Below are 288,358 nucleotides of genomic sequence, written 5' to 3'. Positions count from 1 at the left end.
AGAGTTGAATAGGACAGAACAGAATAGAACAAAGAAAAGAGAGTTGGACATGACAGGACAGAATATAACAGAATAGGAAAGGGAGAATAGAATAGAATAGAATAGAATAGACATGTTTTAGAGGTGATATGTTCAGGCATCTTTTACAGTCACAATCAGACAGTTTAAAACTGGTTTATAAACTCATTTATGATGATAAATACATGCATATTTTCAACTACAACCCTCCCAGATGTTCCCTCCCTCTGTTCATCAGTCTATCCACCATCCCTCTCTCGCAATTTATGTCTTACCGTTTCTGCCACGCCCAACGTCTGATCTAATCCAAGTATGTTCAGTACACACTTCAGAATACACATTCACTTCACATCTCCAAGACAAACTCAAACCCCTCCTGAATAGACTAATCTTTGACTAATCTAGATTTTGTTTCTATATTCACTGCAATATATCCTGGATAAACTATCCAGACACACTCTTTGATACACTCCACACATGATTGACATAGACATGCATGATATAATAGCAACCACAGAAGTTCTCATAGATACATAAGTATTTGTTTTGGACTGTGAAGGTAATTCCCCACATAATGTGCTGAGCTCCATGTGACACTGCCCCTCAGCACAACTACAGAGCAGTTATGTGTCTCTCCCTTTACAATACTAAAAAAAGCTATGAAAAACACAACTTAAAAAAGATTTGGGCACAGAGCATTCATAATCTGCACTATCCACAACTGCTAGTCAAGACACACTAATATGCCTAGTTAACTGACCTGATTGAGTGAGTTTGAGTTAGAGAAGGTTCCTGGAGCTGCTGTGTCCTGTGGAAACTCTGCAGTGTGAATGTTTGGTCTGAATCGTGCTCACAGCGTCTGGCACAAACTCCTGCTGACGTTCAACCCTCCTTTCACAGGATGAGGGAGAGAGAGGAGGAGAAGTGCAAGGAAGGGTGGAGCTAGTCAGGTCTGACTCAGTAAGACCACACAAGGGAATAGACTACTTACTGCAGCTCCATTGACTCCTGACTCTTCTCTCCTTACTGTTTCTGTTTTTATTATATAATCTCCACCAAACATATTTCCCTCATATATATCTATCTATCCATCTATCCATCCATCTATCTATCTATCATGGGGGAAAAAATCAATACATAAAAAATAAAATCAATATTTCCACATAATCCAAGCTAGATCAAATAGTTCTCTGAAGTTCCAAATGCCTCAGCCAGACAAAAAACTTCCATCATCCTTCTTTCACAGAAATTCAGGATACATCCATCCATCCCCGTTGCATGAGCAAGGCAACCTCTTTAGAGGACACACAGCACGTCTTGTATTAAAACCCAGTCTGGTATATTTATATTATATTCGAAGGGGTGGCATACTAAAAATGAATTGTCCAATCAGGTGTCTTAAAAAAAAAAAAAAAAAAAACAGAGTAGCTGAGAAAAATCCTTTTTGGGAAGGAAGGTTACCCTCCAATTCATTTAAATAGTACTAACTAGTCATCTCCACTCCCTAGTGTATACTAGCTTTAGTCCTTGCTTTTGCAGAGGGCATGATAGCAGAGATTGACCCTTCACAGTTCTCACCTTAATGCAGAGTCCTCACATTTTTACCAATGAATTTCCATGACATCTCCCTGGCTTTTTCTGTCATTCAAGATAACTTTTATTATTTAAACAATCATTTTATTGAGACATTTCTGGGTAAGTTTTAATTTTGTACTGTGTGTCAGGTACCAATCCTTAAAATGTATAGATTTAAACGTTTAGCCTATAATTATTAGTGTCCAAATTTCCCCAATAAGAAAAAAAATAAAATAAATAAATAATAATAATAATAATAATAAATATATATATATAAATATATATATATATATATATATATATATATAGCCAATTAAATATTTCAATGCAGAACATAACCAGTAAAAAAGAAATTCACTATTGTCATTTATATTCACTATACGTTTTCTATGACTTCTTCATAACTATTTAAGGGATAGGTTACCCAAAAATTTAAATTCTGTAATCATTTACTCACCCTAATGTGTTCCAAACCTGTAGGATTTTCTTTCTTCTGTGGAACACAAAAGGCGTTAAAGGATTTTAAGCAGAATTTTAATTTTGGGGTGAACTAACCATATATATTTTTATTTATTTATTTGTTTGTTTAATTACCTTGTCTTTTCCAGGCCTGGAAATCACAATTTTTAAATTCCCTGATATTTCCAGGTTTCCAATGACCGTGGGAAACCTATATCAATATACAGTCAGGTACTGCATATCCATAGTACAAAATGCACAAGGGCGTGGCACCAGTGGGCATTGGACTACGGTTTTAAAAGATTAGGCATGGCATTCACATCAACTATATAGTGAAGTTAATAATTTAGTTATTAAGTAATATTAATCTTATTTTAATCACTATGTTCAAAAGTGTTCTGGAAAAAGCAACGTGAGGCAGGCTGGCATGAGAGACAGCTAGAAGGAAAAGCACAGAGCAGCCAGCCACAGTGGCGAATCAAAGGAAAAGCCCCATTAGATGCCAGTAACTACACAGTCTGGCAGGCCTGACAGCCAGAACACTGACAGCTGTGTACTACTGCAGGATGAGTCCCTCTCTTCTGCCTGCTCTTTCTTTCTTCACCAGTTTCTCCTAAATGTCTCTATTCTTCTCTTTCGTTCTACTTCTTTGTCTCTGTAAACTCCTGTTCTAGTCCCCTTTTCTCTGCCATCCCTCTGCCTTTGATTATCACACACAAACAATCTGCATTCCAACACAACAATGAAATTCCCCAGTGTAAATGTCTCTCCACCCTAAGTACTCTCAAAAATATGGGGCAACGGTTGAAAGATAAAGTCAGGAGCCACACTGACACACTGCAGCCTGCTCTTTTGTAAGAACATGCATACTCAGAGCTCAAAGTGTAGAGAGAAATTGGGACAGATGCAGCAAATTACAAGACATGGCAAGTTCTAAGGAGCCAACCTGCATGTTTCACAGCATGGATTTCAGACACACTCACTCGGGTCATGTTACACTGCCAAAAATTAAAATATGTTGTATTTATATAATTTTCATTTGATATAAAATGTAATCAAGAACACTATGATTAATACATGTAACCTTTATTTCAAAATACACCACACAAAACATATTCTACTGCCTAACAAATTACTAATTCAGTTTTAAAGAAGATAATGCCCTTGACTCAGACAGCATATATGAGTAAGATTACAGGTTGTTAAAACTGTTGAGTCATGCATAAAGAATTAAGATGCAAATCTCTCTCTCTCTTCATAAACACCCCACAAAATACCGTTGCTATGGACCAGAGTAACCACGGCAGCAGATGAAATGTTAGAGCACAGGGAAATAGTGACTCACAGTTTTCGTTTCCCCAGATCGGGAAATGTTTGCAGGCGTCCACCATTCTCTCCTGACTCACTCGCCAGGCAATGCGCAGATGGACTGTGAAACGCCCTCTAGTGGCCATTTCCTAAGCATGCAATGAGTTCATATTATTCTTACAAAGCCATCCACAGTTTTACCAAAATACAGTTGCTAGCTAAGCAATACCAGTATTCACATTAGCACCAGTTTTTGACGTGAATGAAAACGAGGCTGTGAGGGAAAGCTTTACAGACTCTTCAATCGCTTTCACTGTGAAGCTGAATAAAACTCCTAGATCACATCAAATTTTCCTCAAGTATATTTATATAGTGGTGGCCAAAAATATTGGCACCCTTGGTAAATATGAGCAAAAAATATGTCTTTATTGTTTATACTTTTGATCTTTCATTCTAAATATTCGCAAAAAATATATCCTCTAATGGATATCAAATAATTGCAAACACAACTCAAGTTTTATAATATATATATATATATATATATATATATATATATATATATATATATATATATATATTTGTCAAAAATAATTGTGTGGCACAATTATTGGCACCCTTTTATTCAATACTTTGAGCAACCTCCCATTGGCAAGATAACAGCTCTGAGTCTTCTCCTATAATGCATAATGAGGTTGGAGAACAAATGGCAAGGGATCTGATACCATTCCCCCATACAGAATCTCTCCAGATCCTTCAAATTCCAAGGTCCACATGCTTGACTCCTCTTCTATGGGATTCAGGTCAGGAGACTGGGATGGCCATGGCAGAACCTTGATTTTGTGGGCAGTGAACCATTTTTGTGTTGATTTTTATATGTGTTTTGGATCATTGTCTTGCTGGAAGATCCAACCAGGGCCCATTTTAAGCTTTCTGGTTGAGGCAGTCAGGTTTTGATTTTTTAATCTTTTGGTATTTGATAGAGTCCATGATGCCATGTATCCGAACAAGATGCCCAGGACCTTTGGCATAAAAACAGCCCCACAACGTAAAAGATCCACCACAATATTTAACCGTGGCCACGAGGTACTTTTCCATATGGCTACCTCTCTGTTTGCGCCAAACCCATCTCTGGTGTTTGCTGCTAAAAAGCTACATTTTTGTTTTATCTGACCATAGAACCCGATACCATTTGAAGTTCCAGTATTGTCTGGCAAACTGAAGACGACTGAATTTGTTGTTGGATGAGAACCGAGGCTTTTTTCTTTAAACTCTCCCAAACAACTTGTTTTGATGTAGGTGACGTCTGATTATAATTTTGGAGATTTTCTGACCCCTTTCTGAGAATTTTTGGCCACTCGAACCATCCTCCTCACCGTGTTTGGAGACAGTATAGACATGTGTTCTCTTCCAGGTCGATTCTTAACATCTCCAGTTGATTGGAACTTCTTAATTATTGCCCTGATCGTGGAAATGGATCTTTTCAATGCTTTAGTTATTTTCTTATAGCCATTTTCCATTTTGTGAAGCTCAACAACCCTTTGCCGGTCATCATAACTTTATTCTTTGGTCTTACCCACTGTGATAGATGACTAAGGGAATTTGTCTTGTGTGTTACTTCATATTTATACCCGTCATGGCTGAACAATTTCATGTTCTTAGTCACCCAGGTGTACTAAAAAATGTAAAATATGAATGGGAATATACTTCAGATATATTTTACTCATTAGAATTTCTATGGGTGGCAATAATTGTGCCACACATATATTTGACACACACACAAAAAAAAAAAAAACAAAAAAAAAAAGAATAATTATATACACTATATTGCCAAAAGTATTCGCTCACCCATCCAAATAATTAAATTCAGGTGTTCCAATCACTTCCATGGCCACAGGTGTATAAAATGAAGCACCTAGGCATGCAGACTGCTTCTACAAACATTTGTGAAAGAATGGGCCGCTCTCAGGAGCTCAGTGAATTCCAGCGTGGTACTGTGATAGGATGCCACCTGTGCAACAAGTCCAGTCGTGAAATTTCCTCGCTACTAAATATTCCACAGTCAACTGTCAGTGGTATTATAACAAAGTGGAAGCAATTGGGAATGACAGCAACTCAGCCACGAAGTGGTAGGCCACGTAAAATGACAGAGCGGGGTCAGCGGATGCTGTGGCGCATAGTTCGCAGAGGTCACCAACTTTCTGCAGAGTCAATCGCTACAGACCTCCAAAGTTCATGTGGCCTTCAGATTAGCTCAAGAACAGTGCGTAGAGAGCTTCATGGAATGGGTTTCCATGGCCGAGCAGCTGCATCCAAGCCATACATCACCAAGTGCAATGCAAAGCGTCGGATGCAGTGGTGTAAAGCACGCCGCCACTGGACTCTAGAGCAGTGGAGACGCGTTCTCTGGAGTGACGAATCACGCTTCTCCATCTGGCAATCTGATGGACGAGTCTGGGTTTGGCGGTTGCCAGGAGAACGGTACTTGTCTGACTGCATTGTGCCAACTGTGAAGTTTGGTGGAGGGGGGATTATGGTGTGGGGTTGTTTTTCAGGAGCTGGGCTTGGCCCCTTAGTTCCAGTGAAAGGAACTCTGAATGCTTCAGCATACCAAGAGATTTTGGACAATTCCATGCTCCCAACTTTGTGGGAACAGTTTGGGGATGGCCCCTTCCTGTTCCAACATGACTGTGCACCAGTGCACAAAGCAAGGTCCATAAAGACATGGATGAGCGAGTTTGGTGTGGAAGAACTTGACCCTCCTGCACAGAGTCCTGACCTCAACCCGATAGAGCACCTTTGGGATGAATTAGAGTGAAGACTGCGAGCCAGGCCTTCTCGTCCAACATCAGTGTCTGACCTCACAAATGTGCTTCTGGAAGAATGGTCAAAAATTCCAATAAACACACTCCTAAACCTTGTGGAAAGCCTTCCCAGAAGAGTTGAAGCTGTTATAGCTGCAAAGGGTGGGTCAACGTCATATTAAACCCTATGGATTAAGAATGGGATGTCACTTAAGTTCATATGCGTCTAAAGGCAGATGAGCGAATACTTTTGGCAATATAGTGTGTATATATATATATATATATATATATATATATATATATATATATATATATATATATATATATATATATACATCTTTTTTTATTTTATAAAACTTGTGTTGTGTTTGCAATTGTTTGATATCCCTTAGAGGATATATTTTTGTGAATATTTTGAATGAAAGATCAAAAGGATAAACAATAAAGACATATTTTTCACAGCCTTCTTTGCTCATATTTACCAAGGGTCCCAATATTTTTGGCCACCACTGTATATATATATATAATGTTTCGTAAGCGGAACTACTCAAAACAACAGTACGACCCCCATGTCTATCCTAACAGCCTCGTTGTTATTCCAGTAAAAAAATAAAAATGGCGCTACTGTGAAGATCCATTACCGTGATTTTCCCTTAAAGGGATAGTTCACCCAAAACTTTTAATTCTCTCATTATTTACTCACCCTCATGCCATCTAGGATGTGTGTGACTTTATTTATTCTGCTGAACACAAACGAAGATTTTTAGATGAATATCTCAGCTCTGTAGATCCATGCAATGCAAGTGAATGGTGATCAGGATTATAAACCATTGGAGTGATGGATTATGTTTATGGTGACTTTATCTGCTTTTTGGAACTTCAAACATCTTATATAATTGATCATACTGTAATAATTTCACCTGTAGTAAGTCCATCTATCCTCTAGGAAGTTACTACAGCCTTTAGAATGTTAAAATATCATTCTGGTGAATTTTAGTGATTTATTTTCTAAAATAATTGATTACTGTAGTACTTATATAATTGATGATACTGTAATAATCTCACCTGTAGTAAGTTCATGTATCCTCTAGGAAGTTACTACAACTTTTAGAATGTTAAAATATCATTCTGGTGAATTTGAGTGATTTTCTTTCTAAAATAATTGAATACTGTACTTATATAATTGATCATACTGTAATAATGTCACCTATAGTAAGTCCATATATCCTCTAGGAAGTTACTACAGCCTTTAGAATGAGAAAATATCATTTTGGTGAATTTTGGTTAATTTATTTCTAAAATAATTGATTACTGTACTTATATAATTGATGATACTGTAATAATCTCACATGTAGTAAGTTCATCTATCCTCTAGGAAGTTACTACAGCCTTTAGAACGTTAAAATATAATTTTGGTGAATTTTAGTGATTTTTATTCTAAAATAATTGATTACTGTACTCACGTAATTGATCATACTGTAATAATCTCACCTGTAGTAAATCCATATATCCTCTGGGAACTTATTAGAACAATCTGAATGTGAAAATGTATTTTACTGGTTTTTTTTTTTTTTTTTTTGCATGTATAACTTGATTGTTGTAATTGAATGAATGAGTGTACATCTCCTATGTTTTAGCGTAGTGGGTGGAGTTTTCAGACGGTCCCTTACATTTGCTAGGCAGTCAAAGCGAATCGGAGTATTTAAGGCATAATTTTGCAGCCACACCAAACGTTGACTGTTCTGAATCCAGTTTGTATGCCCATATAGTATAGTTGTACTCCCTTTAAACCAAGTGTGCCAATGACATCTTTGTAAGATTGTCGACTGAAGAGAGCGCGGGTAAGAGAAACCGAATATCTAACGAATATCGAACGTCAAACTAACTTTACCGCAGTAAACCACCGAGATAAAATGGCTGCTCATTTGATTGCACCAGGGCAGGGTTGCACCAGCTGTGCGTAAGGTCTCATGTAAGTTGGGACGTAAAGTTCACACTAAGGGCATAGTAACTACTAGTTAGTTTGTAACTAAGTCAGTGCTTAATTTGGTTGCACCACCTGTTCTTAAGGTAAGACTTAACTAGTAGGTCATAAACTCAACGTAAAGTAATGCGTAGTTGCATAATATGATGTTTATATGTATTGATCCAATAAACAGCATTCAGATTTGTACACAGAAGTGTTAGAAAGCCGTGAACTTCAATTTGATATTGTTATGGTTTATGTTCAAACCTTGTTTGCTCACGTAACTGTCAGCTGTAATAAATTATATCCCTATTAAAATACGATACGTAATAAAAGTAGATTTGATAAATAGTATATTTTCCCTGTGTAAATAACAATAAATAGGAACAGTATCTAAAATATATAAGGGGTGATAAATAAATACTAAAACAACAGGCTGGAAAATAGACATTTATTCATATTAATATCCTATATATAATGTGCTGAAACTGAAAACTGCACCGTTAGAACGGTTTCATGCCGAAGAGCCGCTTGAAAGTAATTGTTTCCCCTCTGTAAATGTAAAGGAGTGTAAATGTCAACATCATACTGAATGTCGAAAGGACTGAAGCCTGTCATGCAAAACATGAGCTCATTGATGTCATTACATGAATCTGCTTTTTTATTCCATCAGTTACTCCTGGTCGGAGACTTAGTTAAATATTTAGTTTATATGTGGGGTTACGGTCTACCTAAGTTTAATGGTGCAACGCTCAAATGTTTAGTAGTGCCTAAATAGTGACTTGTGCCCATTTACGCCACAACTAGGCTAAGTTGTAACTTACATATAGCAGGTGCAACCAGCCCCAGGTGTGTGAGACAAGTGTGTCGTCTCCAGGTAGCTACTTCAGTGTGTTTTGAGTGTGTAAAGTTTGCATTAGTAGATGTATTTGTTATAGGCTATTGCTTTTATTTAGTTATTGCCCAACAAGTGGCAATAGTGCATAATGGCGTTGAGCATTTTTATTTAATATCAAATGTTAACTCTCCAACTTTGGCATCTCTAACTACACATATCGTAATAATTACATTGGACTCTTGAATAAGATGTTATCTTGCTTTCTAAACTTGTTGGTTAGATCATTCATAATTTTACTAGTCTGCATTTGCACACAGGAGGCATGAGGTCTGTCTTTCCTCGTAGAATTTAAGAACAGATGGCCAGCACTCTTTACTGAGCAAGAGGGAAGTCTTTGTAAAGTAATGTCAGCTGTGATGGTTGTTGTATGTAAATCCAAATTCTGAATTGAAGTCCTTTGGATGTAATTCAGGTTTGTTCATCTGTTAACAATTTTATATTTCATCTGTGTGTAAGTGCTGGTAAAGAAATACTGTGGTATATGATAATATTGTAAAGACTGTAACAAATTTATCAGCAACCAATCTGATTTGTCATTTTAAAATTGTATTAGGTATCTGTGAAATTCAGTACAATTACAACAATCCATTTGGTGTATAAATGTATGGGTCGGCATTTCTCAACCCAGTTCCTCAGAATTTCCAAAAACAAAGGAGGAACAGGGGCACAGAAGAGTGTTCTGTTTGTTTCTCACCAAACCCAATCATATGTCTTCATAACACTCAGATTATGCAGGAGTCACATGAAATTATTTGATGACGCTTTTGAAGCTTCAGAAGAGATGGGCACCACTGACTGTCATTGTATGGACAGAAACCAGCAGGACAAACTGGCCAAAATTAACCTTTTGAGTTCAGAAATAAAATAAACATAAGGGGTTTGAACAACATGAGGTTGAGTAAATAATGACTGAACTTTTCATTTTTGGGTGAACTATCTCTTTAAAGCTTGGTTTATATGCTCTGGAATGTTATTATGCACATGATTCATACTGTTTTCATTTCAGGGCTTGTTTGTAACTTTACCAAATTTCTTAGAAGCATCAGAGTTGTCATTTATGCAGTAGGCACAACTGTGACATCCAGAATTATTTTGTAACTTTCCTATAACAAAGCTTCTGGTTTAGAACCATTTGTTTGTTTTCTTATACTGGTTCTTGGTATTTTGGGGCCCTCACAGATGCTGTTGTAGAATTAATTTCAGCCAATGAATAGATTGACAAACTTGACTCTTGTAGAAATAACACAGTGGGATATTCTGTAAATGCTATTTAAAGAAAGTGTTAGAGGTACAGGAATAAGTCTGAAAATCAAATGCTAACTTGTGTCAGTTCTGCTGAACACTGCTCATCTGTCACATTTCCAGAATGCCACCATCGAAAAGAAAATGTGAATACGTCTAGAGAGCACTTGCTGCTTACCTGAATGAAGACCCCTCAAAACTCGTGAAGGAGTACATGGTAAGTTATTTAAATTAAAATTGTATGTTTCTCTAAAACAAACCCCCCTTTCACCCCTGTTGGTCTGTTGTTAATTTTCTTTTTGTATTTGACCTTTTTTTGGGTGTTTCCCATGATGAAGCCCTAACCTCTATGCGCAAGCCCACCCTTGGAATCTATGTGGTCTCAATCTTATTTTTTTTAAATTTTTTTTCATTAATCTAGTATACTGACAACCCAAAAATTCTAATGATTCAGTGAGTTATGATGGCTTTAAGAGCTGATATACACTTATACAAACTTCCCACAATATACAATAAAGCAGTGTCAATTTTTCATTCTTTATTCCTGAAATTGAGCAAGCAGAGTACAAACAGTGCCTTCAAGTGAGGACATTTGAAAACAGCAAAATACTGAGTCAACAAGAATAAATTAGAATTGGGGGGAAAAAAAGACACTATAACAAAAGATAAACTAATCAATTTGACATGGTAGAGGTTACAAATGGATAAATATGTGATATGTATTATAAATATTACTGGTTTTGATAGTTTTCTAAATATCAATTAAATTAGCCATTGTGTTTATTATAAGGAAGCAAAAAATGATATCTTTGAGAGAGATGGAAAAGTCTTGCATAATAAGTCTCAAAATATATGTTCCACAGAAGAAAGTCATACAGGTTTGGAATGACATGAAGATGAGTAAATGATGACAGAATTTTCTTGTTTGGATGAACTATCCCTTTAAGTAAAAGTACAAAAGTATTAGCATCAAAATATACTTAAAACATCAAGAGTAGAAGTTCATAATGGCACATTTCAGAATATTATATATTACTGGATTATAATTATTGAATTTATGTGTTCATCTTTAAAGTTGTTGCTAGTAATGGTGGGCTCATTTTAATTACTGTATATTACTTCGTAAAATTACAACTCTGCTGAAGATGTATAATTCGCAATGTCACCTGTGTATATACCAGATGTGTCAATAGCCACACATTTAAGTGGGCACATCAGTTTGCCTTCAGGACTTTCTAGCAGAAAGGCTTTCTATCACATGGTTGAAATTGTGAAAGGGTCTATTATCTAAACCTAACCAAACTGTGACTGAAAACTGAAAATAATAATAAAAAATGTAAAACCGAAAATAATAATTCAATGCTAACTTACAGCTACAAATAAGACAGGAGCTCCAGCCTCCTGAATGAAATAAAAGTCTATGACCCATTCAGCTGTCAAGAAATTTACACACTGAGTGTTGTTGCTTTTTTTACAACCTCACCTAAACCCTTTGCTGGAAAGCTCTGACACTAGCTTTGCATTAGGTTGACGTACCTATCAATGACATTGGAGTCACACGTCTATGGCGGCAATGTACCCTCCTCTCACGTAAAAGTACACGACTGACTCCTTCGGTAGGTAATCGTGGCACAAAACAGTCGTCATATTCTTCTTCGAGAATGACTGTTCTGCAGTCATGACAAACGCGCGCATCGCTGGGGGCGTGGTTTAGCGTATTTGACAGCAAATGCCCATTCATTAAAACGAAGGGATATATCCAGTAGATTTGGCTATTCTTTTTTATTATTATTTATTTATTTTTTAAGAAAAAAAAATGTGTTCAGAAAGTTGTTTCGACCAGATTACAGAGGTATAATCTATATTATACCTCTATTTTACACACCACCATACAAAGGTTTTAGAACACTAAGACATTTTTGTTTAAAAAAAAAAAAAATGATGCTTTTCACCACGGATGCATTAAATTGATCAAAAATACTAGCAAAAACATTAGACGTTGCAATTTATTGTTATTGTTTGAAATTTTATTTATAATATCATTCAATGATATTATATTTGAATATTAATTGAATGATATTCTAATTGAATATCATTTAATTAATATCATTCAATGGGGCTTTGATGGCAAAGCCCCATTTTCAGCTCTCATTACTCCGGTCAACTAAGAAAATAATGTGTCACATAATCATTAAGAAATAATTGAATGTGTTAACTTGGTAATAAAGAAACATTTCTTTTTGTTAGAAAGGTTCAAATGGTTGTGCTACACTTGCGAGTCAAATTTCGGTTTTAAAAACAACCAAAAAGAAACATATTTCTCCTCAAATTCATCAATCTATTGTTCTTTTTAGAGATATTCTATGCACTTCTGTTCTAAAAGAATAAAACAAACTTGATCTAACCATGACAGAGAGAAAAGTGGATGACCCAGATGCACAACAACAAGAAGAGAAATACATCAGTCTCTAATTTGAGAAACGGACTTCTCACAGGTCCTTAACTAACAGCTATTAACTGTATAAGCCGAACACTTGCATTGCTGCAAGTAGAGGATCCTTAGATTAACAGAAAGTTTGAAGAATACATAATTTATTTGAAAAGAAATAGACAAATGTGACCTTCACATTTGAAAACACTCTGACCTTCACTTCACACAAACACCAACACCTCTTGCAACCCCCCTCCTGCTACTCAACCTGCACTTAAGATCTGTGAAGATGATGTGAGCCACACCTTTCAAAAACAAAGGATAAGGAAAGCACAGGGCCAATAGATCACTGGAGCAGTGTGAAGTCCCATGCTGCTTCAAACGTTCCACTATCATCCCCATCCCAAAGAAACTAAAAATTACAGGACTTAATGACTACAGACCTGTCACCCTGACATCTGTGGTCATGAAGTCATTTGAGAGACTGGTGTTGGCCCACCTGAAGGACATCACTGGACCCTTTCTAGATCCCCTTCAATTTGCTTATCGAGCAAACAGGTCTGTGGATGATGCAGTCAACATGGGATTGCATCATATCCTGCAACATCTGGACAGACCAGGGACATATGCAAGGATCCTTTTTGTGGACTTCAGTTCGGCTTTCAACACCATCATCCTAGCTATTCTCCGGACTAAATTACACCAACTCTCTGTTCCCACGTCTATCTGTCAGTGGATTACCAGCTTTCTGACAGACAGGCAGAAGCTTGTGAGACAGGGGAAATTCACTTCCAGCACCTGTACAATCAGCACTGGTGCCCCCCAGGGATGTGTGCTCTCCCCACTACTCTTCTCCCTCTACACCAAGCTCCTGAAGTTTGCAGATGACACCACTGTCATCGGCCTCATCCGAGATGACGATGAGTCTGCATTACAGAAGGGAGGTTAAACAGCTGGCTGTCTGGTGCAGTCAAAACAACCTTGAGCTGAACATCCTCAAAATGGTGGAAATGATTGTGGACTTTAGGAGGAACCCCCCAACACTGTCCCCCCTCACCATTCTAAACAGCACTGTGGCAGCAGTGGAGTCATTCAGGTTCCTGGGCACTACCATCTCACAGGACCTGAAGTGGGAGAGCCACATTGACTCCACTGCGAAAAAGGCCAAGCAGAGGTTGTACTTCCTTCGCCAGTTGAGGAAGTTCAACCTGCCACAGGCGCTGCTGATAGTTCTACTCAGCGGTCATTGAGTCTGTCCTCTGCACTTCAATAACTGTGTGGTTTGGTTCAGCTACGAAATCAGACATCAGAAGACTACAAAGGACAGTTTGACTGCTGAGAACTATACACTTCCAGAGTGAGGAAAAAGGCTGGAAAAATCACTCTGGACCCCACTCACCCTGCCCAAGTTTTTGAACTGTTGCCTTCTGGCCGACGCTTCAGAGCTCTGAGCACCAGAACCGTCAGGCACAGGAACAGATTTTTCCCCCTGGCTATCCATCTCATGAACAGTTAAAACTGCCCCTTTGAGCAATAATTAATGTGCAATACACAGCTTAGTCTTTTTATATAATCCAACACATCCTACCTCTTCTGCCATTACATTCCCTTGCACTGTACATAACCGATTTGTATTTAGATTTGCACTACGTATGTGTGTTTATGTATGTATGTATGTATATATATTCATATACACTATATTGCCAAAAGTATTCGCTCACCTGCCTTTAGACGCATATGAACTTAAGTGACATCCCATTCTTAATCCATAGGGTTTAATATGACGTCGGCCCACCCTTTGCAGCTATAACAGCTTCAACTCTTCTGGGAAGGCTTTCCACAAGGTTTATGAGTGTGTTTATGGGAATTTTTGACCATTCTTCCAGAAGCGCATTTGTGAGGTCAGACACTGATGTTGGACGAGAAGGCCTGGCTCGCAGTCTTCGCTCTAATTCATCCCAAAGGTGCTCTATCGGGTTGAGGTCAGGACTCTGTGCAGGCCAGTCGAGTTTTCCACACCAAACTCACTCACCCATGTCTTTATGGACCTTGCTTTGTGCACTGGTGCGCAGTCATGTTGGAACAGGAAGGGGCCATCCCCAAACTGTTCCCACAAAGTTGGGAGCATGGAATTGTCCAAAATCTCTTGGTATGCTGAAGCATTCAGAGTTCCTTTCACTGGAACTAAGGGGCCAAGCCCAGCTCCTGAAAAACAACCCCACACCATAATCCCCCCTCCACCAAACTTCACAGCTGGCACAATGCAGTCAGACAAGTACCGTTCTCCTGGCAACCGTCAAACCCAGACTCGTCCATCAGATTGCCAGATGGAGAAGCGTGATTCGTCACTCCAGAGAACACGTCTCCACTGCTTTAGAGTCCAGTGGCGGTGTGCTTTACACCACTGCATCCGACGCTTTGCATTGCACTTGGTGATGTATGGCTTGGATGCAGCTGCTCGGCCATGAAAACCCATTCCATGAAGCTCTCTACGCACTGTTCTTGAGCTAATCTGAAGGCCACATGAACTTTGGAGGTCTGTAGCGATTGACTCTGCGACCTGTGCGCACTATGCGCCTCAGCATCCGCTGACCCCGCTCTGTCATTTTACGTGGCCTACCACTTCGTGGCTGAGTTGCTGTCATTCCCAGTCGCTTCCACTTTGTTATAATACCACTGACAGTTGACTGTGGAATATTTAGTAGCGAGGAAATTTCACGACTGGACTTGTTGCACAGGTGGCATCCTATCACAGTACCATGCTGGAATTCACTGAGCTCCTGAGAGCGGCCCATTCTTTCACAAATGTTTGTAGAAGCAGTCTGCATGCCTAGGTGCTTCATTTTATACACCTGTGGCCATGGAAGTGATTGGAACACCTGAATTCAATTCTTTGGATGGGTGAGCGAATACTTTTGGCAATATAGTGTATGTGTATGTGTGTGTGTGTATATATATATATATATACACACACACAATTGTGCTCAAAAGTTTGCACCTTGGAGAATTGGTAATATATGTACCATTTTTAAAGAAAACATGAGTGAGCAGGCAAAACCCATTTCTTTTATTTCTTATGGGATTCATATTCAACTGTAGGTTATAACAGAATGGCACAATCATAAACAAAACATGGCAACAAAGAAAAAAATGAAATGACCCCTGTTCAAAAGTCTGCATACACTTAGTTCTTAATACCGTGTATTGCCCCCTTTAGCATCAATGACAGCATGCAGTCTTTTGTAATAGTTGTCTATGAGGCCCCAAATTCTTGCAGGTGGTATAGCTGCCCATTCGACTTGGCAAAATCCCTCCAGGTCATGGAAAGTCTTTGGTCGTCTTGCATGAACCACACGTTTGAGATCTCCCCAGAGTGGCTCGATGATATTAAGGTCAGGAGACTGTGATGGCCACTCCAGAACCTTCACCTTTTTCTGCTGTAACCACTGGAGGGTCAACTTGGCCTTGTGCTTAGGGTCATTGTCGTGCTGGAAAGTCCAAGAGTGTCCCATACGCAGCTTTCGTGCAGAAGAATGCAAATTGTCTGCCAGTATTTTCTGATAACATGCTGCATTCTTCTTGCCATCAATTTTCATAAGATTCCCCGTGCCTTTAGAGCTCACACACCCCCAAAACATCAGTGAGACACCACCATGCTTCACAGTGGGGATGGTATTCTCTTCACCTTGTTGATGCCTCTCCAAACACAGAGCTTATGGTTGTGACCATAAAGCTCTATTTTGGTCTCGTCACTCCAAATTACAGTGTGCCAGAAGCTGTGAGGCGTGTCAAGGTGTTGTCGGGCATATTGTAACCAGCTTTTTTGTGGCATTGGCGCAGTAAAGGCTTCTTTCTGGCAATTCGACCATGCAGCTAATTTTTGTTCAAATATCGTCGTATTGTGCTCCTTGAAAAAAACCACACCATATTTTTCCAGAGCGGCCTGTATTTCTCCTGAGGTTACCTGTGGGTTTTCTTTGTATCCCGAACAATTCATCTGGCAGTTGTGGCTGAAATCTTTCATGGTCTACCTGACCTTGGCTTGGTATCAAGAGATCCCCGAATTTTCCACTTCTTAATAAGTGATTGAACAGTACTGACTGGCATTTTCAAGGCTTTGGATATCTTTTTATATCCTTTTCTATCTTTATAGTTCCATTACCTTGTTACACAGGTCTTTTGACAGTTATTTTCTGCTTCCCATGGCTCAGTATCTAGCCTGCTCAGTGCATCCATGTGAGAGCTAACAAACTCATTGACTATTTATACACAGACACTAATTGCAATTTAAAAAGCCACAGGTGTGGGAAATTAACTTTTAATTGTCATTTAAACCTGTGTGTGTCACCTTGTGTCTGTAACCAGGCCAAACATTCAAGGGTATGTAAACTTTTAATCAGGGCCATTTGGGTGATTTCTGTTATCATTATGATTTAAAAAGGAGCCAAACAACTATGTGATAATAAATGGCTTCATATGATCACTATCCTTAAATAAAAGAAAGGTTTTTTGCATGATCAGTCATATTTTCAAAATCAATGCCAAAATTTCACAATTTCTGCCAATGCAAACTTTTGAGCACAACTGTATGTGTACATGTATGTGTATGTATGTGTATATATATACAGGTGCATCTCAATAAATTAGAATGTCGTGGAAAAGTTCATTTATTTCAGTAATTCAACTCAAATTGTGAAACTCGTGTATTAAATAAATTCAATGCACACAGACTGAAGTAGTTTAAGTCTTTGGTTCTTTTAATTGTGATGATTTTGGCTCACATTTAACAAAAACCCACCAATTCACTATCTCAAAAAATTAGAATATGGTGACATGCCAATCAGCAAATCAACTCAAAACACCTGCAAAGGTTTCCTGAGCCTTCAAAATGGTCTCTCAGTTTGGTTCACTAGGCTACACAATCATGGGGAAGACTGCTGATCTGACAGTTGTCCAGAAGACAATCATTGACACCCTTCACAAGGAGGGTAAGGCACAAACATTCATTGCCAAAGAAGCTGGCTGTTCACAGAGTGCTGTATCCAAGCATATTAACAGAAAGTTTAGTGGAAGGAAAAAGTGTGGAAGAAAAAGATGCACAACCAACCGAGAGAACCGCAGCCTTATGATTGTCAAGCAAAATCGATTCAAGAATTTGGATGAACTTCACAAGGAATGGACTGAGGCTGGGGTCAAGGCATCAAGAGCCACCACACACAGACATGTCAAGAAATTTGGCTACAGTTGTCGTATTCCTCTTGTTAAGCCACTCCTGAACCACAGACAACGTCAGAGGCGTCTTACCTGGGCTAAGGAGAAGAAGAACTGGACTGTTGCTCAGTGTTCCAAAGTCCTCTTTTCAGATGAGAGCAAGTTTTGTATTTCATTTGGAAACCAAGGTCCTAGAGTCTGGAGGAAGGGTGGAGAAGCTCATAGCCCAAGTTGCTTGAAGTCCAGTGTTAAGTTTCCACAGTCTGTGATGATTTGGGGTGCAATGTCATCTGCTGGTGTTGGTCCATTGTGTTTTTTGAAAACCAAAGTCACTGCACCCGTTTACCAAGAAATTTTGGAGCACTTCATGCTTCCTTCTGCTGACCAGCTTTTTAAAGATGCTGATTTCATTTTCCAGCAGGATTTGGCACCTGCCCACACTGCCAAAAGCACCAAAAGTTGGTTAAATGACCATGGTGTTGGTGTGCTTGACTGGCCAGCAAATTCACCAGACCTGAACCCCATAGAGAATCTATGGGGTATTGTCAAGAGGAAAATGAGAAACAAGAGACCAAAAAATGCAGATGAGCTGAAGGCCACTGTCAAAGAAACCTGGGCTTCCATACCACTTCAGCAGTGCCACAAACTGATCACCTCCATGCCACGCCGAATTGAGGCAGTAATTAAAGCAAAAGGAGCCCCTACCAAGTATTGAGTACATATACAGTAAATGAACATACTTTCCAGAAGGCCAACAATTCACTAAAAATGTTTTTTTTTTATTGGTCTTATGATGTATTCTAATTTTTTGAGATAGTGAATTGGTGGGTTTTTGTTAAATGTGAGCCAAAATCATCACAATTAAAAGAACCAAAGACTTAAACTACTTCAGTCTGTGTGCACTGAATTTATTTAATACATGAGTTTCACAATTTGAGTTGAATTACTGAAATAAATGAACTTTTCCACGACATTCTAATTTATTGAGATGCACCTGTATGTCTATTGTGTATTCTATATATACTTTTTTCTTTTCAATATTTATCTATTTTGTATTCAATTTTAATTATTTTTTTAAAAGTCTTGTTGCTGTTTTTGTATTGTTGTGTACTGGAAGTTCCTGTCACCAAGACAAATTCCTTGTATGTGTAAGCATACTTGGCAATAAAGCTCATTCTGATTCTATACGTACGTTACCACTTAGCCTAGTTGTGGCGTAAATGGGCATAAGTCACAATTAACGCTCTATTAAATATTTGAGTGTTGCACCATTACATGTATGTAGGACGTAACTCTACGTATAAACTAAATATTTAAGGCAGCCTCCGACCAGTATTAACTGATGGAATGAAAAAGCAGACTCATTTAATGACATCAATGAGCTCATGTTTTGGTTGACAGGCATCAGTCATTTCGACATATATGATGGTGTTGGCATTTACACTCGTTTACATTTACGAGAGAGAAAAAAAACTTACTTTTAAGCGGCTCTTCAGTATGAAACCGATCTAACGGTGCCGTTTTTAGGGTGCGTTGCCCGGTGTCAAGTTTCAACACATTCAATATGTGTGTATATATATTTTATATATATATATATATATATATAGGATATTAAAATTAATAAATGTCTATTTTCCCAGCCTGTTGTATTAGTATGTATCACCCTTCATTTATTTTAGATATAGTTCCTATATATTATTATTTACACAGGGCAAATATACTATTAAATCTACTTTTATTACATATCCTATTTTAATGTCTGGAAAACCAGACTTTTAAATATTACATTTTATAAATGCAACGACTGGAATTCGGTTGAAAGGAGTACCAAACTGTGAATCCTGAACAAAACAGTTTGGTGAATACATGTTTACACATTAGCTTCCACATAGCAGACAAACAATGAAAGTAGCTACGTGATTAGCTAGTTAGCTATAAGCTCGTCACGGAGAGTAAAAGATGGACTTTATTTACTGTCCAGCACTGTGTCTCACCAACTAGGTAACAGCGAAGCGTGAAATCAACACTCACCACACAATCCACCACCGCACCGTTGTCTGCTGAGCTGCAAAAAGATGCTCTGATGTTTACCTTTCAATCTGCTATATTACTGACTGCACTGACAAACTATAGCTGGCTAACATAACAAACAGATGTGATAAACATGAGGGACATGGTTGTCAGGGACAGGGTTAACGTTATATTAGTTATATAAAATGATGGGGTCATTTTTTATTATCTTTCCAGTATGTATTTCACAAAATAGTTCGCAATTTAAGGAGAAGAGATCGCTGAAATCCACACCATTTAACTCCGCCCTGTCTGCAGAACCACCATCAGCTCAGAGTCAGCTCTGTAAACAATGGAGTCGGAGCGCGCTCTGCTGGACAAACTACGCACTATAAACTCACTGATACCATTTCAGTCTAGCATTTGATAGATCAACGATATAAGAAATTGTTGGGCAAAACTTAGGCAAATACTTTTGAGACCGCAAGATGCTTTTTAAAAAGCAAATTAAGATAATACTTCAAAAGAACCACTCAAATAAGGTTTAAACATTTTCTGCTCATTTCAATCACATTTGCCATTTCAAAACATCTATAAACAAATTAATCTCCATTGTGATTGGATCAGTCAATGTGAGCCCACTTTTAAAAATTTTCATAACAAATTTATTTCCATCACTTAAGAAAAACACTGTTTTGTGGGGGTCTATTTTACCCCAAATACTATCCTTCCACTTACTGGACAGTTATTAAAAAACTTTTGATTTAATCACTTAAACAGTATTGAAAATGATAAGTAAGTATTTTGTTTTAAAATAAATGTAATTAAATTCAGGGATTCTCATTAGCTACATACATTTGCTACATTTATTAAATATGAGATCAAATTACCTCAAAATTAAACTTTAGACATTGCACGCAATTATCTCATGGGTTAGGAATATTTAGTAGTGTGCTAAGTAAAGGACTGTGGTAGTTTTTATTGCTGTTTTGTATTTTGGTAGAAAATCAAATCAAATGTGCCTTTTACCCCAAGGGGCCATGTTGTAAAAAAAAAAAAAAAAAAAAAAGGTTGGAGGTTGTTCAGTTTATTTCATTAAAATGAATTTAATTGTTTAATTTAATTAAAATGAACTAAAGCAACACAATTCTAGAACATTTAGTCAGAATTTGATTTAATTGTGTTCTATCCAATTACATTTGTACAAATTTAAGTTTACTTATAGTAATCCATTTGAGTTGGGACTATATAAATGCTTTGTTTGAGACTGGATGGGGTGAACAAATGTTGAAATTAAGTGTTATTTTATGCATTTTTGAGCAAAATAAGAATAGGAGATTTGTTAATGTTTAATGTTCTGTTATTTTGGTATTTAAAAAGAGTGTCTGTTAGGCTGGAGTTTTGTGGTAAAGATTAGCACTTGTGCTTAGGTTAAGGATTGACTTTCACATTCAAGTGATGTGTAATTTGAGTGCTGCTTAGCTCCATAAGCAGTTGCTATCAAATTGACTGCAACAGTTTCACTGTCATTACGCCTGACATATCCTAATGATTAATAAAATAAATTAAGTTGGACCAACATAAGAAAATTAATTAAATTAAACATCATTAAAATGAGTTTGACAAATAAAGTTAAAACTACTCTAGTATATTGATTTGACCTAGTTTAACTAAATTATGTTGGCTCAATTAAAATGACTTAATCTGAATGAGCGAAATTAAACTGCTTGTAAAAACCTTCTCAAATTCAATTAAGGGTTTTTTGAGTGTACCTTAATATAAGCGAATACACAGCAGATGCTCTGAATCATCATAGTTATTTATTTACTGATTTAGATGTGAAATATGATGTTAATCACCACACACATGTAAGTATAGTTTGTCCTGATATTATTAAACAAGTAGACAAACTTTCATCCCATTGATGTTATTATCAAATCTTTAGAAATATTTGTCCAATTGCATGCAAATTAGTACCTACAAACTTTCTCAGTGTCTTTTTAATTGTGCATAAAGTGTTTTAAGTTGTCTGTGATGTTTGAAAAATAAAATAAAATATTGTTTTTCTTATTGTACAGTTATTCATATTGTTATAGAGGTGGTACAACCCATGTATCCTGTACTCTCAGTAACTCAGTACTCTACTGACATCTGCTGATATACAGCCTCATTCATTAGCAAGGATTGTCTCCTCACTCAACTACCAAGTTTCCCCAGCTGGTGGCAACCTTAACACAGATGCTAATGTTTGGAATAGCATACTACCATACCACTCTTTCTGATGTATCACAATAACTAGCCACCCAATGAATTTATAGATAAGATATGGCAGACTTAGGACAATGACATATTTGAATGACATGTTGAAACTCTTCTTACCCTCAAACATCATTTTAATCACAGGAGACTTGCATTAGCTTCTCAGTCATTAGAGATGTCATTCGTAGGTGTCGCGCAACGCATCATCTCACCTGCTCATTTCTTTGTCATTGCTCTTCAAATAATAACTCTTGCTCAATACATCCCCCCTCTACATTTCAGGGGTTTCATCATGTTTTACAATGGCTCCAATTGTGATTATGTGGTAGGATAAAGTTAGCAAAGTTCACTTAAAAAGTGGTGTGTGTGTGTGTGGGCAGGTTTGGGTGGTTTATGAGGAAAGTTACAAACTGGTATTTACAAGCGTGTTATGCTATAAATGTAATTCAAATCACTTTAAAAAATACTAAACAATGTGCAGAAAGTTTTTGTAAGGGTTAGGTTTAGGGGTAGGATTAGGGGACAGATTCTATAGTTCGTACAGTATAAAAATCATTGTCTATGGAGAGTCCTCATAAGTATAGCCGCACCAACATGTGTGTGTGTGTGTGTGCGTGTGTGTGCGTGTGCTTGTGTATGTGTGTGTCATTATACAAATGGACATATACTGGATATAAAGAACAGGAGCACAAAACACTAAACTTTCCACAAACTACATAAAAAAACTGTATAAAAAAAGCTTTTCTCTGACATTTTAATGAGTGTTCAAAATGAAAAGTTTAATACATACCCGGGGAACCACAACTATGTGTTTAACCTCAAATATTTTACACTTTACAAAGATTTTAGGTCGAATATTATCCTCAGTCGCCATTCACTTGATGGTGACTGAGATATTCTGAAACATTCTCCTTTTGTGTTCCACGGAAGAAAGTCATCCAGGTTTGGAACATCTTGAGGGTGAGTAAATGTTGACAGAATTTTCACTTTTGGATGAACTAACCCTTTAAGGAATTCGATTTTATAATAGTTTGAAAATACAGGTGCATCTCAATAAATTAGAATGTCGTGGAAAAGTTAATTTATTTCAGTAATTCAACTCAAATTGTGAAACTTGTGTATTAAATAAATTCAATGCACACAGACTGAAGTAGTTTAAGTCTTTGGTTCTTTTAATTGTGATGATTTTGGCTCACATTTAACAAAAACCCACCAATTCACTATCTCAGAAAATTAGAATACATCATAAGACCAATAAAAAAAATTTTTTTAGTGAATTGTTGGCCTTCTGGAAAGTATGTTCATTTACTGTATATGTACTCAATACTTGGTAGGGGCTCCTTTTGTCTTGGTAAACGGGTGCAGTGACTTTAGTTTTCAAAAAACACAATGGACCAACACCAGCAGATGACATTGCACCCCAAATCATCACAGACTGTGGAAACTTAACACTGGACTTCAAGCAACTTGGGCTATGAGCTTCTCCACCCTTCCTCCAGACTCTAGGACCTTGGTTTCCAAATGAAATACAAAACTTGCTCTCATCTGAAAAGAGGACTTTGGACCACTGGGCAACAGTCCAGTTCTTCTTCTCCTTAGCCCAGGTAAGATGCCTCTGACGTTGTCTGTGGTTCAGGAGTGGCTTAACAAGAGGAATACGACAACTGTAGCCAAATTCCTTGACATGTCTGTGTGTGGTGGCTCTTGATGCCTTGACCCCAGCCTCAGTCCATTCCTTGTGAAGTTCACCCAAATTCTTGAATCGATTTAGCTTGACAATCCTCATAAGGCTGCGGTTCTCTCGGTTGGTTGTGCATCTTTTTCTTCCACACTTTTTCCTTCCACTCAACTTTCTGTTAACATGCTTGGATACAGCACTCTGTGAACAGCCAGCTTCTTTGGCAATGAATGTTTGTGGCTTACCCTCCTTGTGAAGGGTGTCAATGATTGTCTTCTGGACAACTGTCAGATCAGCAGTCTTCCCCATGATTGTGTAGCCTAGTGAACCAAACTGAGAGACCATTTTGAAGGCTCAGGAAACCTTTGCAGGTGTTTTGAGTTGATTAGCCGATTGGCATGTCACCATATTCTAATTTTTTGAGATAGTGAATTGGTGGGTTTTTGTTAAATGTGGGCCAAAATCATCACAATTAAAAGAACCAAAGACTTAAACTACTTCAGTCTGTGTGCATTGAATTTATTTAATACACGAGTTTCACAATTTGAGTTGAATTACTGAAATAAATGAACTTTTCCATGACATTCTAATTTATTGAGATGCACCTGTAATACCAGAAATGCGGAATAATTACTGTTGTTTTATTCAACTAAGAGTGAGCACTGAGGGACACTACTTTGAACATCAACCACATCTGGGCTCATTTACATATACAGTAAATGGCGTAGTGGTGGTGGCGTAGTGGGCTAAAGCACATAACTGGTAATCAGATTAATTACAAATTAGTTACTGTAATCAAATTACTTTAAGTAAAAATGTAGTGTAACGAATTATTTTTAAGTGCATTACTTGCGCTATAAAGTAATATGTATAACCTCGTGCGACCCCAGACCTATGTCTCCGCAGTAATGCGCTCAACAAGCCACGTGATAAGATGCGCGGATTGACGGTCTCAGATGCTGAAGCACAACAATAAAAAAAAAAAAAAAAAAAACTACAACAACAATGGTATTTGTAACAAGACCATAGTAAGCAAGCACATGGAAGCATGCATCTTCTTCACTACCATGGTTAGATGTAACATGATTTCTATAAAACAAACTATGGCATTTTTTAAATTATAAACAGTAGACCTACTTTAAACACATGTAAAAACAATAAATACAAAATATAAATATTTATTAGTTGCAACAAAAATTTATTATATTCCCTCACTCCCCTAATGTAGCCTCTGACAAATTTAATAAAACTGAAGTAATGATATGATGATATGTATTATGAATCTGTTTCTGCCTAAAGTACAGTTAGTGTTATTATAGCAAATTCAAGGGTGGTCATGTAGAATTCTGTGCCGAATTCAAATGGTTTCCACTTCTCGCGCCTTGCTTTATGATTCTCATAAAGCTGCGCGTTTAAGAGCTTGAGACTGGTCTGCGAGTAAAAACTCACCTTCTTTGCGCTCGTGCTGCTCTGTCCGTAGAGCCGTATCCATCTACAGGGCCACACAGGTGCATTAGCCGAGGTTGTGCCTCTGCCTGTGTATTTGACGCTGCTAAACCAGATACTTCAGATGCGTCGCTGAACTTCAAAATCAGATGAACCACGGCACAAATGCATATCAATCCGTGTAATTCAGAACCAACTGATATACTCCAAGTCTAGATAAACGTTTTAATGCAAAGAGGAACTTGACAATAGATTTGATTATTATGAGTGATAAATGCCCCCCATTTGTAATCTAACCCCCCCCCCCCCACCACTAATTTACTTTTAGCGCCCCCTAGCATCCTTTTAACGCCCCTGTTGAGAACCCCTGCTCTAGACTGTCATTTAAAGGATTAACTTCTACTGTAAGTCACGTGACACAACAGCATGCCGTAGATTTCCTTGAAGCACTGCTATGGAGGCAGTGCCAACAAAAATGCCTTTAAGATATCTCTTTTTTCATTGAAACCTATTTGGTTGTAAAGAGTACAGTCTCTTGATTCGTTTGGTATGCCGCTTTAAAAATCTGTTCATTTTTCACGCATCAGCACTCTGATAAACATGATGTCCACATACAAGGATTTTGGGATATTATTCCCTCAAAAGTAGAAAAAACATGTTAGTTATTTTGAATAACTTTCAACATTAACAAAACTGTGGGTCATTTCACTTCATTTTAATATACATTTTGTTATATTTTATTATCACTGTTCAATACAATTCTATTCATTAACATTAGTTAATGCATTCCTATACATTTAGAATGCATTTTCACATTGAGAATAAATGGGTTCATCCAAAAGCTGAAAAATGTTGCTTTACATCAGAGGCTTTATATGGAGTCGGGATGAAAATAAGGTGCATTTCAAACTGTTCTGAGACCAGTGAAGACAGACAGCACACTGGAGGTTAAGTCATTCATTAAATAGGGAGCAAGGGAGCATCCATATGCAGCTAAGTGCATTCACTCCTAAAATCTGACCAAAAGTTCAGTTTCAGGCTGCAGATGATGTTTGGACCACTCAACATATTTGGCAGACATTGGACAATGGTAATCAGTACATAGATTCAGAATTTTTAAATGCAACATTTTATTTTAACATGGTTGGCAGTGATTGGATGAAGCTAGACATTACTTTGAATAAGAATTATTTATTCAGCTTTACAGAAATTATCACATATGTGGACATTCATTTTTAGGAAAACTGTTTATAATTTGTTTTGCTTGTTTATTAGGTGCTACTAGTTAAAAAACAAAACAGGAAATGGAAAATGCACACAGCAGTCACGTAGGGGTCTCAGGAGGATAATACATTTAAAATATGAATTAAGATGTACCTCTGTTAGTGTTTCTGTGACAGCTGAAAGGTGTGCAGCAATAAATGAGGAAATATACACCTTTTGAATGAGCAGAAAACCAAAAACTTTTCTAGGAAAAGAATTTAGAATGAAACTTAAAAGTAACTTAATTAGTAATGTGATTACTTTTTAGATGAAGTAATCAGTAAAGTAATCTGATTACATTTTTTAGAGAATTCATTTGTAGTGGATTACTAATTTTAAGTAACTTACCCAACACTGCTTCTCTCTTAAAACTATAGTGTTTTAACACTGTGCCAACCAACCCCACAACAAACGCACAACATAACTTTAAACATTAATTAACAAAAGTCAGTAACCATTTGGTGACATTGAATGTGTTTGTTTTTTCACCTAAGAACTTAAGCTTTCATTTTAATGTTTGAGATATTCAACAAAGTATAAAAAGTATGCCAACTATATGTATTAAAAGTACACCCTACACTGCTGTACGTACTACAATATATCTGAAAAAGTGAAATATTTACTCTTTAAGTTCATTAAAAATTAAGAAAACATCAATTTTATCTCCATTAAGAGAATATTAAACCCAAATATTAAAAATTATGTTATCCTCATGCTTTTCTAAGCCTATAGATTTTTATTTCTTTTGTGGAACACAAAAGGAGAATGTTTGGCAGAATGTTAGCCTCAGTCACCATTGACTTTCATTGAATCTATTTCAGATATTCTATAAAATCTTTATTTTCTCCAGGCCATTCCTTAGCAAATCTTCAGTTGATTAATTACCATCCAACGACCAAGTGTGATTTCCAACCATATGGTTTCCAACAACTGCTCCATCCACCATGAACTTTGTTACTGATGCTCCATCCACAAACCACACAGACTGTCCTGAGATTCAGGTCCCCAAGGAGGTTTTTCTGGCCATTGCCGTCACCAGTCTGAGCGAGAACCTCTTGGTGGTAGTGGCTGTCATCAAAAACAAAAACCTTCACTCTCCCATGTACTGCTTCATCTGCAACTTGGCAGTGTTCAACACCATCTGCGGCCTCTCCAAAGGCTGGGGGAACATCATGCTGTTGTTTACAGATGCCGGACACCTGGACTCCCATGGCATTTCTGTGCGGAAAATAGATGACATCATGGACTCTCTACTCTGCATGTGCTTCCTGGGCTCCATTTTCAGTATCGTTGCCATAGCCGTGGATCGATACATTACCATATTCCATGATTTACGGTACCAAACACTCATGACCATGCGTCGTGTGGTGGTTATTTTGCTCAGCATCTGGTTGTTGTGTGGTACCACTGGAGCGCTCATTATTGGGTTCTTCCAAGCATCCACTGTAATGATCTTCTTCATTGTCCTCCTCTTCACAGCTCTAATTTTCATCCTCTTGCTCTATGTGCATACATTCCTGTTAGCATGCCACCATGCCAACAGGATTGCATCTATGCCAGGTGCCACAATGCAGAATAGGACAAGTGGCCTGAGAGGGGTGCTGACACTCACCATGTTAATCGGGGTGTTTATGGCCTGCTGGGCTCCTTTCTGCCTTCACCTACTGATTATTATGATTTGTCCACAGAACCCTTACTGTGAGTGCTATCGCTCCCTCTTTCATCTGCATTTAGTGCTACTGGTGAGTCATGCAGTTATTGATCCAGCCATCTATGCCTTCTGTAGTGCAGAGCTGCGAAACACTTTCAAAAAAATTTTTTGTGTTCGGGTTCAAGGATCTGTAAAGTGTGTGTCTGAGTGAGAAGTGTGGTATCTAAACCGTTAGTCCTTCAGATTACTAAGGAATAAAGTACTAGAAATTTTTTTTATGTGTAGGTTTAAATTTCCCATGAACTGGCTTGACCAGAGCAATTTCCTTACTTGCAATGCTCCATGTATGAGAGAGGAGAGAGAGACCTGTCAAACGCATGCATCACCCCCTTTTTTTTTTAATTAAATGTACACTAGTGGCCAAAAGTTTGGAATAATGTACAGATTTTGCTCTTATGGAAAGAAATTGGTAGTTTTATTCACCAAAGTGGCATTCAGCTGATTACAATATGTATAGTCAGGACATTAATAATGTGAAAAATTACTATTAGAATTTTCTTTTTTTTTTTTTTTTCCCCAGAACTTCTTAAACTACTTCAAAGTGTTCTCATCAACAAATCCTCCATGTGCAGCAATGACAGCTTTACAGATCCTTGGCATTCTAGCTGTCAGTTGGTCCAGATACTCAGGTGACATTTCACCCCACGCTTCCTGTAGCACTTGCCATAGATGTGGCTGTCTTGTCGGGCACTTCTCACTCACCTTACAGTCTAGCTGATCCCACAAAAGCTCAATGGGGTTAAGATCCATAACACTCTTTTCCAATTATCTGATGTCCAATGTCTGTGTTTCTTTGCCCACTCTAACCTTTTCTTTTGGATTTTCTGTTTCAAAAGTGGCTTTTTCTTTGCAATTCTTCCCATAAGGCCTGCACCCCTGAGTCTTCTCTTTACTGTTGTACATGAAACTGGTGTTGAGCGGGTAGAATTCAATGACGCTGTCAGCTGAGGACATGTGAGGTGTCTGTTTCTCAAACTAGAGGCTCTGATGTACTTATCCTCTTGTTTAGTTGTACGTCTGGCCTTCCACATCTCTTTCTGTCCTTGTTAGAGCCAGTTGTCCTTTGTCTTTGAAGACTGTAGTGTACACCTTTGTATGAAATCTTCAGTTTTTTGGCAATGTCAAACATTGTATAGCCTTCATTCCTCAAAACAATGATTGACTGACGAGTTTCTAGAGAAAACTATTTCTTTTTTGCCACTTTTGACCTAATATTGACCTTAAGACATGCCAGTCTATTGCATACTGTGGCAACTCAAAAACAAACACAAAGACAATGTTAAGCTTCATTTAACGAACCAAATAGCTTTCAGCTGTGTTTGATATAATGGCAAGTGATTTTCTAGTACCAAATTAGCAATTTAGCATGATTACTCAAGGATAAGATGTTGGACTGATGGCTGCTGGAAATGGGGCCTGTCTTGATTTGATCAAAAATGACGCAGATGGTGCTGTTTTTTTACATCAGTAATGTCCTAACAATACGTTGAGCCCATATCTCAATCTTGGAACATCCTATTTGCCAACATGCTTGAAAAACGGTGCGCCAGTGTACTTAGGAGAATTGGTGCTGTTTTAAAGGCATAGGGTGGTCACACCAAATATTTGATTTTGTTTTTTTTTAAACTGCTTCATTCTGTTCTAAAGACTAGTCAGAGTAACAGAAAGAATAATTTATTTTATAAATCAAATCCATATAGGACATTTAATAAATGTTAAGTAATTTACAATTGTTGTTTGGAATTTAATTATCATTGAAGCTCAGCAGGTATGAAATATCACCATTGAAATAAAATACGCCATAAATGAGAATGCTAGCAGTGGACTGCTGCAGGTTAAATATAGTTTATTATTCAGGAAATGATATTCTCATTATAAAGAGCATTTGATTGGACAAAATGAGTGAGTCATCTATATTTTTAGTCTGTATTTCCGAAAGAGTGAGACTGTAAATTTAAATGTGTATATTTGCCATATATTTGGTCGATACAGGTATGCCCGCTCCAAAATCACATCATTAGTTGAACAATAAACATTGGCTGAGTTCAGAATGGCATTCAACCCATAATACTTACTACTTATGCCTTAAGGCAGAAATAAAGTAGTATGGTACTATGCAATACAAACTCTGCCACTGCAATATTTGGAATTACCTGGTCGGGATAGAGCAATGTTTTAAGTAGAACTAAAGATGAAGATTGAGAAATCAACAGCAATTTTTATATCTACAATGAAATTACAAAATCAGAAGATTAGACAAAATATGTCAACCACCTTCATGCATATTCAGTATTTTCATACACCTGAAATTAACATAATACACACTTTTAAATGGACCTTTTGACAAAAAAGACAAAATGTTTTTAAATTCTAAAATACACACACAAATGTGATAAAATCAGCTTCCACTGTATTTTTATGCATCATTTCTAACCTACAATGACACATTTATTCTCTGCCTACTGTACATGCCAAAGAGGAAAAAACAACAACAAAAAATACACTTTTTAATTACCCTTATAAACACTTTCTCTTTGATTTTACTAATAAAAAGAAGTGTAGCACAAATTATTCGTTGATGTACTGTACACAAGATGTTTTTAATTCCTTAGTAGTATTAAACAAATTATACAATACATAGTGTTTACGCTATTATGTATACATACATTGTGTGTGTGTATATATATATATATATATTATTGTATATTATTATAATTATTATTATTATTATTATTACACATTATGTATTTGATGAACGACTACATGTGGTTACATTATGTGTTTCTGTTCTTTGTCCACAGGTTTTATGTTAATACAATATAATTAATTATCTGCGATCATATTTCTACTTTACATATTTTTACCTGTTTTGTCCACAAAATATCACAGTTGCACTGAACTGACAACAGCCTCCTGGCGCTAGAAATTATATTAATACCCATAATTATCCCATGTAATATCACAAAATGACAAAACAGATATTTCAATTTAGTGACATCACAACATTGGTGTGGTCACATTTACCTTTGCACGGTGAAATTCTGCAGGCGAAATACAGACAACTACGTGTCCACTGACGCGTGGTGAGCGAAGCAGGCTTTCCCTTACAAGTCCGTAATTTCAATGCTGCATCATTGCTGACGCTAGGGGTTATCTCCACAGGTGTAACCAATCTTGTTACACTTGCAGAGATAACCCAAAGTGTCAGCATTTTATTCTATTTTTTGCTGGTTTCACATGCGCTCAACCTCTTCCCACACCTTCTTCGGCCACGGAATTTTGCCATGCAAAGGTAAATGTGACTGCCTTTACACAGAAAATACAACAAAATACATTTCACATGGTTGTATAAGTTAAGAGGTACATTTGCAAAGTGTGTACATGATTGGATTGCTTTCCCTACACTGCAAACGACGGCCCCCTTCATGCTTGCTCTCTGCCTGGTGTTGCCGTTGTAGCCCGGCAACATCACCATGCATTTGACATGTGAGCGCGCCAGCAGAAACATGTGGCTGTACAGTGATGCCATCATGAGAAGCATAGCAAAGAACATGGCCACCAGACACACCACCACAGGCTTGGTGTCGGAGTAGATGATGAAGATAATCCCACAACCTGTAGAAAAGGACCAGATGCTGCCGATTATAATTCCTGCTTGCCATACGGTCATTATTTTATGGTAGCGCAGAACATAGAAGATAGTCACATAACGATTCACCGCAATCGCTAACAAAATGCACATAGATGCCACCACTGAGATACTGATAAGAGAGTAAAAGACATTATCCATCTGATGGATAAAGTGATCCTCAATCACCAAACTCCTATTGGCCAGCAGATGAATCACTATTGTCTCCTATGCATTGGATACACTCACCAACATATCAGCCACTGCGAGGCTGCAGACGGAAAAGTACATGGGTGAGTGGAGGTTCTTGTTCCTCATGACAGTTCTCAAGCAGGCTGATTAGGCCCAGTGTGAGGAAAACCTCAGGTTCGATGTGCACCCGCTCACAGGCCAATGACACACTCGACTTGTGCTTTGCAGGGCACCTGTATTGACAGCATTGAATGCAGTAAACACATAGGGAACAGGAAACAGGACCTTCCAAGGAAACCTAGGAAATCCTTCAGATATGCTGGGGATTAGGCCAATTACTGATCTGATCTGTTTACACTTACATCACAACAAATCGCACAGTCTTAACAATGGAGGTCAGCATGGAGTCAAGAACACAGACCCAGTGAGTGTGTCTGCTCTTGAACTCCTGCTATGTTGAGGTGGACAAACCAAATGCAGACATCCTTCCAACCATTCATGCCTTTACTGCCATAACTATTAGGGGTGATGGCAGCCTAATTTACTGCTGAGGGATCCTCATAAATTCTTTGCAGATTTTATCCTGGTAGGAGCCTCATTGTCACTGAGCAAGGCACTGAACTCGCAAGACTGGCCCTATAATTACTGTACTGGAAGCCACTCAACATGGTAGCCAACTACTCTTAAGATTTCCTCTAGGAACAGGTATGCAGATCATTACCACAAGTAAACTCAAGTCACCTATTGAGTAAGGCAGATCATTATGACAAGTGAACTCAAGTCACCTATTGAGTAAAGAAACATACTTTTTATAAACTGACACTAGAAAAACAGTCAATAAAATGGAGTTGTCTTGGAGTTGCTATTTTTTGTTGCAATTAAAAAAAATGATATACACAATAAAGAAAAACCCAACACACATACAACAAATCGACATTTAACATTCAACCCCCACTAATATCCCTCCCCATTCACCAATCCCACCCTGACACCCAACTATCACCCCTGTGGTCACACATAACAACACACACACACACAAAAAAGAAAATATAATAAGCATACATAATTAAACTAAACTTCAGTCTCCACATCCCCTCCCCAAGAGTCTCCCAAATATGCTAAATAATTGCCACATTTCTTAACAAACAAGTCCCAAAACCCCAGCCTTCTACTTGCCACCTCCTTGAAAGCTGCCACCCTCCCCATCTCCACACATCACTCCAAAAATTAGGGTGCTCCATCCGACTTCCATCCCCTTAAAATAATTTGCCTGCCAATCATGAGACTGGTCAGAACCCAATTTTTTATGTGATTATCCCCCAAATTTATGACTGCCCCATCACCCAAAATACAGAGTCTGGGACAAAGTAAAATTTGAGTGCCCAAAACGACACACATACCACTCTGAACCTTCAACCAAAATTCTTGGATCTTAACACACCCCCAAAAAGCATGGGTTGTGTCTCCATCTTCTGATTGGCATCGCCAGCAGGTGGGTGTGTTGTTAAGACCAAGCCTATACAATCTAGAGGGGGTCCAATAGAATCTATGTAAAATCTTGAATTGCATAAGGTGCACCCTTGCATCTCTAGATGCAGACTTGACATTTTTTAGAATCCTAGCCCACACTTTCTCCTCCAATCCCAAGTTTAAATCTTTCTCCCATAATCTCTGGATAGAAGTTAAAGCTCAGTCCTCCAGACTCTGAATTAACAGGGAGTAATACACTGATGCCTCATGACCTTTTCCAAAAGCAGTTATCACCTCTCCCAGAGTATCTGCTGCTTTTGAGCTACTCCCAAAATAACAGCAGGTGATGCAGCTGTAAATACCTATAGAACTGAGATCTGGGAATCCCAAAATGTTCAACCAAATTTTCAAAAGATCTCAACACTCCACTCTCATATAGGTCACCGAGTGTAGTAACCCCCCTCACAATCCGCTCTGACAGGCAGAAAGGGGACCTATCAATACATAATTTAGGGTTCAGCCATATGCTCGAGGCAGCATTTAAATAAATGTCCGAATTACACACTCTGGACACTTTTGTCCATACCGAGTCCGAATGCGAGATAACGGGGTGTAACTTAACTTCTCCAATTAGTTTGATAGAAAGGCTTTGCGATGGCAAAATAGGGGCAAGAACTTCCTGTTCAATACAAAACCAGGGAGGGGCTCTCTCAGGTGGAAGCGACCAATGAGCCCAATGTCTGAGACCGAATAAATAATAAGAAAACAAAATCTTGTGTATGCCTAGCCCACCTTTAACAATCGGCTTATGTAATTTATTAAAATGTAATCTGGGACATTTACCATTCCAAATGAAGGACTTCGATATGCTATCAAATTATTTGAAATAAGAGAGGGGAACATCTACAGGGAGAGACAGTAACAAGTAGTTAAATTTTGGAACACAGTTCATTTTAATAACATTAACCTTCCCAATCATAGATAAATGTAATGAAGCCCACCTGCCCACATCGCTCGAAAAACTTTTTATTAAGGGGTCAAAATTAACTGTAACTAAATCAGACAAATTTGCTGGGAACAAAATGCCCAAATACTTAATGCCCTGTTTGGGCCACTGGAAGGTGCCTGGCTGGAAAGCCATTACTGGGCAGTACGTTGTCAAAGCCAAAGCTTTGGATTTAGACCAATTGTATCCTGAGAACTTAGAAAAGGAATTAATAATTCTATGGAAGCAAGGCATAGATCTAATGGGGTCGGAGACGAATAATAATATATCATCTGCGTAAAGCAAAAGCTTATGCGCCACACCTCCCGCCACCACCCCTGGAAAATCCTCTTCCCTTCTTATCGTGGCTGCTAATGGATCCAGGGCAAGACAGAACAATAATGGGGAAAGAGGGCAACCCTGCCGGGTGCCCCTATCCAGAGAAAAATAATCTGAAATTAATCCATTTGTTTGTACCGCCGCTACCGGGTGTCTATAAAGTAACTTAATCCATCCAATAAAAGTATTCCATACTGTATATTTTGAAAATCTTAAAAAAATATCCCATTCTACCATACCAAACACCTTTTTCGGCGTCAAGTGAGATAGCCGCGACCGGAGTCTGATCATTCGCCACTGACCACATAATATTGATGAAATGCCTAGTGTTATCAGAAGAGCTGTGGCCCCGAATAAACCCCACCTGATCTATTTGTATAAGAGATGTCATAACTTAATCGGTTAGCCAAAATTTTTGACAATATTTTTATGTCTAGCTGGATCAGGGAAATTGGATGGTAACTCTTACACTCGCTTGGATCTTTGTCCTTTTTAAGAATCAGACTGATCCGGGCAGTGTTGGGAGGGTTACTTTTGAAATGTATTCCACTACAGTTTACAGAATACATGCTGTAAAATGTCATTTGTATCATATTCCGTTAGATAACTCAAGGTCAGTAACATATTCTAAATACTTTGGATACTTATTCAGCACTGTTAGATTTTTTCACTTGTTTTGTACAGTAAAACAAAATACACATGCTAAAAATACATTCTCTGAAAAACCTAAATATCTTATGTAGTGTTGTTTCTAAAACAAGATCAATCAAATTGATCTTGTTTTAAGGATTTTTAGATATTTTTACAGGAAAACAATAAAAGATTATTATCAAGAATATGATTTTTGCCCTAATATCAAAGGTCTTACTAGAAAAGACGAAATTATGTGAATTTTCTTAATATGATCGTGCCTGGTAACGTGCATATAAAATGGCTAGAAATAGCATTTTAGCTTAGCGTGAAGCTGACACTTTACACAGGTTTATTTCTATTTCTTCTGCTCCAAATTTACTTCAAACTTACTTCTCTGTCTTCTCGTATGAATGTAACACATCATAAGAAAGTGTTTCACCGCTGTTCAAATTCACTTTGGATCACATCATTTATATGTATGAATGTTTTCCATCTGAAAGGACTAAATATAAAAATGAAACAAATGACAATAAAATGCAAAGTAATCTCTTCAGTAATCAAAATACTTTTTGAATGTAACTGTATTCTAATTACCAATGATTAAAACTGTAACTGTACTGGAATACAGTTACTTATATTTTGTATTTTAAATACGTAATCCCATTACATGTATTCCGTTACTCCCCAACCCTGGATCCGGGCTTGTGCCGTGGTTGGCAGAAGCTTTCCATTCTTTAATGATTCTGTATAAACTTCTAACAAAAGTGGAGCCTGTTCTGTAGCATAAGATCTAAAAAATTAAGCTGCAAAACCATCTGGCCCCGGAGCCTTGCCTGTAGGCAAGGCCTTAATTACCTTGCCAAGCTCCTCCAAGGTTATCTCAGAATCAAGAGAATTTTTTTGCTCATTCTTCAATTTAGGGAGTTCTAATGGTTCCACAAAGTTTCTAATGTCTTCATCAGTAGACAAAGTTGTGGGACTATAGAGATCAAGATAGAATTCTTTAAAAGCATTATTAATATCAATGGCTGAGGTAAAAATTTCACCACCAGTAGATTTCACTGAGGGAATGGTAGAAAAAGACTCTCTCTGCTTTATATATCTAGCCAAATGCTTCCCAGCATTGTCCCCCAACTCAAAATATGACTGTCTTGCCCTGAATAGCCAAAACTCCACCTTGCACGACAAAATAGTATTATATCTGTATTTCAATTGGGTCAATTCTCTGAGGCCATCAGACGACATTCAGCACTTCAGCTCTGCCTCGGCACTTTTAATATTCCCTTCCAACTCCACGAGTTCCTGTGCTTTGTATTTTTTGATGAATGAGGCATACTGTATGATCTGACCCCTAAGAACCACCTTAAGTGCTTCCCAAGCCATGCCCACAGAGGATACTGAGGTCCAGTTGGTCTTCAGATAGACACTGATTTCAGCCTTTAGCATTTGTTGGAATTCAGGATTTTGCAAAAGGGATACATTTAAGCGGCAACTATATTAATTTATTTTTCACCGTATGTGGCAACACCTCTAAACTCACTGGGGCGTGATCTTAGACTAAAATGTTTCCAATTGAACAATCAACAACAGATGAAATGAGGGATTAGATATAAAAAAATTATTCTAGAATAAATCTTATGGACTGATGAAAAAAATGTATAGTCCCTACCAGTTCAAAAGTCTCAAAATAGCCGAAAGACCAAGATATTTACACATCCTGTGAAGCGTCACTGATAATCTAGGGGGCTTACACACTTTTGCTTCACTATGATCAAGGACTGAGCCATCAATAGATTAAAGTCTCCTCCCAATATTATATCATGAGGGGTGCCAGCGGCTTGCAACATCCCTTCAAGATCTATAAAAAAGCCCTGATCATCAGCGTTGTGTGTAAATATTAGCCAAAATCAACCTTTGCCCCTGATTTTCTGCTAAAACAATAATGACTCTTCCTAATTTATCTTTAATCTGTTTGAGACATTTGAATTGTAGATGCTTACTTATCAATGTAATGACTCCCAGCACTTAAGAAAACATGTCCACCCCATATCTTCCCAAATTTTTCAGCTTCCTGCAGGGAAATATGCGTTTCTTGAAGAAACACTATATCTTATTTTTTACATTTAAGAAAAGAAATAACTTTCCTTCTTTTTATGGGGTGCCCCACCCCATTCACATTCCACGTGGTGAGAGACAATCTGCTCATAGTAACATTTGACATTTTGACATATTAGAAAAAATAGATTGTGTCAAAAACAAAATTATAAAGAGCACATTCCAACATTAGAGCAACAAACAAACCCCGAACTTCCCCAGAACAAAAAACAAAAAAACAAAAACAAAAACAGAAAAAAGAAAAGCCCCAATTGGCATCCATCCCTCTAAACTCAAACAGTCCGTGTACGCCTACGAGAGCCCCCGCGACACTTTTGCCATCGGATTGCTCGAGTCTGGTGTTTCTATAAAAATTTTGTGAGACTGAATTACACAACAGAAAATAATCTATAAAACAAACTCCAGCCAATGAGGCATAAGCACAAAGAACATGTAGATTCATCAACATCCTCCACAAAACAAGCTCCAGTCACTAGCAGAACCAGCACAAAAAAACAACAACAACAAAAAAATGCCCATTTGGCTGTTACATGAGTGTAACACATGCCCTAATCACTCTAATGATTTGCAAGAAATATTCCACAAAACAAACTCCCTCCAATAGGAGGCATAAGCACAAAGAATGTGCAGATTCATCCACATACTGTCCCGAAGGAGTATTATTCCAGAAAACAAACTCCAGCCACTGGGCGGAACCAGCACAAAAAAGAAACAAAAAAGGCGTTCAGTTTCCTCGGACAGTCAAGTGAATGTTCAGTGAGTCTGGCCCACTCGGCTGTTACATGAGAGCAACAAATGCCCTAATCACTCCAATGTTTGCAGGAAATATTCCACAAAACAACCTCCATCCAATAGGAGGCATAAGCACAAAGAACGTGCAGATACATCCACAAACTGTCCTTAAGGAGTGTTATTCCATAAAACAAACTCCAGCTGCAAGGCGGAACCAGCACTAAAAGAAACAAAGAAGGTGCCCAGTTTCCTCGGACGGTCAAGTGAATGTTTAGTGAGTCAGGTCCACTCAGCTGCATCGAGAGCATCACACAATGACTTACTCATTCCGTTGACTTTATGAACGACATCACTTTCTGTGGGCATGTAAATATTTTGCGGCCATCCTTAGTATCTATTCTCAATTTGGCCGGGAACATCAATGTAAAAGTAACCTTCTGTTGATGTAAGAGTTTCTCTCTTGTCGAATTCGCAAAGTTTGGGAACAAGAAAATGCTGTGGTTCTTCCAAGAAAGACTTCCTTTACTCCTCGCGCAACACAATATCTTTATCGGATGATCCCAGAAATTTGGCCAGAATTGATCTGGGCCTGTTTCCTTCAGCGGATCTCCGAGCCAGAACTCTGTGAGCTCGCTCGATTTCCAGCTTATGGCCTGTTATGTCGAGCAGACTCGGGAAGATCTCGTCTAGGAATTTCACCATATCTCAGCCTTCTTCGTTCTCAGGAATTCCAACAATTCGGACATTGTTTTGCCAGTTACAATCCTCAAGGTCTTCCAAATTTTCCCAAATGCGCTCCAAGTCCGTCTTGGTCGATCCGTTTCTCGACATCCCCCATTCTTGTAACCAACTCAGAGAATTTTTTCTCCATGGCAGTGATCGATTGACGTATTACAGCAAGATCTTCCGAGTCAGCAACGACCTTCACCAGCATTGCCGACATGCTTGACAGTTGACGCTGAATCTCTCCCACCACACCGTCTAAACTGAGTCCCCAGTCTGAGGCCCTGTCAGGGGTATCAGCTTGAGCATGTACAGTGCATCCGGAAAGTATTCACAGCGCTTCACTTTTTACACATTTTGTTATGTTACAACCTTATTCCAAAATGGATTAAATTCATTATTTTCCTCAAAATTCTACAAACAATACCCCATAATGTCAACGTGAAAGAGGTTTGTTTGAAATCTTTGCAAATGTATTAAAAAAAACAAAATGAAAAAAAAAAAACACATGTACATAAGTATTCACAGCCTTTGCCATGACACTCAAAATTGAGCTCAGGTGCATCCTGTTTCCACTGATCATCCTTGAGATGTTTCTACAACTTGATTGGAGTCCACCTGTGGTAAATTCAGTTGATTGGACATGATTTGGAAAGACACACACCTGTCTATATAAGGTCCCACAGTTAACAGTGTTACCAACAGTGCAAGGGTACAAAAAAATGTCTGCAGCATTGAAGGTCCCAATGAGCACAGTAGCCTCCATCATCCGTAAATGGAAGAAGTTTGGAAACACCAGGACTCTTCCTAGAGCTGGCCGCCCGGCCAAACTGAGCGATCAGGGGAGAAGGGCCTTAGTCAGGAAGGTAACCAAGAACCCGATGGTCACTCTGACAGAGCTCAAGCGTTTCTCTGTGGAGAGAGGAGAACCTTCCAGAAGAACAACCATCTCTGCAGCACTCCACCAATCAGGCCTGTATGGTAGAGTGGCCAGACGGAAGCCACTCCTCAGTATAAGGCACATGACAGCCCGCCTGGAGGACTCTCAGACCATGAGAAACAAAATTCTCTGGTCTGACGAAACAAAGATTGAACTCTTTGGCCTGAATGGGAAGCATCATGTCTGGAGGAAACCAGGCACCGCTCATCACCTGGCCAATACCATCCCTACAGCACGGTGGAGGCAGCATCATGCTGTGGGGCTGTTTTTCAGCGGTAGGAAATGGGAGAATAGTCAGGATTGAGGGAAATATGAATGCAGCAATGTACAGAGACATCCTTGATGAAAACCTGCTCCAGAGCCCTCTGGACCTCAGACTGGGGCGATGGTTCATCTTCCAACAACACAATGACCCAAAGCACACAGCCAAGATAACAAAGGAGTGGCTATGGGAAAACTCTGTGAATGTCCTTGAGTGGTCCAGCCAGAGCCCAGATTTGAACCCGATTGAAGATCTCTGGAGAGATCTGAAAATGGCTGTGCACCGACGCTCCCCATCCAACCTGATGGAGCTTGAGAAGAATGGGAGAAACTGCCCAAAAATAGGTGTGCCAAGCTTATAGCATCATACTCAAAAAGACTTGAGGCTGTAATTGGTGCCAAAGGTGCTTCAACAAAGTATTGAGCAAAGGCTGTGAATACTTATGTGCATGTGTGGTGGGTTTTTTAATTTTTCTTAATTTTTTATTTTTTTATAAATTTGCAAAGATTTCAAACTTCTTTCACGTTGTCATTATGGGGTATTGTTTGTAGAATTTTGAGGAAAATAATTAATTTAATCCATTTTGGAATAAGGCTGTAACATAACAAAATGTGTAAAAAGTGAAGCGCTGTGAATACTTTCCGGATGCACTGTATGAAGTTTCCGATGCCTTATAGTTGCCATCAGTTCATCCTCTGAAGTAAAAAAAACTGAAGTGATGTCTGGCTAGCACCGGCTGAAGTTTGTCGTCATCTCTCAGCGACACGTAGCAGTGGAGTCCGACACCAAGCAGGAACGGAACTGGATCCGGCAGGCTCTGGTAACCTTGGGATATGAATCCTGAGGTTGAGACATGGAAACATATAGAATAATATTAGCGTAAATGCCATTACATTTTATGCAGAACTATAGATCATGATGGGTGTTTCTGTTTCCAGCAGACCTAACTAAAGCATCCTAATTGTGAGTTAATGGATAAATTAGGTGTATGCCTGGCTAAATAGATGAGTCTTTAGTCTAGACTTAAACTGAGTGAGTAAGTCTGCATCCAGAACAGTGTTAGGGAGACTATTCGATAGTTTAGGAGCCAAATATGAAAAGGATCTACCTCCTTTTGTGGATTTTGATATTCTTGGAATTATTAACAAGCCAGAATTTTGTGATCTTATTGAATGTTATGGAATATAGCATGTCAGAAGGTCACTAAAGTTCTGTGGAGCTAGACCATTTAAAGCTTTGTATGTAGTTAACAGAATTTTAAAATTAATATGAAATTTAACAGGTAGCCAATGTAACGATGATAAAATGGGGCTAATATGATCATATATCTTGGTTCTAGTCAGCACTCTGGCAGCTGCATTTTGAACCAATTGAAGTTTATTTATTGAACTTGCTGTACATCCTCCCAGTAATGCATTACAATAATCTAGTCTTGAGGTCATGAACGCAAGAATAAATTTTTCGGCATCAGCAACAGAGAGCATGTGTCGTAATTTAGCTATATTTCTCAGGTGGAAGAATGCTGTTCAACAAACATTGGAAATCTGATTTTAAAAGGACAGATTGGTATCAAATATAACACCTAAGTTCTTTGCAGAAGACGATGACGTAACAGTACATCCATCGAGAGTCAAATTATATTTTAGTGGCTTATTTTTAGAGGTTTTTGGTCCAATCGTTTGTACGTCTGTTTTGTCAGAATTGAGTAGAAGGACATTTCTGGCCATCCAATCTTTGATTTCATTGATACAATCTGCTAATTTGGAGAATTGTGAATTTTTGTTGGGTTTAGAAGAAATATAAAGTTGGGTATCGTCGGCATAACAGTGGAAACTTCTTCCATGATTCCTGATAATATCTCCCAGGGGAAGCATATACAAGGAGAAAAGCAGAGGTCCTAAAACTGATCCCTGTGACACTCCATACTTTTGTTTGATTTGACAATTCCTCGTTCACACAAACAAAGTGGTAGCAGTCTGATAAATAGGACCTAAACCATACTAATGCAAGTCTACTAATGCCAACATAATTCTCCAGCCTATTCAAGAGAATGCCGTGATCTATCGTGTCGAAGGCAGCACTAAGATCTAAAAGCACTAGAAGAGAAATCCAGCCGCGATCAGATGATAAGAGCAAGTCATTTGTAACTCTGATAAGTGCAGTCTCTGTACTGTGATGGGGCCTAAATCCTGACTGAAATTGTTCCATTTCTCTGTAGAAATGAACATTGGGAGGACACGACATTTTCTAGTATTTTCGAAATAAATGGTAGATTTGAAATTGGTCTATAATTAGCCAATTCTCTAGGATCAAGCTGTGGCTTCTTAATAAGCGGTTTGATAACTGCCTTTTTAAAGTTTCTCGGGACATGTCCTAAGGATAGCGAGGAGTTAATAATATTAAGAAGAGGTTCTGAGATTGCTGGGAATACCTCTTTTAAGAACTTAGTTGGTATTGGATCTAATATACATGTTGTGGCTTTTGATTTTTTTTTATAAGTTCTGTTAGCTCTTCATGACCTATGACAGCGAAGGATTGAAGTTGCTCGTGAGCAAAATTATGAGACACTGTTTTCTGAGGTACTGTGACAGTTGATTGCATAGTTACAATTTTATTTCTGATTATTTCAATTTTATCAGTAAAGAAATTCATGAAGTCATTACTATTGTGCTGCAATGGAATATCTAGTTCAGTCAATGTTTTATTCCTAACCAATTTAGCCACAGTGCTGAATAAACACCTAGGATTGTTGTGGTTATTTTCTATGAGTTTGCTAAAATATGCTGACCTGGCAGCTTTCAGTGCCTGTCTGTAGCTACAGACACTATCCTTCCATGCATCGCGAAATACCTTTAATTTTGTATTCTTCCACTTGTGCTCCATTTTCCATTATCATTATTATGTCAATTAGTGTTTGCGCATTCCTTATTGAGCACACTTGGTGTGTGCCTCTTATAAGAGAATGCGGTTGCTAATATTAAGCTCAATTCTCTGTTATTGGGCACATGTGTGCCTCTCCCTTGTGATTTGTGTGCCACACGTTAAGTATTTGATTGATAAATGGTGTTCATAAAGAGGACGTTGTGTTTGTTATCTGCCCTGTAAACTATTTAGTGCTTCTCTTGGATTTCATTTGCAAGAGAAGCAGGATCAACTCTGCAGCTTTGTTCCCTCTCTCCTGGTTAGTTGCGCATTTGCTTTTTATTCTTGCACCTGTACCCAACAGTACCAATATTAATCTGTATATATTATTAGGTTGAAGTACATTGATGTGGTGAGCTTAGTGTATAAGAGCCTTTCTCAGTGAAGGTAAGTCATTTATTTGGGCTTTAGTGGGGTGGTTTATAGGGCTTCCAATTTTAGGTTTTTAAGTGTATTGATAATAAATTTGCCATTGCAGGTGCGGTGTGGCCCTGTATAACACTAGCTGCTGTTTCTTCATACCTGTTTCTTCACATCTGTTCCTGTATGCTGTTTCATCAGAGTCACTTCATTGTTTGTTTTGCCAAACTTGTAGTACAGTTGTCTTTTTTCTGCATTATATAGTGTAAAACATTAAAGATATTGGAAAGAAATACCTCATTATAAATAACATAAGTGTGTACTGTATGTTGTTCCAGAAATGAAAACCTGACGGATACATAAAAAAAAAATAATAATAATAATAATGAATGCTTGCCAAATAAGAGCGATCCCCAATGAGTTGGGCTCAGGTGCATTGAATAAGGCTGAAAATTAGATCCAAATCAGGTTTCGAGATAATAATGTGGGGAATTGCACTATAAAAGTAACTTAACTGACACTTTCATTTACACCAGCACGTATAATTCACATTAAGTAGAACAGAAACTGGTCCAAAGATGCGAAACTAACCCTGAATTTCTACATTATTTCCAGATGTTGTTAGCTCGTTATTTGTTTGACATTTGGTTTCTTCCAACCGCACTCTCTGGAGCCAGGCGCAGACTGGCCATTCGGAGAACCAGACTTTTCCCGGGCCCCCGGGCCCCCCCCCACTCAACGACTTTTGGGCAAGTTTTTATGTAAAATCCAGGGCCGAATTTTCTTCCCAGTCCGCCCCTGTCTGAAGCTGACAATTTTACAATGATATCATTAGCACAATTAGGTTAAAGAATAAATGACTATATCATACAGTAATAAAACACTGAACTCAAACGGTCAACGCTTGTTGTAGCAGGAGAATTATGCCTAAAAATGCTCCGATGGGCTTTCATTAAGGGACCGTCTGAAAATTCCACCCCCAGCACTAAAACGTCAAGGATGTCCAAGTATTAATTAATTAATTAATTAATCAAATTAAAGTGTAAGTTATGCATACAATTTACAATATTCAAAATGTGTAATTTTTTTAAATAAGTGTTTAAGACCGAACGTGCAAGGCAGTTGCATTGAACACCAGTGACATTTTAGCACAGTGTGTGGACTTTTTAGACAATCTCTTATAAACAATAAGTAAATATTTAACTTAAATTAAACTTTACCCCACTAAATATTATTATGCAGTCACTCATAATGCATTGATGTATTGTTTAAAAATAATTCGTTTGGTCTATTTATAATGATGTGGGGTTACTGAGCTCTCAGTAGGATGGAAAATGAGAATACCACTCCAAATTAGGAGGCCAGGCCTCTTTACATGGGGGCACTGGCCATTATTTTTTTCAGTGTATTAAAATTAATCATACACAAACAGTGGGGCCAAGACCCTCTTGACCTTTACCATATCCAAAGACATTAGTCAACAGCTGTAATGCCTAACATATCCTTTTGTGTTTAACGGAAGAAAGTCATACCTGGTTGGAACAACATGAGGGTGAGTAAATGATGACAGAATTTTCATTTTTGGGTAAACTATCCCTTTCAGTACTTCTCTCCATAATCATTTAAAATAGAACAAGCAAGAACATACATACATATAACAACCACAACAGCAAAAGTATGACAAAATAATGAAGGATGTTGTAAAAAATAAAATATGACAATAAAATAATAACTATAATATCCTAATAAATTTTGTGGAACTATTATAGCCTAATCATACCTGCCACGGTCCTGGTGAATTCGCCGGTTTGTTTTGTTTTTCTCTCTCTCATGTGTCTCAGCTGCTGCCGGCATGCATGATCTGCGGTTCCATAGGAACACTGATTGATTCCATGGCATGGGAACGCTGATCATGCCACTAATTAGCGTGCTGACAGCACCTGCTCTCCGTTGATTCTCTGCCTACTTAAACCCTTCGTTGTGTCATGATATTTGCTAGATTGTTGTTGTGTGTTCAAGTAACTCACCTCACTCTCTCTGCTTCAGTTGGTCCTGTTATGTGTATTGGTTGCTTGAGATGACTCCATATGTTGGCGGTATTTTTACCTGCAGATGTTGATGCCCCCATGCTGATTAATTTGTCACAGATATTACACTGTGCTTTTCCCATCTGAAAATAATTAAAATATTAATAAAATATTACAGGTCAAATGTGTGAAAATTTCATTGGTAAGCAACACTTTACAATAAGGTAAATGCATTAAATAATGTTGAGATATAACTTAACATTTTTAAAAATGTATTAAGTAAATGTTGAAATTAACATCAACTAACAATGAACAATGAAATACCATCATTTTACATGCTGTATTTTATATATATATATATATATATATATATATATATATATTTTTTTTTTTTTTTTTTTTTTTTTTGTTGTCATTAACAATTTTTATTGATTCCACACTCAAATCAACACAAACAGCACATGAAAACACGGAATCAACTTTTTAACAAAATATACCCCCCTCCCTCCTCCCCAACCCAACACACATCCCAGTGGTCAGACACGAATAATAACAGACACACATACAAGCAGACAGTCCAAAGAAAATACTCAGACATTAAAAAAAAACACAAAAAATTGTCCAAATAAAAAAGAAAAAGAAAAAGCGTTCCACACATCAATTAATTACATACACACCTTTTAAACTGTGCCTCTCCATTGTTCCTCCCTGGCAACCCTCCAAGAACGCCAAATAAGTGCCCCACTTCTTCTCAAAGGCACCCAAGCTGCCCAGCCGTATATGCGGCATCTTTTCAAAGGCCGCCACTGTGCCCAATTCGGTGCACCACTTATGAAATGAGGGTGCACCAGCCGACTTCCATTCCCCAAGGATCACTTTCCTGCTGATCATCACACTGGTAAGCACCCAGTTTTTAATATGTGTATTCCCTAAGTTAACCCCTGCCCCATCACCCAAAATACAAAGTCTGGGGCAGAACTAAATCTGAGTGCCCAAGATCTCACAGATATAACTCTGAACCCTCGACCAAAACTCTTGAATCTTAGTACAATACCAAAAAATATGGGCTATGTCCCCATCACCAACAGGTGGGTGTATCTTTAAGACCAAGCCTATGCAATCTAGAGGGAGTCCAATAAAAACGATGCAGAATCTTAAATTGAATGAGGTGCATCCTTGCATCCCTAGACATAGACTTGAAATTTGTTTAAATCCTACCCCATTCTTCATCCTCCAGTGCTAAATTCAAGTCTTTCTCCCATAACTTCTTGAGAGATGTCAAAACCTCATCCCCTAGACTCTGAATTAGCCAGGAATAATACGCTGAAGCCTTGTGACCCTTTCCAAAAGCTGCTAGTACCATCTCAAGAGTGTCTGCAGCTTTAGGGGGCTGCGTACTACACCCAAAGATGGTACAAAGTAGATGGCACAGCTGTAAATACCTGAAGAATTGAGATCTGGGAATCCCAAACCGCTGTGTAATATTTTCAAAGGATCTCAATGCTCCATTTTCATACAGGTCACCCAGCGTAGCAACTCCCTTCTCAATCCATTCTGTCTAGCAAAAAGGGGACTTGTTAATACACAATTTAGGGTTTAACCAAATACTTGCGGCAACGTTCAGGTAAATGTCTGAATTGAGCATGCGGGAAACCTTTGTCCACACTAACTGCATTTGTGAGATAACGGGATGTGTCTTTACTTCTCCAGGCAGCTTGGTAGAAAGACATTGCAATGGCAAGATAGGGGCAAGGACCTCCTGTTCAATAAAGAGTCAGGGAGGAGCTCTTTCAAGCGGAAGCAACCAATGCGCCAAATGTCTGAGACCAAAAGCATAATAGTAGAACAATATTTTGGGGAAACCTAACCCACCTTTGTCAAATGGCCTGCGTAACTTGTTAGAATGCATTCGAGGGCGCTTACCATTCCAGATAAAAGATTTAGCAATACTATCAAATTGTTTAAAATAAAAGAGGGGAACTTCACTGGGGAGAGACTGTAATAGGTAGTTAAATTTTGGAATACAATTCATTTTTATAACATTAACCTTCCCAATCATAGACAAATGTAATGAAGCCCACCTTTCCACATCACTCGAAAACTGTTTTATTAAAGGGTCAAAATTAACTCTGACTAAATCATATAAATTTGCTGGGAATAAAATACCCAAATACTTAATGCCCTGTTTGGGCCACTGAAGGGCGCCTGGCTAAAAAGCCATTACCGGGCAGAACGCTGTCAGAGACAGAGCTTTGGATTTAGACCAATTAATTCTGTATCCTGAAAATTTAGAGAAGGAATTGATCATTCTGTAGAGGCATAGATCTAGTGGGGTCGGAGACGAATAATAAAATATCATCTGTGTAAAGCAAAAGCTTATGCGCCACAGCTCCCGCCATCACCCCTGGAAAATCATCCTTATCGCAGCTGCTAATGGTTCCAGAGCAAGACAGAACAATAATGGGGAAAGAGGGCAACCCTGCTGGGTTTGAGTAAAATAATTTGAAATTAATCCATTCGTTTGTACCGCCGCTACAGGGTGTCTATAAAGTGACTTAATCCAACCAATAAATGTACTCCTGAACCCATACATTTCCAAAATCTTAAAAAGATAATCCCATTCTACCATATCAAACGCCTTTTCGGCGTCAAGTGAGATGGTAGCAACTGGAGTCTGATCATTCACTACTGACCACATGATATTGATGAAATGCCTAATGTTGTCAAAAGAGCTACAGCCCCGAATAAACCCCACCTGATCTCTATATGTATAAGAGATGTCATAACTTAATCGGTTAGCCAAAATTTTTACATCTAGCTGGATCAGGGAAATTGGATGGTAACTCTTACACTCGCTTGGATCTTTATCTTTTTTAAGAATCAGACTGATCCGGGCTTGCGTCATGGTTGGTGGAAGCATTCCATTCTTTAATGATTCTGTATAAACTTCTAGTAAAAGTGGAGCCAATTCTGTAGCATAAGATCTAAAAATTCAACGGCAAAACCATCTGGCCCTGGAGCCTTGCCTGTAGGTAAGGCCTTAATTACCTCGTCAAGCTCCTCCAAGGTTATCTCAGAATTAAGATAATTTTTTGCTCAGTCATCAATTTAGGGAGTTCTAATGGTTCCACAAAATTTCTAATATCTTCATCAGTAGACGAAGGCATGGAACTATAGAGATCAAGATAGAACTCTTTAAAAGCATTATTAATATCAATGGCCGAGGTAAAAATTTCACCACCAGCAGATTTCACTGAGGGAATGGTAGAAAAAGACTCTCTCTGCTTTATATATTTAGCTTCCCTGCTTTGTCCCCCGACTCAAAGTATGACTGTCTTGCCCTGATTAACCAAAACTCCACCTTCTGTGATAAAATAGTATTATATCTGTATTTCAAATGAGTCAATTCTCTGAGGCCATCAGACGACATTCGGCGCTTCAGCTCTGCTTCGGCACTTTTAATATTCCCTTCCAACTCCACGAGTTCACATGCTTTGTATTTTTTGGTGAATGAGGCATACTGTATGATCCAACCCCTAAGAACTGCCTTGAGTGACTCCCAAGCCACGCCCTCAGAGGATACTGAGGATCAGTTGGTCTCCATATAGACACTGATTTCAGTCTTTAACATTTGTTGGAAATCAGGATTTTGCAAAAGGGATACATTAAAGTGCAAACTATACCTCTAAACTCAACAGGGTGTGATCCGAGACTAAGATGTTTCCAAATGAACAATCAACAACAGATGAAATGAGGGACTTAGATATATATAAAAAAATCTATTCTAGAATAAATCTTATGGACTGATGAAAAAAAATTTTGTCTCTACCAGATGGGTTCAAAAGTCATCAAATATCTGCAAGACCAAGATTTTTTCACATCCTGTGAAGCATCAATGTTGCTCTAGGAGGCTTGCACAATTTTGCTTCACTATGATCAAGGACTGAGTCCATCAAAAGATTAAAGTTTTCTCCCAATATTATATCTTGAGGGGTGCCAGCGGCTTGCAACATCCCTTCAAGATTTATAAAAATGCCCTGATCATCAGCGTTAGGTGTGTAAATATTAGCCAAAATAAGACTTTGCCCCTGAATTTCTGCTAAAACAATAATGACTTTCTTTAATTTATCTTTAATCTGTTTGAGACATTTGAATTGTAAATGTTTATTTATCAGTATAATGACTCTCCCACTCTTACTTGAGCCAGCACTAAAGAAAACATGTCCACCCCATATCTTCCCAAATTTTTCAGCTTCCTGCTGGGAAAGATGCATTTCTTGAAGAAACACTATATCATATTTCTTACGCTTTAGAAAAGAAATAACTTTCCTTCTTTTTATGGGGTGCCCCAGCCCATTCACATTCCATGCTGAGAGAAACAATCCACTCATATTAACATCTGACATATCGTGTGTCAAAAACAAGATAATACAGACCACATTCCCCATTACTACAACAATCAAACCCTGAACCCCCCCCCCCCCCCCCAAACAGAAAAAGGAAAAACGTGCGCATTAACCCCGCGCACGACAGCTCCAACCAGCGTCAATCCCTCTAAACACAGAGGGCAGTATATTCTACTATGAATTTCTATTCCGGGCCAGAATTTCTGTTTATGTTTTGTCCTGTGTGATCCCGCCCACTGCCCACTCACCAATAGCATTTCGACACCGCCGGGTTGCCAGATTTGAACAAGTTTGCAGGCAAACAACACTGCGTGCTGCAGCCATGGAAGCCAGCAAACGAACTGGATCAGAGATAACAGATTCCACCCGACCTAAAAAGCCTCGCCATCAGTCTAAAAACCACCATGACCAGAGATGTAGTAAAACAAGGATAAATACTGGAGATGCCTTTGGAAGATGGAAACAGCTTAAAGCCCAGAAATCCTTTAAAACGGATGCTGATTGGCTAATTTGCGTGTCAACATTCAGGCAACCCGCATGAGTTTCGAGTCTGGGGCGGAGCAGACAATTCTGCAATATTTTGAATTTGGACTGCAGTAGGGATGAGCGAATCGATCCTAAAGTATCGATACTTCCGATACTGATGTTGTATCAAAAATATCTATCCTCACACAAAAATATCGATTCTAAATAATTTTTTTTTTTTTTTTTTTTTTTTTTAACTAGGGACAATATTATTTGGTTACCACGAACAATTATCATACGCTTCAAAGTGAAATAAAAAGGATTAGGCTATATTATCAAATACTTCTGCAGGATGGGAACTATTTCTTCTTCCACTCATCTTAACATTCATAAATACTGAAATACACAAGCAGACAAGCGCTTGCACCGTCACAAGACTCGTTCAAACAAGAGGGATCAGTGCCTTGTAGAGGTAATGATAGAAAATCAGAGAAACAGCTTCTGGTCGTGTAGTCTAGGGCATACGCAGACATACGTCGTATGCCCTCCTATCAGTTTTAGGATTTTGCGTATGCCCACCTGAAATAAGTGATGATACGTATGGCCGCCAGAACAACGAGCAGGCTTTTGTCCTGGAACTTTTTCAATCTAATAACGCGATGCCGCAGCACCGTTGAGTGAATTGTGTTTTATTATTATTATTTTAAAACATTTACAGAGATTCTTTCTAAATGCGCACGGAGATGCACTAGAGAGCACTGTCAAGACAGACAGTAGGACTAAGCTGATCCACCAATCAGAACGTTCATTTCAGACGCGATTGGATATTGGCTAACCAATCATAATGTCCGTTTTAGTAAGGGGTGGGACATTTCCAGCGTCTGATACACAAGCATACCTGGAGAAACTATGATTTGCACTGCATATTTATTTCCCTGCTAAACGTAAATATATGTATATACTTTTAAATTTAACTTATGCAATTAAACTTTGTGAAAATACTGCATGTTATTGCACCCCTGATAGTTTTTGATGCTCTTTTGTTCTTCTTTTGTTTTTTTACTTACATATACTGATGTCGGTGGTGCCTTTTTCTCGTGATATCAAATATGTTACATTTATATTTCTAAGTAGGAAAACAATTTCACTCTACACAGAAAAGCACATAATAGTACACAAATAAAAAAATATAACCATTAATTTTTATGTGGGCTATATGGTAATACAAGATAACGTGTTAACGTGAACATTACTACTCATATTAGCTACAATGCTTAACAATTTATTGCGTATTATGAATTTGTTTATTAGTTAGAATAATAATAAAGTATTAACAATTTTCATAGTAGCCTATTAAAAGGAACATTAATGACATAATTTAACTACATATGTAACATGAAGTTACCATACCATTGTTCTTAGCAGTGTACTCTACACTGTCAGCAAGAAACTTACCCTGAAATACATATTGCAAGTTTATGTGGGACTATAATTACAACAGTCCCAATTTTAATGGAAAAAAAATCTTACACATTTTACATGAACTATATATAAATGTAAATGAGTTTTAGAGATCGGATGCATGCGTTTTTCATAAATTCACAGTATGCCCACCTCTTCAGACATTACTACACCACTGCTTCTTGAGTAAATTCATGCTAAAATAACAACATATCTAAAGGTGACATTTCTTATTTCTTATAATTGTGTGTAATTGTTGTTAATAAGTAATTTAAAAAATAGTTAAACATGGTTTTACTAAAGTAATATTGTAGTAACCATGTTTTGTTTTGTTTTTTTGGCGGGGGCGGGGGGGGGGGGTCTTAACCCATTGTTTTACTACAGTAATATTGTAGTAGTAACCATGGTTAATTGTGTGGTAACTATGGTTTAATTAAATCCCATGGTTAAACTATAGTTACTGTAGTTAAATGGTTAATTTTTGTAAGGGTAAACAAAACAATAGTCTAAACATTTTCTGAAAAATAAAAAAAATAAAATAAAATAAAATAAAAAAAATAATGACTTGATTTATGACTAAAAATATTATTTTAAATTACCCATTTTATCCCAAGTAATCGCAAAAAAAATTGACTTAATAGAAGTATCGGTATTGGTATCGGTATCGACGATATTGGGCTTGAAATTATTGGTATCTGATCGAAAAGAAAATAAGTGGTATTGCCCATCCCTGGACTGCAGTATCCATTTCAAACGCTTGTTGTCAGTCTTACATATAGCACCTTTAAATTTAAGAGAAAAGCAGAAGGAAGAAAAACGCCCTCTATTGCCCCAGCGGAGTGTGAAGAATACGTTGTAGTGTATTAGGAATATCAATGACATTTTAAGTAGGATGCCAAGCTGGGATGAGTCAGCACAGCCAGCTAACCAATTTGGGGTTTACCGACAAACAGTGAGCTTGCCGTTAATTTCTGTAAAGTGGTACACAGCTTGCTAGGCTATCTATAAACTGATCTAATATTATCTTGTCCAGTGTGCTGAAATAAGATCATAACGTCCAGGAGTTCGTCTCCCCAGCACAAAAAATAGGGCCAAACTTGGACATTTTAAGTTTGCTAAGAACAGAAATATTACCAAAGAAGCCTACACAGAGGGCAAGGTGGCCCTTTTTATTTTATTTTATTTTTACTTTGTAACAAGAAATACATTATGTACCAATGTGTTCTTTAAATAGAAGTGTTTTCTCATTATAACCTACAGTATGTTCATTTTCAATTATTTTGTTCATTTTACTAAATAGCCTAAAAATGCATGGGCTTTAAATGAACATTCCAGGTTCAATAAAAGTTAAGCTCAATTGACAGAATTTGTGGCATAATATTGATTACCACAAAAATAAATTTTGACTTGCCCCTCCTTTTCTTTAAAAAAAAGCAAAAATCGAGGTTACAGTGAGACACTTACAATGGAAGTGAATGGGGCCAATCTGTAAACGTTAAAATACTCACTGTTTTAAAAGTCTAGCCCACAAAGCATGAACAGTATGCGTGTTAATATGATTTTAGTGTGATAAAATAGTTTACTAACCTTTTCTGTATAAAGTTAAAGCTAATTTTACAACTTTGTTGCCATGGTGATGTAATGTCAACAAACCCGTAAACACCTAATATGACTGTAAAAATTACGATTTAAACAACTTTACAGCTCAAATAATACATGAGTTTTAACAGAAAAATTAATGTAAGTATTTTTATAAAATGATATGCTTCACATTTCTGCCTTTAAACCCTCCAGAAACTGTGCCTCACTGTAAACTCGATTTTTGCGTTCTTTAGAGCACAAGACAGACGAGTCAAAAAAATTTTTTGTGGTAATAAACATTATGCCACAAATTCTGTTGATTGAGTTGAACTTGTATTGGACCCCGAATATTCCTTTAATTATTGCTCCTCTGTGTGTAATAAATAACATATTATATAATTATATATTATTATAAGAACAGTTTAAGTTTATGGAGGACTTCTTGCCTGATCTTCCGTTTCCTTCATTTCATCATCATCTAGTGGAAAAAGACGTAACTGCAATTTGATAAAATTTCCTTTTATAGAGTCAAGTGAAAACCATAACGCCGAATATATCACTTATCCTTGTTATTTCTATATATAACATGTATTTAGCTTAGAATAAATATTATAATTATATATCTACAGCCATATATAAAAACTGTACATACAATTCATTGTCCTAAATATTGTAAATATGGTAGGCTGGAATTTAGGATAGCAGTACAAAACAGAACCAGGATAATAAATAATAAAGAAAAAATGAATCTTTCTAAAAAACTGAGCTACCTTGGGCAAAGCATTAAAGAAGATTGCCTCATAAGACTACACTTCCCATGATGCCGCGCGCAGCAGAGGTCCATGTGGATGTGAATGGAGAACGTGTATGACACGATTGGCATGGAGCGTTGAGAGGACTCTCCTTAAAACCCACCTTCAAGAGGTATTGTAAGTGTCCATTTACTGTTTTTAACATATACTTCCGTTTCCAGCTTATACATTTCTTTGGCCTTAAAAGCAGTTTCGAGTCAGCTGTTTCGAGTCAGCTGTTTCAGCCGTGCGTCCTGCTCATATAGGAGTGGCAAAGCAATGTTAGCCGGCTGAAGTTTAGGTCAAGCCCTGTTAACTTGGGCTCTAGTGATTTTTATTTAGAAAAAAAAACAATGTCATCTGTAGAAAATCTACATACAGTGATAATATTTAAAGTTATGGGCTGATAACGTGATGTTATCTCAGGCATTTAGGCAGAAGCTTCTAGTCAGTGGATTAAATGCGTTGAAACCATTGCTGTGTAAATCTTTGTGTTCTGAAAATGTGGTAACACTTTACAATAAGGTTGTGTTCGTTAACATTAGATAACAACACAAGTTAACATGATCTAACAACGAACAGTATTTTTAAACTACTTATTAATTCGGTTTAATGTTACATACAGCATATAATAGTATATGTTTAACATTAAAAGATGTACATTACCGGTCAAAAGTTTTGAAACACTTGACTGAAATGTTTCTCATGATCTTAAAAATCTTTTGATCTGAAGGCATATGCTTAAATGTTAGAAATTAATTTTGTAGACAAAAGTATAATTGTGGCACCATATTAATTTATTTCATTATACAATTAAAATGTAATAAAAATAAATAATAAAAAAAAGTGTTTGAAATTGATGACTTGGACCAAATAATAAAGAAAAGCAGCGAATAAGTGCCCAGCGTATAGATGGGAACTCCTTCAATACTGTTTAAAAAGCATCCCAGGGTGATACCTCAAGAAGTTGGTTGAGAAAATGTCAAGAGTACATGTCTGCAAATTCTAGGCAAAGGGTGACTACTTTGAAGATGCTAAAATATAACACAGTTTTGAATTATTTTGGATTTTGTTTAGTCACAACATAATTCCCATAGTTCCATTTGTTATTCCATAGTTTTAATGACTTTTTTTCTAAAATGTGAAAAAACATGACTTTATAGACTATTTTTTTGGTTAATATGCTTGTTCTGTTGCCTAGAAGGTAGACGATGTAATCCTGCCCTTTTAAAACCCTTGAAAATGTGTTTATATGCCCAAAAATTTTGTCAAAGAAGGCAGCTCACTAGGTTACTGGTGTTTGGATTAAGCGTCAGCCAGTGTTTAGATTAGGCGTTGAAAAGAGTCTAATGGGGCTTTTCCACTGCATGGTACAGCTCGACTCTGCTCGCTTTTTGGGGGTTTTCCACTGTAAATAGTACCTGGTACTTTTTTTAGTACCACCTCGGTCGAGGTTCCAAGCGAGCCGAGCTGGTACTAAATGTGACGTCAAAACCCTGCAGATCACTGATTGGTCAGAGAGAATCGTCACTACCAGCGTCACTGTATTTGCGACATGGGACATCAACCCGCTAGTTTTAAAGTTAGCAACAGCGATAGCAGAATCATTTGTTCATGCAACTTTCGAATTATAAAAAGAAATGGCTGTGCGCAAAACCACACCGTGGTCAATAAACCATGTGCAGACGTTCCTCTCGTTAGCGATGAACGAAATGACGTGAAACGAAAAAGTCTTTCAGGAAGTGTCTCAGCTGTTGGCTGCACACGGCTACCAACAGACCTACCAACAGTGTAGGGAAAAGTAAAAAAAAAACTTAAAAGTGACTACAGAACCATCAAGGACCACAACAGCCAGAGTGGTTCAACCAGAAGAAAGTGTAAGTGTTTCGACCAAATGGACGCTATCTATGGCAATAGACCGGCAAGCAGTGGGAGGGAGAGAGCCCTGGACTCGGCCACGGCGTTGTTGGAGTCCACGGTGGAGGATGGTACGTTTTGTTATGTTAACTCTATATTCTGCTTGAAAGCTTCACTTTATTTAGTTGACCAGCTACTGGAAAGCTTGCTTCTAAAACAACCAGGCCAATTTAACTGTTACACATGTGTAAAATCACCATGCAACAACTGCTTTATGCAGCACAATGAGCTAGTAGCTAACAGCTAGCGGTCGTGTTATTGTTTATGGTCAGTAATGTTTATCGCGTTTAAGAAGATATCACGGCAGTAGAGGCGGCGCAACTATGACGATCACCATATAATCCCACCCACGTTGAGGCGGCACTAAACTGCAGTGGAAAAGCAAGCTCAGAATAGTAAAGTGAGCAGAGTTGAGTCGAACCGTAACGTGTAGTGGAAAAGTGCCATAAGGGTGTGATCACACTTGGCAGGTTTGGTTACATTAAAACGAACTCTGGTGCGATTGCTCTGTTAGTGCGGTTCATTTGAACAAGTGTGAACGCTGCCATCCGAACCTTGATGCGCACCAAACAAGCGGATCGAGACCGCCTGAATAGTGGGTCTCGGTCCGCTTCCAAACGGAACTCTGGTGCGGTCCGATTGATATATGAATGCAACATGGACCAAAGACGTCTAAACGGACCAAAAACAGGAAGTAATTTGCCTAATACTGACCTCAAGCACACCTGGTTCTTCTCATCATTGGAGCTATGTTGCCCATTAAAGTTCAGTACAGGCGTCGGAACCGCCGTCAGCCATCCTTGCAGTATATCTTTGTTTGTGTGTGCAACGGAGGAATTCCTGGCGATGTTTTGACTCCTTTACACATTTTATTAGCTCTTCGTTTGTTCTCAGCTGGTAAAAATACCACCATTTATATACATACATAAAACCAACGAGCGCATTTAGCCCAGCAGCCAGCATTGTTTTGGATGTTCGGGAAGATCCGTCGCAAAATATACGTCATAAAAGCTGTCCAACCAGGTTGTGACATTTTCCTGATGCCTTTTGTTTCGTATCTTTCAGTTCGGTGTTAAAAATGCCAGTGTGAACGCTAAGCGAACCAGGACTAAATGTATCATTTTCTTTTTTGGTCCGGACCAAGAGAACCGAATTACAAGTGTGAATACACCCTGAGGAAATATCCTCAGCAACCTGAAAGTAAACAAAGACTTTGGACTTGAGCTAAATTTATCTGTCTGGTTAAAACAAAACTAACCCCATGAATCTCTGGAATTACTCTTCTGTTACTTTAACCTGATTGGTCTGATGGTTGACACAGGGCCATGACCTTTGACCTAACCATAGGCGTCATTTATTGGTGGGACAGGTCCCTACCATTTTTTTGCCTTTGATAATTTTGTCCCCACCACTTTTTGAAATAGCTTTCATCAGGTAATTGTCTATTGCAAAAGAAATATCTCCAGTTCTTGAGCAGGAGTTTCCATTTCATATGTAAATTGTACAATGTGCTTGCATGTCCTGAAAATAATGTCACAATGGAAAAAAACCTAAAATTAAAATTCTTTCATTATTCACTTACCCTGATGCTATCCCAGATGTGTATGACATTCTCTCTTCAGCAGAACACAAATGAAGCTTTTTAGAAGAAGATAGAGCTCTGTCAGATCTTTATAACGGAAATACACGGCTTCCAGCACTTTGACGGTCCAAAAGTCATATTTAGGCAGCATAAAAGTAATCCATGTGACTATTCGATCAATGAATGTCTTCTGAAGCGAATCGATAGGTTTATGTAAGAAACTAGTCGATAATTAAAGCGTTTTTAACTTTAAATTGGTGCTTCCATTCAGGGCTCTGATGCAGTTTTAAATGGCCGAACATCTTGCGTGACATTCATTCTTCTGTTTATTAAACAGAATATAATTAAACAGAATATAACAGGATATTTCCGAATTCTCGCGTGAACTCACCGACACGATTACGTTATGCTTCGTGTCAGCTGTTGGCAGGAAGCACTTTTTAAAAGCTAATAACATTTTAATTATCTATTTATTTTTTACACAAGTGTATCGATTTGCTTCAGAAGACATTCATTGATCGACTGGAGTCGTGTGGATTACTTTAATGCTGCCAAAATATGACTTTTGGACCATCAAAGTGCTGGTACCCATGTACTTCTATTATAAGGATCTGACAGAGCTCTATCTTCTAAAAATCTTCATTTGTGTTCTGCTGAATAAAGACAGTCAAACACATCTGGGATGGCATCAGGGTAAGTGAATAGTGAGAGAATTTTCATTTTTGGGTGTACTATTCCTTTAATGGTCCTAAATGTATGCTTTATTTTCTTTATGCAAATAATTTTTGTATTGATTTGGGGTTAAATATGACCAGGATATTTTCTTTACAGGTGAGAATTTTAAAGGCAGTGTTTTGAACCTCTGGCTTGTCCAGGTTCTGTAGGTGGGGGGAGGTGATGCAGAGGCTGTGGGCTCCAGTCACCCTGCGGCAGGTTGTCCTGCTGCGCTCAGCATACCTGGGTCACACCTGGAATGCATGTGAGCTTCCTGTGTCCATCCAGAACTTGCGCTGCTTCAGATGTACTTCTATCATCAGGACAAAGGAGAGCCACAAAACATCCGCTGAGGAAGATACTCCATTAAACCCTCCACAGAGTCTTGCAGGGACTGAGGGTCTTTATAAGGCTGGTACGGGGTCTGGATCAGAGGCTGTCCCACAGAATAAGGGTGATAGTGATCCTCTGCAGGATAAATCTATCGGGCTCTTCCAGAGATTTAAAAAGACGTTTAAACAATATGGAAAAGTTATGGTGCCTGTACATATTGTTACATCTACAGTATGGTTTGGGAGCTTCTATTATGCTGCAATGAAGTAAGTAACCATCCTGCACAGTAAAACCATTTACTAATAAAAACAAACAATACAAAAGGTGTATGATCTGGCAGGCTTTGTTAACCTTGGGAAGAGACGGGGAAACAAATAGAATAATATTAACGTAGATGCCGTTCACTTTAAAGTAGAGTTACAGAATATGAGAAGTGTTTCCGGTTATGGCCGACCTGACTTATGCAGCATAACTACGGGTTGAGGGATATATTAGGTGTATGCCTGGCTGAAGAGATGAGTCTTTAGTGTAGACTTAAACTGAGAGAGTGTGTCTAGTCCCAAACAATGGTAGGAAGGCTATTCCATAGTTTAGGAGCCAAATTGGAGAAGAATTTACTTCTTTTTGTGGAATTTGATATTTTACTATTAAATCAAATCAAAATCAAATCACTTTATTGTCACACAGCCATATACCCAAGTGCAATGGTGTGTGAATTTCTTGGGTGCAGTTCCGATCAACATAGCAGTCGTGACAGTGATGAGACATTACCAATTTACAATAACATCAAATTAACACAACACAATTTAAACATCTGTTATACACATAATTACACTCAACAATATACAAATAATAACATACACTGTACAGTATACAATACGCACTATATAGATACACATTATTCAATAAAAAATGAAAAATAGAAATATATAAAGAAGTATATATATATAGAATGTACAGTATTGTACTGTATTGACATTCAGGCTGTCAGTTGATAGTCAGTTGTTAAGAGAGAATATAATATAATAATAATAATATAATTTATGACAGTCCGGTGTGAGATATAAGAGTAAGGGTAATAAAGTGCAGTGCTGATGTATTTTGATCGTGGGAGATCAAGAGTTCAAAAGTCTGATTGCTTGGGGGAAGAAGCTATCATGGAGTAGGCTGGTGCGGGTCCTGATGCTGCGATACCGCCTACCTGATGGTAGCAATGAGAACAGCCCATGGCTCGGGTGGCTGGAGTCTCTGATGATCCTCCGAGCTTTTTTCACACACCGCCTTGTATATATTTCCTGGAGGGAGGGAAGCTCACCTCCGATGATGTGTCTGGCAGTTCGCACCACCCTTTGCAGTGCTTTGCGGTTGTGAGCGGTGCTATTGCCGTACCAGGCGGAGATACAGCCAGTCAGGATGCTCTCCACAGTGCAGGTGTAGAACCGTGTGAGGATGTGGCGGTTCATTCCAAACTTCCTCAGCCGTCTCAGGAAGAAGAGGCGCTGATGAGCCTTCTTCACAACAACTTCAGTGTGGATGGACCATGTGAGTTCCTCAGTGATGTGGACACACAGGAACTTGAAGCTGCTGACTCTCTCCACTGGTGCTCCATTGATGGTGATGGGACTGTGTTCTCTGTCTTTTCTTCTGAAGTCCACCACAAGCTCCTTTGTCTTACTGACGTTGAGGGAGTGGTTGTGCTCCTGACACCAGTGTGTCAGAGTGTGCACCTCCTCTCTGTAGGCTGTTTCATCATTGTCAGTGATCAGACCTACCACCGTCGTGTCATCAGCAAACTTAATGATGGCATTGGAGCTATGTGTTGCCACACAGTCATGTGTGTACAAGGAATACAGTAGTGGGCTGAGAACACAGCCCTGCGGGGCTCCAGTGTTGAGGGTCAGTGATGAGGAGATGTTGCTGCCTATTCTAACCACCTGGCGTCTGCTTGACAGGAAGTCCAGGATCCAGCTGCACAGCGAGCTGTTTAAGCCCAGAGCCCGGAGTTTCTCATCTAGCTTGGAGGGCACTATGGTGTTGAATGCTGAGCTGTAGTCTACAAACAGCATTCTCACATAAGTGTTATTTTTTTCCAGGTGGGAGAGAGCAGTGTGTATTGTAGATGCAATGGCATCATCAGTGGAGCGGTTGTTGCGGTAAGCAAACTGCAGTGGGTCAAGAGAGAGTGGCAATACAGAGCAGATGTAATCTCTGATTAGTCTCTCAAAACATTTGCTGATGATGGGGGTCAGAGCAACAGGACGCCAGTCATTTAAACAAGTTATTTTTGATTGTTTTGGAACAGGCACAATGGTGGATGTTTTAAAGCATGTGGGGACTACAGACAAAGAGAGGGAAAGGTTGAAAATGTCCGTAAAAACACCAGCCAGCTGGTTCGCACACGCTCTGATGACGTGGCCTGGAATGCCGTCTGGGCCCGCGGCTTTGCGGATATTCACCCGTCGGAAGGATCGGGTTACATCCGCTACAGAGACGGAGAGTGAACTAACCTCTGTAGCTTCAGCCGCGAGAGCTCTCTCCACGAGAGCGGTGTTATTTCCCTCGAAACGAGCATAAAAAGTATTCAGCTCATCCGGTAGAGAGGCAGCTGTGTTCATGGCGGAGTTTTTATTCCCTGCCACATGCTTCTAGAGTTGGTGGTGTTAAACTGTCCTTCAATCTTACTCCTGTACTGGCGTTTTGCAGTTCTGATAGTTTTTCGGAGGGCATAACTGGCTTGTTTATGCTCCTCCACGTTCCCGGAATTAAAAGCGGAGGTCCGCACATTAAGTGCCGCGCGAACATCGCTATTGATCCATGGTTTCTGATTCGGATAGATTCATACAGTTCTGGTCGGAACAACGTCCTCTACGCACGTTCTGTTGAAACACATTACGCTATCAGCGTAAAGCTCGATGTCGCCATCAGAGGCGGACCGGAACATCTCCCAGTCCATGTGATCAAAACAGTCTTGTAGCGTAGAATCTGATTGGTCCGACCAGCACTGGATCGTTCTGAGGGTGGGTGCTTCCTGTTTCAATTTCTGCCTGTAAGCGGGCAGAAGCAGAATGGAAGAGTGGTCCGATTTGCCAAATGGTGGGCGGGGGAGGGATTTGTAGCCATCCCGGAATGGAGAGTAGCAATGGTCCAAAACCCGGTCCCCTCGTGTGTTGAAACTAATGTGCTGGTGATATTTTGGTGCGACTGATTTTAAACTGGCTTTATTAAAGTCCCCGGTCACAATGAATGCGGCCTCAGGGTGCGCGGTTTCCTGCTCACTTATAATCCCATACAGTTCCTTGAGTGCCCGGTCTGTGTCGGCTTGTGGGGGAATGTACACAGCAGTGATAATGACCGCTGTGAATTCCCTCGGTAGCCAGAATGGTCGATACAGAAGCATGAGAAATTCCAGATCAGGAGAGCAGAAAGACTTGATAGAATGTACGTTCCTCTGATCACACCAGGATTTGTTGATCATAAAACATACACCACCACCTCTGCTTTTACCTGAGAGGTCTTTCACTCTGTCCGCTCGGTGCACGGAGAACCCCGCGAGTTCAATGGCTGAGTCTGGAATCTCCGCAGACATCCAAGTTTCTGTTAGGCAGATAATGCAGCAGTCCCTTGTATCTCGTTGGAAAGAGATCCGCGCTTTCAGCTCGCAGAGCTTGTTATCCAGAGACTGAACATTTGCCAGTAGAATAGTGGGTAGCGGGGGTCGATTTGCGCGGCGTCTTACTCTGATGAGAATGCCGGCTCTTTTTCCCCTTTTCCTCCTGCGTTTCCGTGGCCGTGCTGCCCAGACAAAGGGCTCCGCTTGTGTGTTTGTAAACAGCGGGTCGGCATTGAGGAATGTGAAGTCCGGTTTACGGTGTGAGATTGCTGAACCAATGTCCAAAAGTGTTTGTCTGTCGTAGACAATAAGGCAGACAACATCCAAGACAAAAAACATAAGAATTGTGAACAAAACAAACAAAACATTACTATGTTGTGTCGGAGCTCGCAACTCAGCAGCCATACTCGGCGCCATCTTGAGTCCATGTAATGGCCGGAATTTTGCAATTGTAATGAATGTGATGGATTATGGTGTGATAGAAGGTTGCTTGAGTACTGAGGAGCTAGACCATTGAAAGCTTTGTGAGTAATTGGCAAAATGTTAAAATTGATATGAAACTTAAAAGGTAGCCAATGTAGTGATGAAAAAATAGCTGCTGTCTAGCTGCTGCATTTTGAAGATACTGAAGCTTGCTTATTAAACCTGCAGGACATCATTCCAGTAGTGCATTACAATAATCTAGTCTTGAGGTCATGAATGCATGAATTATCTTTTCGGCATCAGAAACAGAGAGAATGTGTGGTAACTGAGCGATATTTCTGGGGTGGAAGAATGCTGTTCTACAAACATTGGAAATGTGATTTTAAAAGTATAGATTGAAATCAAATATAACACCCATGTTCTTAACAGTAGAAGACAATGCAACAGTACATCCATAGATAGACAAATTATATTCTATATAAGTTTTTGGTCCAATAGTTAACACTTCTGTTTTGTCAGAATTGAGCAGAAGGAAGTTACTAGCTTTGATATCATTGGTACACTCTAACTTGGAGAATTGGGAAATTTCACATCTTGAAGAAATATAAAGCTGAGTATCGTCAGCATAACAGTGAAAACTAATTCCATGGTTCCTGATAATGTCCCCCTGGGGAAGCATGTACAAGAAGAAAATCAGAGGACCTAATACTGAGCCCTGTGGCACTCCATACATCTACTTGATCTAAAAATTCCTTGTTAACACAAAGTTGTAGCGATCAGATAATTAGGACCTAAACCATGCTAATGCCTGTCCACAAATGCCAACATTTAAATATATATATATATAATTTCTCCCCTTTTCTCCTCAATTTAGATCTCACATTCAGCATTGTTTATGAAATAATGCCTTTGGAAATAAATAAAGGCATCATTGTAGGTAATGCAGGTACATATGAATATAAGTTTACTGGAGACATGAGAATACTGCATCGTCATGCTGTCGGTAAAGTAAGAAGCAGATTTTATTATCGTCTCTTCAATACAACACAAGTGAATGATCTGTTTACTCTTTTACAATTAATGCCGATGTTAGAAAATTATCCTACATTAGCATATTATTTTGCTGTACGTCCTGTGGTTGTGTGGTAGTTTATAAGCCCATACCTCTAATTTCTGTTCTTATTTTTTTAGTTATTTACATTTTGGCTAATGACAACAGAACTTTGCCACACTTGCTGGAAATGTAATGGCTTGCTTGCTTCCGCGTTGCAAAATATGGTGTATATTGTTTAAAAAAGCATCTTGGGTGGATACCTCTTGAAGTTGGTTTAAAGAATGTCCAGAATATAGGCAAAGTAGGAGGTAAAGGGTGGCTACTTTGAAGAAGCTAAAATATAAGATTTGTTGACATTTCTTTAGGTTACTACATAATTCGCATACACCCATTTATGTTACTTTTGGGACTTTACTATTATTTTTAAATATGAAAAATGGTTATTAATAAAGGAGTATGTGTATCCAAACTTTTGACTAGTAATTTACATTTCAAAATGATTTGTCTCTATTCTTACTTGTTCAGTTAGCTTGTCAGGTCTGTGATGTGATATTCAGCATTAGGGCTTTAGAATGTATTTCACCAGTGATGACCAAATTATTTGGTACTGGAATTCTTTCAGTATAATTGGCAACTGGGTGTTTACAAATATGAATAACCTTTGACCCTTAAAGGTCACAGTCGTTAATTTTGAGGAGTATTAAATTGAGATTGACTATTTGTTTGCTACAAATTCATTTGAATTTATGTTGCCATGTTTGTATATATTGCAAATCTTTTAACTCCAGTTAACTGGAGACTTTTAATTCCATGAACTCAATGAATTGAAGTGCATTTTGCTTCAAAGATAAAAAAGAGCAGATTAAGCACGCTGCCGTTAAGGTAAGGCTGGCAGAGAGATTGAGTTTTACCAGACAGAGTCCGTCTGGGCTTCAGCAGGTCAGACAAGCTTTAGTGACGTCATCTGGAAAATCAGCTGCTGTTCCAAAAGCACACTCAGAACTTAGAAAAGCAAATAATCTCTTTCTCTCTCATAAAGGTATATCCGTGTAGACATCACATGTGAAAGTTCTCTATGTGTTCTCTGCAGAGGGGTGAATGTAATCCCGTTTCTGGAGTTCATTGGTTTACCGGACTGGATGGTGGGAATTTTGCGAGATTCCCAGGGTGGCTATGCACTCACAGCCTATGCAATGTATAAGGTATAAACATCAACCACAGCATTAGGACTTAAAGGTGCACACTTTTTTTTTTTTGAAAACTTTGATGTTGCACTGGATGATATGGAAGCTATCTTGGACCATCATGTAAAAGCAAAGGCTTTCAGTTACTAATGCCATTGTAGCAATACCCTATTCACAGTCAGCCATGATTTATTTATTCAGTGAATGAAAGTGTCCAATGATAGGAGGATTACTGAGGCTGGTCATATGATATTAACATGGCAACCACAAAGAGGCAGCCTAGCTTTTAATATATACGTTTTTATTAGGCTACTGATATGGAGTCTTTATCTCTAATGAGTCTACATAATTTTAAACATATCTGTCAAATGAACTTTACATTTCTTCAGGGGTAAAACTTTTCTTATAATTATTTTTATAAATTACTGAGTGCACCTTTCAAACAAACCAGCACCAAAATTCATAATTAGACCCCTATGGTCCCATATGTGCTATGAATACCAAATGATTATATCCTTTGTCTTGTGTCTAATTAAATATAAGCATTTGAATGATTTACTTTCATTTAATTAGTTTGTGAATGTTATTTAAACACTTTGTTTTTCCGGTCATAGCTCGCTACACCTGCCCGATACACTGTTACAATGGGTGGCACGTCCCTGTCTGTACAGTGCTTCCACAAACATGGATACCTCTCCACCCCTCCACCTGTTAAAGAGTACCTGCAAGACAAAATGGAAGAGACCAGGGAACGACTGACTGAAAAGATGGAGGAAACAAAAGAGAGGTTTTCTGAGAAAATGGAAGAAACCAAAGAACTGCTCTCTGGACGAATGGAGGAAACAAAAGAGCGCCTCTCTGAGACTAAAGACAAATTTTCCGAGAAACTGCAAGAGACTAAAGACAAAATGTCTTTACGGAAGAAAACGGAGTAGACTTATGGCTGCATGGTTTGCTGTGAATGAACAAATCACACTGTCTACTATTAGAGGAGAATCCTAACTAAACTAAACTCATGAGCATAGAGGAATTTTTTACATTAAGAATTTAAGATAAAGTTTGCCAAGTGATAATTAAATATCAATTTACAGAATATTTAATTATTTTAATTTGTTTTGTTTGCACCAGGTACAGTATGCATCTGTTTGTATTTGAATTCTTGTGCATAATGCCTGCGTAGTCATCCGGACTGATCCTATTTTAATGATGAATTGCACTAGGTGTCTAAATATCTGGATTGTTTAAAAGGTCAGTGGGAAATGGAATGATAAAGAAATTCTGATGTTTAGAAGTAACACAGAATCTATTTGCTTGTATCAAAAATAACATGATTCTGCCACAATATGTACAAGTGTTCATTAAAAGTGTAATTAATTGTTCATCTTACAAACGCACATCAAATCTTTGTATTTATTAACAACCAAAAGGTTCTCAATATACAACACAACAGGAATTGGTAGTTTTTAGTTTATTAGTTTTAGCTGCAGTTGGACAACAGCAGAAGTACAAGCATAAAAGTTTGACTATAACGGTGATTAGAGCAAAATGTTTTGATTACTTTTGTTCTGAAAAAAAGCATTGCATGTGAGGCCTTATGCTTGAAACCTATTAATCACACCACAATGGTTTAAATATATGCATGTGTATATATATATATATATATATATATATATACACACACACACACACACACACACACACACACACATAACAGTTTTAAAGTGTGAATATTAGAATTAGTGTGCTTGGTGTATATAAAATGTCCACACATGTGAACATACAGAGTAACATCAGTCAGGGAAATTTTTATTCAAAAAATGTAAAAGGTCTGTGATATTGTGTTGCTCTAATTCAAAAGCAGTTTTCACAGACACCTGATAAGCATCAGGGTAACAATTATGGACCTTTTCAGTTATTGTTATAGCCTGCGCTTGTGCAGGAGAAAAAAAAAAGAAGCTTTTTGTCACTTTGCCAAGCATCTCGGTACATTGCTCAAAACTTCACAACTGTTAGTCAGGTGCTTGCAAAATGCCATTGCTATGTACATTATCTTAAGGTATATAACTATAAACATGCAAATACAAGCTGCTGTACAGTGGAGCACCAGCACATAAATATTTACAATTAAATTTTTTTGCTCCTATACACCACATACACAGAATGTCTGACATATAAAACAAAAATAATTATGTTAAAACTACTCATCACTCATTTGGTTCATTATTAAACTTTGCAAAGACAGGAAGCACAACACAGGGTGGCATGAAAAAACATGTACATAATTGGCACTCTAGTGAATAAACACTCTGGTGAAATCCAAAATGTTTTAATTCAGCAAGACTGTCATTACAACCCCTCAGTGTTTCCGTCTGTGAGTGGGAATCTGGCACTAACTGATTAGTTTCCATTGACTGGATTCCAGTGTATAACTTGAAGGTTATGGTGATTTATTTATTTTGCTTAAGGGGGTATTCAAATGATTAAATCCCTTTTGTGTTTGTGCCTCTTGTGGTTGGGGCAGTGTTTAAAGCAACATTCTTACTGTGTTACATAAAAATATAAGTAATGCTCAGTAGTTTATTTTTTTCCTAATTAAGCATCTTTCTGATAGCTTTTCTTATACACACACACAAAAAAAGCACATTTAAAATGTAAGCATTTACAAATCCGTTGCCACTGCACAGTGTTAAAATCTTTATATCAACTATAAATTATGTTACATTATTGACAATGTCTTTTTTTCTGTGGTTTCTACCCATTGGGTAGGATATGTGCATACAGACTAACGTTATTTACAGCACCTTACAAATAAAAGAGGATAAAAAACAGATTACACAGAAAAAAGCACCATTGGAAGTGAGGCACAGCTAAGGTGGGAACTTTTAGAGTGCAAGTGGGTTCCTACAACACAATCAATAGGCACCAATTCAGCTCACAAGTAACATGCAAACTCCTTGGACAGAAGAAAACAGACAAAAGAAAGCTCTTCATTTGAGACAAATGAAAAACAGACAAATCGAAGAGAACATAGGGGAGTGTTTACCAGGATGGGTGATGGAAAGAAAGGCAAAAGAAAAAGTGCAGCAGATGAAAAGCAGCATTCCAGCAGCAACATCAAAAGCAGGAGCAGAAAACCTACTAATGCAACTTTGAGCTCTGCAAGATGAAGACAGGCAGTAAAAGAGAACAGACCAACAGGTGATAGAAAAATGGTTCTTAAATTGGAGGCAGTTCCAAATGCAATGACATGCATTGTGCTCTCGTTTTGCGCTTTGTGTCCTTGCTTAATCTTTGCAATTAGTCTAAATGAACAAATTATCATGAAACTCTTCAAAGTTGTGAGCTTTTATAGCCTGTGCTTAAAAGACAAGGGCATCTAAATGAATCTAGAATTTCATTTATAGCTGAGCAGATAGAATTCTAGAATCTAGCCTAGCCAAACTGCTTAGATTATAGAATTGCCACTCTAACCAAGCAGCAGGGATTCTAGAATTGGAACTCTAGCCAAGCAGCTGGAATTATAGAATTCCAAATCTAGCCTAGCTGCAAGGATTCTAGAACTCTATTCTAGCGGTGTGGATTGTAGAATTATAACTTTAGCCAAGCAGCTGGGATTCTAGAATTGTAACTAACTGATTCTAGAATTCTAAATTATCAAGCAGATGGGATTCTAGAATTTTGTAATCTAATTTTGTAATTATATATATATATATATATATATATATATATATATATATATATATATAGAGAGAGAGAGAGAGAGAGAGAGAGAGAGAGAGAGAGAGAGAGATAGAGATATAGATATAGATAGATAGATAGAGGTCAGAAGTTCATATACAAATAGGTTATACACTATTTTTTAACCACTCCACAGATTTAATATTAGCAAACTATAGTTTTGGCAAGTTGTTTAGGACATCTACTTTGTGCATGGTTAGGGTTAGACACAAGTAATTTTTTCAACAATTGTTTACAGACAGATTGTTTCACTTTTAATCGACTATATCAGAATTCCAGTGGGTCAGAAGTTTAAATACACTAAGTTAGCTGTACCTTCAAGCAGCTTGGAAAATTCCAGAAAATTATGTTAAGTCTTTAGGCAATTAGCTTCTGATAGAAGGTGTACTGAATTGGAGGCGTACCTGTGGATGTACTTTAAGGCCTACATTCAAACTCAGTGCCTCTTTGCTTGACATCATGGGAAAATCAAAAGAAATCAGCCAAGACCTCTGAAAAAAATTGTGGACCTCCACAAGTCTGGTTCATCCTTGGGAGCAATTTCCAAACACTGAAGGTACCACGTTTATCTGTACAAACAATAGTACGCAAGTATAAACACCATGGGACCATGCAGCCATCATACCACTCAGGAAGCAAATGCATTCTGTCCCTAGAGATGACCGTAGCTTGGTGAGAAAAGTGCAAATCAATCCCAGAACAATAGCAAAGGACCTTGTGAAGATGCTGGAGGAAACAGACAAGTATCTATATCCACAGTAAAACGAGTCCTATATCGACACAACCTTAAAGGCTGCTCAGCAAGGAAGAAGTCACTGCTCCAAAACAGCCAGAAAAAAGCCAAACTACATTTTGCAAGTGCACATCTTACTTTCTGGAGAAATGTCCTCTGGTCTGATGAAACAAAAATTGAACTGTTTGGCCATAATGACCATCGTTATGTTAGGAGGAAAAAGGGTGAGGTTTGCAAGCCGAAGAACACCATCCAAACATGAAGCATGGGGGTGGCTGCATCATGTTGTGGGGGTGCTTTGCTGTAAGGAGGGACTGAAACACTTCACATAATAGATGGCATCATGAGGAAGGAAAATTATGTGGATATATTGAAACAACATCTTAAGACATCAGCCAGGAAGTTAAAGCTTGGTCGCAAATGGTTCTTCCAAATGGACAATGACCACAAGTATACCTCCAAAGTTGTGGCAAAATAGCTTAAGGACAACAAAGTCAAGTTATTGGAGTGGCCATCACAAAGCCCTGACCTCAATAAAAATGTGTGGGCTGAACTCAAAAAGTGTGTGCGAGCAAGGAGGCCTACAAACCTGACTCAGTTACACCAGTTCTGTCTGGAGGAAAAAAAATTCCAGCAACTTATTGTGAGAAGCTTGTGGAAGGCTACCCAAAATGTTTGACCCAAGTTAAACAATTTAAAGGCAATGCTACCAAATACTAACAAAGTGCATGTAAACTTCTGACCCACTGGGAATGTGATGAAAGAAATAAAAGCTGAAATAATTCATTCTCTCACATTTATTTCACATTCTTAAAATACTAACTGACCTAAGACAGGGAATGTTTTCTATGATTAAATGTCAGGAATTGTGAAAAACTGAATTTAAATGTATTTTAAGGTGTATGTAAACTTCTGACTTCAACTGTATATATATATATATATATATATATATATATATATATATATATATATATATATATATATATATATATATATATATATAAAATAAAATTAAAATAATCCCACTAAGCAAAATAAGAGTAAAGCCAACCTACACAGACATTGAAATAAGAACATTTGAACACATTTTGATTGGCTGACTCTAACATTCTGAGTACAAACAGGGTAGCTTATAAAGGTGTGTTGCTTTTGAAAAAAAATTTTTGACCATAATTACCATCTAACAAAAACAAACTTAAAAGTATAAAAATCACCATGACATTTTCTGTCTTAGTGGTGACTAAAAACAGGGGCTCAGTCTTCAGTTTCCTTATTAAAGGGATGTGTGTGCACTAACTGGTAAGAGTCTTTGGGGTTTCTCCTAAATTCTCTCGACCTCTGGACCATATTCAAGCAACATCTTGTATCTGGGCCTACATATAATCAAATCCAACCAAGTTTAAACCAAATGCAGAGAGTCGCTCAGAAGTGTTCTCATCTTGGATTTCCAGACTGTATGTCTACGTGGCAAATAAGAGGAACACATATGGACAGGAAGCGAAAATCAGTGTTCAGGATTTGTGTGTGCTGGTCAGGAGCTGGTGTCCAGGTCAGGTTCACTCTGGCTGGTGACAGAGTGACATCAAAGGCAACAGGACAGAGGATTGCAGGGTAAAAATAGAGATTTTCAAAATGCCCATCACATTAGCCCTTGACTTCACCACATTTTTAAACCTGATTAATTCTCATTGGGGACTAGATCATACAGCATGCAAAACAGGATTTGTAATCCTTCTACCACACTGACATTTTAATTAAAAGATTCTATGAACGTCAGTTGGCAAACTGTGTTCTGGAATTGGTCGTCTGAGGTGGAAACTCAAATGAAAGCGAGGAAAATATGAGCAGGTTATAACTGATATCAAGACAAGATCCACTACAGTACAGTGCTGGATTACTTTACAGGTTTGTTTAAAAAGTATTTCAGTTTTTAATCACAGAAGAAGGTGCAAAAGGAATGAAATGGTACAATTTTGACCTTTAACCTCTGAAAATGATGTCATTTTCTTCACAGACTCTAGCTCATAAATAATGTTTTTTGTTTTGAGGGTTAACATGGTTAGTTTACTCAAAAATGAAAATTCTGTCATCATTTACTCATCCTTTTGCCATTCCAAACTTGTATGCCTTTCTTCAATGCAACAGCATCATTCAACATTCACTTTCATGGTATGGAACAAAATACAGAATGTAATGAAAGTGTATGGTTATTGAGGTTGCCAGGTCCTAACATTCTGTATAACATCTCCTTTTGTGTTCCACACAATGAAGAGAGTCATACAGGTTTGACAGCATGAGGATGAGTAAAGGATGTCTGAATTTTCAAACCATCCCTTTAAGAAAAAAACGTGCTTATGGAGAACAGTGTACGCACAGCTACAGTGCGCTCTTCTTTCCAGAACTTCATTTGAATAAATTACACATCTTATAACATGTCAAACCTGTTCACTTCTATTAGTAAAGTGAGATTTTTAGGCCTCCTTTCAACTGACCTTGGAGTTTGTGAAAGTGGCTGAAGTGTCACTGGTGAGGATAGATGAGAGTAGAGCAGACTCTCTGTATTCTGTGCCTCTTTTAGACAAAGGCTATTTTAGGCTGGATTAGAGATTTTTCTTGTGCAGACAAGACAGACAAGATCACTTCCCTCCCATAGAAAGCCTGCATTAAAGCATATGCTCAGATCTACATGAAAACAAACAGTACTAACAGTAAACACATACATCACCCCACCTTCCCAAATTTCTCTGAATAACTTTAACAGTAGTGCAAATTTCACAGAAGGTTTTTGATTTAAGTGTTTAACAAGTCTTTAAGACAGTCAACACCCTACGACACCTTCCACGTATACCTTGGCACCAGGATTTGGATTTCCACCATTTTTCCACATTTATGTTTTGTTCATGTAGCACAGATATAGGTCTTTAAAAAAAGAAATTCTTATCCACACAGCTAGTGTCACGTGTGGCTTGGGTAGGAGGGGACATTTGAGGGGGATTTAATGATAAAACCAATAAAAACAATGACAACAACAAAAAGCCTGTCTTGTGCTAGAATATTTTTCTTAATTGTAGGCTATATGCAAGTAATACAAAGCAACAAAGGTGGGAAACTCCAGGCAGTGCATAAACCGCAGTGTTATCGCAGCTGGTCTGACAGAAAAAGAAATGATTCTTTAGTAAGCTCAATTTCACTTTGTTATTTTTTTTGACAAATGGTTTTGCTTGTGTTGTGAAGACCCATAAAGCTCTGTTGTGCACGGGAGTGTCTAGAAGGTGAACCTGTTCTCTTTATGGGTGGAGAGTGAGTGTGATATCCAATCGTGTGCTAGCCCCACCCCTCTCAAACAAGCTCTTCCCTCTGTCTGTCCTTGCTCAATGCTATTGTGCTCTCTGGGCTGCTCTGATCTGTCCGGCACCTGGGAGGAGTCTGCACAGTGACAGGGACAGGCGGGTTATTGCTGTGCTGGTGGAGGTAAAGTACTATGCCTGAGTGCTGTCCAATGACTTGACTATAAGCGGGCGGTGGACCCTCCATGCGTCCGTGCGTACTGGAACTGGCAGCACTGATCCCAGAGTTGCTACTGGGAGGGCGCGGCCCTCCGCCACCCCCTGAACTGTGCATGTCGATAAGGTCGCTGTCAAAGATAGTTCGGTTGGGTGGGGCACGAACAGACTCTCTGTTGAGCTCGAGCTGCTGTTCAGGGTCTCTCAACTGCAGTGTGCAAGGGCCCTGGTATGGTGGCGGTTCCTCTCCATCTGACAGGGAGATGGTGGGTGGCAGATCGATCTCGTGCTGCAGGTATGGGTAGGTGGGCTGGAAACGTCTGAAGCGGTTATGCTGCATGAAAGTGGGAGCAGTAAAACGGTCCCTTGGCTGAGGAGCATAAACCACCTGCAGAGGAAAAAAGAGTGAAGGAACAAAATGAGAACAAGCCATCTCAGTTTTAGAGGACCCAATGAAATACCACAAAAGATCAGTAGGACTGCATGTTATTGATTTGCAATAAGTTGGATAATGTAATAATCCTATGATGTTATCAGAGCGTGCGGAACATCGGATCCCCCACCGCCCAAATATACTGAAGTTTATTGAAAAAAAATAAAAAGGATTATCCCACAGAACACAAACATAGTTGTGTTTTCTTCCAAATTGCATATAGACTGTGTATTATACGGTTTTACCATTAGCTACATATCCACAAATGTGATGTGCTTCAATATGAGTTGGGAGTAGTTTTTAGAGAAACCCCTCTTTTAGTCTCAGCTTTTAAATTATTTCAATTTTATCACTAAATTTAAATAGTAAAGGTTGTTTTGATAAACTTTAGTGCTGTGTGTGACAGATCGCAGTAGATGGCTTTTCAAACGGGGTGTGGCACAATGCTCTCTCTCTCTCTCTCTCTCTCTGACTTATAGCATGAAGAAAATAAATAAAAGAACATCAGAGGGTATTTTGAAAGATACAGTACAATTAACAGAAATGTGTCATCTCTCATGTAATCTGTATCTCGTGCACCTATGAACACAGACACAACAAGTGACAATCCCAGTCAATTCTCTGCTATTTGCTTTGCCACAAATGTTACTTTTTTAATTATTAAAATCATTCAATTACCGGGCAGGTATTTTGAATGAATTATAAAGTGTATTTAACCTTTTAGGCGTGTATCTCTTTTGCCACATGCACTCGCAAAGCACACATGCTCATAAGCATGCACAAAAAAGAAAGCTTTCTGTCTGTCAGAAAGCGCGGGTACTGAAATGAGTTGTTACTCAGTCAAGTATCGTTGCCTAGATCATATTGTATCTTTTTAATTTTAGTATACACTTCGTCCAGAAGTACCAGTACTTTTGACATCCCTACCAGGGTCACCATCCTGCAGAGTTTAGTTCCAACTTTGCTCTTAATAGAGCTAACCGATTATGATGAAAAACATAATTGTTGATTCATTCCTTTGATATTGTAATTGCCATTATTAATTTTGATTCATAGAATTTACATTAAAATACTGATTTTGTGTGGGGAAGTTGCATGTCATGTACTTCAAGTAGGCTATGCATAAAAAAAACTTCAGAACTGTGTTCCTTTACATTCCTTCTATTAGTAAAGTGAGATTTTTAGGCCTCCAACCAACTGACCTTGAATCAGAATTTGTGAAAGTGTGAAAGTATTTAGATAGTGAGCATTATTTATATGCCTTTAGACTATTTTAAAAGTGTCAGATTTGCCTTTCAATTCATGCACACAACGGCCAAAAATATATGTTGTAAATAGACCATTTTTATGCAATAGAGTTAACCTAAATGGAATGCTGTAATTGACACAATTCACGATTATATAATCGTGACAGCTGTAATTGTAATCTTGATTATTTTTTAGATTAATAGCACAGCCCTAGCTCTTAATAATCATTAGCACATTGATTAGCTTGTTCAGTTGTGTTTGATTTGGGTCAGAGCAAAACTCTGCAGGATGGTGGCCCTCCAGGAGTAGATTTGAACAGCCCTACACTAGGACTAGGCTTAACCTAGGGCTGAGTGATATACTGAATATTTACAGTAGCAAAAATGCTGCTGGGTTGCAAAGTTTGATTCATTCAAATTTCCATGAATCAGGTTTCTAGTACTGTCAAACCTGTTCAATGAATCGGTTCAAAACACAGGTTCAACAATTCATTCAAATGATCCCTCCGGAGAGGGCCAGCAAGGCATTTTATATGCTTTAAAAAGTTTTAGTCGAAAATACAGTTGAAGTCAGAAGTTTACATACACCTTAGCCAAATACACTTAAACTCAGTTTTTCACAAGTCATGATAATTAATCGTAGATAACATTGCCTGGTATGCCTAACATAACATGGTCAGTTAAGATCACTATTTTAAGAATGTGAAATATGAAATTATTTATTTCAGCTTCTATTTCTTTCATCACATTCCCAGTGGGTCAGAGGTTTACATACATTTTTTTTTTTTTTTTACATTAACATTGTTTTATTGATTCCTATGTTAACACATAAAAGCAAGAACATATACAAACAGAATCAATACTTAACCCCCTCTATTACATCTATTTTGTGAAGTAAACCAGTCCCTCCTGCAGCAAAGCACCCCCACAACATGATACTGCCACCCCCATGCTTAACGGTTGGGATGGTGTTCTTCGGATTGCAAGCCTCACCCTTTTTCCTCCAAACATAACGATGGTCATTATGGCCAAACAGTTCAATTTTTGTTTCATTAGACCAGGACATTTCTCCAAAAAGTAAGATCTTTGTACCCATGTGCACTTGCAAACTACAGTCTGGCATTTTTGGAGCAGTGGCTTCTTCCTTGCTGAGCACCCTTTCAGGTTATGTCGATATAGGACTCGTTTTACTGTGGATATAGATACTTGTCTACCTGTTTCCTCCAGCATCTTCACAAAGTCCTTTGCTGTTATTCTGGGATTGATTTGCACTTTTCGCACCAAACTACGTTCATCTCTAGGAGACAGAATGTGTCTCCTTCTTGAGTGGTCTAATGACTGCGTCGTCCCATGGTGTTTATACTTGCACACTATTGTTTGTACAGATGAATGTGTTGCCTTCAGGCATTTGGAAATTGCTCCCAAGGATGAGCCAGACTTGTGGCGGTCCACCTAGTCTTGGCTGATTTCTTTTGATTTTCCCAAGATGTTAAGAAAAGAGGCACTGAATTTGAAGGTAGGCCTTAAAATACATCCACAGGTACACTTCCAATTGACTCCAATTAGCCAATTAAGCAGTCAGAAGCTAATTGGGTAATTGCCTAAAGGCTTGACATTATTTTCTGGAATTTTACAAGCTGCTTAAAAGCACAGTTAACTTAGTGTATGTAAACTTCTGACCCACTGGAATTGTTATATAGTCAATTTAAAGAGAAACAATCTGTCTGTAAACAATTGTTGGAAGAATTACTTATGTCATGCACAAAGTAGATGTCCTAAACTACTTGCCAAAACTATAGTTTGCTAATATTAAATCTGTAGAGTGGTTAAAAAAATGAGTTTTAATGACTTCAACCTAAGTGTATGTAAACTTCTGACTTCTTACTATTTATTGTTATACTGGTACATATAAACATAAAATAGAATTTATCTTTGTGCTTATTAAGTGGAGAACAGCACTGAAAACATGTCTTGATTATTTTCTTTCTTGCATTAAACATATTAAACCTACTTTGAATCAATGGCTGTTTAGGCCATTTTAGAGCAAATACAAAATTTCCATATACACTGCCATTCAAAAGTTTGGGGTCACTTGACTGAAATGTTTCTCACGATCTTAAAAACCTTTTGATTTGAAGGTGTATGCTTAAATGTTTGAAATTAGTTTTGTAGACAAAAATATAATTGTGCCAACATATTTCATTACAAAACTAAATATATATATATATATATATATATATATATATATATATGAAATGGATGACTTGGACCAAATAGAAGAAAAGCAGCCAATAAGTGCCCAACATAGATGGGAACTCCTTCAATACTGTTTAAAAAGCATCCCAGAGTGATACCTCAAGAAGTTGGTTGAGAAAATGTCAAGAGTACATGTCTGCAAATTCTAGGCAAAGGGTGGCTACTTGAAGATGCTAAAATAAAACACAGTTTTGATTTATTTTGGAATTTCTTTAGTCACAACACAATTCCTATAGTTCCATTTCTGTTCTTCCATAGTTTTGATGACTTTACTATTATCCTTAAATGTGAAAAATAATAATAATAATAAAGAATGAGTAAGTGACCCTAAACTTTTGACCGGTAGTGTACATGAAGACAGATCTTCAAAAGGCAAAAAAAAAAAAAAAAACTAGCTGTACCACTATGGACTAATGACCAAACATTAGTCGATGAGAAGAGTCTTGGCAACTTAGTCGGAGAGTTGCAAAAAATAAAACATAAAAAAAATAAACTCCACAGGAAACCGGTGGTTGGATGCAAGGTGGTACTATGGGGTAATTTTCGTTAAGCAGGGTTAGGGTTAAGCCTACACAATAAAGCAAGACACCTTGATTTCAAACTTTGAAATTTTTTATTTATTTTATCAAAAAATTCAAATGAAACTGGAAAAAAATTAAGTGAAATTAAAATGTGTGTTGTTCAACTTTTCGAAAGATGGCTTTACAACAGTTGTCAACATCTCTCTGGCAAAGAACCTGCTTCATCTGTGCATTCTCTACCGGTCAGGTATTTCGTTGTCCGGGAAAATACATCATGTGTATGAATAAATAATTTTTGTTCCCTCCTTCACAATACATACAGTGTGTGTGTGTGTGTGTGTGTGTGTGTGATATATATATATATATATATATATCAATCACAATATCCAATTACATCGGCAATCCCTGGGCTGAGGGATCGGTGAATATTCTTGCTTTAGTGATTTTAAAACTTAAAATCAAGTACATTTCTAAATTCAAACGAAACGAAAAAGCAATTAAAATAACGAAGTGATCAAAAAAATTATACATATATTATACACACATCACACACACACACACACACACACACACACACACACACACACACACACATATATATATACATACATACATATATATAAGTAACCACCTTTCCATTTACCGTCGGGCAAGTACAGTGCATCCGGAAAGTATTCACAGCGCTTCACTTTTTCCACATTTTGTTATGTTACAGCCTTATTCCAAAATGGATTAAATTCATTATTTTCCTCAAAATTCTACAAACAATACCCCATAATGACAATGTGAAAGAAGTTTGTTTGAAATCTTTGCAAATGTATTAAAAATAAAAAACGAAAAAAAAAAAAAAAAAAAAACGAAAAAAAACAAAATCACATGTACATAAGTATTCACAGCCTTTGCTCAATACTATGTTGAAGCACCTTTGGCACCAATTACAGCCTCAAGTCGTTTTGAGTATGATGCTACAAGCTTGGCACACCTATTTTTGGGCAGTTTCTCCCATTCTTCTTTGCAGGACCTCTCAAACTCCATCAGGTTGGATGGGGAGCATCGGTGCACAGCCATTTTCAGATCTCTCCAGAGATGTTCAATCAGGTTCAAGTCTGGGCTCTGGCTGGGCCACTCAAGGACATTATCTTGTTATCTTGGCTGTGTGCTTAGGGTCGTTGTCCTGTTGGAAGATGAACCTTCGCCCCAGTCTGAGGTCCAGAGCGCTCTGGAGCAGGTTTTCATCAAGGATGTCTCTGTACATTGCTGCATTCATCTTTCCCTCGATCCTGACTAGTCTCCCAGTTCCTGCCGCTGAAAAACATTCCCACAGCATGATGCTGCCACCACCATGCTTCACTGTAGGGATGGTATTGGCCAGGTGATGAGCAGTGCCTGGTTTCCTCCAGACATGACGCTTGCCATTCAGGCCAAAAAGTTCAATCTTTGTTTCTCATGGTCTGAGAGTTCTTTAGGTGCCTTTTGGCAAACTCCAGGCGGGCTGTCATGTGCCTTTTACTGAGGAGTGGCTTCCGTCTGGCCACTTTAACATACAGGCCTGATTGGTGGAGTGCTGCAGAGATGGTTGTTCTTCTGGAAGGTTCTCCTCTCTCCACAGAGAAACGCTGGAGCTCTGTCAGAGTGACCATCGGGTTCTTGGTCACCTCCCTGACTAAGGCCCTTCTCCCCCGATCGCTCAGTTTGGCCGGGCGGCCAGCTCTAGGAAGAGTCCTGGTGGTTCCAAACTTCTTCCATTTATGGATGATGGAGGCCACTGTGCTCATTGGGACCTTCAATGCTGCAGAAATGTTTCTGTACCCTTCCCCAGATCTGTGCCTCGATACAATCCTGTCTCGGAGGTCTACAGACAATTCTTTGGACTTCATGGCTTGGTTTGTGCTCTGACATGCACTGTTACCTGTGGGACCTTACATAGACAGGTGTGTACCTTTCCAAATCATGTCCAATCAATTGAATTTACCACAGGTGGACTCCAATCAAGTTGTAGAAACATCTCAAGGATGATCAGTGGAAACAGGATGCACCTGAGCTTAATTTTGAGAGTCATGGCAAAGGCTGTGAATACTTATGTACATGTGATTTGTTTTTCGTTTTTTATTTTTAATAAATTTGCAAAGATTTCAAACAAACTTCTTTCACATTGTCATTATGGGGTATTGTTTGTAGAATTTTGAGGAAAATAATGAATTTAATCCATTTTGGAATAAGGCTTTAACATAACAAAATGTGGAAAAAGTGAAGTGCTGTGAATACTTTCCGGATGCACTGTATCCGTCTAAACATTCAGGCGGAAAATTACTTGCACAAATGAAGACATAAAAACAATTATAAATGTAAATATAATAATTATAATGATGATATTAATCACTGAAATATAAATCATGGTTCGAGGTGAACGTGTTTTTGTATTATTTTATGATTTAATCACAGATGTGTCTGCTGCAGAGTTGCGTTCACAATGAACTGCTCTGCGAATTGAACTCAAAGCACCTCCTGAGCTGAGATGTCTGAGGTCATTTACAGCACTTGTTGATGATACTATTCTTGTAAAAAAAAAAGAAAAAAAGACAGAAACAAAGAGAGTGAGAAACTTTTACATGCGTGTTTTCCACAAGACTGCACGCCTCCGTACAAACAGCATGTCATACATGCACATAGATGGCTTTTCTGTCATCTGTTCTTAATAATATAATAAAGTGTGTTTCTTCAAGCGCATGTCTGTGTGTCTACGGGCAAATTATTTGTAATATTAATTTGATAATAATAATAGCCTAAATTATAATAATTAAAATCATTAATGGGAAAATTATCCAAATAGCCTATCGGCTTGACGTCGTCAAAGGCATCAGCTATTGGCGATCACTCTGACCATCGTCGATCCCCGAGATCATCGTCTGTTGGCACAACCCCAATGTACATTTCACTCTATAAATTAACAAAATGTTCAGACAGTCTCCTTGCTGGTTTTTCCGACACATTCAGAATCATTACGCATCGCTTCGTGCATGTGCTTGTAAAATTTATATTTTAAAGGCTCATTATTACGGTTTAGTAATAATCTGAATAATAATAATTATAATTAATAATTGAATAAGTAATAATTAGTAAGTCTGTAATGTAGAACAGTATTAGCAATGTTAGTTATAACATTCTTTCTCAGCCCTGGAACTCAAACCATTTTCTGATGCCCCCCAAAATATATATATATAAGTAATTAAATTAATATCATAAATGAGCGACAACTAGTCGACTAGGAAAATCTTTGGTCAGGGGCAGCTCTATATACCACACAAGAAAGAATGAATGAGAAAGAGTCTGGATTCTCAGCTAGAACTACATACATTTTTTTTTTTTACTGGTATATCTTTAAGCAAAAAACTGTGTGGCTTTTAGAATAATGATATTCTACTCATGCCATTATCATGAAGATAAATAATGACCACTCTCCCATTTTCATATAAACTCACCAGGGCCCCAAAGTTAAACAGTTCCCAGTTCAGACATTAGTATGCTAATGTACAGCTGATAAAATATCATTAATTTGAGTGAAATCTGCATGTCAGTTAGCCGATGAAATCAGCCTCATTACTGCATGGGCCACGTTTACATTAGTGAGTTTGAGGCTGATGAGAGGCAATTTACGCAGATAGACCCCGAGTGTCTGGCCTCTCAGATGGCTGTCTAGACGCTGCCAGAGGAGGGTGAGCGATTAATGAACCGCTGAGAGGCTGCATCCCAGTAAGAGACAACCCCCCCCACACACACAAACAATGAATATACAGTATATGCATTTGTTCTCTCCACACACTATATTTTAAGTGCTATCATTCACATGCACATTAACAGAGATGTATCCTTCCTCACACATGCCTACTGAGAGAAAACTCACACACACACAGGCACAGAAACAACACACACACTTGAGGAGACTACTCTTTGTTACAAGCATGGCCCTTAGATTACAAACATGGCCCTTCAAACCCTTTAAGCATTGTCCTTAGACTACAGACACAGACAGAAGACACACACACACACACACACATATTGGTGCAGCTATCATTATGAGGACTCTCCATAGATTTTTATACTGTACAAACTATAGATTCCATCCCCTAACACTAACCCTAAACCAAACCCTCACAAAAAACGTTCTGCATTTTTACATTTTCAATAAAACATCGTTTAGAATGTTTTTTTAAGCTATTTTAATTATGGGGACACTAGAAATGTCCTCATAAACCACATTTATTGTATAATACCCTTGTAATTACCAGTTTGTAACCTAAAAAAAAGGTCCTCGTAAACCACTTAAACCTGCCCACACACACACACACACACACACACACACACACACACACACACACACACACACAAATAGCTTACCTCAGATGCCCCTTGTCTCAGTCCATTATCTGATGGCCACAAAGAACCCTCCTGCAAACAAGCAGGAAAAATAGACAGATATGTTAGTCATTCAATTGAATTTTAGGCTGAGCATAATCTACCACATATATCAAACATTTAAATAATAATATTCTAAATAGATTATTCAATATTATTAAATTAACAACTGATAATCAATTCAAAGACCCTGCGGGGAACCTCGATTTTATATATATATATATATATATATATATATATATATATATATATATATATATATATATATACACACACACTGCCGTTCAAAAGTTTGGGGTCACTTGACTGAAATGTTCTCATGATCTTAAAAACCTTTTGATTTGAAGGTGTATGCTTAAATGCTTGAAATTAGTTTTGTAGGCAAAAATATAATTGTGCCACCGTATGAATTTATTTCATTACAAAACAAACATTTTATAAAAAAAATAAAAAAAAGTTTTTGAAATTGATGACTTGGACCAAATAATAAAGAAAAGCAGCCAATAAGTGCCCAACATAGATGGGAACTCCTTCAATACTGTTTAAAAAGCATCCCAGGGTGATACCTCAAGAAGTTGGTTGAGAAAATGTCAAGAGTACATGTCTGCAAATTCTAGGCAAAGGGTGACTACTTTGAAGATGCTAAAATAAAACACAGTTTATTTTATTTTTTTTTTTGGTCACAACACAATTCCCATAGTTCCATTTCTGTTCTTCCATAGTTCTGATGACTTTATTATTCTAAAATGCGAAAAATAATAATAATAAAGAATGAGTAAGTGACCCTAAACTTTTGACCGGTAGTGTGTGTGTGTGTGTGTGTGTGTGTTTATATATATATATATATATATATATATATATATATTATACATTTATAACATATACTAAAAATACGTCACCCACTGCCATAAATGAACATATCACCAATGGTCTGATATCATCAAACTATTTAAAATGGCGTGAATTACATTTTAAACAAGAAAAAAAAAATCAATGCCATTCACTTCAAATCAGAAGAACAAAATGTTCTTGAGAAGAACAGACAAAACCCCCCAAAAGAACCTAAATCAGACAGAGCCCATTTGTTAAACCCTAATAATGCTCTGTGCCATCATCCATCCATGCCAATACAAAATAAAAAAATGGAGAGTGACTCCCCCTCATGTTCCCTCATGAATGAAAATATAAAGTCTCAGTCATTTAGCAGTCTCTCCCGGGTGCTGCAGTGGTCTGTGCGTGTCTGAGTTTGACTGGCGTCTAGACAGAACTGCTGAATGTAATCAACATGCCCTGGTCTCTGAGGAACGCTGTCATTGTGTCTTCCAAAACACACTGCCTTTCTGAAGAAAAAATGCATAGCTTTTTAATGAAATGTAGTGCATCCAGTAAGATGTAAAATGTCCTAGTGCAACATTCAGTATTCCATCAGATATGGTGTTCCAGAGTTTGTCTGGTTTTACCAAAGGTGTTCCAAAAGGTCCCTTATTGACACTTTCAGGATTCCCACGCTATTCTGACCAATTCATTTTCTTGCTATTTCCACGTCTTTTCCAGTTGCTTGTGATTACTGCATAAGGATTGAAAAAAAAAGAAGAAAAAAAACCCCAAAACACTTAAGCGATAGTGACTGTACTCGCAAAAATTAATTTCGAGCCAATAAAATATCTTAGAGCTGAACCTAACTAGTAATAATTATTTTCACTCTAGAAATTTCCATGAACAAGTCTGGAAATCAAAATGTTCAAATTACCTTTTATTTCCAAATTGTCCATGACTGTGAAAACCCTTCACTTAATTTCATAATGACTGCAAATCTGGAAAAGGTGGGGAGAAGAGGGGAGAACTGTATTGGGTAATGTCACAAGCAAAATATGAACTTGTGTCGCCCACATGAGCACCTCAGAGCTCATCCACTTTGGTTATAAACTGCACAACCATACCGAAAATCCTCCCTCTGGTGATATGAGGCACCCACACATGTTATGTTCTCTCTCATCAGTTCACAGCACTGCTGCAAGTTATTTTGGATAAGACACAAAGGAGGCCTTTCCAGAAGTAAACAACAATACTCTCATCACTGGAAAGACTTTTAGGTCCCGCTGCACAAAGCACTCCTAAAACTGTAAAGTACCATAATGTTCTTTTCGAAGATAAAAGCTTACCCGCATAAGATATACTGAACACAGATGACACAGCAGGTGAAAAATTGCTCATCTATTCAACATTAGAGATTTGTGTTTCATGCAACGCAGACATTCAGTATGGGAACCTCAAGGTGTTCAACTGTGATATTTATTATTTTATATGAGAACTGTATGAGATTTTGAATTTGTAAATTTTGCTTAATTTTTTTTATTTTGTGAAGGTCAAAGTAATCTTAAATTTATTCCACAGCTTGTATGTAGAAGGTTGAGGGAAGGTTGTGGAAATGTTGATATTGAGATTAAGTCTGTGGTTAAAGGAATATCATGGTGTCAATAGAAGAAAAGCTAAAATTGACAACATTTATGGCATAATGTTAATTAACACAAAAAATTATTTAGACTCATCCGTCCTTTTAAAAAAAAAAAAAAAAAAAAAAAACTGGGTAATAGTGAGGCATTTACAATGGAAGTAAATGGCGCCAATTTTTGGAGGGTTAAAGGCAGAAATATGAAGCTTATAATTTTATAAAAGCACTTACATTAATTCTTCTGTTAAAACTTCTGTATTATTTGAGGAGTAATGTTTATATCCGCATATTTACAGTGATTTTATGGTAAAATTGGCTATAACTTTACACAGAAAAGGTTAGTAAGTGATTTTATCACACTAAAATCATGTTAACACACATATTGTTTATGTCTTGTGGCTATACTAAAAAAGTGAGTATTTTGACATTTACAGATTGGCCCCATTCACTTCAATTCTAAGTGCCTCACTGGAACCCAGATTTTTGCTTTTTATAAATAAAAAGAGCAGCAAGTCAAAATTTATTTTTGTTTTATTATGCCACAAATGATGTAGATTAAGCTTAAATAGTATTGAACCCAGAATATTCCTTTCAGTGTTCCTTTAGCTCAACTGGTGGACCATGGCACTAGTAACACCAAGTTCAAGGGTCCAATTCCCAGCGATAACACATACCGAGAAAAGGTATCGTTTGAATGCATTGCAAGTTGCTTTAGATTAAAGTGTCTGCCAAATGCATAAATGAAAATGTCTACTGGTAGGATTAAGAATTTGACAGTCTTACCTGCTGCAAAGAAAGGTCCTGACTCTGTCCCTGACTCGCCCGGCTCAGGAACGACCACGTGGTGAGTTTATAGTGGTTTAGGAGGCACAAGACCACCACAACCATCACAGTCATCACAACAATTATGATCACGATCTGCACAAACTCCAGTTCAGCTGCAACATATAAACACAGGGACCAAAAGAGTTAGAGCAGTGCAGTATGAGGCATACAGGTAGCAGTAGACATGAAATACTTCTTGGAAGTTGACACTATAGTGCATCTTAAACTATTTTAGACAGACAATTCTTTATAATTATCACTGTTGGGCAAGTTAGTAAAAAAAAAAAAAAAAAAAAAAAAAAAAAAAAAAAGGAATTCATTAAAAATTACTGATTACTTATCTACAATTGAAATCAGATTACTGATTGTACCGATTACTTTATTTGTAATTACATTACTTTAAAAAAAAAATTACATTGCTTTGTTTTTCCATTCAGTGATTTCAAAATAATGTCTTTATTTCCTCTTTGTTATTTGACTTGTTAGTGGGTGTACGCCTTTCATGTTAATTCATGTTTTAAATGTATTCTACAAATATATTATTTAAAAAATATGTATAATCCAAGTAATGTAACAAGTAACTCAATCGAAAGTCAGTAACTGCAATCGTATTAAAAGAATGTCAAATGTAATGTGCTACCCTACTTTTTGTACTAAAAAGTGATTAGAGTACCGTACTTAATTACTTTGCAATCAGACTACACCCAACACTGATAATTAGTAAGCATGCAGCTTTTATTACCACGTTAAGAAGGAACATGGTCATAAAAGTTAAGATGCGATTGAGATGGAATATCTGTACTTTTACTGTTATTACTGCAAAACCATTTAAACTATTGAAAGCAAAAAGGTGATTACAAATGTTGAAATACTTAAAGGTACGGTTCACCCTAAAAAGAAAACCGAACCAGAAAGCTTTCTTCTGTGGAACACAAAGGAAGAAATTAGGCAATATATTAATCTCTGTCACCATTCACTTTCTGTTACATCTTTTTTTTTTTTTTTTCCTCCATACAATGAAATTGAACTGGGACTAAAATTCTGCCCAATGTTTCTTTTTGTGTTCCACTGAAGAAAGAAAGCAATACAGGTTTGAAACTTCATGAAGGTGAGTAAATGATGACAGATTTTTTTTTTTTTAGGGTGAACTATCCCTTTAGGAGAAATTGACCATTCACAGCTACTAAAATACACACTTCTTGACACATTCATGTTAATTTTATTTATTTTTTCTTTAAAGTAAATGGACATCTTATATGTCAGTTACCAATGTTTAAATCTAGAGATAACAGGGTGGGTGAGCAGGTCTCATTTGGACAACAGGACAACAGCAAAGTCAGAGTCAACATCTACGAAAACTATGGCCCTAATAATCATCCAGCATACAGGCTAAGAGCCATTTTGGTTTGACAACAGAGAAAAAAGTTTACAGTTGGATCAAAGCAAGATCATTTCAACACTAAGTCAAAAACTGAAAGAACCAGACTGGAAAATTGTCCTGGAGTGTGCTGTCTACACGCAGACAGACAAGTGGGCAAAGTGTCTAGTATAGCAGCACAGTGCTATTTCTTCATTCTCATAGCCCTGCCTCCATTAGGCTGCAGGGACAAACGTTATGAAGCCAAACTCAACTCGATCCAAGTTTCTGAAAACGTGGATCATGTTCTGTTTGAACATGAGGAACACCCTACTGGACTCTCTGATGGAGACACTTTGTAGAGCTGCTTTTAGAGAGCACAGCTTTTCATACAACAAAAATGAGCTTCAAGAATTCTCCACTAACTGTGCTGAGGGACCCTTCTGGAACCTTGTACAGTTGAGTTGATTGAGCAGAACGGAGAGACTGAAAGTGTGAGAGTGTCACGGAGAAAGAATGAAAGAGTGAGTTCTTGCCTGCAGTGCAGTACTGTGGGATACTGGCACTCACACATCAAAAGAAAGAAACACTGCTCTCCCAAATTAGGGCATAAGAGGAGAAACCAAATGAAGGAGAGAGCAGAGGGGAGGGTGAAGAAAAAAGAGAGAGAGGAGGACACAGACAGGCAACCAGGCAAGACAGAGAAAGGAAGTGACAATCAGACAGGCGGACAGATAAGACAGAGCAAAAGAGGCTCAGACCAGAGTGCCAGAAAGGGCAAATATGACTACAAACACAAAGCTATTGGACTGGAACTGAATCAATACAATACAAAATCACTGCAGGCTTCAAACTCTAACGCAAACAAACACAGATTGGATTCTATGACTTGTGCACAAAGAGAAGTCTTTAAAAAATATACTACCCTCATATCAGTTTTGAAGACATGAGGGCAGTTCAGCTAACTCAGTAGATTTACATGCTTCGATTATGTTTTAATCAAACTACAACGTGTTTTTGCAAAGTCACGCTACAGTTTTAATCCAAGTATACATGAAAATGCGTAATTGAATATTTCAAGAAAGTATGTAAATTATGCTGGGTTAAATCCACGTTGAGCTTCACCTCTGCCTTTTAGAACATGCATGTGCACAACACCAAGGCCATTTGTTTTATGATTAATGTGTATACATTAGGCATGTAATGATAGACAAATGTCACTATACGAAATGACACAATGCAGTAGCCTCGTGATACGATTATATAAATATAAAACAGTGCCAACAAATATTTGGCTTAAACTTATTCTAGGATTCTGACAACTGTGTCTGACACTGGCAACAACAAGCAGAGCTATACTGTATAATAAAAGTAAATTAAACAACAGCACAGCCTTTATCAACCGACTGTTATGAGAAAATTCACAATTTTCATGTTTTTCTTGAGCAAAAAGTGTTTGTCTACATTCAAGTAATTTTTATTTGTATAGCAATTTTCACAATATACATCATTCCAAATCAGCTTTATAAAAAATCATGCCACAATTTTTTGTCATATAATCATGTCTTAAACTCCTTTAGTGGAGAGAAAAAACTAGAGCTGCACGATACTGGATAAATTGAGAATCACTCTTTTTTTTTTTCTTTTTTTTTTTTTACTTAGAATAAAGATCACGATTCTCTCACAATTCTGAAGAAAAAATCTTTTTTCAGTGATTTACAAAACCTGGACATAAGGGTACTAAACAAAGTAACATGTAATTTACTAGAGGTGCTGACAAAACATTCTCTGCTTCAATCTATGCAAAAAATGCAATAAAGTTGTAAATCAATATATATAAATGAAAAAGTCCTCAAGAGGGTGCAACAAATACATTATAAACACAACAGGACCTTGAGATTATTGCCAAAAAGTAAATAAAATCCTGTATAAAACTGCATAAAAATAAATGAATAATAAAAAAAAATATTTAACCTGTTTCTCAAATGCTAAGTAAAAAGCAAAACGAGCTGAAAAAAAGCTTCATTAACAGTTCTATGTTAACTTGGTATTGCACTTGTAAGCAAATATGCAATTAAACACTGTTATTTTACAAAAGTTTTTAAATAAATATTAACAATTTAAATTAAAACAATGAGGCCTTCAGTGTTTCTCTTATAAAAATTGCTTCAAGCTTGTAAAATAATTATTCAACAGCCAGTAATTAAATAGAGAACAGAGTAAACAGTGCTTTAAGTTTTTCAGCAACAGTAGCAATTAAACATTTAAAAAATAATAATATAAAACATTAAAAAGGTAATTTAATGCAAAACGAAATACTTAAATACATAACACTCTATACTGTGTAATAGATATACTTTAATGCTAATTTGATGCAGTAAGAATGCCTGAATGCCTATAACAGACAGCATGCAGCTTATATACATTTAGACATCACACAGATCTAACATTTTGAAGAATTTGTTCCGTCTGCTTATACATTAACAGCTCCGTTTACTTTAATATCTCATCAAGACAGCGCAGATTTAATCCCATCTGTTTACACTCTCGTAACAGCTGTGTTTACATTAATATCGCCTAAAGATTGGTATTTTGATTAAAAACAGTGCAGAGTCTCGTGCAGGAACACTGCATTCATCACAAGACACAAGTGCATGGGCAGACACATGCATCGCATGTGAGCGTTTGAGAGCAGCCGGCTGCAATCAAACAGTGTACGGGTAGTGAATTTAGTAATGCCGGTATTTTTTTTTGTTGCATTGCTGGCTATTAAAATATTGAACAGAGCAGAGATTCTGTCATACTCCTGGCTAATCGTGGCTGCAACATGCTGGACAAACATCTTTGGCCATTGCGTTTTAGTTTATTCAGTGTCTCGTGCAGGAGCACTGTGTTTTGTAGATGGCATATAAAGTTTATCAACATTTAAAAATGCATCATGAAGTGAATTTCGAATTGAAATTTGACCGCCTTACAAAGGCATGCCACTGGAACATTAATATACATTACAGAACAGTTGTCATTTAGAAATGAGATCGCGTGGGTGTCTGATTAGAGATTGCGATCTTTTAACGATTAATCGTGCAGCTCTAGAAAAACCTTGAGAGGAACCTGACCTCTGGCTTTACGATAAAGGTAACAATAGCAAAAACCGATCGGCATGCGTACTCTTCCCTCTATTCAATGCTGCATGTAAACACCTTTACTGGTACTCTTACCGGCTTATCCAATGTGCGCAAGAGTTGTGCTTAAGCCTGTTTAAATTTTGACATCAAAAGCAGAGAATAATAAGACTACTGTAAACACGGGATTCTTACATTGTCGTTTGTTTTTGAATAAGATGGTTTTTGAGAGTTATCAGCAACTTGCTGTGCATGTAATCACACTCAGTTTTGGCTAGCAATAAGGCAAACTTGCTTCTGATGTGTTTGTGAGTTCCACCGATCTGCACGTCGATGTTGGCGTAAATAAACATGACACTGTTGTTTGGCAAATTCAACAAGCTGTTACGCTACAATCTACTTTCTGTTTGCCATCGATACTCAAGCTCTCAACTCGGCTTGTGAGTGCTCAGTGCACCTCTCCGAGAATGAGGCTGTTTCGCTGCTCTCAATGTTGCATTGCTTGGTTTTAAACACTTCTTAAGCAGTAGCTGTATTAAGACTAACAATAATGTATTTAAGTATCAACCAATACATGCGCTATCGAGTCGGCAGCATCGTATCGAATGGTACGATACAATATTTTTTTTACATTCGTAGTATACATGCTAGATGAAGCAGAGCTTCAATTGTATTATCTAGGCCTTTCATTCCAGCTTCACAAAAATCAATTTTAGCATAGATGCATAGTGGTTTTCACTAGTTCTTGTGGTCAAACATCATGACGTAAGTGATTGTACAAAGCAGTTGGGGTGGATCCAGCTGAGCTATACTAGAATTTAAAAGCTCTTTAGCAATACTGAAAAGGATCATTTAATCACTTGGCTTTGGTCTTTGTCACTGGTAGAGGGAAATTGTCCTTCTTAGTGACAGTGTAATGAGCTGTTCTTTGACTGTTGCAATGTCCTGTCCTAGTCTCCTACTGACACACTCTCTGTCCTATTTAACACTGACCTCCTATGCCTATCACACAGAGATAGATAGACAGAGAGAGAGAGAGAGAGAGAGAGAGAGAGAGAGAGAGAAAGAGAGAAGGAGGGAGAGAGAGAGGGAGAGCGAGAGAGAGAGCGAGAGAATGAATGAATGAAACAAGGTCTGGGTATCACAGACTGCAGTTTAGCCATGTACGCAGAGTTAGTTTGTCTCTGCAGACCACACCGAGAGGATCAAATTGTATCAGGCCATTCTGTCACCAGGCAGAGCAGACAGATGGTGCTAGACCAGACAAGAGAGAGTGTGTGTGGGTGAAGACGGAAGAGGGAGGGCAAGAGACACACAAAAAGAGAGGCAGAGAAAGAGAAAATTGTAAAGTGTGTGTTGAAGGTTATAAATTCAGTGAAGTAGGCTACATGAAGGTCACAGCCTTCATGTCCATCTACACATATCCTTTAAATGCATTACACAATTTACAGTGGCATTCACAAATTAATGCCCATTTAAACACATCTCAACTGTTATTCCCAACTGGATTTCTCTGAATCTAATACATCCTCCAGACACCTTACTCTGTAATACACTGACTAAATCGTTGTGGATGGTAACCAGAACCAGGTTGCTGGTTTGAATCCCTTAAGGAGTGATCTCTGAGCTATTACCACCCGTGTGCCCTTGAGCAAGACACTTACCCTCAGGTTACTCCAGGAGGACTGAACCTGTAATAAGTGTAAAGTCACTTTGGATGGCAGAGCGTACACTTACATGCAAATTAAAAGTTTTGATTTCATTCAGACTAAAACAACAATTAGTCTTTTTGAAATCTCATGTAAATGCTTTAGTCTGACTGAAATCGTTTTTTAGAAATCGGAATAACAGATCTACAATATATAATGTGATTGTAGCTTGGCTTCATCCAGCATCACTATGTCTTATTTGCACAGTCAAGCTACATTCTTATCTGTCTGTCCAAGTATACATGACACAATGCGTAATCGTAAACTTGTTTGCATTGCGTTCGACCTCCGGGTTAAATACATGGTCGTGCATTACCTATGCCTTTCGGATTATGGCAACAAAACCAAGGCCAACTGTGGTCCAATTAATGTAGATTTGGAGCTACAAGCACATTATATAAGTCTGTTAATCTGACTTAAAAAAAACAAAAACATACTGGTACAATTTCAGTCAGACTAAAGCGTTTATACAACATTTTAAATAGACAAATTATTGTTTCAGTCCGACTGAATTTAAACTTTTAAAATGCATGTTTACTGCATGTAGCCTATACATGTTAATCAAACTGCAACTGGCCTTGCCATTGCGCTCATGCTCTGAAAGACAGAGGTGACATGCAACATGTATTGTATTACCGGCACTTTCTCAGCAGACTTCCTCCCTTCAAATATTCAGTTATGCATTGTGTCATGTATACTTGGGCAAACGGAAGAAGACTGTAGCTCAACTATACAATACCTGCTGTAGCTCGATTTAACTCACTGAACACTTTATTCTGAACACTATGGTCCTAATAAAGTACCCAACGTGGTCTTCTGCTGTTGTAGCCCATCCGCCTCGAGGTTAGATTTGTTGTGATTTCTGAGATGCTATTCTGTTCACTACAATTGTACAGAGTGGTTATCTGAGTTACCATGGCCTTTTTGTCAGCCCGAACCAGTCTGCCCATTCTCTGTTGACGTCTCTCATAAACAAGGCATTTCCGTCCACAGAACTTCTGCTCACTGGAAGTTTTTTGTTTTTGGCACCATTCTGAGTAAACTCTAGAGACTGTTGTGCGTGAAAATCCCAGGAGACCAGCAGTTACAAAAATCCTCAAACCAGCCCGTCTGGCACCAACAATCATGCTACGGTCGAAATCACTGAGCTCACATTTTTCCCCGTTCTTATGGTTGCTGTGAACATTAACTGAAGCCCTTTACCCGTATCTGCATGATTTTATGCATAGCAATGCTGCCACACAGTTGGTTAATTATATAATAACATGCATAAGTAGGTGTACAGGTGTTCCTAATAAAGTGCTCAGTGAGTGTAGGGGTATTATCATAGTACTGTTGCCATCGCTTTATAAAAGCAGCAAGCCATTAGAGTCCATGTGTTACAGCGATATTACTATGGGTAAGGGGGTTTTAGGCACTTTGCTTCACATCATACCCAAGAACACTATTACCATGGTAAAATTACTGTATTGCCTGACATTACAACAAATAAAGACAAATCAAAACCCCAAGGCTACATCTCAACTGCAGTGGACATTCGGTGAGAGGTTAAATTGACAAGTACAGTGATTTTGTTTGTCAGCGTGTCTGTCGCATTCAAGGCACTCCTACATATCATCAAAGTGTTTTGACAGGCGATTGAGAGCATCAGCGTCAAGACACCAATGAGCATTTTAACCGTTTACTAGGCTACTTGACAGAGATCCATGCATCTTTTATACAGAGCATTCCTAATTTAAGCTCTGATTTAATGTGGCATATCATAAATGCAAAATAGTTTTGCTTTATAGATGGTTGCTGAGTATACGCCTGATGGTGAAAAATTACAAAAGTCTTGACAAACCTATCTGAGGGTGTTTGTAAAAGACTGATCACACAGGTTGTCCGTGTGCTGAAATGAAAGGGCCAGAGGCATGCAGGGACAGTGAGAGAACAACACACAACAATCTGGCAGACTGGCACCCTGCTGGGCACCAGGGGAGTGGGCATCTAGCCCAGCCCAACAGAGGAGCCACCAAATAAACAGCATAGACAATCTGAAACGGGCATCACAGCAACGCATGCCAACGCAGCCTGATCTCTGTAGCTATGCCACACGGGAGTTTTCACCATCAATAACGAGATTATTTAAAAGAACGCAGACGTTGAAGGCCTCCACCTTTGATGACTTCGCAAGCACATATTTTGGCTTTGGAAACATTTGTTGCTTTCATATTTTGTAACAATGATTGAGCAATTATAATCATATCCTCGTATGTTCACCTGATCTGAATATAACCAGCACTTATTTTGGGCTCCACAGTTTAGGACTTGACCACAAAGGACGACAGCTAAGGTGTTGCGAGCTACACACATGAATGTTGTGTACTAAACATCAGCTCACCAAGCCTACAAACTCTAACATCCATGACCAGGATTATAAAAACCTTGCCAGACACGTTTCTTTCTTTATTTCATTTAAAAAGGTGCAAGAAGAGGAACAGTCTGCCTGAGGGCATACTTAGCTATGAAGGGAGTTTCTAAAATATTTGTTGGAGGGAAAAAAAAAATCTCTGCTTTCTAAAACATTCCTCCATGACCGCAAGATGAACTTGCAGGAAGTGCTTCAGTGCTGAGAATCACACTACTCCATCTGAGAACATTAGAGCTTGGGTGGGACAGAGTTCACCTGTGACATTTCCAAAGAGTGAATGTTTAGTAAGAGGAGAAAGGGATAGATGTAGAGAGGGATGAAGGAATAAGGAGGAAAGTGCAGTTTCTTTATTCCCCAAAGTCGTGTTGTTTAGCCACATCCTGCCCTTTTTAAAACTTCATCCTTCATGGGTGGTCTTGTTTAAAGTTAAAAAGAACAAAGTATGGATTTCTAACGAAGCACAGCTCATTCCTTGGTTTACTCAGGATGTCGTGGCTAATGAGTCACTCCCTGAGGCTAGATCCTACACAGTTCTTCACCAGCTGCGATGCTGCTTTTTAAGCCTCAAGCAGAACAGGCAGTTCATATGCAGTAGGTTATAAGTTTGGTCATGGCTTGGAGCAAGATCTGTTCCCAATACAAAAAGAAGGGAAGGGACAAAAAGAAGGGACAAAAAGAAACTGTTCTTCTCAAGGACTACACTGCCCTATAAAGGCAAAATGACACTAAAACTAAGATAAAATGGCTTCAAAGTTGGTTTCAAAGCTGATTTTGTGGTTACTGCAATTTTTACACTCTGTTTTCTCTAGTTTTCTCTGACCCATCTGTCAAAGTACAGATCGTAGTCTATGTGACCCGTTTTCAGTCTCAATATTGACAAAATTTATAGTTACTGTTTTGCATCTGTAGTACAAGTTTCATTATTCTAATCTCACACTAGGCCTAAAATTTTGGCTGAACTGAGCTGAGCCCACTCTTCATAAAGTGGGCCATTTTGCGTGGGCATCAGAATCATTCTGGGTAATGCCAAAAACACTCAGACTGGCATGACGGCACTGGCCTTTATCAATAATTCATAGTGGCACCTCAGGGCTGCTTAAACCGGCACAGCTTTCAGTGTGGTGAGCTCACCGTGGAGCCATGACCAAGAGAGGCTGCTTTTCCAACAGACAATCAATTTGCTTCAAATTCTGAGGGAAGTTGTTTAGAAATGTTTCAAGTAATAATAATAATAATAATAATAATAATAATTCCTAACATTTATATAGTGCTTTTCTAGGCATTCAAAGCACTTTAAATATAGATGCATAGTGGTTTTCACTAGTTCTTGTGGTCAAACATCATGACGTAAGTGATTGTACAAAGCAGTTGGGGTGGATCCAGCTGAACTATACTAGAATTTAAAAGCTCTTTAGCAATACTGAAAAGGATCATTTAATCACTTGGCTTTGGTCTTTGTCACTGGTAGAGGGAAATTGTCCTTCTTAGTGGTTGAGGAGAGTATAGGGGGACTCTCCTCAACCACCACCTGTGTGCAGCATCCACCTGGATGATGCGACGGCAGCCATAGTGTGCCAGTATGCTCACCACACACCAGCTATTGGTGGAGAGGAGAGAGTAGAGTTATAGAGCCAATTAATGGAAGGGGATTATTAGGAGGCCATGACTGAGAAGGGCCTATGGGGGAAATTTGGCCAGGACACCGGGGTTACACCCCTACTTTTTACGAGAAGTGTCCTGGGATTTTTAATGACCACTGAGAGTCAGGACCTCGGTTTAACGTCTCATCCGAAAGACGGTATGTATAAGTATGATGCCAAATATATAAATTCCTTCAGACCCTCCTTAAAAAAGCTGTCTTTCCTCTTGTCTTGTATTTCAGCAAGCTTTTGGCCTTGATATTTTTGAAAGTGCAGGGAGATTAAGTATTCAGAATGCTGCAAAATTCTAAGGATAATTTATAATGTTGCATACATGTTTAGCTGAGATGTCCCATTCTGTAGCATATGTTACTCTGAGAGGCAGGCTGCCCCAAAAAGCTAATGAAAGGTCTTTTCTACCTACTGTGTGGGAATTCCCCAGGACTAAATTTATAATTTATGATCCAGACAGAATATGAACTTTTCACTCCAAGAACAGAGAAACAGTCTGTGTTTCATAGAACTTTTGTCAATCCAGAGCAGCTGAACACCATTACACACAGAACTAACAGAACAGAGACAGCAATGCTTTGGACAGACAGACAGATCCTACCATTACTATGTCTACTATAAATCTTACTTTAATATCATCTTTAAGATTCAAGTATGTCTCTTTAGCCAAAAAGTAGGAAGACATTTGAACTGGTAAACAAGTATAACATGATAAATTTCCTTATAAATACCTACCATGGCAAACAAACTGTACCCATGTTTAAAAACTAGCCTAGTATTTATACTAGTATCAGTATCAATAGTATCAACATCATAGATGTTTAGACTGTGATATCTTGTTATAATCCAGCATTGTCATCAAAATAGATATTAAAATCACAAAGTCTGTGAAAGCTCCTACACAATAAAAGAAAAAAAGAAAAGAAAGTTACAATAACGGTCAAATACCAGCAGCTGTGATTGCCAGAAATGTACTGTAAAACATATGCCTTTTTTACGGTAAATTTTCAGGCTTTACTGGATATAATTTTAATGCCTTTATATTTTATGGCTAACTCTCATTTATATTAATTATTTAAACTTGTTATACTAACCTTCTGGAACTATACAAGTCTGCTTTTCAATTTAAAATGTATAGTTAATCTCCGTAGTTACTACAAAACGCCACATCATGACTTAAAGTTCATCAAGAGTGGCCCTTCCAGGAGCAATAATTAATATACAATGCACAGAGTCAGTGCACAGTGTCACTTACCTACAAAACACAATTAGGGTAACAATTGTAACACTAAAATAATGCAATAAACATGAACTAAATTACATGAAATATAACACAGAACACCCCAATGTACATAACAGATATTAAAAGTAAGAAGATACATAACTATTCCCATAAAATATTAAGGGTCACGCAGGGATTTTTTACCATTAATCATATGGTAAAATCATACTTTTTACATCTAAAAAACAATATCTTACTGTAAAATTGCATGTATTATCTTATTAAATATATTATCATATTTTTTACTGCATATGTTAAGGTAACCAGTTAACATTACATTATTTTACTGATAAAATTAAGGACATTTTTACAGTGGCATTCAAAGGAAATTCCATAATAATTTATTATGACTTTACAGCAGTAACAATAACTAGTAACTGGTATCTTTGCAAAAACTATGGATACCATGGAAACAATTTGTCAGGGCTGATAGCGCATGAATATTATATCCAGTAGCAAAGATTTAACTTATGCAACCACTTGGGTTGAGATGGGTGCTTTTAAAATCTCTCTTACAAACAGACGACAGTTTGTATTCCCAATACTGTCACGGTAGAAGTGAAATGAAAATGGCTTTGGCAAACCAGAAAAAAAAAGAAAAAAAAAAAAGAAAAAAGGAACTTTACAGCAATCTATGGATAGATTAGAACAAGTAGTATAATTCAATTCGAATAGTTCCGGTAACTTTCAATACATGTCATAAATAGTCATAGTAAACAGTCATTATAAACTAAAGTCGTCTATTCAGAGATGTTTACTCCATACATCACTAGACTATCTGCATGTGGGTTCTTTGTTTATGAAGTAAGGAAGGCAGTATACATTTGCCACAGCCTAGAGTTGTCTGGTTTTACAGACTAGACAGAGACAGATTGCGGAGCGCTGAGATCAGACATTTTCGGAAACATAACGCGCGTGAGGCCGCTGATAAGAGCTGACAGCTAGACGAGACTGCAGGCGAAATGAAATAAAACAAACTCAAGAGTTCAACTTCGAGCTCAAGTCGCAAAGAAGCATTCGGACATAATTTAAAAATTGTATGATACTCACATATCTCCATTCCCTGGAGTTGGGATCCACATGTGACGTTCGAGCCATCCGATGCGGTAAGGTTTTGCATGGAGCACGCGAGATACTTTAGCCGGCGCGCGAGCCAGCCGGTGTGAGCACATCCAACAGCTCGCGCTGAGACTGAGAGCGCGCCCCAGCCGCCTTGACATGCTGTTCTTCACTACATGCTCACTGGTAACCGCTTCACTTCGCGCTTACTTACTAAAACCAAATCTGCCAGCTCTACTTCTCTGACCCCTCCGGTTCAACAGAAAATCTTAGTGTTTGTGGGATCTAGCCGGCTGAGGTAATCTCCACCCTCCTGTAAATACCCCTCGAGCCTTTTTTTTTTTTTTTTTTTTTTTTTTTTTGCCTGAGTCTACGCGTACGGGTAAAAGGCGGCTGGTCTGTCGACGACCGGGGGAGTCTACTGTCTAGTATTACACCTCCCCATTAATGCCAGACACAAGCAGTCAAGGCGAACGTTGTTGGGGGCTGACCTTGCGGTGACCCCAGTGTCTGGCGGCACAGAGCACATGTGTCCACAACTACAACCCCCAACTCCAGACCCTACTACAGTCTGTCTATAAATAACCTGGCAGCTATATGAGCTTTTATTGTGGGGCAAGGCAATATATCCGAATCCACACTGGGCTAAAGGGAAGTTAGATATGTAAATAGTCTGTAATATTAGTAGTACTAGTCATATATTTAAAGTCTACTTCTTTTTTGTGTCATTTACTTAGCATTTCACCCTGACTTTATTCAAATTCAGGGTGAGTATTTATTTTACACTGTAGGTTAACATTTTTTCATTTGTATCTTAAATACATGATCAGTTAAAAAAGATACCTCACAGGTTAGATATATTGCATTTAACTCCTACATGTATCCAGACACTAAGTTAAACAGATCAAAACTTCTCAATAAGACTTCCAATAAGGCTTGTGCAAAATAATGACCACAATTCAAGTCCCCAACTGAATAAAAATATTACTATCATTCCAGGCTGGGGCAGTGTCAACAAAATGAAATTTTAACTTTTTAAACCTCTCCCCTAGTAAGCAATTCACCCCTCGGGGGAATAAAATGACATTTATCTGTCTGAAGTCTAGTCTGGTAGTTGACTTGATTTCACAAAAACATAGACAAAGACAGAAACAAAGACAGACAGACAGACAGACAGACAGACACACACACACACACACACACACACACACACTTTGGTTTAAAGCAGACATGGGGGAGGGAAAGATTTTGGGGTTTAGGGGTCAAGTCTGTATTTGAAGGGCTGTCTGAGGAGGAAGTCTCTGGGGCAATTAGGTGGATTCTCTCAGCATGCTAATGCTACTGGGGCTGCTTTCGAGGTAAGTCACTTGCCACAACATAAGCAACCAGACTATATAATTTCATAACATTTATTAATAAAGAAGTGGATTAAAATATATTTTTTTTAAATAAATATTATAAAAACTGATCAAAACATTAATCACAATGTAACCATATTCTGTTACGGAAACACTCCTTCCTATCAGTGAGAAAGAGTTTCTGTTGCTGTTTGATTAACAGCGCCCCTAGCTGCACAGATTGTTAGCGAACTGACCTCAAAAAGGTTTCTCATTACACAATAAACATGTCTTGTTCAACTAAAATGAACATTCAGATTCTACAACATCAGTCTGAAAAAAACCTGCATTTGTTTACTTGCCTGAATCTAAAGAGTAAGCATTTACTCACCCTCATTCTTAAGTGGACCTCAAAAGGAAATGTTAGGGACTGACAGCCTCAGTAACCATACTAAGTTAACTGTGCCTTTAAGCAGCTTGGAAAATTCCAGAAGATGATGTCAAGCCTTTAGACAATTAGACAATTAGTTTCTGATAGGAGGTGTACTGAATTGGAGGTTTACCTGTGGATGTATTTTAAGGCCTACCTTCAAACTCAGTGCCTCTTTGCTTGACATCAAAAGAAATCAGCCAAGACGCATTCTGTCTCCTAGAGATTAATGTAGTTTGGTGCGAAAAGTGCAAATCAATCCCAGAACAACAGCAAAGGACCTTGTGAAGACGCTGCAGGAAACAGGTAGACAAGTATCTATATCCACAGTAAAACGAGTCCTATATCGACATAACCTGAAAGGCTGCTCAACAAGGAAGAAGCCACTGCTCCAAAACCTCCATAAAAAAGCCAGACTACAGTTTGCAAGTGCACATTGGGACAAAGATCTTACTTTCTGGAGAAATGTTCTCTGGTCTGATGAAACAAAAATTGAACTGTTTGGCCATAATGACCATCGTTATGTTTGGAGGAAAAAGGGTGAGGTTTGCAAACCGAAGAACACCATCCAAACATGAAGCATGGGGGTGGCAGCATCATGTTGTGGGGGTGCTTTGCTGCAGGAGGGACTGGTGCATGTAAACTTCTGACATCAACTGTAGGTTTGGAACAATATGACGAGGAGACAAACGTTACAGAGTTTTCATTATGGGGTGAACTATTTTTTTACGGAGATAGTAGTAGCGAAATAGTTAAGAAAATCAGACATGCAAACACATTTCTTTAGTTCAACCCAATATGCTGCATCATGACTCTGGTGATTAGCAGAGATCATTATTCTGCTTTGTCACTCTTGTGAACAGGTTGTTCGAGAGGAACTGTCAGAGCAATCAGTGTAGCATAGCTTTAGAAAAGATATATAGTTCATAATCATTTAACTGACAGTTTCTAACCCAAAAAAAAAAAGAAAGAAACAAATAGCCTCAGTAACAAATAGCCAACAAATGGATACTTAAAATGCCAATGCTGTTTTACAGATTACTGCAAGAACAAAATTACATGGTGAGTCTGACTTGATGACAGGCTTTCTTTTTTTCACAAGCCATCCAATGTCTGTATGGCAGCTATAAAATTGTACAACCTGGTCTGACGACAGAGGGAAAGTCCTGAAAAACAGTGGGATGAAGACAAGTGAAAACATTCCAGTTTTATCCTGTAATATAACTGAAAGAATAAAAATGGCAACCTTGACACTCTATCGCCGAGACACTTCCTTCTGTTCTGAAAGCTGCATTCTGTGATATTCACAAAAATCCCTGCAGGACATGGTGTGTGAGACAGGGGGAAGGGGAAATTGTCTGTTTGTGTGACTGAGTTTATGACTGGGGGATTGCTATCTGCAAAGCCAAGATGGTTCCCCTGCAGATGTGATGCATCGCAGTATGTGTGTGTGTGTAATCACCAGGTATTGAGGTTTTTTTTTCACTTCTCTCTCTCTCTCCTTTAGCCTGCTGAGCATCGTAATGGGTCGTCTGCCCAGGAGTGAGGTAATGTCTAGGTTTAATGCCAGCCTCCTGTACTGGCGCGCGCGCACACACACACGAACGCACAGCGGCACAACAGGAAGAACAGCAGGCGTCGCAACTCCCAAAATGGCTGCTGTTATGACTTCTAATGATGCTGACAACATAATTAGCATTTTGCTAATGAGCCACATGGCAGTGTATCCATCCCTGGACACTGGCATACGGCCTAACGGATGACACCTGCATGCTCTCAGACCCCTTTATGACTTCTCATCTCTTCAATAATACAAACACAGCAAACAGTCATCTCGAACGACAAATACACCTGTGTTTGCCACTACCTAAAAAACAATTTGCCCACTACCCAGCAGGTTGTCAGTTCAACTCCCAATCCTACCAAAGCACTATAAAAACCTTATGCAATAATAACAACACTGCAGATGTCTAGTTTACTGTCTCATTGTGTTTACAAACAAGAGAAAGTATCTTGGGGGTTGATGTGCCACTGGAAGTAAAAACACCATGTATCTGCTCTACCTCTCGCCCAGAGCAGTAAGAGAACTAATGCCCAAAATATACACTACGAAATTATGTGAATGCAAACGCTTCTAGCTATCCAAATTTGATTTGGTGTGTCACTGTCTACAGAAATATTTAAGACCACAATTCATCACCAACGCAAGCTTTAGCATTAGTGTAAATTGTCTTCTTCTATTGTCAATTTTCTCTTTCATGTCAAATACTGTCATGGCAAGGCAACAGTTTGAAAAGAACATTGCTAAGCAAGTTAAAGTCAATCTCTGCATTCGAATACCCATACTTCCCTACTATATAATATGCCAAAAACAGTATGCCAATAGAGTAGTATGTCTGAATTCTCAGTATTCACAAAACAGTGAGTGAGAAATACCCAGAAGACCAGTGTTGGGTGTAATGCAATTACAAAGTAATTACTGTAATCTAATTACTTTTTAGTCATAAAAATAGTTTAATGCATTATATTTTAAAATCTTGTAATCAGATTACTGTTACTGACTTTCAATTCATTTAATTACTTTTAAGTACACTACAGGGTTATGCTTATTTCTAATATATTATTTATGTAAAATACATGACTTATTGCCCCATTACAAGTCATTGTGAAGAAGAAATGTAAGGTGCTGAGTGTATGACTTGTGTGTAAATGAACTAGGAAAAAATACAGACATTTGTTTGTTGAGCAGAAAAGTGTTTTAGAAAGTAACTAAATGTAAAGTAATTAGTAATGTGATTACTTTTCACCCAATTAAGTATTTAGCAATCTGATTACAATTGTAGAGAAATAATTAGTAATTTGTAGTGGATTACTATTTTTAAGTAATGGGTGACCTATTATTTCCAGCGGGATTCTGAAGTGTGGATTGACTGGACGCTTTACTATCCCATAATCCCTCATGAGCTGAGGAGACATCATGTTCAAAACGCTGGATTGAAAAGAACGGTGGTGAACCGTGAGTCGGATGGCTCTTTTCAACTGTAAGTGCTATATACTGTATACCAGAACAGTTGTTCCTTGTGCTTAAATGGTACTTGTTTCACACAACCCTAGTAGATTTTTGCGGCTGTTGTTATTACATCATTTATTTGGGTCACAGGTCAATACCCACGTCCCCAGATGAAATATGTTTGGAATCTATTAATACTACTCACGTACATACCTAAAGAACGTACTGTTTCACTGGCCGAGAAGTGCGTCTTTTATCAAATACAGCCACTACATACTTTGACAGTATGTGATTTTGAACACAGGTTATATGTTTGATATTAAAAGTGACTCTATCGCCCCCTTGAGCTCTGAGGTTTGTTACTGCTACAGCAATACAGTTTGTTCAACAGGACTTCTCGCTCGCAGTGCGTTAGCCTAGTATTCACATCTGCGTTTGCATACTTGCATAAAAAATGTTCTGGCCTAAGTGTATAAGTTCAAATAAACACAATAAATGTGATTAATAGGCCTGTATTTTAACAAGATAAATTAAGGATGCTGCTGTAGCTTGTGTAGCTTTAAAATTTCTGTGTCACTAGTGCCAATGAACGGAAATTCAAAAAGAAAAAAATTGTACACGGTAAAATGCAGAGTATGCTGTATTGCAGTCTTTTTAATAATGTGATTTTTAGCTCACTCACTGTAGAATCAAGAACACACTCAATCAGTCAGTCCCATTGTAAGATAAAGTAATCTGTGATGAACTGATTTCGCTTCTCTGAATCATATTAATGCCATTAAATTTTCTGGTAGGAAGGAAGAATCATTTTAAATATTGTAAGTGATCCAGGGACAAATATTAGAAGGTGCATTTAGTATTGTTTCCTCATTAAACAGTTTTCCCACTACATAAAAGAACAGTACTTTTGAAAAATGTGTTTAAAATCATGTGCATTCACAGACATGAGATGAAGACTCAGGTCATATCAGTAGCCTAATAAAAGCAGCTTTATTTAACATAGAGCTGTACTGCCTCGTGGATGACCCCAAAATCACTTGACCTGCCGAATTTTACACGCTCTACCTCTGTAACCCCTAACAAATGCCCCTTTTGAGTGCATTTAGGTGCACATTCTTACACGATTATGCTTAATAAGCAGACAATGTGTAAGGTCATGTAAATGCCATAAACTGTGTTCTTTTATAGGGATAAGGTCATAAATAGTGAGCAAAAGCCAGTCGGCACACACAGAATTGCCCATTACCCCTATTTTGCATTGCATGTGAACACCTTTAACAGCGTTCTTACTGGCTTATCCAACACGTGCAATTGTTGTGCACATGACTATTTAAGTTTTGACGACAAAGGGGGAAATTAAAAATCTTATGTAAATGCTAGTCTCTTACGTTGTTTTTTAAAAATATATATATAAACTGCTTTTTGATAGTTATAAGAGTATTCCTGTGAATTTAAATGTGGTACGGACACTGTTGTTTACAGAATAAATTAATCATGGCTGAGTTCAAATAGCACATTTCAACAATAGAACTGGTAACTGAAAACTATTGAGTATGCATGATGCTGCGTCAACATCACTAGGTGTCAGTACAAGTCCAAAATGACAACAATAAAAATGCAACAATAAAAAAAAAAAAAAAGACTGAGTGCTCGAATATTCAATTCATGGATCCAATTCATGGTTTACAGTCAGCATACAACAAAACCACCTGACATATACAGTTGCCTGTATAGTCCCATTCCAAAAATCCCTTTCATTTGGATATGGAAGAGAAAAAGTGTTCTGGGATCAACGCACAAATTTGGTGCACATGACCCTTTGCCTGACGATGACATCTGACCTCTGAGTAAACGGTTGGGGCCCTGCAGCAATCCACCACTTAACAGGGTCAAGCTCAAATTTACTTCAACCAGTGTGACTCTTTAGAGCATACATGGAGTAGAGTCCCACCTATCCTTTCCTCACTTGGGTGGATCCCAAGGGTGGAGTTTAATGTCGCCACGTCAAGAGGCAGGAAGTGAAGTTTTCAACAGGGCCTATCAAGTTTCACTCCATTCCCCTAAGTCAGATGTTTTACTTCCAAAAACTAAAAAACAAGGCTCAGACCACAGCAGACAACTTAAACAACTAATGAAATCCCTCAATAAGTGCAATTTTCTTTCCTGTGTTGAACTATTTCATTTTAAAACAGGAAGTTTGGCTGGTATTTCAAAATCAAATGCCATGAACCTTGATTTTCTACTTGCTAATCAGTAGCAGGTAGTATTAGGGGGAGGGATATTCTCAGTCCAGAGAGGATCTGATTGAACAAAAATCGGTGTAGTGCAGCATAAGTCATCAATATTTTTGGTCAGTTTTCCCGGAAGATTAAAGGGACGGTTCACCCAAAAATAAAAACAAATCTCCCATCATTTAATCACACTAATGACATTCCAGACATGTATGACTTACTTTCTTCTGCAGAACACAAAAAAAGATTTTTAGAAGAATATTCCAGCTCTGTAGGTCCTCACAATGCAAGTGAATGGGTACCAAACTTTTGCAGCTCCAAAAGGAAATAAAGACAGCATAAAAGTAATCCATAGTAGGGATGAGCATGAGTACTCGAGTACTCGGACATGGCAGCAATGATCGATCATGAAAACGATGATCGAATGTGATCACGCATGATGCGACTTTTCACTTAATTCGAAATCCAGTGACAATTACCTGACAACTAAACACAAACAAAGAGGGAGCTTATTTTTTATTTTGAGATTGATTACGTTGTGTTTTTGAGGGGTACACTGATTGTCAGAAACGTCTCATAGCAACCAAACTGATACTACACTGCAATGCTATCGTTAATCGATAATCAAAAGAGAGTGTAATTCACCGTGTTTTGAACACCTGTTTCTGCAAAACGTTTGCTAAACACGTTTTATAATTTCATGTAAAATTTTGACTCGTTAATGGATATTATTTAATAAAAGTCAATGTTTGTCACTGACTGTAAACCTCCCTGCCCTGCGTGAAGTAACACGCACCTGCATCACGACGAAATGGGAGTTGAAGATTTCTGCACCAGTTTCCAAGTTAGATGTCCAATATAAAGTGTCATTCCGTTGCACTTTCCCCAATTGAAAGGTGGAAATTCAGACTCTCCGAGTTGAATGGAACGCTTCATGAATCACAGCAACAACAATACAGAGCATCGCGGCTTTCCTCACAAGAGCAAACGTTTGGGGACACACACACACACCAGGCGTGTGTGGCAGTGAACTCAACGCGCTGAAGCAACGCATATACAGCAGGCGAGTGTTTCAAACAGCTAGTCAGAGTGTAGCTAAATGGAACACAATGCAGCATCTTCAAACTGAACTTTAATTTAACATGCATATTAAAAACACGATGGTTATGGTGTCTCCAGTTATTTGAAAATAGACGGTTCAGACAGTCAATAAAAAAACTGGTGCACACTTACTAAGATTACTACGGTAACCTGAAGGAATAACAGACAGGTGCGCATTGTGCGCATTCTTTCAGAGTTGGACAGCGAATCTTCACATAATGATAAAATATAATGCATTTTATTTTGAATCTTTTTGTACATTCTGTAACATATTATTTTATAACGGCCTATAATAATGCATAGACGATACACTGGAACAAGGCACAATGCAGCAGCCATAGATGTTTGTCAGACATGTTATTATATATACAGTTATGAACATGTAATTGCCCCTCGAGTACTCGAGTAATTAGTCTGAGTACTCGAGTAGACAAAATGACCAAAATGCCCATCCCTAATCCATACAGCTCCAGTTGTTAAATCCATTTTATCCAATTATTATTATTTTTATTTTTAAACAAAATTAACTAAACTAACTTTTTACATTTTCTGAAGAAAATGTGGGTGGTGCAGTAGTTGCTGCCACAATGCTAGGGCATCATAAGTCCAACAGCTGAAAATCTGAAAATCATAAGTCCAACTGCTTAGAAAAGTAACAGCACACATCTCTTTAACAAGCTTCATAATTTAAGGTATTATTCATGTCCACAGGATGTGTTGTGTTGAAGTTTAATACTAAGGGTTAGGAGTTTGTTCAATCCCTGACCCTATGAATGAGCAAAAGTGATGCTAATAATTCATAGTTATGGTCTTTTGAAACTCTGCAGCACAAACACACACACAGGTTACTACAATATGGCAGCATTAACTGATTTGCTGTAGGATATTTGATGCATAAATATAGACATAATGGGAAAAAAAAACAAAAACATGATTGCAACTCATAAACAAAAAGCCATGAAAAAACAAAAAACAAAAGAGCATGCAGAAACTAAACAGCACCTCAGCAGGAAACATTCTTCGCATGTTTCATTATTCCTCTCTCTCACACATTAAGAATTCATTTATTCCATTCATGCATCTTCAAGCAACAATGCAACCTGACATTCTGCAATCAGAGAGTGAATGAGTTTAGGGTCTGAATTTCATCCATACAGCCATGACTGATATGACATAAAAACACATTATGAGGCATTATGGGTAAACTGGATATGAGCTAATAGGACATCTCAGTATGAAAGTCTTTATTCACTGAGGGAAAGAGAGAGAGGAGATATTTGTGAGGAATGAGCACCTCAGGGGTACAACAACACAACGGGTTGGAAGAGAGAATGAAGGAAAGAATGAGAAACCGTTCTCATTTGCATTCAGACTCAATTAAAATGGTTTAAAAACAGGCAAAACATTTTGGGTGCGGAGGGCACAGTGAAAAAAAAAACACCAGAGAGTTTTCATATAAATTTTTGGAATGCAGCTATTTAGGTTCAGCATTAAAAACATTACAACTTTACAAATGTTGGCAATTAGAAAAATAAAAGTACTATGGCTGTACCATGATACAAGAATAATATCAGAAAGCATGGTATTTCAATATAAAGTGGCCACAAAGTATTTGGACACTTAAGAATGTCATTGTATAATACAGTAGATAGAAATGATCAAACAAAATGGTGACTGCAAGTAAATAATGCCATACTTTTTTTCTCAGAACTAACTTTTTTTGTTAGCCATTTTTAAAATTACTTTTAAGCAGTTGGTCTTTTAATGGATAAACAGTATGAATTCAGTTCACCTCAAATTTCTTTAAATGCCATATAATGCAAAGACATTCATACATTTAAGGTGTGGCTTTTTAGTCCAAAAACTTAAAGAATAGGGCTGGGTATCGATACACTCACTGAGAACTTTATTAGGAACACCTGTACACCCACTTATTCATGCGATTATCTAATCAGCCAATCATAGGGCAGCAGTGCCATGCATAGAATCAGGCAGATATGGGTCAGGAGCTCAGTTAATGTTCACATCAACCATCAGAATGAGGACAAATGTGATCTCAGTGATTTCGACTGTGGCATGAATATTGGTGCCAGACGTTCTGGTTTGAGTATTTCTGTAACTGCTGATCTCCTGGGATTTTCAATGGTGCCAAAAACAAAAAATATCCAGTGAGCGGCGTTTCTACGTACGGAAAAGTCATGTTGATGAGAGAGGTCAACGAAGAATGGTCAGACTTGTTTGAGCTGACTGGAAGTACTCTGTACAATTGTAGTGAGCAGAACAGCATCTCAGAATGCACAACATGTCGAACCTTGAGGCAGATGGGCTATAACAGCACAAGACCACATCGGGGACTTTATTAGGACCATAGTGTTCCTAATAAAGTGCTCAGTGAGTGTAGATTTCCCTATTTGATTAAATTCTAATTCACCAGCTCTTGATTCGATGGCTAATTTATTCTGTTCAGTACATTTACTTTATATACAGATCTTAATTCCGATTCAGACATTAAGCAATTCACTCAGTAAAATGGCTAAGCTTCAAACACTGCTGGCTTCCTCCCTCTGTGACACCGGGTCTCTCTTTCTCTGCCTCTCTCATTTTCTTGCATTCTTCATTGTTTTTCGTTTGGTCTTTTGAGCTGAACCTGATTGGATTCCCGAGCGACTCACTGTTTAAGACGACTCCATTTATCGCTCTGCCTCTTTTCCTCCTCTTGTTTTTTATTCGCCATCTATCGCTCTTTGAGTGGTGTGAATGAAAGCGAGGGAAGAGAGCTGTCAGTTTCCCATCTTTAATAGCCCCAGCTGCATCATTACTCTCTCAACACACTGGCACACAGGGTCAAACGGACTTTAGGTAACAGATGAAGAAATGAGGGAGGGATGAAAGCCACCGAGAGAGAGGGAGAGAGAGATTCCATCATACTGGGAGGTTCGCAACACAAAATGATTGAATGAATACACCCGAGTTAATGAGTGAATACAGAAGAATAGTGGCCGATGGACCTCCAACTCAGCCATGATAAACAATCCCTGAATCCACTGTGAGCCTGCATGAGGTGACACTGTCTGAAACCCATCAGTACTGACGGTGTTGACAGCCTACGAATACAGAACCACACAGAACTCACCCTGAAAAACAGCCCGGCTAATGCAGCAACGTGTGTGGGATGTGGATCAAAGGAGCTGGGGGTAAGAAAAGACGGAGAGAATGCAGGAATCAGAGATTTCTCTTTTCTGACAGACAGTATTCTCATTCATAGCAAAGCTCTAAAAAAAGTGCCCAAAAAGAACTATTTACAACCAACCAACCCCCCCCCCCCCCCCCCACCCAGGTACTCAGCCTGTTGGTTTCTTAAAGGAATAGTTTACCTAAAAATCAAAATTCTGTAATCATTTACTCACCGTCATGTTGTTCTAATCCTGTATGATGATGTTAAGCAGAATGTTCAGCCTCATTCACCATTCATTTTTATTGCAAGTTAATGGTGAATGAGACTACCATACTCCTTTTGTGTTTTAAAAGTCTTAGAACAATGGTTTAGAACAACATAAGGGTGAGTAAACGATGATAGAATTTTCATTTTTGAGTGAAGTATACCTTTATAGTGTAAATCTGAAAAAAAAGACTCCTGGTCCTCAAGTCATCACCCATTTTTAGAGATGAATTACTTTTCTTAATCCCGAATATTGTGAAAAGTCAAATAATGAACCAAAGTGAACACAAACAAAGGAGAAAGCTCTACAAAATAGCTCCAAGACATCAAATACCAAACAAGTGTCTCATTCACACCATCATTATCATGTGTCATTAAAACCTTGATTAAGACACTCTGAACTTCATTCAAGTCTCCTTTACAGTCGGACATTCCAGTAAGCTAAACAATTCCATCATCCGGCACTCTCAAGAAGTTCAAACGCTTCATCTGGGACTTGCCCTCCCTCCAAGCGATGCTGATTGCATACAGAAGACATGACGTCGGTTTGGTAATGAGGCCCTTAGCATGAAAATGCAGCCCGCTGTGGTCGGCCCAGATTAGCATGAGAGATGATGGAGATTAGTGATGGAAATCCTAAACTCAAACAATCTGATTGTTGAGCTCTTCACATCAGACAAGGCTCGAAACGTGACCTCCGCAACCTCTGACCCCCATCAACCTGTTTTAAAACTGTAGAGGGGATAAGAAGGAAAAACGTGAGGAGAAAGTAAGAGGGGGAGAGAGAGAACCAGAATAAAAAAGACCAAGTATGGGATTTCTATAGGCCCAGGATTTTCAACCAGGGGTCCATGAAGGTACTGCATGGGGTCCGCGGACTGATATATAGCTAGAAATGTCTTTTTAAAAATTCTATAAATTTTGTAATGTTGGCCTTTTCTAAACATTCATGGTTAACATGTCTTATGTTGATTGCTTTCATAAAAACATCATAAACAAAATTATTAATCTCTCTTGGTTTGACAATAAAGTAGAATCCAGGACATGCCAAAGGATGTTAAAGGGATGTTCCAGTTTCAGTACAAGTTAATCTCATTCGATGGCAGTTGTGGCATAGTGTTCATTGCCACAAAAAATTATTTCCAGTCATCCATTGATTATTATATATATAATAAATAAATAAATAAATAAAAAATAAAAAATGGTTACAGTGAGGCACTTACAATGGAAGTAAATGGAGCAAGTCCATAAATGTTAAAATATAGCAGTTACAATATTGGAAATAACTTTACACCGATAAGGTTAGTAAGCAATTTTATCACACTAAAATAATGTTAAAGGAATAGTTCACCCAAAAATGAAAATTCGCTGATAATTTACTCACCCTCAGGCCATCCAAGATGTATCTGAGTTTCTTTCTTCATCAAAACAGAATTTAAGATTTTTAGGATTTCATTTCAGGTCTCCTCCTTTAAATAATGCAAGTGAATGTACTCCATTTTTTGACGGTGCAAAATGCATATTTAGGGTGCATCAGAATAATCCACACAACTCCAGTCGACAAATAAAGTTCTTCTGAACCCAAACGATTGATTATTTTTAGAAACAAAACAATATTTATATACTTTTTAACTACAAATGTTCACTTCCGTACATCTCTGTGATGCGCGCTCATGAGAGGGATGACGTAAGCTCGTTGGTAAGGTCACGTGTCACGTGGAGGAGTCAGGAAGCGCGTCATTGTTTACAAGAGAAACTTGCACAGACCACAGACCAAGCGCCGTTCACAAACCAAAACAGTCCAAAAAAATAACAATAAAAAAAAACATTACTGCAGTAAATAACCATCCTTTATTTCAGAGCAATGCAGCTGCGTCATCTACTTGTGCTTTTTCATTAGCAGAAATATATAGGCTATATGACTGTCAGGAATTCAAGCCACACAAGTTGTAGTTAGTAAAACCAAGTATCCTTTGTGTGACTTGACAGTGAAGTGGCATGAAGGTGAGTTATTTATGCAGGCAGTGATGAGCGAGTGAACTGAGTGCAGGTGCGGTGAATCAGAAATCGGGTGATGAGGAGAGGAGCGCTGAGGGAGGTGCAGAGCCTGAGGGAGGCGTGACAATGACAACGTTTTCACACATACCTGAGTTCGCTGGAAAAACAGCACGGGCACAGCCGATGAATTCAGATATCGACCCTTTCGATGGTCTGAAATCCTCAGGGGTAAAATGTTCACTGCACACCCTCCAATATTTGAGAGAATGTAAGGGTGTACTGATATCCAGGTTCAGCACGATAAGCCAGAGCTTCAATCGCTCATGATCATGTATAGGCAATCGATGAAAAGTTTCTATTTTTCCCGGTGTGCATTTTCTTTGGGGTTTCTGAAGGTTGAAGCATCCAGGATACACACGCCAAACAACACTTATACAAATACAAATCTACAGCAAAGACAATTGAACTTTTGTACAGCGCTCCTTCTCTTGTAAACAATGACGCGCTTCCTGGCTTCTCCTCCACGTGACATGTGACCTTACCAACGAGCTTACGTCATCCCTCTCATGAGCGCACGTCACAGAGATGAACGGAAGCGAACATTTGTAGTTAAAAAGTATATAAATATTGTTTTGTTTCTAAAAAATAATCAATCGTTTGGGTTCAGAAGAACTTTATTTGTCGACTGGAGTCGTGTGGATTATTCTGATGCACCCTAAATATGCATTTTGGACCGTCAAAATATGGAGTACATTCACTTGCATTGTTTAAAGGAGGAGGCCTGAAATGAAATCCTAAAAATCTTAAATTCTGTTTTGATGAAGAAAGAAACTCAGATACATCTTGGATGGCCTGAGGGTGAGTAAATTATCAGCAAATTTTCATTTTTGGGTGAACTATTCCTTTAACATACATCATTTTTACATCATATGACTATACTTTTGAAATATTGTAAATTTTAACGTTTATAGGCTGGCACCATTCACTTCTATCATAAGTGACTTGCTGTAACTGTGATTTTTGCTTGATTTGGGGGAGGCGAAATAATTTTTTGTGGTAATCAACATTATACCACAAATATGGTCAACTGAGCTCGGAAAGTTCCTTTAAATGAAAAAAACTATAGTTTAGCATAAAATAATAATGTTTTTATGTTATTGAAATATATTACAGTATTCAGTGCTACCTAGCATTTTTATATTATATCCTCATGTTGGCTGAGAGTCTGGGTAGGAGGGTTCTTGCATCAGAAAAGGTTGACAACCCATGAGGGACATCAAAGTGGGACATGTTGGTCCAGTGTGACATGGACACTGTCTCACTGAGTCTCTGAACTGAATGTGCAGTGCCTGACATCTTCAACCAACTTGTCTACAGCTCTTGAGAAACTCTTCTCACACATATACTCCTTTTACGAGAGCTATTAACAAACACACACACACTGTTAAAGAGGCTAATTTACATACTCTTCAAAGTGTGCCGCCTTCAAAGAGACAGAGAGTACCCCAAGCTTTTATGCAGAGCGAATAAGCGGTTGTTGTTGGTTTTACAGCAAAATTCTTTGTTGGCGAATTTCTGAGTTGGCATTCTGTGATGAGAAATGACAAATGTGATCAGTTTTGTAGTTTGTGCTCATTACAGTTAAGGCTGGAGTGTACATAAGGTAAGGTGATCCTCAATGTGGTTTCTTCTGTGGAGCTAATGTGTGGAATGCTGTCATGTAAAATCAGCATTGCTCTTAAACGAATCCCTACATAAAAAGCCTGATCTGTGGCCTGCATGAACCAGTACAACAGATGCTCGCTTTCCTATCTCTTTCGTAGTTGAAGTCAGAAGTTTACATACACATAGGTTGAAGTCATTAAAACTTTTTTTTTCTCCCCAATTTGGAATGCCCATTTCCCAATGTGCTCTAAGTTCTTGTGGTGACATAGTGACTCACCTCAATCCTGGTGGTGGAGGACGAATCTCAGTTGCCTCCGCTTCTGAGACTGTCAACCCACGCATCTTATCACGTGGCTTGTTGAGTGCGTTACCACGGAGACATAGCGTGTGTGGAGGCTTCACGCTATCCACCGCGGCGTCCACGCACAACTCACCACACACCCCACCGAGATTGAACCAAATTATAGTGATCACGAGGAGGTTACCCCATGTGACTCTACCCTCCCTAGCAACCAGGCCATTTTGGTTAATTAGGAGACCTGGCTGGAGTCACTCAGCACACCCTGGATTTGAACTTGCGAACTCCAGGGGTGGTAGTCAGCGTCTTTACCCGCAGAGCTACCCAGGCCCCCTAAAACTCATTTTTTAACCACTCCACAGATTTCATAGGTCATAGGTTTTCATAGGAGTCAATTGGAAGTGTACCTGCGGATGTATTTTAAGGCCTACCTTCAAACTCAGTGCTTCTTTGCTTGACATAATTACAAAAATGAAAATAATTCAGCCAAGACCTCAGAAAAAAAAACTGTGGACCTCCACAAGTCTGGTTTATCCTTGGGAGCAATTTCAAAATGCCTGAATGTACCACGTTCATCTGTACCAACAATAATACACATGTATAAACACCATGGGATCACGCATCCACCATACTGCTCAGGAAGGAGACGCATTCTGTCTCCTAGAGATGAACAATAGCAAAAGACCTTGTGAAGATGCTGGAGGAAACAGGTAGACAATATCTATATACACAGTAAAACTAGTCCTATATTGACATAACCTGAAAGGCTGCTCAGCAAGGAAGAAGCCACTGCTCCAAAACTGCCATAAAAAAGCCAGACTACAGTTTGCAAGTGCACATGGGGACAAAGATCCTACTTTTTGGAGAAATGTCTGGTCTGATGAAACAAAACTTGAACTGTTTGGCCATAATGACCATCATTATGTTTGGAGGAAAAAGGGTGAGGTTTGCAAGCCGAAGAACACCATCCCAACCGTGAAGCATGGGGGTGGCAGCATCATGTTTTGGGGGTGCTTTGCTGCAGGAGGGACTGGTGCACTTCACAAAATAGATGGCATCATAAGAAGGAACATTATGCAGATATATTGAAGCAAAATCTCAAGACATCAGCCAGGAAGTTAAAGCTCGGTCGCAAATGGGTCTTCAAAATGGTCAATGACCCCAAGCATACCTCCAAAGTTGTGGCAAAATGGCTTAAGGACAACAAAGTTAAGGTATTGGAGTGGCCATCACAAAGCCCTGACCTCAGTCCAATAGATAATTTGTGGGCAGAACTGAAATAGTTTGTGTGAGCAAGAAGGCCTACAAACCTGACTCAGTTACACCAGTTCTGTCTGGAGGAATGGGACAAAATTCAAACAACTTATTGTTAGAAGCTTGTGAAAGGCTACCCAAAACTTTTGACCCAAGTTAAACAATTTAAAGGCAATGCTACCAAATACTAACAAAGTGTATGTAAACGTCTGACCCACTGGGAATGTGATGAAAGAAATAAAAGTTGAAATAGATAATTATCTCCACTATTATTCTGACATTTCACATTCTTAAAATAAAGTAGTGATCCTAACTGACCTAAGACAGGGAATGTTTTCTACGATTAAATGTCAGGAATTGTGAAAAACTGAGTTTAAATGTATTTGGCTAAGGTGTATGTAAACTTCTGACTTCAACTGTATCTATTGAAAGTCAACTTCTCCTTGTGCCAGCACAATAGACATTACATAGTACTTCACCGGATTGCCTTCGTGACCCATAAAACCAGAGACACATTCTGAGTTATGTACTCTGACGTAATTCTGATTACACAAATGTTAGTTCTAGTCCTTGAATCTAATTTGATGGGAGGCGTTCCAAGAGTGCTGATAGCTCAGACCACTGGGATGCTTTGCTCTTTGTATCACTCCGCTTGTGTTCGTGGTGTTCCAAGCTTATGTGTAAGACCAGTGCGGATATGTAAAAGCAGTTTGATGTGTGAATTTTCATTCATCCCTGTGACATTGAAGATTTGTGCCAGCAGTGTCGACAAAAGACCTTCTTGTGTGTGCTATAAGCAAGTTGTGCTGACGTTAACAAACTATGTCAGTCAGTGTGCGAGTTTATTTGAAGTCATCAGGAATTGTCTCTCACTCCATGTGAGAAATAGAGTTAAAATAACAGCTTTAGCATTACTGCCGATCACAGCTGAGAGTAGTCGACGACAAACGGAGAAATCAAACATGCTTAGGGAACCTACCTGACACCAATGTTTCAGAGTTGGGAGAAGATGTAAACTTGTAACATGGTGGAGGAGAGAACATTTTCTGTGTCAGTGTCAAAATAAGAGTTTACAAGAAATATACAAGAACGAAACTGGCATCCTCCATGTTTTTCTCTCCGACAACAAAACACTTGAACGTGAGTGAAATACTCGTAAGATAATTCCAACAGCACGCAATGAAGAATCACTTCACGATTGGAACAGATTACTATCACACTACAGCTGAGGAATAGAGTTAAACTAACAGCTTCAGCATTACTGTTCATCACTGAAACGGATTCAGGTAATCACACCCTCAGTCGCTCTCTCTCTATCTCCCTCTCTCTCTCATATACACACGTCCTCCAATAACTTGTTAGAAAGAGCCCAAACTGTTCTTAATAGTTCTAAAGTGTGATTTTCGAATAAGTAATGGAGGCTTGGGCGCATCTTTCGAATGAGCAATGACAGATCCTGTGGCGTAAGAAAGTAGTTCCACACACAAGAGTGTTTTATTTTGGACAGTCCTTAGTTTTTCCCTAGTTATTTATTATTTACTTGTTAGTTGAACTGTTGAATAAAATAAATATTACACTCGCTGTAATATTGTGCTGTATTGTCCAATTATCAGCATGACTGTGATTACCTGGGGCACGAGGCCGGCCAAATCACAGCCGTGCTGATAGATGGACGATATTGCTTTAATATACTTTAATTTAGAATACATATTACTCTGTTTGTTTTTCTTTCCTGTTGTTTCTCCTTTTTGTCCCCCCCATTTTTTCCTCTCTCTCCCCCTTTCACAGGATTGGACAAACTTTGATTACTCCCCACCTGTGATTGGCTTGGCCTAAGAGACCAGGAGTATAAAAAAGTCTGCTGCACCTGTAAGGCGAGCTCTGCTCATTTTTGCGAGTTCCTATTTTACCTTGCTAATTTGAAACCTGTTGTGCTGAGTGTTTGCTGTGTGCCTTTTGCATGTTTGCCTGCTTGTTTGCTTTTCTTGTTTGCCTGCCATTGCTACTGTTGTTGTCATAATGGTTGTTGGGTATTTCTCAGTTATATAAGCCAAATTTCTTTCAAATTTTTTACGTTTTGTAAATATTGTAAAATATTTAAGGGGTGGGTGCCTTTTTCGGAAGGAAAAGTTAAGAGTCATTAAAGACCCCATGGAATTAAAATGAAAGTTTGTGGCTTTTAGCCCATGTATATTGGCTTTGAAGCTCTCTATACGCTGTGGCGGAATGATCCGCCCCTCCGTCTCGTCATCATCGCCCCGCCTCTTAGGGCCGCCCTTCAGCCAGGCTCACGGCGGGAGCTGGGCAGGAGAGCAAGAAGAGGTGCATAATTAATAAGCCTCGTTCTGACAGCAGTGGATAAAGCACACCTGATGTGAATAATTCTTCAACACCACTGTCTTTAAAACGCAGAGCGCACCTCTTCTCGGGGAGCTGGCTTCAAATCTCCATGTGTGCACATACTGCCATCCTCGCACGCCAAGGACCAGAGCTGGGAGGGTTCGGACGAGTTGAACCGCCACCGGACCCGCTCCTCGGACCCCCGGATGGATTAACTGAGTCGCCGGGGGAGAACAGCACACGACGCGGCCGACAGGCTAGCCACCAAGGATGCTGCTGCCCCTCGTGCTGTGGACCCTGGAGGGGAGCGTATGCGGCCGACGGACCCAGCTAATGCCTGGGCCATTCCATAGACACTACCCTGCCCTTCATGGAGCCCAGTCTCACCATGAGGATGCCAGATTCCCCCTTTGTTATGAACACTATTTCCTCTGGACAATTTATTTTCCCCTTTTATGGACATTTTACTTTTATTATTATTTCCAATAAATGCCTCTCCAAGGCTTGATGCCACACCCACTGTGTCTGTCTCTTACTCACCCCGAAACAACACATTTATAATTTACAGTCTTTAGCCCAATTTGGACAGCAATTATTTTACATGGGGATGTGAGGTATTTCCAGCAGTTACAGGGGGTAGTCAGTGATTTTATTGCTGTCCGAATCCGAAATGTCTGTGTTTTTCTCCCACCTCCCGCGAGAAAAATCCAGGTCAAATTACTTACTGTTTTTTTGACAAACACCAAAGTTGTGTGGTCATTTAATTACTGTCCCAATCCACACTTTTGAACTTTTGAAATGGTCCATTATTATGGTAGCAATGTAATAAAATTGTAATATGTTTTAAAATTGAAACATTTACTAAATACATTTATACATAGGGCTTGCATGACTACTCGTTTATACGGGTCGAACAGTCTCAGAAAAGGTGCGGGGTTATCTTTTTTAAAAAGGTTTAATTTCCACCTCCACTTTTTAAACACAGACAGATAATTACAAATTATGTAATTTTGATAGATAAAACATAAAAAAAACATTTTTACCATAGCTCCTCAAATTTCATTTGAACTATCTTTACTATCCTTGATATGTGCGGCTTCTATATCTCCTTGCGTGCACTTAAGAGAGAGCCCGCAATTGGTGCAACTGAGGTGATGTGGGTGACGAAACATGCGTACCCCCATTGACATATTTATTTGCCTGCGTTGATAAACAGTCTTGTCCCTACAGTTTCTTGATTCGTTTAATTGCTCTTCGCAAGAATTTTGGCTTGCTCCGTATGTGAAAATGTACACTGTAAATGTCCGCACTGCTTTGCAGTGTGGTTCCCTCATGCTTTTTTTTTTTTTTCCTTCCTCCCCAATTTGGAATGCCCAATTCCCTATGCGCTTTAAGTCCTTGTGGTGGCATAGTGACTCGCCTCAATCAGGGTGGCGGAGGACGAATCTCAGTTGCCTCCACGTCTGAGACCGTCAATCCGCGCATCTTATCACGTGGCTTGTTGAGCGCCATCCACGCACAACTCGCCACGTGCCCCACTGAGAGCAAACCACATTATGGTGACCACGAGGAGTGTGACTTTACCCTCCCTAGCAACCGGGCCACCAGACCTGGCTGGAGTCACTCAGCACACCCTGGATTCGAACTTGCGAACTCCAGGGGTGGTAGTCAGCGTCTTTACTCGCTGAGCTACCCAGGCCTGGTTCCCTCATGATTTAAAAATAAAATTTTCACTTTAGCGTAATTCCAAACATATTTAAACGTAAATACAGAGGACACAGTTTGTGGATTGATGCATTTTCCATATAACAAGCGCGACTGCAATCATGTGATTGACAAAAAGTCTTGCTCGTCTCCCGTGATTTAATTGTCATCCAAACGCATGAGTTTTATCACAGAGGAGCCATGAAAATGTACTTTTACAGACGTCACCCTGAGAAACAATTGCCGTCTGAAATAGGGCTTTTCTCTTCTGGAAAAAAACGGACCACAAATATTGATGACTCATTCTGCACTACACAAATTTTAAAATCATGGTTCATGGCATTGGTGTAACAAAAGCATATTGACTATTTTAAAAAGGTGGACAAACCTTCCGAAATGTCCCACCCAAACTTCCTGTTTAAATAGGAAATACGTTAATACGTTTAACTGTTGAGGGTTTGGTTTAGTACAGACCCAGTGAGCACAGTGTGTATGATCAATACGGTGAATAACTTTTGCCTATTATAAGGTCCAGTTAAGCAGAGTGAAGTCTAATTTTTCTTTTGTGTTTTGTTACATAATTCAGTTGAGGAGAGAAGCAAGGACGTCACCCCATCTGAATATCTGCCACCTCTGTTGTTTTAATACCGCAGTCATACTTGTCATTGTGCAAACATTTTTTTAAGAGCACAAGCACACACAATTAAGCACATTAAAAAAATTCTAAATGGAAAATTGAACACAGATAAAATGCAACACATGAAAGAAAATCCTCAGAATTGATTCTCTTGTTCTGTAGCAAATCACAGTTCAGCACAGTCATGAGAGTTTGTCCAATTTGCCAAACGAACTGAATACACAAATAAGTCACAAAATGTAAATCAACAATCAAATTGTAATCCAAATTCAAACTGATTCACTAGTGAATTATTCAGACCAAATTGTGCACCAGTTCAACCATAACAATGAAAATAATGATTCACTTACAAATCAGACATTGCAATGGCTTGCTAGCAAGTTTTTCTACACATAAGAGCAATAATTAGCTGATGAAACATTTTGGAGCAGAGCATAACTAGAAAAATTTATATTCACAACAGAAATTGCACTTTGCATTTTTTACTTTTCCATGACTTTTAAAAGAATAAATTAATTTCCATGACCTTTCAAGGCCTTGAAGACACAAATGTAAAATTCCTCGATATTTCCAAGTTTTCCATGACCTTATGAAACCTGATAAGTTTAAAAAGTTTATGAAGTAGGATTTTAATTTAAACATTAATGGACAACAAATTTTACCCCTCTACACACCTGATACCAACACATGCAAACAACTGACCAAAAAGATCACTGCTGCACATCCTTCAATCTCAGTAAAGCTTTTCATCATATAACACCCTCTTCAATAAACACTCTCTCTCACTCCCTCCTTCTCTGCAGAGGCTGTCTGACAGTCCTGACCACAACCCTTCACTGTGCTGAGGCAGAGAGAGAGAGAAACATTTTGTGCAGGTTGTCTAGACTGTATTCATGATCAATCTGTCTGGCCCTGCTGTAGACCGAGATGGCAAACTCGATTAGACTCTAAACATTTCCTCAGATTCTGTCTTGCTCTCAGCATTTTTGCATCTTTACTAACATCTATCAGCATCATTCCTCTCTTGATCTCTCTCTCTCCCTCTAGCAGTAAATGGCGACAGTCTGCTGTGGAAATGAGCATTACTGCTTTAAAGTAATAGTTCACCCAAAAATGCAAATTCTGTAATCATGTACTGACCCCTGCGTCTTTCAAAACCCATATGACCTTCTTCTGTGATACCTTTTGTGGTACTTGTCAAAAGTTTTTTGCTTGTCCAGCCAAATGTTGATTATACAAATGTTGTTTTCTCTGAATCTGAGCAAAATTGAGCCAAACACATCTGTCTCAGGAGCAATCATAGTCTTTGCATTGGGACCCAGATTTTACTTTGGACATCAAGTGGTGACCCAGCATAGTAAAAAACGTAACCTGCATTTAATGTAGCCTGGGTCACATTTTCTTTTATCTTGCATATTTTGTTCATGGCTTTCAAGTCTCAGAGGTCCAGACCTTTAAGCCCTTTATGAACTTGCCCTTATATTTACAGTGCAATGTCATATAAGCAAAGACCATGTATAGCTCCTCATTACTGTGGTAAGGTCATTGTAGCCAGTCTTTCTAAAATAATCTCATTAATATAGTATTTGTTATGAAAAAATAAAAGCCTAAACATAGTTGTAATAAAAATGAGGTCTAATAGATTTTACCTAATAGATTTAATATGAAACTATCCTTTTGTCTAAATATAACAGTTACTGTTACTACTGTAAAATCGTGATAAATTTTAGTAAGGGTCATGATGTGTAATGTGTACAAACCTTTATTTTACCGCATGGCACCATAGCGCTTTAAACTAGAAAATTAGCACTAGAATTCAAATAGGTCCCATCAGTTTTGTGGTCTGCCCCACAATATCGAGGGAAGCTGGATGACGCACATGCCCACCAGAGATACAATAGAGTAGAGCAGAGCAGTTAAATGGTGCGAGCATTTCAGTAATGCTTCGCATCACACTTGTACGAAAACCAGGCTTCAATCACACCGCAAAAATGTTGCGTTGCAGATGAAAAGGCTATTTAGCATGTATAAAGCAGCAAATGCAAGATTACAATAAAATTTGCCCTTTGGCAAAACTCTTCAATGGAGGGAGAACCCTGGCATTGGTCCTTCCCCACTGTCCGTGCCCCAATCTGAACAGATCAGTGCAACAACCCACCAGTTAAGAAACACTGGTCTAAGAGACTCGATTTTGTTCTCAGTGTAGTTACTGCATTTTGCCTTTGCAGGGCAGTACAGTAGAATGTCCACCCTGCTCTTTTCCATACAATAAAAGCAAAAAGTGACCACAGCTGTTAAGCAAGATTTTAAGGATAAGATTTATATTAAATAATGACACAAAGCTATCATTTGACTTCAGAAGGCCTGGGATTTAGTGCATGAGTGGTGTGAAATACTTTTATGATATACGCTGCCTGGCCAAAACAAGTTGCTGTTTGGATTTAAATAAGCAGATACTTGATACAGATACATATAAGAGCCTATGACTGGATCATTATTGCAGTGATTAATATGTTTCCACTGGCAACAATTCTTTTAACCCTAACTGATGAAGTGTTTAGCTTCTCGATTCTTAAACAACCATGTCGGAAGATGCATCCCATGGTCGTGGAAAAGACGTTACTGTGTTTCAGAAGGGCATCAAGCAAAGAATACAACTAAGGAGATTGCTGAAATCACTGGAATTGGGTTAAGAACTGTCCAACGCATTATTAAAACCTGGAAGGATAGTGGTGAACCGTCAGCTTCGTGGAAGAAATGTGGTCGGAAAAAAAATCTTGAACGAATGTGATCGGAGATCACTAAAACTCTTGAAGTCACATCGTAAAAAAACAACAGTAAAACTCACGGCTATGTTTAATAGTGAAAGTAAGAGCATTTCCACATGTACAATGCGATGAGAACTTACAGGATTGAGACTAAACAGCTGTGTGGCCACAAGAAAGCCACTTGTTAAGCCCCGTTCACACCGCCAGCGACATCGCACGAGACAGCGACACCATCCCATTCATTTTCAAAGAGAGCACAATGACTTCCGGCGACATGAGCTGTTGCGACCGAGATCGCCGTGGGAAGTGACAAGACAAGTTGAGAAAATGTCAACTTTATGCAAATGACGAGCGACATTAGTGAGTGACTACCAATGAGATTGAAGACAGTGTAGCTCATGTCATCCGTCTCCAGGCAGGGTGAGTGTGAGATACTGGAGTCGACTCGAGTGCAGGCAAAATGGAGAAGTTAAAAGTTTCACTGTTCTATAGCATTTGTCTGTAACCAAATGATAAAATGATGCATGGAAAACTGTGTTGGCAATCTGAGTGAGTTTGATTCATATATTGATATAACGGTCATGTGGTCTGATGTGTCCAGATTTACCCTATTCCAAAGTGATAGGCGCATCAGGGTAAGAAGGAAAGCGTATGAAGAGATGCATCCATCATGCATAGTGCCCACTGTACAAGCATTTGGAGGCAGTGTTATGATCTGGGGTTGCTTCAATTGGTCAGGTCTAGGCTCAGCAACGTTATTTGGCAATAAAATGAAGTCAGCTGACTACCTGAATGTACTGAATGACCAGGTTATCCCATCAATGGATTTTTTTCTTCCCTGACGGCACAGGCATATTCTAGGATGACGATACCAAGATTCATCGGGCACAAATTGTGAAAGAGTGGTTCAGGGAGCATGAGGAATCATTTTCACCCAAGAATCGGTCACCGCAGAGTCCTGACCTTAAACCAATTGATAGTCTTTGGGATGTGCTGGAGAAGATTTACGGAGTGGTTCGACTCTCCTGTCATCAATACAAGATCTCGGCCAAAAATGAATGCCACTCTGGATGGAAATAAATGTTGTGACATTGCATAAGGTTGTTGAAACAATGCTACGACGAATGCATGCCGTAATCAAAGCTAAAAAGGTCCAATAAAATATTAGAGTATGCAAAAAATTTTTGGGCCAGGCAGTGTATTTAAAGTGCTTTTTGTCCTTTTTGAAGCTTGTAAGCTCCTGTCCCACCCACTTTCATTGTATGGAAGAGAGCATCATGAACATTCTTCAAACAAATCTCCTTTTTGTTCCACAGAAGTCAGTCAAACTTTTAAAAAGGTTTGGAATGACATGAGGGTAAGTAAATGATGACAATTTTTGTTTTGTGGGGGCGACTAATCCTATACCTTGTAACTGAAGAAACCCTTAGAGCAGAGGGAACAAGGGAGAGTATGACATGGCAAGAACGGATGACAGATTTGAGCACAGGGAGGACAGAGAGAGACAGACAGAGCTGCAAGCTTTTTCTTTTTTCTTTTTTTTTGTCTGCTCTGGTTTCCTCAAACTTGAAGACACAAAAGAGCTCTGGTAGATCAAAGCTGACTGGCTGCCATACACATACACACACACACACCTTCTCAACATTTCAGTGTGCAGAGACACCACATAACACTCGTCTCACACTCACACCTGCACGTTGTTTTTACACTTTAACGCCTGAGGAATTCAGGTGAGAACTGACCAATGAGACGCAAGGAAACATCCTGCTAACCTCATCAGAACTAGAACAGACAAATCAGAGTCTGAAACAGGGACACTGAAAGGACGACAGAACAAACAGGATAAAACATGGACTTACAGCTGAAGATCGCAGATGCAGGATGCTGGGTGGAGATGGGGCAGTGCTCCTCATCACTGTTGTCTCCACAGTGGTTTAGCTGATCACAGACCTGTGAGCCCAGGTTCAGGCATCTGCCATTAGTGCACAAGAATCTGCACTCTAGGGACAAAAAACATAAACACGAGAAACCATAGTGACTCATACAGAAACGTTTTCAGACAAGTCAATCAATAACAATCAGAGCCCTTCTCTGTTTTCACACCTGCTGGATCAGGGCTTGTCAAATTTCCAACCTTGGTTTGTTCTAACCCTTATGAAAGGAAACACTGATCCCTAGAAAGAACCGATCCAAAACACATCGCAGAGCTTACCGGTAAAAGACCTAAGGCCTGAAACTAACTCTACACAAGTATGTGAATACAATCGCATTGTATTTTTAGCTACAGCAGATCAAAGCAAACTGAAGCTCACATTCAGCAAAATATATCCTATTGTGTTTAACAGAAGAAAGAAAGTCATTATGGGTTCTTAATATCATGAGGGTGAGAAAATGATGACAAAATATTCATCCACTGAATCCACTTCTGTCAGCCAAGAACAGAAAGCTGAGGCTGCAGTGAGCACAGGTTTACAAAACTGGACAGTTGAAGACTGGAAAAACGTAGCCTGGTCTGATGAATCTTGATTTCTGCTGAGGCACACAGATGGTAGGGTCAGAATTTGGCGCCAATAGCATGAATCCATGGACACAACCTGCCTTGTGTCAACAGTCCAGGATGGTGGTGGTGGTGTAATGGTGTGTGGAAAGTTTTCTTAGCACACTTTGGGCCAGTTAATACCAATCAATCATAGCTGGAATGCCACAGCCTATATTATTATTGCTGACCATATGCATCCCTTCATGGCCACAATTTACTCATCTTCTAATAGCTAATTCCAGCATGGTAATCACTGTTCTTCAGGGGTTTTCCCAGTCACCATATCTGAATCCAACAGAACACCTTTGAGCTGAAAAATGTTCAGAAACTGCGTGATGAAATCATGTGAACATGGACCAGAATCTCAAAGGAATGTTTCCAACATCTTGTGGAATCCATGCCACGAAGAATTGAGGCTGTTTTGAGAGCAAAGGGAGGCTCTACCCAGTATTATTATAGTGCTCCTAATTAGGTGCTCTATGAGTGTATATATACCAAGAAATTAGTTTCTTGTGCTTAAATGGTGCTTGTTTAACAAAACCAAAGTAGATTATTTTCACGGTTATTACATCATATATTCAGGTCATGGGTCAATATCTATGTCCCCGGATTAAGTATGTCCGGAATCTATTCATACATGCATACCTAAAAGAATGTACTGTTTTACCGGCCGAGAAGTACATCCTTCATAATCCCTCCCTCAAATACAGTATATACTCTGACAGTATGCAATTTCGGACGCAGGGCATATTTGGTAGAACTTCACCATGACACAAGAAAACAGGCTTCAGAGTAACTTCAAAGTAATGTTGTTTCAAGGCACCATTACTATATAATCGTACTTGTGTATGATGGGACTTCCTGTGTCTGAAGAAGCTCAACTGCAGGGATAGCTTCACCCTGCCCAAAAATTCCACAGATTTGTGCATCTCAAGCGGCGATGATCCTCTATATGTAGGTCACTGGCTCTTATAAATGATCTTAAAATAAGTCTTCTTGCAAGCATGCTTTTAGGGAAACTTAACACTGACCTGATAACAGTGGATATTCAGCTCAATGGAAGAATATAGATTATAAAGGATTAACCGCTGTCTGATCTCCTTTATACACAGAGGAGACCAGACACTGACAGCACTCCAAATAACTTCTCTGTGAAAGGAGGTGGTGCTAGACATCACCAAGCCACAATGAAAATAACATTCACCTACACTTGAAGGGCAAACTGAGCAGCCCAGAAAGCTTCCTGAATCTTCTCCTCTCTTAACGAATCTTCTCTAGATTCAATTTGAGAAGATACCATTTGAAAAGATACGATTCAAGATGATACAATTTGATTTGTGAAGATCTGATCGAGAAGATTCGATGAGAGAAGATTTATTTTGAAAAGAGGAGATATGATTCGAGAAGAGAAGATCCAAACAGACATGATTTGATTAAACAAGATTTGATTTGAGAAGATGCAATTCAAGAAGATACTCTTCGATTTAAGATTTGATTGAGAAGATTAAACAGGAGAAGATCTGATTCGTTGAGAGATTTCATTTGACATGAAAAGATTCTATTAGAGAGGTTTAATTTGACAAGGTAAGATATGATTCGAGAAGATTCGAGAATAAAAGATTTGAGAAGAAAAGATCTGAAAAGACAAAATTTTATTTAATTCAACAAGATTAGATTAGAGAAGATGCGATTCAATTAAATATGATTCAATTTAAGAAGATAAGTTTGAGACGATTAAACAGCAAAAAAATTTATTTGACAAGAATATTTGAGAGATTATTTAATCTGACAAGTAACAATTCAATTCGGGAGAAGATTGAATTTGACAAGGGAAGATATGATTTGAGAATAAAATATTAGAGACGTGAAAAGACAAAATTTTATTTGATTCAACAAGATTAGATACGATGAGAGAAGATTCAAGAAGATATGATTAGATTAGAAAATATTTGATCGAGAAAAGACTAAACAGGAGAAGATTTCATTTGACAAGATTTAAAAGGAGAGATTTAATTTGACATGGTAAGATATGATTCAAGATGGTTCAAGGAGATCTGAGAAGACAAGATTTTATATGATTCAATAATATTAGATATGATAAGAGACGATTCAAGAAGATACGATTCTATTTGACAAGAGAGGATTTGATCCGAGGGATTTCATTTGACAAGGGAAGATATGATTTGAGAAGAGAAGATCAGTGAAGACAAGATCTGATTCAACAAGATTAGATTCGATTAAGAGAAAATTCAACAGACAACAGAAAATTCGATTCAACGAGAAATTTGATTTGACAAGAGAATATTCAATTAGATGAGAGAAGATTTAATTTGAACATTCAAGAAGAGAAGTTCTGAGAATTCAAGTTGATATTTTTTTTTATTAAACAAGATCAGTTTCGATAAGGGGAGATTCAAGAAGATTCGATTCTATATAAGAAAAGTCAATAAGTGAACATTTGTTTTGACGAGAGATTTGATTTAATTCGAGACAATTTGAGAATAGAAGATTCCAAGGAGATGATTTGATTTGATTAAAAAAGATTCAATGAGAGATTAAATTTGATTCGATTCAATTCGAGTCTAGTTTAGACTACATAATAAAAGAGAGAAGGGAAGTGAAGAGATTGCATGACAAAAATAAAGGAAAACATTTATTTTTGAGTTCATGTTCTGCTCTCTGTCTGCAGTGAACTAGACTGTCAAATTGAAGTTTAGTACACATTAGTACAATCTCTACCCCCCTCCACCCGTCTCGTACTTTATCTCTCTGCTTTTTTTCTGCATTCCATTCCAGGCAGGGCAGAGAAATGCAGCCTGTAGGAGGAACAGAGCAGAGGAGGATGGGAAGGGAGGGGGTAGGAGTGAGAGGAGAGGAGCTTTGAATATCAGCACAAAAAAACCATCATGAGTTTGAAAAGCACAACATGACTCTACTTAAGAACATATTTTGTACGGCTGGGATGAATCATTAAACCTAAATTCATGCCAAAGCCTAAAGCTAATCCCTTAATTCCCAGACTAAGGTTCTAAACCTGATCTGCTGCTCACCTGTGAAAGCATTGGTGGCCGGTAGGTCAGCCTCCTGCATACTGCTCCTGCCGCTCTGCCCGTGTATGTGCCCACGTTATTGGCTCTAATTGCCTGAGGGCTCCTGGGGGCCGAACAGCCACCGTGCTACCATTCTCACCTCATGAGTCCATGGCTCCGGCCACTGCCCTTTCCCTCCTCAAAGGGCAAATAAACTCCGGAGAAAGGCAGAAGGGGGCTAAAAAGTCTTCAGTGACAGTATGGCTCTTTTTAACAGGAATCAGAGTGGGGTTGCCAGGGCAACCAGCACACCAATTACCCTCCCAGCCAGAGCCAGCCAGCCATAGCTCTGTGTGTGTGTGTGTGTGTGTGTGTGTGTGAGAGAGAGAGAGAGAAATATCCAGACAGATACTTGATTGAGAGCAGGTGTTTGATAGTTGATTTAGGTAGGGAACGTGTAGTTGCTGCTGCTTGTCCTGGGTGGATAAACTCTTCTCAGTGTAACAGCATGCTAATCAGCCTGCCCCACCTCATCCTTCAGCTTGCAATCTCACTGTGAGACAGACAGAGAGAGAGAGTGTGTGAGAGAGAGACAAAAATAGAGAGAGGTAGAGAGAAAATCAGTCAACTGGCTAAAATACAAACAACCCCCCCCCCCCCCCAAAAAAAAATCACTGGCAAAAAGGTAAACTCCCCCCTTACAAACATTTACCATGATTACCATAGTTTCTGGTATAGTTTTGAACAGTTATTTTTACTACAGTAAAATTATAATAATGAGGAACTGGAATCTTTGTTTTAGAATCTTTTCGTTTCATTTAGTCATCATATTAATTCGTCAAATACCAATATAACAGTTTTATTGTTCAATAATTGTAGTAACTACCCTTATACATTTATTGCATTACTATAAGAATGTACCATGGAAAAACTATGGCAATACTAAGTTTATAGTATACAAAAAATATTTCCAACTCAAGCAAGCCTTTGAGTTATTTCTGTGCATTTTGGAAATGTTATTTGCATCCTAGTGTTTTCATACAGAATTTCTTTTAATGTGATATATCCCAAAACTAGGGATGCACCAATGTATCGGCTGCCAATATTTATCAGCCAATTATTGACCAAATTAAAACCATCGGCATATCGGTTCTAAGCATGAAAACGCAAATATAAATCACAGATGGTTAATTTATAATTAATTAGTAACAAACTTTTTGAAAACTCTGTTAATTTAAATGCACAATCTAGAAATAATAATAGCCACAATATGTAGAAGGGTTGGCACTCCTAAGAACATGTAATATATTATTTTTTGGGGGGATTTTTCCTCTTTTTCACCCAATTCGGAATGCCCAATTCGCTTTAAAGTCCTCGTGGTTGCGTAGTGATTCGCCTCAATCCGGGTGGCAGAGGACAAATCCCAGCTGCCTCCGCATCTGGGACCGCCAACCCGTGCATCTTATCACGTAGCTTGTTGAGCGCGTGTGGAGGCTTCACGCCATCCACTGCGGCCTCACCACGCGCCCCACCGAGAACGAACCACATTACAGCGACCAGGACCATACAGCGACCAGGATCCGACCATAAACGGATGTGCCAGTTGTGAAAACGGCACTTACTTTTGGAGGGAAACCATCCAAAATGCTTTGACACCAGCAGACTTTGACTTCTGACAAATTGGTATGATATCCATTAATGCTGCATGACTGATTCAATTAAGTTTGAAATCGCAATATGGCCTTGCGTGATTATAAACCTTAAAAGGCTGTGTTTTCACACTCCGTGATTCAGTCAGTGTGTGAGCAAGCAGCACCCTCTAGCAGTCTGGATGGCATTAACCACTGACAATTATACAACTTCAATACAGAATTTAAAAGGAGGTTTTGTTCCTTTGGTTTAAACTAGTGCTCGACCGATATATCGGTTGGACGATATTATCCTTTCACCGATATATCGGTATCGGCGTATATGTTTACTGATATGCGCAGATAAGAAAACTTTTTTTCAGAACATATAATGAAGAAAACAATGCTTTAGAATTGGTGTCATAACATAGTTTGTCCAGCAGAGCGCGCTCCGACTCCATTGTTTACAGAGCTGACTCCCTAGCTCCCTGCAACCTAGTTTGTGAAATACATACTGGAAAGTTAATAAACAACGACCCCATCATTTTCCCTTTTCAATATAACTAATATAACGTTAACCCTGTCCCTGACAACCATGTAACTCATGTTTATCATATCTGTTTGCTGTGTTAGCCAGCTATAGTTTGTCAGTGCAGTAAGTAATGTAACAGATTGAAAGGTAAACATCAGAGCATCTTTTTGCAGCTCAGCAGACAACGGTGCAGTGGTGGATTGTGTCTGTTGAGTGTTGATTTCACGCTACGTTGTTACCTGAGATGCAATGCTGGTTCATCTTTTACTCTCCGTGAAAACAAGTTTATAGCTAACTAGCTAACCACGTAGCTTCTTTCATTGCTTTTCAGTTGAGTGGAAGCTAATGTGTAAACATGTATACACCAAAATGTTTTTTTCAAGATTCACTGTTTGGTACCCCCTTCAACCAAACAATTCCAGTCATTGCATTTACAAAATTTAATATTTAAAAGTCTGGTTTTCCACCGTTGAAAGTTTCCCCTGAACATGTGTAGCAGAATAAATTTTAACACTGCTGCCACTGTTTATCTCTTGTCTCGGCAGGTGTAAATGCTTCTTGTTTTACAACCTGCCCCTAATTGACTGACAGTATTAAAATAGTCAGCATTTGACTGATACTAAACAGCACTACTGATGTTTATTTAACTATTTATTTTATTTGTATTTATTCTTTATTTTAATGGTCAGCATTTGACTGATACTAAACATACTGTACTGATGTTTATTTAGCTATTTATTTTATTTTTATTTATTCTTTATTTTAATGGTCAGCATTTGACTGATACTAAACATACAGTACTGATGTTTATTTAGCTATTTATTTTATTTGAATTTATTCTTTATTTTAATGGTCAGCAATTGACTGATACTAAACATACAGTACTGATGTTTATTTAGCTATTTATTGTATTTTTATTTATTTATTCTTTATTTAAATGGTAAGCAATTGACTGATACTGAACATACAGTACTGATGTTTTTTTAAGCTATTGTATTTTTATACTCATGATCAATAAAAAATATTTATGGTTGAACATTGACAAATCTTCTGGATCTCTTTAGAATTATGCTTTAAAAACGTACAAAGTAAACAGTAATCTGATGACAAAATAAGGTAAGTGGCAAAATATCAGCATTGGTGTCGGCCTATGTTTTTGTTAAAATGGGTATCGGCAAAAAAAAATTCATATCAGCGCACTCCTACCCAAAATACACATAAAAATACATGGATGGAAACCCAGCTACTAATGGCATGATGCATTATGTCGCCACAGTCATTTTTCATAAGGGCATGAAAACTATGGTTATATGGTATATTTGTCCAAGTACTGATCTTTATTTAGAGGACTATCAGTCTACTGCAGGCCTGACAGAAAGACAGATAGCACAAATGCAACATGGGTGTTTTGATATAAACAAAAATTAGCAGCAGTGGGAGGTCAACACATCAATATTTTAAGCTCATTCTGTAGTTCTTTAGCAGCAACAAAACAAAGTTTCTGTGAAGAGATGCACATTAATATCTACAATCCCCAGTAGGAGCGTCAGCAGTTAATGACCGTTACATACCACGCTACCATACTTTACTGGACACAGAGTTATCACAGAAAATATTTCTTAATATCGTTGACTGAACTTCTTAGAAAAACCACTCCAATTTGGCTTGGAAAAGACTAGAGCAACAGAAAAGGAAGAACATGTCCTCAGTCAACCTTTAAAGCTCTCTGACATCCCAGCGGACGTCACACTGAGCCAAGACTGCAGACTACACATGGGCTGTGTTACTTAGAAACACGGCAGACCCTCACCTCATCTGACTCCTGCCACAAGCCTCGCAGTGAGCGCACAGTCCCATCACGCAATAAATTACATTCCACACATGTGAAACAAGAGAACGTCGTCCAGATCAAACAAAGACTGAGATGCACACAGTCAAGCGAGGTCGTTTCAGGACACCACTACTACGGCAGACACAGATAAAACAGACAAACATCTGCCAGATGTTTAGATTTACTTTTCTTCATTGTTATCTCTTTGTTTCCCAGTGTGTCCCTTCCTACATGGTTCTGCTCTCATTCTCAGGAATGAAAAAGGCTCTGATTTGGGGAAAACCAACAATGTATCTACATTTTCCTGTAGAGTCGAAGGAATGCATCATCTGAAAGAATGTGGACTGAATGTAGGCTCTTGACTCGATAAAAGACTTCCAGTTATAATCTGAATAGACACTACTTTTTATAATAAACTTAATTGTTCCAGATTAAGGATATGCAACTAGTTAAGGACGCCCTGAATAATTAGACAGGTTTTTTGGCAGGATATGTTTTGTTTACAAAGCTGGAAAGAGCTCAACAGAATGGAACAAAGGGGTCTCAAGGTGTATTTTTAAAACTTTTATAACTTGACATCTTATAAACGCAAAACTCATGGTGCAAAACGCTCAAAAAAAACTGTGTGAGTCACAACATAATGGCCAAAAGTCCATCTGAATGTGTAACGTTGTAGCAGCAGTGCTTTAAAGAGCTTCTTTAATAAGAAAATGTCTCTAGAATTTAGAAAGTGTGGTGAGCATTTCCTTTTAAGAAGGCATTCTTTACATTTCTGGGATTCAAGCTCAGAAGAATGTTGGACCATGGTAGCTGGACTATACTTTTACAAATATAATTTCCCTCTGACACAGTGTTTTGTTTTTCCTTCTTGGATGTGTGACATCTATATTCAATGTTTATACCAGATTCTTTTTGATGCCAAAAAACAGATGTTGCAAGTTTTAGGTTTTAGGCAACAAAATTACAGAAAACCATCTTCACTGGTTTGGATTACACCTGATAGAAGTCATTAGTAAGAACCACAGGTTAATGACGTCAGAAATTACATCTGACACATCAAAACATACTGTGGGATAAATGTAACTGCCAAGATGAGCCAAAGTGCTATGTTGATTATGCATTGAGCAGAGTGTAATTCATTGGGTCATGACTTAGAACTGGCTCATACTCAGAACTGTCTCCAAATCTGTCAGAACACTGGCACTCTGTTCCATTCTGGTCCTGGAACATCTTCATTTTTTGCATATGTGAGAATGTTTTTACACACTCAAGTATTATCAGCTAATTTAGACATTAAAAGGTTGTGAAGTTATTGTGTGCATTTGTTGACATCAAGTTTCTTATTTGCTAGTATGGCTGACAGCGTTACGACCTACAGTGCTCTGACACACTGTGCATTTTTGCTTGCGTAGATGTTGCACAAAACATTGCAGTGCATCTTAAAGCTGAAATATATTTTTTCAATGTTAAAAACTTTCTCCTTTCCCAGCTAAATGTACCAGACCAACAGAGACCGACATTGGCTCAAATAATGATGTGGTTTTGGGGCGTGACTAGTCTCAGCTTCATACGGCACGCCCACGGACCGCCCACAGTTATGTCTGTGAAATTCTCTGTAATGAAGTTTTCTGTGCTGTACTTAGATTCTCTACACATTTTCTGCTATTTTTCTGTGTGTTTTCTGTGGAATCACTGGTGGGATTGCCATGCCATTATATAAATTATTTCTTTCCCCATGTCAGTCTTTATATTGGTTTCACATATCTCAGATAACCTTACACTTAAACCGCAAGTAATGGCAAAACTGACTGTGATTGATCGCTTTACATGTCAGTTAGATGATTTTTCCTGTCTAAGTGGCCGGTTCTTGGCCAATCTAAGCTGCTATATTGTCCAGACCTTTGCTGTTTTAGTCAAAGGTCTGGCTATGTGAGATTATCTTTTGGTTCAACCAATGGAAGGTGGGGCTTTTTTTATTATTTTTGCAGTTCCGTTTGGTGATGCTAATATTTAAAGATATTTTGGATTGTTGTGAACCAAAAACAAATTTGCAGCAAATCACTTTCAGGCCCTGCTCTCTTCTAGAGTCCTAGAATAGGATCCAAAGATTACCTATGGCCATGTAGGTTACGTACACAATACAAAGTTTTGGTAGTGACAACCGCATTTAAATATGGGAGTGAATCCCCTTAATTTTCATTCTATGTGTAAACGAAATGCAATTCCGCAACTGACGACTAACTGCAGCCTGTGCCAGCCAGATATCACTTCAGTCTACTACGATGGACTTCACAGAGGATGAACTGCTGCCAGCACCAACCATCAGACATGGGATACTTCACTGGACACTGCCTGAAACTTGGACTTAGAATGGACTCCACAGGAAATTAATCTGCCACAAGCTTAGAGTCGAACTTCAGTGCACCTGACTGACCTCTGCCTACATCACCTTGGTCAAAGGATGGACTACACTGTTAAAATGGAATACGTAGATAATAAATTAATTGCAGCCTTCATCAGCCAAATAACAATAGGCAATGCATCTGTTTGCACTTCAGCAATTAATTAAGAATGCACATTTCTAAGACTTTAGTCATTAATCTTACAGAAAATACAATATCTTTTTGTTTAAACATTGGCCTCTAACACTTACTTAGTTTACTCGTTTTAAATCTTGACTTGTACTACACATAAATAAATAATATTGGAATTATATTCATGCTGTTTAACCAGAGGGGAACTGGCCCCCACAGTTAGCCTGGTTTCCCCCAAGGTTATTTTTCTCCTTTAACCAACATCTTATGGTGTTCTGTGTTCCTTGGCACAGTCGCCTTAAGCTTGCTTACTGGGGGTCTAAATATAAATATAAATATTTTTATTTTCTATTATTTATTTTAAGGCACAATTTACAATAATCTTTTTTTTTTTTAAACCGTACTATTATGACTCAAAGACATTACTATATCACAGGTTTTTCTGTTGAAGCATAATTTTCAGTATAGCTGCTTTGAAATGATGTGTGTTGTGAAAAGCACTATACAAATAAAAATGACTTGACCTGTTTTGCGCCCACTATTTTCTTGTCTCCCCCAATCTGCATGCCCAGTTCCCAATGCGCTCTAAGTCCTCATGGTGGCGTAGTGACTCGCCTCAATCCAGGTGGCAGAGGACGAATCTCAGTTGCCTCCGTGTCTTAGACTGTCAATCTGTGCATCTTATCACGTGGCTTGTTGAGCATGTTACCATGGAGACCTAGCGTATGTGGAGGCTTCGCGCTATTCTCCGTGGCATCCATGCACAACTCACCACGCGCCCCACTGAGAGCGAGCACCACATTATAGCGACCACGAGGAGGTTAACCCAACATGACTCTACCCACCCTAGCAACCGGGCCAATTGGTTGCTTAGGAAGCCTGACTGGAGTCACTCAGCACGCCCTAGATTCAAACTTGCGACTCCAGGTGTAGTAGTCAGTGTCTTTACTCGCTGAGCTACCCAGGCCCCTGCGCCCGCTATTTTTGATCAAAGAGATTTTCCACCACATGCTGTATGTATTATCATCTGACAAAGTTTAGATACCATGTTTTTTTCTCACACGTGTCATGGCTGCTGTTAAACAGTGTGTGCGCTCTTGCTTAACTGTATTGTACATGTTTACCCCGATACCACCAGGCTGATGAGAGAAACTACAGTGGAGGGACTGGAATTTTTGAATGAATGAGTTCATTCGGTTGTAGAATACGGTTTTTACTCCCTTATTTTATCAAACTGTGTGTGTACAGAACAGGACTAAGCACTAAAAGGTGAAATGACAACCTAATGTTGCTGTACATGGCCATACACACTGCAAGTAAATTTGGTTGTCAGTTCACCACAGTTCAATAAAATAAGGGAGTGAAAACTGCATTCTACAGTCAATTTAACTCCCAAAAAATTCAGGTAGTGACAACCAAATTTTCAGAAATTCCACAGTGTATGAAACCGAACTGAACAACTAGTTGTTAATGAAGTGATTAACGATGTGTGTGAGATGTGTCCGTCTTCTACTGGTGCGAATCACACTTACAGAGGTATGTGTCTTCATTCATTCATATATTCCACTCCCTCCACGTAGTTTTTCTCATCAGCCTGACGATCTTGGGGTAAACACGTACAATATAGTTCAGCAAGAGTGTGTGCGCTGTTTAACAGCAGCCGTGACGCACGTGAACAGAGCACGGCGATTCTTTTGATGGCAACTAACTAAACAATTTCAGATGATAATACATCTCTGGTGGATAATCTCTTTGCTCAAAAAAAGTGGGCACAAAATGGGTTAAGCTGGTGGCATTCATGTTTCTTGTTCACAGATGCGTTACTATTGTTTATCACTTGTCTGTTATCGCAGTTGAGGGAGTCAGACCCATGTTCTGTACACACATGGAATGAAAATTTAGGGGATTCACTCCTGCATTTACAGTTGAAGCCAGAAGTTTACATACACTTTAGCCAAATACATTTAAACTCAGTTTTTCACAATTACTGACATTTAATTGTAGAAAACATCCCCTGTCTTAGGTTAGTTAGGATCACAACTTTATTTTAAGAATGTGAAATGTCAGAATAATAGTAGAGAGAATTATTTATTTCAGCTTTTATTTCTTTCATCATATTCCCAGTGGGTCAGAAGTTTACATACGCATTGTTAGTATTTGGTAGCATTGCTTTAAGTTGTTTAACTTGGGTCAAACGTTTTGGGTAGCCTTCTCACATTAAGTTGCTGAAATTTTGTCCCATTCCTCCAGACAGAACTTACAAATCGTGCTGTGTGCAAATGTCTCTTGTGTGGAATTACTTAAAATTGGGTGACAATGACAGCAGATTTGAAATTTGTGAGCTTTGCACTGCTAGAATTTCACAAGGTGGAATAACCCTTAAAACATTAATACAACTCTCATTACTTACCTTAAAGTTAACACAGCAAGGAATATGATTAATTTGTTAAAGCTAAAGCCGAGGCTGAATTCTGAATTCTCATTAAGAGTTAAAGAACATTAAACAAAAATGTGAATGTGAGCCTAACAGGAGGCTATTCAGAATTCAGTTAATGCGAGTTAATAATGTTGATGTTATCTAATTATGTGCTTTTTATTTCAATGTTTTGTTTATAACTAAGACCAGTTGCTCTGAAACATGGAACACATGTAGAGGCAGAAAATAAAGTTATTATTTAAATTTCTTTGGAAGTTGTGTAATTAATTATCAGTGATTTGAAACAAAGTAGCATAAAAAAGCTGAACCACCAAAGTATTGACAGATGTTGTTTTGGATATTGGTATCGGCACACACATTTTATATCGTTGCATCCCTAGTGAAAATGTAGACAGGCAGTCAAGAAGCCAACCAGACAGAATTACATTAGAACACACAAAAGAGAGAATACTCCTCCACCTGTGGAAGTGTCTCTTAAAGCATTCCGCTTGATTAGACTGAACAGCAGTCACGCCGAAATCAACTAAAATGACTGCAATAAACCTACTAAAACATTGTCTGTCTCGGTCTGTCTGCTGGATGTGTAATGTGATATCAGCAGGGGGTCTACCCCTTTTTCTCTCTTTCTGTGCCTGGTTAAGTCATGATGAAGCTCTAAGGGACAACTATACTGATTCATCCAGCCAGACTCACAAATTATGGCAGCCTACGAGAGATTTTGCTAACTGCCGTGTCTCTGGGCTAAGTGTTAGGGTTAACTACACCTGATGGTGTCAGTGTATATTATAAAGTAGAGATATCCTCAGGTCACTGATGTACAGGAGTGTATCTGCTCCCATTTTAATCCTCCATTAATTCAATTAATTCAACACCAGGCAGTGTGCTTTTAAAATCAAAATGGATTCCACTACCTCTACTTTTCTAATAGCTAAAACGAATCATAAGATACCAGGAAACATATGACACCTGAGGTTCTAATGACACAAACCACATTTCTATGGCCCAAATTTGTGCACTGGGGCCATTGAAATGTACATATATGAAATTTCAGTAATGAAACAACATGAGGGTGAGTAAATGATCAGAATTATAAATTTTTGGGTAAACTATTTTAGAAATCTGACCAGTTTTAAAGGCATCATGCAAAATGATTATGAACTCACAAAGAGTGCCAAAACAATCAACGTCCTCTTCGATTCATTTTGTCAACCAATTCTGGCAGTTCCATCTAGTCCAGATGGCCCAGCCAAAAAAGGCAAATACTGTATGAAACTCATCCAACTTAAAGTGAAAGGATTCTTCGTCTCACATGCCTTCAAGGCCGCCTCACTCATGTCTGCCGGTAATCAGACAATTTAGCACTTTTCCTGCACAGGTCCTAAGATGACCTGACAACCAGGATCTGCAGGTTAGCAAATGTCAACTTAGCTGTCTGGGAAAGTCTGTTTTTTGGTGTGTGCGTCTGTTTAGGTGTGTGTATGTGACAATCCTGGAGTTCTGTGACACCCAACTGAGACTTGTGGTTGACAGAAGACCAAGCAAAGCACCACAGAGAGAACTAGAGAGAGACAAACAGACAGAAGGACAGACAAACAAACAGACAATCAGAACAAATTGAGGGTAAGTCAAGGAGGAAAGCCACATTGTATGTAGGAAGTATTTAGCAATTCTGGTTTAAATTTTGATTCTATTAATGATTATTTTAGTAATTTGGAAGAAGAAATACTTTGAAATCAGACTTCTTATTGCATTTATTGCCCTCAGAAGTCTGCTGCCAAATAATGTTGGTAAATTCAATATTTTTTTATAAAATACCACTTATATATTTATTCATTACATATTTATTAAGCTAATAAGTTAATATTTTTAACAACTACATGTTGCCATACAAACAGACAGTCAATAACTTTTTTCACAAGCCGGTAGCTCAGTGGTAAAGACGCTGGCTATCACCCCTGGAGTTCGCTAGTTCGAATCCCAGGGCATGCTGAGTGTCTCCATCCAGGTCTCCTAAGCAACCAAATTGGCCCGGTTTCTAGGGAGGGTAGAGTCACATGGGGTAACCTCCTCGTGGTCGCTATAATGTGGTTAGTTCTCGGTGGGGCGCGTGGTGAGTTGAGCATGGTTGCCGCGTTGGATGGCGTGAAGCCTCCACACGCGCTATGTCTCCGTGGCAACGTGCTCAACAAGCCACGTGATAAGATGCGCGGGTTGACGGTCTCAGACGCGGAGGCAACTGGGATTCGTCCTCCGCCACCCGAACTGAGGCGAATCACTACGCGACCACAAGGACTTAAAAGCACATTGGGAATTGGGCATTCCAAATTGGGAGAAAAAAAAGAAAAAAAAAAGTGTTTCAGTTCAATATCTCAGTCAGATTCAAGTGTTTTTTTGAGTCACAAAATAACCGACTAAGGCATTTTGATAGGAAATCAGACCACACTTAAAAGTTTATGTGCTAGGGTGAGGTGGATTTTCTGAAGTTTTGCATAATTCAAAATGCGCATTAAGGTGCCGGAAACGATATATTCGCTTAAACGATGAAGTGTTATGACCATTTGTAAAGTGCGATGGCAATGCACTCATCGGTTGCTACAGATGCACTATAGCTTGATGTGACTGGTCCAACGAAAGACCCGACCAGGGCACACAATTCTTCAAACATAGCCCTGGTTAGTTGGAAGTTTGTCACGAGGCCACAAACTACAATTCAGTGAAGCATTGCCAATGACATAATTGAATAAAAAACAAAACAATAGAAATGTGAATTTTGTGTTGCTGATTATAAATATAGAAACAATATATTTTAAGTTTACTGCAAAATATTCTGATATACACAAATATATTTGTAGTTTGAGGGTGTAGAGTGACCGAATCGACTGCTTCATTCACAGTGCATCATGGAAGTGGGTGGTTGCTGCTGGACTTGTTTAAGGGGCATTGTTGACCACAGTTCTGATTGGTGTATCTCTCTCTGATGGACCATGGGTAGTGTAGTTGTTTACTAGGAATTCTGCTATAAAACACAATTTTAAAACAATTATTTGAAATAACATGAACTGATGGCTTTAACTTGAAGGCATATAACAACCTTAGAGCTCATGGTATATACGTTATGGTTGAAAATCAATTTGTCTATGGAAAAATGAATGGGATTTTAACTTCTGGCACCAGACTGTTGCATTTTATTGCACTTTTTCTGCAACGTCTCCAGGCAGCATTAAATAACAATGTTCAATTGCTCTTTTACAGTGAATACAACTCTCCCCGAAGCAAGAAGGTCGTTTAGCTGTTCCATGACACAAGGCAGGCTCCCTCAAGATAATGTGCATAACACAGTTGACGGAAACGCGCAATGTTTAGCATTTTCTTTAGTCACATTACATTTAGATGGAAACACCCTGATCGCGCTATACTGTATATTTCACACAATACATTCAGTAATTAACAGTGCAGGAACCACTGTCACTGTATTTTAGTGCAGTGTTCCATTTAAAAAGACAGAAGAATGCTAGTTTTTGATTCGTTAATGGATCTGAAAGGTGGTAAATCTGGCATTTTTCTTCTTTTTTTTAATTTTTTTAAAAAAAATTTTTAATGGAACTTATTCTGAATAAGAACTGCTTTTCAGTGCTGAACCCTAACTTTATGCCACCCACTGGCCTCAATACCATACTATTCTATATTAGTTTAGAATACTATCTATTAGTTTAGAATAGATACCACAGAATACATTTATGACAGCGTGTCTGTCTTCACAGTGTCAGGTTGGGTGTTGTTTTGACAGCCTCTCCACTCCGCCAATACTGCAGTATCTGCCCTCCCTCTGCAGCTCTCTATTTCTCCAACACTCTCTTACAACATTGTCATCATCATTATAAAATTTAAGATCTTGGTTGCCCCTAGCAGTAATTTGAGTGACAGCGCCTAATCCCACCTTTTATGTAATTTGCCCCACCTGTCTTTAGTGAACAGTTTATTTAGCTTAACATTCAATATTAAATGGCCAAGAAGGCAAAATCTGGGATGTATTCAAGTCTGTTTTATGCAATATGTTCGAGATTTCAGTTGCCTTAGCAACAGCGAATGAGATGACTTGCTTTCTGCACCCAAAAAGAAAAGTGATTACCCTTTAATTTAATGCACTAAATCTGAAAACATTAATGGGTTTATTCATCAGGTCAGGCCTTACATTGGAAACGGTATATGTTATTTATACCACAGAGTTGTTACAATACATAAAGGTAGAGGGCAAAATTAATCCAATTTGAAGATGGAATGTAGATATAGCCTAGACGGAAAAGGCTAAAATCAATCTGTCTTCCAAGAAATGTATTTTTCAGAAAGCATAAGAAAGGCACACAATTACAGACTCATCTCAAACACAGACCACAAATAATCTTTAAAGCAAATGTCTAATCAGTTTTAGGATCTCTCCTCTCAGCCAATCAATCAACAGCCTTCTGGGACTCCACCTACAGTGTCTAGACAGCCTGACCTTTGCTGCTTCACTGCATTCTTCAGCAGTGCTCACCACAGAGGTTAGTGAGGTCAAGTCTAGCATGAGCTCACACCAGACACTTGTTCTCCAGGGGTCCAACAGATGACATGATTTTTGACTGCTGAAGAATTTGTAGGTAGAGGATTTCAATAAACTTTTAATTAGCTAAAATATGTTTGGTAAGGTTTTAAGTGTTTGTTTTGGCAGTAATACATATGTTGGTTTAAACTACTATCCTCATACTTTTACGTTTTGTAACGTTTTTGCATATACTGTATAATTAACAAGCAAAACAAAAAATCTGACAGATCAGACAATGAAGTAAACTAGTCATAACTGCCCCTGCAAAAGTCGCCACCACAATGCTAGGGTGTTGTGGTTGATTGCCAGAGCAATGCTATGCATTTATAATTTGTTTTGAGTGGCATTGCCACACAGCTCAAGTAATAAACTGGCTGGAGTAGCTCTGCAGCGAGTCAGCAATAGAACGAGACATCAATTTACTGTTGCCGCGTTGCGCTGCAATGGATGCTTCCAGTGTAGACAGCGTCATTGAAAAGAATGGGAAAAATATGCTTTTGACGTGACGCGCTGCTTACGTCTGGTGTAGACAGAGTGTTAGTGTGAGGGGTTTGTCCAAATCCCCAAGGATAAGCAATAATAATTGTGATGCTAGCCTTAGCAAGCACCACTAATGTGTGATTGATTGACACTAAGGTTGGTAAGAGGCTCAATATATCCTCAAAATGACATTGACATCAGCTTTGTCTGTTTTTGGTTGGTTCAAATGATGGGCCACCTTTTTCTAAACCGGTGAGGAGCGATTTAGCGAAGTAGAGATGCTGTAAATAATTAGTCCTAAAAGTTTCTGTTTGCAATGTCCTCTAAAGGAGCTGCAGTGTAATAGAGAGAAAATTAAAGAGACAGCGAATGAGCGGGGGTGGGGGGGTGTTGCTTGGTGCAGAGTGCTGCAGTGTCCTGTATCAGAACAGAGATTAGCTTTGAAGCATAAGGGAGAGACATTAGAGGACTCGTACCTATACTGTAGCATCAATGACTGGAGGAGTTTCTCACTGGGTAAATCTCAACTCACATCTCAATCTCAACAAGGTTAAAAATACACACAAAATTCTGCAATTTATGGTACCTGGATACATACTGTACAGATGGGTTGTGCAAAACAACATATTTTCAAAATCGAGTTAGTGGGTTGCCCGACTATGATTGGACAGGTTGTTTAGGTTGCGTTTACATAAGGCCACGTCCACAATAATACATTTTCATTTGAAAAGCATCTTTTTCACTACGTTTTGGCCTTCCGTCCACACCGAGATGGCGTTTTTGACAGCAAAAACTAAGCTTTTTGAAAACGCTCTCCCAAATGGATTAATTTGAAAACGCTGTCTTCGCATTGTTGTGTGGACAAGGAAAACAGATATATCTGAAAACGATGAAGTATTTGTTGTCATGTGACGCAGTAATATGATTCATTCAACTAAAAACAATCAAGATGGCGGCCTATGTTTTGTGCTTTCTATTAACTTTGATAGCATTGTTAAAGATAAATGTTACTTTGTACAACCGTAACATTACATTTATTCAAAGGTGACGGGAAGTTTACTCGGAATTGCTGTCCGGCTATAGAACATGAGGACAACTACGTTTCAGACCACACATGGAATGGTGATTTTTGTATGCGCAGAAAGGGGATTTAAAAGTTTTTATATGTTTCAGTGTGGACAAGCAACTTTTAAAAAAAGCGCTTGTAAAATGTGTGGAGAGTGTTTCGAAAATGCTATTTTCCAATGTATCCGGATTAATGTGGACATAGCCTAAGATGCATTACTGCATTTAAAAAACAGCTAGTCGACAGCTCAACAGAATGGAACAAAATGCAAGGGTCTGGAGACATGTTTTTTAATGTTGGGCTTGACATGGCATCTTTAAATCCAATGCTCGTGGCAGAATATATATATATAAAAAAAAAACAGCTCAAGATGCAATGCGATGGCCAAATACATCTATCTAAATGTGTACGGCTGTTGCAGTGGTGCTTTAATAAAGGGATAGTTCACCCCCCAAAATAATCTGTCATTATTTACTCACCCTCATGTGAGTACTCACCCAAACCTGTATGACTTTTTTTCATCAGTGCACAAACAGAGATGTTAGACTGTAGTATGACAGCCTCAAGGGGCGGTCACACCCAACACGAGAGATTTTCGTACAACGGAACGTCATCTCGTCGTACGAATTCATGGTTCAGAGTTCACAAAGCTTGAACTTTGGTACGCAGCATCGTATGAAACTTCTTCGCATGAGGTTGCCTTTCTGGTCGCCAGCGTTCGGATGCGTTTCAATGGGAGTGAATGGAGCATGAAGTGTAGTGTGACCGCCCCTTCAGTAACCATTCACTTCAAAACTGAATGGTGAGATTAACTCACTGCCTAACATTTTTTGTGTTCCATGGAAGAAAGAAAGTTATACGGGTTTGGGACAACATGAAGGTGAGTAAACGATAAGAAAATTTTCATTTTTGGGTGAACTATTACTTTAAAAGGGATGAATTTAAAGATGCAAGTCATGCAGCTTCTTCAAAAGGGATTTTATTATGCAAACTGTCTAACAGATTAACTACAGCAAAGAAATATCAAAACTAAAATATTATATATATATATATATATATATATATATATATATATATATATATATATATATATATATATATACACACACACAATATGAAATAAATCTAGGTAAACGATCAGACTAATCGGCTATTCAGCTGTTGGTCGACAAAGAGTCCAAAAATAACATAAAAAAAGTAACAGGTTAATTTGTGGTAGGCTACTGCCAGTCCTGGAAGTTTAGCTCTGTAATGACTGTACGAACTGAATACTAGTGAATGTCTCCCTCTTTGCCATACTAGGACAACAATTCCCCTCCTGTCCCAGCATGTCTCCATCTGTCTCCCAACACAGTATGCCAACCAGGGACCCCAGCCCTATCATACGATCACTGCCATATGCCTCAGTTCCAGGGGCAGATCTAGAACATTTTTTATGGAGTGGCAAGGGGGTGGCATGCAGACTATGAGGGGTTGCAACACTAAAGCAAGCGCCCATGCATAGTTCTTATGGATTAATGTACCAAGCTTCATTGCAACAAGTACTAGTTTATTAACTGGAGTCACTGTCAAATTATAAATGTCCATGAATTTGTGATACAACTGCATTTCCACAGGAACCACATAGTAAACATTTTGATACTGATTTGCCAACATTAAAAAAAAAATGTTTTTTACATAATAAAAAAATAAGTAACACATTTTCTATCTCCAGAGCACCAAGACATTGTCTATTAAACAACATCAATAAATTCTAAATGCTCCAATGATTCATAGAACCGGCAATCTGGACTAAACGTCACCACCTTTGTTAAGTGTACCCATGGATGGAAAATGCATGCATATCCCATGATATTCTGCTAATAAAGTCCTGTAGGCCTATCACCTTTGTAACAGCTGGAATAATCAATCTGAAAGTGAAGATTAACAAAGTTAGGTCTAAATAAAAATAAACTGTACAGAAACTGTGGGTGGCAGTGCTGCGAAACTCATGAATATTAATTATATTATGCACAGTAAAAGATTCTTTTAAATTACCTGTTTTGATCAACAGTCAAACTTAATGACTGATTCAAGCACCCAAATAAATATTTCACATAATATGGTAATTTCATTTCTACACCTGCAACTATCAGTCTTTTGCTAATCAGCAGATGAATACATAGATCAGCACTTTGATTAAGAACATGACTGATTGCTCTAGTAGTAAAATTTTGCCTTTAGTTTTTAGAGGTTTTGGATTCTAATTCGCCCAAATATAACTTTTTATTTTAATAAAACAAGATTACATCTGTACGTCAATGGATGGGTGTTATACTTTAAAAATAAAATGCAATAAAAGATGCGGGGAGACGAGAGCAGTGGAAACACAGACACATTTATTGACAGTTATGTATATGAAAGAACAGCAAACTCAGAAATTCAGACAGTGACAAACACAAACAATCCGCTCCAGAAGCGGGAACCCGGAATGCACCTGAGCGCACGTGAACGAGATGACACAGATCACGAACAACCCTCTCCCATCACACAACCCAGCCATGAAACACTCAGTTTATATAGGAAGGAATCACACTGCACACCGATGCTCCATCAACAATCAGCTCACCTGTTAACCCCACACCTGAAAGCGATTAAGAGAGAGGGAGAGAAAGTGAAAGACAACACACACAAACACACACTACATACACACAAACAATACGTTCGAGAATGCCATCACGAAGGGTTACAATGAAAAGAGAGCGATCTGCGGCAAAACTGCCGACACTAAACGACACTGATAACAGCTTCAACGAACACTTATCATAACATTCAAAATAACACATTCCAGCGCCGGATCGCCAGTCAAAACACACACAGATGAAATAGAAACTCCATCTCAAGAACTGGAGATGTTTCATGTGGATTATACACATAGCTGATTTCAAAAAGTGGTGAGGACATGTCTCACCCATCTCAACCCATAACTGACAGCGATGTATCTAATAATCATTCAGTGAATGCTTGGAAACAACTGAGAAATTAATCTTTTACCTCTTTTTTTTTTCCTCCACGTATTTGTCCATGAGGTCTTTGTTGTTGAGGAAATAAGCTCATCAACCCACGAGAGCCCAAACACAGTTCATGCGCTGCAATAGTAGGCAGGCTGTAATCAATCAATGGGTCTGCAGTCATGTGTGCATTCAGTGAGAGTTTAGGCAGTTTGACATGAATAAACCCTTATACAATGTCAAAATCAACGATAATATACTTACATTTATATTTAATACATTTGGATACTTATGCTGGGGTGGCAGATGGGGTGGCAATGCTTTTTCTTAGGATGGCATTTGCCACCCCATGCCACCCTGGAAGATCCACCCCTGCTCTTCTCTGAGATTATCAGCAGGGATTAGCCTCAGGACTGAGAGAAACTATCCATTTCAATCTGATCACAAACTGTGGTACTGTCAAAACAGAGTAGAAACTCACTGTTCACATGCTCCTAAAACATAGATGTCTACAGCACTGGTTTATGCACTGTGTTTCAGCATTTGTTTCATAATGAGAGTAAGCAGTGAACTCATAGGTGGTATGACCTTTTTCATGGACCGACCCATAAGTGTCTGGCTGTGATCACTGCCTCCAAGCCTCTCTTTTTGGCTGTGTTGTCTCTTCTCCTGTCTAAGTATGCTCTGAGGGGGTGCAAGTAATTTTAAGATCCTCCTGGGAGTCTTAGCTGAAGCATCCCATCTTACACTGCTCTGAGCCCAGTTCTGCAGTGTTTTGGATAATGACAGACAGCGGGGTTTGGAGAAGGACAGCTGATCCCAGTTCAGCATGTGTGCAGCTCCTACCCCAAGCCCTTATGCCACCTGACGTTTCAGTGCCAGAGGCCAGATGATGTGGTTCGCAGCAAGACAGGAAGCTTGCCGTACGATGACTCTGCGTCAGACAGACGGCTCTCAGCAAGACAGGAAGCTTTCTTCCCACAAGCAGTGAGTGTTCCGGTCTGTAGTGGGCTGCTGTCCCAGCTCCCAGCCTCAAATCACTCACACCCCAACAGGAGAGCACTCAATTTACTGTGCTTTACCACTGCAATGTATTCAAAGCACAATTTAACCACTTAGCTACAAAAAAATAAATAAATAAAAATACAGCGTCAAAGAGATACAGAGATAAAATACAGAACACAGACCAGTAATAGACTGATATATATATCTCCGATACAAATTATCGATATCGTCCGATAACCTTGCCTGCTTGGCTGACTAACTGAAGTGGTAAGGTTTCTTGTGTCAGTTTTAAAATCTACCAACACATTTGCCACAGGAAAAAGGATATTTTAATATCCTTTCCAATTTTCAAATGTTTCTAAATACGCTGCTGAAAAAAAAAAAACATCACTGTCTAAACTGGTTTTCTGGTCTTAGCTGGTCTCCAAGCCAGACCAGTAGAAAAGTGCCCAAAACCCCTCTAAAACCAGCCAACAGACCAGCCTGATTAGGATGGAAGACCAGCTAAGATCAGCAAACCAGTTTAGGCATGATTAAGTTTTATTCAGCTAGGTACTGTGCGAGACAATTGTTTATTTAATTTCCATAATGTTTATTTCATTATTAAATATTGCCAATTGGTCACTCGGCCAATTGGTATCAGCCATTGAAAAAATTCATATTAGCTAACTAACATTACAGACTCTTACCAAAATGTACAAAACTCAACTTGGAACAAATCAAGTAAAAAAAAAAATGAAACATCCTTGAGATCTTCCAGAACAGAGACATGAGAGGCCCAAATTTAGCTAAAAAACAAACCTACTAACTACAAGACTGAATTCCAACCCATTTAAACAACCTGGTGCTACAAGCGAGTGAAATTTTCTCCAAATCAGATGAAGTTTAAGTTAATGCTCTATTGAGTTTTAAAATCAACAAAACCTACCTCCCTTCCCTACTTTATACCTAAACCTAATTGATAGCATCATTAAAGCAAATAAGAGAAGAAAAATGCAATTGCTGAAGGAACCACACCATTTTGTGGTGCTTCTAGAACACTTTTGGCTCCTCAGGACTCATACCCAGATGCTTTGAAATGCAAGTGCAGCGCTATATTAGCTGAGCTACCATGCATATTATAACAAGCTTGTGTTTATGAAAGTGATTTGTGTGAAAGTAAATAAAATTGTTAGTAATTGAAAGTAATTGTTGTTGTAGCGCCTCTAGTGTTCTTTCACCAGGAAACTGCTGCGATACGTACAACGAGCCAGGTAAAAATTATTTAGCAAAAAAGTAGGTACAATAGCGTGTTTCTATGAGATCAGTTGCATTTAAAGATGGTATAAGTGTGCATGCAAAAAGTTGTTAAAAATGTTGTTTAAATGGTCCAGAAAGAGTCCGGTGGGTTATTCGAACAGTCCGTAGACAACGGAGTGCACTTTGTGCAGATAGACCGACAGGTCTGCTGACAAACCGTAAGTCCCGTTAAGCTTCTCTCACTCTTTGTACCGATTTATCATTCTTCAGCCCTTCAGCTCCACACGCCTCCACGACTCACTGTTACACTTGGCCTGATGCCACCGCAGATCCATCAGCCGACACTCTGACACACCTCGTTGTCTCCCTGGAGCAGATGACATCACAGCTGGGACACAAGCTCATCTTTCAGGAGTGGAAAGTGTCCTTCTATGTGTGTCGATAAACGCCATTCAGGTGTAACGCAAAGGAATGGATCACATTCATAAATACAGAATGAACATGAGGCAAATACCATTCCAGACAAGCATGACATAGTTATGGACAGAGAGCAAGAAAGAGTCAATGAATAAATGCAAGAGAAAAGAGAAGTGAAATAAGTGATGGCTTTAAAGGGATAGTTATCACAACAATGACAATCTGTCTTTTTTTTACATTTACATATGGTTTCAAATCCACACCCATATCATTTTCAGTCTTCCATAAAAAAAATGTTTAAGGATTTCCAGGCTACTCTTTTTTTTTTTTTTTATAATTAAAGTAAATGAATTTGACCAAAAAAAAAAAACACTATAAAAGTGTCATAAATGTGGTATGTCTCCAGCAATTAATTCCACGATTCCCATCGAGTCGGTGAGTTTAACTCGAGAAATGGCTCAGACTGACTCGTAAATGATTTAACGCCTGTTCACACCAAATCCGTGATGATTTTACGAGACAAACCTCTGACGGAAGGTCTATTCACACAGAGTCCATATAAATATGAAATGAAAAACTTTTTCACCCCTCTACAGTAGATGGCGCTGTTGTCTCCTGTCCAAACCCTTCAGCTGTTAGAGATTAATATATTGAACGCTGTTAAAGCATTTATTTACCTAATTCGGCATAACTGTTTCATTATGTTCTTTCCATGGTTTTGATGCATTTTGAAGAGTATATAATCTGTATTTTTATGCGAGATGTGTAAAGAGCACTGTTACATAAATATATTTCCTATTAATATTTGCACATGTATTTATCTATGAGTATCTTCCAAACAGACTCCAGAACCCAGCCTCTCTTTTTATAATGCCTGGATAATATAACACAAGGTACAGTGATATAAATACATGTGGAATAATGTACATTAAGAACAACAGTATAGTATAAAATAGGATGCATACATTAAAAATAATATAAAGTAAAATACTGGCTCACTGCCTTTTCTTTATTTAAATTATTGCAATATTTTGTTATATTATCCTTACGATAAATATAGCAGTGTGGTTTAAAAAAATGTTGGCTGCCACCCAAGCGAAACTTTATGATAAGCTTGCATTAGGCACTTTATATGCACTCAATCCGCTTCTCTTCTGCTACGCTATATTTAAGCGGTGCTATTTAAGCCTGGTTTTCGCACGAGTGTAGCACAAACCATCACAGAACCACTCACATCAATGATCTGCTTTGCTCTACTGCATCTTTGGAACGCGCCCGTGTCAACTGGACTTCCCTCGATATTGCGGCGCAGACCACAAAACTGATGCGACCCATTTGAATTATAGTGAGAATTTTCTTGTTTGAAGCGCTATGGAGGAAGTCAAATCTCTCAAACAGTAGACTGTGCATGTGCCAAAAAAAACGTTTTTTCAAATTACACATCATCACCCTTACTAACATTTACCACGATTTTACAGTAGTAACAGTAACTGAGATATTTTGACAAAAACGTTATAGTTTCATATTAAATAATCTATTAGACCTCATTTTTATTACAAATATTGTAGCTAAAGTTTCTAAATATGTTTAGCCTACTATTTTTTTCATTACAAACACTATAATTTATTATTATTATTATTTTTAGAAAGACTACCTACATTGACATTTGGTCAATGCAGTCCATGGTCTTACCTCTGCTTATATGTCATTGCACTGTAAATATAAGGCAAGTACTGCACGTAAAGGGCTTGATGCACTTGATACACACTCTTATACTTGAAAACCATGAACAAAACTATGCAAGATAAAAGAAAATGTGACCCAGCCTTCACCCACTTGATGTCCAATGTAAAATCTGGGTTCTGAAACAAAACCAGTCGAGAACCACTGCCTTAAACAATGTCTGTTCCTCAAACAAAGCTATTGAATGGCCTCAGAAAACATGGGTTATAGTCATATAGACTACTTTTATGATAGTCTTTATTTGTCCTATGTCATTTTGACAGCCCAAGTACTCATTCACTTTTTGTTATATGGAAAAGAGTGGCCAGGACATTCTTCAAAAGTAACTTTCCACATAAAAGCATAAAAAAAAGAGGTCATATTGGATTGGAAAGACATGAGGGTGAGTAAATAACTACAGAACTTTATTTTTTTGTTGAACTAAAAATGAACAAAAAAGCACCCTTGTGCAGCTCAGATGCACTCTATCTGGCAGCGAATGATACAATTATGTTTGTGTCTCTCAAATGGGCCAGAACCTGCAGCGCACAGGAAAGGACAAGAGAGCAGAATCTAAAACTGGGCCGAACACTAGTCACGACAGCCACTGGCAGCACACTCAGTCCAAGTCTGGACAGGGTCAGCTGACAGCCACACACACACACACACACACACACATACACACACACACACTCCCCTTCTCAGTCTCACAAGTATAAAATATTAATAACCAATTACTAAAGCCTGAATAACATGACATTAAATGCTGTGGACGTCACTGATACTATCAGGAAGCCTCGCAGTGCGAGTTAGCGATTGTAAATTGGCCAAAACAAAATATCACGTCCATATCTTATTCTTTCAAACACATTTAGACAATTTTTCGTCTTTCCAGAACGCTAAAGCGACATCATTACATCTCAAGGCCGTAAATTAGGCTAATAAACAAAAATTATATATAAACACTGGACATACGACCCGGTCACATAATCTGCCAGAAAACTGCAGAAATGACTACATGACCATCAAATTTGAATTACTTCATTAAAAAAAAACCTGAAAAAGAACCGTGGTGAGCCGGAAATACATCATACTTCTTAAGTATACAAATAACCTACTTAATTTAACGGAGAATTCTAAAATATCAATGTTGAAAAAAAAAAAAAAAATACGCCTTTTAAAATAAAAAATAAAATAAGACTTTTTATTATAAAAAAAATAAATGTGAAATATTAATTATAAATGATGATTATTATAAAAGTCAATATGATAAATATGATCAAAACTAAATATAATTAATATTTGATTAATTATATTGATTTGATAATCAGCTCTTTAACGCAGAATAAAGAAGACAGCTCGCGCTTTGGCCCAAAAGGAGCCCGATTATGTCTAGCTGAAGAACTGGGTTACATTCCGTGTCCAGTTAAAACAACCGGCTGCGGTCTCCGTTAACTCACGAACTCTTATCCCTAATATTCCTTCTGTTAAAGGATCATCTGATACAACTGATCATTCAACAATCGTAAACCTGAACCTGCGCAATGGCCCGATCACTGGATTTTAGTTGTCGAGCTGGATGTGAAGTCAGAGGGTCCCAACAACTTTTCCTGCCCCAGTCTAAGCTCGCTGCGCTCCATATCTCTCTATTCGCGGGCACTGGCACAGTTGGCATCATCGCGCACCCTTTTGATGCCATCTGCACAAAACCACACAGATATGAGGAGAATATCAGCTCCTTACCTCTCAAAAGAGGAATCAGGAAATAGCACTGCGGATCCGCGGAGAGCAGAAGCTTGAGCCGTATCGGCTGGTGATCCGGCGGAGATGACCTGGATTTCACCGCCAGACTCGACAGTGTAAAAATAATCAGGCGCACAGAGACGAATGAAGCCAGCAACACTTAGAGACTGACTAATGGAGGACAGAGGAAGAGTTTTCAAAATAAAAGACTGAAATAATGACGGACGAAAAGCGAGTCTTTAAAATAAGAGTCCCAGACTGTGGGTGTGATAAACTATTTCAAACAACATTTTGATCATTCATTTATAATATGTTCTCTGATCATATTAATATAGAGACAACATTTGTGCTTTTCACTTGTCACACCTCATGGCCATTTGATATTAACAAGTGACAAAAATGGTGAAAAACAAGTATTTGTACTTTAAACTTAATTCCATTTCCTTTTTGGTAAATACATTTGTGTATTTACCAAAAGTGTATTTTTGTTTATTGCAAGATTAAAGGAATTTTCCATGTTCAATACAAGTTAAGCTCAATCGACAGCTTTTGTGGCATAATGTTGATTGCCACAAAAATTAATTTAGACTCGTGCTTCCTTAAAAAAAGAAAAAAAAAAAGAAATAAAAAAAAAAAAAAAAAAAAAAAAGTGAATGGGGCCAATCCGTTAACATCAAAATACTCACTTTTTTAATAGTCACAAGATGTAAACAATATGTGCATTAACATGATTTTGGTCTGATAAAATCGCTTACATATTCTGTGTAACCTTATAGCTAATTTTACAACTTCGTTGCCTTGACAAAACTCTAAAACCCTAAAACGACTGTAAGAAAGACAGTTTAAACACACTTAAAGCTCAAAAGTTTTATCAGAATAATGAATGTAAGTGGTTTTATAAAATTATAAGCTTCATACTTCTGTCTTTAATCTCTCCAAAAATTGGCCCCATTCACTTCCATTGTAAATGCCTCACAGTAACCTTAATTTTTGCTTTTATTAAAGGAGGGACGAGTTGAAATACATTTTTGTGGTACTCAACATTATTGTTCAAATGCTGTCGATTGAGTTTAACTTGTATTGAACCCAGAATATTCATTTAATTCTTTTTAATTCTTTTTTTTTTTTACTCTAGTAAAAATAAATTGCAGAACAAAATGAAACCATCGAATAAGCACAATAAATTATTTATATTTATGCTATAAATTATGCTTATATTTTTTATATAGTTTACGTCAGAATACTTCCATAAAGTCATCCCTCTCAACTTGAAGCCTGAAAGCCAGGAGGGACGAGAAATCTTTTTAAATATCGCCTCCTACTGGAATTAAGGTAAATTGAACTGGGGATAAAGGAATGTTCCAGTTCAGTACAAGTTAAGTTATTAAAATACCCACTGTTTCAAAAGTATAGCCTCAATACATTAACAATATACATCCTAACATGATTGTAGTCAGATAAAACCTTTGTTCTAAATGATTTTAGTGTTAAAATCACTTACAATGTTTATCAGCATTACATCGTCATGGCAACAAAGTTGTAATGTATAATGTTAACTTCTTGAGGCTATACTTTTGAAACAGTGTGTATTTGAATGTTTATGGACTGGCCACATTCACTTCCATTTAAGTGCCTTACTGTAACTACCATTTTTGCTTTTTTAAAATAAGCGAGGGACAAGTTTTTTCTGGTAATCAACTATGCCACAAATGCTGCTGACACTTAAATTTGATGCTTCTGAAGACATGGATTTAACCACTGGAGTCTTATGGATAACTTTTACTCTGCCTTTATGTTGGTACCCATTCACTTGCATTGTGAGGACATACAGAGCTGAGATATTCTTCTAAAAATCTTGTGTTCAGCAGAAATCATATATATATATATATATATATATATATATATATATATATAATCTGTCTATTTGGGGCATATCGTAACATTGTCATATTGGAGGTGTACTATTTCTCAGCACATTTCCCCACTGTAATTATCTTATTCAAAACAGCATCCACAGGAAACATAATAACTCCATCAATTTCTTTTAATTCAGTCATAGCTTTATTTTACCTCTAGGTGGCACAAGTGCAAAATATTTAACACTCTCCTTCTCAGTCCTAGAGAGAAGTGTGGAGTCTGCGATGCAAAACAAGTCTCAAACTCATGTTTTGCAAATCCAGACTCAACTCAAGTTCTACTGTGCAAAACTGAGAGTCTTAGAAATACAGCTCATATTTTATGATTCTACAACCAGCATCCGACCCGAGTGGTATCTAGATTTGTGGAGCTCGGGCTTGTCAATGAAACACAGACATTTAAGATACAGTGTAAGTGTGTCTCTTTTCCTCCAGAGACTTTTAAAGCTCAGAACAGCCCCAGATTCCTAGATCTCCTTCTTGGCTTCGAGTCACCATCCACTTAAAGCAGATCTCCCAGTCCCACAAACGCTACACTGAAGGGACCAGACTGCTCTGGAAGAGATCCAGTAATTACTTGTTCAGTCTTGATGAGTCCGGTCCAGTCTGGCTCATCCATTAAATAAATCCAGAGCCCTCTTCACAGGCACCCGTGTTCTGCAATGTAGCTTGAGTCAGTAAGTGTGTGAAAGGAGCCCATGAATATATAAGTATGTGCTGGTGTGTTTCTGGGGCGTCAGTCTGCTGTGCTGCCGTAATGTGCGTTGGTTTCCTCTTGCCTCTTTCTTAAAGCACCCTAAGCCCAGGGCTAATGCAGCCGTGTCTGGCCCAACATCTTCAGCCTGGCCTGGTCGATCACGTCCAGCAGGTTCTTGGCATCCACGGCAAGAGCATGTGCAGCTGTTAGCATCTGTTTCTTATAGTCCTGTTGCAGGCTGGTCATGACATACTGCTGAGCTAACTTCATTTTATTTATCAGCTCGGCCAAGTCAGAATTTAGAAGCTTCTGAGCCATTTCGATCTGCAAAAAAACAGCAAGATGAATGGTTAGCTAAGTGTCAGTCCGTCTGATGCATTTTGTAATCTGGCAACTATAATCTGACTGGCTGACTGTAAACAACTTCAAAGAGTAAAGGCACATAGATTATTATTATTATAATTTTTTTTAATTCTGCCAGAAAACAAAGTTGTGTTTATAAGGTACCGACCGGGTTGGGAGTTTTGTTGGTAACACTTTACAATAAGGTTCCATTTGTTAACATTAGTTAACAAAATTAGTTAACATGTACTAACAATGAACAATAATATCACAGCATTTATTAATCTTAATGTTAATTTCAACATATACTAATACATTATTCAAATCAAAAGTTGTGTGTGTTATCATTAGTTAATGCACTATGAACTAACAAGAACTAACAATGAACAATTGTATTTTTATTAACTAACAAAGATTAATAAATGCTGTAAAAAATATATTGTTAATTGTTTGTTCATGATACCTATTGCATTAACTAATGTTAATGAATGGTACCTTATTGTGAAGTGTTACCATTTTGTTTGAGGCACTTACTAGGAAGTAAACTATTTCCATGTCCAGAATTGTATATTTCACTTTATGTCTGTAAAACAGTCAATACACATTTTCTGCTGTTTTTCAGTTATCTGGACAACCTTTCGCAGAGACTGCTGACCTATTATCTGAATTGGTTTTTCTAAAAAAAATGGCTATGCGAGACAAGCGATAGCTGAGCAGCCAGAAAGGACATTGAGCATGAGTGTAGGTAGTGTATATGAGGGCATTTAGGGTTAGTTTGTGCATGTGTTTACCTCTCTGTGTGTGTGAGCTGGAAGTAAGGGTATGGTCTCATCCACAGTTGCCAGCAGTGTTCTCAGTGCTAATCCCACTTCCTGAAACACACATTTCCATACAGAGAATGTATGAATTTAAAAAAAAAAATGTTTTTGATTAGAATCTAAATTCTGACTGAAAATCCTTCATACCAACTCCCTGGAAAACAAAAGATGCCTTCAGTGACACTACAGTTTTGGGGAGACTGGGACTAGTTGTCACACAGGGAAGCTGTCAAAAGGGCTATAAATCTCAGCAATGATAAAATATGGAGTAAAAAGTCAAATTGTGCATGTTTGTGTTTTTGCTAGCAGAGGTTTTGTATGTTAAGTTTCAAATACCTAATTCAAAACCCTCTCAAAATTACAATATTTTTTATGAATTCTACCCTCCAAAGTACTTTTTCACTATTATCATATTTTTGTTATAGCTCTTAGGTAAAAAGCAAACACAATCAAAGCACACTGGCATACATTCAGGTAAGAGTCAACTACTGTATATTATGAAGGCAGATTTTTACCGAAAGGTTTAAATATGCTATTAGGACAGTCAGTTTGGGGCATGTTGAAATAATGGTGAAAAAGTTCAATAGCTTTTTTGTTGCCAAAACTTTAAGGTATGTGGCTATGCAGAAATAGACTCATAAATATTTACTGTTGTAAAAGAGGTGACAAGGGTGTCCCCTATACACATATACTGTATGTATCTGTCTGTCTGTATCATACCTTCACCATGGGCACATATTCCTCTGGAGGAGCTGGCTGGATTTTACTGGACATCTCAATCACAGCCTTCACCAGCCCTGTCACATTTTCATAGACTTTATCATTGGACCGATCCAAGTTAGCTGTTGGGGGAGGGTTGATCTCCTGAGGCTGAATCTAAATGGACATAAAATAAATTTTAAGTTTTCAAATGTATGAACTGAATTTCTTTATGACTATATGAACTTATAATGTATGAAAGATATAAAAATATAGATCACATACATTAATAAGGATTTAGAATTGTATTAATGTTGTATTATCTAATTCATGTTACTGGACAGTCTGTTATGGTACAGATTTTACATGTTTGACACTAGGTGGCAGCAAAAGCAACTTTTGGAGACCAATCACCCTTTTCAATACTGAGCTGATTTGATATCCCTCTGCACACCCTTTATTTAAGCATGATAGGACAACAAAATGAAAAAAAAAAAAAAAAAATTCTAAGAAAGTATGCCCAGCTTGAGAGAATGAGGCAATATTTCAATGGAAACTTTCATGTCCTAGCAGGCTCCCATAAGTATGATTTAAAACAAAGAAGCTCAACAAAGAAGCCTCGGGGCTTGGGTAGCTCAGTGAGTAAAGACGCTGACTACCACACCTGGAGTTCATGAGTTTGAATCCCAGGGCGTGCTGAGTGACTCCAGCCAGGTCTCCTAAGCAACCAAATTGGCCCAGTTGCTAGGGAGGGTAGAGTCACATGAGGTAACCTCCTCGTGGTCACTATAATGTGTTTCGCTCTCGGTGAGGCTCGTGATGAGTTGTGCGTGGATGCCACGGTGGATGGCGTGAAGCCTCCACACGCGCTATGTCTCCGCGGTAACGTGCTCAAAAAGCCACATGATAAGATGCAAGGGTTGACGGTCTCAGACGCGGAGGCAACTGAGATTCGTCCTCCGCCACCCAGATTGAGGCGAGTCACTGAGGACTTAAAGTGCATTGGGAATTGGGCATTCTAGATTGGGGAGAAAAAGGGGAGAGAAAAATAACCCCCCAAAAAAACAAGCGGACCCAAATATCAAATATATCCCAACCAAATGACCCATAGCTTCCACTAGATGGCACTACAAAAGCACTAAACCTAGAAAAACACATGGGGCAGTATGTATAAAGGTGCTTAAGAGTAAAATTTTATTCTTACAGTAAGTGTGTCAAAATTCTAAGAATGACATCATTTTGCTCTTATTCCTAGGTGCTGTAAGCGAATTTAGCCATTCTAGAACTCCCAGGAGCCGTTGAATTAGATGCCCCCTCTTTCTGAAACACCTCCCTCCAAAGATAGCATTGAGACCATCACCTTCTCATGATTGTAGTAACAGTAGCAAAAAAGCATCCTCAGCTGACAACTGATCAGTTGTAAATTACTGTCCAGAGGTCCAGACTGCTGCTGAAGTAGCACATACACGGCACTGTCACATGGCACCTGTTACTTTTCTCAGCGCTAGTCAGGATGGACCAATCACATTTGTTTATTATCACTGGATAAGAAATGATTATACAGATACTGCTGTGACGGTTTTCCATACACAGGTACAAATCATTGGGATTGTCAGCTTTTTAATTCAGTAATTAGGTGTCTTATGGATAACTTTTGTGCTGCCTTTATGTGCTTTTTTGAGCTTAAACCTTTTGGTACCCATTCACTTGCATTTTATGGACCAACAGAGCTGAGATATTATTCTAAAAATCTTCATTTGTGTTCAGCAGAATAAAGTCATACTCATCTGGGATGGCATGAGGGTGAGTAAATGATTAGAGAATTTCATTTTTGGGGACAACTATCCCTTTAAGAATCAGGCTTCAACTTTGCTGAAAATTACTTGTAGCTTCTTAATAAAAAGTTCAAACTCTTACACTAAGTCCTACGTTTTGCTAAAAATAATTGGACATTTAAGTCAAAACTTAGGACTACTTTTAATTGAGAAGTGTTATACATACGGCTCCTGATCTCAGTCTAAACAAAGGACATGCACTGAGATACAGATCTATACAGACAATGTAGTTCCGTTAAGTACATAATTGAGTTATGATTATAAATGATATGCTTGAGTAATGACATGGCAACTGGTTAGAGAGGAATCAAACACAGACAGAGACATAACACTGAATCTACAGGTGGTCTTACCCTCCAGGGCTACCAGTACAAAAACAGAAGAAGAACAGAGGCACACAGCAAAGGGAAAAGAGTGCAAAGAGAAAGAAAAAGAGAAATAAAGGGATTAATGAATATAACTTTACATATGCATGCTAAAAAGAAAGTCAAAACAGCCTGGACTTACTGCATAATTCAGTGTACAAGTCAATATAAAGTATTTCAATCTCACATTTGTCTTTTATTGCTTGCCGAATATGTTGCAAGAGTTTTTTTTACTCACCCTCTTGCTGTTCCAAACCTGAAACCTCATTTCTTTCTTACAAGAAACACAAAAGGACATGTTAGGCAGAATGTTAGCCTCAGTCCCCATTCACTTTCATTGTGTGGAAAAAAGATGCAATTAAAGAGAATGGTGACTGAGACCAATATACTGTCTATGAAAAAAAGAAAGTCATACAGGTTTGGTTCAACATTAAGTTGAGTAAATGATAACAGAATTTTCATTTTGAGGGATCTTACCCTTTCAAATTTGAATTTCTACATTATTTCCATGTGCAAGTCAACATATTTAGACAATCCAATCTCAAAATTTAAGAAAAAAAAAAAAAGGATTTTCTACTGACCAAACACACACATACGTCAAACTCTTAAAACAACAATATAAACTAAAAAATTGCAAAGCAGACAAGAATTATGTAGGCAGTGCTTCTAATTATATTTTCCATTCTGCATTGCATTTCTGCTTTTGACTGCAAGACCTCATGCACACTGACCCACAGCATCAGAAAAACACAATGGAATGGAAACTGCTGGGCTCTTGTTGTGCAGGGATATTTTTAAGAGAGACCCTGCAGAGCAATTGTGTGTGTGTTTGTAAAAGGGGCTTTAGGAATGAAGATTGTTTTAATGAAGCTTGGCAAACAGTATCTGTTGGCATGCTAGCTGCTCCTAAAGACAACCCATGATCTTACAAGTTTTTCAGTGCGTGTGTGTGTGGATTTGGTGGGAATAAAAACTTTGTGGTTTAAAACAGCAAGCAGTGATTATTGTAAAGTTGCACAGGCACACTGCTCATCCAAAATAGAGGTATTTTCCATGCGGGTGTGTAAATATACCTTGGCAAATACTGACTAGCTTTTCATTTTGAAGGCACCTTAGATTTTAATGCAGTCAGTAAAAGTAAAGGTCTATTCACACCAAGACCGAATATTCATTACGAAAAAGATTTTGAAAAGTACAGTGGATTCCTACAGACCCATTCACACCAGGCATGAATTGCTGAATACCAACATAATATGGAGATAATACAGAGAAATCTTTTTTTTTTCTTCTGTTCTTACATGGGGTTTGCCATTGTAGAATAGTTTTTAAATAATTTGAATCGAGTATTCGAATCGAATAATGAGTAATTTATTTTTTACTTTTATTGCCTTAGGTTTGTCAAGCAGAGCCACCTATTGTACAGGAGTACATTTACTTTTCATTTAACCTGATGAATATTTGTTTAGGTCTTGGTGTTGAGTACTCAGTGATTCGTCTAACATTTTATTTTCGCATTAGGTGTGAATAGGTCTTGCTATGTGGTAGTTTTGATACCTTCACGCCTTCATTGTAGCTATCTGTTGGGTTAAGACCAGACACTCCTGTGGGGTGGCTGGGAGCTCCAGGCCGAGGTGGCTTTTTAGGAGGTGCTGCATGCTCTGAGGACGACAAGCAAAAAGCAAAAAGGGAGTCAGTCTTTAACTCTGTCTGAGGTTTTTTTCTATGTTAGTGCATTCCATTTGGGCCTGCTTATGAACCATTTGCACTTCCCTACAATTCCCTGAAAGAACTTAAACAATGTCAGAATTACATGAAATGGAACGTTCATGAAAATAATAATATAAAAAACTCACCTGCTTTTCCTATAGGTTGATAGATGTTTCCAGTCTGCAAAAGACACAGAAAAACACAGTCAGTTAAAAATATACAGAAGCCAAGACAGACTGTGCCATATGTGTTGTTGTGGTCTGGGTGGGGAGTAGCCTGGATGCCTGGCATGCCAACACACACACACACACACACACACACACACACACACACACACACACACACACACACACACACAAACACATTTGCCAAGACCACAGAGAATCAAAGAGGACAGCCCAATGGAATAGGATAGACATACTAAACCACCAAGGCAGACAAACAAGCAGCTGAAGAGAGCTTCTGTCATGAGATCAGCTCAATCCAGATCATGGCACACATTAAATACATTCATAAAAACTGCACTACATTACTAAGCACTACTTAAAATTCACAGCGACTTTCTGAAGAACGGCAGATGAATAGCATGAAACGCAACATGTTACATGTCCATAATTATTATTTAGTTGTTCGCTGAAGCCTGGCTCTACAATCTCATTAGTCTCTTGTAGTAGTCAAGCTTAAAGAAACTAGTAAAGTTCTGAGGTGGTTTTTTATTAACATTAGCAGTGGGTGATATTGGGCAGACTGGATTTCTTGAGTGTCTACTATATTTTTAGAGATTACTGTTTTTCCACAAAAGAGCCCTTGTCCTAGGTCTGCCATTTATTCCACAGATTTGTTGATAGATACCCAGATATGATGGCAATTTCACATCGTCATTTTTTCAGAACCTTACACTAAACCTTTTGGTCACTTTTTTTTTTATGCTTCCTTGGATATGAATGTTAAAACAAATGCATATGAAAACGCTTCACTAAAGACATGATATGCTGAGCTCTAGCTTTCAAAATTGTTTGCCATATACAGTACAGTGTGGACCTAAAGTCTGAGATCACTACTGAAAATGCTTCTCTCCTGCATTTTTCTCACTTATCTTTTATATTATCAGCATTGCAGTTCAAGTGAAAAGTTTAATTCAAAAATTAACATGAATTTCTTAGTGTCTGGTACACCCCCCTTTTGCTTTAACAGGGCCATAACATGAGGAATCAAATTTTCCTTGATCTTTTGACATATAAGAGGTCATTGTACAATAAAAACATACTGCAAGTTTCAGAACTCAAAATCTCCCACTTCACTGCAAAATGAGCATTTGTAGGGTTGCTGCAGAATTTTTAAAATCAAATTTAAGACTTTTTAAGACCATTTTTAAGACCTGAGCAAATCATATTTAAATTGGTTTACATAACTATGTATCAAAAGATTTGAATTAGAGGTCGACCGATAAAATAAATATTTAAAATCGATATATTGAATGTGTTAAAAAATATTCTTAATCTTTCCTTCCTGTGACAATGAGGGCCAGACAGAGGCTACAAGAGTCCAAATTGAATGAAATCCCAGAAGCAGATTATTGTGCAATCAAAATACCAATAACCTAACAAAAAATAAATAAATAAATAAAAACTGTTGCATAACGCAGGACTTTGACAATAAACAAGCCCGAAATACACCGGGGACTTTTATTTTGAAATGTCTGTGCTCCACTGCTTTCAGCTGCTCATTCAAACAGATACGAGAAATAAAATATGCACTCTTACGTTCATCTAAAAGGTATTACAATATAAACACTTAAACATTAAGCATTGTCATAATTCATCAACAGCTGATCATCAGCGATCACTTGTCATAAATGTCTGGTATTCATTTACTTCTAAATGCTCTGAAGCCACTGGAAACACTGAATCTCGAGTTCTCCTCGAGTACCATTTGAGATATTTAAGAATTTTCATGGCCTTACATTTTAGAAAACTGAATAAAAGACATTAAGACTTTTCAAAGACCCGCGGGATGCCTGATTTGTTGAAACCAAGCTGAAAAAATGACTCGTTCTCTACTTCCTCCACATTGTGATGTCATACTGTGGTAGACATTTGCATCGTACCACCTCCACAACAACACATCAATGCCTAATTTACCTAAGAGCAGAGAGCCATTCGTAACAGTGGCAGTTTACTGTCAAGTCTTAAAGAGCACCTATTATGGTTTTTCAAATATTACCTTTCTTGTAGTATGTTATATAGCTGTTTGTGAATGTAAATAAGTCTGCAAAGTTGCAAAAATCAAAGTGCACGACAAATGGAGTTATTGACTCCCAAAAGAAAGAACTGATTCTGAACACCTGAAACGAGTCCTTAGTAATTCCAGACTTACTTCCTGTACTAACCTACATAATTTGGTAACAAAAAACCCGCCTCTGGTCTTCACTGGCTGCTCGCGAACAGCTTTGTCCCGCCCTCAAACACTACACTAAGCGGTAGACCAATCACAACAGACTGGGACATCTGACCAATCAGAGCAGAGTAGGCTCTCCGAAAGGAGGAGTTTAGAATGAATCCTTTAGAACGTATCATTGAAGGAGTCGTTTTTGACACTGGGAAGAAAAAGTCATGCAGCAATTTAAATTATGAGAAAATTAAAGTGTTTTTTGACCTTGGATGCATGTAAATCTATTTTATGAGACCCTTAAAACAAAATTAGGCACGTTTAAAAAACCATAATAGGTGCTCTTTAAAGGAGATGCAGCACCAAAACCGAGCGTTTCTAACAGAGGGTCAGAATGAGGGTGGAAAATTATCATATTTTATAAATATATGACTAATATAATAAGTAAATCTCAAAGAACATATTAAAATACTTAAAAAGGCATGTTATGACCCCTTTAAAGACACTCAAGCTTTGTGCAAAACCTTTTGTACAAAGGAGTTAACATGGTCAATCTGACTAATTTGCTTATTTGATTATTGACCTAGAAATAGTGCACAATCTTAAGATTTTCTTCATTTTGTCTTTCATTTTGTAACTCCTGTTTGTTTAATTTTCTACAGAATCCTAAATATCTAAAAAATATCTATATATTTCCAGGTTTAAATGAAGAAGAAGAAGAATTGTTTTTTTTATTTGTTTATGTGGCCTTAGACTTTTGGATCCCAATGTATGTATGCAGAAGAGTAGTAATTTTAACAATTGTATACCACTGGGTTACAAAATCTTCACAAATAATCTCCCAAAGAAAACATTAAAGTGAAATTCCTCTGCAGACTGCATGTACAGAATTCCCCCAAAGCAAGAGTTCACGCCCATCTGCAGTAAATTATATAATATATGAGCATGAGCTGAAACACCACTATGTTTAACATGTCCTCTCCGTTCTTGTTTTCAGAGCATAGAGGCAACTTGTAAATTCTTCTACAAACTGTATTATATCCTTCAACAAAGACTGTTTACAAAATAAAATTGCAACAAGATAATTAACCTTAACTGATATTGCACAACAATTAATTTCACTCTTAAGATTTATTTCACATTATGTTTCTGAAGAGGTATCATTTTAACTAAAGAAATAAGAAAACAAAGAAACTCACTGGTCCCTGAAGACTTCCATCTTCACGGTCAGTGCTGCCTCTGGAACTTCTGCCATCAGGCTTCTGCCACACACAGAGAGAAAATGTCAAACCTGATACCATAAAGACAAAGACATGACTGGCATCTGTTGTACTAATTCATGTGATCTATCATCTCATTGTGTATAAATCACACATCATTTGTTGTACACATGACTTCATAAGCTTTTTCTGTTTCTTCTCCAATTCAAATGATTGAGCTGTTTGGATTCAACCAAAATATCTAGATATCTATGGAAAATATCACTAGATCTACAACATCTAGTGTTTTGTTTCACAGGCACTGTATGCAGATCAAAGGCTTATTCTGCTTCTTTCCCAATGTTTCCCCAACATAAAAACAGAATTTGGCTCCTTCTTGTTGTAAGAGTCTGTTTTATATTATTTACAAATTTTTATTGTGTATAAATGAAGTTTCATCTGTAACATCCAATGCAACTTGAACTAGTCAACTAGTTGCTATTCACACAAGCAATTATAATCAGATCAGAACTGAAACTAATGTATCCCACCCATACTGTAAAATCGCTAAATTAACTGAACACAAACCAATCCGACTCCTTTACAGCAAGCCAACACTTCAATGACAACACACATTTCATAGTCCTTTGAGGTTTCTATAACTAGGCTTATGTCCAGGTCAGTTCACCAAATCACTAATTCAATCAATCTGGTTCTTAAACAAAGCTTAGCTGAAACGGCAGCCTCCCCTCCCCTTTCATTCAAGTTTACCATACCAGTTTTCCGAAGCAGGATTTGAAGACCTGCATCTTCCCAGCTGTTTCTCTCTGGTGTTTCTTAAACATGGAGCAGAACACGGAGTGGATCTCCATTAAGCAAGTGTGTGTGTGTGGGTGAGAGATAAGTCAGAGTGTGTGTGGAGTGACTTGTCTCCTGTTTCCCTGTAATTCTGAGACATGTATATGTTCACACTGACTCACCCACAGCCAACGAGCCCCAACTCAACGAAGCCAAGCCCTTTTTCTATTTTACTCACTCCTCCTTACTTTCCCTCTTTCTCTCTCATTCCCCAACTCTGTTTTCTCTCTCTCTCTTCTCCCCCTCTGGTTTTCCTCATGTGCATTTGCGTATAACATCTAAGAAAAAGAGGCTGGCCCAAGGTGTGGCGAAAACAAAAAAAAATAAATCTATATTTCAAAGTATCATGATATTGTGCCTCCTAATTATAAATTGATATTCAAGTTTTAGTAAAACACATTTTTTAATTAATATTTATGGAGAAAAGGAGATTGAGCACCACTCAGAGCAAGTGGGAGAGAAGACATATTGAGGCATTAGGTCAACACACAATTATTTCCATTCATCGAAATTGCAAGCTCAGAAGCTAAGAATGTAAGTCTATAATGCCTATAACTTTAATTGATTAGTAAGAATGTTCAGACTGATCCTTCATTCATCTATAGTACCAGGTTTTTTATGTTACAATAAACATGCTGGAATCAAGTAGTGCTTTTTCCTTACATAATTTTTTTTTTTTTACTGACACTGATGCGCCTATGCTCTATGCTACTTCTATGGATCTACGATGAAGTAATGCAGAAGTTAAACACTTGTTGCGCAAAGCAATGAAGTGAAGATGACTGTGAAGGGAAGTGACCAAAATATTGCAATATTTAGAAGTTTTGAAAAGCAAAACACAAAACTTCGCCCCTGTTGATTCCCCCTCTACAAAGAAATGAAGAGATGAAAACTTCCTCTGATCAGAAATTTAACTTTCAGCAAAAGCAGGTCAGGTTGAGTTTACCCATCTTACGCCTCAGTGCCAACAAAACCCTTCATTACTGAGGAATTCCTCAAAACTGCACCCGTATCAAACAACCTGTATCAAAACCACATTCATCCACTCACAGAAAATCAGAGAAAAATACACTTTATATGGGCATGAGAATACTGAGCTGACATTACATTTCAAGTTGTTTATGAGAAGTAAGAGTTTAAGCAGAATGAATGTTGTTTGCTGTGGTGAAGCTCTGAATGCCCATTTTAGTCTTTCTGTGAGACAGACTGAACATAATGACATAGTGAAGATACAAATGACGGAGACTGGAAGCCAAAATTTGGCATACCACAAATGCACACACACACTTGTACAAATACACTCAGTAAAATATATGCACATAAAGACATGCATTTACACACATACCAGTGCCCAATAACAAAATCCCTATGAATGCATTGCTTTATGTTCTTTGTAATTCCAAAACAATGCTAAATAATTTGCGATAAAAGCCCCTTACACCAGAAATGAAGTAAATATTTTTTTAGTAACAATGTTTAAATTACACAGCACTACAATCTAAATAAATAAATAAACAAACACTTAATATAATGAGCACAGAAAATAAATATGAACTGTGAGGTTCGCTTGCAACTGTTTTTAAATAAATTAAGCAGGAAACGGCAATTGGTGAAAACACTTATTTTCAAACAAAAATGAAAATGACTTGTTTGGAATATTGTGTTATTGCTGCAACGAGGAGTAAAATGGAAAGGAAGAGGAGAAAAAAAAGAAAAGGAATAGGAAGAGGAAAGTAAAATGAAGAGAAAAGGAGAGGAAGAGAAAGGTGGAAGAGGAAGAGAAAAGGAAAGGACGAAGAGGGAAATGGAAAGGAAGAGGAGAAAAAAGAAAAGGAATAGGAAGAGGAAAAAAGAAAAAGGTAGAGGAAAAGAATAGAAAGAGCAAGAGAAAGAGAAAAGGAGAGGAAGAGGAAGATGAAGGGGAAAAGGAAAAGAATAGGAAGAGCAAGACAAAGATGAAGAGAAAAATGAAGATTAATGGGTAAGAGAAAAAAGGAAGAGGAAAAGGAGTGGAAAGAAAATCAAGAGAAAATGAGGAGGAAAGTAATAGGAAGAAGAAAGTAAAAGGAAGAAAAAAGGGGAGGAAGAGGAAGGGGAAAAGGAAAAGAATATGAAGAGCAAAAGAAAGAGGAGAGGAAAGGACAGGAATTGGAAGAGAAGAGAGGAATGAAAAGAAAAAAGGAACAGGAAGAGTAAAAGCAAAAGCAAGAGGAAAGGAAATTAAAGGATGAGGAAGAGAAGAGGAAAGAAAATGAAGAGTAAAGGAATAGGAAGAGGAAAGTAAAAGGAAGAGAAAAGGAGAGGAGAGGATGAGGAAGGAAAAGGAAAGGAAGAGGAAAGAAAAGGAATAGGAAGAGGAAAAGAAGCAAAAAGGATAAGAAAAGGTAGAGCAAGAGAAAGAAGACCAGAAAAAGGAAGAGGAAAGTAAGAGAAAAAAAGAAAGAGGAAAAAGAGAGGAAAGAAAATGGAGAAAATGAAGAGGAAAGGAGTAGTAAAAGGAAAGTAAAAGGAAGAGAAAATGAGGAAGAGGAAGGGGAAAAGGAAAAGAATTGGAAGAGCAAAAGAAAGGAGCGGAAAGGACAGGAATAGGAAGAGGTAAAGAATAGGAATAGGAAGAGAAAGAGAAGAGAGGAGAGGAGAGGAGAAGAGAGGAAAGGAAAGAGGACAGGAAGAGGAAAGGCAAATGAATGGGAAGAGGAAGAGGATAAATGGGTGAGGGCAGGATGACGAGCAGATGTGAGGGAGAGGCAGAGGATGTAAAGGTGGGTGGGATCTGTACCAGTAGTCTCTCCTCCTGCTCCAACCAGCGCTGATCATCCTCCATCTGCTGCTGCTGCTGGAGTAACAACTGCTCTTCCATCAGCTGAGACAGACCACAACGCAGAGTGACAAACACACACACAGATTTGTATATTTTACACTCTAGATGTTGCACATATTACAAACAGATATGATGACCAAAAACAAAACAATACAGCAGTTCAGAGCACAGTTCCCAAACATTAGTTAGCTGCCTCACTCTCTGTTGTCTACATAGCCAGCGACCAAGTAAGGCAGCATCAACTTTAAACAGAAATGGGAGTGATTGATCTGAGATGCTCTTTGTTTCATCTTGAATGATTTTTTCCCCCATTTCTCAATACATGTCATATGAATTCCTTATTAATCAAGGATACTTGCAATGCTTGGCCAAAATGAGATATCTTATAAGGCAGCATAAGTTTGCTGCATACTGTTTGGATCAGCCTTCGTACTGGAAGCACTTTATATGCTGTCTTTGTTGGCAGCTCACTAGGTTTTTGAACATAGCTTAGATTTCAGTACTCAGAAAACATGCAACATTACAAACCTCCATGTTGGGGTTCCACATGTGATCCTGAGGAGCTCTACGATGGTTCCAGCTGTCGTAGGGATCAAGTCCCGTCCCTGCTGCCTGAGGAGGGTACATCCCGCCAGGCACAGAAAGCAAGCCGTGTGGTCCTGAGTTCCCTGCCATCTACAGAGTCCAGAAAAATACAGTGTTAATGCATATATGAGTCAAACTTGTGTAGTCTTCATAATCAATTAAATATTCCATATTAGATTAATACAAACACTGTACCTGATAATGATTGTGCTGGCCCATTTGCTGAGGACTGGGGTAAAATCCTTCGCTGGAACGAGGACTTGGATAACCAGGTCGGCTGGGCTGTAATCATACACAAAACTCTGTTATTGTCCTTGTACACGCTGACCAGTCAGTCTTTAGGTTAGCAGATGCTGTTAAAATCAGTCCACTGGACACATACATAATCCTTGTGCATTTTGTGTGGACAAAGATTTCAGGCTGTTGAAGAAAAATAAATAAATGATCAAACTTAAAATGCAAGCAGTTAGTTAAACATTAACCCAAAAGCATATGCTATTTCTGAAATGTTACTCTAGTTATACATGGAAAAAGGAGAGGATGGATATTAGATATTAGGGGATTGGATTGGAAAATGAATGCTGATAGACAGGAGGCAGTCCTCATCTGAATGGCTGGGATATTCTGTGCTCAGCTGAGGGCAGCAAACAGCAAACATACTGATCTACCTTATAAACACTTTCATAGAGAGAGTTGACTGACCACAGCTCCAGATGAGCAAAGGAGGAAAAAAGGAACAGAGGGAGAAAAGTGGGTGATAAACAGTAAGACACACCATATGCACAGACAGGTGTTACAATGGGAGATGGAGCAGTTCACATTTTATTCAAAATGGCTGAAACATTTCAGGACCCTCCAAACATGAGACAGTGATAGGATTCCTTGTCTTTAGTGGAAGGACTACCAAAAAAAAAGCAAAACAACATCTTTAGTATCAGTTTCCATAATTGTTACTTTAGGAACCATTTTTATTTTGTTAAGTGGGATGTTTTGGAGGAGGCGTGGGGTGGGGGGTGGTGGGTGAGTGGGAGTGTCTATTACAGCTGTCTCTGACACACAATTGGAGATTCACACAACCACACACCATGTCTATTGCAAGTTAATCCTACTTTTTAATGCATGTTAAATATCTGGTCTATCACACAGTGCAGGTATATTAAGTTTACATGCATTGGAGAGGTAACGTGCAGTTTTCCACACACTGGTTTTTAGCCTAAAATCACCTGTGATCATGACTAAAATGGTCAAATGTGCTCTATAAAAACCACTTTAGTGAAGACTAAAGAGCTGTTGGGTCACTGAGAGTCAGGGTAGAGGGCTGTAGGGTTACTGAGAGTCAGGGTAGAGGGCTGTAGGGTTATTAACAGTCAGAGAAAAGGGCTGTAGGGTCAGAGAGTCAAAGTAAAGGGCTGTAGGGTCACTGAGAGTTACATCAAAGGGCTGTAGTCTCACTGGGAGTCACAGTAAAGGGATGTAGGGTAACAGAGTCAGAATATAGGGCTGTAGAGTCACTGGGATTTAGAATATAGAGTTTAAGAGTCAATGGGAGTCAGCGTAAAAGGCTGAAGTGTCACAGAGTCAAAGGAAGTAGTCACTGGGAGTCAGGGTAAAGGGCTGTATAGAGTCACTGAGGGTCAGTACAAAGCGCTGTAGTGTCACTGGGAGTCAGATTTAAGCCCTGTAGGGTTACACAGAGTCAAAGGCAGCTGAGTCACTAAGAGTAAGACTCACTCTGCTATATTCTCCTTTTTAATCAGTGTGTAACATCTCACCTGCAGTTAAATTGCATGCTAAGATAAAAGCACCTATGCAAATCTGATTAGAGTTATGTAAAATCCCTGGCATGCCCTGCTAACAGTCCTAGCACACCTGCCTGTGAGGGTCTGTAGTGCACTTGTGTCAGCCTCAGCTGCTGCATTGTGGGATAGTGGGGGTCGAAGAAAGCAGGCTGTGTGGCACTGGGGGGGATAGAAGGTCTCCTCCAGGGGTCCTGGGGGAACAGTAGGGAGCAGTGAAATGGTAATGGCTGAAGCAGAAGCTGGGGCTGAGCTTGCAGGAACTGCTGGGTCTGAATGTTAAGCTAGGCTCTGAGTATGAGTGTTCTGCTGTAGCGTTAGCTGGGACTGCATGTGTGGATGGTTAATGATGGTTTTGTTGCATGACCTCAGAGAATAGGCAGACATCTCATGTTGGCGAAAGCAAAGGGAGATCTGAGAACCAAAAGGTCGCTGTAGAGGGTGAGGAGGAGCAGAACCAGACAGACAGTCCATACTGAAGCTGTGCTGGATGGGGCATCTATGGGAGGGCTACACATACTCATAAAAAATAAGGATAAATGGCAAAAACAGAAGGGATGACAAAAAGCAGACATTTAGAGAGGCATGACATGAACAAGAATGCAGATTAATTGTGGCCACACACACACACACACACACACACACACACACACACACACACACACACACACACACAAACAAACAAACAAACAAACAAACACACACACAAAAGAATGATTGACAGGTCTGACAGTCATGAATCAGCAGTCAGGGAGGGGAGAGGGTACAGGGTGATTGAAAGTAAGAGTGCGAGGTACTGCAAGCCACACACAGAGTGAATGGAGGTCCTGGGGTGCCTAATGGCAGAACTAGGTGTGAAAGATCAGCCATGCCAATCAATCACCATTATGCAGGTAGCACAGGACATTGAAGAGTTTAAAACACTGTCAAAAGCCAAAGCACAAGATGATGATCTTAATTAGACAGACTTAAAGAAATATTCCGAGTTCAATACAAGTTAAGCTCAATCGACAGCATTTGTGGCATGTTGATTACCACAAAAATCATTTTGACTCGTCCCTCCTTTTCTTTAAAAATAAAAGCAAAAATCAAGGTTACATTAAGGCACTTACAATCCAAGAGAATGGGGCCAAATTTTGGAGGGTTAAAGGCAGAAATGCAAAGCTTATAATTTTATATAAGTACTTACATGAATTCTTCTGTTAAAACTCATGTATTATTTGAGCTGTAAAGTTGTTTAAATCATAATTTTTACAGTAGTTTAAGGGTTTTTTGACATTACATCATCATGGCAACAAAGTTGTAAAATTGGCTATAACTTTACACAGAAAAGGTTAGTAAGCAATTTTATCACACTAGAATCATGTTAACACTCATATTGTTTATGTCTTGTGACTATACTTTTGAAACAGTGAGTATTTTAACATTTACGGACTGGCACCCATTCACTTCCATTTTAAGTGCCTCACTGGAACCCAGATGTTAGCTTTTTTTTGTAAAGAAGAGTCGAAATTAATTTTTGATGTAATCAATATTATGCCACGAAACCTTATTATATTTTCCACAGCCTGCTCAGACAGATGAAGGGAATAGTTTTACAGAGAACCATGCGGAAGCACCATTTCTGTACGTAGAAAGCTAACCATAACAAATGAAACAAAAGATTGATGTAGTTTCCAAGACACAGTGATGTTACATAAAAGACAATGCAACCTGGCATTGGAGATCTGAGATTACAGACAAAAATAATATCTGGAAAAGTGCTGGCTAAATATAAACATAATAATAGTCAGATAAATGAATCAATCATTGTTGGAGATATATTTACACTAACTTGTCCTAGAGAAATGTTTGATACTCACACTTGCTTGTTTAACACTTGGTTTGCTGGTGAACGTTTTGCTCTATAAATGTGCAACAATTTTGCAGCCACAGCACAATATAAAACACATAACACTTTTCAAACAATAGTTGCAGGTGAAAAAAAACAAAAAAAAAAACAGACTTTCTCTAGTCCTTCAACTATTTTAATCTAACTTTTAAATAAATCAGATTGACACACCTGGTTTTTGTATTCACACACACACACACACACACACACACACACACACACACACACACACACACACACACACACACACACACACATACATACATACACATACACACGTTGGGTTTTCATGTTTTATGAGGACTCTCCATAGACATAATGGTTTTTATACGTACAAACTTTATATTCTATCCCCTAACCCTACCCCTAAACCTAACCTTCACAGAAAATGTTCTGCATTTTTACATTTTCAAAAAACATGATTTATAAGCTGTTTTCCTCATGGGGACTGACTGATTATCCCCACAACGTCAAAAATTTCAGGTTTTACGTAGGGAATACCTGGACACACACACACGCTAGTTACCTTATGCTAGGGTGACAACTGGTGGCACACTGTTAACCTTAGTTATAAATCAGTTGTTTCAGATAAACTCAGGCTATCATAAAAGTAAAAATGTAAGAACCACGAGTGACATTGCAACTAATAAAAAACAGATATTGATGCATTATTAGCAAATCTTTTACACAGTATATAGACAAACATCCACCTCATTAAGCCATAGTAATCAGCAAGTTTAACTAAATATGTGGCCCAGAGCAGAGCAGCTACTTACTTTAGGTGGTGCCTCATCCGAGCCTCCGGAGTCCCAGGACACAGGGACCTGTCTCCTCATCTCCATACGGCTACGCTCCTCCTGTTGAGCCTTTTCCTCCGCAAGGATTGTACTGCACACACACCGGTGGAAAACACTATCAAACAAAAGCATCCTTTCCCAATTGACGAGTCTTATATCCTGAACCAATCGTCTTGAGAGATCAAGAGCTGTAAATAAGCTGAGTGAAGTTTGGATCCTTGTAGTTTGTGATCACTCTTTAAGGAGCAGGGAAAGAAGTCTTTAACAGAAATGGTGAGTAATGTGTAATTCTGATGTTTTCATTCCAATCACTGGTGAATTACAGTAGAGTTCAAGAGAAAGACATCTCCAACATTATGTAATCAGTTGTGAAATGTAAAGTCGCTCCGTCATCACAGAGTAATGACTGTACTATACCAACTCATACACTGACGACTACAGTGGAAAATAAAGGCTACTTTCAATCAGCAAGGTTACAAGAAACCCAGCTTAATGCCTGAAGTACTGTTCAAACTATTGCACAATCAAATACGTTATGACAAGCCGCAAGAAATGTCAGACAGCCCTCAAATAAATAAGAGGGCAAACATCTCATCACATTAATTTTAGGCTGTCAAATCTATTAAAATTTGAGATTGAATTGATTACATAATATGCTGATTAATTGCTTGGAAAAGCCCTCAAACTAGGGATAATTAAGACATTACATTAATGTGGCAGACGAAAAATGAAGAAGTCAATACATTTTTGGTTTATTTCTATATCATTAAACATAAGCCTACCACTGGCATACAGTCCACAGTAATCCATCTTTCCAATTGAGGTAAAGGAATATTCCGGGTTCAATACAAGTTTAGCTCAATCAACAGCATTTGTGGCATAATATTGATTACCACAAAAATTCTTATTTTCTTTTCTTTAAAAAAAAAAAAAAAAAAAAAAAAAAAAGGGTTCCAGTGAGGCACTTGCAATTGAATTGAATGCGACCAATCTGTAAACATTAAAATACTCACTGTTTCAAAAGTATAGCCAGAAGACGTAACCAATATTTGTGTTAACATGATTTTAATGTGATAAAATCGCTTACTAACCTTTTCTGTGTAAAGTTACAGCCAAGTTTACAACTTTGTTGCCATGACGATGTAATATCAACGAACCCTAAAATGACTGTAAAAATTACAATTTAAAGAACTTTACAGCTCAAAAAATACATGAGTTTTAACAGAAGAATGAAAGTAAGTGCTTTAATAAAATTATAAGCTTCACATTTCTGCCTTTAAACCCTTTACAAAAATTGACCCAATTCACTTCCATTGTAAGTGTAAATTTTTTTAAAGAATAGGACGGACGAGTCTAAATTATTTTTTGTGGTAATCAACATTATGCCACAAATGCTGTTGATTAAGCTTAACTTGTATTGAACCTGGATTATTCCTTTAAAGGCAAAAATACTTTCCAAGTTACTTTCTTGTATTCCTTCTACTCAATGTTTTTCCATTACTGGTCTATGTACACATGTGTCATACGGACATCTTTGGCCATTGCGTGCCTTCTAGCTGGTTATTTTTCATGCTCCGACATTAGGAAAACAACAGAACAAAATTACTGTAATTTTGTATTTATTTTTTGTTTAATTAATTGTACTAAAGCATAAAACTGACAGCCTAGTTTTCCGCCTGTTCTCAAAAGCTAGACTACTGCAAGTAAAAAGAGAAGTTGAGCATTAATACAAAGATCTGCAAACATTCTTCATGAATTATATACTGCTGTAGGGTGCATATAGTTTCAGGGTGTGGTCTGCACACAGCAGCCCCCAATACAGAAAATCACATTCTAATACATCTTCAAAGCTGACCTTAGTCGTTGACTAAAAGCCTCAAATGCTAGGAATGACCCTAAAACTCACAATGCAGCCTAAACATTATTGATATGTGAACATCCTACCTGCAGTCAGAGAAGCTTTGCTCTTAGAGGTGGATAAAGAGACACAGGAGGTGCGCAAGGCTGGAGTGTATAAGTCTTAGTAGTCAGAGAATGCAAGCTGCCTGACTTAGAGTGGGACTATTTCTGGAAACTCTATTATCTCTGACAAAGTCCATGAATGTGTGGATGGGAGAGAGAGAGAGAAAGAAAGAGAGAGAGAGAGAGAGAGAGAGAGAGAGAGAGAGAGAGAGAGAGAGCGAGAGGGAGGATAAACAGAAGGGATACTAGATAGATCAACCTAGACCACCACTGTTGAGGAGCACACTGAGCTTCCCCACAGTCAGCTCATTAAACCCAGACCATCCAACACAACCATGACTGTTGCAGAGATCCCAATCTCTCCCAGACAAAAATTTGAATCTAACATACCAACCAAAATGTGTCACAATAAGTTTGGGTTTGACAGCTCTTAATGATTTAAATTGTTTCTTAATGAAAAAATTGTCCAAAAAAAAAAAAAAATTTCAAAACCAAAATTTGTCATGAAGTTGGGCTTATTCTTAAAGAAAAATAACTTTAAAAAGTTAGCAAAAAACTAAATTTGTCATGATAAGTTTACAGTTAACAGTTAACAAAATGTTTCTTTTCTCTTTTTTTTTTTGTTATTAACATTTTTATTGATTCCATTCATAAAAAACAAATAGACACAACATAAAATACGGAATAAGATATATAAATTAAACCCTTCCCCCCGAACATCCCCCCCACCCTACACAAACACACATTACAGTGGTCTCTTACAATTATAGCAAAAAATTAGAAACAAACTAAAAAAAAAAAATATTTTCAAAAAGCAAGAGTGCACATACACATCAAACTAAAAATTAAAAATCAAAAATCCCTCTCCACTGCCCCTCCCCGAGAACCCTCCAAAAAATCCAAATACCCACCCCACTTCCTATTAAACAAATCCCACTTCCTAACCTTCTGATGATTGCCTCCTCAAATGCCGCAACCTCGCTCATCTCCCCGCACCACTCCCGAAACGAGGGTGCTCCAGCCATCTTCCACCCCTTGAGTATTATTCGCCTGGCCACCATAACTCCGGCCAGGACCCAACCTCTCAAGTAGCTATCCCCAAAATGTATGACATCCCCATCACCCAAAATGCAGAGTCTGGGGCAAAATGAAAACCTTGTGTCCAACACATCACACATAAATCCCTGAATCTTTAACCAAAATTCCTGTATTTTAACACATCCCCAAAAAACATGGGTTGTGTCCCCATCTTCTGATTGGCATCGCCAGCACGTGGGTGTGTCTTTAAGACCAAGTCTATACAATTTAGAGGGGGTCCAAAATAATCGATTCAAAATCTTAAATTGCATCAGAGGCACCCTTGCGTCTCTAGAATCATCTTTTTAGAATCTTAGCCCACACTCCCTCCTCCAATACCAAATTTAAATCTCTCTCCCATAATCTCTTGAGAGAAGTTGAAGCTCTATCCCCCAGACTATGAATTAACAGGGAGTAATACACTGATGCCTCATGACCTTTTCCAAAAGCAGTAATCACCACTCCCAGAGTATCTGCTGCTTTAGGGGGGTGTGTGCTACTCCCCAAAATAGTACAAAGCAGTTGGCGCAGCTGTAAGTACCTGAAGAACTGAGATCTAGGAATCCTGAAATGTTGGACCAAATTTTCACGATCTCAACCCACCACTCTCATATAGGTCACTGAGTGTATTAACACCCCTCTCAATCCACTCCGACCAACAGAAAGGGGACTCACCAATACGCAACTTTGGGTTTAGCCATATGCTTGAGGCAACATTTAAATAAATGTCTGAATTAAACACTCTGGACACTTTTGTCCATAGCGTGTGCAGATGGGGTGCGACTTAACTTCTCCAAATAGTTTAACAGAAAGGCTTTGTAATAGTAAAATAGGGGCAATAACTTTGTTCAATTCCAAACCAGGGAGGGGCTCTCTCAGGTGGAAGTGACCAATGAGTTAAATGTCTGAGACCGAACGTATAATAACAAAACAAAATCTTGGGTAGGCCTAGTCCACCTTTGTCAATCGGCCTATGCAACTTGTTGCAATGTAACCTGGGACGCTTTCCATTCCAAATGAAGGACTTCGCTATACTATCAAATTGCTTAAAATAAGAGAGGGGAACATCTACAGGGAGAGACAGTAACAAGTAGTTGAATTTTGGAATACAATTCATTTTAATAACATTAACCTTCTCAATCATCAATAAATGTAATGAAGCCCACCTGTCCACATCATTCGAAAACCTTTTTATTAAAGGGTCAAAATTAACTCTAACTAAATTAGACAAATTTGCTGGGAATAAAATTCCCAAATACTTAATTCCCTGTTTGGGCTACTGGAAGGTGCCCGGCTGAAAAGCCGTTATTGGGCAGTACACTGTCAAAGCCAAAGCTTCGGATTTAGACCAATTGACTTTGCATCCTGAGAACTCGGAAAAGGAATGAATAATTCTGTGGAGGCAAGGCATAGATCTAGTAGGGTCAGAGACGAATAATAAAATATCATCTGCGTAAAGCAAAAGCTTATGCGCCATACCTCCCGCAATCACCCCTGGAAAATCATTCTCCTTTCTTATCGTGGCTGCTAATGGTTCCAGGGCAAAACAGAACAATAATGGGGAACCCTTTACCTGCCGGGTGCCCCTATCCAGAGTAAAATAATCTGAAATTAGTCAATTTTTTTGTACCGCCGCTACAGGGTGTCTATAAAGTAGCTTAATCCAACCAATAAAAGTACTCTCGAACCCATACATTTCCAAAATCTTAAAAAGATAATCCCATTCTACCATATCAAACACCTTTTCGGCGTCAAGTGAGATGGCAGCGACCGGAGATTGTTCATTCGCTACTGACCACATGATATTGATGAGACGCCTGATGTTATCAGAAGAGCTATGGCCTCGAATAAACCCCACCTGATCTAAATGTATAAGAGATGTCATAACTTTACTTAATCGATTAGCCAGAATTTTTGACAAAATTTTTACATCTAACTGGATCAGGGAAATTGGATGGTAACTTTTACACTCGCTTGGATCTTTGTCCTTTTTAAGAATTGGACTGATCCGGGCTTGTGTCATGGTTGGTGGGAGTTTTCCATTCTTTAATGATTCAGTATAAACTTCTAGCAAAAGTGGAGCCAGTTCTGTAGCATAAGATTTGAAAAACTCTGTGGCAAAGCCGTCAGTTTAGGGAGATCTAATGGCTCCACAAAGTTTCTAATATCTTCATCAGTAGACGAAGACGTGGAGCTATAGAGATCAGAGTAGAATTCTTTAAAGGCATTATTAATATCAATGGCCGAGGTAAATATTTCATCACCAGCAGATTTCACTGAGGGAATGGTAGAAAAAGACTCTCTCTGCTTTATATCTAGCCAAAAGTTTTCCTGCTTTGTCCCCCGACTCGAAGTATGACTGTCTTGCCCTTAATAGCCAAGACTCCACTTTCCACGACAAAATAGTATTATATCTGTATTTCAATCGGGTCAATTCTCTGAGGCCATCAGATGACAAACGGCACTTCAGCTCTGCCTCTGCATTTTTAATATTTTCTGCGAACTCCACAAGTTCTCGTGCTTTGGATTTTTTGGTGAATGAGGCATACTGTATGATCCGACCCCTAAGAACCACCTTAAGTGCCTCCCAAGCCACGCCCACAGAGGATACTGAGGACTAGTTGGTCTCCATATAAACATTGATTTCAGTCTTTAACATTTGTTGTAAATCAGGATTTTGCAAAAGGGACACATTAAGGCGCCAGCTATATGATTTATTTTTCTCTGTGTATGGTAACACCTCTAAACTCACCATGGCATGATCTGAGACTAAGATATTTCCAACTGAGCAATCAACAACAGATGAAATTAGGGATTTGGATATATAAAAAAAAAAAAATCTATTCTAGACTAAATCTTATGGACTGATGAAAAAAATGTTTTTTTCACAAGATTTTTACACATCCTGTGAAGCGTCAATGTTGCTCTAGGTGGTTTACACACTTTTGCTTCACTGTGATCAAGGGCTGAGTCCATCAAAAGATTAAAGACTCCTCCCAATATTATATCATGAGGGCTGCCAGCGGCTTGCAACATCCCTTCAAGATCTATAAAAAAAAAAAAAAATAAAATAAAAAGAAAACGCCCTGATCATCAGCGGTAGGTGCGTAAATATTAGCCAAAATCAACCTTTGCCCTTGAATTTCAGCTAAAACAATAATGACTCTACCTAATTTATCTTTAGGCTGTTTGAGACATTTGAATTGTAGATGTTTATTAATCAATATAATGACTCCCTTGCTCTTACTTGAGCCAGCACTAAAAAAAAAACATGTCCACCCCATATCATCCCAAATTTTTCAGCTTCCTGCAGGGAGAGATGTGTTTCTTGAAGAAACACTATATAATATTTCTTACATTAAGAAAATAATAACCTTCCTTCTTTTTATGGGGTGCCCCAACCCATTTACATTCCATGTGGAGAGAGATAGTACACTCATATTAACATTTGGCATTTTGATATAGAAGAAAAAATAAATTGTGTGTCAAAAACAAAATTATACAGACCACATTCCCCATTAGTGAAACAATCAAACCCCGAACTTCCCCCCGAACAAAACAAACAGAAAAATGAAAAACGTGTGCATTAACCCCGCACACGCAAGCGCCAACCGGCGACAATCCCTCTAAACTCAAAAGGTCCATGAACGCCCACGAGCCCCCACGACAACTTTGACATCGGATTGCTCAATTTTGCCTCACAAATTTGAGGCAAAATTACATAACAGAAAATACTTTGTAAAATAAACCCCAGCCAATAGGAAGAATCAACACAAAGAACGTGTAGATTCATTCACAGAACTGTCTCAAAGGTGTGATCTTCCACAAAACAAATTCCAGCTGATATAAAACCGTCCAGATTCCTTGGACAGACAAACGAATGTTCAGTGAGCCGGCTGCTATGAGTTCAGCGGATGACGTAATCATTCCAGTGTCCCGTAAAAACACTCAATAAAACAAACTCCAGCCAGCAGGAGGAATAAGCATGAAGAACGAACAGACTAATCCACAGCTGTTCCAAAGGAGTGTTATTCAATAGAACAAGCTCCAGCCACTAGGCGGAACCAATACAAAAAGAAACAAAACCGGCATCCCGGTTCCCCGGATGGTCGAGTCAATTCACTCGGAGGCTGCATAAAAGTATATACCATGACTTACACATTCTGTCAACTTTATAAAAGACATCCTTTGTGTGAGCATGTAGATATTTTGGGTTCATCCGTAGTGTCCACTTTCAAACTGGCCAGGAACTTCAATGCAAAAGTTTCTTTAAGGAAAAGTGTTATTCACAAAACAAATTCCAGCCGCTCGGCGGAGCCAACGCAAAAAGCAAAAAGAAACCAAAATGACGCCCAGCTTCCTCAAAAGCCAGAGTAAGTACAGCGAGTCGACCCACTCACATGAGAAACACCCAATGGTTTACACACCCATTGATTCAATAAAAGACATTGCCTGATTGGGACATGTAAATACTTTGCGACCGTCCTTCGTTTCTATTCTCAGTTTGGCCAGAAACATCAGAGCAAAAGTGATCTTTCGCTGATGTAAGAGTTTCTTACATTCCTTGAACTGATCGCGTTTCTCCCGTCGAACTCGCAAAGTCCGGGAACAAGAAAATATTATGGTTCTTCCAAGAAAGCTTCCCTTTGCTCCTCGCCTGGCGCAACACAAGATCTTTATCGGATGATCTCAGAAATCTGGCCAGAATCGATCGGGGCCTATCTCCCTCAGCAAATCTGTGAGCTCGCTCGATTTCCAGCTTGTGGCCTGTTATGTCGAGCAGACTCTGGAAAAGCTCGTCTAGGAATTTCACCATATCTCTGCCCTCCTCATGCTCAGGAATTCCAACAATTCAAACGTTATTCCTGCGGCTTCTATTCTCAAGATCTTCAAGCTTTTCAAGGAGATGTTCCATCGATCGACGTATTACAGCGAGATCCTTCAAGTCAGCAAGAATCTTCGTCAACATCACCGACATGTTGGACAACTGACGCTGGATCTCCTCTCCCGCCGCGCCACCCAAATCGAGTCCCCGGTCTGTAGGCCTGTCGGGGCTTTCATCCTGAACACGTAAGTGTCTTTTAGTGTCTCCAGAGCCCGAGGATTTTGACTTCTTTGCCATGTTTTGCCTCAAATGTGTAACTGGGTGTATCAAATTTCACCAGATTATAACATGAAAATAATTAAAAATTTAGCAAAGTGCGCAGAGCTCGTCGCTCACACGTCTGCTTCTTGCATGGCATCACGTGAGCAACAAAATGTTTCTTAATGAGAAAAAAAAAAACAAAAAAAACAATATATAGTAGAAATAATGTAAAATGTTCATTTAAAAAATTTTCATAAGACTGGGCTTAACAGCTGTTGGCATTCGTTACAAAAAAAAAAAAAAATTTAAATATTTGTTTTGCAACATTGGACATCACAGAAAGCAAGCTCAAAATGCAATGTCCAAACAATCAAAACTACTCGACTTATGAACAATGTCATTTCCATAATTTGATCAATTACACAGTATCTGAGGGGTAGATAATCAATCTGTCGCTTGGTAATATGGCTAATACAAATACAATATTTCATCCAGTGTTTGTTCCATATCAGGCTTCTAAATCAAACTTGGAATACAAAATTGTAAATTTCTTACGTCATAGTAAAAATGTTGCATATTGTTATGCCTATGCAGTTCCTGGTAATGTTAACAAATTTCACTATAAGGCCATTTTTGTTACTTTTGTACAATAAAAAATGTGGTACTTTGGTTACATTGGCCACCAATACAATGTCCAATATAAATCCTGAATCCTGAAACAAAACCAGTTGAGAACACTGCCATAGAAAACCCTACAGCTATCAAATCCCTGCTCTACAATAATGGACTTCCTATTCACAAAGCCAGATAAATATACATGTATATATTCAGAATCAAAGATCTCAATTTCTAGAAGTTCAGTTCAGAAATACATTCTACTTGTTTTAGAATTACTGACTTGAAGACAATCATTGACTAATTCCTCGATTTAATTGGTCTAGACATTCTTATTGAAATTGTTACAAAAGACTTCTGAGTAATAGGCGAAAAAAGTTTCCATTCAAAAGGGTTTGAGCGTCCATGTGTCAAACCCATGTGACTTCATGACATTTCCTAATCTCAACCTCATCTGTTGTTCAATCTTCAATGATGTAATAACTAGGGATGTGCAGAACGACTAATTTCACTGACTTTTAAACAGAAATTTTGGAGTCGACTAGTCTAAAAAAACAATTTAAAAGAATTGTTTATGCAACCCATTTAAAATACTTAATCTATTCCAAATCCGACACTAAATTCAGCTAAAAAGGGAATTTAGTGTTATATTAGCATTTACCTGCGACGTGCTTGCCTTGCATTGTGAATATTGTACATTAAATGTAGAACATGACACGCAATCACTGAATCAACATTAGAGAAAACCGGCATATTTACTGAAAACAATTGTATGAATAGTACAGACCAATAGAGCAACCCTAATAGCCTGTTCTTAATGGAATTCACCAAGTAAAAGTTATTTAACATATTAAAACAGTCAGGACATTGTTGGAAATAAATCTTTGAGAGAAAATCTACACGACGTGCATTAGTCTATGATCTAATATGTCAGCTGTTCGGTAAAGAATGTTAATCAGTAACAGTTATGATGTAAATAAAATAGCTATAGGATAGAAAAAAAATATGCCTGTGAGAAATGTACAATAAACCTAATGTATTCTAAACATGATGTGCACACAGAATAAAAGATCTGTTAAGCAATTGGCACATCGTTGAAAATAGCCTTCTTAATCGGCAGGAGAGAAAAAATTGCATACCCAGCCTAAAACAGTAATTTTCTAGGCTACTTACTCAAAAGCATACATTTTTGATGAGCAAAATTAACACATAAACATGGTCCTGTGAAAGACGGGACTTGACTCACTTGAGGTGATTATCCTGCACTTGAAGAAGCCTGCTCGGCAGGAAAATAACTTCCAAGCACGCACAGATTTAAAGAAGACTCAAATGTGAAAACATCCATAGCGACTTTCAAGTCAGCGTTTCAGAAATCAGCTTCCCGCACCACCACAGAAGTGATTTCATAGCTACTTTGCTGAGTTTGCTTGTCTAATGAGAGGACATTTTTCTGCGCACACCGTGAGTGAGGGTGAAGAAGCACGCAGCCTGAGGTGAAATGAAACTTTGTATCTGCTCCAGATATCCTCTTTTTTAATAGTATTTGTATTATAAATTATATTTAAAATGGTGTATTAACATGACAGTAATTTAAGCACAGCCTTTGCAAAAATATAAAGCCAAAAGTAAATATGTAAAAATGTTCAACAGTTTAATGGGGAACAATATTAACCGACTAGTAATTCCAGTGTCAACTAGCAGCATCAGTACCGTTTAGTCAACTAGTCTCGCACATCCCTAATAATAACATTAAGATACTCAGAGGCAGGGCCCCTTTCATATGAAAAATACAGTTTACAATTTATTGTGGGGGGACCTGTGGGACCCTAGAATAGTTACCACCTTTCAACCCATTAGCTACAGCCCTACTCATAGGGAAGTACACAAACTGCATTCATCTTTTATTAAAACAATTGTTTAACAATCATAAACAGGACATTCTTTTAAAACAAACTTATCAATATTGACCCTGAGAGCACACCATAAAGACCACAAATGTGCCCTTAACACCAACCACAATTCAAAGATAAACCATAGAGCAAATACTTTTGGTTCCTTGTCAAACACAAAAGGATATTAACTAAGCCTCTGCCCTGATTCCTCCAGCACCAATAATACTGTAGCTGTAAACTTGCTTTATAAATAGCATTAACATGGCAAATAATTACAGGGTGTTATAGAAACAGACATGCTACAATTTAACATACAGCGGAATTAATGCCGGGAGCATAAAGGGAGGGGGAGAGTGGGAGGGAGAGAGAGAGAGAAATCAACCACTGCTCTGATCTCCATATCACTAGTTTATTAATTGTCTGCACTACAATGTAGACTGCAGTATATATATATAGCAATATATATAAACATATGTTTATATAGTCTGTGTATATATTTGGTTAATAACTATTTAGTAACACTTAACAATGAGGTTGTATTCATTAACATTACTTAACTACATTCGTTAACATGAACCAACAATGAATACGTTTACAGCATTTATTACATTTTGGTAAATGTTAAATATAATAATATTTTTATTTTTATTTAATGCTGTATATATTAACATTAATACATTACGAACTTGCATGTATATATTAATAAATTAACACGAACCAAGATTAATACATGGTATTCTACTAAAAATATTGTGCAGTGTTAGTTTATGATACCTAATGTAACAAATTATTTGTATTAACATTACTGGCAGTTTTTTTTATTACTGTTTTGTGTGTGTACTGATGCTTTAAGAAAGAAAGAAATTCTCAAATATGCTTTTTCTTAACTTTATTACACACGACATCTACAAGGAATTTAATTGGAAACCTAAGATTCAGTATTACATGTCTGCCTCAATCCAGACATCTGGGACATTTATCTAAAACATGAGGTCACGGAAATGTTCAATTCTTTCAAATTTGTTTTGTATCAAATAGAAAGCATGGATGTTTTTGCTGAAGGCAGACAAGATTCTTCAGATGATTAGGCTATCAGGTGTTTGATGGCCTGTCACAGAATACAGGTGGGGTTTTATCCTCCATTAGTGTTAGCAGGCTGACTGCTGGGCCTCGTGAATATTACGGGAACTAACTGCATGTGCGAACATGAACAGACATTTGGGAACTCTCAACTATTGTATCATGAAGGATGCTTTCCAAACAGCTGCAGGGAGCCTTTTCTGCCTGCGTGTGTGCAGAACTGACAGACAGATAGAGAGATTAAGTGAGATATGTGAGAGAAAAAGAGAGAGAGAGTATATTTTTTCTCAAAGTTGCTATTTCAACTATGAAATCATGGCCAGACAGGAAGTGTCACAGACAAGAAGTGGGTGAGTCATGGCAAAAAGAGATTAAACTTCCTTTTAAATGAAACTAAAACCCCGCTCTCAATGTATACACTAACATCTATGTTCTTTGGGAAGGTCCTTTTTCATTTTATTTTTGTCCATTTGTCACTTCAAATGACAGCGGTAACAGAGGACAATAAACACTGACAAGGGGCGAAAGTGAGCATCAGTAGTCTCTTATGTGTGGCCTTTTGGAAGTTCCTACACAAATACATCCGTCACTGATATTTTCAGGGTTCTTACACCTTTTGAACATTGAATTTCCATGATTTTTCCTGAACTTTTCCAGTCATTCAACTTACTGGATTTTTAAAAATTACACTTGCAAAGAGCCAATTAAAATATTTTTAAAGCAAATATAGCTTGAAAATATAATATTTATAGAAATGTTAATGACTTTTTGAGATTTAAAGCTGAAGTATGTAACTTTTTCAGTGTTAAAATACTTTCTTCTATCCCAGCTTAATATGCAGACACACAACTATGAGTAAACCATTCAAAGGTTAATTTTCTCATAAACTGTAAACACTGTGTTTCTGTGGCAACATTATTCAACCAATGGCATGAGTTGGAGGTGGGACTATCTGACTGGTTGAACAACTGCATATTCGCGGCATATTCAGAAAGTGGTTTTGAAAACATTGTTTATTTTTTGCAATTCAATTTAAATCCCCAATTTATAATTCCCTGATATTTCTAGGTTTTCCATCACCATGGGAAATACCCTGTACTATATTTTACATCGGAAATGGGGCATGATCAAATATAGCAAAATTAATGAAATGACCAATGTACTGTATATACTTGTGAAACAGCCTTTTGAGTTAGGGATTCTGCATCTCTCTTAAAGGGATAGTTCACCCAGAAATGGCAATTCTCTCATCATTTACTCACCCTCATGCCATCCCAGATGGGTATGAGTTTCTTTCATCAGCAGAACACAAATGAAGACTTTTAGAAGAATATCTCAGCTCTGTAGGTCCTTACAATGCATGTGAATGGTGACCAGACCTCCAAAAATCACATAAAGGAAACATAAAAGTTATCCATATGACTCCAGTGGTTAAATCTATATCTTCAGAAGCAGTGGTGGGCCGTGCATTTACAGTCTAGGGCTTCAGTGTGATTCATGCCATTAAGAAAACACTGTTTCACAATGAATAAGACACCCTATGCCTATGGGCATCATACATTATGTCACAGCTAACTAATAATACCAACTGACATTTTAAAAACAAGTCCATGCACGAAAACCAGAACTTGACACTTAATGCTCAAGCAAGCCTCATTTTAACTGCAGCATGACTGTTTTGTAAAATGAACATCTCCCGAACAGACATTCAAAAATCATAACTTTTCTTATGAATCTACCAAGGAGGTCTATAATACCTGGAAAAATTGATCTAATAATATTTGCGATTTAAATGTTGCTTGCAATAAATTTCGTTTTGTCAGGGTACATGGTTATACTGCGTTCCATTCAAACTGGATGTGAGATACTCCTATTTGATATCTCCGACCATAAATGCATTCCATTCCCCGATATTCAGAATTGCAATACTCCCATTTGCTTAGCAGGGGTTTGACGCTCATTAGAGATGTCTCCAAGCAACCCAACTGTTAAACAATGCTGCAGCGCTAGCATTTGTGCTTCAGGTGTACGATTATCAAAAGGGATTATAATGTTTTATACAACTGTTTCTGCAGGTGTTTGTTTAACAAGCTTTAATATCATGTAATGTGGAAACAAACTCATTTATCGATATTACTTAATAAAGTGAATGTTTATCACTTACTTTGTATATCTCCCTGAGTGTCGACATGTTTGTGTGACATCATGCCCCTGCATCTCGGCTAAATCGGAGTTGAGAATTTCTGCATGAGCCTACAAGTTGTTATTCTGACTTCAAGATGCATTCCATTGCACTTTTCTTAGTAGGAAGTGGTAAAATCCGACTTTCCAAGTTGAATGGAACGCAGCAATACTTTTCAAAACTTGATCCGACAATGAATTCTCCAGCAGCCTAATTTACACTTAGAAAACTCCTGATGTTACTATAACAATGCAAAAAGCACTTACCAATTAATAAATTAAGCAATCACATGGTCATGCAGAACATCTCGTGTTTTTAAATCCATAAGGATCTCTTTCTCAGTGGTGATGTGGCATTGACAGTCTACTCGTCAGCAAGATGCTGACTCATGCTTTTCTCTCTTGAATTACGTATATCACTTAAAACGTGACTGCGTCACTCAAGGCCAGCTAAAAGGCCTCAACTGGGACATATCCTAAAGATCACACCCACCAAGAACAAATAAATCAATCTTATTGGCTGATGAATCTGACAATCTGACTTAAGTTGCTCATTCATTTGCACTGTTGAAGGATTCTGTGGAATTTCTCAAGGCCTGAAGGGGTGGAGCTCAGACTCACGTGCTGCTTCGGGCATGCGATTTGTGAAACAGTTGTCTCATTTCGCTTGTAAGCATCAAGGAAGAAATTCTGACTGGATAAACTTTTCGTTTTTCTCTATTTGTTTGTAGATTAATTAAGAGTGGAAAGCAGTTAAAAATACATAGGCAAAAAGGTGATTGAGAATAAAGGATGAAAAATATTTATTTATTTGGCATTTTAGGCCAGCAGAGAAGGCTTTGCTGGCCCTGAGAATTCGCCACTGTCTGAAGCCATATGATACACATCTGAAAGTGAAAGTGTAGATTTAGAGTATAAAAAAGACTTACATTTTTATATGTTTCTCACTCACACCCATCATATTGTTTCTGAAGATATGGATTTAACCACTGGAGTAATATGGATTACTTTTATGTTTTCTTTACTATATGTGATTTTTGGAGCTAAAAAGATCTGGTCACCATTCATTGCATTGTAAGAACCTACAGAGCTGTACAGAGAAGAAAGAAAGTCATACAAATCTGGAATGGCATGAGGGTGAGTAAATGATGAGAGAATTTTTGTGTAAACTATCCCTTAACCGAGAGAAGTTCTGCACTAATCTTCTAAAAACCCTCAAATTGACATTGTTTCTATGAGAGCATTACAGCGCCCTCTACTGTTATCAGGCAGATTCATTTCCTGTTGTCAAGAGTCTGTAAAACTCTAGACACCTAACAATATTCACAAAGACTTAAATGTGTCAAACAATGACCTTAAAATTCAAAGACTTCTCATATGTGGAGTGAAAAGTGTAGAATCAAATGGGAGCATGTTGTGCTGTTTGTAAAAAATATCATCAAGCTCTCTTGCTCCAATATACAGCAAAGCATGGCAATGTGTTGACTGACCTTAGCTGGCCTTTGAGCTCGGTGAATCGTGGTCGTTTGCTGGGGTCGTACGCCCAGCATTTGGTCATCAGGCTATAGAGGGTTGGTGGGCAGTTGGGCGGCATAGCCAGACGCTCACCGTTCTCAATTCGTCCAATCACATCATTATTTTTCACACCTTGAAAAGGCTTTACTCCATACATCAGGATCTCCCACATACACACTCCTAAGACACACACACGTGTCAGATGGATTCAACTTTACTTTAGCATTAATTAAAGATGGCTATAAAACAAGAGGCATCACAGACTTGACATACACTATAAAAAGTTACAGATGCATAATAATTACACTAACACTCCATACACAAGCCAAAGGCACTCTCTACACACGAATAAGATCTATGGTCCATTTTCTAAACAATTTAGAGGTCCCAAATGGATTGCACACATTATGTTAATGGTAACTTTCTTATTCTGAGAGGGAAATTCACAGCAGTAAATTTGTGCAATATTCACTCACACACACACACATGCACACACACGCACACACAAGCACACACAAGCACACACTTTTTCTCTCTCTCTCTCTCTTACCAAACATCCACACATCACTGGCTGAGGTAAAACGTCTGAAGTTTATGGATTCTGGCGCCATCCATTTAATAGGGAGTTTTCCTTTTGAGGCTGCAAAGAGAGAAAGAGAAAAACAGAGGGAGAGAGCGATATATATGGAGTGGAGCAGTCAGGAGTAACACAATTTGTGAATAACATGGGTTGAACATGGATTGCAGTGACTGTAGCATAGCACATGTGAGGTTACATATAGTTTGCATTTTTCTATTTCTTCAAAATTTTTACTATTTCAAACTTTTCTTATTACAATTTATATTTTCAGCATAACAATTTGAGTGAAATGTTGAAATAGAATATTAAAATTAATTTCTTAGTACTTTTTTGCTTTAATAACTGCATGCACTCAAGCTGGCATGGACTCCACAAGTTTGTGCAAATCCTGATAATCCATGTTATCAAAGCAGGATTTGACAGTGTTATTATCATTAATGAAAACAAAAACTAAACATTTTTGTTAACTGAAATAAAAATTAAAACCGAAATGATTGCAAAAAAACTAAATTAAACAAATACTTTTTCATAACTCCAATAAAATACAAATTACCTTGAATTAATTTTAGTTTTTAACACACAAACAGGGTGAATATTGGAAAAGTGGGACACTTTTGGAAACTTTACTTTTCTTGGCACTTTCAATTATTATTCAAATGCCACATAACCTGACATTTATACCTTTATAGAAAGCTTAGGGTCTTCAAAGGTTCTTCTTCCTTGTATTGAGTATTTCTTTATTTTTGATTGAGACATCCTCTTTTGACCAAATCCCAAAACATTTTCAGGCAGTTTTATTAAAGTGAGACAGAGAAAAAATTATTCTATAGAAAATATCCACAAATTATTTTGATTTATTTATTTATTTTTTTACATTTTCTTATAAACTTTCATAACCTAAATCATCATTTGAAACATTTACTAACACTGTCAACTTTTACTTTTTTATTACCTTGAAAAGATTTACCTCAAATTTCTGTCATTTCCTTTACCATTGCTTTTCTGACCGGTAGACATTAAATGCCCTCTGCCACACATCCCAAAGTAAAATCATCAAATTAAACCCTCAAAAAGTTAACTGCTTACTTCCCAAAGATTAGTTTAGTAATGATTTAAGGAGATACATATTGATACAATTGGGATCAAACTTAACTGTCCCACTTTACCCATCTTCACCCTATATTATAACATTTGAAACATTTGCAATCCACCTTAAATAAAGTGTGAAAACTAATGAAAACTACACTAAATTGAAATGACCAATTAAATATAAAACAGAAATAATAACTACATTTAAAATCCCAAACTATAATAACCCTGGTTCCAAAGAGCATCTATTGTGCTTCAATGGCAGCAATGATATTTGACCTTTTGTACTAAGGAGTTAACATGTCAAAGATTTGCTTATATATGATTAGTAACCTAGAAAGAGCGCAGAATCTTAAATATGTCAATCATTTTTTGTCATAATATCTTATGGTTCAAAATCTGTTGATTTTCAGTGTGGTCCAAGACTTTTAAACAACACTGTATGTGGATCTGACATTGCAAGTTTAATAATTCACAAATCCAAGTCTTTAAGTGGGCATTGAGATCTGTGCTGAAGGAAGTGTCTTCAAACCTTTATAATAAGAGCTGTCCTCCATGTATCTAGACAAACCGAAATCTCCCAGCTTCACACAGTCCACTGAAGACACGAGAACATTCCGTGCAGCAATGTCCCTGAAAAAGAGAAAAGTTACGTTCTAATTAGACACCTTTAAGAGCAGATCTAGAGCTTTTCAGCCTAATATCCAGACTATCAGATTAATAATAAATATGTACGCATGTGTGCTACTGCATCAGGATGCTGTCTTCAGAAACATTCAACAGGAAATGGGCAGTGTTTGATATGAAATCAGTGCCTGTAAACCTGTGGGCTTGCAGTGTTTGGACACTAACCTGTGCACAAAGCGTTTGCTCTCCAGGTATGCAAGTGCTGTGCTGAGCTGGTAAGAAAACAGGATGAGTGATGCTAAATCCAGACTGTACTTCCTAATCTGAAGAAAGGAACGCAACTGAAAAAAAGAAGGGAAACATTCGGGCTTCCATAAATGTACTAGTACATATTGAAACTAAAATCTAAGAGTCATGTTTATGCAAATTCACAGCTCTGAATAAACTAAATTAATTTCTCAGAAATGTTGAGTCTGGAAAGTGTTTGTTTAGTTCAACACACATACACCAGCACAGAGCACTAAAGGGTGCTGGTGTACTAATTATTCACAGGAAACCACAGCCTAAAATCTCCCTCGTCATGACTTTGCTAATGATGTTTTTTCCTCTCACCTGAGTAAACAGCAGCACACAATCTTATGAAACAACAGCTTGAAAGACTTCCACCTTAATTCCTTTGTACACTTGGACACTTAATCAATATCACAAAAGCAAAATTGCAAGTGTGATATTACTTTTATACAGCAGTTCTATAAACAAGATGTAAATATAGAGAAACTTACATAATATATACAATATTTTGATTCTTTATCAAAACAATCATAACCAAAATCTTTACAACAGTTCAAGACAGTCTGAGGTTACGTATATCAGCAAGGTAATGGGTTCAATTCCCAGGGCGCATACATAAGGATAAAACATATGCACTATATGTCACTTTGGATAAAAGCATCTGCCAAATGCATACATGTAAATGTATGTAAATAATGCAGGGCTCCTGTAGTAACTCTGGTAACAGTTTTACATCAGAATATCCTTTACACACATTCATGCACACAGTGTCAGTCAGACTGAATCATCTGAGCACTGACAAACTGCCTCTGCCAGCAATCATCTTTACTGCACCTTCATGGGCAGTTTATGAGACAAGCAGTCATGATGGATTTATCCAGTTTTAAGATGGGTCTCATCACTGTGAATAATTTGAGTTTATTGTGTTTAATGTCAGGTCACATTCCCTTTGATTAGCATTATCTCTGATGTGCTGATTTAAGATGCTCAACCCCATGTCAGACTACAGCACATACTGTAACCCTTAGTTCCTGTCCTCAGATCACCAGAAAAAGGCCCACCTCTCCCAACGTGCACAGCTCCATGATGATCCATACAGGGTTTTCTGTAATTACGCCGATCAATTTTATGATGTGTGGATGATCAAACTGACGCATGGTCACTATGGGAACACACAGAGACGAAATACCATCATTGCAAATATTAGTCCAACATCACAGCTGACATCTTACTCCCAGTATACACAAAATACCTTCTCCTACACAGTATTTTAATTATGAAAAACAAACTTGAACCCTTGAGCTGTTACATGCATAATGGAAGTATAATATAGTACTAACACAGTACTCCAGGCTGGGATTCATCAGATAAACAATTGTTATATAGAACAATTAATCTATACCGAGAGAAACCTGGCGATTTGTGTCAGTGAATCCACACAATGCTCTTTAAAAAGGCTGGAGCCTTTACTTGATCAGTGAATTTGTACACAATAGTCAACAATTAGGGGAAGTCCACACTTTTTTCAGGTTTAATAAGTCTGGTGTAATATTTTGTGACTATTGGTGGGATGTGCTTTTTTTGCTTCAATCAAGGCATCAATATATACAATAAAATGAATCTAGATCAGAGATCATAATTATAAAATACCGTTTTATTAGACAGCTCTCTAGAAACATTCTGAATGGTCAGTTGTGGTATTATGCTGTATAATGACTGTTAAAGGGTTAGTTCACCCAAAAATGTTAATTCTCTCATCATTTACTCACCCTCATGCCATCACAGATGTGACTTTCTTTCTTCTGCTGAACACAAATGACGATTTTTAGAAGAATATCTCAGCTTTGTAGGTCCATACAGTGCAAGTGAATGGTGACCAGGCTTTTGAAGCTCCAAAAATGTAGATAACGTCAGCATAAACATAATCCATAAAACTCCAGTGGTTTAATCAAAGTCTTTTGAAGTGGTCCAGTTGGTTTTGGGTGAGAACAGACCAAAATGTAACTCTTTTTCACTGTACATCTTGACAGCAGTCCCCTTAGGGATCATGATTTCAAGCTCGATTACACTTCCTACAGTGCTATCTAGCGCTCTACGCATGCGTTAGGCACTAGGAAGTGTAATCAAAAAAATCTTACCTTACATTTCACAGCAGATGCACTGAAGGACAGATTATATTTTAGCAGGTGCACTGAAGGTCAGATTATATATTATCAAACATAAAATGTGTTTTTAAGATGTTTATAATGATTGATTATGATAGGTAGGATGCAATCGCGAATCCGCTTGCCGGCTATGTGCGCCGCCATATTGTTTACATGCAATGCAACTTGGATTCTGAGTTAGTGATAGAAGCATAGGATGTTCTAAAAGCCTAGCCCTTCCACATTCCCAGCACCGGAAGTGGTTAGAATGAGTGACGGATGGAATGGGAGAAGGCTCGAGTGAATTGACTGGTTTGTATATTATTTCCTGTGTCTCAATCAGCTGCCTAGCTACTTATGACTTGAATCAGTATATCGTAAATACAAATTCGGGCACTGGCAATGGTGTTCTTCCACTGAACATTTGGACACTTATTACTCAATCCTCTGCGACACCTAAATGAGATTGCGCATTCAAGCGCAGCTGTTATTAATCAGCACCATTGCTGTATAAATGACACTATCGTTCATGTCCATTGAAAATATTCAAACAGTGTTATTATAACAGATGTATTGCATAAATAAATAAATAAAATATACTGGAGTGCATTTTAAACCTTACTTTAACAACTCAAATAGGCCTATTTAAAAGACTGTTTCACTTTCATGGTAATTATGAATGAAAGACATTACAAACAACATCTCTTTTAAAGTGAAAATAAGGCACTGACTCTCTAGTTTTACACTTGTGCTCGTCATCTAACCACTTGAGACTTCAGAAGACATGACAATGTTTCCGGTAAGGGAACATAGTGTGCAACAATGCTCCCTTGTTTTTACGGTGCACTGTGGGATTGTTTAGGGTGCGAAAGTTTCAGTGCACTGGAACGATTGAGACAGCCGTAAATATGGCTGACACCTTGATCAGTGTCCTGACTACTGAACTAGTGAGCTGATTGAGACGTACCCTTTGTTTGACGTCAGAAAACATGGTTGCATCTCCGCAACAGTGCACTCCAACGGTAACAGCTTTAAACTTTTATTTAAAGATTGTATGAATGTTTGTAACATATAAAAGAAAAGATATTGTGATATTGAAAATAATATTTGAGCAGCTGGTTCATTATGACAACCGCTTCAGTCCCTCTTTTGCTGGTAAACAGCAGCACAACTGCAGATCATACCAGTTTGATCATAGGCATCAGATCCCAGCATAGTGTAATCACAGCAGTTTGATCGCACGTGCGAAAGGGTTACACCACTGGAGTCTTATGGATTACATTTATGCTGACTTTATCTCCTTTTTGGAACTTCAAAAGGACTGATTACCATTCACTTGCATTGATTGGACCTAAAGAGCTGAGATACTCCTCTAAAAATCTTTGTTTGTGTTTAGTAGAAGAAAGTCATATGCATCTGGGATGGCATGATTAAATGATGAGAATTTTCATTTTTGGGTGAACTAACCCTTTAAGCTGTATATTTGACTGTTGACATCACATAGTACAAATAAATTATCTGCAAAGAATAAATAAAACCTGGGGTAGAAACATCATTGCCGGTGTTGTTTCAAATTGTGTTCCCCGTCGGAATCTGTTTCCCCCTAGCCCCGATAGGATATGGGGTTATGGTTATGGTTAGGGTAGGTAGGGTAGGGTAGGGAAATGTTAGACTTAGGTTTGTGCATGGGGGAACGCATTCTGACAGCGGAGAATGTTACCATCAGATACTGTTCCCCCCATACAGATCTGCTGGGGGGAAACAGATCCAGACGGGGAAACACAACACCGGCAGTGATGGGCAGTAGCTACAAATAGCGAAGCTTTTAGCTTAACTACATTTCTAAGTAGCGAGGTGGTAGCTTCGTTATTTTTTTAAATCGAGTAGCTTTTTAGCACTGAGAAAAGCTACACCACTACATCACGCCTTGTACAAGGTGTTTACTTTTGCCAGTTTTGAATCAAAACTAAAGATGTCCGATCACAAATTAATCGCTCATCTGAGTCGGTTCTTTAAACTGAATTGGTCACACATGATAAGAAAGCAGTCTGAATAGGTTCGCGATTCAATCTGAATGACTCAGAAAGCTTGCGCTTGCGCTCCTGAATCATTTGGTATGCGCTCTCACTTGCAAATCATCTCATGGAAGTTCATATAACATGGAAAATAAAGATAACGCTGGTTGCAGTGGATCTATAATCAATGGAAACGAAACCTGCAAATGCGTCCTATCGTTTGCCAGTGATGAAGAAGGTCTTTATAAAGTTCAACACATTTGCAGCTTGTAAACGACTTCTGCAGGTAAATACATTTTCTAACTAAAAGGGTATCAAAATGTATTAGCCTACACAAAAACACACAAAAATGTACAATGGCATTACCATAGTTTTTGGACATGTACCATTACCTGCACACACTATGTTAATACAATGGTAGGCTATATGAATATGGTAATCATATAGCGAAGTACCATGGTATTCTTTGAAGTACTTTGAAGCACCATGCAAATACAGAATGGTACATAAATATGGTAATTGTATATCAAATTACCATGGTATTACCATCTGATACCATCAGATATCACATTGTTATTGCCCAGATGTGCTCTCTCTCTCTCTCTCTCACACACACACACAAGAAATTTGGCCTCTGATGATATGTCCTGTAATTCTGTATCTAGCTGCTGTATTTCTGTATTGTATAGATGAATATATAGATGAATAGTATACTGTATGTACGCAGAGTTTTTATACATGAATGTGCAAATTAAATTATGTTTAATTAGAAGTAGAGGTAGTAGTCTAAATCTGAAAACATTTAAAAATGGTGATTTTTCATATTGAACACGTGTTTGTAGAGGTAGTAGTATAAATATGAAAAATAAAATGTTAAAATAGTGACTTTAAATGTTGAACAAATGGGTTTGTATATGTAGCATGTCTAAATATGAATTTACATGTTTGTTTGTTTTTACATGCACATACCGGTACGTATTGCACCATACTGTATCCGTGTATACTGTATTGCACTAAACTGTAATATACTGTACTAAGGCTTTGATAAACATCACATGAATAAATCTTTTAGATGCTTTGTCTATGATGGTATGCTCCGTGCATCTGCGGTTGAAAAAATATGAAGTAGCTTAAATGTAGCAAGCTACTTTTGCCATGTAGCTTGTAGTGTAACGTGCTACTTTCTCTGAAGAGTAGCTTTTAGCTTAGCTTAACTAATTTTTCTGTTATAGTTTGTAGCTTAGCTTGCTATATTTTTTGAGTAGCTTGCCCAACAATGATTGCCAGTTTGTTAGCATCTGACCTCTCACTCTCACACACGGACACGAAGACGTTTGCTCAGCTACCTAAATGGGGACATACAATAGACTTCTCTTGTTTTTATATAAAGCTAACAAAAATTACTATAACTAACCCTAACCCATACCCTAAACCTAACCCAACAAAGTAAATACTAGACACATAGAAATCCCAAAATCTAAATATACACACACACACACACACACACACACACACACACACACACACACACACACGTTAGTGGAAGCACCATTTGTTTGGCTTTACAGAAGAAAACCACTTAGAAAAGCCAACAGCTGTGCTTTTACAAACTCCACATCCTGAAAATGTTTGGAATTGCAGCATCACCAACTAGCTAAAACATGTTCGTCTCAATTAAAGTGATGAAATGTTGGACACGTTGTAGAAAACATGCAGTGGAGTTACCTTGACAATGTTTAACTGACTAAAACTTACGTTTCACAAATTTTGTAATGAGGAGAAATAGGTAATCCTCTGAAATACTCTGGTAAAAGAAATACTCTGAAAAGAGTGCAGCCTGACTGAGGGTCACTGATTTGGCACTCACAGGCTTCCTGGAGGAATTTCTCTCGAACGCTGTCCGATGTGCAGTTCTTGCATGTCTTTATAGCCACAGAAAGTGGTGGGTTCTCCTTAGGTCACAAAAGATAAAAAAATAAAAAAAACACCCGGCTTAGCCAAGCCTTTCATTTAATAAAACATTATTTTTCAGTAGCAAAGTTATTTGTCAATTCAACTTGTCACAAGGCATTAGTCATACTCTAACTTCAAATATCAGAAACTAATACTTGAATGAGCTGTTTGAATTCTTAGAAATAAAATTGGAGTTCATACAACCTTAACAGAATTCACTGCTCGTACATTTACATTTAAGGTCCTAATATATGCATATGTAGTGCTAAGCATGGTCTACAGTAAATACCGGACATATGTAAATCCCTTGGTGGACGTCTCCAAACTGGCCCTCTCCTATGCAGCGGCCCAGCTCAATTCTGTCTCTCTGGATCTCGTAGTCCCTGGCTGAAAGACAAAATGGACTAACAGTCAACACACTAATATGAAATATAAACATAAAATCAGTTATCAAGGAGCACTTTTCCCTATGTAGTTAGAAAAATAGAAGACACTATGCAATTCTTCAGTCCTTATATCTGTCCATATCTGTTTGATACAGAATCCATCCCTTACATGCCATACCTACCACAACCATCAGTCAAAAATGCATTCATAACTCAACTCATGTTTCATTGCTCAGAAAAGCATGTCAATAATCATTGAAAATGCCCTCTGAAGAACTAGCTGTAAAAGGGTCACAGCTAGTTTTGAGCACCTTCTGTAAAACTTGAAGGTGTCCATTAAAACGCTGCATGTATGAGTATAAACTAAAAAAAAATTCTGTTCAATAGTCAATACAAAATAAGGATTTAAAAATTCAACCACATAAAACACAGACAGGCAAAGCAAAAAGCACACAAACACACAGGCCCCACCGTCACACAGGAAGTCTCAAGCATAAGGAGGGAAGGGAATGAAAACAGCAGGAGAAACAGTTTTACCTTCATCTAGTCCATAATATTCTGTTGTGCCGATGACGAGAGAAAACAAAATGGCAAATATAACACTGGATAACATTAAGGTAACCATTAATGGAAAATGAGTTCCTTTTATGATAAAATTTGTGTTGTGGGAAGCGTGCTTTAATAAAAAAAACAGCATGACTGGCTGTAGTTACATTGAGTAGGTAAATAAAAAATTCTGAGTGGCATTGAAATTGGTACTACAGTGGTAAACATATGTTTGTTTTGTAAAAATGCATGTAACATGTTTTTAAAATGTAGTATGTAATTTATTTTAAATCTAAATTAATGCAAAATGTAATACATTCTAAAATTGCTAAGCTAAAATCAATGTCCATTTAATAACATGAAATTTCAGGTCAAAAAGATATCAAATCAGATTAAAAATTTTGTACAAATTGTATCTTATTCTCATTAGATAAAAAAAAAAGTAAATGTTCTACATTTACATTGATTCATTTAGCAGACACTTTTATCCAAAGAAATATGGCGCAGCAATAGTGCACATGCTCGTGAGGGTGACGCATGTTCGAGTACTGACTGTGACAAACCCCCTCCTCTCTTTCCAACTGTGTACCAAAGGTAATGCACTTATGTGCTTAAAAATAAAATAAAAAAGCGAAATGTTAATTCCATTTGTAAAGCGAACGTTCACATCATGCCTATTGCAATGTTTGCAGTACAACTCAGTCTGCTCATACATTTAAAATGTGTCCCATAAGCACATAAGCAGACTCCATGTATGGAATTATTTTGATTTTTATCATTCAACTTCCTCTATTCAAGCCCACACTGACCAAATGATGATTGAATGTGATACAAGAGCACAAAGGAAAAGAGACGAAACTGAACGTCATGTTATTCTAGAGTTCAGTTTCAGACCTAAAGGAACAGCTAAGCAGAAAGCAACACCGACTCAAGCCAGCTATAAACGTCTCAAGAGCTTCTGCACCTACGATGCCAAATGTGTGTTTAAAAGTCAGGCAGATAATAAGAAATACATAAGGAAAACATTTAGAATTTAAAATAAACGATAGAAAGTGTCCAGTCTACCCTCCTCCAGGTGCATTGACTTAAAATAATTTCAGATAATAAAGAGAACGGCCAACTTAAGAATGTGCACAACTACATACTGTACTTTCAAAACCGACTAGTCGGTCGGTTGCCTGAGTGATTAGTTGACTAACTGATGTTAAGGAAGCACTGTATAATTTGGCTGGTGTTGGGTTCACCCTACCCCGATCAGACGTGCTTCTAAGAGAATTTACTTAAATGATTTCTTGGGTTCATGAACAAAAACTGAGCGCAACGGAAATGAGCAGAATGCAGGGGTATTAAAAAACGCAAGGGTCATGGTGTGATGCTAAAAAAAAACAACGCGAGACGCAATGTAATGCCCAGAGATGTCTTCATACTGTTAACTTTTCCAAGGGTCTTACCGTGCAAAGTGACTAACGGCTAAAGCACAGCATTCTAATTAAAGTGAAAAACTAAAGATAAAATGACTAGTTAACCACTGTGACACATACCTAATCTGCTTCTGGTTCAACATGCTTACATAGCAATATTCACAGCATACTACCCCACACTTCCTGACTAAGCACCATAAATCAATATCTACAAAGCACAAAACTGATCTAATTTTAACTAGTTAAATCAGTTTAAGAGAGAAATTAATTCTAATCTAATTATTAATCGCCCCACCAAAACCCTAAGAGTCCTTCAAAAAAGCACCATAATACTGGTCTGAGATCAGTGTGAGACAGATACTCACTGGAAGGCATAGTGTATGTGTCCTCTTCATCTATGATCTCCGCGTAGTCGTCTGTCTCTGAAAAGGGGGGAAAAAATTCCATGTAAGTCCAAATACACCAGCAACCCTCTCACACACATAAATCTTCTCGCTTTGGTAAGACATACACATACTCTTTGGCACTGACGCACACCTTTTTCCTGTTAACACCACAGTGCTAAAATGTTTAAAAGTGTTTCAGTGTCTATGTGTTCTGCACAAGCCTATAGTGTCCAGGCGCTCGAGTTGGCTTAGATCACATCCACACAGCTGTGATATTTGTGAGTTGTGTTTAAAGAGAGAGTACATATGGCACAGAGGGGGAACCTTTTTCCAAAGCATTGGAAAAACAGATGATGTCATGGGTAGCTCGGCATCTATTGTATCTATCCTGTCTGATTTTAAGGAAAAGTTGTAAGTCAAAGATTCTCTGCGTTGAATTCGGTGGATGTGAACAGATTTTGACAGCTTGTATTGACTGCCACAGAATCAAGTACTGTAAGCAAACACTTTCCCCTTACAGTGAAAGAAAGGATGGATGTTTTCAACAGATAACTTCACCAGCATGGCAGGGGCCAACTAGTATTACCACATCAAAACAACATCATATTCCAGAATAAACTATAGCTGCAGGAAGTCACTCATACACCCTGGCATTTCATTTTTCTTGAGTTCACAGGAGCTTAAATACCTCATGACATGACAAGTCTGACAAGTATTTTTCCTATGTTGACATATTTTCTATTGAAAGGAAGTTGGAGTGGGACATATCAGAGAGCTTGTACTTAAAAAAATAAAAAATAAATATATATATATTTTTTTAAATAGCCAATATTTTATTATTGTATCTGTATTGATACAGATTTCCCGATTCGATTCCGATTCACAAGCTCTCGATTCCAATTCGATTCGATATCAATTTAAATGGGTATATTTCAGTTATAATGTCCCTTTTGTTGCATATGAAAGAAATTCTCTCCCAGCTAATGCTGTTAATTGTACAGTGAACTTTTGAACTAGGTACATTACAACATTTTTACTTTACTAATTATATTTTATTTGTTTTTCATCATTTTGTTCACATTTTATTTGTTCATTTTTAAAAAGCTAAATGTATTCAATCAATAAATATATTTTATTGCATATATTATATTTAGTTGCATGTTTAAGGTTTAATTGCATAATTTGTACTATTTACAAATATTTATATTGATTTGTTGAACACGTGCCAAAAACCGGTACTGTCTCTTTAAGGAAACCGGCTGCTCTGTAAAGAGCGTCTGTAAAAAGCATCTGTAAATGAGTGCATGAAAACGAGGGAGGAATCGAATGGCTTTATCTCATCCCTGCTATGCGTGATAAAATGTTTCTTTTTGTTGTTTTTGATCAACAACTGATTGTAAAGAACAGAAGAAAAGAGACATTATTCAATGGCAAATTGTTTGCGTGGATCTTGTCTTTGGACACACATTACAAGGAACAACTTTTACTTTCAAAACACAGTAAAAGGATTTTGCTGCTGAATGCTCCACCACTATACTACATGATTCATTCACTGGTGAGTGAAATCTAAACATTTACCAGTCAAATATATACATTTAATTCCATAGTGCGGAATTTAGTTGCAAATGCAAGTGATTTCCTCTCATTAGCTGTGTTTACATTGACACTTTTAAAAAAAAAAAAATGGAATGAAATCAATCCGATTGATGATTCCGAACGTACTGTTCACATGAACACTAAATAAAGTGATCGGGTTGATGTGCGCATTTATATGTCAAAAGCATCAAATCTGAACTGATCTTGTGACATGCTTACACTGCACGACTATACAGCATTCCATCGCCGTTTTTCACCACTTCACAATGCTTGAATGAACCCGCAATGACCACGGACATTCGCCATTACACAGTCATTAAATTAAGGTGAAACTGAAGCACTTTGTGTTCACTATTAAAGATTATATTTGATAAGTTTATACCTCATTTATATTTTGAGGGAGTTTGGTGCAAGCCTCTGTAGACGGCGCACACATAAGAGTGCTTGAGACGCAGTTCATCTTCACATGCTCTCAAGAGAGCTGAAAGGGCGGTCACACTAGACTTTGTGCACGTGAGATCATTTCAGACAACGCAACGAACGAGGATATGATGTCGTGTGAGGGCTTCTGGATGTAATAAACAATACATCACAATAAAACAAATACAATTTAAAAAAATTACAATATACTTATATCCAGCAACAATAAAAATCATCTAGCTGTGAAATATTAGAGCAGGGGCCCCCAGGGGGCGTTCAAAGGATGCCAGGGGGCGCTGAGAGCAAATTAATAGAGAGGGGGTATCAGGTTACAAGTAGTGGGGTGTTCATTAAAAAAAAAGTTGAGAACCACTGTAATAGAGGTCAGTGTGTGATCTTTCGATCTTCTATTGGTCACACGTCTTCTCAGAGTTCAGTGTTCCCTCGTCGTCATGACACCATTAATGTGTCAGTTATGGACATGCGCACAATGTCCCAGTTTCAGACAGAAATCCAATCAAGTGTTTACATGGCAAATATTTTCTTCCCGAACGGATTATAAAAGGTTTACACCACCCCTTACAATCCAAATTAAGTTTACATCGGATTTGGCCAATTCATTCAGATTGACATGAGAATTTTTTATATGGACTGTGCTACTAGTCCGATCGCAAATGGATTAATAGGGTCCATATAAACTCACCTACTGTAGTGGAGGGTTGCGCATAGAGTAAAACAGGGCTTTTCAACTACTTTATTGCGGGGGCCAAATTACCCAGATTAAAACTTGGCAGGGGCCAAACATTTTTCCGTATTTATCTTTGCTAACACTTTCACTTTCATCACAAATAACATGCTACTTAAAAAAATAAAAAAAATAAAATAAAAATTAAAACCTTAATACAGTGCATTTATTTATATTAAAATTGTCACAGGGTATACTGTATATTGAAGAATAATTTTTTAAGGTCTGGCCATAAATTCCTTCATAAGATCTGGCTGAAGAACAAACATGACTTATACTCTTAACTAACAAATAATTTTTGATCAACTTTACTTTGAAAAAACAAAACATAATAATCATTTTAACATTTTAGGGCTATTGTTAACAAATTATTAAAACTGATGAGAAACATTTAGACCTGCTAAAGCCCTCTCACAATATCAACCCACATAAGAAAACTGTCATGTTTACTTAAGAATGCATTTAAATTTAATTTTCTTATTGGAAAATAATAATAATTTAAAAAAAGAGATAAAATGTCTATTCCATTTTCTCTATAAAGTATCATCCTATTCAGTAGGAAAAAATCAGTCCTGCAAATATTGTGAATTTGCACACAATAGCCAGTGCAGGAGCCAGATTTTTGTGTAGATAATCATTGGCAAAAGAAGAACAAACTGAGTTGATGCTGTTCGTGATTGAGAGGGCTGATTCATAGCTGTATAGAACCAAATATAATCAGGATACTTGCAGGTTGTTTCTTCACATTATCATTTTTTTCCAAGCCCTACAGGCCCTGAACAGATGAGATACGATCATTTTACACTTCAAGAGTAGTGAATAAAAGCAAAATTTTCAGCGCATTTTCTTTGAACGTTTAGTTTTCATACTCGATTGCTTTTGTTAGCTAATGTGCATATGTGCTGACATTTCTGTCACAACTGCGGTGAAAATGTTTTACATTTGTAGATTTGACCGCACTCCACACAACTAAGCAATTTGATATAAATATATTTGATTGAAAAAGATGCTATCAAATGCTCACCTAAATGGTGTGATACATGTTGCAGTGTAACTAAACTATCGCCAGAAATGCTTAAATGCGTGCTCCATTCCGCACAAGTGATGACGGCTGAATGCTGTTGCACACACCAATGAGCGTTGTTAAACTCACCGCTGATTGCTGAGGCTCGTGCCTATGAATGCTGAGTTCCCTATTGATTCGGTTCACTCAACATTGTGGTAAATGCTTTTGGGGAATCCTTCTCCAACGACCTAGTTGAAGCCCTTGTATCATAATGCCAATCTTATGATTGGTAATGGTGTTTCAAGCCGCACGATCCCCTCGATCTTCCCACGCAGCGTCCTCGCCAGTGCAGTATGCACGTGACGTCCTCTGGCCATCTACGGATGAGCACGGTGTTGTCTAATTTGGCGGGTCTGATGGTGGTAATGGTGCCGTGTCCCTCGCAGCTTCGGACATGGGAGAATGGTCCATGGAGGATGTTGTAGCCCCACCCCCCAGCGAGGGTGAGGAGCGTGCACAGGCCACTGACAGAGAGCTTCTTCGCATCCTCAAATGGGCGGTTGAGGAGCTCGGTCTCAAGTGGTCCCCACCAGAGGAGCCGGTAAAATCTCACCTGGATGAGTGGTTCCTGCAGGCCGGCCGCCACCAGCAGACTGCGGCCTGGAAAACTGCACCATTCTTCCTGGAAGAAGAGCTCACGAAGGCCTGGTGCGTGTCCAGGTCGAAACTGTGGCCCTCACAAAAGTGGATCAAGTGGAGGAAAAGGGATATGCTAAGCTTCCCCCTATCAAAGAGGTGGTTGCAGCTCATCTCTGTCTGTCTACCAATATGGGATGGAAACCCCACCCCACCACCCTTCCAAGCCATGCCGACTAACGTCTGCACTGACAGGAAGAGCTTATATGGCGGTGGGCCAAGCTGGCTCTGCGCTTCATAGCATAGCAGTGCTTCAAGTCTTCCAGGCCAAGATCCTCAAAGACATAGATGAGCAAGGCCCAAATCCTGACGTGTTCAAAGAGCTCCGCACCACCAAAGATTTGAAGCTGCGAGATACAAAGATTACCGTGCAGGCTGTCGGGAAAGCGATGGGAAATCTGGTGGTGTTGGACTGGCATGCTTAGTTAACGCTCAGAGATGCGTGACGCTGAAAAAGCCACCCCGCTCAACACACGTCTCGCTTGACGGCCTCTTCGGAAATGCTGTGGAAGGCTTTTCTGAATGCTTCATCGTGGCGCAAAAGCAGTCACAACCGATTAAGCACTTTAGAGTGTTTAGAAGTGTTTCCTCTCATCTGCCCCAATCACGCTCTGCTTTGAGCCAGCGCCCGGTGAAAAACCCCACTCCGACAACTTCAGCTCCACCAAGAGCTGCTGCTGAGCCATTGGTGAGACCATGTAAACCCAAACGGAAGCCTCGCCCACCTCAGCACGAACCCCACACCAAAGAAAAAAACCCACCCAGGCAACAGACGCGTTCCTGACCGGCTCAGCGCAGTGAAGAGGAATCTGGAGCCTGCCGTTCTTCTTGGCACAGATCCGAAGAAAGCCCAGCTGTTCCACTTCCCGCCAAAGTTCGCTGTGACCGGGATGTTGTGCAAAATGTTGTTACTGTGCGTTGTTTGCCAATAAAGAATATGTTGAATATAAAATCGCTTGTTGCGACTGCTCAACCACTTTCCTATGGCAAGCAGTGCTCTATCTCCTATAAAGAGTGGATCGATTCAGACGAGTGGCCAGCTCTCACGGATGTGTCAGACTGGGTGCAAAAAATGATCAAGCACAAAAAAAGATGGCGGCCTTCGGCCGATTCTAGATCTGAGACACTTGAATCACGCGCTTGCAAAACGGCCATTCAAAATGTTAACTCAGAAACCGATCTTATCACACATCTGCCCACAGGACTGGTTTGCATCGATAGATCTAAGGGACAAGTATTTTCATGTATGAATTGTGCAGGATCACAGGCTGTTCTTGAGGTTTGGATTCGAAGGAACGGCATATCAATTCAAAGTCCTCCCCCATGCACGTTTACGAAATGTGTTGATGCGGTGCTCGCCCCTTTGAAGAACGGCATGCACATTCTGAATTACCTCGACGATTGGCTATTACTGGCCTGATCAGAGGCTCTGCTATGCGAGCACAGGGACTGACCGAAAAGCACACCTACTCCCAACCAAGAAATCTACATTTTGGGGGTTCTACTCGACTCTGAGCATGTGTCACGAGCGAGCGCTTTCGGACCATTCAGTGTTTCCCTCAGTTCAAACTGGGGAAAGCATTTCCACTGAAGTCATTTAAAAAAATGCTGGCTTTTATGGCGGCAGCATCTGCTGTCATATGTTAGTTCTTTTACACGTGAGACCTCTCCAGTGCTGGCTCAAACATCACGTACCGCGTCACGCCTGATGTGTCTGGCTGCTCTATCACCATGGACAGCTCCAAACATTTCTCAGCAGGGTGCATTCCTGGGTCAGGTTTTCAGGCGGAAAGTGGTGACCACGGATGCGACCAACACAGACTGTGGCGCGCTGTGCGATGGACGCCCGGCTTTCGGCACTTGGATGAGTGCAAAACGGCCGTGGCACATCAAATGCCTGGAAATGCTAGCTGTCTTCTTAGCTGTGAAGTCTTTCCATTCCGACATAGTGAATCTTCACGTTCTGATCCGGTCAGACAATATGTCAGAAGTAGCGTACATAAATCGGCAGGGTGGAACTCGATCTCTACCAATGACGAGCCTGGCACAACACCTCCTCATGTGGAGCGCACGCCATCTCCTCTCCCTGCAACGTCAAATGTCCCGGGCCGTCTGAACTGTGGAGCGGACATGCTGTCATGCCAGGGACTGATGGCGGGGGAATGTAGACTTCATCCTCTGACGATTCTGAGGATTTGGGAAATGTTTGGACCGATGGCGGGGAAATGTAGACTACATCCTCTGAGAATTTGGGAAATGTTTGGCAAAGCGGAAGTCGACCTATTTGCCTCCACGGAGACCACCCACCTCCAGGGCACGATTTGCCATCCCCAGCCAGAGCTGTGGAACCTACATTCAGAATGAGCCTGAACTGGTTCAGTCTGTAATGAACACCATTTTACAGGCTAGAGCGCTGTCCATGAGACGCCTCTATGCACTAAAATGGTGTGTGTTTGCGGATTGGTGCTCTTCACATGGCAAAGACCCAGTGAATTGCTCCATAGCAGAGATCCTTACATTCCTTCAAGAGCAGTTGGATGCAGGTCTTACTCCATCAACGCTTAAGGTTTATGTAGCAACCATCTCGGCATTTCACACTCCAGAGGCTGGCTCCTCTATAGGCAGACATAATCTGATCATAAAGTTACATAGGGAAGCGAGGCGCTTGAACCCCCCTCGTCCTGTTACATTTCCAACATGGCATTAAAATCTGGTGCTGAGGGCACTAATGAGCCCCCCCCTTTGAACTATTGGAATTCGTTGAGTTGTGTGTGCTCTCTCTAAAGACAGCACTTCTGTTGGCTCTGGCCTCAGTTAAACGGGTTGGTGATATACAGGCACTGTCGGTTGACGGTTCGTGTCTGGAATTCGGACCGGGGCTTTCAAAAGCCACCATCATGTGCCTAAGGTGCTTTCCACGCCCCTTTAGAGCTCAGGTAGTCCACCTACAAGCCTTCTCTTACCCACCGTTTAATTCAGATGAGGAGCAGTTAACGCATTTATTATGCCCCGTGCGGGCATTACACACGTATGTGGAGCGCACCCGCTAGTTTTGACTGTCAGATCAGCTCTTCGTTTGTTATGGAGGATGCACAAAAGGCATGTCCGTCTCCAAGCAAAGGCTCTCTCACTGGACTGTTGATGCAATTACCTTTACTTATGAATAACATGGTCTTCGCACAACACGTTCAAGAGGTTTTATAACCTAGAAGTGGCATCCATTGCTTCGCAAGTCCTCTCTGTCTAGAGAGCTTACTATTCCAACACCAGCGGGTGAGCCTGAGCTCCTTATTACGGGTGGGCAACCTGTTACAATTTTAATACAACCGCCTGTGTAGGCTGTTATCTAATTTACTTCCACTAGAGTCACAAGCACTTCCAATAAGAATAAACATCTCTCCCTACCTCTGGTTATGAAGGGGTTAAATTTATACTGTGTGTATTATATGACTCATATATACACCGATCAGCCAAAACATTAAAACCACCTGCCCAATATCGTGTAGGTCCCCCTCGTGCCACCAAAACCACTCTGACCTGTCGAGGCGTGTCAGCAGCAGATCCTTTAGTCCTGTAAGTTGCGAGGTGGGGCCTCTATGGATCTGACTTGTTGGTCCCAGCACATCCCATAGATGCTCAATCGGATTGAGATCTGGGAAATTTGGAGGCCAAGTCAACACCTTGAACTCTTGTCATGTTCCTCAAACCATTTCTGAAATTTTTTTGCAATGTGGTAGGGTGCATTATCCTGCTGAAAGAGGCCACTGCCATCAGGCAATACCGGTGCCACGAAGGGGTGTATGTGGTCTGCAACAATTTTATGTAGGTGGTGCGTATCAAAGTAACATCCACATGAATGCCAGGACTCAAGGTTTCCCATCAGAACATTGCCCAGAGCATTACACTGCCTCCGCCGGCCTGCCTTCTTCCCATGGTGCATCCTGCTGCCATCTCTTCCCCAGTTAAATGACACACACGCACCCGTCCATCCACATGATCTAAAAGAAAACATGATTCATCAGACCAGGCCACCTTCTTCCATTGCTCCATGGTCCAGTTCTGATGCTCACGTGCCCATTGTAGGCACTTTCGGTGGTGAACAGGGGTCCGCATGGGCACTCAGACTGGTCTGCGGCCACGCAGCCCCATACGCAGCAAGCTGCAATGCACTGTGTGTTCTGACAACTTTCTATCATAGCTAGCATTAAGTTTTTCAGCAATTTGTGCTACAGTAGCTCTTCTGTCGGATCAGACCAGACGGGCTAGCCTTCGCTCCCCACGCACATCAATGAGTCTTGGGCGCCCATGACCCTGTCACCGGTTCACCGGTTGTCCTTCTTTGGACCAATTTTGGTAGGAACTAACAGCTGCATACCGGGAACACCCCAAAAGACCTGCCGTTTTGGAGATGCTCTGACCCAGTCATCTAGCATCACAATTTGGCTCTTGTTAATGTCGCTCAGATCCTTACACTTGCCCATTTTTTTTCCAACACATGAAATTCAAGAACTGACTGTTCACTTGCTGCCCACCCCTTGACAGGTGCCATTGAAACGAGATAATAAATGTTATTCACTTCACCTGTCAGTGGTTTTAATGTTGTGGCTGATCAGTATATATCCCAAGCATAAGATTAACTTCCCATCTTGTTGTCACCATGTGGGGTTATTCATCATTTTATACACTTGAAATATGTTGTAATAAGTCACCGCCCGGCGGGCCCGTGACTTCATATACATATTCTTTTACAAGTGTTTATATAGGGAATGAGACATTGCGAAACCTGGCTGCACTACTACTACAGAATTTTGAGGTACGAGCGACACGTTCTCATCCTTCAGTCAGAACATTCTGGAGAAATGGTGTTTGCGCACCTGCTTATATAGGCCAACTGTGCGACTAAAGGGGTGGGGTTCAAACAGCATTGCCAAACATTAGATTGCCATTATGATACAAGGGCTTCAACTAGATCATTGGAGAAGGATCCCCCAAAAACATTTACCACAATGTCTCGTTCCCTTCATCTCAGGGAACCGAGGTTACATGTGTAACTGGAGAAGTTTTGCACAGAGAGTGCTCTTGTATTTCAGATGGCGAGACAGTTTGATCAAAAATCAGTTGAAGGGCAACACAAAGATGATTGGCGGGCCGCCACTGGATTAGCGCTGGAGTAAAAGATTGATCTTGGGATTTAAGAATCGATATCGAGATCGTTCAAATGAAGATAGCGATGCATTGGAAAATCAGTATTTTTACCCACTCCTTATAGCCAACAGCCTTTAGTTTACAATGCAACCATGAACCATGATTTTCTATTAGCCATTGCTTACTGGTTAAAGGTGGAATTGGAGAAGGAAAATTCAAAGCATGTAATTGCACAATTTTTTTATTTTTTTTTATTTTTATTTTTTTTAAATGTATATGCCCCTGATGTCATCTATATTTTTGGTCTGTTATTCAAGAAGAGAAAAACAAATGCATGTAAATGCATGTATGTGCTAAAAGCTAATTTTGTCAACTTTTAGGAGTACACTATGGCTTCAAAGCTAATAGACATGGACTAGAAGCCACAAACGTTTGATTTCATTGGGCCTTTAACAAGGTTAAACTGTGATTTAAACTGAAAAAATATAATAGCGGTACAACTTTCGTCTGAGGGGCAGGTTTCTTCAGAACAGTTCTTCTAGAAGGAGAACTTCAGCTTACTTTGAGATAAACCAATGTGTTCAGAAACAAATGTTTGGCACTTTGACCAAACTCAGTAATGAAACATTAAAATTGGACTTTACCATCACCAGTATCATCTGTGGATCCAGACAGCATGCAAGTTATTACAGAGAAAGAGAGAGAAAGAAAAAGGAAAGCATTAGATTAATTTCTTATTCATAACAGATAAAAGTCAGTGCTAATGAGGAAAGGTATGCAGCAGGAAAGAACATTTCATGGCGTTACACAATGCAATAAAACAAAGTCCCAAACCATAATTGGCACCAGAAAGTACAACTTGAAAAAATGCACTTATTCTTTAGATTAAATTTAATTATCATGCACAAGCCCTCTCTGTAACACAAACACTCAAAACAGTACATTTCCACAGAGTTGAGATGTTCAGATAGAACTAAAAAGCCAGACACAACGCAACAAACAGAATTTAAAAATAAGCATTTAAAGCTGAAGAGATGCAATTTTAAAAGTTGAAGTTCTTTTAACTTGACACGGCATCTTAAAACATGGTGCTCTTATGCGATGCAACGGTCAAAGTTGTAATTCTTACACGTTTACATAGAAAAACGGACGGACGGACAGAAAAAAATGCGTTGTGTGTGAACTATCCCTTAAAGTGTATTTGTTGGAGGGTTTGGAGGAGTTTTGGTGCTCATGGTTCAGATCTAAAAGTACAATAGGAAAACAGACCAGCGGGGGGAGGGGAGTAGAATTGAATTTAGGTTTTGACCAAGCAATCAAACCAAGTGTGAAAATCTTGAAAGCCTAATGATATATTTAACTACCTTCATTTGGACTAAAACAACTGGATTCTTTGAACTAGAATGACTGAAATCTCAACACACTTAGGTTTACAGAACTGTTTCTCTTGAATGGAGATAGTTATGGAGTAAATGACACCATCAGTGGCCTTGCAAAAATGGAAAAATACTAAGTAATCTATGACAAGCAGTTCAGTGTATAGATTCACTTTTTGCTCATAATCGAAAATGCACTATTTGAGTTACAAGAACAAGTGAGTTTTTAAAGGGATAGTTCACCCAAAAATGAAATTCTGTGATATTTACTCACGTATGACCGTGAAACATAAAAGGATATGTTAGACAGAATGTTAGGGACTGACAGCCTCAGTCATCTTTCACCATCATTGTATGGAAAAAAAGATGCTATCAAAGTGAATGGTCACCGAGGCAAACATTGTGCTTAACATTTCCTTTTATGTTCGACAGAATAAAGAGAGTCGTATAGGTTTGGAACAATATGAGGTTGAGTAAACAATAACAAAATGTTAATTATTGAGTGAACAAATCCCTTTAAGCATATAAACACCAATGCAGATGATCACAAACTCTGTGCTGAGGCTATTCATGAAAGATAATGTATCTAAGCTAGTAATAATCATGACCATATTTTACCCAGTAATGCAGGGGTGGACAATTATTTTGGTACAGGGGCCACATCGGGCTTTAAGTAATAAATAGGAGGCTACATTGTAGCTACTCATTTTGAGATAGAAAATTCCGCATTGACTTGGTTCTTGTATCTTTTAAGCCCAGAAATAGTTGTGCACTCAATTTTCTGAAGTGTTTATGTGACGGATGGGACTATTCTGCAATTGTCTAAAGTAAAATATTGCCCTACAAAAGGTAGATCATTTTCTATCAGGCATTAAAAAATAAATAAAAAAGGCTGAGCATAATTACAAATGATTTATTTTACCATCTTTACTTCACTTGTAATTTATTACACAATTTAACACTCTATATCAGGGGTCTGTTTTACAAAAAAAAAAAATAAATAAAAAAAAAATAAACTATATTACTTTTTTTTTTCTCCCCTTTTCTCCCTAATTTGGAATGCCCAATTCCCAATGCGCTCTAAGTCCACATGGTGGCGTAGTGACACCTCAATCCGGGTGGCGGAGGACGAATCTCAGTTGCCTCCGCGTCGGAGACCGTCAATCCGCACATCTTATCACGTGGCTTGTTGAGCGCGTTACCGCTGGAGGCTTCATGCGATTCTCCCTGTCATCCACACACAATTCACCATGTGCCCCACCGAGAGCGAGAACCACATTATAGCGGCCACGAGGAGATACCCCATGTGACTCTACCCTCCCTAGCAACCGGGTCAATTTGGTTGCTTAGGAGACCTGGCTGGAGTCACTCAGCACGCCCTGGATTCAAACTCATGACTCCAGTGGTGGTAGTCAGCGTCTTTACTCGCTGAGCTACCCAGGCCTCCCAATTATAGTACTTTTAATGTTTGTCGCAAAGCGGGACAGTTTACTTATTTTATTCTCAAAACATTACCCGTTTACAAGCTAAAAGGGTCATGATGCGGGTCTCGTAAATGGTTTGGCTTTCCATGCACACAACTGAATAAAACAGGCTGCATGACTATGATAAATTATTACTGCAAGAGTTAGATTAACATACAGGTGCAAGGGACTTCAACATTTCTAAATTACACAAATAAAAAATACATATTTGTCCGTTGCTTGCTTTTGCTTGCGAGTCAATGATTACACCTCTGCGTATCAATGATGCCGAGATCTTTGTTTATATTTTATTAAAGTTCATCACTGAGAATGTTTGCTCACAAACGTAGTAGCACCAAACAGCACAAGCAGTCTCGAGAATGGACTTGGAGTGTCGTGAAGTTTGTTCAAAGGGGAAAGCGAGAGCTAGAAAGAGCGCACTCGCATGCATGGTTACCAGATTGCACAATACAAGTATAACATTAGGCGGTATATTCCAAATTTGCCCAAGTATAAATCTCTAACTGGGGGAATTTGCATCTCTTATCTGGCAACCCTGAGCATGTTAAATGCTTGTGGAGGCGCATTAGGTCCCAATGCAAGATAACTTAAATATCCAAGGAAAAATGCTTTTAGGATAAATGAGCCGCGGGCCAGATTAAACCATGTAGAGGGCAGGATCCGGCCCGCAGGCCGTAAGTTACCCATGTGTGCAGTAATGTATTCTATAAAAGCAAAATGAATCATTATCAATGAGAACGTGATATTGGACGTGAACAGAATGAGGTGCACAAGCGAACACTTCTGGTGAGAGAACTCTGCGCATTTGTCTGCCGCTTCTCGCCGGTGCTCGTGTTTGTTCTGCATGTTTGAATGTTTGGACTCTCTCATAGGGCTACTAAACACTAGATCTCTTTCAACCAAAGCACTTATTGTAAATGAAATTATTACAGATCATAATTTGGATGTGCTCTGTTTGACTAAACTTGGCTTAAACAGGATGAATATATTAGTTAAAATGAATCTACTCCCCCAAGTTATTGTTATAAAAATGAGCCTCGTCTGAAGGGTTGAAGAAGAGGTGTTACAACAATTTACAGTGACGTTATTGGTGTTACTCAGAGGACAGGATATAAGTTTAAGTCTTTTGAACGAATAATGCTTAAATGTAACACCGTCAGACATACGTAAAAAATCTCTGTTGTCTTTTGCCCTTGCTACAGTATATAGATCACCCGGGCCTTATTCTGATTTCCTTGGTGAATTTGCAGATTTTCTATCAGATCTAGTAGTTACTGTACTTAGAGCTTTAATTCTTGGTGATTTCAACATTCACATAGATAATGAAAATGACACTGGGATTAGCATTTATCGATATTCTCAACTCGCTTTGAGTCAGACAAAATGTGACAGGACCAACTCATCACCATAATCATACGCTAGATTTAATTCTGTCATATGGAGTTGATGTTGATGCTATAGAAATTCTACCGCAGAGCGATGACATCTCAGATCATTACCTCGTCTCTTGTATGCGGAAAATGGAGCGCAAGTGGGAGAATACAAAATTAGAGTTATTTCGCGGTGCACGGAAGGATAGTGTCTGTAGCTACAGACAGGCACTAAAAACTGCCAGATGCCAGCATATTTTAGCAAACTCATAGAAAATAACCACAACAATCCTAGGTGTTTATTCAGTACTGTGGTTAAATTGGTTAGGAGTAAAGCCTCAACTGAACCAGATATTCCGTCACAGCACAATAGTAATAACTTCATGAATTTCTTTACTGATAAAATTGAAATAATCAGGAATAAAATTGGAATTATGCAATCAGCTGTCACAGTACCTCAGAAAACAGTGTCTCATAATTTTCCATCCTTCGCTGTCATAGGTCATGAAGAGCTAACAAAGCTTATCGAAAGTTTTTTTAATTTTTTTTTTATTTATCACACATTATACATTTTGCACATATACAGTGAAATTATATATTTTTTTCACATATCCCAGCTAATCTGGGGTCAGAGTGCAGGGTCAGCCATGATACGGCACCCCTGGAGCAGATAGGGTCAAGGGCCTTGCTCAAGGGCCCAACAGTGGCATCTTGGCGGTGCTGGGGCTTGAACCCCAACCTTCTGATCAGTAACCCAGAGCCTTAACCGCTGAGCCACCACTTTTGAAATATCAAAAGCCACAACATGTATATTAGATCCAATACCAACTAAGCTCTTAAAAGAGGTATTCCCTTTAATCTCAGAACCTCTTCTAATATTATTAACTCCTCGCTGTCCTTAGGACATGTCCCAAGAAACTTTAAAATGGCAGTTATCAAATCGCTTATTAAGAAGCCACAACTTGATCCTGGAGAATTGGCTAATTATAGACTGATTATCTCCTGTTTATGTTGAAAATACTAGAAAAGGTTGTGACCTCCCAATTATGTTCATTTCTACAGAAAAATCGTATATATGAACAATTTCAGTCAGGATTTAGGCCCCATCACAGTACAGAGACTGCACTTATCAGAGTTAGTAATGACTAGCGCTTATCATCTGATCGCGGCTGCATTTCTCTTCTAGTGCTTTTAGATCTTAGTGCTGCCTTCGACACGATAGATCACGGCATTCTCTTGAATAGGCTAGAGAATTATGTTGGCATTAGTAGACTTGTATTAGTATGATTTAGGTCCTATTTAGCAGACCGCTACCACTTTGTCTGTGTAAATGAGGAATTGTCAAATCACAACAAAGTATGGAGTGCCACAGGGATCGGTTTTAGGGCCTCTGCTTTTCTCCTTATATATGCTTCCCCTGGGAGACATTATCAGGGATCATGGAATAAGTTTCCACTGTTATGCTGAAGATACCCAACAAAATTTCAAATTTTTCCAAATTACCAGTATGTATGCCAGAAATTTCCTTCTACTCAATTCCAACAAAACAGAGGTACTAATTATTGGACCAAAAACCTCTAAAAATAAGACGCTAAAATATAATTTGACTCTCGATGGATGTACTGTTACATCATCATCAACAGCGAAGAACTTAGGTGTTATATTTGATACCAATCTGTCCTTTGAAAATCAAATTACAAATGTTTGTAGAACAGCATTCTTCCACATAAGAAATGTTGCTAAATTAAGACACATGCTCTCTGTTGCTAATTAAAACTAATTAATGTGTTCATGACCTCAAGATTAGATTATTGTAATGCATTACTGGGAGGATGTCCAGCAAGATCAACAAATAAAATTCAATTGGTTCAAAATGCAGCAGTCAGAGTGCTGATTAGAACCAAGATATATGATAGTAGCCCCATTTTATCATCGTTACATTGGCTACCTGTTAAATTTCGTATTAATTTTAAAATTCTGTAAACCACTTACAGAGCTTTGAATGGTCTAGCTTCGCAGTACTTAAGTGACCTTCTACCACGCTATATTCCATCACGTTCATTATGACCGCAAAACTCTGGCCTTTTAATAGTTCCTAGAATATCAAAATCTACAAAAGGAGGTAGATCCTTTTCATATTTGGCTCCTAAACTATGGAATAGTCTCCCTATCACTGTTTGGGACACAGACACACCCTCTCAGTTTAAGTCTAGACTAAAGACTATTCTATTTAGCCTGGCATACACCTAATTTATTCTTCACCACACAATTAGGCTGCTTTAGTTAGGTCACCTTGGTCTAATGATGGACTACCCTCTTAAAATGGAATATCAATAAATTGCCAACAAAAGCCTTCATCAGCCAACCAACAAAGGACAATTCATCTATGTGAACTTCTGCAGTTAATCCAGGCTGAACTTCAAAGACATTAGTCATTAATCTTACAGTTCTTACAAAATCTTTGTTTAAACACTGGCCCATAACACTTACTTAGTTTAATAATTTTAAACCATTACTTGCACTGCACATAAATAAGTAATATTGGCATTATATTCATGCTGTTAGCCAGAGGGGAACTGGCCCCCTCAGTGAGCCTGGTTTCTCCCAATTTTTATTTTCTACATTAACCAACATCTCATGGAGTTTTGTGTTTCTTGCCAGTCACCTTTGGCTTGCTCACTGGGATTCTAAATACAATTATTATTTAATTACTTATTTTTATACACAATTCATAATCACATTTAATCAAACTATACAATGATGACTCTAAGACTTTATAGATATTACAGTTTCATTTTCTGTTAATGCATGATTTTCTGTAAAGCTGCTTTGAAACAATGTGTGTTGTCAAAGGCGCTATACAAATAAAAATGACTTGACATCTCTTCTCTCACAAAAGCTGCTTACTTTCACCTCTGATATATTGCCAGACTATGCCCCATTCTCAATATAAAAGAGTCTCTTGTTCACACTTTCATCACTTCACGACTTGACTACTGTAACACCCTCTTTTCTGGTCTCCCCATTAAACAATCAATAAACTGCAATACACTGAGAATTCTGCAGCTCGGGTTCTCACTTATTCCAAGAAATCATCTCAAATCACCCCCATTTTATGTAGATTGTACTGGCTACCTGTCTCTTACCGCATTCAGTATAAATTACTCCTCACAACATTTAAAGCTCTACATGGTTTTTCCCCTCTTTACATCACAGATCATTTCACACTATCTCGCTCACTCAGATCTTCTGACTCTGGTTTACTACTCATCCCACATTATAAGCTAACATCACTGGGTGGCAGGGCTTTTAGCACTACTGCTCCAATATTATGGAACTCCATCACACAATCCCTACGTGACCTCAACACCATACATGATTTCAAAGCCACTTCAAAACATATCTCTTTGCCCTATGTCATTCTGACTCTTAACTGATCTGCTCTTCTGTTTTTTTATATTTGCTTGCTACTTGTAAAGCGACCTTGAGTTTGTAGAAAGGCTCTATATAAACTAAACTTATTATTATTATTATATCACAGCTCAGGATGTCAGAGGACAATATTGTGCTCTTGAACGAGTGCAGTCCTACCTGAAATAGAGATGGCTTTGGCTCGAACTCCTTGTAAGCGTTTCTCATGGTTTGCTGATCTATGTGACAAAGGTTGAAGATGATGAATAGTGTACATTTTCATTTAAAGTTTATCAGAGTGTGACCTACTCCACCTCAGACAGAATACACTGATCCATGCTGAGCCCACTAAGCTGGGTTGATCCATTAATGTGTGCAGAGGGAATGACATAACAGATGAGCACTACCATTATCATTTTTAATGGGAGTTGGGCTGAGGATCAGATTAGTTTGAGGCACACTGAGAATCCACATGTCTGAGCCACAGAGACCAAAGTTGCATGAACAGGGTGTTAAGAGAAACCAAGCTGCCCTATTGGAAAACTACTGAAAACTGTAAAAAAGTAAACACTAATAGTTATCTCAAATTGTAAAAAAGAAAAATTGTAAGCTTAAGTTTTTACTATTCTTACTAGTTTTAATTAAGTTACAGTTACTCTCTAAATCCTAAAGTTGTTATAAAAAAATCATTTAAGTGGTCCTAATTAAACAGTACTTGAAATGTCACATTTTGGAATAATAACTCAAATATAAACATTCTTTAAACATTGGTTTGCAGCTGTATGGAATAACCATAAGCCCTTGCGCTTGAATAAATTATGTATGTTTGGTCAAAACAATGGAACTTGTTTAGAAAATAACAAATACTTGTTATTTAAAAAGTATATAGTTTTAATTCTTATGACTATTGTTGTTTTGTTGTAGCTGGTTGATAGTTGTGATTTGTGTGAAGTCACCATGAGGGTGATTAGTGTTAACTCTGGTGAACTTGGAGCCTGTTAAATTCAGGCCAGTTGTACTTTACAAAAGTGCAGATGTATGGGCACTAAGAAGTACTGAGGAGATTACAATGTGCCATATGCCTAACTGAGATTCCAGTCATAATTTCCCTTATATTGTGTAATACCTCAATTTAAATAATTCAATAAAAACAATGAAACTTTCTTAACAGATGGGTTAAGTTTACTTGTAACTTGTTAACGAAAATTTTTTTTAATGAAAATTTTATGTAAGGTCAACTAATTCAATTTACAGTGCAGAGGAAATTATCAATTAAGATTATTATTGTATCAAGTCTGAGACCACACAGAAAATCTGGGATTAAAAATCTAATTTACATTTTGAAATATAGCAAAAAATATTATGACATGAAATCAATCAGAAATATTTAAGATTCTGCACTATTTCTAGGTCAGATTTCAACAAAAGGACAGATTTCGTTGTTTTCATTAAAGTACACAAGATGCTCTCTAGAACATTCTCCAATCATGTGGTGATAACATGGATCATAAGGGTTTGCACAAACTTGTGAAGTCCATGCCAGCTCAAGTGCATGCTGACATTTAAAACAAATGGGGAAATATACGTTTTTCCATTTTAATTTTGTGCTCATTTTGTAATGCTGATATAAAAAATATGTAATAAAAACATCTGTATTATATTAGAAAAATAAAAAAGTAGAACCATTTTCACTAGTGGTCTCAGACTTCCGGAAACCACTGTATTTTCAAAACGACATCTTTGAATTTTGTGACTTACTTTGGAGCCTTTGGGATTGATGGAAGAGCTCTCTCTCCTTCTGTTAACACACAAAAAGAATAAAAATGTATATCTTGAAATGAAAAAGATCTATAACAAACCTGAATAAAGAAATAACATATCACTTTAAACATAGTTCTAAAGGAGCGTTCACACTGAAAGCAATTTGTGCCAACAATGTGACAAAAGTCATTCAACTGCAATGAGATTTAGTGATTTGAGGTGATATGAGCAATAGCGACCGTAAACGTTAATTGACAATGCATACTTTATGCAAATGCTAGTACTAATAGGAGAGAAAACAAGGTCTGCATCCTAATACAGTTACATACTAAAGTCAAGTAGGAACTTATACAATCATCCAAAAGTACAGCAACTTGGCAACTTCTAGTGCTTTAATCGCCGCCATTGTGAACACATCTTAAAGGAATAGTTCACTTGAAAATGAAAATTCTGTCTTTATTTAATAACCCTCATATCCTACATAACCTACACTTTTATTAGGCTTTTATGTTTTTATTTATTATTTATTTTTATTTTTATTTTTTTTTAGAGCTCAAAAACCCAAGGCCATTGTATGGAAAACAGTGCCCAGAATATTCTTTAAAAATGTATCTTTTGTGTTTCATAGAAGAAAGAAAGTCCTACAGGTTTGGAACGACATGATGGTGATTAAATAAAGAGAGAATTTTTATTTTCAGGTGAACTATCCCTATACGAATTCATCTGAGATTGTGTGAATGTGCGTTTACATTTATTAGTGTAAATGTGTGTGGTCTCACCTTTCTGTACACGGACAATAAATGATGAGGAAGTTCCGCTCACAAGTCTGCAGTAACCGTCGATGAGATCGGCCATGTTCTCAGCCGTGTTCAGACTTGTAGTTGTTACCGTCAGAGGCTGAGAAATGCACAAGCACAAACAAAGCCTCCATCTGTGCCATATGAAACATGTTCGCAAAAGACAACAATAAAGATAGCATGTGTGTTTGTTACCTCAGTTGCTCCTGCCACATCTAACTGTAGCATTCCCTTCCTCTCTCGCTCCTCATACTGGATACTCTGCACCTGTGTGAAGTTCGCCAGGTGTGTGGGCTGCACAGACAGAGTGACATTAGATAAACTGTCCAATAGTCCATAAATCCATTCCTCCATCAATCAACCCATTCATCTATAGAAAATCACAGTCCTTACATTTGAGCCTTTGTCCGTCAAGTAACTGATTCCCTCCTCTGGTCCGATGGCCAACTCCACTGCTATCACCCAGCTCGACTATCACACACAACAGTGGACAGTCATTTAAATTCACATTTAAAAATACAAATCTGATAAATATAACTACTTGATTTTCCCTTCTATTGATGAGTGTTGCAGGGTAGAAAAATAAATAACCAAAAAGAGATACCCTGAGAGACACTGATTTATTTTGTGCAGGAATATATTCAACTTTTGGCCAACAGAGGGCACTGCAGACCAGTCATATAACTAAACCATCACTGTCAAGGCAGAACTAATAAATCAGGATAGCTGCTACATGTAAATAACTGGTTAATTAATTCCATTCATTAGCATAAAGTACATCTAGAACAAAAAGTTACATCTAAACTCAACTCACCCCAAGAGCGCATTTAAAACACTCCTTATCAAATCTGTATATGGGCGATAGGATCTCAAAGAACTTGAGAATGCACTGTTCATCATTCAAATTGGCAAATTGTTTAAACGTATGCTGGATTAATTTCCGCAGGGATTTAGCCTGAAAGACAAAACACATCATGACATGTACACGGAAAAGCATCACTATTAAACAAAATAATAGTTCTTAGGTATTGGGCTATTAGCAAATCACTTAGAGGTGAAGTGCCTATGGTAGCACAAAAATTACACTCTTCACTTTTAAGAGTTAGACAAAAAGATAATTATTTAAACAAACAAGGATAGGAGAAGAGACGTCAGATCTTTTTGTTCAGAGAATATTTTAAACCTTCAAAAACAAATCATTTTGAGGGCACAATTCAAAACTAAAAGCACAACCAAGCAATTCACTAAATGTTTAAGTGTAAATGTCTCTGCAGAATGATGACAGTCAGAATGTTATTTAATCTCAGTTAGGCGTCTTAATGTAAATAAGCCATGTCAAATTCTGCAAACACCATCAAAAGTATTTATTATTCAGCGACGATAATTAGCTAATTAAAATCACAGTCTTCTCGTTAAAAGCTTCAAAATATTTGCAAAATGACGAATCTAAAATAAAGCTCCAAAAAGCCAATAACTCTCTCTTCTCCCTTGACATGGGCTTGGGTTGCCATGGCAACCAATGAAAAGGAGGAGATTTTGGGCTGCTTTGGGGTAGAATGAATACAAAAGGGGAGAGCAGTAGAGAGTGAAAGCCACAAAATATGCAGAAACTCTCCTTTAATAAAGAACAAGGAAATCCCTATGGAACACACAATACACAAATGCAGTTCCCATTCCCAATTCCCAAATGCAGTCGAACACGCCCAGTATCCCATTTTAATAACTCAATTAATGATGCAATGAGCAGAAAATAAGCCTGCATAAAAGCAGCTTCTGATTCCAAAACTTTAAGAGTTATGAGATAAAACACAAAACATGAATGGCAACTGTCCACTCTTAACTAACATCCACAGCATACTGAGGACTAAAACAAAAAAGGTAGGTAGGTCAGGTGGAAAGGAAAGGAAATTGGCTCTCTAACAAACTGCTCCTTCACAGAGAGAGAACAGAACTGGAGCAAAACATCTCAGGGGTGTGAGATCACAGAGGAAGCCAGGCAGGTAATACAACTGATTTTATCTGAACAAAAGCATTTCCTCATGTCTAAATAAATTAGTGTTGGAGAGTTACTAATTAAAAAGTGATGCTACTAACTCACAGTTGCTACTAACTTTCAGTTGCATGACAGTAGACAGTGGTTTTCAGAAAAGCTTTTCCAATAACAAGCTACATTTTCCAACGAGTAGCCATGTAGTTTGACAGCAACATTTTAGCCGAGTGAACCAAATAGTCAAACGAGTTCATCTAAAATATTCACTCTCTCATATGAAGCATTGTAAAGTCTGGTTAATTTTAGTAAATAAGTTTGTTCGGACAGTTCATTTAAATTAAATGGTCCCCACACAGAATATATAGACAAAATAATACTAGAATATTTTATATTATTTATCATATTTAACAAAATTATGTAATACCTCGTCAAATGCTGCTGTCCATAAAATAAAATAAAATAAATGATAATGGTCCCTTAAATAGCTTAAATTATTTCCTCTAAACCAAAATTGCTGCAATGAAGTTTGCATGTTTTGTTAGTAGTTTGTAATGTAGCTAACACAATTTTCAAAAGTGTAGCTTCACTGCAATAAATCATAAATCAAACCCAATGAATTCATCCAAAGGCTCTGGATGAATCTAGGACACTATAAGGAAGGAGCAACAGGAATGTCTGATTACCTTAACTGAGTCTAATAAACTCTTTGGAAAGAATCTCCGCAGACCAACGTCCTTCCTGCAGGGAGAGAACACAGGAAATTATTGAGTGTTTACATCCACATTCTTACACCAATTATGCATTAAAGCGATAGTTCACTGTGATGAGGAGGAGGGCGTGGCCGGGCTGTAAAGATGGATGCCTGGCGCTGAATCAGCCAAATCAGCCGGGAGAGGGATAAAGAGGAGCCGGGGACAGCAGATCGAGAGAGACGCATGCGGCCGTGCTGTCTGTGTGTTTTATTTTATGTTTAAGTTCAGTTATGTAATTAAAGTTACGTTGACTCTTCTGCCGGTTCCCGCCTCCTCCTTGCCCATCCTTTACCCGTTACACTGGTGCCGAAACCCAGGAAGGAGGAGGGATGCGCTGTCGCGGAGTCCTCGCCGCTGCCATCCGCCGGGAAGTGGAGGAGCCGTGGCCGTCCACCAGGGTACGGAGGAGTCGCTGCCGGGAGTCAAAGGAACCGCTGTCATCTGCCAGGAAGGGGAGGAGCTGTTATATCCGCCAGGGGACGGAGGACTCACTGCCGTCCGCCAGGGGAGGAGCGGCTGTCGTCTGCCAGAGGGCGGAGGAGTGGCTCAGGACCAGGCGATGGCATGTCCGGGGACCGGCGAGCGAGTTTTTCTCACTCTCTCCTCTCTCTCTTTCCCCAGCCTGAGTCGGGCGATGGAGGAATGTGACGAGGAGGAGGGCCGTGAGGACACACGCCCGGCCCTGAATCGGGCTAACCAGCCAGGAGGGGGATAAAGATGAGCCGAAGGTGCAAGTTCGAGAGAGAGAGAGCCACATGTGTCCGCTGTGTGTGTGTGTCTATGTGTTTAAATTCATTTGAGTTCATTTATGTTATTAAAACTTATGTTGACTGTTTAACCGGCAAAAGCAACCCGCTCCCTTCGCATGAAAATCAGTCTACAGGCTTTAATAGGCAACCTAGGAAGTTCGGGAAGGGCTCGTTTTTTAAGTTGCATTACAAGCCGTTCACACATTGGAAAAAAAAAGGCGAATATTACATGAAAAAATATACATATTGCACCTTTAAACATTTTCTTTTATTGGGGTAAGATCATAAACGGTTAAAGCATAAGCCATTCGTCACAAAGATTTTTGCCAACTCAGCTTATTCAGTGTGCGCAATTGTTGCACGCATGGCCATTTATGCTTTGAGGTCAAAAGCAGAGATAATCCGATGATTTTAAGTCTTGTGTAAAAACGGTTTTCTTGCACTGATGGATTTTTTTACTAAACTAATTTCTGGTAGTCATCAGCGTATTGGTGTGCATGTAAACACGCTCACTGTCTGTAGTCTTCACAAATGGCAAAGCATCAGATCTCTGAGAACTGGGTAAAAGCACAAGTAATAAGAGAGCAAGCAGCTTGTTACAACCATTAGAAGAGTGATCATCTCTGCCAGACTCCTTCAGCCAGTGTAAACCTGTATTAGAGCAATGGAGACTCTGAACCACTGCAGGAGATACACAAGGATCAATTATACTCTACTATAAATAAATCAGACAGGTTTCGGAGGGCCATGCAACACGGACTACTTATTCTGACCCATATACAAAATCTGAGGAAAAAAAAGAGAGGGAGATCTAATGGTTTAGAGACCTACTCCTTCAGTGTGTGAAAGCTTCTTTCTATAAATTGGTTGATGTACACTAATAGCGTTACATTATAAGTGAACAGTGCTCTTTGGCACATTGCAGTACACACCCCAATCAGGGCATGAAGGCTTCATGAATTAATCAGAATATAATTACTAAGAAATTGAATATAAATGATCAAAACATAGGCAGCAAAACTTACTCCAGCAATTCATAATTTGATTTCGTATCCAAGGCGTTACCACGCATGTCTCTGAAAAACCTCCTGAAAGACAGAGAAGAGAAAAACCTCTGGATGTCTGAATTCAGTCTTTGGTTGTTATAAGTCAAGGTAAAACATTTCGCATTGATATATCATCACAACATACCTGATTTCAATGCAGCCCAGTTTAAGTGCTATGTCTTGATCGACTTGATCAGCAATCTCCATCATGTAGTCACTTTTTACCTTATGAACACAAAGAAATATCACGTCAGGCCATGGTAGAAAAAAGCACTGCAATGCTAATGCAATGAGTTCATCAGTTTAGGCTAATCTTATGCGCCCAATAAATGAACAAAACTAAGAAGGGCTTTAGCTTATTTGCTATTCATAACAAAATTAATGAAGGTTGATAACTTGGATGTAGCAATAGTCTCCTCTTATTAAATTACTTTTAACTGCTAGGGGTCATTCACTCCGAACGCATTTTTGTTGCGTTTTTCAATTGCTGTGTTTTTCTATGTAAACCTGCACTAGACGATGTCTTTGACCGCTACGCCACATCTCGCTGTTTTATCGGTGTCTCATGCAGGAGCTCCGTGTTTTTTAGACGGTATTTAGAAGTTAAGAACTTTTAAAAACATTTCTTTTTTTATTAGATTTTTTTTTTTATCCCCTTTTCTCCCAATTTGGAATGCTCAATTCCCACTACTTAGTAGGTCCTTGTGGTGGCATGGTTACTCACCTCAATCCGGATGGTGGAGGACAAGTCTCAGTTGCCTCCGCTTCTGAGATAGTCACACCGCGCATCTTATGTGGCTCGTTGTGCATGACACCGCGGAGACTCCGCATGTGGAGGCTCATGCTACTCTCCGCGATCCACGCACAATTTACCACGCGCCCCACTGAGAGCAAGAACCACTGATCGCGACCACGAGGTTACCCCATGTGACTCTACCCTCCCTAGCAACCGGGCCAATTTGGTTGCTTAGGAGACCTGGCTGGAGTCACTCAGCACACCCTGGATTCGAACTCACGACTCCAGGGGTGGTGGTCAGCGTCAATACTCGCTGAGCTACCCAGGCCCCCTTAAAAAAATTCTTGAGACGACGCCATTTCGTGCACTTGCTGCGTTGCATCTAGCTTTTTAGCGCAAGGATGTGTTCAGTCTAAACGGTCCCTTAGCCACCACATAACAGAACGGCACTACAAACTATTATACTGTATACTCTATACCAGGGTTTCCATTAGCCAGTAATTACCATTTTTTGACTGTTAAAACGTCCTAATGTCTAACAAATTTAACCATTGGTGGACACAATGTCCAGTGAAAATATTAACACGATGCATCAGCAACCCCTTTAGTTGATGCCACAAGTGTACAGTGTGACACCATGCTAATGATAACAGCGCTTCACTGCCACAGAGGTTTAAACCTTCCTGACAGATTGTGAAGTCACTTCAGAATCACACTGAAACAGCCTTGCGTTGCCGTCTTCTGGAGAGAAGGACACCAGGCTTATGTGTATCTCAAGTTGTAGAGAAACACTGGGCACATTTGACTTTACTTTGACAGCAAAACGCTTTTGTGCTATGACAAATCAGAGGAAAATAGTCATAAAAATAAAGGGCCAAAGAAAATTAGCCAAGGTGAGAAATCATATGACATAATCTAACGATTTGTTTTCTTAATATTTATTTATAAACAAAAAGATAGTGGCAAATTGATGTTTAGTTGTTTAGTTTTGCCCCCTTGTTGAATTTTTTTTTTTTTTCAATTAGACACAAATTCCATGACGGACGTTTTATTTTTTATTTTTATTAAAAAAAAGCAGCTATAACGCACAAACATTTATCATTCATTTAACTTACATTTACATTTATACATTTGGCAGATGCTTTTATCCAAAACGACTTACAGTGCACTTATAACAGGAACAATCCCCCTGGAGCAACCTGGAGTTAAATGCCTTGCTAAAGCACACAACGGTGGTGGTGGCCGTGGGGATCGAACTTGATTGTCATTATTAGCCTATATCGCAGTATTATGTATAGTCCATCACGTACAGCTCAAAATAAACACCGGAATGAGGTTTTTCAAATTTGTCTGGCAAACTTTATCATTCCTGGACACATTGGCTGGCACCAAAATGTCTTATATATTTTACATATATTAACAATATACTGACAATCCCCCTGGAGCAACCAGGGGTTAAGCTCATGGCTCACTCTTGAGAGGACTGAACCAGCAACCTGACGAGGAATTGAAATGGTTACCAGCCCTGCATGTTAACCACTACACCATACCACCCCCCTCAATGATGTCTTTTTCATGCTATATGCGTCACTGGCTGAGATAAGGAAGTGTTTTTACTGGAAGACAGTAGCAGAGGGTACAGCAATAATACACAGGCTACAAGATTAAACTATCCATCACCTGATGATAAAAGTATTTGAGAGTTGGCTGGTCCTCAGTAAACTGTTTTAAAAACCCTTTTGGCAAGTATCGAATCCGTAGCTCATGTCTGGAGAGAGAAGTAAGAGACAGAGAGAAAGAAATTATGTAGTAACAGAACAGAGAACTTTACATACTTCACTGTAAACTCTATCTGAAATGTAGTGAATTACTTCTTTGTAAAACTCAAAATAAATGTATAGGAATCATTCAGTGGTGATCAATGATTGGCTGCAGTCCCATAGCCTGACCAATCACACTTTGAATCTTGTCAGATTGTGTCCTAACCAGACACAACATGACAAATTTCCAGTGACAAGCCTGGTTATTTATTGGTTCAGACTGAAGGTTAAACTGTTGATCAACATGACACCTTTACAACCAATCAGAAGATATTTGATGTTCAATGTACAGTTATGATGAGCGGGATTTTGGACCAAAGAGCCAGGCTACCCAGCGCAAAGCTGCAGAAATAAAAACCAAGCAACTAACAAAATCATAGCTGAAGCTGGTTAGGACAAAAACTAAGATCAATATGGAAGATATTTTATTGCTTGTTGCATTATTGTGTCACGTCTGCTTATGACACAGTGTGTCTCATAACAGATGCTTAGGGAATCAAGCCCTCAGGTATAACACCTTTTATGTGTTTAATGTTTTACAATAATGACAGTTCAGATTACTGCAGAATACTGATCTTCTCTTTCATATGTGACTGATTAGAGATGCCAGTGAGACATGCTCTTCTAAAGTCTGCCAGACAACACAATTACAATCCTATCAGCGCCTGCTCTCAACAGCTGTCTGTCTGGGAGGTAGAATTATGCCCTGTTCTCTCACAGCTGGCTCACTTCCTGCTCTCAATTACGCTAAATTAGTGCTAAACGTCTCTCTACCAGAGCACGAGCCAGAGTGCTGTAGCACCTGCCTAGCACATTTAAAACATTTTTCTCTAAATTGGTTGGAGATAATGTACCTGGCATTTGCTGCCATTTGCCTTAGTTTTACAAAACATCATCAAACATGGAGGAAAAAACTGTGGAAAACCATGGAGCAAACAATTACATCATGCACAATGTGTTGGCCTGGGCACTTTTGCATTGGAAACTTGTGGACATTTGGATCTGGTAGAACATCAAGATCTGCCATCAAGCAATAATGCACATAGAAAGGTAACCACAGCAAAACATTTTGTTACTGTGTTCAAAAAGTCCAGTTTATCTTTGAGAATTCTAGATTTGTTTCAAATAATTGAGCATTACATTTGCAATACTTTCTACGGGGCCGGTCACACCAAACACGTTTTTGCGTCCCTCCGCATTGTTTTTCAATTGTTTTTGTATGTAAACGTGCTCTGTTTTTTCAGCATCTCGTGCAGGAGTGTCAAGTTTTTTGGATGCAGGGCAAAGTTTAAAAAAAACAAAAAAAAACATCAACTGTTAAAACTGCAATTCGAGACATCTGTGTTCTGCTCTATTCGTGGTGCTGCATCTAGCTTTTTTAGCACAAAGACTGTCTGGAGTGAAAGGCCCTTTAACACACTTAATGTATTTTCAAATTAATTCTGCCTTATAAAGGTTGGCCAAAATAGTCCGACCTTGCGTTCCAAATGGGATAAATCAGCCTCTGAAGTGCACTTCAGAAGGGAGAACAATCATGATAGCCATGCTGTAAAGTCATTCAAAGAGAATTACAAGTAAAAATGACTTAAAAAGTGAGTTTTGAATAACCATTATTTTCAAGCCCCACACTTTTCGGCCCTTCAAAGCTCTCACAGTGGATGTTAAAATCTTCGAAGGGAATAGTGCATAGGGATGATCACTTCTGAATGGAATGGACCCATATTAGTGTTAAGTGTTAAGTTGAGCTTCGCTAAGCGTAAACAGAAGAGTTTGAAGTCAACATGAAATGGCATTCACAACCCATTTTACTTCCGTAATGTGGTACATTTCTGAGTTAAACTCGATATTCAACGATATTCAATGAGAAAAAAAAATTATAGGTGGGACTTGATTTTATCTACAGTATAAGGAATTGATTGGCTCATGAAAAGTGTGAGTTCCACAACCACACCTGAATGGGAGCTTGCTAAAACAATGCCTAAATAGCTGGCTATTAGTTCAAATAGCTGGCACAGCCTCTGTGACATTAGTTTCTGAGGTGGAACAATTTAAATTTTGATGAAATATTACAACAATTATTTTCTTTGGATAATTTTGGATACAGTTAGACCGGGCATGTGTATTAAGAAAGTAAATAATCCACAGTTATCCCAATTTTGATGCTTGCCTTTTTTTGTGCCCATGCAATCTCCAGTATAACTTCACTACTACCATTTTTTTTTACTGGCATAGAGTCCCACTGATACCATAGCCTGTTTCGTTTCTGGTTTAGATCAGTTTATCAAACAGTATTTTTAGGCTGTGCTGAATAATAATACCATTCCATCCGGAAACAAGATCACAGACAACGAAAAACATGCAGTACCCAGCAGTCAAATCCTATCTACTCTCTTTCTATTACTGCAGAAATCGAAAATGAATTTAACCTTTATTTAGAGAGGGTAAAATGTCTTGCTTTAAAGCAAATGCTGCATGTATTATCAGGGCTCTGTTTTTCATTATGGAGTTGTGCTGGAGGGCGAAAAGAATAAAGCTCATCCTTTGAACTGCAGGATTCCCATAAATGCATAAAAAGGCTTTTCATTCATAATGGAGGGTTGAAGAAAGTAGAGAGGCAAGCCCTGGGCTGCATGAATGGAATATAAACAATATGGCAATTAAGCGGGAATGCTTTGTTCAGTTTCATTAAGATAAAACTGACGGATACATTATGATGAGCCACATTCATTCTGAAGCTCTGCCCACTGGATGAACCTTTTTGTGATTCAGAATTCTCCACCCCCATCGTGCTGCTCAGTATATGAATTATGCAGAGTCCATAATATCATCCTTTCATTCAATAAAGATGAATATTTTACAAGAGAGCGATGTCATCTCCGTAAAAACTGACCCATAAAAAGGCCTGTATTAGATGTAACAAAGACTAACTTTGAGCCACAAATCTTGTTTAATGCAATTAAACGAGATGGTTTACATAATTTAACAGCTTTTTGAATACTGTAGGGCTCTATCCACAATCAGTGCTTTCAATAGACCTCAAACTGACAGTAGGGACCACCAGACAGATAAGCACAGCTCTCAGAAAAGATAATAATTTGGTTAAAGCACTGCCAGACCACCACAGAGGTCTCAGATATCGATGCACTTACTCAGTGATGTAAGAGGGTTTTGACTGTATTGCAGACAGAAACCTCAAACAATAGGGGCCCATGATTACAGGAATAAGTGTTGTCAAACTCCACTAAGCCCCAGTACGGCCACATCAATGTTGATAGCACATATAGAGAGAGCTTGTAAGTAAATAACGCATCAGATTTGTGGAAGCCTTCCTTTATGTACAGAACTTGATTTGCAAGATACACCTGGTCATAGTCATCTCGACATGGTGGCCACTATGAAGGCCTGACCTATCTAGCTTTTCTGGTTATGATCTCAGCATTTAAATAGTAACTCACCTCCAGTCATCTTGGGGGTGGCTGTGCTCATACCTCTCCCTCACATGAGACACACCCATGTCAGGGTGGAGCCAATGAACTTCACCTGTCCTCAGGTGACACAGACGCAGACCGAAGCAGGACACACACCTCACCTTATGGATGTCCAAGATCTTCAGTATAATGCCCTGAAACACACACACACACACACACACACACACACGCAAGAATTTATAGAGGAAACATATGGATCACATCCTCTCCACTGTGGTAATCTTCCATGTGCAGGCATTCTTTCATCTGCATAAAGTATTAAAAAAAAACATGAAATAAAAATTTGCGCTTTGTGGCTTTAAGTCCATGTGTGTTAGCTTTGAGGCCATCTACATTCTAGTGTACTCCTAAGCATGAACAAAATTCCCTTTTAGCAGATGTATACATTTAAAATGACTTTCTCTTCAGGGAAAACAGGCCAAAAATATTGACGACTCATGCTGCACTACACAGATTTTTGTCCAATCAAATGCTCTCTAGAATGAGAATGCCCCTCACCATAATACCACCTGTAACAGAGCAGCAAATAGCAATCAAGACTCATGGCTGTGACGTAACTTAAGCCTGTTTGCTGTTAAAAAAATAAATAAATAAGGGACAAGCCCTTTGATATGTCCTGCCTAAAATTCCTGTTTCAATAGGAACACAGGACAGAAAACCACACTCGTCAAGCAAAAACAGGTCTTTAAAAGCAGCACATATTTGAGAATGCGCTAAGGCGAATCTGAGAAGATAAGTTCAAAGGCAGAGGAGTTTTAGCTGAATCACTCTCATTGATTAATGTGTCATGTTGTTGGTCAATATGTTCTGAAGTAGAAATGAATGGAAGAGAGGGATGGAGTGATTAAAGGGATAGAGAGGGAAAGAGAGCGAGAGAGAGAAAGAGAGAGAGAGAGAGAGAGAGCATGATGTTCTAGAGTCAGCTGAGGCATAACACATGATGTCTAACAGGATGGAAAAACGTTCATTTATTATGTGAATTGCAGAAGGCATCAGGGTGGATCTGATAAGTCAGGGTCACAGCTCTCCTGTCTCCTCACAGACATCATATGGGCTGCCACTAATATAACAAGTTGTAAGCAAAAACAAATAAGATATTAAACACTAGGCCCACCTAATTTAACTCCAAAATAGAGTACAATACAATCTTTGTAATTATACTGAATCAGTGCTAGTTAATTTAGTTAATTTGAAGCTTCATAGGCAGTGGTCTGTTAAGGATAGACCATGCATCAGATTGTAAACCTGCATAAAACAGCAGAGAACTGGGACAGTGTCAGCCGTTTGAGGGATGAAAGCGGGACAATGCATTATGAAGTTGCACGACTACTCGGCTTCAAAAACAAAGCTCATTAAATAATTTAGAGTAGCAGTGCATTGTCTGAGGGGGTTTAACCATGATTGTTCAAGGCCATGCCAAGATGCATTCTGAATAATGCTGAACGGCCTGGAGCTCAGAGGAAATATCAGCTTTATTCCTGCACAGGGCTGTGTGTGGTGCAACTGCCAGCATCAATAAGCCAATTTACTAACATTTAATAAAATAAGATATCACAAATAAACAATGCAGAACCTAAACAGTAACTGAGAATAGTTGTTTTAAGATATTTTGGATGATACACTTGCCGATAATAATTTGTATGTTTTTGACTTATAACTGATACAAATGCCCAGCATAATAAATCTATAACTGTTTTGCCTGTTTGTTTTTCATATAACATATGTAAAAATAAAATAAAATAAAAAATGAAATAAAAAACTATACACTAACATACTGAAGATTGATATGGTCAACGATATATTGTGCATGCCTAAATATTGTGTTTCTAATAAAAGTATTTTATTCTTAATCAGGCTATTTATTTTTATGTTATGGTCAATAATGAAACAATAATAAATGTATATAGTTTCTCCTGTTTTTTATTATTATTTTTTTATATATAATATACTAAGGCCATGTCAAAACTAATCTGTTTGAATTGCCTTGGCGAGCTCAGTTTTCTTTGGTTTGTATTTCTTACTGCACGTAGTTGGGGCGAGACTTGTTGAACGGCTCGTGCCTTTTTTTTTAAAATTGCCAATAGGCTTTAGTTTACATTGTAGTGCTCGGCAAAGTTACACACCCACGCACTCACACCCACCCCAGCTGCTTCTCATGCCAGAGCCGATGATCAGCCTGAAATAAGGAAACTAAGAAGCAATCTTAATAAAGAATCCGACCGCTTTTCCACTGACTTGAGAATCAAACAATGATCTAACTGGCGTTACTACATAACCAGCCCACAAACACAGCACAATGTGATCTTCGCTTACGACGAGGCTGAAGCCATTGTGCAAGTCAATGCAGATGAATGAAAAATAAGCGAGTGAAAGATCACAATCTCTCAATGTTTTGAATCACAATACATTAAACAAAAAGAATAAAAGAACACTTATTCATGCTGTACATCCCAAGAAATCTCGGAAAAACGGCTGCATTAAAAATATACACTCCAGCAACTTTCCACGCATTCAATTCCCGTGTGCATGTTCTATTTAGAAGTGATCATCCCTATGCCCTATTCCCTTAAAAGACAATTGGCCTCCACTGTGAGTGCATAAGAGAGCTGAAAGGTAATAACGGTCATTCACAACTCACTTTTTAAGTGATTCTTATTGAAAATAATTTTTGGAATGACCCTACAGCATGGAATGTGCTCCCTTTGAAGTGCCTTGTGAAGGCATCATCAGCGCGGTTCAGAAAACAGGTGCATTCTCATTCTAAAAAGCATTTAATTGGACAAAATTAATGCAGTAAGTTGTGTCACACAATTTTCTGGGTGAGTTTTCCTGGAAGAGACTGCAGATTTTAAAAGCTTATATCTCCTGAAAACTCATTTTGTCAATGTTTAGAAGAACACTAGCATATAGATTACTTTAAGGCTAATAGATATGGACTAAAAGCAGCAAAACTTTCATTTTGATTTCCCTGGGTGTTTAAGTTTTCAGTTTCATAATGTCATTGTTTTCTAAAGTATGCTTTCAGTAGTAAGCAAAATTCATAGCAAAATTCATGCATTCGTTCAAACAAAAACGTATTAGCGTGGACCTGGCCTAAAGCTCTGAACTAGATGCTTCAAGATTACATGCTTCAAGTAAAATCAGGCATCAAAATTATTTAACAGAAAATATAAGAAAGGGAGTACTGTTTAGGTTTGGAAAAAATACGACCAGTTATAATTTGCCTCCAATATCAGCCTAATCATACCAAGGCCAGTAGTTTATAGAAATCAACAGGTTCACTTTTACATCACTCACCCCTAAAAATGCTGTATCTTATATAAAGGAGAACATTACGATGGTGACCCAGCAAGTCTGCAGACTCACCCTGATATCGGTGGAGTCCCCATGTCTGATATTGCTGGCCCACGTGCAGGGTTCACTACTGCTCTCGAAGTAGTGGAAGACTTTGAGCACGCGCTCCAGAGCCCCTGCCGTCCGCTCCATCCCTGCGCTGAAGCGAGGCTTGACCCCCTGGTTCAGAGCATGGGGCAAGTTGGGGTCCAGGTAAGCCGCTGCCATGGCTTTGGTGGGTGCTAACTGCCCGTCATATTCTGCGGGAAAAAACAAGGGTGTTGAACTCAATGTCAACAAAGTTGCAGGAGGCAAAAATTTGGCTCTGAAGTAGTAAATTAAAATGTAACAACAATCAAAATACTTCAAAGGTGAGTCCACATGTGAAACTGCTTCTATATTTCTTTATAATGTGTAATGCTTTTAATTTTTTTTCTAATTTAATGCATTGTTTATTCATCAAAAATGACATTCTAAGCATAATTTTGGCAATAGGTTTAATTGAAAAGATCGAAAACATGAATTTTTGAAATTCTAAGTTTGTTCAAAACCTGATAATCCATGTTATCGTAGCATAATTTGAGAAAGTTCTAAAGAGCAACTTGTGTGCTGCAATGGAGGCAAGTAAATCTGACCTTTCGAGGTATATATATATATATATTAACGTAACATAAGATCATATGAAACTCTAATGATTGCACACAAGAGCAGCACTGCAGCTCGCGCCTGCCTGAGGAGAGGAAGAAAACACACTCTAAACTTTCCAAACAGCTTCAGGTGATGTAGATCGCAAAGTATGAAGGAATTATAATGCAAAAACACAAAATAAGTAAATACAGAAGAACCTTTCTTGTGGAATAAGCAGAACCGGAGATGACACTCAGCTTAAGCAAAACTTGCGTGTTGAGCGTCTTTAAAGGAAACACCCCGGCGTTACATCTTTAATGCAGTTCTATTTAATGCGTTATAGCTTTATTAAAGTTCAAATAATAAGGAAACAGTCATTTCTCTGTGCGGTCAGCGCCTCTTCTATGTGTTGCGCGAAGTGTCCCGATCTAAGGGGGAGAGATTGAAACTGTACCCGGCTGAGGTACTCTGTTGCGGGGACGCTCATTCCTCGAGCGCACACGCTTAATGCAGCTAGATTATAACGCAATGGCAACTTATTGAATCATAATATGTCACTGAGCATTTCTTATCATGAAGAAAATTGGCAAAACGCAGCTTTATTAATAAGAGAGTGTTTGTTTTTTGTGAATTAAAGATGGATTGAAGTGAACAGAAAGGTGAGAGAGGGTAGTCTTCGCCCCATTATACACTGCAAAAAAATACATTTATTGGCTTGTTTTCCAATATAAATATCTAAAACTCCTTTAAAACAACATACATTTACTTTAGCAGCTATACTGCAGAAGATTTTTTTTTGTTTTTTTTTGAGAATGTTGAATATAATATTAAAAACACAAATATTTTAAAATATCTAAAAATCCTTTAAAAAAAAGATGCATTCACCTGAGAAGCAGCATATAAGATGTTTAGACTTGCTTTTAGAGAATAGATCTTGTTTTTTAGAGGATAGAGAAGTGTATTTTGTCTTTATTGCACTCGCAGAAGTATAACCATATACAACCAAATACATTTATATACAAAATACACTTATATACACTAACGGTCAAAAGTTTTGAAACACTCATTCTTTATTATATATATATATATATATATATATTCACATTTTAGAATAATAGTAAATTCATCAAAACTATGGAATAACATAAATGGAACTATGGGAATTATGTTGTGACTAAACAAAATCCAAAATAAATCAAAACTGTGTTATATTTTAGCATCTTCAAAATAGTCACCCTTTGCCTAGAATTTGCAGACATGTACTCTTGACATTTTCTCAACCAACTTCTTGAAGTATCACCCTGGGATGCTTTTTAAACAGTATTGAAGGAGTTCCCTTCTATGTTGGGCACTTATTGGCTGTTTTTCTTTATTATTTGGTCCAAGTCATCAATTTAAAAAACTTTTTTATAATGTTTTATAAAAAGTTTTATAATGAAATAAATTAATATGATGGCACAATTATATTTTTGTCTACAAAACTAATTTCAAACATTTAAGCATACACCTTCAGATCAAAAGATTATTAAGAACATGAGAAACATTTCAGTCAAGCGTTTCAAAACCTTTGTCCGGTATTGTACAAAATACACTTATATTTAAGATACATTCTCTTAAAGCAAGTCTAAATATCTTATTTGTTACTTCTCAAGTAAATATATCTTGTTTTAAGGATTTTTAGACAATTTTAAATGGAAAAAAAGATAAATAAACTTGATAACAATAGGATTTTTTTGTAGTGAAATTTGTACTGAATTAAACATAATAAAAAGTATTTTTCCCTTTAATTCAGTGAATGTCATTTAGAGGTATTTTTAAAAGATGATTTTGTCCTCTATTGTTAGCAAGCACATTTAATACAACCTTTTAAGTCGGGGCACAAGCTGAATAGTCGGTTTAGAGCTAATGATTAATCGTTGCAATAATCACCTGAATAGTCGAATAATTGTTCTAATAAACGTTAGATTAGACGATTATCAAAATAATTGTTAGTTGCAGCCCTACACAACATTAAAACCACCTGCCTAATATTGTGTAGGTCCCCCTTGTGCCACAAAAACAGCGCCAACCCGCATCTCAGAATAGCATACCGAGATGCTATTCTTCTCTCCATAATTGTACAAAGCAGTTATCTGAGTTACCGTACACTTTGTCAGTTCGAACCAGTCTGGCCATTCTCTGTTGACCTCTTTCATTAACAAGGCGTTTCCATCCACAGAACTGCTGCTCACTGGATGTTTTTTTGTTTTTGGCACCATTCAGAGTAAACTCTAGAGACTGTTATGCGTGAAAATCCCAGGAGATCAGCAATTACAGAAATGCTCAAACCAGCCTTTCTGGCACCAACAATCATCCATGTGATTATCTAATCAGTCAATCATGTGGCAGGAGTGCAGTGCATAAAATCATCAGATACAGGTCAGGAGCTTCATTTAATGTTCACATCAAATCAACAGAATGGAGAAAAAATATGTTCTCAGTGATTTGGACCGTGGCATGATTGTTGGTGCCAGATGGGCTGGTTTGAGTATTTCTGTAACTCCTGATCTCCCAGGATTTTCACACACAACAGTCTCTATAATTTACTCCAAATTGTGCCAAAAACAAAAAACATCCAGTGAGCGGCAGTTCTGTGGATGGAAACGCCTTGTTGATGAAAGAGGTCAACAGAGAATGGCCAGACTGGTTCGAACTGACAAAGTCTAAGGTAACTCAGATAACTGCTCTGTACAATTATGGAGAGAAGAATAGCATCTCAGGATGCTATTCTGAGAAGCGGGTTGGCTCTGTTTTGGTGACACGAGAGGGACCTAAACAATATTAGGCAGGTGGTTTTAATGTTGTGGTTGATCGGTATATATATATATATATATATATATATATATATACACACACACACACACACACACCATCTACCATATAGAAAAGACATGCGGCAACAACCATAATCTGAATTAATCTTATGTCATTTCTATTCTGGCTATCTAGTGTTCCGCCTGCTTGTATGTAATCAAAGGATTATGGTAAAGCTATTGCTGATCGCTGTACTGTCAGCTTTGCAATGCATACAATCTATTTATTTATTTTTTTTATTTTTTTGGGGGGGATTTTTCCCCTTTTTCTCCCAATTTGGAATTCCCAATTCCCAATGTGCTCTAAGTCCTCGTGGTCGCATAGTGATTCGCCTCAGTCTGGGTGGCGGAGGACGAATCCCAGTTGCCTCCGCGTCTGAGACAGTCAACCTGCGCATCTTATCACGTGGCTTGTTGAGCGCGTTGCCACGGAGACATAGCGCGTGTGGAGGCTTCATGCCATCCACCGCGGCAACCACGCTCAATTCACCATGCGCCCCACCGAGAACAAACCACATTATAGCGACCACGAGGAGGTTACCCCATGTGACTCTACCCTCCCTAGCAACCAGGCCAATTTGGTTGCTTAGGAGACCTGGCTGGAGTCACTCAGCACGCCCTGGGATTCGAACTAGCGAACTCCAGGGGTGGTAGCCAGCGTATTTTACCACCTCTGAACCTCTGAAACAACTACCACAAATCACCCTCGGGGTACAACAGCTAGACACTTTATTCAGAGCACAACACAGAATGTACAGATAAATCAAAACACACTAACAAGAAAACAAAAGTCATGTCATGTTGGTTCAGAGGTGTCATCTGAACTCAGCCACTGAGGCAGTGAAAGGCACCAAAGTAATCCTAAGGCTTTGGATCTACACTGATAAAGGAGGCACTCTGACAAATCAGCCCTTGGGCAAAATAATTATCTTAATATTCAACTGTCTAAGCAAAATTTACAGCAGGATGCTGTCGACACTAACAAGGTGTTGGATCCCTGGGATGAAACGAAGGAAAAGGTCCAGACACCAACACTTCAGAAAGACAGATGTCTCCTTCGAGCATGCCAGATGAGTGGTCTTGGGGATTGAACGATAATGTCAGATATTCTGCCAGCATAGCTTTAAGTCCAACTATCCACAATAACAAACTACAGCATTCTAGAACTGCAAGGTCAACATAACAATGGTTGCCTGTTTCAGGTCAACACTAATATTTCAGTTATACACTTATATACAAAATACACTTACATTTAAGATAATGGCTCAACCCAAAAATCCCAAAATTCTTTAAAGGAATAAATCAGCCAGAAATGAAAATTCTGTCATCATTTACTCAACTTTATGTTTTTTTAAACCCATATTAAATTAAAAATAACAAAAGTTGACATTCTCCTCACTTATGTGCAAGACATATATACCTGTAAGCATCTAAAAAATTGTGTAGTAGTGTTTCATGACCCTTTAAACTCCACATGAAAAGCGCTTGCAGACAAAAACATTTCATTCTGCATTTTGGTGATACTGTAGCTAAGATTTGGTGCGTTTCTGTGGTAATTAAAATGCGCCTTACTTAGGCTGAAAAATACTGTCACAAGTTCCATCTAGGCCTGTTTTGTACAACCAATAGCGTTGTCACCTTATCACTTTATCACTGACACAAAACACTGCTGTGTGTGTGTGTGTGTGTTTTGTGTGTGCATCAGTGTAATGACTCCAGGCGAACACATCACAAAGTTTCCGCCCTTTCAACCAGTGTTTTCTGCTGATTTATGCTGCATTAACTTTATAAATTAATTGCATGCATTAACGCATTAACTTTAACAGCACACATACACACACAAACCGAATCAAAACCAATCAGCCACAACATTAGGGCTGAAATGATTAGTCGACGTTTTCGACAATGTTGACAATAAAAAATTGTCGACAAAAATTTTCGTTGTCGAATAGTCGTTTGATCTTAACGTAACATAAGATCATATGAAACTCTAATGATTGCACACAAGAGCAGCACTGCAGCTCGCGCCTGACTGAGGAGAGGAAGAAAACACATCTCACAGTCCAGACGCACTCTAAACTTTCCAAACAGCTTCAGGTGATGTAGATCGCAAAGTATGAAGGAATTATAATGCAAAAACACAAAATAAGTAAATACAGAAGAACCTTTGTTGTGGAATAAGCAGAGCCGGAGATGACACTCAGCTTAAGCAAAACTTGCGGGTCGAGCGTCTTTAAAGGAAACACCCCGGCGTTACATCTTTAATGCAGTTCTATTTAATGCGTTATAGCTTTATTAAAGTTCAAATAATAAGGAAACAGTCATTTCTCTGTGCGGTCAGTGCCTCTTCTATGTGTTGCGCGAAGTGTCCCGATCTAAGGGGGAGAGATTGAAACTGTACCCGGCTGAGGTACACTGTTGCAGGGATGCTCATCCCTCGAGCGCACACGCTTAATGCAGCTAGATTATAACGCAATGGCAACTTATTGAATCATAATATGTCACTGAGCATTTCTTATCGTGAAGAAAATTGGCAAAACGCAGCTTTATTAATAAGAGAGTGTTTGTTTTTTGTGAATTAAAGATGGATTGAAGTGAACAGAAAGGTAAGAGAGGGTAGTCTTCGCCCCATTATACACTGCAAAAAAATTATTTTTTTTATTTGTTTTGGCTGGTTTTCCAATATAAATATCTAAAACTCCTATAAAACAATGTACATATACTTTAGCAGCTATACTGCAGAAGACTTTTCTTTTTTTTCTGAGAATGTTGAATATAATATTAAAAATACAAATATTTTAAAATATCTAAAAATCCTTTAAAAAAAGATGCATTCACCTGAGAAGCAGTATAATAAGATATTTAGTCTTGCTTTAGAGAATAGATCTTGAATATAAGTGTATTTTGTCTTTACTGCACTCGCAGAAGTATAACCAAGTGAAAAAATACACTTATATACAAAATACACTTATATTTAAGATAATAGCTCAACTCAAAAATCCCAAAATTCTTTAAAGGAATAAATCAGCCAGAAATGAAAATTCTGTCATCATTTACTCAACTTTATGTTTTTCTAAACCCATATGACTTTCTTGAATCTTTCCGCACAAAGCTGTTGTATGGCTTCAGAAGACTTGAAGTACAGAGCAAGACTTCTTAAGAATGTTCTTATAAATGTTCTTCATGAATTGCACCAACATTCTTAAACCCTTCTTATAATTTATTCTAAATAAAATCTGTTTTTAAGTTAAGTTTTTCGTGAATCCGGCCCCAGGATATTCCTCAAAAACCTACCTTTTGTTTTACATGAAAAAAAAGCAAGTCATATGGGTTTGGAACGGCATGATGGTTGAGGAAGTAATGACAGAACTTTCATTTTTGGGTGAACTATCCCTTTAAAGGAATATCTCAGATTCAATACAGGTTAAGCTCAATTGACACCATTTGTGGCATAATGTTGATTACCACAAAAAATAACTGAAATAATAGAATAATTGAATAAAAATCTAAAGCGAAAATCAAGGTTACAGTGAGGCACTTTCAAGGGAAGTGAATAGGGCCAATTTTTAGAGGGTTTAAAAGGCAAAAAAAAATTACGTTTTATCAAATTTTATAAAAACATTTACATTAATTCTTCTGTTAAAACTTATTTACAAGTAGTTGTAGTTGTAAAATTGGATAGAATATGTATATAATACCAACCAAAAGGTTGGTAATCAATTTTGTCACACTAAAATCATGTTACAGTGAGTTTTTTAACATTTGAACATTGGATTGGTCCCATTCACTTCAATTGTAAATGCCTCACTGTAACCCAGATTTTTTGTTTTTTTTAAAGAGAATGAAGCCAAGTCAAAATTAATTTTTGTGGTAATAAACATTATGCCACAAATGTTGCTTATTGAGCTTAACTTGTATTGAATGCGAAATATTTATTTAAAAGCATTTGTCTATGCAGCCTGTTTGAAGAACAGCGGTGGCAATAGACCTATATGGTCAGAATAATGATTTTGGTGTATGCTAAATGTTGGCATTTACAATCGCACTAATTCTTATCTTAAATTACATTGACTGTGATAAAACTTTACATATCTAGAGGTATCACGGAAATTCAAAGACCAAACCAAAATTAGGGTAAATAAAAATGGATCTCAGAAAACAGGTAAATAAATTTGGATAAAAATACAGTATGGGAGCACATTCTATGTTTTTAGTTAGTTTCAAGTTATTTTGTTGTTTTTAGTTAGCGTAGTTCATGTCCTCTCCTAACTTGTCTGAGGAAGGGCCAGCAGGTACAAGCCAGTGTGGATCTCAATAGTGCAGGGCCCAAACTTCCCATTAAAAACATGAACAATGCCCAAGCGAAAGCACTTAAATCCAAAGCACATATACACCTTGGTGGGTCTGAAGAATGGCAACAAGTCAAATACGCATTTCTTTTGTTTTTCAGAAACAAACTCCAGTCCACACACACAGACACAATACATTTCAGTAGCTTCCTTTGTGTGACATCACATCCTGCTTATCATAATGTGTCCAGCCTGGCCAAAGCTTCATGTAGCTATGGTGATTCAGTTCCTCTCCGTTTGCCCTGGGGAGACCAGGTGAATACACAACACTTCCTGACAAGATGGCCCTAAGCAAAGACCCAGAAACAACAGCCCTAAAATCACAACACTGAAGCTATACAGGTCAAAGCCTGCAGACATGCGCACTGGCCTACAGTACATACACACACGATTGGCTGACACACAAGTATACACACGTGGTTGAGTGGGACCTTGGCCAGGAGGAGCAGTTTACACACATCTGTCTGTTGAGTCTTCTCATATCCCAGCTTATTATACAGTCAGCTATACATAGCTATTTGTAGGTTGATTTCAGAATCAGAATCAGCTTTATTGCCAAGTATGCTTACACATACAAGGAAATTTGTCTTGGTGAAAGGAGATTCCAGTGTACAACAATACAAAAACAACACAAAAACAGCAGCAAGACATAGATAATAATAAAAAATAAAAAAATAAAACTATACACATACGTACAGACACACACATACACATGGGTAGTGCAAATCTTATACAATCTGTTATGTACAATGCAAACACAAATCTGTCTTTTTTTTTCTTCCCAGAGGAATGAAATGGCAGAAGAGGTTGGATGTGTTGGATAAATATAAGAAAGACTAAACTATGTATTGCACATAGTTATTGCTCAATGGGGCAATTTAACTGTTCATGCGATGGATAGCCTTGGGGAAAAACTGTTCCTGTGCCTGACGGTTCTGGTGCTCAGAGCTCTGAAGTGTCAGCCAGAAGGCAACAGTTCAAAAAGGTAGTGGGCCTTTTGTGTTCACCTAAAATTGTAACACTCTCTCTCTCTAGCATTGTCTCATCTTTTTGTTTGAGCGGCCTGCCATTATTTTGGCAAACCCGTGAGGTGAGACTAGTGGTGCAGAAATTACACAATTCAGCTTTAAGGAGAGACAAAATAATAAAAATAAAATAAAATAAAAAATAAAAAAATAAAAAAATTTCGGAAGTACACTACTAGTCAAAAGTTTTGACACACCAACTCATTTATCATTATTACTATTTTCCACATTTTAGAATTATAAATAAGTAATACAAATCATGAAATTACACAAAAGTATGGAAATTATTTACTGACCAAAAACTTTTCCTTTGCTATCCAGTAATGGTGCAGTGATTTCAGTGTTTGTGGATGTTAATTGTAGATTTGAAAGATTGCTGTCAATCTCACTGGATCTTTAATCACTTTCTCTAGATGAGAAAACCTCAGCACTGCAGCATTAAAGATCTCTCTCGGGCCTGGGTAGCTCAGTGGTAAAGACGCTGGCTACCACCCCTGGAGTTCGCTAGTTCGAATCCCAGGGCGTGCTGTGTGATTCCAGCCAGGTCTCCTAAGCAACCAAATTGGCCCGGTTGCTAGAGAGCGTAAAGTCACATAGGGTAACCTCCTCGTGGTCGCTATAATGTGGTTCATTCTCAGTGGGGCACGTGGGGAGTTGAGCACAGATGCCACGGTGGATGGCGTGAAGCCTCCACACACGCTATGTCTCCGTGGCAACGCGCTCAACAAGCCACGTGATAAGACGTGCGGGTTGATGGTCTCAGACACGGAGGCAACTGGGATTCATCCTCCGCCACCCGGATTGAGGCGAATCACTACGCGACCACGAGGACTTAAAAAGCGCACTGGGAATTGGGCATTCCAAACTGGGTGAAAAAGGGGAAAAATACAAAAAAAAGAAAAAGCTCTCTCTTTAGATTTTAACATACTGTAAAGCCAATTCAATGACACTCTTCTCAAAAATATCTCAAAAGGTCATCAATATGAATCCTAAAACTAAATATGGCCACAAAACCTTGCACACTGAGAATATTATTATGAGCTACATCATACGTGCTATCTGGGTAAATTTACAATCACATGCTGTTTTCACCTTAATTTTCACTGAATAGTCAATGGTCTATTTTTCAGAGCCCACTCATTGCCAGAAAAACTGGATCCCACACAAAAGCTCAAATTTCTGAGCTCAAGAAATGTAAGCCGAGACATCTGATAGTGAGAGTGGTCTCACTCACCCTCTTTCTCTGCCTCTCCACCCCCATCTCCATCTCTCTCCCTTCGTCACAGCTATACTGTAGGTTAAACTGAGATAGATGGCTGGAGGGGCTCTCAGATAGACCCATGTGAAAGACACTTTTCATGGGGTAATTCTACATAGACACCAGTAAATTATTCTATATCTTCTCAAAAGGGGAAAGCAGTAGTCCCGGTCAGACATACAGATTCTTTTCAGCAAACTTAAGAGTAAAAATTGGAAGGGTATGTGCCTCTTGGTATGTGCCTCTTTATTCCTATTCTCAATTTCTTTACAGCAGGGGTCTTCAACTTCTTTCAGGCCAAGGACCCTTTGATGATTAGACAGACAGAGCAGGGAGCAGAATGTTTGGCCTGGTTAAGCTTTACAACATCGGCCATAACATAATTATCATGGCCAAAGTTTATACAGTATATTTGGTTGCATCCCTAGATATGCACATAAGCACATAATTCCTAGACATAATAAAGAACCAAAAACATCGCCACAATAAAACTCTCTCAAAGACAAGACAGCTCTCACTGACAATAATTGGTAATATATTTTATATTCCGTATGAGCCAAGCTTCCCTCCCCCACACACACACAGTCAGTTGAGCTCTGATGGGAACTCACTCCTTAGTAATGAAGGTACACTCCACCTACATGACTACTCTTCCACTGATGTCAGTGCACAGATAATCAGGCTGACAGGAGCTCTGATTGTTCATTAAACTCAGCCTAATAAGTCGGAGCTCTTTGTGAAGAGTGTCTAATTTTCAGTGCTCTATTACAGAGGAGATTGTTCACCAACTGCTGCTCTAGAGGGGCTGTTCTTCATTCAACTTAACTGTACTTTATCCAACTGAGATTTTTTATGAGGGCATACACTACCAGAAGATGTAGTGTGAGCACCTACACTATTAATTTCTCATAAACCGCTTTTAATCAACATTCCACTTCCTGTAAGACAAATCCAGTGGCAGAACCACAAAATTGTATCATGGAGACTTTCTGGAAGCAGGTTGCAATGCTTTATCTGGGTGACATACTTGGCAGAGGGGGAGGGTAGGAGTAGACGCAGGCTCCTCGTGCCCAGCACAGAGGGAAGGGACTGCAGCCACTGCTCTCCATCCGCTGGCCTCCAGTCTCTTCTTTCTCCCAGGCCCAGCGGTTCTCCGACTCCCTGACACAGTCATAGGGAGCAGGGAGTGACCCTGGCTCACCACAACCCCCTTTAAACAGGCCACCAGGAATGGTCTTTAGATGCCTGGGGCAAGGCGTGGTGTTGGGTCAGAGGGATGTGATTGGTCAGATGCTTGAAACTCAGATTCAGATTTAATTCAGAAGTGTGAAAGAATGATCCACAAGGATATCCAATTATGGGACTGTTTCGGGATAGGGTATGGTGTCAGGTCAAGGGATTTGATTGGTCAGGTAACTGAAGATCCAATCCGGAAGTGCAAAGAATGGGACAACTTGGGGCGGGCCGAAGTGTAAAGTTAGAGGGAGATGATTGGTCAGCTACTTGAAACTCTAATCCAGAACTGCAAAGGAATGACCTGCAACGTCATCCAGTTATGGGACAATTTGGGTTGGAATGTGGTGTTGGTGATTGGTCAGGTTATTGAAGATCCAATCCAGAAGTGCAAAGAATGAAATGATCACCAAGGTTGTCCAGCTTTGGGACAGCTTGGGGCTGGGCGTGATATCGGGTGGGGTCTGAGGGTGTTGATTTGTCAGATGACTGAACATCTAATCCAGAAGTGCAAAGGATGGTGTTGGGTCGGAGAGATGCGGTTGGTCAGCTGATCAAAGACCTAATCCAGAAGTGTGAAGCATGAAATTATCTGCAAGGACATCTAGTTTTGGGACTGCTTGGGGCAGGGCGTGGTGTTGGGTCAGAGGAAGGTGATTGGTCAGCTGCTCAACACTCTAATCCAGAGGTGTGAAAGAACAAAACTTTCCCCAAGGACATCCAGTTACAGGAACAGGCATGGAAGTTAGATGTCTTCGAAAACCATTATTGTATGCGCACAAGGAGTAAAACAGATCCTGAAGTGACAGGGAAATCCAAAAGCTGTACAAAGTAATCCAGAGGAGCCCTGCAGAAGGCGAGGCTGGAACGTAGAAAGCAGGAATGTTGAGTAGAATAATCCTCAAACGCCAAAATGTTTCCCTTTAGCTGCTGTCATGAAACTCATCCAGACCAAGAGAGACGCTGCTATGACTACTGGATTGTGAGAGTTTCACACACATACACAGGCAGTGTCAGGAAAGAAAGTGTGTGTAAGAGGGAGGGATGCAGAGAGAGAAAGTGTTCCTATTCACTGTGAGAATCAGGCCAGCTGAAATAAGAGGAGGATCCTCTTTTCAATGTTAATGAGTTCTATGAAACAGACTGCCATTCGCTGACCTGCTCGTATTTTCAAAACACAGACCACCAAGCCAAACAGAAGCTGCCGATCAGGTTTGACTAGGGTCAGGGTTTGACCAGTGTTATTCAGCTGGGCAGTCCTAATTCTGTTAACATTATCTGAATTGTGCAGCATGTTTAAATACAAAGCATTACAGTTTCTAAGAATTGCTAATCACCTTATGAACGAGGATAGATGACATGCAATATGCTTTACTACGGACACAGTAAGGCTGTCTGGAACTCTCTAGAACAGCTTTGGTAGCACTGGGCAACTCATGAGTTTCATGCAGAGTGAGACGAATGAAGGAGGTGGAGTGAAGGAATGTCCACCACCTGACAAAGTGGTAACAGCTTTAAAGAAGGAAGCTGGTTTCCTGTTTGACAAGAGTCAATACTTTCAGTCCATACACATTTACTATATCTATCTATTCTATATATCCTATCCATCCGTCTATCTGAAAGCATTACCTTATGAAGGTATTTATTCATTTCCTGGTTTAAATCACGTTCCTTCTATCACAATATAGAAAAAAAGAGAAAACAATCTGATGAGCTTGTGAAAACCTCTTCTTTTTAATGGGTTAAGGGCTGTTCAGACCAAACATGTTCTTATGCAAAAAAAGATGCAGAGCAAGATATAGAACAGAACACAGGCATCTCTGAACGCATTTAAAAGTTAAAGTGTTTTTAAAACAACATGACGACTAAAAAATGCGGCATTCACGTTCAGTGTGAAAAAACTCTTTGATCTTTCAGTGTCCACAATCTATGGCACTGCATTGCAGAAATATTTCCATGTCAGAATAGGCTTTTTAAAATAAAGTTCAATGTAATCCCAAACATGCCACTTCAGCTTACAGACTACAGTTAAATCTTTGTTGCGTGCTGTTTACTACATCTGTGGGAAATCACGTAACAGATTTAGCATAAATTATTTAGTCAACCAAGAAATTGCAATCCTTCCAATACTTATGTTTTCCTAAAATAGGTTAAATCACATAAGGCAGAAACAGAGTCAGATAGATAAAGTGGGAGAAAAAGATACCAGATGATTAAATTATCAAACTGAACAAAGGAAAAAGTGACCAATAGAATTCCAGAATGTTTGGAATTTGACAAGGGCAGCAACATAAAAAAAACATTCATTCATAACTTTACAGGTCTCTTTAAAAAGACATTGACCTCTTCAATATTTATTAAGGAAGCATACCATACTGTAAGCAAAAGTCAATAAACTCAGAATAAAGAGAACAGTTACATCAGCACCAACAGTTTTGTGAAAAATTGAGACATCTTTTTATTTCCACCCCAATACAATACTTTTTAGCACACTATCCCTTACTTATGTTTTCAATGCATAATACAGAAAATAATTTGCTGTCATTAAAGAGTTTCACCTTCTCATCTTTGCCAGAGATATTCATTACTATTCCAAGCACTCACTCCCTATAGAGAGGGCAAACAGGTCATTTCCTGCTATACTAACCACGTTCTCAAATATCAGCTAATAGGCCCCATTTTGTACTTAATAATGGCCTCCATGGATGCAATACAGACACACAGGAACCTTACTGTCAAAAAAAGGCCCTTCTTATAGTAATACCCTTGGTAATGCAAATACACAGAATCACGGTTAAAATTCGGATCTTGAACTGGATAGAATTATGTTCCTGATCCTCTGAAAACTATTAATGAATTTATTTAACACCAGTAACCCACACCCCAAGGCCTGAAAAACACTCCTATATTTGAGCAATAAAACACACCTAAATGAGCAAAATGCACATCCTGACGATCTGACTTTTGAGAACCTCACTGACTGAGATCACCTCCGATTAACACTAAAACCAAAAATCATGCAGCTACAGCACAAAAATTCACTTTTACATCTATGCATAATACATCAAATGAGAAAAGCTGGTTATGGGGGAACTTTAAAATGCAGCTCCATTGTCTTACAGACAGACCAGATGCAGTTGACAGGCTAGGGAACAGACTGTACTGATCTGCTTTAGAAGAGAACAAGCTCTACCCAATCCACATTCTGTAAGTGGTGGATTACGGTTAGGATGACAACCCCCCCCCCCCCCCCCCCAATTCAATTCATTTCAATTCATTTCAGACATAGTAAAAATGTTTTCTTACCTTCATAATATGATATTCTTGAAATATCTGAAAGAAAAAGAAAATCATGTTAACAGTTGCAGAAATGACCATTTGTTCTACAAAAGAGCTGAAACTGGTACTAAAGTAACTGTTTGTGTGTGTTGGGAGCCCTCTAGCTGTAAAAACTATTGCTCTGGTAATCTGCACACACAACCACAATAAGGCCACCATATTAATCATGACTAAACGTTGTTTATAGGCATTTAGTGATAAGTGTGTTGGATTACGTTGGACCACAGGCTCTCTCAGGTAAAGGCAACAAAAAAACAGGGAATTACAGCTAAGCACAATACTAAAACTCATAGAATAAAACTTAAGAGATAGAAACTGCAATAGGCCAACAGGAAACATATTCTACATCTACATTTTGGTTGAAGATCAAAAACCTGCCCCGTGTCTCAATCAGCTCCCTAGCTCTCTAGCTCTCTATGTCGTGAATCAGTATATCGTGAACACGAATTCGGGCACTGGTAAGGGTACTGATTAGGGGTGTGACGATACACTTAGCTCACAAGACGAGATGATACACGATACTGGGTTCATGAGAACGAGACGATATTTTAACATTATATTTACACTACCGGTCAAAAGTTTTGAAACACTCATTCTTTATTATAATTTTTTTCTTCACATTTTAGAATAATAGTAAAGTCATCAAAACTATGGAATAACATAAATGGAACTATGGGAATTATGTTGTGACTAAACAAAATCCAAAATAAATCAAAACTGTGTTATATTTTAGCATCTTCAAAGTAGTCACCCTTTGCCTAGAATTTGCAGACATGTACTCTTGACATTTTCTCAACCAACTTCTTGAGGTATCACCCTGGGATGCTTTTTAAACAGTACTGAAGGAGTTCCCATCTATGTTGGGCACTTATTGGCTGTTTTTCTTTATTATTTTGTCAAAGTCATCAATTTCAAAAACTTTTTTTTTTTAAATAGATTTTAGTTTTGTAATGAAATAAATTAATATGGTGGCACAATTATATTTTTGTCTACAAAACTAATTTCAAACATTTAAGCATACGCCTTCAGATCAAAAGATTTTTAAGATCATGAGAAACATTTCAGGCAAGTGTTTCAAAACTTTTGACCGGTAGTGTATATGACTGGAAAAATAGTCTTTTATTCGACTGAAAGTCACAAAATGCAAAACAATGCAGGTGCATTTTGAAATGTTTTAACTAATCATCTTGTAATGAATGTCATATCAGCCTCGATGACGTATGCGGCCGATAAATGCGACCTCCAGAGGACGTAGCCTTCCAAAGCCTTGTTCGTGTCTTGTCTGTCACTCTGTCGCCATTTATTGTTTCCACTCGGTACCTAAAATGCTGCCACACAAACAATTTAAAAGTGGCGGGGGCATCTTCTATGCTAATTTCACCCTCACAGTCCATCATTCTGATATCATGAGACAGCTTTTCACCTCAACGAGAAATATCGTCACTTTTTAATATCGCGAGATATTGTGGCACGAGATCTCGTCACACCCCTAGTACTGATCCACTGAACATTGGGACATTTATGATTCACACATTAACGAGATCGTGCATTCAAGCGCAGCTGTTCAGCACCATCGCTGTATAAATGACACTATCGTTCATTTATGTTTAAGATATTCAAACAGTGTTATTATAACAGATAAATGGCATAAATAAGTAAATAAAATATATATTGGAGGGTATTTAAACCTTTTAACAACTGAAATATTTAAAAGATTGTTTCACTGTCATTAATATAAAAGGAATAGGGTAGTAAACTATTCTGTGTAGAGATTATTAACAGACTATGACACACAGAAAAGAGACACAGTGATGTAGAAACTGAATGAGGTCATTCTTGAGTCCATCTCTAACACAGACCCAATCAACGGGTCAGCCAGAGGCCAAACAGTGATCAGAACCACAAACTCATGCTCATTAAGTGGGAACCACTAGATAATCTTTTCACTGTGGTTTGTAGAAACCACAGTGGTAGAATTGAAAGTGCAGAACCTGCACTTTAACAGGAATGCAATCTACTTCATCTATTTGAAGCATTTAGCATCTTCCACTGTGTACAAATGAAAAAGATGAAAAAAAAAAAAAAACGGAACAAAAGGTGATGGGATTTTTTAAATAGTATGATGGGTTGTAAACTCCAGAATAATGGAGGTATAAAAATGAATGCTTTTAAATCTAAGATCAATGCATTATACCAGCTGCCAAGTTTTATGCTTCTATACAAACTTGAGTAATGGCAGCAAGACCTCCACATAAACACAGCTATCAAACTGGCAATTAACCTTAACCTCTCAGTACTAAAGGAGCAGAGGGAAACAGTAATTGGACAGAGAGAGAGAGAGAGAGAGAAATAATGTGCTAAAATTAAAGCTATAATTCATCTAGAAAAGAGATGATCATGAATTGTTGCAAACAGACACAAACAGAAGTGTGATGTGTATACTGATAGGCTGAACTGTAGCTCCAGGCCAAACAGTATTTGTCAGAGAGCAGGAGAATAGGTTGAGATGTTATCACTCGCCGATTGATTCATCACACCGTCTGGATACTGTGTTCAATTCCAATGGCTGCCAGTTTTGCCACTGCAATGTTTAGCTCAATAGCCATTTAACAGAACTGTCTCACGAAAATAAGTGTATAACCACTCTGCTGGAAAAACCAGGTCATACCAGCGTATGGTGGCCAAGATGTTTTTCTGAAGATGGCAGATGGATTGTTATTGGTCCAGTGTGGTCTGCCAATCCTAACCAACTGGACCAAGATGGCCTGCTAGATCAACCTTGGCCCAAGCAGCAGGTTATCCAGCAAATCAACCATCTATTCCAGCTTGGACCAATGAGAAACCATGTAAAACAATCTGGGTTTTACAACAAGACTTATAGAAGACAACAAAAAACAAAACTCTTTCCGTAATGTGTACTGTGTAGTAGAAATCACAGCCAATATCTCAATGATGGCTTTATTACCAGCAAAGTGAACAGCCAAATGATCTTGCACAATTTCTCTGAGAAGATTTGGCTGACGTCAGTTGTTATATTGAGGTATTGGTGCCAAATTATTATGTCCCCCAGAGTATTTTATACAAAGAATAAAAGTGAAAACTGAGATTAGAGCTTGTTATACTCACAATGCCAGAGAGCAATTCAGCTGGTGGAGAATATCTTTCTAAATGTTAACATCCTGAATCATGTCACTGTCTTTTATAATGCCATAAAGCCATAAAAAATTGTGATTCTCAGTTGGTGGGTTGCCACCCAAAAATGGGTCACAGGTCTGTTCTGTTAGGGTTGCTGACAGCCAGAGAGAAAAATCAGTGCTGAATGCAAATAATAAAATGCAATTAACTATATAATCGGGAGTAGTGTGAAAAGCAAAATAAATAGGTTTATCAACTTTAGGAGAAAGTGAGGAGAAAATGCTTTCCATCTTTTGTCATTGCAACATCCTACTGCAAAACAAGACACTGCATTGGAAGATATATCTAGGCTCTCAAGTACAAAATGTGATCCAAAAACACTGATTAACAGTCAGGGGTGTGGTGTGTGTGTGTGTGTTTTACTCAGAGCAGAGAAGATGAGAGATTGTAACCCACATGGGAGAAGGAAGAGAAAAAATGAGAGACAGAGATGAGAGGACTGACTACTCCCAAAAGCATCTTCAAAAGACATCCATCAGTGCGAGCACTTCACAAAACACCCCTTTTGCTTACAGCGCACAAATTCAGCCATTTTTTTTACCTCTTATCTCACCTCTCAGCAGGCACACCGCTGATCCTATTAGACTTCTGTGAATGCTCATCACCCTGGTGCTGATTGACAGAGGCTGACCTGAGATCAGTTTTAAGGTACAGATTTGGGGAAAAAGTTCCTCAATCATTTGCTATATGACCGGCCTTCTATTGTTGTTGCTATATATCAAATTAACACAGACTATTTTTATGTTTCCTTTGAGATTATGTGAGTGTCTGGTTTACCCATTTGGAAACATATTAGACAGGAATTGGTCAGAGCTTTTGATTTGTGGTCAATGCAAATAATAATTTTGAGCAGTGGTGTTCAGGTTCAAGTCTGGCCCAGGCCAAGTTCCTATTCTGTTCACCTTTGGATTATTCAATGTCAAATCAACCTAATTTTAGAAACTTCCCCGGCTGAAACTTTTGATTTTGTTATTACTTTTCTTAAGAAAAGGATTCACTCTCTCTGGTCCTCTGTGGTGGAATGAGCTTCCAACCTCCACACGATCTGCTGATACCATCTCAATGATCAAGAAACAGCTGAAAACACATCTTTTCTGTGAGCACTTAACCAAACAACACTAAATGCACTTACTTTTTAACAAAAAAATAAAACAATTTAGTCTGTGCTAGCATCTTTACTACTCCAGCCAATGCTAGTCCTTTTCCACCGAAATGGCAATGGTTTGCGTGCTGAGCCTGTGCTCCACTGGTTCAAGGCCGGGGCAATCTGGAGCCTTTCATAAGCCGGCCGCACTTTTCCACTGACTTCAGGACCGAACAGTGACGTAATGGGTTACGCAACTACTTTACCTGCCCATAAACAAACATGGCACATCACAACAGTGTTTGTGTACAACTTTTACTCTTGTTTTTGAGGACATATTTTAATATATAGTGTGATGCAATCCAAAGTTATTACATTGCTTAACAAGACTGTCAGAGACAACAACTATGCTAAAGACGACAGGTAATGTAATTACATTATTTTGTATGAACTTATGGCTTAACTTGCTAAATTCTGTAAACTATAACAGTGGAATCATTATTAGGGCCCAAGCACTGAAAGTGCAGAGACCCTTTTGTTCTTCTAAGGATTATTATTATCATTAGGGCACAAGCACTGAAAGTGCGGAGACCCTATTGTTCTTCTGAGGATTATTATTATTTGGGCTCAAGCACTAAAAGTACAGAGACCCTATTGTTCATCTAAGGATTTTTTATTTATTTTTTTCAAGGTTTCAGGGGCTTTTGGGGCACTTAACATGCTCAAAAACTCAAAATTTTGCACAAGTGTCAGAGTTGTCGGCCATTAGGGCTTGGCAAATTCATATATGGACGTGTATACAGGGGCCTCATACAGGGGCTCTGTAGTGCCACCTAGAAGTTGGGCATGTTTGGGGGGCTCAATAGCACATCCCTTTTTGAGCTACAGTCACCAAACTTTGTACATATATCTCATCAAGCCAGACAACTTTCACGCTGACTTTCGGCCATTTTGGATTGTTTGAAAAAACGCATGCTCTGGAATACTCCTCCTAGGGGATTCATGTTAAAGGTACCAAATGTGGGTGACATCATGCCAAGATATTGATGATGCTAAATTGCGAACAGATTTTTGATATATCCAACGGTGTTGCCATGGTGATGCGATAAACTAACATAAAAAAATGGGAAACAGTAAGTCACACACATCTTCTGCATACATTGTGTGATTTACATCAAAATTTAGCCATATGTTTGGCTTTGCGGGTTGATCACACTGATGTGGCTATTGTGGGTCACGGTCATACACCAACTGGCGGAAGGAAGTCTGGCACATATAACAGACTGAAATATCCCTCTTATGTTTACCTGAATTGCTTCAAATTTTTTTAGAATAATGTCAAGACAGTGAAGATTTAAAATTCTGAAGGGATTCTTGATATCTTAAATGGTGTTGCCATGGCAATGCATTAAATGTCATTATTCCTTTTTATGTATATTCAAATGTTTGAGGTACTTGGCATGCTTGAATTTTCATGATATTTTGCACACACATCAGAGATGTCAGCCATTAGGCCTGGGCAAAAGTTAACACATTGGCGTGGCTGGGGAGCTCTGTAGCGCCACCTTTTGACAAAAGTGGTGTGGTCAGTTTCTTCTATGGTCACCAATCTTGCTACATATATTGTTCAAGCTGGACAACTTTCAAAATTACAGTCACTAGCTCCACCCAACAGGAAATCAGCCATTTTGGATTGAATGTGCATTTTTTTTTTTAATTGCAGGCCCTGAACTTTTGAATACTCCTCCTAGGGGATTCCTGTGATTGTCACCAAATTTAGGCAATCTTATGCCAAGACATTGAAGATGCTAAATTGCTAAAATATTCTTTTATATATTGAACGGTGTTGCCATAGTGAGGCAATAAATTAAGGGCAACAATGGGAAACAGGAAGTGTCTCATATCTTCTGTGTGCATTGTTTGATTTAGATAAAAATTTATCTATGTTTGGTCTTGGGGGCTGATCGTATGGATGTGGCTATTACTCAAAAGTATATATGGAGATTATGCCATGTGTTAGGGGCAGATTGCTGCCATCTCCTGGTAAGAAAAAAAAACTTAAGTAACATTAAGTGAAATTACAATATATAACCAGCAGGTGGCTGCAGAGGACCGTTCATATGTCTGGTTATGGCAAACTGTTTTTTTTTTTTTTAATCTTACCTTACCTCTTACCTAAGTAATGAATTTGGATGTATATTTAGTTGTATATTTATATGTATGTACATTATATTTAGTCTATTTAGCATATATAGTTTTTATCAAGCCGAAAAACTATCATACTCATGAGGGGTCATGTGACGCCATGTGAGGGGGTCGTTGCTGACTTGGGGGATCTTGCTGCGATATGTCGATAGATCACTGCCATGGAGACGAAATGTACTGATGTGGTCACAAGAGTGGGGGAAGTCGAGAATCGGTTTGATTATCTGGAGTCATCAGAGAGGGAATTATATCTGCTGGCCTGCTAACGACCAAGGTGGATTTGGAGCATGTCTGGGAGAAGGTGGAGGACATGGAGAACCGTGGCCGGCGGAGTGGCATCCGTGTCGTGGGAGTCCCGGCGGGAGTGGAGGGACAGAATGTGGTGGAATTCCTGGATGGGCTCTTTCCGAGTCTGCTCAACATGGCAGGCCATGGGCTGGGGGTCGAGCAGGCTCGCAGGGTTCCGGCTTGGCGGTCCGCTGAGGGGGACAGGCCCCGATAAATTCTGGCCAAATTTCTGAGATCTTCCGATACAGATCTTGTGTTGCGTGGGGCAGGGAGTAAGGGAAGGCTTTCTTGGAGGAACCACAGCATTTTCTTGTTCCCAGACTTTGCGAACTCGACGAGAGAAAAGTGATCGATTCAAGGAATGCAAGAAACTTTTACATCAACAGAAGGTCGCTTTTGCACTGATATTCCCGGCCAAATTGAGAATAGATGCTAAGGATGGCCGTAAAACATTCACATGCCCACATCAATTGATGTCCTTCATAAAGTCAATGGAGTGAGTAAGTCATCTTGTGGTACTCATGTTGCAGCCGAGTGGAACGGCTCACTGAACATTCGCTTGACTGTTTGAAGATTCTGCGTGCTCTTTTCGTGCTGCTTCCGCCTAGCGGCTGGAGTTTATTTTGGGGTGGGTATTTTTTTTTATATAGTGCTGGCTCGAGTAAGAGCAGGGGAATCATTATACCGATAACATCTACAATTCAAATGTCTCAAACAGAGTAAAGATAAATTAGGAAGAGTCATTATTGTTTTAGCTGAAATTCAGGGACAAAGTCTTATTTTGGCTAATATTTATGCACCTAATGGCGATGGTCAGGGCTTTTTTATAGATCTTGAAGGGATGTTGCAAGCTGCTGGCACCCCTCATGATATAATATTGGGAGGAGACTTTAATCTTTTGATGGACTCAGTCCTTGATCATAGTGAAGCAAAAGTGTGCAAGCCTCCTAGAGCAATATAGACGCTTCACAGGATTTGTAAAAATCTTGGTCTATGTCTACATTACAGAGAAATACTAAACCATAATAATGAGCCTTTAAAATATCAATTTTACAAGCGCACGCACGAAGCAAGCCGCAGTGACACCAGCAAAAGCGGTAATGAATCTGAATGTGTCGGAAAAACCAGCAAGAAGAACATTTTGTTAATTTATAGAGAGAAATGCACATTAGCGTTGTGCCGACAGATGATGATCTCGGGGATCGACGATGGTCAGAGTGATCGCCAATAGCTGATGCTTTTGACGATGTCAAGATGAAATTTTTCTATTTTTCCCCATTAAAGGAGACCTATTATTGCCCTTTTCACAAGATGTAATGTAAGTCTCAGGTCCCCAGAATGTGTCTGTGAAGTTTCAGCTCAAAATACCCCACGGATAATTTATTATACCATGTTGTAAATGCCTCTTTTTGGGTGGAATCTGTCTCTTTAAATGCAAATGAGCTCCTGCTCCCCGCTCAACATAGCTCTGGTCTCTGTGAATACAATCAGAGACAATGGTAACTGACAGCAAGCGTTTTTGGGTTGTAAATTAAAAATAACGACATAGCTCTGTTCTCTGTTAATACAAACAGAGACAATGGTAACTTTAGCTGCATTAGCCGTGGAATCAGCTAACAAGCACATTCGGAAAGGCTATTTGCAAACATTCACAAAATATAAAGTGCGATACTTACATCTTCAGGATATAAAGCTGGAACATGAACAGTTGGTACTGATCCATGCTTGAGAATCACATTTTTGGAAAATCCTGCTTTATATTGACCCTCATTCACAAAGCAGTCCGGTGTAAAATGATTTGTACAAACATACACGAATTTTGGTATGTTTTGGGGCACATTTGCTTCAAAAACAAAACTTGTCCACTGCGTCTTCAGTGGCTCTGATGCCAGGAGTACATGAAGACTCTTATGTTCACTTTTACAGCCAACAACAGAACACTTATGACACTTACGAATCTGAGACATTATTCTTTTTACCGTAGCTGCTCCAGCACAGCAAAAAATGGCGGACTGTGTGTAGATTACTCAGGGGAGGATCTATGATAATAGGGTGGAGTCCGTCACCAGTCGTGGGCAAGGCCTGCTCTAACGTGACGTCATGTTAGAACATAAATGAAAACCAATCACTTTGAGGCACTGTTTTAGATTAATAGAAATATAAGAAAGAGGAGTGGGTGGACTTTTAACATTGTAGGGTGGTTGTGTACACACACTGCTGACACACATTTATGTTCAAACACCAAGTAAAAGTGAATTTTGTATAATAGGTCCCCTTTAATGTATTAAATTAATTATTATTATTAGGCTATTATTATTATCAAATTAAACACGCTTGAATAAACACACTTTATTATATTATTAAGAACAGATGACAGAAAAGCAGTCTATGCGCATGTCTGACGCACTGTTTGTACGGAGGCGTGCAGTCTCGTGGAACACGCGCATGTAAAAGTTTCTCACTGTTTCTTTGTTTCTGTCTTCTGGTTTTTTATTTTTTTTTTTGTCAAGAATAGTATCATGTAAATGACCTCAGACATCTCAGCTCAGGAGGTGCTTTGAGTTTAATTCACAGAGCAGTTCACTGGTAACGCAACTCTGCAGCATATACATCTGTGATTAAATCATAAAATAATACAAAAACACGTTCTCCTCGAACTATGATTTATATTTCAGTGATTAATATCATCATTATAATTATTATATTTACATTTATAATTGTTTTTATGTCTTCATTTGTGTAAGTAATTTTCCACCTGAATGTTTAGACGGACACTTGCCCGACGGTAAATGGAAGGTTAGCTACTTATATATAATTTTTTTGATCACTTCATTATTTTATTTGCTTTTTCGTTTCGTTTGGAGTGCTATTTGAATTTAGAAATGTAATTGATTAAGTTTTTAAAATAAATTAATTAAATTTTCAATGCAAAATCACTAAAGCAAGAATATTCACTGATCCCTCAGCCCCAGGGTTTCCGATGTAATTGGATATTGCGAGATATCTATATATATATCCATATATATTGCGAGATATCTATCTATCTATATATATATATATATATCTCGTGAAGGAGGGAACAAAAATAATTTATTCACACACATGATGTATTTTCCCGGACAACAAAATACCTGACCGGTAGAGAATGCACAGATGAAGCAGGTTCTTTGCCAGAGAGATGTTGACAACTGTTGTAAAGCCACCTTTCAAAAAGTTGAATAACACACATTTTAATTTCACAAAAAAAAATTTCCAGTTTCATTTGAATTTTTTGTTAAAATAAATAAAAAAGTTCAAAGTTTGAAATCAAGGTGTCTTGCTTTATTGTGTAGGCTTAACCCTAACCCTGCTTAACGAAAATTACCCCATAGTACCACCTAGCGTCCAACCAGCGGTTCATCGGTTTCCTGTGGAGTTTTTTTTTTTTTCAGCGACTAACTGACCAATCAAAACTTGGTCGACCAAGACTGTTCTCATCGACTAAGGTTTGGTCGACTATTAGGGGCAGCCATACTGATTTTTTTTTTTTTTTAGACTTTCAGACCCCAAGACCAAACTAATTTTTGCATTTCTCCTGCTGTGATCCTTGGAGATTATTTGGCCACTTAAACCATCCTCCTCACTGTGCGTGGAGACAATATAGACACACGTCCTTTTCCAGGCAGATTCTTAAGATCTCCAGTTGATTGGAACTTATTAATTATTGCCCTGATGGTGGAAATGGGCATTTTTAATGCTTAGGCTATTTTCTTATAGACACTTCCCATTTTGTGAAGCTCAACAACATTTTGCAGCACATCAGAACTATTTTCTTTAGTCTAACCCACTGTGATTGATGATTAAGGGAATTTGGCCTATGTGTTACCTCATATTTATACCCCTATTAAACAGGAAGTCATGGCTGAACAATTTCATGTTCATAGTCACCCAGGTGCACTAAAAAATGTCAAATATGAATGGGAATATACTTCAGATATATTTTACTCATAAGAATTTCTAGGGGTGCCAATAATTGTGGCCAATGTGTTTTGGAGAAACATATTTATTTAATAATGAGATATTTCCCCTCTTTCAATTGTTTTACTTCAATTAAAGGTTAGATTTTTGTGAATTTTTTGAATGAAAGATCAAAGCATAAACAATGCAGATTTTTTATCACAGCCTTCTTTGATCATATTTACCAAGGGTGCCAATATTTTTGGCCACTACTGTAGATCAGGTGGGGTTTATTCGGGGCCGTAGCTCTTCTGATAACATTAGGCATTTCATCAATATCATGCGGTCAGTGGCGAATGATCAGATTCCGGTCGCAACCATCTCATTTGATGCCGAAAAGGCGTTTGATATGGTAGAATGGGATTATCTTTGTAAGATTCTGGAAATGTACGGGTTCGGGAATACTTTTATTGGATGGATTAAGTTTCTTTATAGACACCCGGTAGTGGTGGTACAAACAAATTGATTAATTTCAGATTATTTTAATCTGGATAGGGGCACCCGGCAGGGTTGCCCTCTTTCCCCATTATTGTTCTGTCTTGCCCTGGAACCATTAGGAGCCGCGATAAGAAAGGAGGAGGATTTTCTAGGGGTGATGGCAGGAGGTGTGGTACATAAGCTTTTGCTTTATGCAGATTATATTTTATTGTTCGTCTCCGACCCCACTAGATCTATGCCTTGCCTCCACAGAATTATTAATTCCTTTTCTAAGTTCTCAGGATACAGAGTTAATTGGTCTAAATCCGAAGTTTTGTCTTTGACAGCGTACTGCCCGGTAACGGCTTTTCAGCGAAGTGCCTTCCAGTGGCCCAAACAGGGCATTAAGTATTTGGGAATTTTATTCCAAGCAAATTTGTGTGATTTATTTAAGAGTTAATTCTGACCTTTTAATAAAAAGGTTTGAGCGATGTGGGCAGGTGGGTTTCATTACATTTATCTATGATTGGGAAGGTTAATGTTATTAAAATGAATTGTATTCCAAAAATCAACTACCTGCTACAATCTCTCCCTATAGATGTCCCCCCCTCCCCCCTCTTATTTCAAGCAATTAGCATAGCATAGCGAAGTCCTTCATTTGGAATGGTAAATGTCCCAGATTACATTTCAGTAAATTGTATAGGCCGATTGACAAAGGTGGGCTAGGCCTACACAAGATTTTGTTTTATTATTATGCATTCGGTCAGACATTTGGCTCATTGGTCACTTCCACCTGAGAGAGCCCCTCCCTGGTTTTGTAATGAACAAAGTTCTTGCCCCTATTTCGCCATTGCAAAGCCTTTCCATCAAACTAACCGGAGAAGTTAAGTTACACCCCGTTATCTTGCATTTGCATTTGGAATGGACAAAAGTGTCCAGAGTGTTTAATTCGGACATTTATTTAAATGTGTCCTCGAGCATATGGCTGAACCCAAAATTATGTATTAATAAGTCCCCTTTCTGCTGGAGAGAGTGGATTGAGAGGGAGGTTAATATACTCAGTGACCTTTATGAGAGTGGAGTGTTGAGATCCTTTGAAAATATGGTTCAACATTTTGGGATTCCCAGATCTCAGTTCTTTAGGTATTTACAGCTGTGCCACCTTCCCTGCGGTAGATGCTCTGGGAGTGGTGATCACTGCTTTTGGAAAAGGTAATGAGGCATCAGTGTATTACTCCCTGCTAATTCAGAGTCTGGGGGACGGAGCTTCGGCTTCTCTCAAGAGATTATGGGAGAAAGATCTAAACATGGTATTGGAGGAGGGAGTGTGGGCTAGGATTCTAAAAAAGGTCAAGTCTACATCTAGAGATGCAAGGGTGAGGCTTATGCAATTAAAGATTTTACATCGATTCTATTGGACCCCCTCTAGATTGTATAGGCTTGGTCTGAAAGACACACAAACCTGCTGGCAATGCCAATCAGAAGATGGGGACACAACCCATGTTTTTTGGTGGTGTGTTAAGATCCAAGAATTTTGGTTGAGGGTTCAGAGTTTTATGTGTGACGTATTGGGCACTAAAATTTCATTTTGCCCCAGACTCTGTATTTTAGGCGATGAGGCGGTCATTAAAATAGGGGATAAATATATAAAAAACATTGGGTCCTAGCCAGTGTTATGACCGGCACACAGAATGTTCTTAGGGGATGGAATCGGCTGGAGCGCCCTCATTTTAAGAGTGATGCACAGAGATGGGGAGGGTGGCAGCATTCGAGGAAATGTCATGTAGAAAGATAGGCAATTTAGATTCATTTAATGAAAAAAAAATGGGGCAGCTACTTGACCTTCTTGGAGGGCTCTCGGGGAGGGGCAGTGGAGAGAGAAGTGTAGTTTTAAATTTGTGATTATTTTTATTTATTTATTTATTTTATATATATTTTTCTTTTCTTTCTGTGTATATTCAAGTGTGACCACAGTGATATTTGTTGAGGGTCAGGGTGGGGTTGGGGATTGGGAGGGGGAAAGGGAATAATGGGGGTTAAATGTTGATTCTGTGAATATGTTTTGCTTTTCTTTGTCAATTGTGTGAATCAATAAAAACTGTTAATCAGAAAACAGTCATTATCTCCACCCAACAGGAAGTCAGCCATTTTGGATTTTCTGAAAATCATAGACACTGAACTTTTAAATACTCCTTTTAGGGGATTTATGTGACTGGCACCAAATTTGTGCAACATCATGTCAAGACATTGTAGATGATAAATTGCGAACGGATTTTTGATATTTTGAACAGTATGTCATGGCGAAGCAATATATTTATGGCGAAAAATTGGAAACAGGAAGTGCCTTGTATCTTCTGTGTGCATTGTGTGATTTTGACGAAAATTTGTTTGGTAATGGGGGCTGATCACATTGATGCAGCTATTATAGGTCATGGTTATAGCACCACCAACTAGCAGCAGGAAGTATGGCAATTTTAACAGACTTTGAAATAGCCCTCTTGTGTTTACATGAATTGCGTTAAAATTCTTTAGAATAATATCAAGACACTGCTGATGTAAAATTGTAAAGGGATATTTAATATCTTAAATACTGTTTTATGTGTTGCCATGGCAACACATTAATTTTTATTATTCCTTTCTTCCTATATTTGGGTGTTTTTGAGGCACTTGGCATACTTAAAATTTCATGAATTTTATTAATAAAGCTGCGTACTGCCAATTTTCTTCACAATAATAAATGCAAAGTGAGGCATATTTTTTTTTTTTAACCAGGAAATAAAAACTCATATATTATGATTCAATAATTCGGGAGCCACCACATTATAATCTAGCTGCAGCAAGCGCGCACGCTCGAGGGATGAGCGTCCCTGCGACAGAGTGTTCATCCGCCGGGTAGTTTCAATCTCTTCCCCTTAGATCGGGATACTTTGCACAACTAATAGAAGAGGTGCTGACCGCACAGAAAAATGCAGAGTTTGTAGTTATTTACATGACCTGCTTCCTTATTATTTGAACTTTAATAAAGCTATAACTCATTAAACATAACTGCATTAAAGATGTAAAGATTTGTTTCCTTCAAAGACGCTCAACACGCAAGTTTTGCTTAAGGGGAGCAGCAGTTCCAGCTCTGCTTATTTCACAACGAGAGTGCTTCTGTATTTACTTATTTGGTATTTTTGTATAATTCCCTCATATTTTGCAATCTACGTCACCTGAAGCTTTGAAAGTTTAGAGTGCATCCGGACTGTGAGCTGTGTCTTCTTCCTCTCCTCAGTCCAGCACGAGCTGCAGTGCTGCTCTCACGTGTCATCATTAGAGTTTAATGTGATCTCATGTTAAGTTAAATGAGATCAAACGACTACTCAACAACTAACATTTTTGTCGACAATTTTTTTTATTGTCAACGCTGTCGATAAAGTCATCTAATCATTTCAGCCCTAGTATGCATTATGTGATTTTGATGAAATTTCAACTGTATGTTTGGTAATGAGGGCTGATCACAATGATGCGGCTATTATGAGTCACGGTCATATAATTTAAACTTTTTTAACAGAGCATACACATATAATAACTATCAACACTACTGAATCACTACACCAGTAGACATCAAGCCACAACCCAATATAGTAAAAAAATGCAACCTGTATTTAACGTAGCCTAGGTGGCTTTTTCTTTTTTATCCAGTTTATTTCCTAATATCAAACATTTTTCAAACAGAACATATATTACACAGGAGGAACTTGCCCTTATATTTACAGTGCAATCCCATATCAGTACAGCTAAAATCATGAAATGCTCCTCATAACTGTGGTTATGTCACTGTATCTAGTCTTTATAAAGTAATAATAATAAATACATTTTAGTATTTGTTATGAGAAAAAGAAGCCAAATCACATTAAGAAACTTTTCTATAAGTGCCACATTTGAAATAAAAATAGATTCTACCTAACAGATAATTTAATATGAAAGTATAACATTTTTGTCACAATATCAGTTACTATTAGGCTACTACTGAATAAATTATACACAAAAAGTGTGCAAAACAACAATATTAGAATTGTTGTTTCTGATTTGCTAATAGACTTATTTAAGGGGCAGTGGTGGCTCAGCAGTTAAAGGCTCTGGGTTACTGACCAGACGGTCGGGGGTTCAAGCCCCAACACTGCCAAGATGCCACTGATGGGCCCTTGAGCAAGGCCCTTGGCCCTATCTGCTCCAGGGGCACCGTATCATGACTGACCCTGCACTCTGACCCCAGCTTAGCTGGGATATGTGAAAACAAAGAAATTTCACTGTATATATGAAAATGTATAATGTGTGACAATAATAAAGGCTTTCTTTCTTTCTTCTTCTTTCTAAACAGATTCTATTTCAATCTATTGCATTTACACACACAACGGACCAACAAATTTTGTAAATAGAAAATCTTGACACTACAGGAATAGATCTAAATTGAATGATGTAATTGACACTTTCCATGATTAGTTAATTGCAGCAGCTGTAATTGTAATCTCAATCATTTTTTCTATTAATTGTGCAGCCCAAGCTTGCGCCAAAATGCAAAAATATCGCATTGCAGATGAGAAGCATATTTAGCACTTATAAAGTGCTGAACTTGAGATTATCATTAAATTTGCCTAAAAAAAAAAATTAGAGGGAGAACCATGGCATTAGGAGTGTCCCAAACTGCACACTGCTGCACTATTCTACACCATTTTGTAGTGTAGTGTGAGTAGTATGTTTACACTGAAAATGCAGCAAAAAGAAGTGTTCTTTCAGTACCCGGATGATGCACTTTTTCAACTGTCAAAATGGAGTGTGGAATGTTGGACATGACGTAAAATAGTGCATAAGTGTGCAGTTTGGGATGCACCTTTCATGCACTCAGCGCACACGTCTTGCCATAGATAGCGGAAGGGGCGGAGTTACCTGGCTGCACTGCTGGTCTGACAAAACAATTGTAAATAATGAAAAATGTAGCAGCTGGCAAAACTACAGAGGATACAGCACCTTACAAATGTGAGTTGAATGCTTCACCATCACCACAAGCTGTGTGAATACAGGGCTCCAGACTAAAATTTGAGAGCGGCAGCACCAGCGTCACCAAGTTCTACAGATGGTCGCACCAGAACCTGAGTTGGTCATGCGGGGGAGGGGGCGGCTCCTAACCAGATGTGACACCGTGATATTCATACACTAAAATAATTATACATGACAATAAAAGCAGATGTTACAACAGTCAGTTGAATTCAACAGTCTGTTTATTGAACGCACCTCATTTTCTCACTGAAGTTGCGTATGGACATACACTTTCTACGACAAATCTCAAGGGGATGGTACACGATCACACACATACACAGGGCAAAGTTACTTAATAAATCGCATCAAAATTCAGTCTATTACCATTTTTTATGTTCACGCACTCACGCAGTACTCAGTTGTTATTTCATCGATCTCCATGTGACAGGGAAGCGGAAAGTCAAAATGAGCCTTCAACTTCAATCTGGTTTGTTTTTATTCGATATTAAGGCACCGGACAAATACCTGTATCATGCCTTAAAAATGCTTATAGAATATTTATTGACCTTACTCCCAGGGCTGCCAATTTTTTAGTTCAGCTCGGCGTGAGAGTTGTTGAGAGTTTTGCTCCAGCGAAGCAGCAGCTCCAGCTCCACTTATTCCACAACAAGAGTGCTTCTGTATTTACTTATTTTGTATTTTTGTATAATTTCCCCACACTTTGCGATCTGCATCACCTGAAGCTGTTTGGAATGTTCAGAGTGCATCTGGACTGTGAGCTGTGTAATTCTTCCTCTCCTCTGTCAGGCGCGAACATCAGTGCTGGTTACGCGCATCATCGTTAGAGTTTAATGTGATCTCATGTTACATTAAATGAGATCAAATGACTATTCGACAACAACAAAATTTTGTTGACAATTTTTTACTGTTGACGTTGTCAATAACAGACTAATCAGCCCTAGACATTTCCCTGCTGTCCGCGTCCCTATCCAAACAGGCCTAGCAAACGTTATGTTGCGTCAAGAATATTAATGAGCCATGTAAAATTTCAGCAGTAGTGCTCATAATAGGGGAAACACTGGTAGCATCATTATAAAAAATATTCAAAGAGATAGTTAAGTTGATTACTAAAATCAGTTGACTTCAGCACCATTTGTTGCATTATATGCCAATGATGTGTCCAAAAATGGGGGAAATTGTGTTGTTTTTCCAAAGCTGGAGTACCTATTACTCCAGAAGTATTAAAGATATCTTAATATTCTTTAAGATTCTGGTTCAGACCAAACTTCCTTTTGGTATCTTCATATTTAAGGCCCTCAATTGTTAAATCCCAGAGATATGGGGCTCTCAATTTGGCTCCATCCAAAAATAGTTAGCTTTATTTATTCACATAAAAACAATAATGTCAAAATCTAAATTCGAGAGTTCAAAAATAAACTATTATTAAGAAAGCAACACATGTAGCTCCTCAGTTAGTGCATTCTTTCTCCCCCCAGATTTCCTGTCATCTACACACTGCTTCTGTCATAAAAAGTGGCAAAAAATATTGGGTAACTGGTACTGGTTTACAGACATGGTTTGGTTCGGTTTGATGGGCATTCTGGGATATGCGCTGAAGAAAATCAAATGCTTATCCAAATATCTGTCTTACAGGAAGGACAACAATCATGATATCAAATCACCTAAGGCCTGTTTCACGAAACTACTCTGTAAAATGTGATTCATGTGTCAAGTAAATTTGATTAAAGAAAATTAACAGGTACATTTAACTACTACATTTAAGAGAGAAGACAACTACTTTATTTTGGGGAAATGTGTGCAATTTTGTGGTTTACTTCATGGACACCAATTCAACTAATAAAATTAAGAAAGAATACTACCTAATTATTTCAGGAAAATTTGTGCAATTTTGTGGTTTAATTTACGGACGCCAATTCATTTGAAAGTGAACAACTGCTGATTTGACGACATTTTGGCAGACTGGTCGACATGTGTACACACTAAAAGGTAAGCTTTAATAATTTGTAATTTCCTTTTATTTCTTAATTGTCTCGTTAAAGGTTGACCAGGTGTGTTCAATCCAGTTCTGGAGCACCACCAGCATCGCATATTTTGGATGGCTCCCTTATTTTATATTCCCAGTTTATGTCAAAGCCTGTCCTGGTGAGCTAGTTGAATCAGGTGTGTAAAATAAGAGAGACATCTAAATGTGCGTTGTTCTGTGGAGAAAATGTGGACGATGGTCTGATGAAAAAATGGTGTACATATAAAATAAATGTATTTTCAGGGCCCAGGTAGAAGCATTGACCAGACCAGATAGGTTATAATCTGTTGCTTGGTAAATTACCTTGGAGAGGAGGAGAATGATCTCTTCCAAAAGTACGATGTAAGTACCTGAAACTATTATGAACATGTTTTCCACACACAAATAATAATAATAATAATAATAATAATAATGCATTAGTACTTTTGTCTTTTAAAAAAAAAATAATACTCCGCCTCATGTCTTTCCAAACCAGGACGAGTTTCTCTCTGTGAAACACAAAAGGATGTGATAGGTACAATACACTAGTAATAGTTTTGACTAGGTGTTCATTGTTACAGCCTGGTAATGTTTAACAAAACTTTATCTGATGAATTTTGTGCACCCCCTCAACAGAGTTGCATTGCAGACAGCCAGTCTGAATGGATTTTATGAATGTAGTCGAAGAGTCACAATGTTTACGCTTTTCAGAGAAATCAGACAAAATATGGTTTACTAATAGTTGTCTCAGAATATTAAAATGAGAAGTATTTTAACATAAAAAAATATGTGCAACACTTTTTAAAATGATGACATGCTAGAAATACTTGCAACATGAGAAGTATCAAATGATTGTGTGTTTGTGTTCTATAGTGCTCTAATACAGATGTTCATCTCCTGCAGCACGTAATGAAAATTACTGTCAGCACAAGGGGTGAGCAGGAGGACTTCAGCATCATCTTGGAGGGGGTCCAAGTCATGACTGGATTGGAAAATATGGCTAAAGCCTGTATGATTCTTCTGTGACTCACATATGCCCTAATCCTCAGCTATCCCAAACAACTGAGGTACACATTTGAGGCCTTTCAGAAGATCTTATTAGAACTGGATGTATGCATGTTATCCACCAAAATGCAAGCACTTAAAAACAAACTTATTTTATAGAGTTTTGCAAGCAAAGCCTTTTCTTTGTTTTTCTGGACCAGGTTTTGGTCCAGAATGCACTGAATAGAGGGATTTGTTCTTGAAGTTCAACATTAATACAAGCTTATCATTGGTTTTGCAAGACAAGTTGTTTACCAAGCTTTATTCCGGAATAGTTTTTTTTTTTTTTAAGAGACATGTTCTTGGAGAATGTTATAAGTTTAAAAGCAAGTGTGGGTATAGTCCAGTTAGCCAAGTGTCATGTATGGCATTTTCAACACACTCTCATGGCGAAATCGTCAGGATTCATACAACTTTTCTAAATTTGGCTAATTCGTGTGATATTGTGCGACTGCACTCATTTGAATTCCTACAACTTTCACTACAGCCAATGACGTCGCTGGACATCGTTTCCGTCTAATATGTGACAAATACTTGCTTCTGTCACACACAACAGTTTCCTATCATGTTTACACACTCTAGAGATTGGTTAAGTTTTAAGGGGTTTGGATAAGGGCATAATATTAATAAATTTGTTCTTAACGCCTAGTGCGCGGAACTCGCGCTTACTTCCGCATTAGACATCTGGGAATTTGCACGTGATGAAGTCATACGAGATTATGCAAAAAACATCACGCAAGACCATACGAAATAGCCAACTCGTAAATGATGTACGAATTTTCATGAGATCGGGTTAGTATTTTTGTTTTTGGAAAACATTTAAAGGTTTGAGATTTTACCTTGTCTTTAATGTCTAGCAGCTTTATTTCATGGATGTGTTCTTTTTGAAAAGTTCTTTTGGGATATGTTTTATAGCCTAAAGGAATTGTTTCCCCAAAAATGAAAATTCTCTCAGAATTTACTCATACGTGTGCCTTCCCAGATGTGTATGACTTTCTTTCTTTCTTCTGCAGAACACATACAAACCTCAGATCTCACCTCTGTAGGTCCATACAATGCAAGTGAATCATGCAAGGCTCAAAGCACAAAAAACATCATAGAAGTAATCCATAAGACTCTGGTGGTTTAATCCATTAAAGCATTTGAAGATTACACTCTAGTATTTTAACACCTTTTAAATATGATAAATTCATTAAAAAATACTTCTGAAGCTATCTAATCAGTTTTGGGTAAGAACAGACTAAATTAAAACTCCTTGCTTATGTTTGCCAAGGAGACTGCTGATGTCATGATTCGTATAAAAAGGAGTTATATTTTGGTATTTTCCCACCATGGACTGATTGGATTACTTAATACTTGAATTAACTACTAGAGTTATATGGATTCATTTTAGGCTTGGTGCTTTTAGAATCTTCAAAGTTTTGGTCACCTATCACTTGCATTGTAAGGACCTACAGAGCTAAGATTTTCTTAATCTTTTTTGTATTCTGCAGAAGAAAGACAGTCATACACATCTGATTTAATGAGGGTGAGTCAATGGTGAGAGATTTTTCATTTTTGGCTGAACTATTCCTTTTAGAAGAGGCCTGTCATAATTAGACTTTAACTTCAGCACAAATTTGACAGTAAGTTGACCTTTGTAAACTTTACCTTAATTTTATTAATTTTTTTAAATTAATTAAATGGTGCTTTTATTTGTATATTTTAAACTGTATTTCTTTTCCTTTTTTATCAAATAGTTTTAATGTACACTGCTTAATGTTTGATAGAATAAATTCAGCAATTAACCATAAGGTTGTGTGTGTGTGTGTGTGTGTTTGTACAAGTTATTGATATGCCTACATATATATAAATTCATATATAAATGCTTAGAGTGGGAATAATATTTAAAATATAAATGGATAGTGTTAAATGTATCATGTAAAAATTGTTTAAAGTGCTTTAAGGTGGTAAAATTGCACTTTTATACTTTTTAAGCTTTTAAAAATGACTAATTTAGCTTAGTATCATTAGAAGAATAAAGCATGTTAGATTTAATTGTGATTTCATAAAAAAAGGCTTAATAACTAACTAATTTGGGTGACTTCACATGATTTTTTTTTTTTTTAAGGAGATTTCATTTAAAAATCATGAGTAAATAACTAATTTGGATGACTTCACATGATTTAAGGAAATTTCATAATTAAAAAAAAAAAGAAGCAGTAAATACTAACTAATTTGGATGATTTCACATGATTTCATTAAAGAGGTTTCATTTTAAAAAACAAGGATTTAAAATGTCTTAAACATTACATGTAATATAGTTACCATACTTTTAAGTAGTTATCACATAATACTTTTTACAGTGTAGTTGAACAAACTCAGAGTTTTAGATTAAGTTTCAGGTGGACTAAACCAGATTGAGCTAAATCAGTTTAAATCGGGTTCAGTGTTCTCATGATGCTCGCTTTAAAAATGTTCTGTCAACTCAGGCTTTTATTCTGAGTTTGTGTTTAACACTGAAGCATGTGCACATGAATGAGTGAAGTTTGCCACAAACAACCAATGCGTGAAGCTTGAAGAGAGTCAGCGTGATTTAGGCTTTTTTTTTTTCTTTTTTTTCTTTTTTTTAGCTGAAGGTCAAGAGATCATTATGAAAATATTAAGAATTTAATTATTTAAACAGCATTGGATGTTTGAGATGACTTATGGAAATAAATAACTGAATATAATGAGTACTTAAATTTGTATAGGTTCACACTAAGAGAACATACAGCTTTTTCATTTTAGAAGCTTAAAATCTATATATTTAAAATGTAAAAACTAAATATAATTTATTGAAGTGCAAATTATGTCACTTTAATTGTGAAGCACCCCTCCACCTGGTCGTCTAATGGTTAGATGTAACATGGAGAGGCCTTCAAGCCACAGTGTCTCGCACCCACTGTGAAATTTGGTGGAGGTTCGGTGATGATCTGGGGGTGCTTCAGCAAGGTTGGAATCAGACAGATTCGTCTTTGTGAAGGACACATGAATCGAGCCACGTAAAAGGTTATCCTGGGAGAAAACTTGCTTCCTTCTGCTCTGACAATGTTCCCCAACTCTGAGGATTGTTTTTTTTTTTTTCAACAGGACAATGCTCAATGCCACACAGTCAGGTCAATCAAGGTGTGGATGGAGGACCACCGAATCAAGACCCTGTCATGGCCAGCCCAATCTCCAGACCTGAACCCCAATGAAAACCTCTGGAATGTGATCAAGAGGAAGATGGATGGCAACAAGCCATAAAAAAATCCGAGCTGCTTGAATTTTTGCGCCAGAAGTGGCATAAAGCCACCCAACAGCAATATGAAAGACTGGTAGAGAGCATGCCAAGGCGCATGAAAGCTGTGATTGAAAATCAGGGTTTTTCCACCAAATATTGATTTCTGAACTCTTCCTAAGTTAAAACATTAGTATTGTGTTGTTTAAAATGAATATGAACTTGTTTTCTTTGCATTATTTGAGGTCTGAAAACACTGCATCTTTTTTGTTATTTTGACCAGTTGTCATTTTCAATAAATGCTCTAAATGACAATATTTTTATTTGGAATTTGGGAGAAATGTTGTCAGTACTTTATAGAATAAAACAAAAATGTTCATTTTACTCAAACACACCTATAAATAGTAAATCCAGAGAAACTGATAATTTTGCAGTGGTCCCTTAATTTTTTCCAGAGCTGTATATGGTAATAAACATTTCTCACTATTCATTGAGTTATGTGACCCATCTATACAAAATATTTCTCCCAGGAGTGCAGGCCTCTGTCAATTAATAGTAATAATAACAGGGGAAAATGTCATCATGTCAAATTATGGACTAAAAGCAGCCAAGGATAATTCCCCTAATGAATAGCCCAGAGGAGACAGACCCTGAGGCCTGGCTGAGAAGAATAAATCCATATTCCACTCATCAGGCCTTGGCTTAGTAATATACACCTGACAAAATGTAATGCCATTGTTCTGGTTGGGTTGCATTTGGGTTTCAAACTCGATCTGAATTTTCTTTACATGCATGGCTTTGTCCTACCAGATACAGTCATGGGACCATACAAAATATTCATCCATGCAAGCAAAATCTTCATCCACCATGCCAACACTGCATCAACATTTGTCAATCAATATCAGATTACAAAATTGACAGTGGAACAAAGATTCAGATTTTAGTAAACAATAAGGACGATTCAATAGAGACAAACAATAAAGATGATTCAACACTAGCTAATCAAAAAAGGGGTGTTTTAAATAGCTATCTATTGTGTCAGTCAAACCACAAAGGTTGCGATAGCTAGTTCAGTTTCTGAACACACAGAGAGAATGTTTTGGAAGTTTTTCATTCAAGTAAATTAAATGTGCTATTCATTTCAAGTTTACTGTAAGATGACATAAACTTACAAAACATCAACATTTATGGTAGCGTCTTCAAAAACATCACATCTGATTTGAGGTTGGAGCAATGTATGCAGTGCTTTGTGAATCATTCCAATACCTGCAGCAGACCAAAACTATGTTGAGACTTGTCAAATACATAGGAATTTGTTTTAAACAAATGTTGCAATGCATTTCATAAATATAATGAGCACACTGTAAATGACAGAAAACTTCATAAAATCCACAAAACTATGTTAAACCAATGGGGAATGTAAACAATGCCAACATTTTCATTGTATTATACACCAAGAACACAAACCTAATAATTCTATAAAACTGGATGTTGTACTTTTAACAACAAAAGTGAAAATGAATTCACAGACATACCCTCTCCTATTTACGGAGTTTGAGGATACATTTTCTGTAAATACACCACCATATAAAATCATAGCCTCAAGCATAGCTCTGCACCAAGCCAAGCCTCCTGGAGTTCTTCTGATCACATTTGCATTGGAAATATTCAATATGGCTTATGGTTGCCCTGCTCCACCCTGAAAAGCAGATACAATGCCCTTTGTTTGCAGATGATCTCATGCGTAAACAAAAGTACAAACCACTTTTGTCAGACCTGGATGAGCTTTTATATATGTGACCTGAGTTTTCGATACCCTAAGCTGCCTGTTTGAAACTCTCTTCCTGTCTAGGAGTAGCTTCTAAATAATGAATGATTTCCATTACACAATGCCCTTGTGATTAATGTCAGTGCTATAACAAAGACCCACATACCTGCACTGGCACAACTTAGAAAACTCCAGAACTGCATGGTGTATTTCCATGAACCCCTAAGGGAGAGGCTCTTTCCTCGGTGTTACCTGTGCTAATGACGTAACGTTAGAGAATACCTGCAAAGTTTCCTGATGCACAAACACACACGCCCACAAGCAAGCGCTGCTCTGATTGGTCAAAACCGTCCGACAGACGGAATCAAGTGAAGAGCATAACACAAGTCAGCGTCAGTAAAGGAGTAAGAATACACAATTAAAAAAATATGGTTTGATCACAAATAACGGTGCCCGTTGTTGACACAACATGTATTATTATGTATTTGTATATTTCGGCCTGTAAACCCACAAAACAAACCCATAAATAAGTAAAACAAAATATGAATAAATATACGACAAGAGAAAATGACCTGACAAGTCCAATTCCATGTAGGAGATCTGTGTGATTTCTCCAAATAATTAATAATAGTACTTGTGAGTTTCACATTCTACATCCACAGACAATAACTTATACTGCTTGTATGGCAAATCACCAGTTATCCAACTCTGAGTTTACGTTAAACACCTCTATACATAGCGGAAATATTACCTGAAGCAGGTGACTAGCATACGTAACATATAACGCAATTACAAACAATCCATTAAGTCAAAACAAAAACATTGATATACTGTGAGCATAAAGCATCAGAGTCAAACATTATAAAGAACCTGCACTAAACTGGTTTCATTGTTTGTCTGTTATTGTTTTCAGTTCACCATATGAACATAAACAGTGATACTACTGCAGTCTGACAACAATACACATCCCCTAACACAACTCATTTAACTCCATATAATAACTGTACAACGATGAAGACACATTTATACCGGTTATATGGTTACTGAACCTGCAGGTTGGCGTTAAACGTGAGACGACGCATTTTCCGAGGAGAAAAACATTGGGAATCGCTTAAAATTACTGGGCATGGTCTTTTTCGCATTTCCAGGGGCATATTGTCCTGCAAAACCCTTACACATCTGACTTTATCAGCAATTTCATAATGATACCGGGATTCTTAACATGGTGCAATACAATAACACGCCTTGCATTCACAATCTAAGGTAGCACAACATGTCAGATTGGCCCAGGAAAGCCCACTCTCCTGGTACAAGTAAAGATCCGAGCCCCTCACGCTATGCTACCAGGCTAACACAGTTATTGCAATTATTATTGCAAACCTATAATGCACATAATCTTTAACATGTACCAGTATTTACCGTATTCTCTTCATCGGTTGTTGCAAAAAAGCGCCCTCTTGATAAACACTCTTTAATCTGCGGTGTTTGGTTTCGGCTTGTGACTTCTTAGCGCTGTTTGTGGGTACGTCCAGGATCCGTGGGGTCTGTACTAAATTCTGAAGCCGAAATCCTCGTTTGTGCTCTCACTCTCGCCGCGACTTGTGATGTTCGATTCGCAAGTGAATCATTCTTTTGAGTCGATCGCTTTTAATGACTCGGTCGAGCCGATTCGCAAAGCGTTCACAAATGACCGGAATGTAAAGAATTTTAGCAGTTAAAATGTAAGTGGGTTACTCGTTTGAACCCTAAACAACGTAACATTCGAACATTTTAGAGCAGGTAGGAAATTGTATCTTTTAAGTGAATTACTGAAACGCTTATAATTTTATAAAAGCACTTACATTAATTCTGCTGTTAAAACTAATGTATTATTTGAGCTGTAAATTTAATTAAATAGTCATTTTTACCGTCATTTAAAGGTTTTAGGGTTTGTTGACATTACATCGTCATGGCAACGAAGTTGTAAAATTGGTTATAACATTACACAGAAAAGGTTAGTAAGTGTTAACACGTATATTGTTTGTGTCTTGTGACTATTTTTTGAAATAGTGAGTGTTTTAACGTTCACAGATTTGCCCCATTCACTTCCATTGCAAGTGCCTCACTAGTAACAACAATACACATCCCCTAACAAAACTCATTTAACTCCACATAACAACCACCGTACAACGATGAGAAAGTGCCTCCAGTTGGAGCCCAGATTTTTTTTTTCCTCCCCTTTCTCCCCAATTTGGAATGGCCAATTCCCAATGCGCTCTAAATCCTCCTGGTGGAGTAGTCACTCGCCTCAATCTGGGTGGTGGAGGAGGAATCTCAGTTGCCTCCGCGTTTTAGACCGTCAATCCACGCATTTTATCATGTGGCTTGTTGAGCGTGTTACGTGGAGACATAGTGCATGTGGAGACTTCATGCTATTCTCCGGCATCCATGCACAACTCACCACGTGCCCCATGAGAGCGAGAACCACATTATAGCGACCACGAGGAGGTTACCCCATGTGACTCTACCCTCCCTAGCAACCAGGCCAATTTGGTTGCTTAGGAGACCTGGCTGGAGTCACTCAGCACGCCCTGGATTCGAACTTGCGACTCCAGGGGTGGTAGTCAATTGTTTTTTGTTTTTAAGAAAAGGAGGGGCAAGTCAAAGTAATCAACATTATGCCACAAATGCTGTCGATTGTGCTTAACTTGTATTTAATCCGGAATATTCCTTTAACGGAAACTAACCGTCCGAACGAACCGATTCTCTTAAGTGAATCTGACATTTTAACGCTGTGATTCTGAATCGATCACTTCAATATGGCTGACGTGCGCTTGAGGCAGTCCAGAGCTGGGTTTGAAAATCTACACGACCTTACCTTACTACAGTTTATCAGGTGATCATCAGAAATGCACAGTTAATAATGTTAATATATATATATATATTATTATTATTATTATTATTATTTTTGTAAAAACCTACCACTGACAACAAAATGCAATTGTTCCTATTGTTTAACATATGTGATGTCCTGAATAGTATATAACAGAAAATAAATGGTTATATTAATGATTAATTTGAAAATGGCGCCACCGTCAGGGAAACTTTAGCTTGCTGCATCTTAATCTGTACCTGTCAACTGTACAAGTACAGGATGTGCTCACAAAACATTTCTTTGGGATCTAAAGTTTTAAATTCTATGAATCAAGTCTGTTATTTTGCTTCTGAATTACACAAAAATTCATTCTTCTGCCACGCACACCAGAAAAAAGCACTAATGTGTGCTGCATGCCTACACACACACACAAACACACTTCATGGACTGGGGGATGAGTATGAATGTGTACTGGCTTTGTCTTCCAGACACATCCCCAAAATTCCTTCCAATGACATCTGACAGTTAGATTGCTGACCCCATCAGAATGTTACACATCAGCCAATCACTGTTTTCTGCATGGGCGGTAAAAAATTCAGCACAGGGCCCCTTCTGCAAAACACCTCCAGATAAAGACGGCTGGTTCTGGATCAGCTCCACATGTTCATTAAGTCTTATTTATATGGATATGACAGGCACAGACTGACCACATCAGCATTGTTATTCTGATATATGACTATTAATAAAACATAAGGGTCTATGTTTTCAAGGAAAGAAGCGAAGATTCTATGTACACATAGTAACAAAGCAGCAAAATACCCCCCCCCCGCCCAATTCTCATTACTGCAATTTATAATATTTAATTTGATATATTTAAATATGTCTTTATTATCTTAAATTGTATATTTTTTTAAATATGACCTGAATATTTCTTAGTGAGATTCACCATAACATTTGTAGTCCATCATAAAATATTCAGATCCCTGTAATAATAATAAATATACATATATATAAGTATTTTCCATAAAAAAGGAGCTTCATACAGTACAATCTCACAAGCCACTCCAGAGACACCACAAGGATTGGCAAACTGTTACACAATCTACTCATTATGGCTGCCATCCATCCTCAGGCAGTGCTTGTGTGGACCTCAACTCGCTTTGATCTGGGGCTTTTCAAGAAATTGTGTATACAGTATGGCAGTTCTGCAAGCCTCACTCGATTCTATATTCAGCTTCAGAATATAAAAAGGTTTTCAAAGAACTGCTAAATTCATACAGAAATATATTATATATGAAATTGTTATTTATATTTTACAGCTACAAGTCTCTAAGGACCTTATTACTCAGGCTACTAAGATATACTGTAGCCTACATTAATACATAGACTCATGGGATCTGAGCAGACCCATTCCTAAAGCAGTCTTGGATTTCACCCCTCATTCAAGAACACAAAAGTGGTTCCTAATACAGGACTATTTATACAAACATTTTTATATAGTAGCTGCCTAACACCATTGTGACTAGGAGGAGGGCGTGGCCGGGCCGTAACGATGGACGGCCAGTGCTGAATTAGCCCCATCAGCGGGACAGGGATAATGAGGTGCCGGGGACGCCAGTTCGAGAGAGAGAGAGACACACACACGGCCGCTATGTATGTGCGCAAGTTCATTTATATAATTAAAGTTATGTTGATTGTTCTGCCGGTTCCCGCCTCCTCCTTGCCCATTACATCCATTAACTGGCTTGATTGAGTATTTGCTATTATTACAACCTTCTAGTTACATCTGCCTATATCTACACAAAAGTCTTTACACTATGCACCTACCCATCAAGCCTTCAGAACATTGGCTAAGACAAGGTTAACACCAATCCAAACCAGTATTAACAGCTCAATACAGCCTTGCGTGGTTACAAGACACTTTTAAAGGGCATTTGTACGCAATACATTAAAACAGTTTGGTAGAATATAGTGAGGGTTAGGGTTGAGAACACATGAAAAAAACAGAAATCTGGTGTCTTTTGTGACTTAATCTTCTTGTAGAAAAACAACAATTCTCCCTTTGACTATCTTTACATTTGGAGAAACATGTAATCATTAGAGACAGTACAGTTACATGTTGCATGTTACAAATCCTGATGCACCTCGATCTGTAAAGCTGGAACTTAAAAAACAATTTGCCATCAAGGCTTGCAAAGCCACTGAGCACGTATCGATCCTATGCTGAGAAAAGCGTATGAACAGTCTCCATGGGCCTCAAGTTCCTTCTCCACCACAAAGGCTTCGGAGTCCAAAACAAAGATCTTCCCCAAAACCTTACTGAGGCCTGACCCACCACTAATACAGCTAATCCAGATCTAAACACAGAGGAGGAAAGAGAAAGTGGAGTAAATTTAATAGTTTTGTAAAGATCTGTTGTGCTATGATGCTTTCATTAAAGTTATATCACCATCAGTCATTCTCTGTGGTGTTTACAAGAGTGACTTTTTTTAGAGCCAGTTTTATTTCACATGATAGAGAACATTGAATTGTGAGTTGTCCACACTAAAAAAAAATGATTTTGTGGTGAAGTAAATATAGCAGAAAATATTTAGTACGTTATTCATTCAATAAGTTAGTGAACTTGAAAATATTAAGTACATTCTACAATTGTACTCAATTCAGTCATGTTTTATCTTACAGGTAAATATGATTTATAATTGTTTATTATCTTAATGCGTCATCATGTAGCAATCTTAAAGAAGAAACTCTTGTCATATTTGTTTGCTAATTTGAGTAAATTTCACATGTAAATAAAATAAGTAAAATTTACTTAACTTTTCGAAGCTGGTGCTCCCAGCATGCACTAGGCTTGAATAGTTAATGAGCTTGCATGGTTTCATTGTTTGCAAGTTGATTTACACTGTTTTCATTGGCGAATTTCTTGTTAACATCTTGTTGTGTGAAGTCTGAATTTAATTTTCTACAAAAATTACATGTTTATGATCAAAATAACTTTTGTTTTTATTTATTTATGCACCAAGTGTTCAGTTCTGATTTTGTTTCTATCACCATAAGCAAGGTGATGTTGTCAGACTACATAGCATGCATTAAGCATCCCCATGGAAGGTATCCATGTGTCATGTAATACATGACAAGGTATGTTAAAAAAAAAAAAAAAAAATTGAATTGCTACAATAGTACACTTTTAAAAGCATGGCTTAATTCAGTGCTACATTGCTTGAGTAAAATGTACAAACGGTGAGTAAACTTTCGAATATTGCAAAGTAAATTTAACTTGAGAATTTCTAATTAAAGCCACCAAGAATTGTGTGTAGTCTTTACTTGAAAATATGGTCTGTTAAATTTACTAGAAATTTCTGCTTGGAAATTGTTACCTAGGTTTTTTTTTAATTTTTTTTTAACTCCAACTTTTTTACAGTGCATTGGCATTCCCTAACCTCATCCTCAAATGAAGAGACTAGAGTTTTACCAGTGTTTTCCTCATTAGCAGAAGCAAAAGACATTATGTGGACATAAGGAAATACAGTATATAACCATAACTGGTGAATTCACCATACATTAAAGATTTTATTTCCAGTTCTATTTCCAGAAGTTGTGACCCTGAAAATGTCAGGTAACATCTACACTTCCAGTCTGACAGCACATCATACACTGAATACCTGATCCTTCACCCTGATCATACAGGGGACCCCGCTGCTGTCCGGGAGTGTGACCCGTTTGGGTGGTTTGGTTGGGTCAGTAGATTCCCAAATGCACAGCTCTGCTGAGTCCATGAAACCTGTCCAGATCTGTCTTCTCTAAACAAAATAAATAAATAATAAAAAAATAAGAACCACACACACAAACAAAATGTCTTGAGATTGTTGGTTATATCTGAGCCAGAGGTAGGTAGTAACATGCTACATTTACTCCGTTATATTTACTTGTGTAACTTTTTGGAGAAAATATACTTTTAAGAGTAGATTTAATGGTGGGTACTTTTTACTCTTACTCAAGTGAAATTCTAATGAAAAAAAATGTACTCTTACATCGTTACAATGGGGGACGTTACTGTCGTTACATTATAATAAGTGTTAATAAATAACCGCTCTACAATAACAGCAGTATTCTAATATTGGCTATGGTGTTTGAGCTACACCCTTTTAGGCGCAACGCTGTCCGCTATAAAAGCAGGTGCACAAACACTATTCCTCAGAATTTTCTTCCTTCAAGACAGCGATTCATCTCTCATCTAGAAGCCCTCTACTGCTTCACCTGATTCCCCGCAGCACTTCGGCAGGTGTTGTGTATCCTTACAAAGCAATTGCACACATATATATATATACACATTTATAAAAAAAAAAAAAAATAGCGTCTCCTACTTGTTACCAGAGGGGTCTTCTGTGCAGGGTTGGGAGGGTTACTTTTGAAATGTATTCCACTACAGATTATAGAATACATGCTGTAAAGTGTAATTTGTAACGTATTCCGTTAGATTACTCAAGGTCAGTAACGTATTCTAAATACTTTGGATTACTTCTTCAGCACTGGTAGATTTTTTTACTTGTTTTGACTATAAAAACTCTGCCAGTACAGTAAGACAAAATACATGTTAAAAACACATTCTCTGAAAAACCTAAATATCTTATGCAGTGTTGTTTCTAACACAAGATAAATCAAACTGGTCTTGTTTTAAGGATTGTCATTTTTATAGGAAAACAATACAAAAATGATCAAGAATAAGATTTATGCCCTAATATCAAAGGTCTTACTAGAAAAAAAAAAAAAAGATCGAATTATGATCCAACGTGAATTTTCTTGATAAAAAAAAAAAAATGATCGTGCCTGGTAACATATGCATGTAAAATGGCTAGAAATAGCATTTTAGCTTAGCATAAAGCTGACAATTTACACAAGGTTTATTTCTATTTCTTCTGCTCCAAACTCACTTCAAACTTACTTCTCTGTCTGCTCATATGAATATAACACATCAGAAAGTGTTTCACCACTGTTCAAATGCACTTTGGATCGCATCATTTATATGTATAAATGTTTTCCATCTGAAAGGACTAAATATTAAATGAAACAAATGACAATAAAATGCAAAGTAATCTCGTCTGTAATCAAAATACTTTTTGAATGTAACTGTATTCTAATTACCAATGATTTAAATTGTAACTCTAGTGGAATACAGTTACTTGTATTTAAAATACAAAATATATATTCCCGTTATTCCGTTACTCCCCAACCCTGCTTCTTATAGAGATGTTATACAGCTCACCATGGGAAATACCGCTAAGGAGGGATCTCCTCTCTCAGGAGCAAGGCACAATCTGGCATCCCCAGCCCAAGCTGTGGAACCTGCATGTGTGGCCCCTGAACGGAGCGCGCTAAACACACCAGAACTGACACATTCAGTCATAAACACCATTTTACAGGCCAGAGCTAAAATGGAATGTGTTCACTGATTGGTGTCTTTCACATGGCAAAGACCCAGTAAACTGCCCTATACATGGAATTCTCATATTTCTTCAAGAGTGATTGGACGCAGGACTCACTCCGTCAATGCTCAAAGTTTGTGGCGACTATATCTACATATCACGCACCTGAAGCCGGCGCCATGATAGGCTAGCATGATTTAATCATAAAGTTCCTTAGAGGAGCAAGACGATTAAATCCACCACGGCCAGCTACAGTTTTGACTTGGGACCTAACTTTGGTCCTACAAGTGCTTGCAGGGCCTTCGAGCATTTGGACACTGTTGATTTGCACATGCTCTCCATTAAGACCGCATAACTGCTGGCTCTGGCCTCAGTAAAATGGGTCAGTGACTTACATGCACTATCAATTGATGTCTGGAGTTTGGCTCCGGTCTTTCACAAGCCACTGTCAAACCCAAAAAAGGCTATGTGCCTAAGGTTCTAACCATGTCTTTGAGCGCAGGTGGTTCACCTTCCAGCTTTCGTTCCTCCTCCATTTAATTCGGATGAGGAACAATCCTTGCATTTGTTATGCCCTGTGCGGGCACTACACGCATATGTTGAGTGCACCCGCCAGTTCAGACTATCTGATCAGCTCTTTGTATGCTATGGAGGATGCACAAAAGGAATGTCCATCTCCAAGCAAAGACTTTCACACTGGATCGTCGATGCGATTGCCCTAGTTTATGAGTCGCATGGTAAAATTTGCCCAATTGGTGTTAAAGTACAATCAACTAGAGGCATGGCCTCCTCATGGGCATGGACAAATGGTGTGTCTTTACAAGATATGTTTTGCAGCAGGATGGTCTTCTCAAAACACATTTGCAAGGTTTTAGAACCTAGACGTAACGTCTGTCTCCACAAGTCCTCTCTGTTTAGAAAGCTTGCCATTTCGTTTGCCAAACATATACTTATGCACCTCCCCTTAAGTATGGGCTCTCCATTTACACAACCGCCTGCATTCAGGCTGATGTAATTTACCATAAATTCACAAGCACTTTCATTATAAATAAAAATAAACTCCGTTCCTGACTGGGTTCGTGAAGGGGTTAATTCATACTATATGACTATAGTTCATATATTCATTCTGAGTGCTCCCCTCCTGGCCCAACATAAGGCAAACTCATATCGGTCGCCGTCCCGCGGGACTGCGGCGTCATGTTTCCTCTCTGGAAGGTTACGTCGTGTAGTGCGGCGTGATGTTATTCTGTTCCCCATATGCGTTAGCACGCAATGTCAAGTGTACTGAGTCGTAAGGGAATGTCTCAGTTACATAACCTTGGTGCCCTGAGAGAAGGGAATGAGACATTGCGAATGTTGGCTGCACTACAAGACTCAGAGTTCTTCTGAGGTGCGAGCGAGTCAGAAAATTCTGAAGAATGGGGATTGTGCACCTGCTTTTATAGTGGACAGCTTCGCGCCTAAAAGGGTGGAGCGCAAACGCCATAGCCACTATTAGAATATTGGCATTATCATAGAGATGTTTCAACTAGGTCATGTGGAAGGACAACTCCCCATTTGCGTTAGCATGCAAAGTCTCGTTTCCTACGTCCCAGGGAACCGAGGTTACGTATGTAACCGAGACGTTTTGTCGCATCGTGCCACACCGCTCGCGTCAGATGTAGACAGAAGGTTATTTTGCTCTGCTGCTCACGTGCTTGATAATGCAGCAATAGCATACAGCCATATGCATTATAAAAGCACACGTGCAATTGGAACAGAGAACAAGCTCTGAACTAAAATTAAGCCTAAACAAGGTTCTAAACACAGAGATAAGGTGCAACTTCAAAAAAAAAAAAAAGTTGTGAAATAGCAACATTAGTTACAACTAATGCATAATCTTGCTTTGATTCATAACTAAGAATATACAATATTATACTTAATATATAGTAATTAAGCCTGTGAGACATTAAATTTATTTCTGTAATAATTGCTTGGAATGTTTCCAAAATTCTCTAATTTTCAAACCCCATCTGTCAAGCATACTTAAAGTGGTTAGTTCACCCATAAATTAATATTTTGTCATCATTTAGACCTTTGTGTCTTCATCTTCTCTGGAACCAAAAACAAGGGGTTAGGCAGAATGTTAGGGACTGACATCCTCAGTCACCATTCACTTTCAGAAATAACAAACAAATGGAATGACGCTGGACAGGGTCAGACTGGATGTGGGCATCTGCTGGGCGGGGGTCAGACTGGAATTTTGAATGCTGGGCACTGAACAGCCTGAGAAACAGACTGATGGCTGGTGTTTGACGGATGCTGGCTACTGGGCTGCATAACATACTGGTAGCTGGTGTCTGATGGGTGCTGACCACTGGAGTGAGCAAAGGGCTGGTCGACCGCCACAGGGAACAGGACAGGCTCAATGACTACAGGGAACAGGACAGGCTCGTTGACGGCCACAGGGAACAGGCTCGATGAGCATGGGGAACTGGACAGGCTGTGTGGCCAGGAGCACTGGCAGCGACTGGGGATCATGTGCCTTACTCGGCTTCCTTCTCCTCCAGACAGTCTGAAGCACTGCAGTGGGAATGGCTGCCGCCTCCTGACGGTCAAGAAGAGGCTCGACAAGGGGGGCTGCAGCTGAACCGTTCTTATCTTCCGCTTCCAAGTCATTGGAGATCTGGGAGTTAGACTGGATGGGGGTGTGCTGGAATGGTTACTCTTGGGAGGCTGCCCATAGTCAGGTGTGATCCAGTTAACCCATGAGATGGGTAGCTTACGAAACCCTGAAACGACAATCTTCCCAGATGTCCCATCGCCCAGGAGCCAAAGGGATCCTCAAGGCATGGTGTACAGTGTCATTGTAGTCCAGCCCCTCAGCTGTTCTTAGGAACTTGCCAGCAAATAAATTCACATCAGCCTCCCCTTGACAGAGAGAACGAAGTCGGGGGAGCTGGACTAAATGCTCTGATTGAACCAAGGGGGTTGGGAGATGGGAAAAGGAAAATGCCCATACTTGCCTCTGCTGGGTCCAGAATTGGTTGGATTGTTCGGTCACGGTACACGGTGCTGAGAGAAGGACCCAAATGCAGGAAGGCAGAATAGGGCTTTCATTAAAAAAAATGAATAAAATATAAATCAAATCTCTCATGAGGAAGAGGAATAAACAACCAAAAACAAAATAGAAACTAGACCAACCGAAACTGGAGACAGGAATCCAACCAGAACACACTAACAGAGTTGCAACACAGCAAAACATTCCAACCAAGACAGAACAACAAAGGAGAGAATATATAGGAGCTGGTAATTAGAGACAGCTGTTGCTGGTGACGAGCTGGGTGAAGAAACAATCAGTCGTCTTGGAAACAGAGCTGATGTTCTCCACGTGGCACCTGAAAAGGGAGAGAGAGGGAAACATAGACACAAACACCAACACACGACAAGACAGACAGACAGACAAGAGGGACTGTCCAGCCCATACTGTGACACAAAGTATTGTACTGTAATCAGTGCTGGGTATACTACTTTTGAATTATAATCTGGTACTGAAATTACATGACTAAAGTTGTACCCAGTAATGTCATCTCTTGGATTACATTTTCATGATGGCTTGTGGATTTTGGATTAATTCATTAATTAAAGAAAACTTACTTAAAGGCGTCATGACATGCCTTTATTATTTTAAAATGTTCCTTAAGGTTCACTAATAATATTAGTTATGTTTTTTTGCACAAAAAAACAACAAAAAAAAAACAGTCATATATTTGTAAAACATGACCATTTTCCACCCTTATTCTGACCCTCTGTCAGAAACGTTTGGTCTTGAGTGACCTGACCTGTCTCTTCTTGCCGTATCACTGCTCACCACTACTGTGCAGGCTACAGAAGTGATTAAATGTAAAGTAAGCATTGATGTGTTTTTGTGGAGGCATTCAGATGCAAATGTCTACCACAGTGTGACATCACAATGTGGAGGAAGTAGAGAATGAGACGTTTTAGCAGCTTGGTTTCAACAAATGCTCTTTTTGCAGTGAGGAGGAAGTTACAAAATGTTTTATAGTACAATGACCTCTTACAGTAAAGTATTTTCCGGAATATAAATCAAGTTTTTTTTCATATTCTAAAAGGCTCTGGGACTTATAGTCAGAAGTGACTTATACATCATTTATACGTAATCATAATTTATGCTTAAACAAACGCGCACCAGAACAGTTGAAATCATCAGTCAGAAATGGTAGAAATGTTTAAAGTTGTCAATTCACAATATTTTGCTTACAAAGTACTTTATACAACCAGTTTAAATATTTTGTCCATCATAACATTATTGTTCTAACAAACTCTAGACCGCTGTCAAACACAACTCCTCACATGCCCACAAAATGACGTTTCATCACACTCGTAATAAAAACATTCAGTCAGTGAATTGTATAAGTAATACACTGCAAAGAGGGTTGCAGATATCAGAAATATCCACAGATAGACAGTCGCTAACATTAATGAATGAATAGAATACAACAGGCATATTGTTTTACTCACAGACTAAAAGCTGTTTATTTGTATACAGTATGGAGTTACAGATGATATAAACAGATGCGGCTTACTTGTCACGTTTCTTGCATGAAACATAAAAAATATGATAAACTGTTACACACGGTTACAAATTCTTCCATTTAAAACAAGCCCAACAACACCGTGATACAATATGTAGAGTAATGTAATGTTCATGGAGCACGTTTGACATCTGAGTGTCTGAATGGTAGTCAGGCGGCTGCTTCCGTGTCCTAGTGCCTTCCAGATACAACCTCTGTCAATGCGACTTATACAGAGATGCGACTTTATGTGTGGTTTACTACTCCATCTTCAGTGTAATTATGGCTGGTGGCTCATATCAGGTCTGTGTGTGCAATCCCACCCACTCCATTTGAAAACACGAAGACTTAGTGAACGTATATCAGCTGTAGGCTGATTTAGAATGAAAATGTTCAATTGTTCAAAAAGAAGATGAATTAGAGGGATCAATAAATTAAGAAAAATGTTCAGCCTTTGATTAATATATTTCATGTAATCTATAAAAAGTAACTGTAATCTGATTACGGTTTTTATAAAGTAATTTAATATCATTACAAGTACTTGATTATTTGTAATCATATTATGTAATCCAAATTACATGTAATCCGTTACTACCTAGCACTGACCGTAAAGTAGTTGACAGGGTTAAGACAAAGGGTACCTGAGTTTATCTGAGTCTTCGTGTTTTAAAACAAACAGTAAGAGCTGGTTAAAAGTGAGACTGGTCATCACTCATAAGAGGAAAGAGAGACAATACAATCCTGAAACCAACTAAATGAACATTGGATACAGAGAATAACTGAAGGATGTGTTTGTGTGCATGCGTCTACCACAGCAGCCATAACACCCTGTAACTCAAGACCGATTGACCACTGAAGACAAGCAGGGTTGAGCCTGGCCAGTACCTGGATGGGAGACATCCTGGGGAAAACTAAGGTTGCTGCTGGAAGAGGTGATATGGAGGCCATTAGGGGGTGCTCACCCTGCAGTCTGTGTGGGTCCTAATGCCCTGGTATAGAGATGGGGACACTATACTGTAAAAAGGCACTGTCTTTTGGATGAGATGTTAAACTGAGGTCTTGACTCTTTGTGGTAATTAAAAATGCCCGAGGCACTTCTTGTAAAAGATTAGGGGTGTAACCTTGGTGTCCTGGTCAAACCCCCCCCCCCCCCCATTGGCCCTTTTCAGTCATGGCCTCCTAATAATCCCCATCCATAAATTGGCTCTATGACTCTACTCTTTCCTCACCACCAATAGCTAGTGTGTGGTGAGTGTACTGGTGCACTATGACTGCTGTTGCATCATCCAGGAGGATGCTGTACACTGTTGGAGAGTCCCCTGTTCACTGTGTAAAGCACTTTGAGTGTAGTGTCCAAAAAAGTGCTATATAAATGCAAAATTCCCATTCACACAAGGAAGGGTGTGGCAAAGCGAGTATGTGATTGTGGAAACTTTATTTTGGCAGCTGCAAATCTTCACATGCCATTACCATTAAACACACTCAATAACTACAGTGATTACCCTTGAAGAGTGTATATTCAACATATTGGGCAGGTTTATGGCAAAGTTTTTTGGACACATTTTTGGAGACTTAAAAACAACTAATGAGCCAATTTTCAATGTTTGCCTAGTAGCCAAAATTATATCGGATTACCTGCTGGTGTCAGTGAATACAGGCACAATATACAGTATATTAATAATGTGTCATTACAGAACACTTTATGATTTTAACTGTATATTATCTTAAAGAAAACATGAAAAAGCATTTGCACCACATTTAACTTCCATAAAGTGACATTTTTATGAGTGAAGCAGAATATTCAGTGAGAAATAATGTGGGGTAGGGCTTGATTTTAACCATTGCATTTTATTGGACTGTTTGGTTGAAAGAAACAGAAAGAGCGAGAAATTCATCCAATCATTCTAAACTAAGATTACAGCTACCATACACTGTACTGTGTAATGTTTGCAGCTTCAATACATTTTAATAGTGCAGTATGCTGATCTTTGCCTAGAGCTTGTACACTCTTTGAGTCTCATGTATTACATTGTACAATGTACTGTATCAGAGAACTTTGTGGGACAGATTTACAGCCAGTACATTGTTCTGCTTCAACAACTAGTGAGAATTTAATTATCAAGTCCATTATCTATACACAAGTTTGTTTTACCTGGAAAGCAAAGTTGTGGCAGGGCCACCAGATCGAGATCTTTGGGAATGCTGACATCTTCTGTGGGTTCCTCCTGGGTTTTTCCGGTGTCGATCAAGGGTCTGTCTTTCTGTCTAATGAAAGGGAATCTGGTTCACTGATGCTTCCTTTGGTCACAAATGGAGGCGCATGAACCTGCAGGACCTCAGGATCAAGCATAGGTAGAGAAGCCTCATTCACCTGCAGCAGAGACTTGTCACACACAGAAATAGAGGATTTGTATCATAAAATCCCATCGAACATGAGGATTTTCCTAAAAGCACACAGTTAGGAGCAAATGCAAATGTTTTAGCTTATGCAGGCTTATTTGTCACCCATGATTAATTTGTTCTACAACCTGTGTCCAATAATAAGAGGGCCTCTGAGGTAAAGTGAGTAGTATTTGTGAGTAGTATTTGGCTGGTTTCAACATGGAAGTGACCATGAGTGGAGGCCACATTTATGTAGAATAAAGTAGCTGAAATGACTGGTGTCTTCCTCTGATTTGAGTGTACAACATATGCCTATTTGTCAAAAGTACTATTCAGTATTCTTTAATTGTAAAATATTTATGTGCAAAAAAGTATGGTAACACTTTACAATGAGGTTCCATTTGTTAACATTAGTTAATGCAACAAGTATCATGATTTAACAATTAACATATATATATATATATATATATATATATATATATATATATATATATATATATATATATATATATATATATATTCGTCTATTTTTAATGTTAGTTATTAATGTTAGTTAATAAAAATACAGTTGTTCATTGTTAGTTCATATAGTGAATTAACTAATGTTAACATCTTCAACTTTTGATTTTAAAAATGTATAACTATATGTTGAAATTAACATTAACCAAGATTAATAAATGCTGTAAAAGGATTGTTCATTGTTAGTTCATGTTAACTAATGTTGTTAACTAATGTTAACAAATGGAACCTTATTGTAAAGTGTTACCAAAAACCTTGCACCTAACTTAGTTCCCCAATAAAAACTCAACTGCATCAATGTAAAATATCTGTATTTTTCCTAAAGTAATATTTTCCATGAATGAGCATGTAGCTTTTCAATAAAGGGTTAAGTTAAAAAAGAAATTATGCAAATTATGCAAAACTGTAGGAATCAGGAATTCCGTCACATATTATTGTGCAGTCCTCAGGCCTGTCTAATCATGTTTTGTAGATACACAACGCGCACCCGATCCACTCCATAGTAGGCCAGCCATTGGGAAAAGGACATATTACCC

At 38.3% G+C, this 288,358-nt stretch overlaps 5 protein-coding genes and 2 pseudogenes across 21 annotated transcripts in view; 2 read left to right on the top strand and 5 right to left on the bottom strand.

Moving 5' to 3' along the window:
- LOC127454511 (lamin-A-like) overlaps nucleotides 1-3,509 on the bottom strand; it is a 33,330-nt gene extending 29,821 nt beyond the window's left edge. Inside the window, exons 1-2 of one of the 3 annotated variants that reach the window (XM_051721801.1) lie at nucleotides 3,398-3,416; nucleotides 779-890 (exon numbers count right to left, since the gene is read on the bottom strand). The gene's annotated coding sequence lies outside the window, so the exon portion shown is untranslated. Of the gene's footprint in view, nucleotides 1-778; nucleotides 1,340-3,397 lie in introns of those variants that run through there. The other 2 variants (XM_051721802.1, XM_051721800.1) reach the window with 2 other exon arrangements.
- Nucleotides 3,510-7,854: 4,345 nt separating this feature from the next.
- Nucleotides 7,855-28,627, top strand: LOC127454520 (adrenocorticotropic hormone receptor-like; annotated as a pseudogene).
- Nucleotides 28,628-30,105: 1,478 nt separating this feature from the next.
- On the bottom strand, nucleotides 30,106-34,830 carry LOC127454522 (melanocortin receptor 5-like; annotated as a pseudogene).
- Nucleotides 34,831-54,342: 19,512 nt separating this feature from the next.
- LOC127454518 (uncharacterized protein C18orf19 homolog B-like) lies at nucleotides 54,343-70,571 on the top strand. Of its 4 annotated transcripts, none has more exons than XM_051721813.1 (4): nucleotides 54,343-54,446; nucleotides 58,639-59,120; nucleotides 65,032-65,143; nucleotides 65,740-70,571. In XM_051721813.1, exons 2-4 carry the CDS (start codon nucleotides 58,705-58,707, stop codon nucleotides 66,058-66,060), a joined length of 849 nt encoding a protein of 282 aa, XP_051577773.1. In that variant the 5' UTR covers nucleotides 54,343-54,446; nucleotides 58,639-58,704; the 3' UTR covers nucleotides 66,061-70,571. The 4 variants fall into 4 exon arrangements, with proteins under 4 accessions (XP_051577773.1, XP_051577772.1, XP_051577774.1 ...); XM_051721812.1 differs by having other exon boundaries at nucleotides 54,359-54,441; XM_051721814.1 differs by having other exon boundaries at nucleotides 54,368-54,441; nucleotides 58,683-59,120.
- A 931-nt stretch (nucleotides 70,572-71,502) lies between these two features.
- LOC127454517 (low-density lipoprotein receptor class A domain-containing protein 4-like) lies at nucleotides 71,503-151,958 on the bottom strand. 2 transcript variants are annotated; one of them, XM_051721809.1, is made up of 6 exons: nucleotides 151,827-151,958; nucleotides 127,642-128,173; nucleotides 123,912-124,052; nucleotides 85,205-85,359; nucleotides 81,952-82,002; nucleotides 71,503-73,487 (listed from the first exon to the last, which is right to left on the bottom strand). In XM_051721809.1, exons 2-6 carry the CDS (start codon nucleotides 127,679-127,681, stop codon nucleotides 72,936-72,938), a joined length of 939 nt encoding a protein of 312 aa, XP_051577769.1. In that variant the 5' UTR covers nucleotides 127,682-128,173; nucleotides 151,827-151,958; the 3' UTR covers nucleotides 71,503-72,935. The 2 variants fall into 2 exon arrangements, with proteins under 2 accessions (XP_051577769.1, XP_051577770.1); XM_051721810.1 differs by lacking the exons at nucleotides 123,912-124,052; nucleotides 127,642-128,173; nucleotides 151,827-151,958 and adding an exon at nucleotides 97,832-98,127.
- A 1,906-nt stretch (nucleotides 151,959-153,864) lies between these two features.
- Nucleotides 153,865-273,660, bottom strand: LOC127454507 (focal adhesion kinase 1-like). 10 transcript variants are annotated; one of them, XM_051721778.1, is made up of 35 exons: nucleotides 273,490-273,660; nucleotides 247,758-247,784; nucleotides 233,141-233,367; nucleotides 229,742-229,908; nucleotides 226,147-226,234; nucleotides 223,876-223,955; nucleotides 223,710-223,772; nucleotides 221,867-221,921; nucleotides 220,008-220,148; nucleotides 219,587-219,664; nucleotides 219,389-219,487; nucleotides 219,176-219,293; nucleotides 218,394-218,433; nucleotides 216,816-216,874; nucleotides 209,639-209,653; nucleotides 199,366-199,422; nucleotides 197,571-197,591; nucleotides 196,937-197,034; nucleotides 196,562-196,646; nucleotides 191,597-191,697; nucleotides 190,470-190,585; nucleotides 190,150-190,250; nucleotides 188,499-188,588; nucleotides 187,924-188,128; nucleotides 172,520-172,631; nucleotides 169,930-170,046; nucleotides 168,252-168,338; nucleotides 168,000-168,146; nucleotides 167,430-167,513; nucleotides 163,793-163,855; nucleotides 160,352-160,385; nucleotides 160,053-160,156; nucleotides 156,320-156,475; nucleotides 155,573-155,653; nucleotides 153,865-154,763 (listed from the first exon to the last, which is right to left on the bottom strand). In XM_051721778.1, the coding sequence occupies exons 3-35, from the start codon at nucleotides 233,333-233,335 to the stop codon at nucleotides 154,551-154,553; spliced, it is 3,270 nt and encodes a 1,089-aa protein (XP_051577738.1). In that variant the 5' UTR covers nucleotides 233,336-233,367; nucleotides 247,758-247,784; nucleotides 273,490-273,660; the 3' UTR covers nucleotides 153,865-154,550. The 10 variants fall into 10 exon arrangements, with proteins under 10 accessions (XP_051577738.1, XP_051577734.1, XP_051577736.1 ...); XM_051721774.1 differs by lacking the exon at nucleotides 273,490-273,660 and adding an exon at nucleotides 272,237-272,306; XM_051721776.1 differs by lacking the exons at nucleotides 197,571-197,591; nucleotides 273,490-273,660 and adding an exon at nucleotides 272,237-272,305.
- A 3,427-nt stretch (nucleotides 273,661-277,087) lies between these two features.
- LOC127454523 (DENN domain-containing protein 3-like) lies at nucleotides 277,088-287,202 on the bottom strand. 2 transcript variants are annotated; one of them, XM_051721817.1, is made up of 3 exons: nucleotides 287,074-287,202; nucleotides 278,587-278,724; nucleotides 277,088-277,281 (listed from the first exon to the last, which is right to left on the bottom strand). In XM_051721817.1, exons 1-3 carry the CDS (start codon nucleotides 287,128-287,130, stop codon nucleotides 277,108-277,110), a joined length of 369 nt encoding a protein of 122 aa, XP_051577777.1. In that variant the 5' UTR covers nucleotides 287,131-287,202; the 3' UTR covers nucleotides 277,088-277,107. The 2 variants fall into 2 exon arrangements, with proteins under 2 accessions (XP_051577777.1, XP_051577778.1); XM_051721818.1 differs by lacking the exon at nucleotides 287,074-287,202 and adding an exon at nucleotides 282,422-282,501.
- Between the last annotated feature and the right edge of the window lie 1,156 nt (nucleotides 287,203-288,358).

The sequence above is a fragment of the Myxocyprinus asiaticus genome, chromosome 16 (genome assembly GCF_019703515.2).
Source record: "Myxocyprinus asiaticus isolate MX2 ecotype Aquarium Trade chromosome 16, UBuf_Myxa_2, whole genome shotgun sequence".
NCBI lineage: Eukaryota > Metazoa > Chordata > Actinopteri > Cypriniformes > Catostomidae > Myxocyprinus > Myxocyprinus asiaticus.
This window is presented reverse-complemented; position numbering and strand designations above follow the sequence as displayed.

Bases quoted from the DNA above. Each gene is read 5' to 3' on its own strand.
- LOC127454518 (XM_051721811.1), top strand. From the start codon at position 54,385: ATGACACGATTGGCATGGAGCGTTGAGAGGACTCTCCTTAAAACCCAC. The intron at 54,447-58,682 runs GTAAGTGTCCAT...TGGCTTGTCCAG, and splicing joins ACCCACCTTCAAGAGGTATT to GTTCTGTAGGTGGGGGGAGG. The intron at 59,121-65,031 runs GTAAGTAACCAT...TGTTCTCTGCAG, and splicing joins TTCTATTATGCTGCAATGAA to AGGGGTGAATGTAATCCCGT.
- LOC127454523 (XM_051721817.1), bottom strand. From the start codon at position 287,130: ATGTCAGCATTCCCAAAGATCTCGATCTGGTGGCCCTGCCACAACTTT. The intron at 278,725-287,073 runs GTAAAACAAACT...TATTTTGTTTAG, and splicing joins GCCACAACTTTGCTTTCCAG to AGAAGACAGATCTGGACAGG. The intron at 277,282-278,586 runs GTATTCAGTGTA...CTCTGTGTTTAG, and splicing joins TGATCAGGGTGAAGGATCAG to ATCTGGATTAGCTGTATTAG.
- LOC127454517 (XM_051721809.1), bottom strand. From the start codon at position 127,681: ATGCAGGAGGCTGACCTACCGGCCACCAATGCTTTCACAG. The intron at 124,053-127,641 runs GTGAGCAGCAGA...TTTTGTCCCTAG, and splicing joins GGCCACCAATGCTTTCACAG to AGTGCAGATTCTTGTGCACT. The intron at 73,488-81,951 runs GTAAGCTATTTG...TTTCCTCTGCAG, and splicing joins TGAGACAAGGGGCATCTGAG to GTGGTTTATGCTCCTCAGCC.
- LOC127454507 (XM_051721774.1), bottom strand. From the start codon at position 272,273: ATGCAGTTCTGGAGTTTTCTAAGTTGTGCCAGTGCAG. The intron at 219,488-219,586 runs GTAAGGACTGTG...CTGTCTGTGCAG, and splicing joins TGACGGACAAAGGCTCAAAT to CCCACACACCTGGCGAACTT. The intron at 168,147-168,251 runs GTACAGTGTTTG...TGGACTCTGTAG, and splicing joins GCCAGCACAATCATTATCAG to ATGGCAGGGAACTCAGGACC.